The sequence below is a fragment of the Echiichthys vipera genome (assembly GCF_963691815.1).
Source record: "Echiichthys vipera genome assembly, chromosome: 1".
Lineage (NCBI taxonomy): Eukaryota > Metazoa > Chordata > Actinopteri > Perciformes > Trachinidae > Echiichthys > Echiichthys vipera.
In genome coordinates, this window is record NC_139826.1 from 12532623 (window position 1) to 12801690 (window position 269068).

The 269068-nt window shown below is 40.6% G+C and overlaps 9 protein-coding genes across 10 annotated transcripts; 6 read left to right on the forward strand and 3 right to left on the reverse strand.

Annotated features, from left to right (window-relative positions):
* Window positions 1–9499: 9499 nt before the first annotated feature.
* cplx3b (complexin 3b) lies at window positions 9500–13404 on the forward strand (the record flags this gene model as incomplete). The annotated part of the gene is made up of 3 exons (XM_083915912.1): window positions 9500–9657; window positions 12940–13027; window positions 13180–13404. 3 exons carry the CDS (start codon window positions 9500–9502, stop codon window positions 13402–13404), a joined length of 471 nt encoding a protein of 156 aa, XP_083772038.1.
* Window positions 13405–19281: 5877 nt separating this feature from the next.
* Window positions 19282–20257, forward strand: LOC310959340 (growth arrest-specific protein 1). Its single transcript, XM_083930645.1, has one exon. The coding sequence runs from the start codon at window positions 19330–19332 to the stop codon at window positions 20080–20082; it is 753 nt and encodes a 250-aa protein (XP_083786771.1). The 5' UTR covers window positions 19282–19329; the 3' UTR covers window positions 20083–20257.
* Window positions 20258–25757: 5500 nt separating this feature from the next.
* On the reverse strand, window positions 25758–41779 carry ulk3 (unc-51 like kinase 3). The gene is made up of 17 exons (XM_083916974.1): window positions 41657–41779; window positions 40631–40771; window positions 40018–40158; window positions 39549–39669; window positions 39231–39326; window positions 38809–38952; window positions 38228–38310; window positions 36658–36813; window positions 36320–36425; window positions 36138–36178; window positions 35841–35943; window positions 34853–34917; window positions 34425–34503; window positions 32958–32998; window positions 29451–29498; window positions 29123–29186; window positions 25758–26918 (listed from the first exon to the last, which is right to left on the reverse strand). Exons 2-17 carry the CDS (start codon window positions 40733–40735, stop codon window positions 26902–26904), a joined length of 1410 nt encoding a protein of 469 aa, XP_083773100.1. The 5' UTR covers window positions 40736–40771; window positions 41657–41779; the 3' UTR covers window positions 25758–26901.
* A 1035-nt stretch (window positions 41780–42814) lies between these two features.
* tars3 (threonyl-tRNA synthetase 3) lies at window positions 42815–55175 on the forward strand. 2 transcript variants are annotated; one of them, XM_083919423.1, is made up of 19 exons: window positions 42815–43143; window positions 43490–43576; window positions 43848–44035; window positions 44260–44383; window positions 45190–45314; window positions 45550–45667; window positions 45994–46058; window positions 46160–46238; window positions 46477–46623; window positions 47911–48009; window positions 50061–50227; window positions 50342–50504; window positions 50667–50804; window positions 52137–52214; window positions 52302–52402; window positions 52854–52958; window positions 53737–53809; window positions 53917–54031; window positions 54665–55175. In XM_083919423.1, the coding sequence occupies exons 1-19, from the start codon at window positions 42823–42825 to the stop codon at window positions 54811–54813; spliced, it is 2442 nt and encodes an 813-aa protein (XP_083775549.1). In that variant the 5' UTR covers window positions 42815–42822; the 3' UTR covers window positions 54814–55175. The 2 variants fall into 2 exon arrangements, with proteins under 2 accessions (XP_083775549.1, XP_083775550.1); XM_083919424.1 differs by having other exon boundaries at window positions 43851–44035.
* A 1295-nt stretch (window positions 55176–56470) lies between these two features.
* tm2d3 (TM2 domain containing 3) lies at window positions 56471–60911 on the forward strand (the record flags this gene model as incomplete). Its single annotated transcript, XM_083940407.1, has 6 exons — window positions 56471–56576; window positions 57272–57373; window positions 58073–58233; window positions 58502–58679; window positions 59383–59458; window positions 59597–60911. The coding sequence occupies 6 exons, from the start codon at window positions 56471–56473 to the stop codon at window positions 59760–59762; spliced, it is 789 nt and encodes a 262-aa protein (XP_083796533.1). The 3' UTR covers window positions 59763–60911.
* A 3641-nt stretch (window positions 60912–64552) lies between these two features.
* Window positions 64553–70148, reverse strand: larp6a (La ribonucleoprotein 6, translational regulator a; the record flags this gene model as incomplete). Its single annotated transcript, XM_083918530.1, has 3 exons — window positions 64553–66354; window positions 67148–67346; window positions 69370–70148. 3 exons carry the CDS (start codon window positions 70146–70148, stop codon window positions 65245–65247), a joined length of 2088 nt encoding a protein of 695 aa, XP_083774656.1. The 3' UTR covers window positions 64553–65244.
* Window positions 70149–77843: 7695 nt separating this feature from the next.
* Window positions 77844–121411, forward strand: lrrc49 (leucine rich repeat containing 49; the record flags this gene model as incomplete). Its single annotated transcript, XM_083915402.1, has 17 exons — window positions 77844–77930; window positions 78117–78182; window positions 78657–78740; window positions 79227–79348; window positions 79769–79972; window positions 80820–80886; window positions 85070–85213; window positions 95444–95505; window positions 97919–98066; window positions 102550–102633; window positions 104016–104191; window positions 105462–105557; window positions 113656–113890; window positions 114636–114821; window positions 115361–115470; window positions 119153–119306; window positions 120860–121411. The coding sequence occupies 17 exons, from the start codon at window positions 77844–77846 to the stop codon at window positions 121073–121075; spliced, it is 2241 nt and encodes a 746-aa protein (XP_083771528.1). The 3' UTR covers window positions 121076–121411.
* A 6089-nt stretch (window positions 121412–127500) lies between these two features.
* Window positions 127501–176963, forward strand: thsd4 (thrombospondin type 1 domain containing 4). Its single transcript, XM_083914048.1, has 18 exons — window positions 127501–127653; window positions 128831–128885; window positions 129112–129181; window positions 130426–130748; window positions 131845–132277; window positions 133726–133828; window positions 136812–136948; window positions 166692–166896; window positions 169148–169323; window positions 170193–170289; window positions 170476–170673; window positions 170810–170939; window positions 171363–171567; window positions 172380–172553; window positions 173203–173376; window positions 173544–173723; window positions 174927–175071; window positions 175482–176963. The coding sequence occupies exons 1-18, from the start codon at window positions 127650–127652 to the stop codon at window positions 175622–175624; spliced, it is 2952 nt and encodes a 983-aa protein (XP_083770174.1). The 5' UTR covers window positions 127501–127649; the 3' UTR covers window positions 175625–176963.
* An 8181-nt stretch (window positions 176964–185144) lies between these two features.
* On the reverse strand, window positions 185145–201435 carry pepd (peptidase D). Its single transcript, XM_083912316.1, has 15 exons — window positions 201411–201435; window positions 199631–199811; window positions 198456–198583; window positions 197075–197138; window positions 194993–195040; window positions 193953–194014; window positions 193341–193385; window positions 192320–192395; window positions 191062–191108; window positions 189800–189868; window positions 189110–189187; window positions 188698–188846; window positions 188164–188348; window positions 187151–187342; window positions 185145–185663 (listed from the first exon to the last, which is right to left on the reverse strand). The coding sequence occupies exons 1-15, from the start codon at window positions 201425–201427 to the stop codon at window positions 185523–185525; spliced, it is 1482 nt and encodes a 493-aa protein (XP_083768442.1). The 5' UTR covers window positions 201428–201435; the 3' UTR covers window positions 185145–185522.
* Window positions 201436–269068: the final 67633 nt, after the last annotated feature.

Genomic DNA, 269068 nt, shown 5'->3' on the forward strand with positions numbered 1-269068 from the left:
CCAGGAGCCAACCTATTATCCCCGGGTCCTATGTTCCCCGCCTTGTATGTGACCCGGGAACAAAGGACCCTTTTTTTAAAAAAAGGTCTGATGTTCCCCGCTTTGTTTGTCTGTTATTTTTTCCACAATCAGTGCCGAATTCCCTGGCAAATAGGCCTATGTAGACCCTACTAGTACCCCCTAACCCTGACCCTCGCCCTAACCGTAACCTCTAATCCTAACAAACTGCTGAATTAAATCCATGAAGGCGGAGGCTTATGCGACCCGGGGAACATAGGGATGACGCCCACCAAATGCTGGTAAAATGTATAAGTGACTGCTAGATTTGCTTCACAATAAAACAAAGGTAATCTATTGAGTGGCTTGTAGATTTTTAAATCTGCCACTAGTCTTCTTTAGGAAAAAATTGTGGGTTGGGTAACAATAAGTAGGTTTGGTACATCACTTAACTTACGTTACATAGAATGTGATGTAACCTACATACAAAACATAACTACAGCATAACTTAAAGGTTGAAGATGTAGAATCTTAATGAGAAGCTATACTCTTTTTAACAATGCACCCACGGGGCATTTTGAGGGGAACAGAATGAAAGTATTGCTTTTCGATAAAAAAATATATTTAGTCTGAATAAATATTTAAAAAAGAATTTGACAGGTTTGACAATGACTTTCTGTCACGTTCTGTTCACATTGTACCAGCCAATAGCGGCCGGCTTTGCGGGTTGCCAGGGTTGTCTGTTGTTAGGCTACAGAAACAAGGAATCATTTTGAGTTGAGAGCTAGATAATCGATTACACACCACTCAAAGAAAGACTTCCAGTTGAAGACTGGCTAATTAAATACTGTTGTAAAAATGAATTGATTGGTAGAAATTAGTCGTTACCCTGTTTAATTCATCACTTGACATGGCGCAGGCTGATCGCTTGACATCATGTGCTTCATGTCACATCATCACAAAGTTGCGCTCCTGTTATTGTGGTCACTGATCTCGTTGAACTTTTTGTCATGTTCTTTAATTGGCTGATCACTTGTTTCTTCTCCCAACAAAAACCACGTCTGCAAAGTGCCTCCACCTTTTCTTAAAGAAACCCATTAGTCCCCGTCCCCATGAGCTGAGAATTTACGACTTCCTCGGTTGGCATCCAACAGATTTCACAGGTTTTCATCGCCGATATGCAGTTGACAAGGTGATGACTTGCTGTCTCTTGTTCCTGCGATCATCTGTTTCCTGCTTTTAAAACTCCTGGCTATGGATCGCAAAACAGTTCATGACATCAACACCTCCGCCCAATGTACCAGCAAGCCGCAAAACTCTACTTACATGGCAATCGAGCCACCAATATGTGCCGGCACATTGGGGGTCTAAATCAAGCCGGTAATATAATGCTATCTCTCTGAATACATGGACCAGGCAAAAAGGCAGCCAAATTACAAGCTTGCTGTCCGGTGTAAAAACATCTTTTGTTTGACCTTCTTTCTTAGTCCCTTGCTCCTGTCATAATTATTACAGCCACTAGAGGTTGCCACCACTAAACGTAAATAAGCTGCTTGTAAAAATGACCTATGGAATCCTTCCTTGGGGGAGGACAGTCTCACTCATGACTGAAACGGCGTGTAGAAATTATGAACAGACTGTGTCTTCTGATCTTCGTAAACCCTAGAAAATCTTAATATAAAACTCATACTAAAAATTGAAATTGTGGACCTTTCTCCCAAAAATGCCACATACACAAGCATGGGACTATCTAAAATATATTATTAAGCCGCAAATGTCAAGAAACAATCTGTTGTAAAATGGCCTTAGGAATTAAAAACCTTCATCATTCTCTGTCACTCCATGCCGCCCCCTCTCCACTGACCTTCACCCCATCATCAGACCTTTTTTCTCTGTCCTGGTCTCACTCCTCTTACTTCCCAGCTTGCTTTGTCTCATCCTCCTCTTCTTCCTTCACTCTCACACTGCCGATTGTTTGCATCTATTCATGAAGGAGAATTTTCCGGTTTTCTCCTTCCATTCCATTTAAGCTCAGCCGGCACTAACCCATTGTGCTCTGATGTTCCTCTCAGGCAAGAGGTCTATATCAGGCGGGAGGACGGGGGAGGGATGGAAGGATGGAAGGATGGAAGGATGGAGGGAGGGAGGGAGGATGGTAGGGATTTAAAGAAGGGAAGGACGGAGGACTGGGGGTGAGGAAGGTGGGGGAAGGAGGATAAAAAGGAAGGGTTAGAAGAGGGGAAAGGCAGAGAGTAAAGCATGTGTGTGAGAACAGTGAGGGAGAGGTGTAAAAGAAGTATGAGGGGAAGGAAAAGATAAATAAGCAAAGACCTTACAGCGCCTGAGCGAGCTGAGCAGCCAGCCATATGCTCATATGGACTCAAATCTCACCCATGACCTTTCCTGCTTGCCATTTTCTCTCTCCTGCCACTCTTTTTTGTCTCCCGAAAATAAAAAAGTCTCTTGTAAAAGGACAATTTCCTTAGTATCTCTCATTATTGATATTCCATCTCATTTTCACTCCCTACTACTAGTTGCTGGTAATTCTTCTGCAGGGTAAAAGCTGCAGCTAAAGGTCATTTCAACCACTTAATTAAATGTGGATAAAAATCCTTTTTATCATTTGACATCCAATACAGATCACAGACTGTCTTGCTGTGCAGCGACTTAGCCCACTTTGTAGCCTAGCGGGTACAGCATGGCAATAAAGCTGCAATGCTTATAAGGTTTAAACCCACCAGAGCTACTTACAGTCCATGCATTTGAATCCAGAGAAGTGGAGCATGCTAATATTAATGCTAGTCTGCGCCTACATGGAGATAGGAGCTGTATTTGATGTGGGCTGGCTTCTTTAAAGTGGTTTTAACAGGTTGTCAGCAGTTTTACAGAAAATAAAGAACACTTAATGTGTGTTGAATTAAAACTCACTTGCGTGATCACTCAAAGCATGGGTTTAGAACAGAAATATTACAGAGACAGGTTTGAGCGTATGCGTGTGTAAATGAGACTATTATATCAGCACTGCATTTTGCAGGAAGTGTAAGTATAGTACCTGTTGGTGTCCCGTGTGAAATTGACAAACATACTTTTTTTTTTTTAACTCAAACCACAATCTTTTCCTAAACCTAACCAACTAGCTTTCGTTTGAATTGGACATCAAGGGGTCTTTATTGATAAAGCGTTGGTATGTGACGAGTAGGGAGTGAGAACGGGCTGCAGCAGTTAAGAAAACCGGAGAATCAACGTATTTGTGGTTCGCAGAAACGTACAATGCCATCTCAGAGGTGTTTGATGGGGTTGAGGTCAGGGCTCAGTGCCGGCCGTCCAAGTTCTTTCAACACCAAATTGTGAACTCTCTGGAGTCTGGTGAGAGGACGTCATGTTTATCCCGAGGTACTCTAACTCTCTGCTGTCTGGGTTACAATAATGTTTGATAGCCTGTTTTCTATCTTTTCTTGGTGAGCCTCTTCTTCAGCAGCTGGTGTTATCCTTTCTGAAAGGTTTTTCTATCAGTGTGGCAGCTATCAGAAACAACACTGTGTGGTCTTTGTACTCAGCAACATGGAAAAAGTGATCGTTCTGTTCTGGGTGTTTCAGCTTTTAATAAAACACTGGTTAGTCAGTGTGCAAAGGACATACTGCAGTCTGGAGTTCAAAGCAACAAGTCTCTTGGCAGTTCCATTTATTTCAGTGATCTTTCTGATTTCTACATTTCAGTGCCAGACCCATCTGCTGGCAATTTTGGAAGCAGCTGTACTGCAACATTTCTGACCATTTTAGGCCTTTTGTCTGTTCACACTCAATTTCCGAACCTATTTCAGCCAATGCTCTGAACATTTGTGTTTCATCTTACTCACTTTTCATCTGCACATTTTTCTGCTGTGAATCTTGTCACTGAGTGTGTCTCTTAGCAGTTTCTTTTCACACTTCCAGCCATGCCAATGTGTAATTTGAATCCTCCTCTTGTGTTTTCGGTTACCACTTTTTCCAGTAAATTTATTTTTCCTTCCTTGAAAGATTTGTTTTGAGGCCACTGCCCCCATGAGTACAGACCTTTATTTCTTTTCATACTGGTATTTTATCCATTGATGCCCGGTTGTTGAGGAATAGTGAAAATGTCTGTTACTGATCAACGTTTATTGAGACAAGCTGGAAAAGACATCAAGTTTCATGAGCTATGATGCGATTCAAGGGACGATATATTTTAATATGTTGATTCAGTGCGATTCAATACAATCTGAGCTAAGCTAATTCTCTACTTTCTATAAGGCAGATAAGTTTCATTATGGACCAGGGAATCCCAAGTACTTTTGTTACTTTACATTAATGCATAGGAAGAAAATAAAAGTCTAATGTATCATTTCAGAATAACAAGTCATGAGGTTTATTACTTTTCCAATAGACACAGGTAGATAAGAAAATACTTAGCCTAACGTATGAACAAACCAACTGTAACGTATTTACCATGTCACCAAAGCCATGACTTTCAACTACACTGTAAGGTCTTAGATTCTGAGCAATAAAACGAGCTGTAGATGCTGTGGTTGGAAAAGATTTTTAACATCTGTGTCTTGCGTGCTCTTGCTTGTGCTAGCTGTAACGTTACTAGCCTCCATATCAGCCGCATAGCTTTCCTCATGTCATGTCACGAGGTGAGTTTCATGATTCGTCGTGCTGCCATTGGACTTTACAAGTGTTTTCATTCCTTCTTATAGAATCCAAATTTCTTCCAAACTTTACATTTTAGATTTGATGGCGGGCTGTTAACCGTGTCCGCCATGTTGTTCTTCCTGACAAGCAAAGACGTCAACGCTTCACTAAGGTTTCACTCTCATCAAAACGAGTCTAGCGTTGACGTTTTACCTTTTACATGAGTGCAGTGGACTCCGGTCAGCGGACCGAAGCCAACTTGTTCAAAATTTCGTAATCGGGCCATTGTCCGGTTCCTGGTACATTTTGCGTATCTGTGTCTTTTTTATATTTGGTTGAACCAACTTGCCTTTAAGGACAACATACTACTCAAGTTTCACACCCCGTTTAAATTTCAAGCTCAAAAGTTAAATTGGTCTTTTGCTCTGTTGCAGGGCCATAATATTCAGCTCATGAGGAAGTAGTTGATGTTAGCTGCGGGGACAGTTGCCATGCTGACATGCAGTGTAATTCAACACCTCCTAGACAACCTGCGAGGCATCAAACCACCGCTCCTGGGGTGACTCGCTTGCCACCATATGGTGCTGTGCTGTCGCGACCCCACCTGTCTGTTCGATCTGCGGTCAGGAGCTAACAGAGGGAGAAATAAATCTGAGACAGTCTTCCATCCAAATGGGCTCAGATGCTTTATTTATACAAAACTGGTTTTGTCATCATGTACACAGAGCAATTTTCACTTGTAATGGGATCAGCATGATATTTTGTCATCTCATGAGGGGGGCGCCACACACACTGCTTTCCTTAAGACAGGCATCCCAGTGACTTTTTAATGCCGTCATCTCCGCCTGTGTGAATTGAAAAAAACTCCCTGAATACGCATATTGTTTGCTGCAGGGCACATTTGTTTGATGAGTATAATCCCTTGACTAAAGAAACAAAGGTGTAACATTCTGCTGCTGAGGATCAGCGAGTGTGTGTGTGTGTGTGTGTGTGTGTGTGTGTGTGTGTGTGTGTGTGTGTGTGTGTGTGTGTGTGTGTGTGTGTGTGTGTGTGTGTGTGTGTGTGTGTGTGTGTGTGTGTGATGGTGTACATAAGCCCATCTCTCCCAATCCCACACACACTCCTAATCCTAGAAGATCAAGTGTAACCAGGTTGGAAGTGTGACTGGGCGGGGGCCAGCATGATGCTTTCAGTTATGTTGACTCATACTGTGAACCCTCCTGGCTCACAACAACCACAGTATGTCATGCTTCTGTAACCTTTTGTTGGCATTGATTCAAACGTTCTTCTTATTTTTGTTCAAAGGCCAAATGTTCTCTATCTTTCATGCACAATCTGTATGTTTTTTTGTTTGTTTTATCAACGTTCTGCATTGTTTTCATGACATATTTTCCACCGATGAGATTATGACTGTTAGCAGTGGAAAAAAAACTAAACAGATGTTTATGCAGTAAGGGAAAGTAACATGTCAGGTTTGTGCGCAACCATGCATGGCTTTTACAGTAAACATCTGTGTGAAGGCTTTGCATGCACTCATGCTTCATATATGCTGACCTTAACGGTTAATTATCACATTACAGTAGGCGGTGAAATTAACTGAGCACAGGCAGGCAGGAGCCAGGCAGCCTTGACATGAGCCTATTTTTTAAATCAGGTACTGTGAGTAATGCCAGTTTTCGTATTTGGCTGTGTATATTTAATCAACAGATGATTGTGTGCTCCATTGCAAATGAAGGATCCTTAAAAATGGAACTACTTTACAGACCGTGACTTATTCTTTACAGATTGTGTTCTTATAAACAGCTCTTCCATGTAATGTGTATAAATTTAGTTTTGCAGTGCATGTAATGTAGTAGTGCATGTAGTTCCAGTCCATTTATAACTCACATCAAATAAACATAGATAAAATGTTAGATAAAAAGGTGACTCCAAAGAAGGCCATCAGACAACCAAATACACAGCTGACAAATGCATCTCTAGCGTTGTAGCGCAATCACAATAAAGTGATCAAATACTGCCATGAAAAAAGAAACACAAATCCTATTTAAAAAAACATATTCGTTTTATTACAGAGATTATGGAGAACCATTGAACAAATGAGGAGCTCTTTTCCAAAACGCTATAAATCAATTTTGATAGTTTTCAGGAAAATTAAGTTTTTTACCTAGACCCACACATTTGGTTAATATTCAATTTATCTTGTCAAAATGGTTTATGGCTCAGTCGGAACATGTTGAACGGACGGACAAAACAAAAAACTCTCCCGCTTCAGAGCGCCGCCATGTTGGATCGCACAGAACGCTCACTGAATTCTGATTGGTCGAGAGGACGTATCGCATTTAGGCTAAAAATAGGTTTGGCGCTTGTCGCGGTTTGGAAAGGAACTGCATCTTGAGGACCATTTTAAACAAGGAAATATAGAGATTTGGCATGAAACACTGATGAAGCAGTGAATAGGTTCTGTATACAGCAAAGTGGCATGACAAACTCATTTGTTTTAAATTTGGCTTTTATCTCGTTTTGGAAAAGAGCTCCTCAAATGTCAATGATGATGACGATTGAATGTAAATCAAATATTTACTATAACATGAGTGAATGACCATAAGAAAGTTAACTCAATTTTCTATCTGTATTGCTGCCCATATTCTTGATAGGCAGTTTCCTCTGAATGCTCAGTTGTCAAGCCAACATCAATGATTACCTTGTTCCAATAGTCTCACAAGTAGCCACTAATGAGCAACTGCCCTGGTATCAGACACTTTCTTCACACATGAGTAATGTCCCTGGACCTGCCTCACCAAAGCCAAACACTCAAAACAAAACTGTGAAGAAAGCTACAGCTGTTCAACATCAGTCTGTGAGCCACGTGCGACTAAACAGCATGTTGCTATCACACACCAAACAAGGCTCGCCATCACAAGCAACAAAACATACAGACTGCAGTGAAAGGATCCCTTACCCAAAGAGACCAAATGAATGAAACAAAGAACTTCAATAAGGGAGAGATCTGAGTGTGCACAGGTCTTGTGATGGCTGTTAACGGAGATGATGGTATATCACAAACCTCTGTTAGAATCTCTTACAGAAAATGGACTCTCACAAGACCGACACTTTTGATCCGTTAGGCGTGGCTGCCAGAACATGTCATCATGTGAAGACTGTATAGTCATCTTTACTGAAATGTGAGAATTTCAAAATTGAGCCTGTATGTGTGTGTGTGTGTATGTGTGTGTATAATTTACATCATGTTGGATTAAAAACCCCTGCTGTGTACCTGCTGGAGCACCTGTAGTCATAGCTCAGTGATAATCCATAAATGAAAGTGAGTGAGACCTGCTGGGAACAGAACCGAAAATCAAAAACCAAAAGATATAATTTGATGTTGAAACATGCTGGTTAGGCAAATTCTTTCTTATTATTAAATTTCACAGAGATTACAGTTTTGATCTTATTCACCGCGTTACGTTTCAATCCATTCACCGCAGTGGCAGCTTTGAAGTTGGAGAGAGATTTAAAAGCGAGGCAGGTATAGGCTAACAGGGCCTTCTCTAAGCCTGTGACAAAGAGACACTGAGACGCTCTATGTCTCTTCTGATCCACAGGGACTGGGGAAAGTAGGCCAGGCTCTGTGTCAGACTGCTGTGCGGATCAGGACGCTGAAGTTGTTGACTTGTAATCAAAGTTCCCTTTTCTCACTTTGGAAGTCAAGAATCCCACAGAAAGAGAGAGAGGTTTAAAATACTCCCCTCTGACACACACGTAGGTCATATTTTTAGAAGTGAGGCTTTCCAGATGAACACTGCGTCACACTGTCATCCAGAGCCACCCGGCCTTTTTATTAAATCATCTTTTTTTGGTGGTGTTGGAAGTTGAACTACTCACCCGCCCACCAAACAGCACACAAACATATAAACATGAGAGGAAGTAGCACATAAAATCCTACAGGAGACCATATAAGTATAAGACACTAATATAAACTCACTTGTTGGTACTACAGAAACATGAGTCACTACAGGATAATGGTGATGAAGCTGCAGACAGAAATGTCTAATTTTAGCTCCAGTTTCTGAATATTAAAGGCAAGGGTTATTTACAAGGGCATTAAATGCACGTGGAGGATGCTCACATTTAAAGATGTGTTCACTTGTATTTCAGTGGAATTGAGCTCGTCTGTATAACACCAAGCAAACCCTACCAGGGAAGACAGCGACTCATCATTTCTAAGTGATTAGGCCAATAAACCGAACTCATGCCGTGGGTTAATAGACATCCATTTGACTAATTTGCAATTAGGAAGCTCTTTGTGTGTTGACAGACTGTGCGTTGGGCTCCAGCGCGCAGATGACCCTGAGAGAGACATAGGCACCAAAACAGCCAGGAGACACTGAGGCTCGTCACGTGTTGTTTGTCCCCCAGGAGTCCTGCTGCCTGACTCCATCGCGAGTTATAATCAGACGGCGAATCACGGGAGCAGCCCACGATGCGCGCCATGCAAGCGCACACTCAGTCCGGCGGTGTCTGGGATTGGGTGGAGGGAGTGGTGGCTGCGGTCGGAGTCACAGGATTGGTAGAGTTCACCGCCAAACTTGTTGACTCATAACTGTGCAGCTCCTCTCCATCCTTCACGGCGCGGAGCTGTCCAGGGGCCAGTGGTGCTGAAACTGTCAGCTTCCGTTTGGAGTAATTTGTTTAGCGGTTTTGTTCGCTCCCACCGAGCCTTTGAAAGTCACATGCGTTTTAATTTCAGCGTCACTTGACGGCTATCTATCCAAAGTCGCCGCTCTATCCAAGAGCGTATCGAATCATTCAACTTCTTAGCCGATCAAATAGAGGGACTCTTCGAGGCGCAGCCATGGCTTTCATGGTAAAACACGTGGTGGGAGGACAGCTGAAGAACCTGACAGGCGGACTGACGGAGGAGAAACCCGAAGCAGAGAAATCAGATGCCGCCGCGCAGGGGATGACTCAAGAGGAATTTGAACAATACCAGCAACAGTTAGAGGAGGAAAAGTAAGGCAATGATTGAAGCTTGTGGCTGTGAAGTTGCGATGAAAAGCTATAGTATGTGTCGGGGAAAGCGTGGCATGTTTAATCAGTGCGTATTTGTGTGTAAATCCCAGAGCGCTCCCAGTGCGCCGCGCGCTTTTTTACGCATCAATGCAATAATTTGAGCGCTCCACACACAGCTGCTCCTCTCGCCCAGGGAGCTCTCCGTCTCTAAGCGTTGGCAAATTGTGTAGCGCCGTTTTTTTTAATTTGGGATTCCTGGGATCATTGTTCCACGGAAATGTCTATAGGGATCGGTGCCCTAGGCGAAACATGTTCTTATTACTGTGAGCGCTTGCGGCTGAGTAATTAGACTATGTGGTAGATAAAGTGAGTAAAGTAAAAGCTCTATTTTGATATTATCAGAGAGCACACAACCAACAGTAGGCTATAAACTGATATTATTATTTTTTTTCTGTATTTATCAGCCGACTTTCACCATTAATTGTAAGTTACTAAAATTGTGGAGATTCATTTACATTATGTACTGCAGCCTAAGAAATACATATAAAGCTGAACCATTTAGAATGATATGGCCTCTATTATATCTCTAATTTCAATTGGATTACTTTTACATTTTTTTCTTTATATTATATCCACAGCTGTGATTCCAGCTGTGCACCTTTCAATTCTCAATGCATGCATTTCCTCTTTGCTCTGTATCTCCCCTGCAAAAGTGAACTATTTACATGTTAATGGTTCCTAATTCACATATTAGTTATGGCGTTTTATCTCTTGAGCGCACTGGGGGACAATTTAAGGTAACAACAAGGTCATTTGGCAAACAGAATTCAGCCACAAGACAGCAACTCCCTTTTGATTAGTGTGATGTCTCCCTTAGAGCAGGACTCCAGATCACAGATCAGATGTTCACTGACCTGGTCATAGAATAAATCCACAGATTAATAATGTGGATTAAAGAATTCAGACATGAGTTTTACACAAAAAATGGTGGTATCGTTATATATTTCAGCTGTTACACCAATTGTAGGCATCTAAAGCAGCACTGGATTCTCTATGCTGGGAGGAGCATATATTATAAAACACAATGTATCCAATTGTTTCCCATCCCTGGCTCATTCCCATTAACACATTTGATAAACACTCTTATCCAAAGTGCTTCGCAGTGACATGTGCAGACATTTAATGCATGAGTGGGAAGGGAAGTCCTGTACCTCTAGCTGTATTAACACTGCTCAGCTCTACAGGAAGCACGGCGAGATGCTTAACGTTCTGCCGTCATAATGTGACCTTCGGTCGATGTGAGTTATAAGTCAGAGGTGCTAAACATGAGCATAGCTCACCGAGAAGCCCATAGTGCTCAGATTAAAGCAGAATAAGGTTAGGGTGGGGGGTGGGTTCGGTGTTGCTCACACTGGCATGTCACATGTAGACATTTTATCACCCTCAGCACCCCAGCCACAGTGACAACCCTGGTCATCTGATGCCCTTGAGAGGGGACGAAACAGAGCTCTGCTCATTGGCTGCAAGTGAGCGCTCCTTGGGCCCCTGTGCCATTCGGCGTTTGGCCCTCTCATGTTAATACAAAGTGAACTCAGACTCACACGGACAGCACCATGAATGCTGCATCTCCAGATAAAACGACCTTCTCCTGACACATTGGGTACAAACACTTTGCAAAGCATGCTCCTCCAGTGTCCCAACGCCTTTAGATTATCTGATTTGATTCTTCAAGGCGTACAGTGCAACCTCTGCCACTGCAGCATGGAAGAATATCCTCAGTGGTGTTTATTGTATTATAAGCACCTACTTCTATTCCCCTAATGTGGTCTTTTGTCACTGCATTCATGCTATGTTTGGCCTCAGGCCATAAAAGCAAGTTTGTTAAGCATTATGTCATGTTGTTAAATCATGATGTTAGAGGCACTTCAGCAGATTTTGCTTTTTACGAGGAACAATTCTGAACCAAACTGAAGCCATAAATATTCCAGTGGCATTAAATGGGGGGAGCATCGCCAGAGGCCTATTGTCCGCCCTCTGCTGGAGGCATCACATACTGTCGGCTGGATTGTTTACAAGAGTGAGTTTTCAAAGTCAACTGACGACAGGCTAACAGACAAATATCACACATCTTTCAACACATGGTTTCTCGGAGACAGATGTGCAGAATTTTATAAATGCCTCCCTTGTATGCATGCAGAGTCAGACTCAAGGCAGTTATGAAAATGGTTGGGGGTGTCATCGTTCATTTCTTTAGATGGTTTTCCTTAAATTGCAAAGACAGCTACGGAGCTTTTTTGAGGGTTTCCAATCACAAGGGAGGTAGGAAGCTACAGAGCAGTTTCGCGCGGCTAAAGTGAGGTAAAGGGTATAGAATAGGTTGACAGTTGAAAGTGGGGGACTGGTTTATGAGTATGAGGTTAGTAGGTTACCTCTAGTACTCCACATCCCAAAAGGACTAAATCCCTCAGAGGAGCGCTGAACCGACAGGATGCTGCATCTGGGGCTTTTAATCATAAGCAGAACATCTCCTCCCGTCTTTCCCCCCCACGGCATCACTGCTGCTGCTCCACCTTCTGCTGGCTCTACGCTCGGTACTTAGAGTTAAAGGGAACATATTCTCATTTTCAGGTTCAAATTTGTTATTTTTTGTTTCCGCTAGAACATGTTTACATGCTTTAATGTATAAAAAATATGAATATCTGTATCCACCCTCTGACTGAAACTCTCTGTGTAGTCTGATTTTTCTGTACCGTCATCACAGCCGGGGAATGACTGTAACAGCACTTTAGCTGCACTATGTATAATAGAGTTGTAGTTCTAGTCATACATCACAACAGGTCCTGACAGCTCGTTTCTGAATACGGGCTGTGTGTGTTTCTTTATGGATTGGGCGTTTTGATAATTTCTGGTATTGGTATTTATATAGCACCTTGACCTGCTTTATAATAAAAAAAGGACATGGAAATCTCACTTTTCACAATATGGAACTTTAATGAGGAGAGCTGCTGAACTCCAAGGCTCCAATGCATCCAAGCTCCAAATCCAGCATGAGCCTTAGGATTCTCTTAAAGCAGTATTACATGGCAATACTATGTATGGTTTGTTTATAACGTGGGTAATATTCCCCCTGAAATAAATGAAGCTTGGAGTTAGTGGCCATTACAGCTTCCTGCAGGTGATAGTTGATTAATAAGGACATTTCCTAGCAACTTTTTTTGGAAACTGAGTTGAATTAAATTTGTATGTTCAGTAACTAATTATGAATTTTGTCCTTTCTTACAGACAAGAACGAGAAGCCGATTTTGCCCAGAAGAAAGCCGAGAGAGCCACAGTTAGAAGTCACTTCCGGGACAAGTACAGACTACCAAAGGTAAACTGATCCAGCTCTGCTTTTGTGAAGACATTGAAGGGCAAATTGAAGGGCAAATGTCTCACGCCACACATTTTTGCAGCCACAGATTCTATTTCTATACACTACAGAGTGATGTAAAACCTTTTGTTCTAAATGTGTTTCCTCCTCAGAACGAGTTGGATGAGACTCAGATCCAGCAGGCGGGGGACGATGTGGTGTTGCCCACAGAACTGGCCAAGATGATCGCTGAGGACAACCAGGAGGAGGCTAGCAAACAGTCAGTGTTTGGCCAGCTGTCCAACATCCAGAACGTGGACATGGACCAGCTGAAAGACAAAGCCCAGGCCACACTTGAAGACCTCAAAAAGCAGACGGAGAATTGCAGCCTCATGTGATCTGGCCAACTCTAAGCCCCAGAAGATTAGAGTTTTACTTGTACAAATATTTTTCAAAGGCAGAGCTGCTCTGGAGGTAGACATATTCTTATTGCTTTAGTGGAATGTCAGTTGGCAGAGCCACATAATAACAGTTTTCTAGCTGTGTAAAGTTTTCTGCAATTCTCTACATAGCGTCATCGAGGTGAGCTAGTTTAGTCAGCTTTCCTGTTGACCTTCATGCATCCTAAAAGTCATAAATGTCAGCTGTATTTTTCTTGAAATTAGCTAACTTGCAAGCTGAAAGACTTATTTGGCTCATTGAGATTTAACCAATGAGATTATTTTAGCCTTGAGAGCAACTCCTTCTCTGAGAAATATCCATCTATTAAATCCTTTACTCCCTTCATTCCCTTACCTTCCTCACTCTGTACCCCGCGTGAGCAGTGATAACACAAAATGATTTTGCAGCAGGTTTCAAGTGTGCGTGTGTGTGTGTGGGGGGGGGGGGTCATTGCTCCCATACACACAGCAGATGATTTCAGTGATAAACACGGAGAGAGGATCACTGAGATGAGCTGCTTGGTGGAAATGAAAGCACACACACATACACAAGACTGACACTGGCTCTTGTGAGGAGGCCATATACTGTATGTGTCCCCAAAGCAGTTTCAGTCAAAAGCAACTGGACAGACGTTTCACCTCTCATCCAAGAGGCTTCATCAGTTCGTGTACGCAACTGACCAGGCTGGTACGGGTCCAACTAACTGGTGTGGAGATCCAGGTATTTAACCTCACACAAGGCCGATGATGTCACCAGAACCCTTTGTGCTCCAACTAACTGGATCTCCACACCACTTAGTTGGACCAGTCCCAGCCTGGTCAGTTGCGTACACGAGCTGATGAAGCCTCTTGGATGAGAGGTGAAACGTCTTCCTAGACAAATAACCAAGTCCAGTTGCTTTGACTGAAATTGCTTTGGGGATAACAATGACCAGGACAAATGAGAATATTCACAGGCATACTGTATGTGTTATGTTGAATCTGGGAAATGTTGTCAAAAAATGAAGGCGTCATTTGTGGGGGTGTTTATATTCCATGTACAAAAGCACAACATCTTAGAAATGGGCAATATTCATTTAGAGCAACCAATGAGGCAGGTTTTTGTCATAAGTAGCTTACTAATGTTGGCCCCCTGGTGCCCTGATTGAAGCTACCAGTGAGCTGCATTAATCTTAGTCTTAATCTTTACCTAGACATATCATTATAACTATAAAGGTTTTTTTATTTATTTTTATTTACTTATTTATTTTTAGCTTTTTTTGTATTTCAGCGTGCCTTGGACGTCCGTACAAGGTTGTCTTCTCTAAAGCTCCAACATCTGTAAGCTACTTCTTACGAAGATGGGCCTTCTTGTTTGTTTGTTTCTGCAGGAGATTTCTTACATTTAGTTTTATTAAAAGCAACAAAATATTTGTAAACAGACGCAAAACGTGTCTTAGATTTGCTGCGTCTCGTATGTGCACAATAACTGTCAACTACATAGGGAGCAAGTCTGTATTTGTGCTGCATCCAGAGGTTAAGGCCCTGTTAAGACCTGCCGTTGATGTGCATCTTGGGTGGTCTGTTCAAAAGTGGACAGCTTTAAATAAAGGTGGGAATGCAGCCAAGGAAACAATGTGATATGATCGCGATCAGGGAATGTGTCCTGGGCCACGCTGAAGGACTCAACTGATGTCCTCTGCAAAGAGTAGCATTCAAAAAATCCCACTTTGCCAAAAGCCCATATAGAAATATTACAGGTGCATCAAACATCTTGGGCTACTTTGTTTGCCTGGAACAAGCCAAGGAATGGACCTAGATTTCTTCTTCTTTCAACTTCTAGTAGAGTCAGAAAGTGTGTCGTTTCCTCCTACCGATTATAAAACGACAACACATTCGATCTTTGCACAGGGAAATGATGTACGCGTTTATTAGCCTATAGAGCCGGGAAGTGAGATCTGATCCTAAGTGGTCACTCAAGATGCATTCTAATGCCAGGTATGAACAAGGCCTACAAAACAAAAGCTGCTCATGAGAGAGAAATGTAAATGCTTTAGAAGTAGTATGCCAAAGCCTTTGTTGAAAACACTTTGACCAACATAAAGGAAATGGCACAAATGTGTCCCGCGGTGTAACTGTGGTTTGAATATAAATCCACATAGAAATATTTATGTCGTGTAAGATGTAAATGTATCTGCTGTTTGCCTATACTGTGAACAGCGGGTCGTTCTTCGCCCTGTTTTCATCAACTCGCTGGGTCTCGTAGTGTTGACCTTCGACCTGTCCTCCATCTCATTGCCCCCTGCATCTCGGTGGTGCCGTTTTGTGCTGGTGGATTTGTGTTGTGTAGCCAACGTGATATGTCAAGTGGTGTCTTTGTATCAAAAAAACATGTCCTGTGGCTGAGAGTGCTAGATGTAGTGTCGCTGTGAGCTTTGCTGGGTAACTCAGTATTCTTTCTGTGTTGTTTTCTAGCCAAACGTAAGTGAAGGCGTGGGCGAATCAAGAGAGGATGTTGTTGATGTTGTGTTACATCCATATAAGCTACATTTTGACAGTGTTTGATGCAGTGGTGCTGAGGGGGATGTCAGTTTTGATCTCATATGTGTCCCCACTATTCTTTGGGTGTTTTGTGATTACAAATGTTTGCATCTTAAAGAGTTCAGAATTTTTATTTAAAGGGAAGTATGTGCAAATACGTTACTGACAGCTTTCTCTGAGATGATGATTCATTTTGTTGCTGTAGGTGCCACGTTGCTGCTGAATAAAAGCTGAGGCAAAACGCACACATTTCAGTACAGTGGTCATGCAATAGATGAACAATATATTCATAGCATTTCAATAATATAGTATGGAGAAAAAGTTGCAATAAGTCCTTTTATAATAGAGCTATACTAGAATCAGTGGTGTTTGATCACCAGAAAAATATAAATAGATGGGACAGAAGCCATAAAGAAAACAGGTTGCTTTGTATGAGTGTGTGATAATAATTCAATAATAACAATAACAATACACAAATGGATTTATTTGCGCTGTCATCCTGTGAAACAGATTTTTTTCAGGAAATGGTTTGCCATGACACAGGCTCTTCTCGTTCTTTGTTGACAGTATCTCTATCATTTTGTCTCTGAACGTATTTCAGTGATTTCTGCGTTTTAACTGCAATAAACAGATTTTTAGGATAATAAACCATCTTTCTGTTTTGTGTGATTTTTACACAGGGCTGTGACTGTATGTGGTGAATAACTGGAACACCAGGTGGAGACACAAACACACTCACAGCTACAGAAGCACCCAAAAGGGAGGCTGCAGATACAGAAACGATATATTATGACTGAGTAATGGGATGTTGTGGTCTGTTAGTATTAAATGATAAATGATGCAATGCAGCATTTCATAATTCAAAACATCCTCATGGGAACAGTGCAGCGATAGAATTAGTCAAATAATCCACATATACATTTTTGTACATATAAGTGTGTACTAAAAGCCTATAATTAATATTATAGTATACACTCAGTCTGGGTCATTTTATTACCTGCAAAATGTGTTAATTATATAATATGTTTTAGCATTGAGGTCAGTCACAGTGGTGGAATTGAGTAGAATGATTCTGCCACATTTCAGAGGGAAATATTGAACTTTTACTCCACTATATTTATCTGACACCTAAAGTGACTTTGTCCATAGAGCAGATATACTGTGTATGCTTATATGATATGATTCAATACTGAATTATTAATTAAATAATTAATGAATGAATGAATTAATAATACTAATTAATCTACCCATTAGTATACAAAGCATTTCAAATGGCTCCAAATTGATGAAATACAACACTAAAATACTTGTACATGTATTAATTAGTGATAAAGACAATTATGTAATATTCTAGAATACTTTGACAGGAGCCATTCTGCATAATCAGCGAGTACTTTTCATTTTTATACTTTAAGTACATTTTTCTGCTAATACTTCATCTGAGTACTTCTTCCGGCACTGGTTAGTGGTGCTGTGTGCTGCAGTGCATTTCATTATATTAAAAAAAGGAACATTATAAACTATAGTTTAATTACAAAAGATTGTACATGTGTAACTTCTAAAGTGACCACTGAGTATAAGTAGGTGGATATAAAGCAGATGGACAGAATGACACAGGGCTGTTTTGTGACACTTTAAATGTTATGACTGCGTGTTTAGAAGCTGTCATTTGTGGTGTTGTATTGAACTTCATTATATATTCTGATAGTTCTGTTATTGTGTCCACCTGGTGGTACAGCAGAGGCCCTGTAGGTTTCTATTGCCAATTCTATACATGCTTTTGATACTGAAGAGCAGTTTTACCAGCAGCTATCTGTCATACTGTAGTCCTGAACAGATCTCAGGTCGGACATCCATCTGGTTTTGTGGAACTTGTGAAACACGGGCACAGCCTCTCATTGGAGGCAGACCTGCAGAAGAAGAAAAAAACGAGTTCTCGTTACCATTTGAATGGCAGGAAAGCCTGGGCTGTTGGTAGTTCTCAAGTGTGGTGTGAAAGGGGATAGCTGTAAAATATATTGATGCTGAAACCCCTCTCTATTGATAGGCCGCAGTGCGGGGACAATCTTCAGCCTGCAAGACACTGGGCCACTGCATGGCCAATCTGACACAATTGGGGTGAAACGGTCCAGAAAATACTATTCTCTCCCATTCTCTTCTATCAATCGAGACTTAAAAACGCTGCAGAATGAGAGGCAGGGCGGGGGGTGGGGGGAAGAGCGACAATTAACGAGGACCTTTGAGTGAAAACTCTCAACGGCCAGGCAGTTATTACAGAGCCCCCCCCCCCCACGGCTCTGTTTGTGGCTAAAAAGGAACATATTTGTTTTTTCGTGCTGAAAAGTGGAGCGGTGAAGTTGCAGATGTGAGCTTCTTGCAAAGGAATGCGTTTTGCAAGCCTCCCCCTCTTCACTTGTGTTTCTACAAGCGGACCACACAAGACCTGGGTTTCATGCGAGGAATAAACGTTTTTTTTTTTATCCAGCCTATCTCGTCATGTAGTGAGAGGATTTGTGCGCAGAGCTGTGCTGCTGTAAGCCTGGAAACGGGTCCCACGGCTGACTCCTCAATGACGACCAATCGGTGGCCAGGGTTGTAAATGAGAGAGAGAGAGAGAGAGAGAGAGCGAGAGAGAGACAGGGGAGGGGGGGGGGGGGTAAACTTTTCTTTCTTTTTTTCCACAGAGGGAGGGGTGTTGTGGGGAAATGCTCGGCGGACCGTGAAGCGTAACAGCAAGAAGAGAGACAAAGACGCACGTAGCGGGACAAAATGCGACCGGCAGAAAACTCTTCCAACTAAAAAAAAACAACAACATCGGAATGTGTGGATGGATGTTTAAAGTGTCGGAGCTGCGAGGAAGAATCAAAACCAACAATGGCAAGAAAGATGAGTTCAAGTGTACAAAGTGAGTTGTGGACAATAACTGCGGCAAGAGAGCGCGTTAACTTTGGATAGCCCTGCGGCGCGTTTCGGTGTCCACCTCAGATCTGCACCGGTGGCATGGAGCAGACTCGGGCTGCAGTTTGGAGTATGATTTCCCCACTTTTGAACGGACACGCTGCCCGGAATGACTTTTACTGCGCTCTTTCTCTTTTTTGCAGCCACGCGTGGTGATTTCCCGAGTCAGATCCCGACTTCCACTGCTGCAAAGCTTACCAGGGGGAGGCACAGTGAAGTTACGTGCAACTTCGGGGATAACTTATAAAAGACCGAGTGTATTTTCTTCAACTGTGTTGGTAACAAACTGCTTGGTTGCATGTATGGAATATGAACTCCAGTCTGTGAGATTCAGTGTGTAGGCTACATTGTCCTGATCCTAATGTGGAGAAAGTACACGCCACCGAACCAGAACTCCATCCAAGCATGAAATGTTGGTTCAGCGCCCTGGCACTTCTCCCATGGGTGCTGGTGGCCTTAGATGCCCAGCTAATCTGCTGGCAGGCGCTCCTTCGGTGCCACGAGGAGCCCGGATGCGATCTCGCATACAACCAATACTTAGCGGCTTGTGAAGGTAACATCAGGGGAACGAGGAGGCAGTGTCCGAGCCACTGCATCAACGCGCTGATCAGGCTGAATCACACCCGCAGCGGGCCAGACCTGGAGACCTGCGACTGCGCACAGGACCGTGAGTGTCTCAGCGCCAAGCGCGCCATAGAGCCGTGCCTCCCCCGCAGACACCCGAGCGATGCGGGGGGGATAGGGTGCATGGAGGCCCGGCAGCGCTGCGAGGAAGACAGCAACTGCCACACCTCCCTCGCGGCCTACTTGTCATACTGCGGACAGCTGTTCAATGGCAGGAAGTGCTCCTCCAAGTGTAAAGCCACCATTCAGCAGATGCTGTTCATCCCAAATGGCATGCTGCTGAACCGCTGTGTTTGCGATGGGGTGGAGAGGCCTTTCTGTGAAGTGGTGAAGGAGAACATGAGCAAACTTTGCTCCATAGGCGACCACATTGTTATTTCAGACCAGCCTGATGTGGATGACATATATGAGGATGAGGACTATGACACTAAAAATGACAAAGAGGAGGTGAATACTGATCGTTCCTCTGCTTCTCAGAGGTTGCCCAGCCGCCTGATGCTCCTGTTCCTTCCTCTAGCACGGATATTGTACTGAGACAATGGGTACTTGGAAACTTTGTTGGATATATAAATGACAGTGTCCAGCTAAGAATCCAGCTGGAGTTGGTTTGGAATCAGAGACTTGATCAAAAAGACACCTCAGCATGGCACTGGCTTGCTGGCACAGGTTTCAAACCGAGGTCTGCTGGATAAGGGAAGGTATTTTTTTCAACCCCACGCCTCCCTGCCATTCCATTTTAGTTGCAGGGCAACCATGAGCACAGTAGTGATTTGTGTATGCTTTCCACAACCGTACAATTTGCATAATTATTCTTCTCTGAGCACATCTCACTCAGGAGAGCTGCTTTTTTAAAATGTCAGATTCAAATCTTCACATGTAGATGGCCTTACAGCGCTTACAGTTGAAGCCTGTTGACAATAATGGCATCACTTGCAGGTAATGATGAGCGGATGTGAACCGCACCAGACTTTGTAGTACAGGGCATTGCCAAGTTAAGTGCCTTTAAACAGCTCCTGTTTGTTTGCTTCAATGGTACTTGGAGTGTGGCTTTATTAAGACCTTAGACAAACATTGGACCCATCCAGTCTCTGTTTGCTCTGCTCTTCATTTCAGGGGCCTCAGCATTGTTGCAGCAACCACACTTCAAATATTTGTGGGAATAGTCAAAGGACCGGCAAGGGTGTTGGATCAAGTACTGAAATTAACTGAAGCGGCTCTCTAGCCCTCTGTCTGGCTCCCCTCCCCCATGTGAGATTGTTTTATAGAACTTTTCCTGAGACACCCCACCCCCCAGCCCCTCTTCCTCCTCTCTACAGCCTGCCCCCTTTCACGCCTTTAAAACACCCCCTGTCTTTATTACTGCTTTCACACTTGAAGCAACAAGCCGGGAAAAGCTGTCTGTTGCTGGTGCGAATAGGTCAACATGTCATACCTGGAGTTTGTCCACCACACTGCTCATGATAAAAGGTTTACCACGTTTACACTGCTCGGCTTTGTTATAAATGGGTGATTAAGTGTCTTGACACACTGTGTGATTCAGGCGGAAGTTGTTGCAATACGTTCTCTTGAGCTCATCACACAAAGAAAGGACATTTACTTGATATTAAGGTTTGCCAGACCAAACGCCAAGTCATACTCTGCCTTATCTGCAGTGTATTAACGCTGAGGCAACCACACAACAAACAGTTGATAAAGCAAAGTTACGGCAGGAACGACAATGTATTCCCGTATGAGCAGTAGTCTGGTATGAATGATCGAACATGTGTTGAATGTATGTTAATCATTTTGTATCACACAGTGTTTGTTAACGGAGTGAGAGTGTTGCTAACTAAACAAGAGCTGTAGGCTACAAGTAGATTGCTTTTAACAGGCAGGATTGTCTAAAGAAATGCACAAATACTGATGAACATCAAACTAATTAAAGGTCCCATATTGTAGTGAGATTGCCAATTTCTTTTTGATAACAAAGCAGGTTGAGGTGCTATGTAAATACTGTGAAAGAATGGAAATGCTCAATCCACAGAGAAATGCACACCGCCTGTATTCAGAAACTGTGCCTTTAAACGAGCTGTCAGGACTTCTGTACGGTTGGGATGTCACAACTATACTGTATATAGGTAGAAAATGACACTACTGTAACGTTACAGTCATATCCGGCTCTGACGGTTTAGAGAGTGCAGATGCAAAAGATCCTGAAACGCTGACCAATCAGAGCAGACTGGTTATTTTTTGGAGGGGGTCTTAAGGAAACAGGTGCTAAAACAGAGAAAAATACTGTGTTTTTTGAACATTCAAGTATGTAAACATGTTCTAGTGGAAACCCAAAATACAATTATGAACCTGAAAATGAGCATAATATGGGACCTTTAAAGGAGTGAGTGTTGCTAACTAAACATATAGAGTGCTTTTTACATTCAGGATTGTCACAATGTGATCTCTAAAGAAATGCACAAATACAGATGCAACTCAAATGAAGAAAAACTCAGAGATAGAGTTCAGTTCAGTTTGAGTATTTCAGAACAATTCATCATATTCATTTTTGTTGTCTGTACGGCTACCGAGCAGCTAACAGGACTAATGTTACTTGTCCCAAGGTCTACACCAATCCAGGGATTTGAACCAGGAGTCTTTCACTCTCACTTCTTTCATCCATGAGTATACAATAAGCTGTTTAGCAAAAAGGGAAATGAAAAAGTGTTTTGTTAGTATTGGTCACTTGTAATGAAGCTGCCAGTTTCGTGTCTTTGCCACTTGAAATTGTGTTAAAACTAATCTTTGTTTTGTTATGAAGTCTTGAATAATGTTGCTAAATGTTAAATTATGAAACTAGAATATGAAGAATGTGTATATATTTTACAATTGTATGCAGTCAAATAAGTCATGTGTCTGCCCACAGACCCTTACGTGCATTAAATACAAGATACACACAAATGTAGCTCAGATCACACACACACACACACACACACACACACACACACACACACACACACACACACACACACACACACACACACACACACACACACACACACACACACACACACACACACACACACACACACACACTAGAGTGTTCAGTTTTTCATCTCAGTCTATTGGAACATAGCAGTAAATGATTCAGAGCGGTGTCTTCCATGCGGGAGGGTGAGTTTTATAATAAAATGTTCATGTGCTAAACTTTTGTAATGATGTGATTTGTCTACAGAGAGATCAAGACAGAAAGTAAAAAGAACAGTTACTGTTTGAAGATTTCAGGATTACTTCACCATATTGGATTTACGTATGAACTATTTATACGTTGGCTTTATAAGTTCTTTGTCAAGTCAGCCAAGTGACTTGAAAGTAAGCAGTGGATGTGGCCATGTTTCTCTGTCTAATTTTTAAAGGATTAGGTCAGTGTAAGTGAAACCTGGTGAGGAATTTTAAGTGTCTAGTTGTAATCCATTCTCATTTGAGCAAAAAGACATATTAGGATTCTACTTACAATTTACAAGTTGTAATTAAACCACCATGATTTCAGCGGAGGAAGGTAGAGAGACAGTTAATGAATAACTGAGCTGGAATCAGCAGAACTTGCAGTATATTCACAATCCTTGCTAGTGACCAAAACCCAAATTGTGTGTGAGTAGCTATTCAGGGGCTTGTAAAACACTTGTATAAAAAATGAATTAACAAATTGTAAGAGTCACGTATCATAGGTGTAAAGTGTTCACCTGCTCTGCAAATTTCGAGTTTTAGTCACATTCAAAAAGGTACCAAAAATGCAGTGACAGGAGTAGAAAATTAAACTAAATGTGAAATGTTTTCCAGGACCTGAAAGAACAGATTTTATTGAGCCTGTCTTCAACCTTTTCATCCAGCTCTTTCCTGTTCCTTGCAGCAACAAAGACCCCAGTTCTGTCACTATGCATAGTTAGTTAAAGAAACTGATCAGGTCAGAAGGGTTTCAGTTCGAACTGTTGCCACTATTGTCTGATAAAAATACATGACTATGACCTATGGGTGGCAAATTCCAACATTTTCTGCACAGCTTCTCCTGATGTTTTGTTAACCACAAGAATCCTCAAGCACTTCCAACTGTCTATTGTATCGTAAAAACAGCGAGATAGAGAAACAAAGTGGCCTACAGCTACAGTATAGCATGACTCCCTCTAATTTAGTTAGATTGTCTTACTTCCTTAACCATTGCCATGCATCTTAAAGTCCTCCAACATCACCCCTCACCCCCTCACACACACGCACCACCCCGATTCTGGGAGCAAAATCAAAACAAACATGAGCAGAGCAGCCTTGGGGAGTTCAGTGTGTGGAGGGAACGGGGGGGGGGGGGGGGGGGGATACAGAGGCAGCACTGTGCTAGAGCCCATTTTCTAAATTATCTTTATTCAACATTTCTCTGAAACAACCCCCCCGACCCCCACTCGCTTCACCGCTCCAAAGTGAAAGTGACCCGGGGATTTAGGAGGCTCTTGTCTCTCGTAGGTACAATGTTCCATTCATGATAGCCATGGAGCCACAGTGAATGGCTGACCCGCTCTGTTTTCAGTGCAGGGGGTGCTGGAGTCAAGGGCACCCAGTTCCTTCAGGCCTAGAGACCTCTCTTGATGGGTGACATTGAAGCCAACATACTCGACCGCTGTCCCATTAACAGTATCAACAGACCCAGAGAGACATAGAGAGCGAGAGCGAGCCTGGAAGAGGAAAAGGCAAATAAGTAGTGTTGTTGGAGCTGCATCAAAATGGAGGCCAATTAAAGCCACAATGCCGTAGGTTGTGGTTAGGAAGAGGAGACTGGGGGGTGTCTTGGAGGTTAAAGGGGTTGGATTAAGGTTTCCACTTCAGAATCTCACTGTCTGGGTTGTGTTACTGTAAGGTTATTCTACGCAATTTTTGGGGCTAATATAAATTGGCAGAACTCCCAGAAACAAGCAACAAAGCAAGCCCAAGGGTCACAAGCGCATCCAAAGTTTTCCTGGCAGCAACATGCTTGTGTCATGATTAAAGCAATGAAGCTGAGCCAACACCATGGGCACCTTTAGCCAATTAGATCCCCCTCCCTCCACAGCCTTGTGGTTCTCTGTCCTTTGGTTCCAGGACTCGGGGGCATGCTGCTTTTTGTTCCAACCATACAGTTTGGGAGTGATTTACACCTGGCACGCCAGGTGAATGTTATTAACCAGCTACTAGGGCCAAAAACAAACATCACTGTGAGTCCTGGGCAGATTTGAAAACCACTTGTTGAACTTAAGGCAACTACAGCCACACTCTGTATTTCACTGCTTGTAGGAGAACTAGACACGTTTCACAAATTCATTGTTATTTTCGTCTTTTGAGACACTTTTTCAAAGGGGTCCTCCAGACAGATTTAGTATGACACTGCCATAAACTTGAGGGAATCACAATGAACACATACAAAAACTAATCAAAGCAGCAGAGGTTGCGATATCCTGACTTTTATGGGTCATGCTCCATAAACACAGGCTCCTACATTTCCCACAATGCAACTTGATAGCATCTTTCAGTAGGCCCAATGCATGGTAGCCACATCAACATCTGTCACACTTCAGACCTTGGGTTCGTTAGAAATGTGTACTCTCCAAACCTGCATAACCCCGATGACATCACTGTGACATCATCAGGGTTATTTTCTCAGATTTGACAACACTCCCCCAGAGCCTGAGGAAACGGTAAAACCCTTTCCACAGGTTAGGATAAGAAGGACTAAACTGATCTTTGTGTCTGAAATTGATGGAGTCCCCTTAAAATACAATCTTTATTGATTTTCATTTTTTTTGGGAAACTTGATTTCGACTTGAGGTTAAGAGCTAGATCTCATTAATGGCAGAAAATGGGCAATAATGGTAAAAAAAAATAATGCACTTATTTTTTTTGTGTGTAAATCCCTTTGATAATTACAACATCTCAAAAACCAAATTCATTTTTCGTTTTCTAGACCTCCACATGAATCATATAATTATCAAATGTCCTTATTTTCCTGTGCCTGCCTTCTTCTCTCCTCCCTTTGTGGACATGAGCCAGCTGTTTTTGCAGAGCAGCCTTCCATATGAGGACGATGGCGAGGGACCAGGAGCAGCGCTGCTCCCATGGCAGCACATAAATCTTTCCAGGGGTTCTGAAAAGAAGAGTATTTGCCTTGTACTGTTGACAAAAACGTCTGAAGAAGTAACAGGCTACAGATGCTTCAGGGATCGCCAGTTTATTTTCCATTGTATTTCTCTTTTAATAAATACATTAAATATAAAGTCACAGCCGTACAGACATTCAAATAAAAAAACAACAACACAGCAGTGTGGAAATCTCACCAGTAGATACATTTATACTTCTCTCCTTTCACTCCTCTTTCAGGTATTTTCTCCAGTTGCCTTTAAAATTTGATCAACAAAGTAAAGCTCCCTTTTTGTATTTCAAGCGCTTTACCTGTCTGAAATCAAAACAGTGTGTGAAGACCTACAACAGCAACTGCCACCTACTGTTAAGCTTTTCACCGCTTCACAGAGGCCTAGTTATGAAGGCTTTGCTTGAGCACTACAACTCACTGTATCCCTCAAATACCCAGTCGGTGCCAAACCTAAGAAAATGCTAGTCTAGTGTAAATAAGGCAGAGGCCGCACCTCTCCAGTTTTCCCCTCATAGTGGTGGAGAGGGCTCCATCAGTGGAGAGAGTATGGTGAGCCTGTGGTTGACCCACAGTAAAGGCAGTGGGGAAGGGAGGGTGAGGGAGTATGTGCATGTTTGCAGAGGCCTCGATATAATATACCTAATACTGATGTGATACTTCTTAATGTCGGAGTTCCCGTTTGATTGTATTTTCGGGTTTTCAAAGTTTTTAGGTGAGCTGCAAATACCATTGAATGTTTTAGGCTACAAAAAATGCAACAGTCTCTGTTTAACTCGTTTACCATGACAGTGTGGTATTGTCATACAAGCTGTCCAGCATTAACATATCAATGGTGAGTCAGCCAGGAGGAGGGATTTGAGGCTAAGCGGTGCAACAACAACTGTTGCACTTTCACATTCACCAGTTTGCAAATCCAAAATTCAAGAGCTACTTGCAGTATTTTACCAGCCAAACTGTTTTTTTTACTCAAATAGTATAAACACAACCTGCCAAACCATCAACATTCCAGCAACAACAAAAACATCTACCACATTCAGCTGGCAACTGGAATATCCCACCCGGATAGTGTTCGGAGTTGGTTAGGGTGATGTGTGAGGCAGGTTTGATTTGGCCCAGACAGAAACCTGGTCAGGTGAAGGCTCTGTGTCCGACCTGACAGGCAGTCTGATGCTCTGTGGGGCGTCCCAGCCCAGTTCCCATGGTGACCGTCGAGCTTACTGCAAAGAGCAAGCTGAGGAGACAAATGATAAATGTGTGTTAGACTTCAGTTTTTCAAGATTACAACACATTTTCAATTATATAATAATATATCATAATGCTAAAACGCCTCTGGGGGACCAGTGACCACATCAGTCATCTACAAAGATGACATGTCATGAAATTATATTTTCCTTTTGGGGGGGGGGGGGCTTTTATGTCCAAAGGAAAACAAATATTGTTACCATGTGATAAAATGGTTTAAACTGACATTTTCTTTTCACCCTACTTTCTCTCAACCTATCCTGTCGACTTTATGTTGAGTATAAGCATCACGCTTCCCTATGTGGAAATGCCTATGCCTAGAATTCTGAGCCCTCTCAGGCCCTTACACTGATCATGCATGTTTTTGTAAATTTATTAAGCCACATTTCCATCAAGAAGGTCTTGGTCATTTTTGTCCTGGGACAACTTTTCCAAGGCGTCTAGAGTTTTTTCAGTTCGTTGCTGTCTGTTTCCAAAGCGGTCTAAGGACTTGCAAAGATTAGGCAAATTAGTCTGTGGACGTATGAAAAAGTAATCTCAATAAACTGATTCTGCGCATGAAAAATGGGACAAGATTTGGTTAGTTAAAGCAGTCTGGTTTGCGTTCGTAGTCCTTGGCTACACTGGGAAATATAAGCCGTTTCCCCATAAAGGCTAAATCGTTGCCGGACTGAAAGAAAAAAGAAAAATCATGGGACAAGCGCTGCTGGTGCTCACAGGTGCTCACAGGTAAACACACTATCAAGCCTGCAGTTTAGTGTGCCAAAAAAACATGTAGGAAAAAACCCCCAAAAACCTTAGGTTTTGTCTCACTGTGATGGTATTTATTGCTCCGTTATACAGTATTTACTGCTGAATTAGGCTAGTTGGATGTAATGAATGAATGAAAATGATCTGTCTCTCTCTCAGCTCGCCCCGCTTTATCTGTCTTGTCTTTTTTAAAATGAGTCTGGAAGCCGACAGCAAAGCCTAACTACACTTGTAATGTTATCTTTAAATGGTTGATACCAGAGTACGTCCTTGATTTCTGAAAGAAGAAGCAGCCCCCACCCCCGGAACTAAATTTAGATCCTGGTCCCCGTGGTCAAATCTCAAAAGGTTCCTAGTCCCTGGTGAAAGGTCTTGCGTTCAAAAAAGCCGCCACGCCTGTGAGGGTTTAGTTCTTCAGGCTCCAGGGGCACCACTTTAACTGGGTATCTGAAACTCTGCATGGAGCTTAACATCTAAAATGGTCTGAGGGTTTCAGTGGGATGGTTCTCAGCGAAAATACGCTGCTTGTTTTGGTGCAGTCTAAGGTCACCAGACTTGGGCGTTGCTGCGACCCTCTCTAGTACAGCTGCTGTTGGATCAGTGCCAGCTAGTACGGCCGACTGTGGTGTGGTTTTATTAAAATAACAGCAACAGAATAAGAAGCCACGTTCCTCATAAAACTCGAGCAGCTTCGAGAGTCATTGGTGCACTTCCCCCATCCCCATTTTTTTTTTTCAATTCATAATTCCCCAGGAATTTCTTGCTGAGAACAGGATATTGTCTGGGCTTTAGGTATCCACTATCCAGCCAGGAACTGAGCCCAGAAAATACTGGGAATGGCTGTGTAGGTTACGGTAAGGGAAGTTGAAGTATATTAAAATGTAACTTACAGTATATTAATAACAGTAGTGAACAGACAGGGAAGTTCCAGAACATTAAATGTTGCTGATCCGCTGCTTTTATTTTGGTAACATTTTTAAATGTTATATTGTTTGGATTTGATATGAACTGAATGCACATTGATTTCTAAAAATATATATGAAGCAAATATGTGAACCAGTGTGTGTAATGAATGAAGCGTACATGTGTCTGCTATTGTCTCTGGTGTTTGTGTGTTAGGAGTGTAACTCTTTGCTGGCACCAAGTTTCACTTTCACAAGGCAGGCTTTACAAGAGGGCAGAGGACAGAGCAGCCCAAGGCTGCACTGAAATGAAATCAAAGAGCCAGACAGTCCTGCCGGGTGGCCAGCACAGCAAGAGAATGGCTCATGTTTTACTAGTGGAAAAACCTTTAATGAAAGGACATTTCATTGCAACTTAAGACGACCATTCCTCACCATACCGAACCTCCATATAGACACTTATCAGCAAGGATGGAAGGTTCTCAGAAATACACTCTCATGAGCAGAGGGGCAGTTTATACAACACAGCAGGAAAACTTACAGCTTCTGACAGAGTCTGCAAGAGGTTCCCGATCCAGAGACACGTCCCTCTGATTCTCCTGCATCTGAAAAATAAAAACACTCCTGTAATCACCCAAAACTAATAACCAAACAACAACACCTGGACATTAAATACAGGTACAAGGACTAAAGGTTTTTTTTCATTTAACCTCATCGTCAGTGTTTTAGGTTACAATACTGTATTAGTATCCAAAAATACGTATTTTGAAATAAAACATGTGTGTTCTCAGTGGCATTTACACTCATACAGTATGACTATGTGTGTGTTAAATCCTTCAGTTGAATATTTGAAAGGAATGCATTCTTACCTTGATATTCTTTTTTAGGTATTCAGCTCTGGTCATGAGGCTTTTAATCTGGTGAGAGATATAAAAGTCCAATAAATGTAATTACAGTTTACACTTTCAACGCAAGAGTTGTTTTTTTATGCTTTCATGTGTACTGGTAATATGCGTTCTCCTGATGCGTTTTTTAACCACACATGGCTCTAGGAAGGCCAGTGTCAGCATACTGTACAGACAGTCTTGGCTCCCAGACGATGAATACTACTGACGTTTGTGATTCCCTGACTTTTTTTTCACCAGCAGGTGGGTTATTTTTTTAGTGCAGTGTTTTTATTGGAAGAATTGCACTTCTGGTGATCCTTTAGGTTTTCATCTAGCCATAATCAGGTCAAAATCTTTATTTGTCCAGTACTAATGATATATAACAGACTGGTTAATGTAAATGTTAGCATTCTAAACTAAGATGGCCAACATGGTAAAGACGGCTTTAAAATCTTACTCTTTTACTTTCAGGGCCTCTGGTATATATAATTAGAAGATGATTATCTGAAAAAAACAAACAATTACCGGATATATTTTTGGAGCTGTGCTTGTACTATAAACAGAAGTGACGTGCAGCAGTAAACACAGTAACGTTAGGATGCAAAGGGACATAGATGCCATGAGTAAATCGGATTTAAGTGATCTGCTCTGCAGATCTGCTTCCTTCTCTGTTATTTTTTTGAAAACATTTCATATGGTACACACGTGCTGGTATCATATGCTTGAGGGTTCTCTTTAGTGTGGTAATCGGTCCTGTAGCGATCACGCGGGTTCTGGGCTGCACCTCATACCTACTTATATCAGCTCTATGTCACAGTATAAAGCAAGCCCTCATGGGTATTACTGCAGCAACATCTGAGGGTCGTAATCACAGGAGACCAATCTGTTGCAGTAAATAATCATTTTGACCACAGGTTCTAAGTATTCAGCGCTGACCCCAACTGTATGTAGCCACAGCACTTTAATCACAACCCCTTTAATCACTAAGTACAATAAATGTGGAGGAAATCTAAGCGAGCGAGGATGGTCCGTGGGACGTATTGATAACTTGCAGAGCGTTCTGAAACACATGCCTCTGAATAACATGACGTCATGTATGTTAAGCCATAATGACACTTTATCAACATACACTTATGAGAATTTGGGATATTGAATTATAGCTTTAAAAGCTAAAGTGTGCTCTACACTAGATATGAACCCACATGGAGTCATGTTGGCTCTTTGGGGTTCTCACATGCACACATGCTTTCTATCGAATTCTTCACCCCTACCTCCCTAATGCTGTGTTAGATTATTACAGCCGCATCTGAATTTACTTAAGACAAGCACCCATAAAACTTCAAATAGGGAGGTCTATGAGGCCCAGTCACCCCTCCCCCCTTTCTGGGGATTGTTGGTGAAATACTGTTGTCTGTCGTTGGCTCAGCTACTGGCTAAACAATGCACAAACAACAGGGTTTTGGAGAATTATCGGCAGACATGTACAGGTCCATGCTACTACTACTCAGGGTTTTGATTCCCGAAAGTTGCAGCCAGTTAATTGACTGGACCGTCAACTGTAGGGTTTATTAAAGTATGATTGTGTTGGTGTCCACCAGCATGTATGTAGATTACGGGAAAGTTATCATTATTGTAACAAAACAAAGGTTAATAAATGAGAGGACTTTTTTTTTAAAGTTAATTATTGCTACTATCATTTATTGGAACACAAAAGCTGAATTGTCTAAACCAAAAATGTCCAACTTTACAGCAGAAAACATGGTTTTGGTCTCTATAGATATTTTTCCCTTTCATAACAACTGTACAGGGGAATGTTTTTGTTATGTACCGCCCCCATTTATAATATGTTATGGCTTGATGTTTTACATAATAAGGAGCATGGTCACTTTGAGTGACAGGTGGGTGCCGTCCTTCAGCAACCAGGCTTGATTTGGCCCAGCTCAGCTCCACCCACGCTCAACCTCTTTGACCATTTTTGGATTAGCAGGGAGCAGGCAGCATCAGGCACTGCTAAGATGGTGCCGGCCGGAGTCGCCCACATTGAGCTTCACAACGGCTCTTCAGAAACTTATGGGTGACGTCACAGAGACTACGTCCACATTTTGTACAGTCTATGGTTTAAACAGGCAGTAACTGTTTTTTGGAAAGAGAAACAAGCTGTAAACACAGCACTGACATCATATCACCTTTTAAATCAACATGGCGAAGTTGTTAGCAAACAGCTGCTTACTTATACAGAATAACTATCATTTATATGGAGTCTGGTCATCTGATGAAAGTAGTTTTCAGGTGGTCACTCTTTCATTTTATCTAATTTTGCCAGTTTTCACCAACTCATGAGGGAAATATCCAACTATTTAGCTGCTGATTGCTCCACTGTTCACCCCCTAGTTGCAAACTTTGTCTCTGTGATTTATGGTATTAATGCACTACACCACTTTATTCTGTCTATCAGGTCTTATATTGTATCCATCACAGCACTATGGTCACTTTATTCTTCAGTATTCATCTGTTACATAGAGCTAGCATATACTTAGACTGCTGTTTTCCTGCCATGCACCACTATCACTTTATTATCTAGCTTATAGTTATATATTATATTTATACTCTATTACTGCACTATAGTTCTGTTTACGTCTGCTCATTACACACATGTATCATGTCTGACCTCATCTGAATCTGATCACTGTCCACTTATATCTTTTCTGCACTACAGTTCTGTTTATACCTGTTTCAACAGTCTACTGCATGTTTACATTGTTTACATCATATACACCCGTTCACATGTCTGCTTACATCTGATACACACATGTCTTTCTACATCTCACGTCGACAATTGTTCTCTGTATCTAACCTGTACTAACACACTAACATCCTGACACGTATCCTACCTGTACTAACACACTAACATCCTGACACTTACTCTTCTTTTACACTTTATTCTTGTGTTAGGTTAAAATGTTTTTTTGTATAATTGCACTGTCGTGATTTGCTGCTCTGTGTGCCCTGAATTGCCCCCCGGGGACAAATAAAGTTTTTTTGAATTGAATTGTGATGTTTACTGCGGGGTAGGTAGCGTACGGTCGGTTTCTAGAGCTATTTTGCCAAAAGCGATGACAGCAGCCACCAAAACAGTAAAGTTGTGGGCCTTAAAACCAAACCAAAGAACTGAAAGACATTATAAGTAGAGTTGAGGAAAACTGCAGACTTCGGTGATAAGTGGTCAGATGATCCATCGGTGATATAAAGAAAATGATCCTAACTACTTCTCCAATTATAAAGTGGACAGTGATTTATGTGTATGTTACAGATGATGGATTACGTTATTTGGCTTTTACTACAAAAAACATGCACATGTGACTGCTGGGCTCATGCGTCCTATGATGAAGCGTTTTCTGTACTACCTAATCAGCTGAGGGCTCCATGGAGGTGACAGATAGTCGTTACTACCGTGAGCGCTCAACCAGGCGCTGTTCCTCGCCTACTCACCTCGCTGTGGAGCAGCTCTCTTCTGCGGCCCTGAGGCTCAGCTGTCCCAAAAAGAAAGATAGAGAGAATAATGAGGAGAGGAAGGGAGGAGAGGGACTGCTACCTAATCACCTTGTTTTTTCAAGAAGAGGTCAACTACTGGATTGGATTTCGCTAGCGTGTATATTGGGGGCTCAAGGGTGGATTCTAATGTAGGCCAGTGTTTTCACAGTCAGTCGTCCTAGAGGGGAGATTGACAGAGAGGGGAGGAGAACCCTCTCGTGGCAAAGCATGTTGGGAAGCTGTGCAACAAAGAGCTCTTAGCCAAACAAAGAACCAATGTTTTCTCCCCACAATCCCCCTTAGTGGTGTATGCTGTGCCGCACAACGAGGCTCACTGACACTGGAGAGGCAGTCTGGTTAGGCTGGCATGGTATTAGTTAGACAAGTATATCATATATTACTGATCCACTGACAAGATGGGTTTGTAGCATCTACATCTATCAGCCCAAGTCAAAAAGTGTCAGTCTTTTAACCCCTGCTCATTGAACCTTCAATAGCTCTCGTTCATTAGAGAGGTAATAGTTTTTATTTGTTTCCAGTGTGTAATAACACAAAGAAGTGAAGTGTGCTGTCTAAATGGGAAGCAGATGGCAAGGCTCTCATACCACACACAGGGTGCTGGCACAGGGTCCCATCCCGGCTCAAAGCCACATCTGGATCACTCTATCCCACCTCTTCCATTAGGCCGATCTTCCCGATGAGCTCATGAGCGCGGCCTAATGGACGCCAGGCCACAGAGAGAGTCCCTGGAGTCTCTTCTGTAGTGCCCCTGTTTGTCTGTGTGTCGCTTATTAAGTGTCCCCGTCTCTTTCCAAGTTTATTGCTTCACTCTGTCTTGTGTCTTTTTCTCTGCCAGTTTGTCTTTTACACTTTCTCCATGTTACTTTCCATTTCTTTGAGTCTTTTTTTATATCCATCTCTATTAAAGTCTCTCTGTCATGTTCAGAGTCCCTCTCTTCTTTATTCCAGTTGAGTATCGCTATATCTTTACTCTCTCTCCAAGTTGGTTACTCATTTCCAGCCTTTCCCTTGAGTATCATTTTCTTTGTTCAGCCTTTTTCTTAATCCATCGCAGTCTCTGGCTGTGCCCTCAACTCTCAATTGGGTTCTCTAGATCACTTTATGTGCATTTATGACTATCTGCTTTTTAAAATGACCTTTCCTCCAAGTCTCTTTTATTTGGTTTCTCTGTGCAAACACACACAGCCACCTGAGGTCTGAGAAGATGTTCACGGATGAAGAGGAAGTCTCACATGTGGGACTACAATATGGTTTGAGTTTCTTCCTTAGTCACCAACTGCTGCCAAAATGTCCTTGAGCAAGCCACTTAAGCCTTGGACTCCAGACTCCATACTCACTAGCCAAAAGCAGTAAAGGACAGGATAACTGCATAAATCTTGTTTGTAAAGAGAAGAGTTTACCTACCTGCTAGCGCCAACAGTAGTTCTCCTAAGCACTGTTGGTAGACATCCAAGGCTTCCTGATCATCACATCCACTCTCCTCCTATATAAAATGAGAAAAACATTGCTTTATATCGGACAGCTGAGAAACTTGGGCCACCCTGGTACTGGCATACCTTAGCTATTATTTATTCATTATTGTTCACTGTAAACAACAGAGACATGGGATAAAAACAATGGCAAGACTTATACAGTGTCAGACAAGCAAAACCGCAAAAAAAATGTTTTTGGTTCACCAGTGATCTTAAAAGATGTGGTTGCGAAAGCAAATTTATGAAGGGGGATTGGTTTGGACCCTGCTGCTTTGTTTTCTTCTTCTGTTGTATTACTTGTGCTTCACCCTGTGTGTATCTCTATAGCAGTGGCATCATCCAGCAGTGCCCCCTTCTTACCTTTGCAATGGCAGCAGAGGCCACCTCCAGAGCAGCCAGCAGCCGTGGTTGGTCTCGAGACATTTCTGGAATAGAAAGTCAAAAGAAAACACTACTTTAAGTCGTACTGTATATTATATATTCCATTACATAAACCATCAATGGATTCTACTACAAAATATGCATATAATCATCATTACGTATATAAAATCACCATACCCCTGCAGTGCATTAAAGGGATACTTTACCAATTTCAATCGAGGTCTGAGTCATAGCAATGAGGGCACTGTGTTGAGATAAATGGCGTTTGGCCTGTCTCCATGGCAAAGTCCCTGCAGAACGGAGAATTGTCAATCTGCTGAAATCTGCGATGCTCTTTTCTGCGGGGACTTCTGCCACCGAGACAGGACTGGATTAAAATGGGTAAAGTATCTGTTTTTGATCCCTGTATTGTGGACTTTACTTTGATTTTTAAAGATTTAATAATATTGATTTCAGGGCAACAAGGTGTTGCTCAGATATGAAAATACTCAGTCTGCTCTGATTGGCATTGGCATTTCTGGGTCTTCCACATCTGCGTTCTCTGCACTGCCCCCACAATCAGAGAAGGACTGTAACCGCACTGTAGCAGCACTTTCTACTTATATACAGTATAGTTGTGACATCACAACCGTAAAGAATAGCTGATGGCTGGTTTAAAGACAGTTTTTGAATATTTCTCTGCACTTTCTTTGGATTGAGCCTTTTTAAGATTGTTTTGGCAGTTTTCAAGCTTTTATTCAGTAGAACAGACCAGAAATGGGGTGAGAGAGGGGGGGGGGGACATGCAGCAGAGGGCCGCAGGTCAGAGTCGAACCCGCGCCCACAGGGGGAAATGACTAAACCCCTATTGTTTGATTAGATATACAATAAAACACAGTGTATTACTCAGTTTGTCCTCTCATACAGCTCATGACCAGACAATCAGACATACAGTGGCCATGCCTCTCAACTGAGACGTGTTCATTACCTCGGAGGACATCCCTGGAGGTTCGGGCCTCCTCAAAGCTCAGCCTGTTGTCTGAGGCCACCAGGGCTTTCAGCTCCTCGGCTCTGGATACATACTGGCTGACCTGCGGGAAGTCCTCTTACATTGACTCAATTTAATCATGTCAACCACGCCATATGCTCTTCATCCACACCATATGGTATTCATAGAGGACAATACATTCCAAGTGAAAGCCACTGGAGTGTGGAAAAAAGACCAATTGAAAAAAAAAGTAATACAAATGAACGTGGTGAACGTGGGGAGTGTTTTCAGTCCTACCTTCTGCCTGAGGGCATCTTTACGTTGACGGTCTGTCTCGTCTGGGGAGGGCGGAGAAAAGAGATGATTTGGTTTTACATGTAGTGCGTTTACTTTGCCGGTTTATAGTGGTGGAACAAAAGTGATGCATTGATGAAGGGCTTAAGCCACAGACAGTATATGAGAGTAGTGATTGCTCTTACAGTGAATAGAGGGGACAAAGTGTTCAAGGGCACTGCAGTAAAGAGACAGAGCAGCGGACCTCTCCCCCTCCTGGTCCTTCTGAACGGCCTGCAGGACCAGCGCTTTCTGAAAAGAGGAAATAGGAACTGGCATCACTGAATGCAAACTGCCACAACACTCCATTGCTTATGCATGCATGCAGAGTTATGCGTGAAGGCACATGTGGGGCAGGCATGAGCAACAAACCTACTAACACATGTGTACATGTGCTCAGTCAATTACACACACATTATTCACGGTCATCTAGAGTAGACACACACATGCCAGCATTTACTTTCCTTTCTTCTGATTCTCTTACCGCTTTCACCAGGCTCTCAGCACTTGGCATGTGCTCCATATCCACAAAAGGGTGTGTGAAGAACTCTGCAAAGGTGATCCGGGCATCTGGATTTCTCTCCAGCAGCCGCAACAGAAGGTCTCTGCAGTCCTTGGATACCCTGGCCCCAGGAGGGAGCTGGTGCACAAAACATGACCTTATTATGTTGCACTCAATCCACAGGACAATCCAAGGGAAAAGGACAGCAAATTGTTACCAGACACCTTCTAGTCTCATGTCGCTACTTTTTTATCAAAAGATGACCTTAAAGCTCTCTTTGAATCGCTGGGTAATGGACCATACATAAATGCAATCCATTCAGCTCAAGCCTCATGTTTGACACAAGAATTCAAGTGTTTTGGAAACTCTCCATCATTAAAAGTACACATATCCTTCACTGCCACAATGGGAATTAACATTTAGTTTGTGTATGCAGAGAGCAAATCAGGACAGACACGACTGTGACTTTTTATTGCCAGCATATCAAACATACCTAATTAGCATTTTTAACCACATTCATTACAGATGCTTTAACACATATATCATTAAAATGATTAAATTATAAATGAGACATTCGCATTTTGTGTTTCTTAACAAATGATAGTAAATATAGTGTATGGGTCTGTTTACAAACATTTAGTTTACGTCATTTGTATGCCAGAATATTGTCATACATTTTAGATAAATGGAGATAGAAATGATGCTTGTTTTAGCTGAGCACCATCTCTACCAGACGTCATGGACTGGGATAAGGGATAATGGTATAGTATGCCATCTAGTGGTGAAACTTACAAATAGAGTGAATCAGAAATGTGCTTTTAAAAACTGTTACAGGGCATATAAAAGAAACATTTAGCGACATACTGCTTTACTTTCTACAACAGCAGAGCAACACATACATTTAACAAGGAATGAAATTTAATGCCGTTTTGTTTCTTATTCAGTTTGGACATTCAAAACTTAAGCCTGGGGTAGGCATTTTATTTTTGGGTGATATGGGCAAAAAATCCATCCTAATTCTCCCTCCTCCTAGCTTTGTTTTCAGGCTTTAGAAAGTATAGCTCGTGATGGGAGGCCTTGGCCAATCACAGGTCATTTCAGAGAGTGCCCGCTTTTTACCTACTGTAGCTTTAATTAAACAATATTATGCAAACCAGAGGTTACTTCACTACTTAGAAGACTACTTCATAATTTCTAATTCCTTATTTCCAAATTATATGATAGTGTATGTACTGTATATTTGGATGATTTAATCTATTTGTTATTGTTAATGTTACACCCCTACACACTGTGGCAGTACAGTGTCACTGTACCATCATTAAATGATATACAGTACTTCAAGCACTGACTTCTGATGCAGTGGCAAACTGACATCTAAAAAGTAACTTATCTAAAAGAAGCACTTCTGCTTTTCATATTTTTGATATTGTAGACTTTAAACAGTATTTTACATTTGGAGTATCGTCAACATGTACATCCATCAAATGACAATTATGTAGAGCTAATTAAGAGCAGCAGTTCATATATTTAATCTCAAAAGCTCAAAACTTACCTCGATAGGTTGGCTACTACGGATCTTCTCCTCCAATTCAGCGTATGACCTTGATGCAAATGGTGCTCGCCCAAACAGTGCCTCTATAGACACACAAACAATGATAAGTAGACGCTCAGCCCTATCTGTATTGATTTTGTCAATGAAAAACCAAGTATAAAACTAACTAATCCACAGGTAAAGGATATGCATGCTTCAAATGCTCATACTATATTAAAAAATGATCTTAGTCTAGCTGCTTTTAATGTGTTTTGCATTCAACTTATTGACATAAATGATGTTGGTCTTTAGTGAGAAATACTTAGCCGGGTTATATATTATATAATTCTCTACTCAATAAAAAGGGGGCAAACCAGGCTGCCCTTTTATGGTAAATGGCACAATTTTGTTTGTTTGTGACCTACTGAGTGCTCTCTTTAAAGCCTGTGGGGCAGGTCAACTGATTGGCCTCTTATTGGTGAGTTTGATAAATATAGAACAAAGTAGCATAACAATTAACAGACTATATGAAGCAGCGTACAATTCATGTTAAAGGTATTCCAAATCCAAAAGAGATGAAAAGGTGAACACAAATGACTCACCATAGAGAATGACCCCTACTGACCAGAGATCCACCCTGGAGTCATACTGCCGTCGGCACACCATCTCAGGAGCCATGTAGAGAGGAGAACCTCTCAGGGCACTCTGCTCGTCCCATGGTGACATGTACTGGGCAAAACCAAAATCTGAGACCACATAAGGGTGTAAAAAAATATGTTCACTGTGTTAGGTTTCAGTAGATACAATAAAACTAAGGTGTTTATAATGCACAATGAACAAAGGAGTATTGTTTGGCGTTTAAATGGAGTTTAATGTGCAAAAAGGTTAACTGTCTTGCTCTACAAACAGCACAATAGGATGATTATGATTCAGTTCTCCTGTGTCTTTAAAGAAACCGAAATTATGTTAATCACCTGTGAATCATTAAGTGTTTAGTTGATTGTCTGCGTGAGCATGAGATCACCTGCTAGTTTTAGGACAGAGCCGCTGAGCAGAATGTTCTGAGGTTTCAAGTCCAGGTGTGAGATGTTTCGCTCATGAAGAAACTGGAGGGCACAGGCTGTTGGTCCAGACACATTCACAAATACACAGTAAACCCACATCGTAATGTCCTGAAGGTTGCACTGGGCACAAACGTAAGACACAACTTTATTTCTACCACGAGAGTGAGTGACAAATGTAATATCAATATATATATTTAAAAAAAAAAAAAGAATACACAAAGAAGCTGGTGACATAGAACCAATGCTGATGGTGATTTCCTAAATAATGTATGACTCACCCATCTGTTGCAGGAAGCGCCGGACCACCCTCTCAGGTAAAATCCTGCGACTGCGAATGAAACGGGACAGATCTCCACCAGAACACCACTCCAGGATCAGATAAATGTTCTCAGCATCCCACTGATGAAAGAGAACAATTCAGACAGTCAGGGAAATATTTAAGTGTACTATATAAAGCTTTTTTTCCTAAAAAAGTAATTCATTACAGAGCTTATACACACTTTTGGGACATAAAATATGTAACAATCTCTAATAGGAAAGTGATTTTTTTCCTTCTGTGCCTTCTAATTAATGTCAGAGCCCCCTAAATCAGCATATAGCTTGCATGGATCAGATGCACACCATTGTTTAAATATACAGGGCATAATTTCATTAGTGTTTATGGACTGGATTGTTTTTTGTTTTTTTTATTCCCAACGCATCCCTTGTACAAGCTACAGCACATCCAAAAGCTATAAACGAGCCTACCTGAAAGTCTTTTAGCTGGACAATATGAGGGTGACGCATGGTCTTGAGGATTTCAATCTCTGTGAGCAGGTTTTCTGTAGATGTCCTGTTTAGAGTCTTCTTCCCAACCACCTTCACTGCCACCACCTCTCGACTGTCCCCCTGCAACGTCACAGTCAAGAACTAATATTCAGCTTTCACTTTCAACAACAAAACCAGGCTGAACTTATCATACAAGTGTCATTCATTGGTGACTCTCGATGCCACATGGAGCTAGGGCCAGAATGCAAGCTAAATATGCTATTTATACCAAATAAACTGCCTGATTTTCAGCATTCTACAGTGACGTAAGGAGTCAAGGTCAGTTACAAAATAGTGGTGTTTTCAAGCGTTTAGATAAGTCAGTTATTTACAGAGTTTACTGTAGCATGCACAATTGGGAGTATAGAAAGCACATTTAATAATGGTTAGTTTTTCGTTAACGTGTTTTGCAACATTATAGTTTATTAAGTATGGTAAGCAAAGTAAAGTACAGGGGACCTCACCCACAGACCTTGAGTTCAAATAGAAATATGAATGTCGAAGCAATTTTGGAGAAATGTGTTCGATTCCCCTGACTCCGCCACAAACTCACCTTCCTGTAGGCTTTGTAGACTGTGGCATAGGTACCACTGCCCAGTCGCTCTGTGAGGATGAAGTCGAACAGTTTTGGAGGAGCAAAGCTGGAGGTTGAAGCCATGCTGACGACAGCTACATCAAATTCCCCAAGTCTGGGCTGGAATGTAAGATCAATATCCTATTTATACAAAATACACTTTGCCTGATTTTCACCCTTCTATGGGGAGGTCAGAGATGGTTCACATATAACCGGTGGGACACTAAAGGTTCTTCATACTGCATAAGGAGGGGATGCTTTTTTAAAGATTTATTTGCACATAATAAAAACAAAGAAACACATAGGCAACATAAATAACAAATACCCACAAAGAATAAGTAATAAAAGAAACAGATTGTGCAGGTGAGATTAAAAAAAATCCTAGAGGCTTATAAAGAAAATGGGCAACCTTGAACAGACACAAACTAATGATAGACAGAAATGTCAGCTTTATAAAAGGACACGAGTACACGGAGCTTCTAGGTAAGGGCCAATCTATCTACACAATTCCACTTTTGAAAAGTTCAGAAAATAAGTTTAATGTTCATCAAGTATCATGTTTTATATTTGTAAGGGACTTATTCTGACGTTTACGCAGTTCAAAGTTCAAAGTTTATTGACGATGTTTAACGTAAATTCACATAACGCTATCCCGAATACATGCCGAATTTCAGACAGGCTCGTTAAAAGTCTTTTTAAGCCATATTCTGTCATGTATTTGACTTCCTAAGAAGTAAAAAGCTAAACAGCTAGGTGTTTGAACTGAACTTGGTTTACATCAGTTTGAGAGAAAGTAGCACTTGCTGTGCTGGTAATGTACAGTTAGCAAGTAGCATCATGCTTTTGACTTACTGTCGACGTTAAACGTCGCCTGTAGCTGTTGTGTTAGTCTGTCGTTAGCATAGCCAGACGTGTCTCCACAGCGCCGTGTAAGCAGCAACAATAACACCGCAGTAACGTTGTGATAGTTGGGCCTTTCGCGTTTAATCAAAGGCTGACACTTACCTGGAGGCGAACACATCTACAGCACACGATGAGAAAGTCGGTGTTTACATTGCTGACAGGGTTGGTGTGAGGTTTTGGTCGCACGTTGTTCTGCAGTGGTCAGATGACATTAACATGTATTAGAAATTCTGTTACTGCCCCCTAGCGGCGGTACCCCATTACTGCACATCTATCACTTACAAAATAAAAGCCCTAAGCGCAGACGGCAAATGTACAGTAATAACTAATAATAACAGTAATGGTATAATACACTGGAGATCAAATTAAGAGAACAACAATTAATACTAGAGTTATTCTGAACTAGTGTTATTGTTTATTGTTAAGAATCTGAACCACTGCTTTACTAGCATGTTTTTTAAAGTAACCAAGGCACTTCAACAAAAGCCTTTGTTTTTTGAAAAAAGCAGTGAGCAAAATTAGAGAACAGTAACGATTGTGTCAGAAGAGAAGATTTAAACAATGTTTTCTTAGGACTATAGGATTAAAAAATGAACAGGAAGTGTAGAGGCCACGGCTTTGAATGACTTCAGCACGTATGCGCCCACAGCACATCACTACTTACTCAGACTACTCTGGTTTGATCTTGGTCCATTCTTCTTGCAGTCTCTTCCACGGTTCAGTAACTGTCTTCGAGTTTTGCTCGCTGCTTTTTTCACAAAACAAAAAAAAGGCTTTTGTTGAAGTGCCTTGGTTACTTAAAAACACGCTAGTACAGCAGTGATATAGCCACAGCTGATATTCTACCAAATTCTGAACAATAAAAAAATAACAATATTTCAGAATAAATCAAACGTTAATATTTTTTCTCTAATTCTGATCTCCAGTGTATAATAGGCTAATCACTTTTGATTTGAATATGTATCCACTCGTTAACAGAAACTGATAGACACAAACACAAACAGTTGCATATGGCTATCATAGACTGTATAATTCAATAGAGATCATACGGTCTATGATGGCTATCTACTGTATTTTAAATTTAAATTTGTGTTTAAAAGAACAAAAATACCGTGCTCGTGTTATTTTATGTGTTTTGCTATCGTAGTTGCTTGTAGATTAAGTCATTCATTTCACTTTTTTTCTTTACTTGTTTGTAGATAGCGCTTTTATTTTTTCAAAAGCCTCCCCGGAAGTTGGCTGTTACTGTCGATGGTGGTCGTTTAAAGATGGCGAAGTGCATGGCTGCACGTTTGGCCGCCCAGGAGGAGCAAATTCGGCTCCTCTCCACTGAAATTTACACTCTCCGGGATGGGTTGAGCAGAGGAGTCGATGCCGCCGGTGTCGCGGAGGTCTCCCCGGAACTGGAGAGCCTGCGGGCCGAGAATGAGAAGCTCAATTACCGGCTGCTGCACCTCCGGCGAGGTCTGCGGGCGGAGCTGGAGCTGGAGGCGGCGCAGGGCAAGAAACACCAAGGCGTGAAGAGTGGCAAAGCTCCGGAGAAACTCACCAGCAAAGAGCAGCGGACTAACAACGGAGCCGATAGAAAGGTAGTAGTAAAGACCGGGACGGAACACGTTACCCAGTGTGTGACGGGATGAGGGGGACGGAGCTGCACCGTTGTGAGTAGCGGGCCTCTGTCCCGTGAAACCAAATGACAAACTGCACCATCTCATTTCCAGAAATAGCTAAACCACTCAGTGTCACAGTGTGTGCACGCTGAAAATACTGGACGTGTCCACTGACATTAATAATTACAGGGCAATAATGTGACACAGGAAGAATGAATGCTTAGAGCTTATTGTAAGTTAAGAGACACCCCACACACACACACACACACACACACACACACACACACACACACACACACAAACAAACTTCTCTGTTTGTGGACAGGTGCCAACCCCGGATACCAAACCAGGTGACAGGAACAAGAAGGAGAAGAAACAGGATAAGGGACAAGGAGACAGAGGTGTGAAAGAGGTGATTATTAAGGAAGCGCAGGACTTTAAAGTTGTTCTGCTCCTCTGTTCACCTGTTGTATCAACAAGGACACACAGCATTATTCAGTTCATCCAACAACAAAGAGTGTTTTCACCACAGTCTCTGCCTCTCACAAAACATGAGCAGTAAAATATTAACACTCTGATGTGATAAAAACAACCTAGCTTTGTCTATGCTTTAATTTCTCCTAAATGCCTTCATCACAGTAAATCCAAAATTTCTTGGATGGTTTTTACATTTCCTGCTGTAGCAGAAGTCTTTGCCTGGATTCGTCGCAGAGCGCCTCAGCCTCTACGAGGAGCTGAAGAGGGAGAGTGACGCCCTGCTGGCAAAGAGAGCTGCAGACAGCAAGCCCATCACTGTGGAGCTGCCAGACGGATGTAAGGTGGCAGGCAAAGCTTGGGTCACCACACCGTACCAGTTGGCTTGTGGCATCAGGTTAGTACTTAAACACCTGGCTAATTAAAGTTGTATCATCAATATAATTAGGTTTTTTAAAGGTAACAAATGGCATTTTCTGATGCAGCAGACTAGAGGGAGACGTGACTCTCCTTTTCTCCAATATTGTTCTAAATTGTTCTTTTCATTACGATGATGGAAATCCCTGCATTACATTTGGACATGGCACTATTGGAGCAGCTGTCTTGCACTTGGTCTTTCAGCCAGGGCCTAGCGGACAACGCTGTGATTTCTCGGGTGAATGGGGAGCTTTGGGACCTGGACAGACCCCTGGAAAAGGACTGCTCTCTCGAGATCTTGCGCTTTGACAATGAGGATGCTCAGGCTGTGAGTATATACAACTTTGAAATGGATTAATAAGAAAACATTTTAACACACGGCTAGTGCCTCCTAAGGTCGTCAAGATACCAGAATTATACTAGTATAAAAATAAGCCACTCGATTTTCTTTTTAAATTCCAGGGTTAAAAGGAAAGAAACTCTGTGGCACAGAAATAGGGTTTTTTATTTTATTCATTTATTTGAATTGACAACCTGCACACAGTGCTGGATCAGAAAAACACTGAACACGCATCAACACACAATTCATTATCTTTCCCATTGTTTCATCTTTGCAGCCTTGTGTTGAAAATATGATTGTAGATCTGTTTTTATTATATAGCTTTGGTGCTTTTGATACTATTGAATATGGATGTCATCATTTTAAACACGTGGTATTGAAAAAGTATCTCACTAGCAATTTTCTTCGTTAACCTCAGTGGATACAGAGGGACACCTCACATGTATTCTGTTGTACAGCAATATCTGTGATTTGCAATTCTAGTTTTGCATTGGCAAATCATTTGACTTACTTCATACATATATTTGATATACATTTATAAACCTTGTTTTATATAATGTAAATGCTGTTTGTGTTGTTCATCTGTCTGGGGATGAAAATGAGCTTTCAGTTGTTTCTCTGTATAATGCACCAGACTTGATTTATTGAAATGTATCTTTCTATTTTTGAACTGTACGATAGTTTATTCTACTAATCTTCTAGTTTGTTGTACGCATTCCCTGTCAAATGAACTTTGAATAAATAACTGAAGATGATTCAGCAAGTAATGCATACGTCATGATCTAATGTTCCAGGTGTATTGGCACTCCAGTGCTCACATACTGGGGGAGGCAATGGAGCACTTTTACGGAGGCTGTTTGTGTTATGGACCCCCCATTGAAAATGGTTTCTACTACGACATGTTCTTGGATGGACAGAAGTGAGCAAGTGTTTTTACTTTCGGTGTTTCCTCTGCATTTTCTTTTCTGGATTATGGAAAAATATTCAGACATGTAATCAAAGTCTAAAATAAGTCAGTCTTTATCCTTCATTTCACTGCTTTTCAAATCGGTTGGTGATAGTTTGCTTCGTTTTGCCAAAAGAAAATGCTTATTACAGAAAAGAGACTGCACTTCACGAGCACTAAATGAGCTGAATGTGTGTGCTTTTTCCAGGGGAGTGTCCAGTGCTGAGTTTGGGGACCTGGAGGGTTTGTGCAAGACTGTGGTGAAGGAAAAACAGCCCTTTGAGAGGCTTGAGATCAGCAAGGAGACACTGTTGAAGATGTTTAAGGTGAGAGAGAGAGAGAGTGCTCTCTAACCCATCTGCTGAGATCTTCTGCTTGTGTGAATTATGATTTTAATTATAGCATATTTGTGGTCTAGTTTTTCAAATGTTCAAAACTGTAAGTATTTGAGGGGCTATTGCCATGTGCCACTACTACTTCATGAACTGATGAGAAAAAGTCTCAGGCCACAAACTGAAATAGCCTGGCTTACACAGTCCTGTCTTTTAATTATTATTTTCATGTATGGAATATGGCAAAAGACACAAGACACTTAAATACTGCTTTTGCCCAGGATAACTTCGAACTAACCTGAGTTATTTGTATCTCTCAGTACAACAAATTCAAGTGCCGCATTCTGAATGAGAAAGTCAGCACCCCCACTACTACAGTCTACAGGTACGCTGTTTATAAGTAAGAAGAAGGAATATTAACCGGATCTTTTTATTTTGAGAAGATGTGTGAAATGAACTGTTCTGTAATTTATGAATCCTGGTTAGATGCGGACCCTTGATTGACTTGTGCAGAGGTCCCCATGTCAGACATACAGGCAAAATCAAGGCCATGAAGATCTACAAAGTAAGTGGAAACTCAATATTCAAAATTCACAAGCCCCAAACCAATGTATGTTGTTCTCGCATAATGATTTCTTTTGAAATGTCATCATCTCTCACCTTAATTATTCAAATAATACAACAAGTAATGTTCACATTTCAACACATTTCCCAGTTCTTGGCTTCTCTATAATCCGTAATCTTGTGCTAACGTGTAAATAATACAGAAAAAAAAGTAATCTCTCTTCTACACCTGTTAACAGAACTCTTCAACCTACTGGGAGGGCCGCTCTGACATGGAGACTCTACAGAGGATTTATGGGATTTCCTTCCCTGACTCAAAGATGCTGAAGGAGTGGGAACGTTTTCAGGAGGAGGCCAAGAATAGAGACCATCGCAAGATTGGCAAAGTGAGTCTCTGTGGGCAGTCGTGTCCAAGCCCACCCAGCTAGCTGAGGCCTAAAACCGTAGGCTGAAACCCAATACAAAGTGGATGTTGATTCATAATTGTATAGTATGATGGATGGAGCATCTCCTTTGAGGTCTTTTGTAAGAGTTTTTCCTCGTGAGAGTCTTAGGTTTGTGGTTTTTATGGATGTGGTGAAACCCTGAAATGGACCTGGACACAGTTCAGTTTCCAGGCAACCATGAACTGTAAAGATACAGTCAACAAAATACAACATCAAGCAGGGGTTAAGAAATCAAATCATCCTTTACAATGTTACCCGGTGATCACATTTTGTTGCAGTTTTGGGTATGAAAGAAAATAAATAAATAAATAAATAAATGGTCTTTTGCTGGTTTATACCAGCTGAGGGCACTGTGTTTCTTCATATTGACACATTTGGGAGCACTGTTAGTCATCTGAGCGCCCCAGCTGGTTACCCAGCATGGGAGACACAGACGGCAGCACCTCAGTTAGCACTGATAACAACACAGATCCATATTAAACCCAAGAGTCAAGATATTGCTGTTGATGCCAGTTGGAGGGAGGTGACAAAAATGACATGTTGTTTTAAAGATGGTGCTCTGTGGCATGATCCCAACCTGACTCTTATCATTTGCATAGTGCATCATGGGAGCAAAACACATTGAAAGCCTCTGGATTCAGTCCAATTGTGTTACCCGTTTGCACTGATCCTATTCGGTGCACCAGCAGGGATCTGTCTACGTTTCTATTGATTTTTAATCAAATTTGATCAAGCATATTATACCTCACCCATTTTGAGGTGTTCACATGAAACAAAATCACTGGTGTGTGAACATAAATGGGCGTTTTATTAAAAAAAAAGATTACTAATAAAACAGAAGGAAAGATTAGTTGAGTCATCTCCCACCAGACTAGCCTTGTCTTGGTCAGGCTTTATCTCAGGCTTAACCAATCAGTCAGATGAAAGTTCCTCTTTACTGCTGCACTCTAGAGTGCATGTGCAGTCCAAGAAGCACAATTACGTTTTCAAGTAGTCTGCGATCAAGGGTGTTTCTCTGAATATAGTCTGGCTTACTTGGATGTTCAGCGCTATCCATTTGCATAGGCACTGTCGCGGCATCCGGGCCGGTGTTTAGCACCGCTCAAGACTATTGTGATTGGTTTGAGAAATGCAAACAAGCCAGAATGCAACAGTTCTTTCTGGCTGTACCTGCGGATAATAAGGATATGTGAAGTTATTAAAAACTCTTCTTTCTCTTCTTCATAGGATCAGGAGCTGTTCTTCTTCCATGATCTCAGCCCTGGTAGTTGTTTCTTCATGCCACGTGGAGCCTACATCTACAACACACTCACAGAGTTCATCAGGGTAGGAGTGGTGGTGGCTCTTTTATTTGCACTTTATTAAGTTTCATTCTAAGCTACAAACGCCTTTAGATAATGACCTTTGTCTTTTCAAAAAAAGGCCAATCTTAAAGTCAAACCCAACCTAAAATCATTTTATTAATTTGCATATATTGCTATAGCCAAAATGAACAGTATGTGAATTATGTATAATTATATGTTTCCCATCCTACAGGATGCTAGAGAGGCAATTTTTTCATTATGTTGTTTTCAAATGGTTACAAAATCTTTTGTGACCTCCACATGGCAACCTTTGTTTTTTTGTGTTTTTTTTTTTTAAAGTGATTCTGAAAAACATTTCTTTTTTATAATAGGCTTTGGTTAAGAAATACTTATTTGGGAATCTCCACTGAGGAAATTCCAAAATACAAAAACAGAATGAGTACTCCACAGTGGTGCTGAAACACAAAACCACTTGAAAACACACCTGGTTCCATGAGGCTATGCTTAACATTTCCAGTGTACTTTTAATGATCGCCAGCTCATTGACATGCAGCCTGCTAACCCAGAACCTTTGCAAAACCAAGGAGCTCAAAGATAAGCGAAGAGTGCAATAGCAACCCGAATATTTTAGTTCAGCTCAGTCAGTTCAAATTCTGGTCAGACCCCAGGACGAGTCCTGACTGCTGTATAAACTGATTTATTCAGTCAAGCACCAAATATGTAACAAACTGAACATCATAAAGTTACTTCTAGTGTTTCGGAAGCCGCTACATTTCACCATTTGGTAATTATAATCTCAGTTAAGAGCAGACTGTGGTCTTTTCCAAAGTTGAGCAAACTTTAGTGCGACTGAACAGGAACATATCTCTGTGATGTATCTGCAGGGATGTGTTGACATCTTGAGGACTTTCACACACCAACACACCGGAACAAGCCAAGGAGACCTCACAGATATTGCACAGCATGTTGCAAGATCATTATCACGTCACTTCAGTCTGCTATCACTGTGTTAAAAAAAAAAGAAAGTGTGCTATGCATTTCCCTCTACATATCGCTAATAGTGAGAACCTCTGTTAATACCTCTGGCTTCTTATGACTGCAATGAATAAGAGGCAGTCGGTCATCCATCAACGCATGACATCAAAGTTTTGTATTTCTTCTACTTCTAAATAGTATTTGGTCAGGTGATGCTGACTGAGCATCCATGATATTTTAAGGCAAGGCAAATTTATTTGTGTAGCACGTTTTTCAACAACAATGTGATTCAAAGGGCTTTATATAAACCAATAAAAGCATTAGAAAGAAACACATATAAAATGACGTTTAGCTATAATAATAATAATAATAATGATGATGATGATAATGATAAACAAGAAAATCAAATGCAAGAGAAGTAGTTTCTGAAAAGGAATTTTCAATTGTCAATTATTCATTTAGTACAATGTTCAAGACAGGTAATAAAAGGTACAGTGCAGTAAAAGCAACTGATAAATTGTTTTATTTACGGAAAGGCAGTTTCAAACAGAAACGTCTTCAGTCTTGAATCAAAAGAGTGTTTCATGTTCAGTTCCACATATTCACAGTTTAAATCTTTCCAGTCAACTGGCTAAACTGGGCATTAAAGGGGACTCAAAAAACACATCTGAATATACCTTGTGTTCACCCGCTGTCTCAAACACTCAGTTTTAGCGCCTGTCTCTTCGGTCAATGTTTTCTTGATCGCTTTCTTTGCACTCTGTGATGTCACAGCTGTACAGACGTCTTAGCAGCTTGTTTAAAGACCTAGTTTCTGAATACGGGCTGTGTGCATTTCTCTGTGGATTGAGCGTTTTGAAACAGTATTTATATAGCACCCTGATCTTCTTTATAATCAAAACAGACATCAAAATCTTACGTTTTACAAAATGCATCCATTTCAAATTGTCTTGCTTCAGGCAAACAAAACGATAAAAAAAACCTACAGGATCTCATTTTTCTTTGCTTGGGTTTCAGTCATGATTCAGTTCAGCTAAAGTACCTGTGCAGTCCTTCTGGCGAGTTTAGCTTGTTTATGCGGTTTTGTTGTTTTTCCAGGATGAGTACTGGAGAAGAGGCTTTCAGGAAGTAGCCTCCCCCAACATTTATAACAGCAAACTGTGGGAGACATCTGGCCACTGGCAACACTACAGCGAAAACATGTTCTCCTTCCCTGTGGAGGAGGACATCTTTGCACTCAAGCCCATGAACTGTCCCGGACACTGGTAAATTTGGATCACTCAGAGAGTAAACATTTGAAGTGTTTCCCCAAGTGGTGTAAATCAGTACAAACATTATTTTACAGTCATTTGATGTCCTGCTCTCTGGTTGTCCTACAGTCTGATGTTCAGCCACAGGCCTCGCTCGTGGAGGGAGCTTCCTCTGAGGCTGGCAGATTTCGGAGTCCTCCACAGGAACGAGCTGTCGGGAACGTTAACTGGGCTGACCAGAGTGCGCCGGTTCCAGCAAGATGACGCTCACATTTTCTGCACCATGGATCAGGTGACCACATCAGGCGTTTTCAGCACTTTCAAGGGTTGTTGTGCAGGCAGATTTTTGTTATTTTTATCTTTAAACATGTGAAAAACAGTTCAGAAAAACAAGTACCGACTTATTTTTGAGTTTCCTGCATTCTGAATCATCTTTTTCTTCTTTTTCCCACAGATCGAGTCAGAGATGAAGGGCTGTTTGGACTTCCTCCGCTGTGTTTACGATGTGTTTGGATTCTCCTTTCAGCTTCACCTCTCCACTCGTCCAGAGAAGTATCTGGGCGACATCGCTGTGTGGAACCAGGCTGAGAAGGTAAACTGCATCCTGCATCGTAATGATTTTTGAAGGTGGAAAATTAACTCCAGGTACCTGAAAAATCAGACTTTGTATTCCAGGTGTTAGGCACTGCTTTGGTGGCACACACTATACAATGCAGGGACCTCAGTTATTAGCATAAACATGCTCAAGTTGACTCTGACTTGGCACGGTTGATGAAAGCGTTGGTTAACTGCTGTTTGATCATACAGAGGCTCAGATGGACATTGTTGCAGCTAAACAACTCCATCGTTCTCTTGTTCTCTCTTAGTCCAGGTGAATAGGAAACTGTTCTTTCCTTGGACAAAACAAAGATAATATATAGCACTCACCAGAATGTCACTGACAAATATTTATATAGTATAACATTGCTCCCTGTAGTAATGCAAAATTTGTTCAGGAGTAGTTCAAGATACAGTACATTCTAGAAACTAATTCATGACAATCACCATTGGATCCCCAATATCTGTCCCGCCAAAGTGGATTTACTCAAACATAGGACACTTTCTACTAGGGCTGTCGCAAATTCCTCTTAAACAAAAAAAAAATAAATTTGACACACGACTGTTCTGCAGCTGCTCTCTGTTGATCACACAGCAACGGAGCGTGAGGAGAAGAAAAAGAGAGAAGCGCCCGTAAATGACAGCAAAACACAGTAAAGACTCTCACACTTAGCTGAAATGTAAACACCATGCTGCAATTTATTTATTTATTTTTGAGCATGCAGTACCCTTTGAGGTTATTTTGGAGAATATTCTGGACAGTATTATCATTGTTTATGATTGTTACAATAATAATAAACATACATTTGCGTAGAGCAAGCGAATTTGTCCACTCCCACTTAGAATAGATAAAAACTGTGTTAACTGTGTTAACAATGGACAATTATGCGAATACTGCCGATTTTAATATTCTAATCGATTTACAACCATACTTTCTGCACAGGTTGCTTCACTGTGCTTTACTGTCTCTCTCTCCAGCAGCCTAAATGTCAAGAGTCCTTAAAATGGACCAGTTGATGCATTAATGTTGATTTTTGCTTCCATTAATGTTGATTTTAGCATCCAGTTGTTAAGAAAAACTCCTTTTTAAAACAAATGTTCAACATACAATGATTCGTTTGAAATGTGTGGTTGTCCAGTATGGTGCTCATATTTTCATTCTTTTCACCATTACTTTTGTGGACATCTTGCATGAAAAATGATCATTTCTAATGTAAATGTAGAGGTGTATTAGGCAGTGGACCTCTGTTCTTCGGCCTCCTTCACAGTAATTGCTTTTCATTGTTTTGTATTAAAGAATATGTTAATGCTTGTCTCATGTTTGCAGCAACTGGAGAATAGCCTGAATGAGTTTGGAGAGCCATGGAAGCTCAACCCTGGAGACGGAGCTTTTTATGGCCCTAAGGTAGGAACATTTGATGCTTCCTGCCAAATACAAAAGCCTTTTAATCCTGAGGTCTATAACATCCTGTGACTTTCTGTGCTGTTGCAGATTGACATTAAGATCAAAGATGCAATTGGACGTTACCACCAGTGTGCAACCATTCAGCTGGACTTCCAGCTGCCTATCCGCTTCAACCTGACCTTTGTGGGGTGAGTCACCTATTCAAAACATGAGCCTGAGTGCTAAGCTGCACCAAGGGTCCAATTTGAATTCTCTCCTTAATAAGGTGTCTCAGCTTGCACGCTGTGTTCCAAAGAGTCGCGTGTTCCAGAGGCGAAGACTTGTGTATACACATTTGAACTAATTGAGCAGGTGACGGGTTGATTCACCAGGAACTTCAATTTGTAAATCAAGCATAGGGAAACATTTCACATCCTATATTGCAATAGACAGCAGGCAGTCAGCTCAGGATTACAAAGGGGGGCTTAAAGAGACAGGCGCTAAAACGGAGAGTTTCAGACAGAGGGTGAATACAGGTATACTCAGACAGACAGTATGAAATGATTATTGTGTTTTTTGAACATTAAAGCATGTAAACCTTATATACAAATATGAACCTGAAAATGAGCATAATATGTTCTCTTATGCAATGTCTTACAGGAAGGATGGGGATGACAAAGCTCGTCCAGTCATCATCCACCGCGCCATCTTGGGCTCAGTGGAGAGGATGATTGCCATTCTCACGGAGAACTATGCAGGGAAATGGTGAGGCACTTTCTGTTTGCTCTTGCATTTGAGAGCTTCAGTTTGAACAAAATGTTATCACATTAAACTAAATGAACCAAAATCCGCTTTGCTCACTGCCTTGATCTGTCCGATATCGCAAAGGAGAGATACCGCAGGTTCTTCCTCCTCCTTGCTGCTGTCAGACTTTATAATCAACACTGCTTCAAGTAGACTGTTACCAAAACTGACAATTAACTTGTACAATATCAATGTTCACCTAACTGTGCAATACCAATATCTCCTATTCAACCTTCCACTCTGTTTACTTATCATATTTAGCTTTTTACTGTTTTACTGTTGCTTGCCTTTTTTACTGTTTAAGTTACTTTTTAACTGTTAACTTGCATTTTTACTGCTAGCTTTTTACTGTTTACATATTCATTATATCTTGCTTTTGTTATTTGCACTATCCTCTTTGCTGCTGTAACACTGGACACTTCCCCACTGTGGGACTAATATACAAGGAGTGTCTCATATGTTCAGCGATGTTTCAACGGATGTCAATTGTAATTATTCTAGATATTTTGTGTTACAATACAATTTTCGGGGTGATTATGTGTGACTTGCCATCTTGTTTGAGTGCCAAACTATCGACTGTATTGTCCTCTCCTTTCTGGTATAATTTAAGCATCCCCACACCATAAAGATTTCTCCTAAGAGTTCCTTTTTGTCAGGCAGACATGTAGGTGGTAAAGTTGTTGCATCAGTATATCACTGTGAAGATCATTTCATGACCATCTGTCTTTCCTTCCACCAGGCCTCTGTGGCTCTCTCCACGTCAGGTGATGTTAGTGCCTGTCAACCCCTCCTTAGAGGATTACGCAAAGAGGGTATGTCTTCCACTTCCTCATCTTGACCACATTTAAGTAGAGTCATGTGAGTGCATTCAGATTTTATAATGCTGTACTATAAATGGATTATTTTCCCCACCTGTCAGGTGTGTAAGCAGTTTACAGACGCTGGTTTCATGGCAGATGCTGATCTAGACTCCAGCTGTCTTCTAAACAAGAAAATCCGCAATGCTCAGTTGGCCCAATATAACTTCATTCTCGGTAAGAAAATGTACCGCCCAATGTACTTTTGAGAGCACTGATTGAGAGCAGCAACAATGGGGTGATAATGTTCTTCAGTGTGGGCTGCAATCACTTCAAAAGTATATTTAATTGGTTACCTTCAACACAATTCAGTCTGTTTTTCAAGACATTGTATTGCATTTCTTGTGAAATTTGTTTTCTCCTTTTAAAGCTGATTGGTTAATCTAAGTGTTCTATTTTTAGTTAGTAGGAGACAGCACAATGTAGTGAAAAGAAGTATAATATTTTCGATTCAGTTTCAAATTTAAAGGGTCACACCAAACTAAAGATTTAGTTAAAGGGCATCAGTGAAGATTAGGCAACTAAAGCAAGTTTAATGAAAGGACTGTAGCAATTATTTAGCTTATGTGCAAAGTTAAGTGTCCCCTGATGACATGGAAAAGCCCAAATCAGCATTCTTAATTGGTTCACTATAAATGACTATGAACCTCCAAGTTGGCAACCAACTACCCACAGTTGTTGAATTCAGCTCCACACAGTGGGGAATATGTTAGGGTAGCCGTGCATGTGTTCCCAGGGTAAAATTATTTAATTTATTTGTGGTGTAAACAAGCCTGTGTCAAGCTGTTGTATTTTCTTGTGTCTTGGCAGTGGTTGGAGAAAAGGAGAAGATGACTAGCGGCGTAAATGTGCGCACGAGGGACAACAAAGTCCATGGAGAACTCACGGTGGCCGAGGTGCTGGCTCGCCTGACCCTGCTCAAACAATGCCGCTGTCCAAACGCAGAGGAGGAGTTCTGATCAAGAAAAAGAACAACAGACTTTTGCATTGGAATAGCTCAGCTGCGGTCAGATGAGCAGTAAAGGGAAAAGGGATGGTACATGTAAAGATGGTACAGTGAAAGTGTAGTACATAGAGCAGAAACCAGACTGAGCCTATAGTCTGTGAGTAAATGTGATGAATGGGGCTATACAATGTGTGAAGGGTGGAAAAGGACATGTTTGTGGTGCAGCGGGTATTAAATCATGTCATAGTCTATCTGAAGGGAAGCTACTTGATAAAACAATGTGATCATTGTCGTAATGAAGGAAATATGAATCTGGCACTGATTTTTTTCACAAAGGTCTGTCTCGGTGGGGAACCCCAGAAATAAAATGAATCTACTAAATGTGAGAGTTAAGTTTTTTTTTGTTTTTTTTAATCTTTCTCAAAAGAGGAGATTGTTTTTACAAGAATGATATGTTGTGATAAACAGCAGTAGGATTATTTTGTAGAACGGGCAGCCTTCCAGGGATTTGCTTGATTTGGTTTACTCTTTCCAAAGAAATAATGTGTTACTGAGCCGGTGTTTTAGTCAGTAGGTTTGTGCATAGGTTCACAGTTGTCACCAATGAAAATACTGTAACAACCCTTCATGGCTGCAGTGATTGTATTTACCTAGCATACTGGGCCACACCCTTCTATCTACAGCATGCAATGATCTGGAACAAATGACAGTGAAATTTATTTCTCCCATACTTCCTGTTTCCACATTAGTGCTCTTGTTCTTGTAAGAGGACAGTGTCAGTGTTTTTACATAATTAATACCCGACAAACACCAAATTAAATGCGACCTAACGGGGAAAACTGAAAAGGTTGACATTTATAGATCACAGGATTTTGTGGGTGGAAGGCAGTGGGGGCAGGAAGTTCTGCTGCCGGTTATGCTGCGTTTAAAATCATGGGAAAGATGGCACACAGACTCTTTCATATAATCTTTTAGGGGTTTTGGTGATACAGGCCTAGTGTTATATTTTAACAAGTTTTTGAATTTCGACAGCGCCAACCGTAATTATAGATGTGAACTTTATACATGTACTGAATGGAAGACATGACATTTAATGTCAGTGCAGTTCTAATGATCCAGATTGCTGTTTGTTTGTGCTGGTGGGCCCAAGGTTAACGTTTAACTTAAATATGTCACTTCTAATCAAGACATGCGAATGGTTGAGTGTGACAAACGCATCATGAACAATTATTGTCAGCTCTATATTTACTCCATGGGTGCTAATAAATACATATTTATAAGCAACAGATTTATAGACCATTAGAAGAATATATTTGATTAACTTTCTTGAGGTCATATGTTTATTCTTATTGTATAATGAATTTACCCCTTTTGTGGTGTGATTCACTGTGTATCCCATTATAATTTTTGAAATTTGTGCTGTATGCATGTCCTATGTACTTTGTGATTTATTCTACTCTCTGAAATTGTATTGTGTATTTCTGTCTGACTATGATTGTAATTTTTCATGAAAAAAAACTTACTCTATGCCGTCGTCACGATTTGAATCACCGTTAGATGATCAAACAAGAGCGCTTGCTTCTTCTTGCCTCAGACAAGCAGAGGGTCGCGGACAGTTGCTTCTTTTCTTACAGTACCTGAACGCAGCTTTGGTGTGCTGCGCTGCAACAATGGCCACTGTCTGTCAGACATGGAGACCGGACCGAGGACGGTGCTTCAAAACATACGGAATTGTTATCGTGTTGTTTATGGACCTGGTCTTACAATGTGTTAACGGTATGTTAACGATACGCTGGACTCGCGTAACGTTATGTGGAAAGATTACATAAGTCGTTATCGTACTATAACGTTAGCTTCCTCCAACAGAGTTAGCATTACTTGGTTAGCCAGCTAGCGTTAAAGCTAATGTGTGAACCTAGCTTGTTAGCAATGATGCGTTGTGTAGCGCTTGAACAGTTGCTTATCTAATACAAAAGGCATATTGGTTAGTACCAACGTGGTTGATTGACAGAATATGAGAGCTAACGGTTGACTGCCCTTGCTAATTTACAAGAAGTGGCACGAGCCAGTAACCTACCCAGTACATCTAATGTTAAACAGTAACGTTAGCTTTCTTAGCTTAGATGTTTTATTAAAATATAATCAAGACGTTACAGTCCTTATTTTTTAACATGTACTAGCCTTCTCATTTCTATCCAGCCATGCCTTATTGGCGTGTCTGCCTCTTATAACACGCTAATGCAGCCAACGTTAGTGGACATTACTTAATAATCCACAGTCTGCACAATATGCTTGCATATAGAGCATGTATTTCACAGTTGTAAACAAACATAAATGTGTCTCAGTTGATTTGCTGTTGCATCCACTGACCGGAAGTTAACAATGACCCACACTGTTGCCTAGCAATGGAGTTCCATTTAAAGGGTCTAATTATAGCAGTTGGACTGAGGTTTTGTCTGGTTGTCTGCCAGGGTACCTGAGCTCTCCTCATGTTGGCCAGGAGCCCCCCTACACCAGAGATGCCCAGCATGGACCTGTCATCACCAGCCCAGTGGTGCCTGCTGCAGCCTCAGGTAAACACATCAGTTATAAATCATCATTAATCATATTGACTGTAACCTTTATTTCACAATGAATACTTAAAGGGACCCTTTCTCAGATTGTTTTCTTAGCACATACCTACAAAGAAGTATGCCTCTATTGAGAATTAGTAGGTAACCTTAGTCTCTGATTAATAGCATGTTGATTATTTTAAGGCAAGGCAAGGCAACTTTATTTGTAAAGCACTTTTCATACACAAGGCAGACTCAAAGGCAAACTTTAAATCATACATTATTTAGGTAGGCTCAGCTAACTGTCAAATGCATTTAGATTTTCAACATAATAACTATTCCTTCTCACCCCTGTATCACATCTAAAAGAATGCTGCTCTTGTGTCACCGAGGCTTCAGTTACAGTTAATGACTTTTCAACAGGGCAACAACTGTTTTTTATTTTTTTATTTCTGCTTGCCAGCAGGCAGCGTTTAATGGGGAAATCAGGAGAATGGCTTTGCTCAAGTGCTCCTCGTTGGCTTTTGTTGATGGAAGAGTGTTAGTCATATAACTCCCACAGCCTCATCTCAATTTGGATATTCAAAGGAAAGCAGTTACAAGTGTATTGCCACACATTAATGATCCCAGACAGAAAATCATGCAGTTGCACCAAAGCTTTAGGTCGATTATTTTTGCTAAAAATGGAAAGACTGTAACTTAATGTTTTCTGTTTCGCAGTGTCTCCTACAGACGACGAGAGCTACACTTCCAAGTGCCCCAGTGGGGGTTTGTGCAGTCGCCTGCCAGCTGATTGCATGCACTGCAATTACCAACACAACTGCACCTACAGGAAACCAGCTTCCTTCACTTGTAAACCCAAAAAAGGAGTTCACTGTATAGTGAGTAGCAGTTATTCTTGGGGTATATCTATGTTGTGTAAGAGGATGTGTCTACTCAGAAGTCTATACCTTGTTAAGCTCATTGATAAAAAGGGAATTGAAACATGTCGTGCTTGTAGCATTTGTTTCAGCTCTGAAACTGAAAGTGATTTAAATGTTGCTTGACAAAAGTACCCAAGACAAATAGTGTATGTGTGGTGAAAATTTGTGATGCTTTAATATGGGAATATCTGTGTATTGATGACCGGATGTTTTTTTGTATTTGTAGGGAGAGTCGGGGGAGCAGCAGCCAACCAACTTCTCTCTCTCCATCACCTGTCAGTTCTGCTGGCAGCTAGACCCGTCCCAGTACCGCTGCTCAAACTCTACCAACTGTATGACAGTGTCCTGCCCACGCAAGCGCTACAATGCCACCTGTGATGTGTTAGACCATGTACATTGTCTAGGTATGATAAAGGCTCTCCTGTGAAGCCTGCTTGGTTTCATTCTTTACCTTGAGTGGGGTAACTGTGTTTCAGTAAGGCACTGTAGACCTGAGTAAGTGGGAGTTTCACAGATTTTCTTATCGAGTTAAATCAAATGTACAAGTAAAATGTACAAAATTGGTCTCAAACAAAAATGTTAGTCATTCATGTTTTCCCTTAAGTTTGCCAGGTGGGGTTATAATTTGATAACTTTATTGTATCTACAGAATCACATTTAACAATAACCCATTTTATACAGACTGCCCAGGGCGAGAATGCTGTTCTGAATAAAAGGTACATACACAAATTTTGGGTGGGCACATTTTTCCACCATTAAGCTGTCAGTGGAGGTAGTAACGCGCCAAAAAAAGGACAGCAGACATGATGGAACTACACACATACACTAGATGCAGACGCTGTTGTGTTAGATGCCAAGCCTATTTTTCTTCCAAAATGCTGGCTTGCTTTCTAAAATCATTATACGAAATGTGTCATTGAGTGAATTTTGGCAGATCGTGATGACAAAACTCGATGGACCGCCAGTGCTCAGCAATTCGTGCACCATCATGACACAGAGCTGGATTTGGATCACCAAAATATACCTTAATGCAAAAACTGTTGTGCTTTCTTGTTTTGAACATCAGGACCTCTGTCCGTATCTACTAAATGTCGTTTTCTTCTGTAGGTAAAAGACGTTTTCAGAAACGTTTATTTTGTAACTGGACTGGTGGATACAAATGGTCAACGGCCTTAGCGCTCAGGTAAACCTGCTGCTGGTATCACAAATTATGACCGGCTTTAATGCTGGAAACATTCTACAAATTTCTAATTGAATGAGGATGTGTGCTCTGATAGCATCTTTGACTCTGTTCTGTGTTCTCTCTCATGTCTTTCTGTAGCATTACACTTGGTGGTTTTGGGGCTGATCGGTTTTATCTGGGCCAGTGGAGAGAGGGTCTGGGCAAACTGTTCAGTTTCGGAGGCCTGGGAATTTGGACTTTGATAGATGTTCTCCTGATAGGAGTTGGTTATGTGGGACCCGCTGACGGTTCTCTCTACATCTGAAGCAAAGCTCTGGAGACATGGCTGGATGGTTTGTGCCCTCTTCCCCTTCACACCGCTTCACTCTCAAAGATCGAAGATCTGAGATACTGTGTTCTTGGCACGTTTGCCTGCCCAAGCTCGCTGCGCAACACGTCCTCATCCCATCTGCTAACAGGCAGGAAGTGTTTTCCTCATTACACCAACGATGAATCTACCCACACAACCATCAGATCAATCCCAATCATTCTGCGTCCGTCTCCTGTTGAGATTCTGCAGATGGATCTGTGCAGGGAGATGAGGAGCCAGTCATTATGTTCATCTGATAGGTTTTGTTTCGTGTGGAGAAGCGCTTTCACAGAAATCCTGCCACCTTTGGAGTTGCAGGTTGTGCCTTCCTTATTACAAGGTTAATGCATTAATGGGGGGACAAATGTAACTATGGCTGCAGAGTTTTTTATGGCGACACAATAGATAACCTGAACGGTAATATTTCTGTCCTGAATGAAAGCATGAATATGCAGAAGGGAATTGTTCAGGTATTTTTATTGACAACAGACAGTTGGTCATGTGGAGTTGAACAGTTACTTTACATGTACTTTATTTTCACCACATTGAGTTAGGCCACACATGTAAGTGCATTACCTTTTCATAAACTCAAAACAAATGTTGGAAATTTAAAGTTCATGGAAAAAGTTCATATGTTATGAAAAAAAAAATGCATAAGAGCTACTGTATCTTCATACTGGAACTGGTAGAGAACCAGAAAAAAAGGCAGAGGCAAGAACGCTTTCATCACTTACTGCAACATGTACTCTAAGTTTTGGGAAACAGAAAGTAATCTAACAGTGTATGTACATGATTATTATTGACACACTTTGAATGAGCTGCACTAGCAAACTGCAGGTTCTTGTGGTTTCCCGTGTTGGAGATATTGGAGATATCCTGTGCATTTAGCTGGTATTTTTCCTCACTTGTTAGTATTAGTATTAGTATTCTTCACATTGTAAAAAGTAATTCTCTGTATTAACACTGTAAGATCTTTGCTTGAGACGGTGGTACAAATGGGCTCACCTCCCACTTCTTGTAAATATATTTTTAGTGTCAGTTCATTCAAATCTGTTTCAAACACTGTAAATGACATTTTTTTAAGTTATGTAAATAAAATTGTGAAATATATGTGGTTATCTAATTGTATTTGCAGTACTAGCGTATGTATTTATATGAGAGCTATAATGTTTTCGTTAACTAGTTGGTTTATGGTAGAATTGGATGGGGCCCCACTGTTCCAGTACAGTTCAGGTTTTGCAAAAAGGGAAGTGGAAGGCACAAGCAATCAGATGACAAGACGAAGCACAGTTTTGTTGTTAGGAAAAACCACATATGGAAAGCTTTTAAAATTCAGAAGTTAAATGAGTATTGTGGTTGACTTAATTCCTTTGCAAAAGACAAGCAGCACTGTTTCCTTAGTTTCACAATCATCCTGGACAATACTCCTATTTCTTTCTTTCTGATGTTTAATACTTTAATCAGAGGTCAGCATCATCTCAATAGAGGGAGACTGATCAATGCTTTGTTCCACGGGGCCATGGCCTCGGGCCTTCTTCTTGAATGCTGTTCTCCCCACAGCCTCTGATTGGAATTCTCTATTATTAGCTGAGGTCATTTTCACAGATGTTTGCGGTTTCTCTCACATTAAACACAGGGGGTGATGTCAGAAGCCTCAGGTGTGTGACAGAAGCAGAGGGGCAAGTGAAGGAGCACCTCCTTCCCAAATTAGCACTGTTTAGGTACCAGACATGGTGGTTAAACATTAACACAGTGACAGAGTTTTACAGTTATGAACAGTGAATCAGTTATGTCAAGTTTACAGTGGCACTATTTCATTCAGCAATTCATGTAGATACCTCTGTGCTCATGTTACAGAATGTGACGGTTGAAAAAAAAAAATCACAAATGGGGAAAACTGTCCGTTCTACTAAGTTTCTATCGACTCTTCCAATTGGCTGCTTTGCAGAGACTTGGAAATTCACTCCACCCTAATTCTAGTTCCTCAAATTTGTCACCGCCCACTCACAGCCTCTACAGCTCCCTCCCACAGACTGATGCAAGTGTGTCATACAGTATACTCTTTACTCTGAGTTGAGGAGTTGTGAAATACTTACCCATATTCTACAAGACAAGACATTTTTTTTATTGACAAAAGGCTTCCATGATGGTTGTTGCTGCTGACTACAGCAGTTTCTCACTCAGTTTGTCTGAATCATACTTTGTGGTGAAGTGTATTCCAGTACCTGCCACTGTGTATAACATTGAAATCATACTGAATGGATGTGTTTGTACATGGATGTACATATGAGTCAATTATTATATGGTACATGCATTAAAAAATGTGATATATTAATATGATTGTAGAATAGTAAAGCTGAATGCACAATTACATGAAATAAACTGACTTCTACAATACTGAGCTCAAACTAAAGGCTTCTACTCCTTTACACATGTAATCTAATCCCATTTTACTAATTATGTAAGGGAAAATAGCTAAAATGACTGCACTTAATAACGTGTTATTCATACATCAATGGCTACTCCCCAATTATAAATAATGACCAGAGTGGTATTTGGTTTTGCTATTATGCCTCTTTATATAACCATTTGCTGCAAGTAAGAACCCCTCCGCAATAAGGGACTTCTCCTTATGAGAATAAAAGTTTAATTTTGTGGTACTTATCCCAAACAGTCATTATTCACACTATTAGAATGAACAGTCATTGGGTGTTGAGCCAAAAGTGATGTCTGTCAAAGGTGGACATAATCACGATGTCCTGATTTTGAATTGCTAATCAAGCAAAGAGGAGAACAAAAGTTTATTCATCAATCTTTTATGCAATCCCACTTAGTCGCACCACAGCTCTGATGCTGGAGCATCGGTTCTGACCCTCTGTATCAGATGGTGTCCTCATCTTCACTCCTACATGAGATAACATCTCCAACAAAAATGGATGAACAGAACTTGAATTAAAAAGACTATCGAGGAAGTCGGCAAGCAGCCAATGATAGAAACAACACTGCATATAAACTATTCACCACCCTTGGTCGTCTCTATTTAATTTTATTTTCGACAGTGAATCACAATGGAGCAATTATTATTGCTAGTAATTATCTGAAAGGACCATTTAATGAAAAAGTAAAAACAGAGCGCTGCAATATTATTTATATTAAGAACAAATAAAACACAGAACAGTGTGTAAATGCTCACGCCCTTTGCTACAACATGCAAATCATCACTAGGTGCAGCCAGTAATGTTTTTAAAGGACAGCTACGCCCATTTCATGTTATTCCAATTGTCTGAGGCAGTCCAAAGAAATTAGTAAACAAATGTGTGATGTCATCAAGTAAAAAAGTGTGGATCTGCTCCATAAACAACAAATTAGGAAAGATGTTATAGACACTGGGGGAATGGGAATGTTCCGAGTATATGAAAAGATTTTGTTTCACAACTGACAACACTACGTTAGAATAAAGCTAATTTGGGTATAAAAAAGAAAATAAAGCAGTGTCCCATTCATTGTCTATGGAGCAGCTCCACACTTTATTCTTGACGTTACAATTTTGAGATTTACTTCTCTGGTGAAAGGATACTAGGAAATTTGCTAAGACTAAATATCCCTCAAAGGCTCTCCTTAAAAAAATAGGTCTATGGACACTAAAAGGAGCCACAGGGTTCTGGTTCACATCTGTGTGTGTGTGTTAGCTAGAAGGCATGTGGGAGACTGACAACAATGCACATAAGCAGACACACACCATCCCCAGCATGGAGCCTGGTGGCAGCCTCATGCTGTGGGGATGCTCCTCTGCAGCAGGTCCTTGAAGGCTTATGAAAGGAAAGGTTAATGCAGCAATATACAGACAATTTGTGGAGGAAAATCTGCTGCAATCTGTGGGAGATTACTTCTTTTCCAAAAAGAGCCAAAGATAGACAAGTATGTACTGTGCTCAAAACAACAATGATACAGTCCAATTCAGAATCCAAACCTCAAGCCAATCATGAATCTGTGGCAGGGCGTTGAAAGTTGCGGTTCCTGTGCAACGTGACAGAGCTTGGACAATGGATGAAAAACCAGACATGTTCACCTATCCACTTTAGACTCAAAGCTGCAATTGCTGTCAAATGTCTCTGCTACATCTTGACTGGAGGAGATGAATAATTATGCCATCAGCAGTGTAGTGTTGTACATTTTTATGCAATCTGGTAATTTGTAGAAATGACGGTTTTCCTGTCCATCTGTGTCAACAAAGCCTTTTTATGTCCATTACTTTCAATATTGTAGAACTAAACATGAAGTCAAAGGGTAGTTAATACCATTTGTTAGCATCGGAAATGTATAATAAATTACGTGTGCAACTGGTTTGCTCCACTATTTTGTCATCTTTATGTTGGTAGGGTTGATATAGTTTATAATCCATCATCATCCTCCCATCTGTGCAATCCGTAAAAAACCCACTGTGCCAATTTTTCTTTCCAAGTGTGGAACCGCTTCTACAGTCTTGGCACAGCAACAATATCTCACTTAAATCTCACTAACAAATTGAAATAATAAAAAAACAAACCAGATTGGATGATGGTTGTTTCAGACCATCATGACCACTTCAAAATGTGCCACAAACAAACGAGAAAGTCAGGCCAATTGCAATTTTAGTGATTTATTTGTACAATAGGAATCGCACTGTACAAATACCCCAGTTCAGATGTAAAGGCAAGAACATGAGCATTTTTTTCAGCCTGACCTGAACATCCCTTATACCTCAATGAGCTTAGACTGCTAGAAAAAAAATGCTAAAAAAATAAATAAAGCAGCTACCTTCAAATTAACATTTACAGGGCAAGTAGAGACCATTTCCATCTAAGTGCCAAAACGTACTCAAAATACTGAAATTAAAAAGGCAAAGTAAAAAACTAAAAAAATATTTCTTGATTTAACTGTCCAACCTTAATGGCAGTGGAGTAATATGGCCTCAGTTTAAATAGCATGTAAAAAATGTAACTCACAGTAGACAATACAGAAAAAGGCATATGGTGATATCTCTATCGAATCCATGTGCCTATGCCACTTAAACCACACATTTACACACCATCCACAGACAATGTGAGCTTTTACACACAAGACAGAGGACACGCTTTAATAAAAAAAAAAGGAATTCCCTCCATTCCGCCCCATGTAGGACAAGTTAAGACAGTAATGGAGATGACGTGGTCCATTTCAAAGCAATATCAATTTACGTTCACTCAAATTTCCATTCGGAAATCACTAATGTTACCATGGTAACTCAATACATCGTATAAAAAAAACAAAAAAAATAGCTGATTCACTCAACAAAAAGTATATCTACACAGTCTCAAATGTGGGTTAGGGACTGAGCGACACAGCCCAGGACAGCTCCGATCTCCAATATAGAATTGCATTTCTGGGGGTTGAGGAACACGCAAGGATGTTCCACAAATCAAGTCTGCGTAGCAGCAGTCTTTGCCCTCTCAGCAACAGAGACACAGTGAAAGCCACGCGTTCCATCAGGACCCCTTGGCAGCCTCATTACGCCTGGCGGCAGGCCATCAGCGTTTTGAATCTTTCTACCCATCATGGGGCTTCCCACTGGACTGCTCTCCTTAGATGCCACCTGCTTGCGCCGCTGAACCCACGGGCTCCCTGAAGGGGTGAGGCTACTGTCTGAGGAGTAGTCTGCCCAGCGGCGTCCAGGTTCAGGGCTCAGTCGGCCCTCGCTGACTAAAGGAGACTTGTGGGAATGAGGAGATTTGCGCTGAGAACAGGGGCTGGCACGGGGGCTTGCACGGGGGCTAGACCAGGGACTGTTACGCGGAGACATACCAGGACTAAGGTGATTGTTCTGGAAGTTGATGCCTGCAGTGGTGGGGCTGAGCTTGTTGCAGGACTGGGACTTTCTGGCCAGCCGAGGGGACGTAGGGTTGCTCTCAGTCTCTGAGGAGCTGCAGGCCGAGTCGTCCCCATGGTACTGAAGCTCTCGTACTCTGCTGTTGAGCGAGCGACTTTTGCGCATCCCTCCTTCCTCTCGCGGCCGTTCTTTGGCTACCTTCTTCTTGGGCGGCTTGGTGCCAATCAGGACTACTTTCAACCCCAGGGAACCGGCCTCTCCATCCTCGCTCCCCACAGCTTCATTGGCTTTAACAGCAGCCTCCACCTCCTCAAACTCCACAATGGCACATTCCTCAGTGCCTAGCTGACTGTAGCGACCGCTCAGCCTCTTCAGATCAGCTGGCAGGTCCTTCCCAGCCTTCAGGACTCTGACAGAGGCGATGGCGCCGTATGTTCCAAACTCTTTCAGCAACAGCTTCATCAGCTGCTCCTGCTGAATGGATCCTCCCTCACTGCCTCCATTATCCTTAGTCAGGTCTGCCAGCTCTGGCCACCTCTGCAAATCACTCAACAGCAGCATGCGGCTAGGCAACGACTCACTGGCAAAGACAGGCACTGCAGATCTACGCCGCACCTTACGCCCTTCATCATTCAGCTCAAGTATCTTTGAGTGTCTCAGAGCATAAGCAGTTGTTCTCCAGTCACGAGTCAAGTGTTTCACCTGCAAAGAGAGAATGCTTGTGTTACATGTGTGAGATGCTAAGTAGTTTAAGAGGGCCATCTCATGACCATTAGATATTATTGATCACTGCTTCTCTTTGAGAGTTATGAAACGACAGTTAAAAAAACAAAAAAATAACTTAAGCCTGTCCACAGGATCAATCAGTGCGCCTCTCAATCATACTTCCTGAATCAATATCTGTCTCAAACATCCTGGCTTCACTGCACTACTTAATTCATCACTGTATAATTTGCTCCGGTTTAAAATGTGTCACCTCAGTGTCATCAAGCTCATATGTGAATCCTTGTCTATAATAATAATAAAAACGCATGTGTGCGTGGGGACTCTGATCATTTGTGGTATAAACTGATTAATAAAAACAACAACCCAACAAATCAGCATGCATGGGCCTAAAGTAGCACCAGCTGTTGTGACTCAATGTGAGAATATTATCGCATCCCAACAGCTAGTCATGTTCACACTAGAAACACTCATTGCTATTCAATTCCCATGCACCAATGTGAATTAAAAACGGCTAAAGCGTACCCAAGTTCCCATTTAACCTTCTTCTCTGACTTGCTTTAAATATTAAGTATGTGGCTAGACCTTCTAGTCAGCTGAAATCAGTTTAGGAATAATGTTGAAAGCATATCATAATGATGTGAACACTATAATTTAGTCTATAATAGCAAAGGTGTGTGTGTGTAATTTACAGCTTTATCAGGACAAAGAAATCCCATCACCTCCTGCTGTGTTTCCAGACTATACCCAAGTTATCTGTAACCATGGTTACCTTTTTGAACGAAGTGAGCAACTTAACGCTGACAAACCCCAGTTTGTTGCGTCTCACATGTTTGAGCAGGAAGGCATCGTGCTCCAGGTTCTCATCGGACAGGTAGTACTCAATCTGAGCAACCAACTTATGGATGAGCTCTGAATCTGGAGGCTGCCAGCTCTCCTCCTCCAACTCCCCTCCACTGGTCCCGGCACCGCTGTGTGTGGGAAGAAAACATGCAGTCATGGTCAGCAGAGACTCCAGACACTACTTCAAATCCTAAACTGTTCATATCTCTACAACTGTTACACATTTCACTTTCATTAACACAATTAGCCAGAGGCTTACAAGTTGTTGGCAGAAGTGCTTCCTCTCATCCTATCATTTCAAAACAGCCATTTTCTTTGCAGCAGTTGACAAGCTGCGTCTTCAGCCATAGTCACCATGCCTCAGTGCCAGACCTCGACACCAGTCCTGAAACTGCCAAGACCTCTCCATCTGAAGGGCGCAGAGTCACAGACTCTCCCCTCCCACACAGAATATGGTGGTTCACCAAATCAACTTCACCCAGTTTACAAAAACTACCACCAACACTGCATAGCTGAGGCTTTTTAGCACGGTTTGAACTCAGTCAAATCGCTGCCTGGATGAAACTGAAGCACCACAGTTAGGTAGCCTCACAGATTAAAAGTGAGGGTCTGAATGAAATTTTGGTGGATGACTCATCACCTCCTACAGCCTCCTCCCCTCCCTTTTCTCCTGCGCACACCCTCAGTCAACAGCTTTGCAGTCGGCTGGCCGCACAGCTGGCACTAGCCCGCTGCTTCCCCATGACTTCAGATAAAGACAGCCACTGAGCTTTTCAAAGAGAATGCTGTCACCGCCAACACCAATAACATCATTAAAATATAGGAGTTAAAGGAAATACAGCAGAAATGTTAAACATGCTGGATTTTTGTTGAGGCTATAACTAGAAGTAAGTCTCTGGCAGGAATCCTGCAGGAACCTTAGGTTTAAAGGTCATATATTATAAAAAGTGGGAATTCCATGTCTTCTTAAAAATGAAAGCAGGTCAGTGTGCCATATAAATCCTTAAGTATCAAACATTCAATCCACAGAGAATGAAGTGCAGAGAAAAGACATGGAAACACTGACCAATCAGAGCAGGGCTCTTTTGGGAGGGGGGTTTAAAAAAGACTGGTGCTAAAAGGGAGCATTTTGCAGAGGGTGAAGCTATATTCAGACGGATAGTATAAGAACAGGTTTTTATTTAATTAAAAAAAAAAGCACATAAACGTTCTAGTAGAAACCCAAAATACACGTGTGAACCCGAAAATGAGCATAATGCCCCTTTAACCACATGTACAGACAGCTCACATGTTCCTGTTTTTGTTCCACACACGCATCCTATCAGATGTCTAGAACTCTTTAAATGCATCCTTTGTGAAACACGTGCCAGCCTGTGCAGGTGTGACAGAAGCTCTTCACGCCATCCAGACACATTCAGGTATGACCTACAGGAAAAGTGAGAGGTTCGGTATGGACAAAGCCATTTATTTCCCCTATTGGCCTCTCTATCACTGACTCAGTCTTTGCGCACGCAGCCCAACCAGGGAATTTACGGGCCAGAGGCTAAAAATAGCAGGCCATGACGCAGGGGGGGATTAGATTAAAGTGAAGGTGCCATCCTTTATGTCTCAGGTGTCTGGTTTTAAAGCACTGGTGCTGCCTACAGGTGGTTAAGCACACACTCACTTGTGAGCACCGGCTTCCTCGCACATTGTGATGACTTTTGTTGCCACTGTCAGACACCTGTCGTGGGTTCTAACTATTTGTACAGCATCTTTCGACACAATTGGCATTCTTTCAGTGAAACTGAACAATGCCAAGCGGACCCACGCTGCTGCACATGTGCTGGCAGTTCACCCACTCACGTTAGGAGCAAACACAGTAGCTATAAAACCCGACGCAGAAATAAGACTGGTAGGGTTCCAAAAACCGGAGAGGAAACGTTTCATTCTGAAAACAATCTGCCTACCAAATCGAGGAATACACTTTACTCACATTTCTGAATAAAACAGTAGGCTATTAAAGTAAAAGTCTGTCAAGGCCAGGGCAAGTGTTTCTTTATAAAATTACATAATTGACTTAGGCTATATTTAGGGCTCGTTTACCAAGCTTGTTGTTGCCTCAGGCATCACTGACTAAGACAATTAACTTAAGTAGCAATTGACTCAAACCTTGATTTGTCATGTCTTCCGATTTCGTCCTCACTACAGCTGCCTCCGAGGAAGTCAATATTATTGGACGACACTTCCCCGGGCTCCTCGTCCTCCGCCGCTTGAATGGCCACTGTTATCGTCACCGTCCCCATCTCCAGCATGTTCTGATCCACGGTGATTACCTCATCGATGCCGTGCTCCGCTGACGCAACGAAGACGCACTCCGCTGGGTTCGGGATGGGGCTCCCCGCGGACCCGCTCATGATCCCCGAACAAGTCAAGGTGCCTCCACCCTCTCCCTTCCCCTCCACGGTTGTAGCAGCACTATCAGCAGCAGCGCCCCCCTGGAAGCTTTTAATGTGGCTCGACTCGAAAGCACGGACAGGATACGGGGTGCGTAAAGCTATTCGACACTTCTCCGGGCACCAGTGATGGCGGAGAAGGACCCAAGGGGCTCCGAAGACGCGCTCCACGGCTCGCCAAAGACCCCTGATCCAGATCCGACCCGACGGAGGGCCCTGAGGAGCAGAGGGACTTGTAGCAGCCGGCGAGACGCAGCCTGGACCTGACGAGACCGACGGGCTGGAGCCTCCTTGGGCTTCTACTGCTGCTGCTGCTAGTGCTGCTACTTCCTCATATGTAAGAGGCTTTCTGCTTTTGAAACGAGCTCTGGGATTGGGCCGCGGCAGCGTCTCCTCGCACTCATTCCCAACCCACAAGCAAAAGCTGACACAAAGCCAAGAGGGAGGCAAGAGGAAGGAGAGGCAGCGCATGAAGGCGTTCACTAAAGCGTGCATGTTCCTCGTTTTCTCTTTTCATACACAGAGCTTTACACACACAGTTGTTTCTTTTGTTGTCAAGACACGAATGTCCCGTTTACATGGCTCTAAGTAGGGGAGTAAATTCACGTGTTCCTGTCTAATTGGCAAACCGCCGTGTCAAGGACTACCCCTTTTCTAACGCAGTTAATTGGATAATAGGCTCAGAGCCTGGGTGCAGGCGTGGTGTATAGGTACCTAAAGGAAGGAGTAAACGCATACGTGAACAGTATATTTAAGTAGACTAACTAAAATCAGGGATTGCAAACCATTAGGGAAACTAAACTCCCGTCAGAGTTAATTTGGTACACATGTCTTGGCTACAGCCAGACATTTAAAAATAGGTCTATTTAAAGGAGAACTATACAAATTTTCAAAATTCATACATGTTATTCCTATGGTCTGAGACAGTCCAAAAATATTAGTAAAAAAAAACCAACTCTCTCCCAAATCCAAAAAGTAGTATAAAATGTGGAGCTGCTCCATTGACAATGAACTGTGAAAGATATTATAGATGACACCAAGAACACCCAGGGGAACGTCAGTATATGGGTAAATTTTTTTCACCTGGAACCTCGATTTCCAAGGGGTGTTATTGGTGCACACCAAAATGGCTTTGGATGCAGTTGGATTGACCTACAACTAATCAGCAATGAAATGAAGTAGCACTGGGCAACACATGCAAGTTGGGGCGGTGCTTGACCTGTCTTGAGGCAGTGGTTTTGGCGACCCATTCAAGTATGACGCTCTTCTGTCAGACATGGTCTTAAACACGCCACACATGACGGTTGTGATTGAGCTGGCAGATCTCAAGTCGCCGTAAACAGGTCTGGCGGTAGACATGGAGGTAAACACCTTTCACACATTTCCCTGCAAACCTGAAATGATCTAGACATTAATCAGAGGAGGTGCATGTGTGAACGTAAATATACGATACCGGCGGACCAGATTTTAAACAAAGTTTACGAAGTTAAGTTTACCATTCCAGTTTCCTAGTACAGGAACAGGAAAGAGTTCAAAGTTGAATGGGGTGTACCAGCTAACGGCGGAGCAAAACAAACCTGCGATGGGAGAAAAAAAGGGTAATTTACAGCAACACAAATGTCTAACTGGAGAGACAACAAGATTCTGGAACTGACATCAAAATCATCAGACAGATTTAGTGCCGATCTTAGACGCTTCAGTGAAACAAATCAATCATCATCATGTTCTATGATCTTGCACCTGCTGTTTAGCCAATTGCAGACCAAAATTTAATGCACATGTGTTGTAGCCTAATGATATGACGTAATAGATGGTGCTGTAACTTCTCCTCTTTTTATCCCCCTAGACATGTGCCAGAGCAAAGGAAATATGAGCTCTGCAGATATTTCTGGTTCTCAGGCAAACTTTTTTTGTTTCACAGCTGTTTTTTTTATTCAATAGAATAAAACTCATCTGACTAGAAAAGACAACAACAAGAGGAGCTCATTTTCACAAATATTGATTGTGAATTGTATTTATTCCACTTTTTGACTGATCGATCATATTTTCTGCCAAGTGTGAAACATACATTTTCATTCCATTATCATTATATTATGAAATGTAAGAATATAGACTCCACAACATATCATATTGTAAACTCACCCTCAAGTCAGCAAAATTCCTAAAATTCAGTCCAGTATCCCTTTCGTGCCCACAGTGGTAGCTAATGGACCAGTGAAACCTCACTATATTAAAAAGAAATACAGTACACTCATTCAACCTCGCTGCCTTAAGGAACGGCACAGGAAATCATTCCTACCTGCTGCCGTCAGACTTTTCAACGCTGCACAACAACGCTGAGCGACGTTCAGGGAATAAACTCACACTACTCAAAGTGATCACTGACATGCACCTTATCTCACTTGCACATTAAAATCCACATTGCACATTTTAATATAGTGTTTTATCTGCGATACTGTACTTCTATTTTATTGTTGTTCATATTTTGTATTTTATATTTTATCTTTTTTTTGGTATTTCTGATTGCTTTGTACCGCTGCTACGATGACCTAATTTCCCCTCGGGGATAAATAAAGTTATCTATCTATCTATCTATCTATCTACATAAGTAAACTATGATTCTTTTTTTTTGTCTAAGAGACCCACTGGAATCTCCAAAAGTAAGTAAAGTAAGATATTTTCAATATTTACTGATGTGACTGATGTTGATTTTTAGCACAAGAACCATGGAAGTGTTCAGCAAGAGCATTATTATTATAATCACATGAATACGTCTGGGTATGCTATTACCTCAGGTCCATTTCTGTTGGCTGCCCTGCATGAAATATCTTTACTCCTCCCCACTAGCAAAGCCAGGCTCACAGCTGGTGGGCAGTCTGACTCATTCTCTGCACCACATGCCATACAATGCGACATGGGGGGGGGGGGGGGGGGGGGGGGGGAGAGAGAGAGAGAGAGAGAGAGAGAGAGAGAGAGAGAGAGAGAGAGAGAGAATTTTGTTTTTCCCTAACAGGTTGCCATCATGGTTCTTTTTTTCAAATGCAAATTATTATTATTATTTGATTTTTCAAGAATGTGTGGCTTCAGGCTTTATTCTGCCTTGTTTAATAACATTTACATAGATTTCTTGAACATTCCTCAAAATTGTTGTGAAACCGTCCACACCTGCTGGTGGTGTTGCTGATCACTTCCTCTTTTCAGGCATTGTTGTCCCACTTTGATGGCCTCCTTTAGGCCTCTCTCAACCATCAATGTGTGTAAAACAATCCATAAAAATGTGCAAAAGAATGCGCACTGAAAGATTTGTCCATTATTTTGTCCAGCCTTATTTATGTGGGTTAATAGGGTTAATAATAAACAGAGATCTTCTTAGCATAATACAATACAAAATAACACAATTCAGCACCACCACAAACGACATCCTCCAAAATAACTTCAAGCAACACCTCTCCAACACACTCATGTCCAAATATAAGACAAACTTCATGAAGAAGGATCTATTACAGGACTGTTGAATTGGAACTGATTAAAGTCATCTAGGTGTGTTCGTAATGCTCAGTAGCTAAAGTCCCTCTCTGAGCATTTTCTTCAAATTCACCACTTAACATAGCTTGCTTTTGGAATGACCATTTTCTCACTTCTGGCTCCTATTACATCACCAACTCTCTGAGGAGAAACTCTCTTTCAATTGTCTTCTTCTTCATTTCTGTTCTCTTGTTTCTTTAACGCTATTCATAAGCTGTCTTTTCTCATGGTGCCAAAATACACTTGGCTTCTCCTAAATGTCCCTGTGATTGTGTAAAAAGTGAGATTTTGATGTCTTTTTTTATTCTAAAGCCGGTGGAGGTGCAAAATAAATACTGTGAAAGTATCAAAACATTCAATCCACAGAGAAATGTACACAGACTGTATTCAGAAACTGTGCCTTTAAACAAACCGTCAGGACTTCTGTAAGGTTGTGATGTCATAACTATATTTTATATAGGTAGAGAGTGCTGCTACAGTGCCGTTACAGTCATTCCCCGGCTGCAATGAATCGATGAAGAGACGGCGAGAGTGCAGACGCAGAAGACTCGAAAGACCTGGAAACTATGACCAATCAGAGCAGCCGCTAAAACCACAAATATCTCATTTTGGCACTAAATGAAAAGTGCCACAATGAGTGCTACTGCCGACACTGCAGGTACAGTTACACCATGTTTATTTGTGGTTTTGACCTAAATGTCTTGACAACTATTGAATGGTTTGCCATTCAATTTGGCTACGTTTTAATTTGGTAAACTCTTAGGTTCAGCTGTACTTTTATTTATGATAGCAAATGTGAGCCTGCCAACCCGCCAAACTAAATTGGTGGACATGGTAGACATTATAATTGCTAAACATCAGTATGTTCATGTCATTTTGAACATGTTATCATGCTGATGTTAGCCTTTAGCTCAAAGCACTGCAGTGCCTTTAGCCTCACAGAGCTGCTAGCATAGCTGTAGACTTGTTTCTCACTGCAAGAATTCTCTTTTTAAGCTCGGTTCTTTGGTACGCTGTGGGATGGCAAATGGAAGGAGCCTTGGCAACCAATCTGTTTCCCCCCTTCCTGTCGGATTCTTACTTAACATGTTTGAGAAATACAGCAAGAAAATGGGGGATGGTTGTAAAGCTGTGAGGAGATGTTTGCAACCCCCATCAGCTGCAGCCGTAACAGCAACCAAAGATGTCATCAATTTCACCTAAAGAAAGATCTCTTGTTTTCCTGTGGCAGTTTTTTTGACAATTATAACTGATCTTCCATTTATTGAATAAATAATAATAATAATAATATCATTAATAATAATAATAAAAATAATAATAATAATAAAAATAATAATTAATATTATTTATTATTTGTTATTATTTTTTCTTACTTTATATGTTGGTGTAAACATATTTTACGTTTCTATTTTTCAGTTTAGTTGCTTTTGTCTTCATGTGTCATCCAGGGCGGGTGAAGGGAATTGTCAATGACTTAAGGGGCAGATAAGAGCCCTTTGTCCGGCAGTTAATCAATGTTAATATACGTGGATAAACAAGAACATCATGTTTGTGTGTTTATGGTAAAATGATCCATGCCCAGTATTACAGAAGCACAGTGTATAGAGGCTGGTGCTTTTGCTGGTGTCAATCTAACCCCCAGTGTCAAAAAATATATTTTTTTAATTGCATTAAATTAATCCAAATAAATATAGAGGATCAAAGTCTCTTCATTTTTGCTGCTGATATGATGTATTTTGTAAGCTTATCACACATCCTTTGCTTAATAAACAAAGCTGTATTCTTAATCCAACGTTACAACCATTCTACTTTTGGCAGAATTATTTTTGGTTTCTCTGGATAATAAAATAAATTTAATAGAAATAATAAAAATGAAATAAATAGATGACTGATGGTAAAAAACAAAATGATCTCTCTCTCTCTCTCTCTCTCTCTCTCTCTCTCTCACACACACACGCACACGCACACGCACACGCACACGCACACGCACACACACACACGCGGTAGATCTACCAGATAATATCACCTATGACTATAATTTGTTTATAAACGGTCCTGTTTCTTCATCTACAAGTCCTCTCCTGCCTTCCTTAGTGAAGACAGGGTTCATACTGTGCTACTGCCGACACTGCAGGTACAGTTACACCATGTTTATTTTTGCATTTCCTATGATAAAGAAAGCCAACAGTAAACATCACTTTTGTTGTGCTGTATATCAGAATCAGACTGAATTTGTATAGTTTTCTTGAGTCCTGAGTGTCCAGTGTTTTTTTTTAAAGGTTATTTTTTGGCAGTTTTTAATCCTTTTATTATATAGGACAGACAGGAAATGGGGTGAGAGAGAGAGAGGGGGAGACTGCTCTAACCACAGTGCCACCGGCCGCCCCGAGTCTCCAGTTTTAAGAAAAAAATTGACATTGATCTGTTTTGCTCTCTGCATGTATCCATCTACCGGATGACATGATGTATGTAGCAAAGCTATATATCTACTGATGATCTATCTATACATAACTGAAATTTGTCTGTCATACAAAGTGTTGATGATCACCTCCCATTATATGTGTCAGCCTGTGCTTCATGAATAGACTGTGACAGGCAGTGTGTAGGATGTCTCTTTGATGAATCTGGACTTGTGTTCACTGAGCAACCGCTCATTACTGCCAGAGTAACAAGGCTGAAAATACAAAACACAATTTATTTTATCACAGTGTAGTGTTCTGTGGTGTTACTGACTGGGATTAAAAAACAGCATCAAAGAATGCATGACAAATTATTGAAGAAGTTTAAATTTACAGAAACATAACAAAGCCTGGCATATATCAACGTCTTGGCCACTTTGAATGTATCCATCTTTCCATCCATCATCTGCAACCGCTTGTCCCTGGTGAAGTTGTGAGGGGCTGGAGCCGATCCCAGCTCACATTGGGCGTAAGGCGAGGTACAACCTGGGCAAGAGGCCAGTCTATTGCAGCCCTTTGTATATATATTAGTAAATACTACTTTCTCACAGTTTGACTTGTCAAACACAGGTGCGATCTTAAATGATTACATTGTCATTAACCTAATTAGTTACACCTGTGTCTTTTCTGCTGACAAGTCAAAATGTCCAGCAGGAGAAAGGTCTATTTCCTTTTTGATTCAATACACAAATTTATATAACGCACAACGCAAGTGTAGAGTAGATTTTGACATATAGTGAACACAAGGCTAATGGCAAGAATTGATCAGCATCAAATAATTTAAATATTGAGAAATGCAAATGACTCACTGCCATGACTTATTGACACATATTTGTTGCACATGTGCCTTAACCCACAATGACTGTTAGAAAAGTCTGTTGTCAGTGTTCTTGTGGTCATTGTCATAACAATCTCTTTCCTCAGAATTACAGCAATTTAACCGGAGAGTCAAAATGAAATGTTAACAGGTTCAGGAACAAGTAATTGCTTGCTTTTTGAGGGGTTTTAATTATGTTTGGAATAAGGATGGCAAAATGTGTATGCAATAATAATACGTGTGATTTGCATGTCTAAGAATATAGTACTTTATTTTGTTGTACAGCTTACATAAGTGTTATGTGGCGTTTGGGTTAAACAGTAGTGGCCTTGGCGTATTTCAAAAGTTTTATATTTGCTATACTGACGTTATTTGCTATATAAGCTCATCTGTGTTGCTGGAAACATTTGACTGTAACCCCATCTCAAAGGTTTGTGTGAGCAGAAGCCACATGTTTACTTAGGCTGCTGTGTGTACATTAGGCCATTTGTCAGGTGTGTTCTGCGAGGGCATGTGCGATTGGCTGACATTTACCCTTGACCTGTTTGAATTATCTTCAGTGTGATGAAAAAGACTTAAGGGGGCCCCGGTGTTGCGAGCTGTGGGCCCCTAACTGACTTTTGTTTTTTGATTACTATAGATAGACTATAAAAGGGTGAGGACATACAGAAGTCCAAACAGGTCACTGGACTTGTAAGTTTAGCGCTTAACGTGTAGCGCTGCTATAAAACAGTGGGGGTTTATTGCATTGAAGTGTTTCATCATAGTACAGAGGGCTACAACTTAAAAACATGTTTTATTGTGCAGTACCCTTTTGAAGACACAGGTGTCTGGAATATAGAGCTTTTCAAAGATGCAAACAGAGACATTCTAAATGTGTCCCAGTTTATTTCCTGTGGAAGTGTATAGGAAGTCAACTAGGACCAAGGCTGTTGCCTAGACATGGAATTCCATTGAAAAGGTCTATACACAATGCAAACCCAACAGACATTGAAATACGGACATTTAAAAGTACTGTAGATTGTGACACAGGTGGGTCTCTTCTACAAGGAAAAGTCACAATATTAAGTGATAATAAGTAAAACTAATTAAGCCCAACTAAGCTTAAGAAACTATTTCACGACTAGTTTCCTTACGGAGTGCTTTTTATTGACACAGGAAATGACTGTAACCAAGCAACGCCGTCGTTGCCATGGCAACGGTGCTTGTCTCCGAGGAAGTTTGGGTTGCCTGAGGTAAAGATGACAACAAACCCGAGCTATAGAAATGTTTTACTGTAGCAAATGAGTTCGCGTATTTATTAGAAATATTCATGAAGTTGATAACGTGAACGTCACCGCTACTGAGTTGGTCTGAACTGTTCACTTCAGCAAACATTAGCTGGCATAAATGGAGTCGGAGCGAACTGTGGGAAAAACGATGCGCTCTCAGAAACACAACAGTGTCAACGATAGATGGGTGTCCCTCACCCCCATGGTAAATACCACTCTTAATAGACTTTTACCATTGCTCACAGTGTAATGTTATATAGGCTAACTACTAAATGTTGAAGCCTCAGGCTCACTTGAAGTTAATAACGTTAGCCTCACTAGCTAATTGCACTTGAATGTGATATGCTAATGTTTGCAACACGGTTGATTTATTAGTACAATATTTTTGCAGGTCAACAGCTGCAAATTGCACCTTACGACTGTCAAATCATTATTACCGGAGAGAGCCCAGAGAATGGTGAGTCATGACAAAGAACACGATGTGGTTACTAGTATAGACGAGGGTTTCTAAAGCTCCCCCATGTCGATGGATCGTGATTATATCATTTGATACCCGAGCCACTAAACAATTGAGCCAAGATACACTAATAATGTTTTTCAAATACCTTCACACTACACCAAATACATAAAGTAGATGTGTATTAACATGCGCTGTCTCTATCAAATAATACTGGCTCTGACTCTGGGAAAAACATTCCCCAACACTACCGTATCTTTGAACTATGTCTTTAACAAAATCACACACATTTAGGCTATGTGATCTTCTTTTGATAACTTCTATAATAATAACAAATGTAAGTTTCTTTTTTAGTTCTATTCACTCAACACTTTGGTGTCCCCCTTTAAGCCCCCAGTCTCACACTGCACACAGACCTCTGACCTAGACTTTCCAATGCATACTTCACAATTTATCATATTTACTGTTTTTCAGACTGACTTTCAAGATCTTGTAAAAGAAAAAAACATATATACCACCCAAACAATGAATCATTTCAACCCAGGTAAGCTTGACCCAGTCCATTTTATTATACATTCATGAATGGCTACATTATGTAAATAATCTTATGGACTGTTTGCACACTTTGTTCCCCGATACCATACCCGCTGTAGAAAACAGGTTGCATGCCTCCAGAAGACTTGCCCAGACATCTCCGGTGCCAACATTTTCTGGTGACACTACAGATGCCCCTGCACATAATCTAGTACCACCAGTGTGTGGTGCTCCGAGTGTTTTGGATGCAGTTTCACATGCTACACAAGACCCAAGAGACACCTCTAGGAGACCAACCCACAGTGCAGGGACCATTTACTACAGTAATGCCTTAAATCTTTCCAAGCCAGCAGGTGAATATGCCATTATCACTTGGAAAATATTATGTAATTAGAAATCTGGTTTTATTGCTGAGTTTTTTAAATTAGAGTTTGTACCCTACAAGTATACAGTATATCATTATTGATTTCTATGCAATGCACTATGATATTTTGTGTATAATGGAATCAGTGTGTAATGTCCATGTCAGGTGGTTCTGGAGGATATAAATACAACGCAGTGCCTGGTTTTCCCTTCACTCGGTTGCCCAGTAACAGCTTTGCATCCAATTTTCAACGAATTGACTTGGACAGGTAGCTCTATCTCTCTCTATTATTTTCTAACATATTAGAATTATATCTGTGTAGTACAGAATGTGTTGGTTTAGCTGTCACTGTCAATGTCATGTGCCACAGCAGTTCTATGTATCTTTACTGGCAGTGTTGTTTATATTCTTGTGTCATCCCTATGCCACTACGTTTTGTTGACTTTATGAACTCAGTCTGGTCACAGTATTTGCAGTAGAAATAATAAGACTTCATGCTCCATGTTGCCACCAGGGAGCAGCAAAGTCCCTTAAAATATCCACCCCTTGTCTTGAAGATAAGTGTTTGCTGACAAAGAACTACACTGGTGACAGAACAGACATAAGTCAATCAATATGTATGGTGAAATATTGAAGTCCTGAACTGTACTCAGCCTCAGTCATGCAAAATGTTCTTTTCATTTTCTAGGCGCTGTCTGGATGAATGCCCCCAGTTGGGCATTATGGATGAACTACAGCTTCTCAACCTCCAGCACAATCTAATCACAGTGATTCAGCATCTGTCACATCTGCAACAGCTTGTTTTCCTAAATCTGTATGACAACCACATCTCTGAAATGACTGGCATTGAATCTCTGAGCTCTCTTAGGATCCTTATGCTGGGGAAGAACAGGTTGGTTGCCGTCAGTGGATTCACAAGCAAACAAACACAAGAATTTGAACAGATTTTTCTGACATGCGTCTGTCACACAGATAGTATTGGGCAGTTCATATTTGTGGTAGTAAAGCAAAAGTTGCACAGTAAGTGATAGTGGAAAGACGTCAAATGGCATATTGTTCTTTAAGATCTTGATTTCTGGTTTGTATATTGTAAGATGTGTGATTGTTGCTTGACATTTTGGTGTTTGCATGTGAGGTTTTACTACACTACTATACTATACAATACTAACTACTGCTACATGACAAGCTACAGAGATGACTGTTTTCCAGCGGGTGCCCAGTTTAATTCGATTCCATTAATTTTGGTGTTAGAAATCTGTATTTCAAAAGGTCGGCAGGAGGAAGATTAAAGTCGTAAATCAGAGTGATCTTACAGTCCAACTCTGGCACTTTGTGTAAAACATGACATTTATCTTTTTAGACCTCCTTCAGACCAGAGAATACCACTGATTTAGGTTTCCACTGGCATTTGTAAAGAGATTACGGCCTTTCATCCTCATGTGCAATTCGATCTAAATCCATAGAGACAGTCCTGAACATTAAGTCTCTGTACACTACTGTAGGTTTGGTTTCCTCTGGGAATGTAACCTTTTAATACGCTTGTTGGCTGTCTATGCTTGGTACCTGTTCAACAGACCCCCTCCACATGCACACACACTTCCCATTTTCCCCAATGCATTCTTGAAGTTAGCAGGTACATTCTACCTGATAAGAATGGACAAGAATGTGCTATTGATTGTTGACAAATAGTGTTTCATGTACATTTTACTTCATATATTTAATTTTTTGTCATTTCTCAGAATCCATAAAATATGCTGCCTGGAAAGCCTGTCCAAACTGAATATCCTGGATTTGCATGATAATCAGGTACTGCTCCTTCACTGTCCTCCCACCTACAGCAGGAGTGTCTTCAGTCTTGGTCATTTAGCTGCTGATACTGTAATTGAAGATCATGATTTTCAGTTTTAATGTTGTGGTCTGAAGTGGATTGTCTCTTTCACCTCCTCCACGCTGTTGCTAACTTGTGATTTGTGAGATGCAGCCCCCTAAATGCTAGAGTCAAACAGATGTTTGCAGCAGAAGACCAAGCACAAGACTTAATGCTCATCCTAAATCCTTCATCTTAGTCCACTAGTCTATAAAATGATGTCTATTTAGGGTGGACAGTGAAATTGTCCACTTGTTTCCATCTAACATCTTTTAAAATAGTTTATGATTGAGTGCTCTAAACTGTATAATTACCATTTGATATTTTCAAGTCAGAAATCTGATGCTTGTTATGATTATCCATTTTCCTACCTCAGTTTTTAGGGACTTAACTTCAGCATTTGTTTTAGTTCCCAGGACTGTTAGAGAGAGAGAGAGAGAGAGATAGACAGAGAGAGAGCAGCGGATTGAAAACCATCAGAGCCCACAAGCTCTTGTCAAGGGTCTACTCCCACATCTATTTCCTCAGTGACCCTAGCATAATTTATTCAACAGGCACAACTGTTTCTGTGTTTTCAGCATCGGCAATGGTTATGAGCTGAAGAAGATTATGCTGTTAAATTCATTTGAGTCTAAAACAGTTATTGGCTGCTGTTTGTTGAGTCTCCACAATAGAGTCTGACTCACTGATATTAAAAGCCTGGGAAATGAAATGATGTCAGTACGTATCACTGATGTCAGATGAGGATTTTAGCAGCTTTTGGAAAAGGAAGATACAATAGAAAGGCTTCCCTTGGTCAAATTAGTGTTTTGCCAGCAAGCCGCCTACACCCCTCCTCAGAGAGCTACTCCAGAGACCTGGTAAGACTCCCTCCCTCTCTGATGTTGGCTTCTCTTTGCATAAGCAGGCTTTCCAATTACTATTCAAAGACTGCTTTAGTGTTATGTTATTTCTCCTGACAGAGGACGCTTTGTTGCCTTGAGCTCTGACCACTTGTTGTGTTTCCTGACTGCATCTCTACAGTTAATTTAAACTATTCCGATAATGTGACAGTTAAATGAGTGAATTAATAAATAAAACGTTTGGACGGTCTGTGTTAGCGATGAGAGCACATTGCATTCAGAGGTAGCTATTTGTTGGCAGGCACCTATTGGAGAGCAGATGAAAAATCTATCGTTCCAACTAGGACAGGTCGCTTTTCACTCACTGAATTCAAAACCTCCTGTATTGTGCATTTAAACAACTGTTCAATCACCTGTATTAAACATTTTCTCAACCCGTCAGAGACCTGACCACCCAAACGTAATGTGAATTGCTGCACAGTGATAAAATAAAATGTTGAAGTAAGTGAAGTCAGCGAGGGAATTAATGGCTACTAAAATAATGTTGCGTTTTTTTCTAATAAGTCAGGTTGTTGTTTAGCTACTGTTAGCCATAGAACAATTTTCCCTTTTATTTCTGTAACAGGATGTCGTTTCATTTCCAGTTTGCTGGAAGTATTCAAGAGAGATATTCCCTTTGGGAATGTGCTTCCAACCCACACTTGGCCTCAGCGACCAAGTGTTGGGCTTACAATGTGACCTGACAAAGTTGGACAACTAATCTTTAGTTAGACGGTGATGTTTTCCACTCGAGCAGTTTAACTTGGATACTCACAGGAGACAGTGGAGAATGCCCTACAGGGTCTGTAAAATGAAGAAAAAGTATCACAGAGTCATGGATGTTTATTACGCTCATTGTAGATATAATATCGCTTCTACAACTCAAGATGATGATTTTGATTGAACCTGTCTTGTGCGGTAAACATAGAACTTTGGGTTAGGGAGAAGCTGGAACAGAGACTCTCCGCAAGGATGCTCTAGTCTGGGCATTGTTGTCATCAAACCTGTAGCACAAGGTTGTCTGTGTTTGTGTCCTCTTCTTTAACAATACTGGCCATTATATGAAATGTTTTTTTTATTTTATTTGATTACTGTATTGTTTACAAGGAACATGCCAGGAACGGATGTTACTACCCCCTCTTTTTGGCATGAACCTTTTAACGATTGCTCTCAACTCTCCAGACAAGAACAGGCCTCTGTTCTACCTGTGAAGAAATATTATTTTATTCACATTTGTTCGACTAATATTTATCAAATATCAAGCTACAGCATTTTTTGGTCAAATAAAGTATTACTAGTGTAGCAAAGGTCAAACAAAACCAATGGAAAGCACCTTATAGATGGTGTGTAACACAAGAACCTTAAATATTTACAGATGAGGCTATCCAAAATCTGCTTTGGTGTGTGTTGCGATACTATGTCTGTTTGTTGACAGAGGTCTGATACGTGAGAGGGTTTTTTGCTCACCCTAATCTATTCAGGGAGGGTTCACTAAGCACGCTGCTGTTTGCTGTCCACTGACGGCTTTATATTCATGCTATTTTCCTTCATTTTTTATATTTGAACCACAAGCCTGTCACAAGCCTTCCTCTTGAACCTTTAAGGTACCATTGTCCTGTTAGTGTGTGTGTTGACTGAAAATATTCACTTCAGCTGTGCCACCACAATACAGCTGTTTTCGAGGCCTTTTAATGCAGCGTGATGATCTCACTCTGTTGTATCCATCACCACACTCGACCAGGTTGACTTGATGTGCTCAGTTTATTGTTATGTTCTTGCTGCCATCCGTACATGCAGTATATGTGTTCATCTAAAACCAGCAAAACTAGCACGTTACCCTTCCTGTTTTGTTATTCTGATCAAAACTTTTTTCATTTAATGACTATTGCCAGAATGTGTTCATTTGTGTGAGCAGTATTCAAAAACACATTTTGTTTTTATCTCTGTAAGAACAAGAAATAAATCAACTGCAAATCACTTCAACTAACTCTGCTGACTAAGACCAGGGGGGAAACACATATTACTCCCCATGTATCAGTGGTTCCCTTAAGGTTTGTGTATTGATTTTTAAAATCATCTTTTTAGTTTATGAACATGCACAATCTCATACCATGGGAGTGCCATACTAACTATAGTTCAAAGCCCAGCATCTTTTTAAAATCCTGCTCTCCAAAATAGTTCTCTTTTCTGAACAGATGAGCTGAGAAAAATAACAGTGGCTATTTCAAACATAAGCTCAAAGCTCATCTTGGTTGTTATCTTTATTATCTACATTTTAAAGGGGACGTTCTTTGCGCATTTTCAGGTTCATACTTGTATTTTGGGTTTCTACTTTGACAGATTTACATGCTTTAATGTTCAAAAAGCGTCATACTGTCTTAGTATACCTGTATTCACCAAGTTCCCTCCTGAAAAAGGCCAGTCTTTTCTGATTGGGTAGTGTTTCTGGGTCTGTGTTTCTGCACCGTCATTGCGTTCGTGATGCTGACTGTAATAGCACTGCTACGGGCTGTGTGCATTTCTCTGAGTGTTTTGATCCTCTAACAGTATGTATATAACACCCTGGCCTGCTACATTATAGGACCTTTATTACAACTTTTCATTATTCAATTCTTAGCTAAATTGCTATTCCAATATACCAATATGTACTTAACATTTAAATTGATCATTGGGTATTGCATTGGGTTGGGTCTCTGCATGACAGAATCCTTGAACTCCTGATGCCCCTTTAACCTTATCCTCGTACAGTGCACACTAAATGGAGCAAACACATCATTCTCAGGGTAACAGCTGCCAGGAATTCTTCTAAAGTATTTCAAGTACCAATATGACAGGGGCCCCTAAGTATTCTCTCTCAGAGAGGAGGGGAGAAGAGTGGGTATCATTTCACTGTTGACTGACCCTCAACTACTTGTTTGTTGGTATGATTTGGGAGGTCAAACAGGAGTCACAGCTTGATGTGACTGACTCCATATCAGTCATTCAAGATGTTCACAGCTGATACAGATTGTTGCTGTGAAATGGTTCACTCTGAGGTAAATGTAAATACCATTTCTGTTTTAGTGTCATTTAGCAGAAGGTGTAGCCTCAGGCATTGCAAAGAAAATGGAGAACACTGTTTTTTTGGATTTTCTGCACCCCAAAAACATTTAGCTGGAGTATCATTATATAAATTGCCATTTCCCATTGTTTTATGTTATGCACTTCTCATACATCAATGTATCACTGTGCTTTCACACAGATCAGCAAGATAGAAAACATGTCTCACCTGAGCGAGCTGCGAGTGTTGAACCTGGCAGGGAACAACATATCCACAGTGGAAAACCTGCAGGGCCTGAACTGCTTGACTGAACTCAACCTACGACACAACTGCATCACTGTTATGGTGAGGGGCCTCTTTCCCAATTAGCGACAGCTTAAAGCGCTTTATTCACTGCATCCTCACTATTCTACTCCTTCATAAAAAGAAAAAGGCCCCAACTGTTAACACAATCAGATTTTCATCCAAGACTGTAGTCTTTGCTGCCGTTTCCCTTTGTGGGGTCTTATTTTCTTCCATATGGAGGTCCAAATAGGAATTAGAAATATAAAATTGTGTAACAAGATATCCTAGTAAGTAGGCAACTGTGCTATGGCTGATACCAATGCATCATATACATGTATTGGCTCAGTGTTGTAATGATTCAAACCCCAGATTGTAAACACTTTATCCGTCTCATGGTTTGTAAGAGCTATGGACGGTGCTCAGCTCAGGTGGATAATTCACAGGTGAAGGTTCTGCAGCTGCCACTGCCAATGATACATTTACTGTTTGTTATTTCTGCATTTTGATGAAACACATGTACATGCACCCTGACAACTGTTCCTTAGGATCCTCATCAGATAAAACTGTTAGTAGCATGCTTCATCTTTCACCTCCATGCCCTCTGGATAGTTCCTGTTTCCTCTGTTATGGGATCACATGTAGCAGTTTTTACTGTCACAAAATAACAAACACAGAAATTACATCAATAGAAGCTTTGTAAGAAAGTCTGTGGTGAAATGTATCTTGATGGTGTTACCTAGGGAGACGAAACTCATTACCCACAACCTCCCTCCGACATTCTGGCGCAGTGAAAGAGAAACTGGATATTCTTAACACGGAAATTCACTCCCCTTGGTTTCTATAGTTTTAATCTGATAAACAGAACAGTGCATGCCAAAACAGGCCCCTTCATTTGTATGCAAATCCCCTAAGCCCTTTCCTGCTTTTTGGGGTAGAAAATAGGAATGGAATCCAACATTGTGATGTATGAAACCCCTTCCCATCAGTCACCCTGCCCTCTGCCTACAGATTCGGATCAAAAAGCACTTCCACTCCTAATTATTTGGATGTAATGTTTAATTTTGTGCACAGAAGAGGAAGAATGCTTCCGCTCAGCGGATTCTCCGGTCTCTGTCATTAGTGGCGTTTGCTGCCAAGTGCTTGTATAAGGCACAAAGTAAATAACCCTTCTACAGGTGTTCAAGTCTTCACTTTCATTCAAGGTAGATAAAAAATTGAATTCTGGGCTAGGGAAAAAAATGCTGTATGTGACTTACAATAAGTAAGTTGAAGACTTAGGCTTATATGATATAGACATACAGTACATATGTACATTTCTACTTAAATCCATCACATATTCATATAAATGACAGTTTGTTACGCTCTAGTGCTAACAGCACAATAACTAAGAACACAGTGGTGATTTAATGTATCGTTATTTTACAAAACTGTTTCTGTTTACACTTGCTCTCAGGTGGGGCTTTCTGTCGAGAAACCCTGTGGCAGTCAGTAAGTGGTTCATTTTACATTTTTGGCAGCAGGAAGCATGAGCATTGATAAAATAGACAAAGCAAGAAGGCATCACCCAGAAACTGGATTATGGATTAGCAGGAGTTTTATTTTTCTTCCTATGAGCTTGCTTGTTTTCTTGTGGGGTCAGTAGTGATGTTTGGTAGCTCTACTGTGGATAAATTGTGTGTTTGTGTTTGTGTGTGTGTGTGTGTGTGTGTGTGTGTGTGTGTGTGTGTGTGTGTGTGTGTGTGTGTGTGTGTGTGTGTGTGTGTGTGTGTGTGTGTGTGTGTGTGTGTGTGTGTGTGTGTGTGTGTGTGTGTGTGCGCGAGTAACATTCTGAACCTTAGTCTAAGCTCAGCATCGCCATGTTGTAGCAGTGGGCAGACTCACAGGGCTGGAATCTGGTCATTAATTTGTCACTCCTCATCGTCACACACATCCTGAATGCATAATTTACCCTCTGCTAACATTACTGTGAGCCTCCCTGCTCACCGGACAGAAGGACAATGAGAGACACAGCGTTTGGCGGAGGTTAACTATTTATTTTCAGCTTCTTCTCCCCCTGAAACGTGACTCAACGTCTTTCACGTGTACGGACGAGCGGCCGTCCCTCTGACGGCCGTGGTCCGGTGTCTGCTGCCTCCTTATTTGGTCCCGCTCTGGTCCTCCCATAGGACCCAGTCTACTGCAAGAGACAGAACCAGGTTACAACCGTGCTTATATAGCTGACTGATTACCTGATTCTGTCCAGCTGTCTGATCACCGGCCGAGCCACTCCTCCCTCTCCTCCAGCAGTCGACACCTTAACCACACCCCACTGCCACATACCCCCACCGCCCGACTTAGGCCGGGATCCCACCGGCCGCAAGCCCACTCCCCCCCCCCTCCGCGGAGCGGGAGAGAAAGTCAGCCACGACCATGCGGTTACCCGGCCTATGGATCACCTTGAACCGGAACGGCTGTAATGCCAGATACCAGCGGGTGATCCGCGCGTTGGCATCTTTCATGCGGTGGAGCCATTGGAGCGGGGCATGGTCCGACCAGAGGGTGAATGAGCGCCCCAGGAGGTAGTAGCGGAGGGCCCCGACCACCCACCGTATGGCGAGGCACTCCTTTTCCACCGTACTGTAGTTCACCTCCCGCTGAGCCAGCTTTCGGCTAATGTACAGTACGGGGCGGTCGATCCCCTCCACCTCCTGGGACAAAACGGCCTATGCTGCTCCCAGGACTCACTATGAATGATTACATCATCCAAGTAGGCCGCAGCATATGCAGAGTGAGGCCGCAGTACCCGGTCCATGAGGCGCTGGAAAGTAGCTGGGGCCCCGAACAGCCCGAACGGAAGTGTGACAAACTGGTACAAACCGTACGGAGTGGAGAAGGCCGTCTTTTCCCTGGACTCCGGCGACAGGGGAATCTGCCAGTAGCCCTTGGTCAGATCCAGTGTCGTGAAAAAGCGAGCCGTGCCCAGCCGATCCAGGAGTTCGTCGACCCGGGGCATTGGGTAGGCATCGAATTTGGACACCTCATTGACCCTGCGATAGTCCACACAGAACCGTATTGACCCATCAGACTTGCGAACCAGCACAATGGGGCAACACCAGTCACTGTTGGACTCTTCTATTACCCCCATCTCCAACATGGCCTGAAGCTCTGCCAGGACCATTTTCCTCTTGTGTTCTGGCAGCCGATAGGGTCGTGAACGCACGGTCACCCCTGGGGGTGTTTCTATGTGGTGGTGTATGAGGCTTGTGCGTCCTGGCAGGGGCGAGAACACATCCGCAAAACGCTGCTGCAACGAGGCCACATCTGCTATCTGGCTCGGTGAGAGATGGTCATCAAAGGGGACCGGTGCTGAATAGTTCGATTTTTCCACCTCCGGCCCCAACTCATCTCTCTCGATCACCGTAGTAGCCAGAGAAACAGCAGTCACCTCCCTCCAGGCTTTAAGGAGGTTGAGGTGGTAAACCTGTGTGGCTCCGCCCCTGTCTGAACGCACAACCTCATAGTCAACATCCCCCACTCGCCGTGTGACCACAAAGGGCCCTTGCCACTTGGCGAGCAATTTGGAGCTAGATGATGGTAGCAATACAAGCACTTTATCTCCCGGTGAAAACTGTCTAAGTTTTGCCCCTCTGTTGTACAGACGCTGTTGACGTTCCTGGGCCTGGAGCAAATTCTCCCGTGATAACTGACCCAGTGAGTGGAGTTTTGCTCGCAGGTCCAGGACGTGCTGCACCTCGCTCTTGCTGGTGCTTGGACCCGCCTCCCAGTTTTCCTTAACCAGGTCCAAGACACCCCGCGGTTTTCGGCCGAACAGGAGTTCGAAGGGAGAAAATCCCGTGGAGGCCTGGGGAACCTCCCGCACTGCAAACAACAGAGGGTCCAACCATTTATCCCAATTACGGCTATCCTCGTGCACGAACTTACGAATCATGTTCTTTAGTGTTTTGTTAAACCGCTCCACCAGGCCGTCGGTCTGGGGATGGTACACACTAGTCCGGATTGAACGGATGCCCAGTAATTCGTATAGTTCGCGTAGTGTACGTGACATAAAGGATGTGCCCTGATCCGTCAGGATCTCTTTCGGGATCCCAACTCGGGAGATAACTTGAAACAGTGCCTGTGCAACACTCTTTGCAGAGATATTGCGCAGAGGCACCGCCTCGGGATATCGGGTTGCATAGTCCACTAGGACTAACACAAAGCGATATCCCCGTGCACTCCGGTCTAATGGTCCGATGAGGTCCATGGCAATTCTATCAAATGGGACCTCCATTAGTGGTAGTGGGCGCAACGGCGCTTTTGGGGTGGCCGGCGGATTGACTAACTGACATTCGCGGCAGGATGCACACCACCGACTTACATCTGCGCGAATGCCCGGCCAATAAAATCGGGCCATGATCCGGTTCAGTGTTTTGTCATAGCCTAGGTGGCCCGCCATGGGGTTATGATGAGCCGCCTGGAAAATTGTTTCCCGGCGGCTTTTGGGCACCAACAACTGGGTGAGTTCTTCGCCTGTTCGAGCGTCACGACTCGCTCTGTATAACCTGTCCCTAATGACAACAAAATATGGGTGAGTGAGTGCTGTGTTAGGGTGGACCTGGCACCCATCAATTTTCATCACTTGGTTAAAGGCATGACGGAGGGTCTCATCCCGAGACTGCTCAAGTGGAAAATCTTCCATGGGGGCTATCTGCAGGGCCCCCGGAGCCAGCCGTGCTGGCCCCGCCGGCCCCACGCCCCCCCCGACGGCGTCGGGATGCGGCACCCCCGTCTCACCACTAAGCACGGCACACCACTCGCATTCCCCTGACGTACGTGACCGCACCCTCATAGTTTCCCCCGCTAAGCTAGCAAACCCCGGCCAATTCGTGCCCAAGATTAGAGGGTGCGTGAGGCGAGTACTAACTCCAGCCCTAACTCTATGCTTTTTCCCTTTAAAAAGAATTTCTAGAGCCACCACCGGATAATCGTGAATATCCCCATGCACACACCTCACCTTCACCCACGATGCCTCTAGCAAAGCCCCCGGTCGAACCAAGCGCTGGTGGATCATGGTCTGTTCACAACCAGAGTCCAGCAGAGCTTGGTGTGTACCCCCCTGTATACATACCGGTATACGGTACGTCCCTTCCGGACCGGGGGAGGGAGCTGGCGGTCCCGCAACCCGCACCACTTGTCCCACCTCCATGAGGGGGCACTCCGCCCGGAGATGGCCGGGCTGCCCACACCGCCAGCACCCCTGCCCTGGCGTCTGAGGAGCCCCCCGGGGTGCCGGTCGATCAGACACGTAGGCTGGGCCCTGCGGAACAGAAGGCAGTGCGTTACTAGTGGACCAGAGCGGGGCGGGTTCCGGGTGTGTGGGCGTGTGCGGGGCAGGGTGCGGTGCAGCGGCCGCCGGGAATCTCCTCCTCGGGGCCGGGGTGGGACGGCCCGCAGGGATCGCCGCTGGCCTGGCCTCCTCCCTCATGCTCCGCCGGGGAAGGGAGAGATGGTCCTCCGCGAGGGCGATCGCTGCCTCGATGGTGGGGGGACGGTGGCACTGGACCCAGTTGGCGGTGGACGAGGGTAAGCCGGCGATAAACTGCTCCAGCGCCACCTGTCCAACGACGTCCTCGGCGGAGTGGGTCCCCGGCTGGAGCCAGCGCCTCGCTGCGTCGAGGAGCCGCTGCGCGAAGGCGAAGGGGCGGCCGGCTTCCTCAAAAGAGAGCCCCCTGAACCGCCGCCGGTGTCCCTCTGGCGTACTGCCCAGCCGGTCCAGGATGGCTCTCTTCAGGTGGGCAAAGTCATGGCGAGCGGCCGCCGGCAGGCTGTGTGCGGCCAGCTGCGCCACGCCGGTAAGCAGGGGGAGAAGCCGGACCGCCCTCTCCTCCTCCGACCACCCGCACGCCTCCGCCGTGCCCTCGAAGATGTCCAGAAATGCCTCCGGATCATCCTCTGCTGTCATCCGTTGAAGGGCAACAGGCGGAGGCCGGCCGCGACTGGGCTCCGGGTCGGGCTGGGTGGCCGGGCGCTGCAGCAGCCCCTGCAGGAGAGCACGATCTTCCCTCTGGGCCGCCGCGATGTCGGCCAGGGCACGGGACTGCTGCTGCTGGAGAGCGGTGGTGCTCTCCTGCATCGCGGCGAGGTGCTGGAGGGCCAGCGCCAGCGGGCTTTGGGCTTCCGACATTGTCCCTGTTCAGGCGCCAGATGTGAGCCTCCCTGCTCACCGGACAGAAGGACAATGAGAGACACAGCGTTTGGCGGAGGTTAACTATTTATTTTCAGCTTCTTCTCCCCCTGAAACGTGACTCAACGTCTTTCACGTGTACGGACGAGCGGCCGTCCCTCTGACGGCCGTGGTCCGGTGTCTGCTGCCTCCTTATTTGGTCCCGCTCTGGTCCTCCCATAGGACCCAGTCTACTGCAAGAGACAGAACCAGGTTACAACCGTGCTTATATAGCTGACTGATTACCTGATTCTGTCCAGCTGTCTGATCACCGGCCGAGCCACTCCTCCCTCTCCTCCAGCAGTCGACACCTTAACCACACCCCACTGCCACAATTACGTAGGTAACTTTTTAAATACATTTTATAGATTTAGATCAACATGTTGCTTCAGAGTGCTGTGGGATATATTCATATTAAAACTTGAATTATCAAATACAGGGTCAATATAACTGCAATGATGAGGATTTTTTTTTGTATATGGAGTTTAAGAGTATAGAAAAACCTTTGCAACTAAAAATCCGATCCAAAAAAACCCAAAGATTAATAAAACAAAACCAGTGCAAAAACAACACAACAATGAACACTAAACACTAGATTGTAGGCTCAACATGTGTATACGCATATTGCACCGCATCTGCAATTATAGCACACAATACTTGAGGCCAGATGTGTCCCGGCTAAGATCAAACCTCAAGTCTATGGTATTCAAAGGGCGGCCACAAAACTCAACAGCACAATCTTTGAAACCAACTTGGCATCCACATGCACCTGTATGTTTATTTGAGCAGCTTTCGTGCTCTTTTCTGGTGTGTTTTGCATGCAACAGAGAGAACAGTGATGAGTGGTCGTTCTAGGTTTTTGGAGTAATGCCTCTGCCAGAGCTCAGTATGAGTGTGAAAAATGAAGACACGCAAGCTGTCAGTAAGAAGAGGGTGGAGTCAGAATAAAGGGGTGAAGGTGCGGCCACATAAATACACAACCCCAGGCACACACACGCACACAGCCAACCTCACAGCCGATCCTATCAGCCGATTGGTTCTGATCAATTGGGTTTTTTGAAAGAGAAACCACATTGGTGGGCGATTGTTATGCAGCACATCAGCTCAGTGATGACATCATTCTGTCTGAGACAGGGCTGCTATATTTAGTCTCAGACAGTCAGTGGCTGCGGCTTCACCAGCATCCATACAGCCAAGGATTGTCACAGAGATTTTGGGAGTGTGGTGGAGGGTCAATTTAAGCTAGTGCTGGATAGCATGACTTGCAGTTTTTTAAAAGAAGGAAAGAGAACACACCCCTGTACTGCTGAGCTGCCCAATAAAGCATTACACAATATAATATAACAAAATCCCTACACTTTCTTAGGCTCAAAAATGTATTCAATATGTTCAATATGCTGTATTCAGAATCATAATTTGTCTCTTCATACATCAAAAATGTCTGCCAAAGTGATTTTGTTTTTACCACTCAGCAGCAATAAGTCCAGTGCTCATGGTTAGCAAGTTTCCAAGCAAATTACATATTATCAACCTTAAAGTTTAGTGTTGGGAAAGATATCTGGGTTGCTTTGGCTAATGTTCGTTCCATAGACTATAAAAAATGGATGTAGCCTCTCCGTCGGGGCCCGTTCTTTCAACTTGATCCAATCGTACTTGCCTCTGGGAGCTGCCATCTTGTCAGAATTGAACTCCTCATTTCCTCATACCAAAAAAAGGTATTAATGTGACCTCAGGGGGAGGGAGAGACGGCCATCTGGCTGACGTTTACGTTAGCCACATTTGCACCACCGCCAAGGAGCTAGGTTAACAGAACACGCTGCTAGATAAACAGGAGTGGGAGTCACTGTTGAGATTTTTTTCCGGGACCGGGAAAGAAAGGGAGTCGTTTTTTTTAAATTTTGTAACGAGAACGGGATTTTTTAGAGGGTAGAGATCTACACGGCACTCCATGTCTCGAGCGGAGATTACACCCGCTCCATGAGTCAAGTAGAGGCACTCCCGTGTCAGTCTAGTGGAAAACACATCGGCTCTGGGAGTCAAGTGTAAGCAGCCAGCATTTATGATATCACTGATATTCAACACAGTACCATTCCCATAGACTGTAAAACACTGACCCGCACAGACCGAATCCTTCCGGTGCTCCAGATTAGCATCTAGTGTATGTGCCATCGTTAGTAGGCTGTATTGAAAGTCATTGTGCACCTGCGGCTATTTAATTGGCATAACAGAGCTAACATGTTGTGTTCCTAAACCATCTGTTGGTTCAGTTGATCGAAGAGCAAACCATCTTGTCACTTATGGTAACAGCACCACACGAATGAACGCAGTCGAGGTCGAGATATCGGAGTTAACGTGCTAATCCTGACAACTAGCCTCCAAGGTGAAGTGAGGGCCATAGGCTAGCTGTCACTCAAGAGACCCCACCCCTAATTATTCCTAAACTTAAACCTCCAATAAAATAAAAACTAAGGTGGTACAAAACAATCCACCTCCCTAAGTGTTGTCATGGAGATATAACCTTAACATACAGGCTAGAATGTGTTTTTTTACCAGGTCTTTAATCGGTTTAATTATGCTGTGAAAAATTGCTTGTTTAACATGGGGATCAATGAGAAATTGCTCTATTGTGCAAACTACAGTTGAAGTTTTTGGCACTTCTGTATTGGCTCAACCAGGAAGTTGTTGTGGTTGGGGCTTGGGTCAGTCACTCACATACCTTGTCTTGCCACCATTTTGTGCTGGGCAGGTAAAGTATACAGTGCAGTAGCTTAATGTAGCTTTAATGCTGGGGAAAAAAACAATTCCTATATAAAAACAGACTTAGAATTACAAATCCATCTGTTTCTTCAGTACTACGATCAGCACCATGGATTTATCAATAGACAGCACAGTTAGGCTGCTGATATTTCAGAGTCATAGATTCTTGCATCGCCCCAATCACCCTTCACATCGCCTACTGGGCCTCACGCTTTATTCTATATGCCCTTTCTTGTTGTATGCATTTTTGCTGTAAAAATGCAATTATTTCATCATATTAATTCCCTAGGTTGAACACAAACATTGTAACATCAGCCACACACTTACAAACATGCTCTCTCTATAGCATTCCTCCTGATTTTGCTTACTGTACTGTAGTGAGCATTTCGGCTGTTGGAATGGATGAAACAAGGATGAGTAACTGTGAACTATATTTATATGGTTGTGTGGACGGGGATGGTAGGATTTTTCTAAATGATGAGACTGTGCTGCAGTGCTGTAGTGTTCTCTGCAGAGGAGCTAGCATAGCCTAAATTCTAGGCTGATCCCTCATTTGAATGGAGGCTGGCAACAGCTCTGGAGGAGGCTGCGAGGCGGTGGCTGCAATATGGGCGGCTGCTGACGCAGCTCATTCAGACTGCTCCTGGGAGTGTCCTCTTTGCTTCCAGCATGTGCAACACCCACACACACACACACGCACGCACGATTAGCTAAAGTCGTTGTGGTTGTGACATTGCCTATGTCCTCGTGTGTCCTCTTTAGGTTGCCAGCTGGCCAGCCGCTGCTCCTAACCCCACCCCCTCACTAAATTCTGCATTGATTTAGATGCCTGATGAAGAAACAACCCCATCCCAGTCAGTTTCCATTGAACACAAGCTATTGTTCTTGCGTGACACGGTACAGAAGCTAACTGCTCATAGCATATGCGACTGGATGTATATATGTTCTAGTGGCATTTCGAGTTTGCCTCCTGCAGCAGGGGATCTCTGCATTAGTGCAGCACACACTCTCTCTTTCCCCTCCCCCTTTCCTCCTCATGCTCTCTCTCTCTCTCTGTCTCTCCTGCCCCTCCTCTCCATGTGCAGACAAGGCAGCGTGCTATGCGTGTGTTTGTGTCTATGTGTGTGTCTACGTGCGTGTGTATGCGCAGGGTGGATGGGGATGCTGTACGCTGGAGCTGAGAGCTGCAAGGTGACTGAGGGAATGGAAAGGGATACAGAGCTCTGACCGGCTCTGATGACAGTGATGATGCAGTGCCCTCTTCCCGAGTTCCTTCTCCTCTTCACATCCCTCCATCTCTCTCTCTCCCCTCTCCCTCTTTCTCTTTCTAGAACGAGGTGGACCGCCTGCCCTGCTTGCAGCGCCTCTTTCTTAGCTGCAACAACATCACCAGGTAAGAGCTTGAACTGCTTAACTCCCTCCTCCCCACAGGGCAGGGACAGAGATGGTGGCCGGACAGTTCCACGTCCACCCCCATGGCTCGTAGCAAGGCCTGGCCAACAAGCTGCAGGCAAAATACACATAACCACGCACACACAGGTTTGCTGTGGTAGGCAGTTACTGTAACCTAGAAACAATAACCTGAATGTGTTCTTAATTAGCATTCTGTTATCTAAGAAATGGGTGTGCCAATACTTTAAAGTTATTCAGCCAGCAGAGAAGCAGACAAAGAAGGTATCTAACTCATGGAAAATTAATGAGAGATTTGCAGGTTGAGTGAATTCAAGAGCAGCATTGCTAGGTGACAGTGTGAAGAATGAATGAGAGGTGTCTTTTGTTGCTTAGTGCAAATGTCAGCCTGCTTTACACACTTTTTCCAATATCTGGTTTGTTTTTTTGCTTGTTTCTTCCTTTTGGAGCTCAGCAGTAAAGATGCCACAGAGTTAACTTGTTAAAGCAGCATCACTCTCCAACTGAATAAGGCTGCTTTAAGGAGGGGCCTGTACTGTATGTGGGATTCAGGGTCGGACAGTGTCCTTTAGCCTCCTTTATAGTCACCTTGTACTTGTACTGTGATAGATCTGACCTGACGTCTCAAGCCAGCCCTGCTGTTCTGTCTCTATGATTCTGTATCTGACACAATGTTAGAGAGGATCAGCACAAAGAAACAGGCAACAAACGTATGCATAATAGTTTGTCTGACAATGATCATTTTTCTTCTTTATTTCCTTCTTATGACATTTTGGTAAAGGCATTTTAAATCAAACCACTCTTTAGAATAGATGCTCGCCATGACATTGTAGAAACCTGGTGTGTGTACTTTTTGAAACTGTCCAATGCTGATTGGAAAACAGTTGTGCTCTGTTGCTAGGTAGAGGGACAGAACACGCTTGTCTGCACTTAGTGCAGCCCGTTTGACCAATAGAGGATGTCGGAGAAAAAAATTAATCCAGGATGAGTGTTTGCAATTATTATTTCACTAAATAATCTTGCATTTTTGACATTTTTGGAGTCAGTAGAGAAAGGGGTGCTAGATAGATTAACAAACTACACAGGTTTCGACCACACCCAGCTCTGTACATGGCAAACACATGTTTTCGACACTCTCTTCTGATTGGACCTTAAATGAAGTGACAGGTGCATGTAGACTTTTCATTATAGAAACTATTATTGAGCTGCTTCATCAAAGTAACAATACCCAAGAGGGCATTGGTCATGAAGGCAACAATTATGCATGAGATGCAGTCAAGCATCATTGGGATCTCTCAAGTAGTCTTCTATAATCACTGTGAGAAACCTTCATGATTATTGCTAGAATATAATTGTCTTTATTATAGGTTAGCATTTATAATGACACAGAGTGTTATACATGGTTACTGTGTGTATTAGACTGATAATAGTCTCAGACCCACAGTAAGTTCCAGTGCAGAAGAGAGGTCTGGCTGTTCGCACTGTGAGACAGGAGATCCCCTTTATCCTGTGATAAAACATTTCTATCCTGATGGGAGTGGTCTCTTCCAGAATTTCAATGGCATGAGGTGTCACTGAATGGATGGATGAGTATGCAAATTATGTTAATAATTGCTCCCAGATTGCAACCCATTTGAACCCCCATATAGAAAGTTTGGATCATGTCTAAGACAGGGCCCTGCAACACCAACATCAAAACACCAAATGAGGGAACATCGTTTGGAGGAGTTGTGTTGCGTTCCACAGAGTTGTGGAATCTATGCCAGGGTGCATTGAAGCTGTTGTGGCGTCTTGTCGTGACCCAACATCATTTTGTGTTGTTTTCCCCCTTTTATTTGTCTCCCATCAGTGTGCATCTTTAAAAGTTCAGCAGAGGTTTATTATCTGACACTCTTGCATCTAAATAAACCTGGCTAGGATCAGGCATAGGGACATTACAGGTTCGGAAGTAGTTCCAGGCAGATGATTCATCAAGACTATTTTCACTAATTAGCATTGATATAATTTTCCACTGCCTTACTCAGCATGACTCTGGTTTTTCATGTCTCCCTTTGCCAAATGGTGATATCAGTAGTGAAGCAGATATTTCTCTTTTGATTGCCTCCTGAGTAATGTCAGGCTGCTAAATTACCAGTTTTTCATGTCTTGTTTAAGCATGGCTCCATTCTGTCAATACAAGCCTAGATTAACAGTTCATAATTCAAAGCATAGATGCGGGAAGTTGTTTTATTTGACATAAACGTGAATGACTCAGGCTTCCAGAAATGTAGTTAGGGCACCATGCCTCTCTATCATTGTAAAGCATTCAGTGTACCTTGCTTTTAAATTGAACAAAAAAGTGTGTTTGTGGATTTAACGCTCAATCCCTTTCAAAATGTTCTTTCTGTTTTGTCTAGTTTTGATCAGCTAGCCTGCCTCGGAGAGACACGCTTCCTTTCTGAGCTCACCCTGGATGGGAATCCTGTAGCCCTGGAGACATGGTACAAGCAGGCCGTCCTGCGCTGTGTGCTTCATCTGAAACAGCTGGACATGAAGCGCATCACGGTAAGGCTCAGCTCTTTAACTGTGTGTGTTAAGAAAGGAAAAACTGGCCACTGGCCAAACGCTGCTAATCATAGCAGTGTGTTTTTTTTTTTTAAATTAATTTTGTTGTCCCTTTTGAAAGGTCCCATATTGTAAAAAGTAAGATTTCCATGTTTTTTGTTATAAAGCAGGTCGAGGTTCTACCTACACTGGAGATCAAAATTTGAGAACAAGTTATTAATACTTGATTTATTGTGAGATTATTTTCATTATTTCTGCTGATGAGAGGTTTGGTCGCTGCAAAGTGGACTTTCAGTCCAAATTGTCTTAAACAACGAGACACTGTGCAGAGACAGATCCTTTCCCTGTTCAGCACTGAACTGTCGAGCAACTCCAGCTTCAGTGTTGAACCGATTTCCCAATGAGGGTCTTTGCATAATCCTGTCCTCTCATGCACTTGTTTTACGTGGACTTTTTGACTGACTTAAATTAATCTGTGTCCTTGTAAAGATTCAATATTCTTAAAATCACAGACTTAGAACGCCCAACCTCTCTCTGATGGCTAAGAGGGTCGTCCCTTTGGCCTTCATCTGGATTAACTACTGTCGCAGGGTTTCAGTCACCTTAGAGCGGCTTTCCATCTTACCAGAAGTTTATAAATGGTCACCAGGTGCCAGATTAACACCAATAACTGGGACGTATCTGAAAATATAACTTTGCTTACTGTTTTTTTCACAAAATAAAGATTTTTGTGGAAGTGCCTTGGTTATTTAAAAAAAACATTTTAGTATAGCAATGGTATAGCCACAGCGGATATTCTTTCAAATTCGGAACAATTAAAAATAACAGTATTTCAGAATAAATCAAGTATTAATATATGTTCTCTAATTTTGATCTACATTGTAAATACTGTCAAAGAATTATGTTATAGTTGAGATTTCACCACTGTATTCTATATAGGTAGAAAGTGCTGCTACAGTGCTGACATTCCCCGGCTGCAACAATGGTGCAGAGATTCATAGAGCCCAGAGAAACACTGACCAATCAAAGCACACTGGGGTTTTTTGGGAGGAGGTCTTAAAGAGACAGGTGAAGCGTTTCAGAAAGGTATATTTAGACAGATGATATACAATATATTACCATAATAAAACATGTTACACAGCATAAAGAAGTGGTGACAAACTTAAAGCTCAAGAACCTTCACCACTCATACTAAAGCGTGTTGCGTGTCATATTTGATCAGGCAGTCATGTTCAGCTAATGGCCAAAACCTTTATGTCAGTCTGAGCAAATGTTCCTGATTGTACTATACATGTTGATTCTTGCTCATGACTCGGTGTTGACGTAAATGTTAACATGATTTTAAAGTTCTATACAAACTTACCCTCATAGGCAGCCTCCTATTCACTGTCAGTTGGGCATCTCCAAGCTCCTGTACATCCTGATGATGCTATCCTTATTAGTCTTTGTGCAGCATTCATCATGTTCTCTGTTGTGTAGTAGAGGCAAAAAGGCATCCGTGACTAAACTATGGCTACAAGCCAAGCATTTACAATACACATAATATACGGCATATTTTAGTTTAACAAAACAATGATTATTCTTAAGCATAAATATGAAGTCATGTATTTATATAACATTCCAGCAAAATGCCACAGTGAAATATCAGCGTGCTTTTAGAAGCTGTCAAGCAGGGTGTACCCAGGTCTGAGCTTGCACTGTGAAAGGGATCTGTAACTACCACACACCTTGCCCTCAGAACATACGGCTGAAAAACTCGTAATTCCTATTTCAACAATTTTCATGTTTTTACTTGAATATTTTAGCTACATGTGGTCCTTAACGGGTTGGACAGGTTTCATGATCTCCAAGGCCCATTAAACACCTCCGACAAACTACTGTCAGTAGCTGTCAGTCCTGAAAACAGGGATGATGTTCTATTTCCATAAAGTTTACTTTACTTTTGAACGATCCAAAGTTTTGATTTGACATCAACAGCAGCGTCAGCCTTGAACTGGAGGTTGCATCTTTTCAAACTGTGTCATATTGCTGGGGGGCAAATTCCGTTGTCGCTCTAGATTTTTCCCTTCTAACCGCTTTAAGAAAACTTGCCCCCAGTACACAATGCTATCAATCATCAGTAGAAGTCAGATCAGATTCTCAGAGATAAAGTCTATGCCTGACTGCCGGCAGATCGGCTGTTTTTCATGAGTGAAATGAGTTAATACTGTAAATGAGGTGATGCAGTAGTACTTTTTCAGCTTTGGGCTCAATGAATGCGCTTAAAGTAATGTTCCTCTTATTCCTGTGGGTATATTCAGTACAGATGGTTGACAAATTAAAGGGAAAAAAACGAATCAATCAGTGGAGTACATAACGAATGGAGATGATTCCATACAGGTTTACTGCGTTATAAAATGAGGAAATGACATCCTATCATGCTCTGGCATGTACACCAGGCATGAAAATCACTACGAACGTGAGAATGAACAATGGGATATTTCCTGGCCCTTTGAGTAGAAGCCTGTGTGAAACAGTAATTCATGGCCGTGGCGGTGGATGTTGACCACTGTCCCCTCTGATGAGAGACTTTCTCCTATGGGGAGGCGACATCTCTCCGCACGCTCCCGCTACACTCTTCTTCGTGGGTTTCTGAATCCTCTTGACAACAGCTCGCCAAGCTCCTCTCTGTTGTTGTTCCTGCAGAAGTTTCAGTCTGGTTAAATCTGTGGTTTAATCACTACCTTAGTGTCTCTTTCTACTCTGAAAAAGAAAGGTTGACACAGAAAACGGTCAGTTCACCAGAGAAAAATCATGCTAACTTCAACACCACTTTCCCACTGAACTGTAAAAAATACTAATACATTTATGTTATGTTCATTTTTGTCAGTCCAGTTTTTGATGAATAAACTAATGTTTCATATGTACTTGTAAGCCTGGTAAAGTAACTAGTAACTGAAGTAATCAGATGAATGCAGTGGAGTAAAAGAAGAATATTTACACTGATTTGCAGTGGAGCAGAAGTATAAAGTAGCATGAAAAGAAAATACTCAAGTAAAGGACAAGAGCCTTAAACTGGTCCTTTAGTGCAGTAACTGAGTAAAAAAACTCTGGTTAACGGGTTTGTTCATTTAACAAGGATTGCTTTTGACAAGCTTGTTGCACTTTGAGTTGACCTATCACTACTTGTTTTGATCAGTTGTCTTGCTGTTGCACTTTGAGGCCTATTGCTGCTATCTTATATTGATAAACTAAAGACAATATATGCACTCCTATGTCCATTAATGTGACGCTTACAGTTTTCCGGCCCCTCATTTTGGATTATTTTCTTCGACCGGCCTCAGTTCCAAATGAATTGAATAGCCCTGCTCTAATATATATTCATACTTGTTCATTTTTCTCTCAAAATGCATCAGATTGACGCTTTTAGGGGGAGCAGACAAATCTAGCAATCCCAAGCATTCTGAGCGCAATTTACCAGTCTCACAAAACTCAGATAAAACTGTCTAACTAAGCAGCACTGATCAAATATAAATCAAGATTCTGTACTGTATTGCCTATTTCTCACCTAAAATGTTTTTTAGAAACATATTTTAATGTGCTGCTGAGCTATAACTGGACAAAGTTTGTGACCTGAATGCCATTTTTGTCCTGCTTCAAAACGGACCAAGTGTGCTAGCTACATTGTTACTCTAATTGGTTGTAGGCTTATATTCTGTCCAGAGACTTTTTGCTCTCCATTTGCAATATAGTCTGGTCATGCAACATTAGTATTATTTATTCAGTGACACCTATTATGTTTGTGGGAATATCTAAAAAAAATCTGGAAATAATTTGACTATGATTCAAATGTTTGATCTAGTATTAATCTGGAAATAGTGTAGTTGACTGAAGCCTTAACAGGCAAATAATCAACCAAATAGATTATGTGGAGGTTGCCCAAAAAAGTTATCATTATTGCTTAAAAATAGCACCCTTTGCAATCAATAAGATATTGATCAATTTCACAAAATAGCATATTCAGTACTTTGGTCATTTACCTGTTAGAAGCTGTTCTTCTCACAAAATGAGTTTAAAGTAGCGGCATACATGCCTTGTATCTTAATCTGTCTCCACTAGCTGACATAAGTGCCATGTCTCTAGTGAGGCTAGCATTTTACACTATTGATCAGACTGAAGCGTCATCTCTACTAGCTCGTCACAGACAGCTGAATACCCCTCAGCTCTCAGCTGGCACACTCAGATTGTGTTGGCAGCATTGCATTCTGGGAGTTTTGGCTTTTCCCAACAGCTGGACTCAGTTGATCCGAAGCTGAAAATCAGACAGATAATCCTGTGATGCAGCTGGCTGGTGTGAGAATCTCTCCCATCCTCCACAGTGGTCCAGTTCTGATGTAGAGAGAACAGCTTTCTTGGCGGCGTATTTTGTGGCTCCCCTCTCTCCTGAATAATTCAGAACTCATGAATGGAGCGACACTCTGAATGCACAACCTATCTTTTTCAGGACGAGGATCGGCGCATGGCTGGTGTACAGGCTCGAAAAGAGGAGGAGAAGAAGAGGGAGGGTCACAAGCAGACCATTCATAAGGTACCACTTTGATCTGATTTTCTTATGTTGTGTTTGTCTGCCTAGATTAAGAGTTGAAATATGTAGCTAATTCACACGACGACCTACATCTCAGAGAGTAGATTAACAAGTGTCCTCTGAACCAATGGTGCCCTTCCTCATACACTGACTGTTGCATTATTCTTGGTAGGAGGAAGAGGGTTCAGAGTATTGGATGGAGCTACACAGTGTAGCATTCAACTCCTACATACTGTATTGCTGATGAGAAGTGATTAACAGTGTTTTGTAGTTTGAATCCAATGTATTTTACATTATTAGCCATTTTCAGGGCAATATAACTTTGGGATACAGGTTAAAGTAAGGGTTAAGTGTGTATTTGAACAATAACAACTTCTTCATGGTACTTTTTACCCACCAAAACATACAATATTTAACAGTCTCTCCCCTCTTCTTATGTGTCTTTTAACATATGTTTGATTGATGAGGCTGCATCGGCCTTAAAATAGACTTTTTGGATGCTGACATTGACTTTCAACTTTTCAAATATATCCACATCAGTACAACACAACAAAAGTACCCTTTGGGAACAATGTCTTTGTATCGGGGGGGAGGGGTAGCCGTCCACAGTGGTGCTTTATCTCTAAATGGGTCTGTAAATTACACTTTATTTCTTAACATGGGCTAACATACAGTAGTCTTGTCTTGTACATGCATCAGTTGTACAGTAAATGTGTATATTTCTGTGTGCTAAAGAACATATTGATGGGGCTCCTGCTGTGTCAGCGCTGCAATGGTATCTTTTGCTGAGAGATTGTCTCCATGTGGAACACATCTCCCAGTAACCTAACTCCTGTTAATCCCCAGTGTTGAGAAAATGTTACATTGAATGCTGCAGCCAAGAGTTTATAGTAATAAAGGATTTACTATGATTGATACTGACTCACCCCTGCATCGGGGAGTGGCACATTCCATCACTGAGTGTATTGAAACTACAGCTTGGCCAGGAAATAACAAGTGAAAGACAGTAAATGTGTAGAAATCTTCTATCTTGCAGGGTGGAGAGGTCATGTTTACTGTTGTAACTACAGTTAAATCAAAATGCAGCGGTAACAAGCAAATAAATTGGACCAACACATGCACATACAATTTCAGATCTAACTTTAGTGAGGCGTGGTCAAACCATCTTTAACAGCATACCTCAGAGACGAGCAAGGCAGGAGGTACAAGATTGCTTGCGATTATGTCAAGATAGACAGAGTGGTTCAATTAACTTAGTATATGCTCTCTGTGTTCTGCTCAAGAGAACTGCCACTTGAAACCTTCTCTTTCCTCTGTTGCGTGTGTGTGTGTGTGTGTGTGTGTTTGTGCGTGTGTGCGTGTGTGCGTGTGTTGCCTTCATGAAGGAAAAGCGGCGTCTGGCGATCCGTAATGCTGCGCAGCAGTGGGAGGGCGTCAGGGCCTTCCTGGAGCTGCCACCAACAAATGGTGCTAAAGAAGAAGTTAGTCCAGAGAACAGCCCTGCCCACAGCCCCGCCCAGACCAATGGCCTCGCACAGGAACCTTCTCCAGATGAACCCAGGTACACACCACATCACCAGACGATCACTTCAGTCAAATTGCTAGAACAGTTAGAACTAAAAGAGAGCTGGTGTTTGTTTCAAAGAGAAGTGGGGGAATCAAGTATTTAGACTTAGTTAGACTGTACATGCAGTAATGTAGCTCAATGAATGATAGTTTTTTTTTTTTTTTATCAGGTTTGATTTGATATAAAGTATTCATGTGTCTCCTCGCATGTCAGTTGGAGGGGAAATATGATCTAGGGCCTTGGTACTGACAGGCATGGAGTATCTGTTGAAGAGCATCTTTCAGATACAATTGTAACACCTCAGAGCTGTTGGCAGACAGTTTCATGATTGCAATAATCTGTACAATGATGTCAATGCTGTCTGAATAGACACACAATAGCAAATGAGAGACAAAGCTATAAGGTAGAAGAAGAGAGATAACTTTTAAAATGACAACCATAAAGAAACATCAATGGTGCGGATGGTTTAGCCTTTTAGTTTGTTTGACAGCTGAGATGGGGTAAAGGAAATGTGTTTTTCAACTTAAGATTCTGGGAGAGAGATGCATGAGGGCGAGCCTAGCATGTGTGATTTTACTGGCATGTTGATCTTGATCATTTTGCGTCATGTATGATGCTGTTATTTCTAATCATTCCTGTAATGTATATATTAGAAAGTGGAGAGTTTGTGAAATCTTCGCTCCTACCCTCACCTTTGGTCATGAAAGCTGGGTCATGACCGAAAGAACGAGGTCGCGGGTACTAGCGGCCGAAATGGGTTTTCTCAGGAGGGTGGCTGGAGTCTCCCTTAGAGATAGGGTGAGAAGTTCATCCATTCGTGAGGAACTCGAAGTAGAGCCGCTGCTCCTTTGCGTTAAAAGGAGCCAGTTGAGGTGGTTCAAGCATCTAGTAAGGATGAACCCTGGGCGCCTCCCTAGGAAGGTGTTCCAGGCACATCCAGCGGGGAGGAGGCCTCGGGGAACCCAGGACTAGGTGGAGAGATTATATCTCCACACTGGCCTGGGAACGCCTCGGGATCCCCCAGTTAGAGGTGGTTAATGCAGCCCGCAAAAAGGGAAGTTTGGGGTCCCCTGCTAAAGCTGCTGCCCCTGCGACCCGACCCCGGATAAGCGGTTGAAGATGAGATGAGAGTCAATAAAATGACGTATCTTAAGTGTGATTAAGCTGATTAAAACGTGCTTTAAAGGCTCGCTTCTCCTTAATCTGAGAGAGTTCTCCTATGTTGAGTTTGTTTCTTCTTTTGTTTCTTTCTTTTTTTTTTCAGGCGAGTAAGCCCAGGTTCAGGACCAGAGCGACCATCAGGGGGAACAGAGAGCAGACTCCGCACCAACAGTCGTCCAAACAGCCCACGAGATCCTAAGTAAGACAAAAATGCATGTGCGTGTACACCCTCCCTGCCATATAAGTGAACAGGAAGTTCAAAATAACCCAATCGGGATCCTTAAATTCTAAAAAAATAGTGTTTTGATGTGTCTCACATTGCGGGTGGAAGTGCGTTCACTCAGTCAGTAAAACGTTGAGGTTGGATCGATGCACACTAAACACCCTCAATTGCCGCCATTTTGTCAGGACTTAATTCACACTGCAAAATGGCAGTCAGAGCAACAGCAACCACCACATCGCTGTTCACTCTAAACAGGGATTCTCTTTATAAATGTAATTACAGTTACATAGTTTTCACTACCACTCCACTGTTAACATATATAAAGCTTTTAGGAAAATAAACAAGACGGCACTTACTGGCGGAAATGAGTGTACTGATCATGTCAGTAAACAGCAGTGCACGATTTGAGACACACCATTTGTCAATAGTTAAAGTTAGTAGTAAATTATCTGTATTGACCAGTAACTGTATGAGATACACTCACCGGCCACTTTATTAGGTGCACCTGGTGCTTAATAAAGTGTCAGTGTGGTCTTCTGCTGCTGTTCCCTATCTGCTAGAAAGTATGTGGTGTTGTGTGTTCACAGATGCTCTCCTGCATTCCTCTGTTGGAACCAGTGGATATTTGAGTTACTGTTTTTTCCTTTCCTTTGCCTTTCTATCAGCTCGAGCCAGTCTGGTCATTCTCCTTTGACCTCCGGCTAAAACAAGGCATTTGTGCCAACAGAACTGCCGCTCACTGGATATTTTCTCTTTTCCGGACCATTCTCTGTAAACCCTAGAGATGGTTGTGCGTGAAAATCCCAGTAGATCAGCAGTTTCTGAAATCCTCAGAGAGTCTGGCACCAACAACCATGCCACGTTCAAAGTCACTTAAACCACCTTTCTTCCCCATTCTGATGCTGCTTTGAACTGCAGCAGATCCTCTTCACCATGTCTACATGCCTAAATGCATTGAGTTGCTGCCAACTGCCAATTGGCTGATTAGAAATTTGCGTTAACGAGCAGTTGGACAGTTGCACCTAATAAAGTGGCCGGTGAGTGTAGAAACTGATATTTTCTATTGGAATCTGTGATGATTTCTCTGATGTATTGTAAAATTGAGAAAAGGATCAGTTCACTCAAGTTGCAAAAAGCATGTTCCCTCATGTTATCTTCCCCTACAGAAGTTCTGGTTTAATTTGCCATTGTGACTTATTTATTGCATTACTAGAACAGAATTTCACTCCCACAGATACAAACAAATATGAACAGAATCAAAATGTTTGTTTACAATAACTTCCAGTACAAATCAAAGGCATTTAGCAAACGGGCGAGGAACAAGTGGATATACTCTCATCTCATTCATCTAAAATGTATGTTTGATGCTTTCATATCTAATTAATAACAACAACTCAATTTCACTAATGTAAGGTTGGAGACCTAATTTAAAAGTAGCAATCAGTCCAGCTTGCAGTGAGATGTCGCTCTTTGTAATTCTAGATTTGGTTTATCAAAGATACTAGTAAAGGCGGCACATGGTCTGACTCAATGGATGTAGACTGTTATGTTTTGTTATATGTATTGCTGTTGACAAAGCCTGTGATTGGCCACCTAGTTGGCATTCTTCTCCCCTTTCATTATCTCTAGTATCTATTTTGCAATAAAAAAGTTGCTGATCATTTAAAAGAAATAAAAACAAGCCAGAAAATGTATTTCCCCTAATGCTAATTATTGCAGCCGTACCCATCTTGAAATATTCTTGAGCAACTATGTGACCCCTTGACTTACTCCAGGCTGACCCTGAACTCTGTGAGGTCTCTGGTAAAATCCGGGCGTGTATGTCTAAGATGTCTGAAGACAGTTTTCTTTTTCTACTGTTTATAACATAATGCTGGAAGTGCTCTAAATCAACAGTCTGTGCTATGTTTAATGTGAGCGTAGGTCTCTGATACTCTCTTGCACAAAACTTGGTCCAGGTCTGGATGAGTTATGAGAGGTAGGGCCGAGATAGAAGTTGCTGGGCTGTGCAAAGCACTATTATTATATGTTTCAAAGACGGCTTTTCCTTCCTGCATCAGGATATTAAAATGGCACTGAAGCGCATCCCTGGCAATGGCTTTTCCTTTACAGGTTCTATTACAACTTCAGTCATGTGGATTAACAGGTTATGGTGACGAACAGGACTCACGCTATCCAATCTATCACACTCTTTCGAGATGGGAGTTGTATCGTTTTGGCATGTATTGAATGACAATATAACAAGGGCCTTTACAAACCCTGGCACCACCAGGAACTTGAAAGAGAAACAGGATCTACGACTCAAAGGTCAGATCTTTAAAATACCTGGGAATGAGTACAGTAGGTGGAAAAGTTCATTTGTTCACCAGTGTGTGGGTTTATTGAAGAGTCATAATGCCTACACAGTGTATCCCAGATTACCACGCTGCTGAAGTACTACTAGATGCTGATTAAAATTACATCATCCTCCCCAATGCAGAGCATGAAAGGGCAGATGATGGATGAACTTCTCTGTTTTTATAGGCCTGTGAATGTTGATTCACTCTTGCTATGACATCGCAGATCAGGTCCATGTGGGTGTGAATTCTGTGAAGTTGCAACAGCAGGAGGAGGTTTATTCTTTTGTACCCTGAAGAGACAGTGTACAGTTTGTTGCAGGTCATCCATAATCCTGCTACTTCAGAAACCCAACAAATTAAAGGTGTTCCATTTAGGTCAGGGGCTGGACCTAGCACATCCACACATATGGATCTGCTCAGTGACAGCCTGCATAGGGAGCAGGGTAACATATTTGTGTGGGTGTGTATTTGTGTTTCTATCAGAGTAACAGACTGGGTACCTCTATTTCTTTAACTCCCAGCCTGCTGCTGAGAACTATCGTCTCAGTTACAGACAACTTAATCATTTAAAGTTGTTGTACACTTTTCTTTTTAACACAAGTTTAGAAACATCAGAACCATGTATATGATTATTCTCAAGTTTTTAAATCTGGAAATCGGGGGGGACGGGTGTTCATTTCAATTTGTAAGAACTTATTATTACCTATCCATTACATTTGACACATTGATTTTTAACTATGTTTGTATTTTAGCTTATTGTTCATTGAGGATATCTAAATAATTTTAGTCTCCACAATTGCTATATGTGCAATACTTGTATTGCTGGAATTGAGAAAATGATGCTTTCCAATATCCATATCTTTTCTCAGTTAGATATGGAAAGAAAGCTACACTGCCTAAGAATATAGTTAAAGTAGGGCTGTACTGAGGAGTTTGAGGCTTCATTCATGACATTGACATTGGAATTCTCAAATGCTGCATTTACAACTTTTTGTATGTCTATTTATTCAGTTTATACTATGTATTTCTGCACAATTAAAGATAAAAGATTAGGTTACACTAATATTATTAGTATTATACTATTTGTAGAATTAGATTCCAGTGGTGGCTGCTTAAGATTGTTTCTGATGCATTGGATCTGAACATTTCCAATAACTAACAGGGTCCACAAGTCAAAATGGATTGAATAAAACACAAAGTAGATGCAATCATTTACAAAATTCACAACATGTTTTAATCTATCCTAATATTCTGCTTCATTCCATATTTGTTGGCGTTTAACCTTTGAAAAACAACATTTTCACTGCGGTCAAAACACTGGTTTGAAGGAAGGCACGCACTTGTACTAAGAGGGAGGTGTAGCAGAAATCTAACACCATCATAATTATAAAAACTGAGGATTTTGTTTTGGGGATTTTCAATTTTTTTTCTAGGTGAGCACATGTTGAAAAACATCAATAAGATGCTTTGAATATAAAAAATATAAAATATATGAAATATAATATGAATTAAAAAATGACAGAAAAGGGTGAATGCAAATGTTTATGTGAACCTCCTTCGGCAAATGCAATACCTTCACTGCAACTGTCTCCCTATTAGCTAGAAATTTTCATGCAAAATACAATGTCCCCTGTCACACTGCAGGAATACAGGATAAGCAGTTCCTTTAAGGTAAGAATATTGAAACAATGAAATGACCAGCCCAGAGTCCGGATCTAAACCCCATAGAGAATCTCTGGAAAATCCTTGGCAACAAAGTAATGGCTAAGAAACCCACTACAGTTACTGAATTGTGGAAGAGACTGAAGAAGAATGGACCAAGATCAAACCAGAGCAGTGTGGGAAACTAGTGATGTTTTGTGGGCGCAGATGTGCTGTTGTCATTCAAGCAGTCGATTTTGTTGTAGTTTTTTTGTGCACAGGCGTCGACCCGAAATGCAAAGTTGCATTTTACCAGTGAAATAATACAGACTCTCTCAGGATACATGCAACAGATGTTTTAAACGAAAGAAACAAAGTTGATGTACAATCACAACGGTCTTTGAAATATATTCTGAAGTTTGAAAAACTAAATGGTGTTGCTTAAAATTTGTTCTCTAATTTCGATCTCCAGTGTATGATGTCATCTCTGGTTTCCATTACTTTGCTGACAAATTAGAATGACGTTAAAGTGAATGTTGACAGCACATTTAAAACAATAAGTCATGGCACAATAGCTTGTGTCACTGCCAGCCTGTGACTGTGATGCAGGCCCACGTTTATTCCTATGCGAACACTTTAAGATTTATTTCACCTCATTTCCCCTGAGAGATGGGATTAGGGGAGCATGGCAGTGGAAGAGTTATTACTCAGAAATCCAATAGTGGTGTTGGTGACTGTGGGAGAGATAGAAGGGCCTTTGTACTATTCTTACATTCATTTAAGAAAAGACTTGCTGAGAACCCAAACAGGTGGTTTTGCAGGCACATAATATGAATGAATATGAATATCTTGAGAAAGAAGTTCAGCAGGCTCCTCCAATAAAACCGTAAATCCAAAAGCACCACACGCTGTAGAAACGCACTTCAAAGTAACAGTTTGCAGGACTCAGCGCCCAGGAAGTGCACTGCACCACTAACTGCCACTTAAACCATTTGTTTTCAATTCTTAACTGATGAACGATGACATGCTCTTTTGAAACAACTTCTCATAGAGTAATGTTTCATACGCGTCACTACCATACAATATGAAGGCAATAGAAGACATGTGTATGCTACAAGCCATGTATTTGGGGGGATTAAGTTGTTGAGAGATGACAGATGTCCTTTTATAAACTTCTTAGTGGATTAAGTGAGATACCTCTAATTGAATTATATTCCGATTCAAATAGGCCAGAAAACCCATGAAATTGTGACATACTCTTTGCTTCTCTCAGCTTCAGTTGCTGGATTCATATCACAAGGGGATTCGTCGCCACCTGGCAGCCTTTCATTTGTGATTATGGAGGAACAATACATGACAGCGCAGAGTTTGTGTATGGCACACTTCCAGGCGCACAGAAGTTACTCTCATTCTTTACGTGACTTAGTTACATGCTACGCTTCATCTCCTACACTGCTCTCCAGTTCCTCCTGATTTACTGCCTTTGACAATCTTACATTGTGGAGGCGTGGCGTGTCCTGATGATTAAACTGCCTTTCAGTGTCTGGCGCCTCCTGGTCTATTGCTGGCCAATTCCCATGGTCCTGTCTTGGACTTTGCGACTTAAAGCATTAAAACCCGGTAGTGAAGAAATGTTGAAGTATTACACCTGCTTTCAGTCGATGCTCTTTCCGTTTGAATGCACATTACATTATCTGGAAGAGTGCGCTCATCTTTTAACATTTATGTACTGATGCCGGCTTTTGTAGTGGCACTATTTTGAGGCCTTTCCGTATGTCAATGCCCATGTCATTTCTAGATGTTAGTAGTTTAACCAGAGTAATAATTGACCTTGTGTGTTGTTCAAGGTGTTCTGTCAATAGTTTGATGGATTTTGTTAATCATGGTCTTCGGGGAGAAATACTTCATATGTATTCAGGGATCTTTTGTTGGAGTTTGGCGGTTGGCCACTGGGAAAATTTTACAGCGAGGATGGCTTTGCAGCACCATATTCACTTCTTGTAAAATATCCGTGGCATTCCCCCCATATTCTTCCATGACCATCCCTTGACATTTGAATAACAATGGCTTTGATACAGGGTGCATGTAGGGTGTAAGATGTAATGTGTCTGGCTGCAAATATGATGATTGACAAGGATATTCCCTGACAGTCGCTTGTTTACTGGTTCAGGCTGCATTACATGATTAATCCAGTTGTTGTGTTTACTGGCAAGTGTAATTTGTGTCTCTTTTTGTTAGGTTGTAGCACTCCCAAAGGGTCTTCAAAATCTAACTGAACTAATTAAAACTGACTGAACTCAAACACACACTCAGGCCTCAAAGAGACTTTGAGTTACGTGACACTGTAACAAGCGGACCATACTTCCTAAAAAAACATCCTCACAGCCTTGCTCTAAGCTGGTCCTGCACTCTGCCGTCTCCTGATGCACCTGACGATTCACCTGTCTTTTACACAAGAATCAGTTAAAGTAATTTGAGGCCAAAGTATCACACATCAATAAGCCGATGTCGGTTTATACATGTGATGTTGTATGTTGTGATTATATATCAGCTAAGGGGCGTTGTTCGGCTCAACGCAAATATGCACTGCTTAGTCCACTCATCCATAGTTAGGCCACTCAGGAGGTCTAGCTAACTTTGTTAGGCTATCAGTTTGTTCAATTATTTTTCAGACGCAGAGTGATACTGAATTGTGCAAAGGAATAAGATGTCATAACTGTTGCATGTGGTTATTATTTAACAGCTATGAACTAATCAGATTGCATGATTTTAGCTCCCGGTTTGTTAATGTTGTGAATTCAAACAAATACTTCTTGGTTACGTTTAAGAAAAGATCGTATTGGGTTCAAATAGATATGTTTGCTACATAACTTCAGCTTCACTTTCACATGGGACATGAACGTAAAATGAACAAATGTATTTGGATCTTGGACAGTTCAGTTATGAGAGGAAATAATTTCTTATGTCCAGTACAGAGAGGAGTCTCTCTGGGCTTTCAATCTTAGTGTGCCTTCAACAAAGGTGGCCTTTTATTTTACCTTTACCTATCTACTCATGTTATATGTTGTTTGGTTGCTTGGTTGGTTGTTGTGACCTTGGCTGACATGGTTTGTTGGGAGGGATAGAAGCAGACACACTGTACGGCTGTTGTGCTTTTTCTTGTGTGCCCGTCTGCTAGATTCAATGAAAAAAAAGTTGGGGGGAAAAAAAGGGCCCTTTTCAAAGCAGCTTCAGTGACAGTACATCTTTATTTTGTTTCCTCAAGTATGTACTCTCTATGACTACTGTCCTTTTATTTTTCTTTCTAAGACTCTCACTCTTTTTTTCCTCATTAACTTCTCCAGCACACATTTTCAAAAAATCCGTCTCAACAAGATTCTTGGATTAGAGTTCTGTAATCAAAGGATTAGTCTTCTCGCCACTATGGCTTTCTGTTACGGCGAGATTGGGAGGGTGTGAAATATGAATAGGGGTGATTAGTTCGTTGTCAGGCTGAACTCCAAATGATCAGTGTTGAGTAGCGTGCAGCCAGTAGCCATCTGATGTCCTGCTAGGCTGTAAAGTCCCCTGAGTGTCAGCAGACCCAGAGGGCTGACCCCAAGGGCTCTGGCAGGGAGATTATGTCTCCTTGAGACTAGCCCAGATTCTCCACTCTCACAACTCCATTATCAGGGATGGCCCTTCAGCTGTTATATAGGAGAATAGAAAGCAATTAGGCAGGACAAACAGGACATTGACTAGACCGCTGTTCTGCAGTGATGTTGCTTTTTCAAACAAACGTGAGCAAGAGTTCAGTGTTTAAGGTGTATTGTCGTTGTGCAAGTGCTAGTCGTGCAATATGTTTTTCTTATGTTTTAACTGTTTTAAGAATATTACCAGCTGCACTAGAATTTAGATTTTATGTACATTAGTGTAATACATTTCCCTAAGGGGGCAATAAAGCGTAACGTATCGTAACTATTGTATTGTATCTTACCAGATTATTTTGGCCCAAAGATATTTTTCAAGTTTCACATGGAAACACATTCTGTGCATTCAGCATATCAAGACTGGTTTATAAAGTGTGTGTTTGTATTCATGTGTGTATTTTGCAGGCTTGTGGAGGCAGGGAGCAGCAGTGTTCAGAGCTTGTCCCTCTCTGACAGTCACCTGGCGGAGCTGGATGGAGACACGCTGCGTTTATTTGGACCTGGAGCCCTGGAGGCCCTTGAAAGGGGCTGGGGAGTTCAGACCGCTGGTGCTGTCACTGTAATAACCTTCCGCTACATCAACTTTGACGCCATTGTACCAACACTGCCGCGAATAAGGGTCAAGTTCCCTAATCTATCAGTGAGCAAACTAACCACACACCATAATAAGCTATGTTATAATGATGACATAAATAAGAAAAGTATGTACATTTTTCATTTGATCTTCAAATGTATTTCTAGTAAATGCTGAATGTCATCCAACACCAAACTGCTATGACATGACATAAAAAGTAAGGATTTTGGAGGTAGAACCTTAATCTACTGAATTATACCTGATATTAAACACTGGATCTTGTAGGTCTACAGCATGCCATTAACCTAATGTAAAAAAAATCCCCCAAATTCCCCCTGAACTTGGCAGATAACTAAAGATGCTGGATATCCTGTTGTGGTCATTCTAAACCTCCTGCACAAATAACTCTGCTAGGTAGACGTTTTTCTGGCAGAACTAGTCCCAACCTATTTTTTATTTATTTACAAAATTGTTAGGAAGTTGTGGTAAAGAGGACACTCATTTCAAAGGGAAAGATAAAGAATTAATTTAGCATCACTGCTCATGGTGAGGGCTAAAGCAAGGGCCTGCAATATCTGATATACACATTTATTTTAGTAAGCTGCCTCGTAGCTGTTCCTGCGTGTTTGCAGGTGTTCAGGCATGCCATTTCTTGAAAGCATATAGGTTTTGATTTCTCCAAGGGGAATAAAACTTCTGAGCCCGTCAATCGTTGCTATGATTAACAAAGTGAGTTACAGGTATGAACAAATACACAGTAGCTATACTGTGAAGTTCTATATCTCTGAAACCAACCACCTTTTTTCTGCAGCACCTGATCTTCTTGGAAACCAACATCAGCCGTCTGCTCCAGCTGGCGGCCCTGACTCAGGTGAGACGTCTGGACCAGCTGACCATCCACCCTGAGGGCAACCCGGTTGTCAGTCTGGCTCTGTGGCGCTCCTTCGCCATCTATCGCCTCCACCACTTCAACCTGCAGAGGATCAATGGCCAGGAGGTGAGGTTTTTCTTGCATTCCTCTTGCCACCTTTGTAACACACATAGTAACCAACTCTGAAGTATTAGGTATTACATGCATTATGTATCATGTACAATGAAATGGAATGTGTTCAGTGTACCATTTTAGGAGTGAAACATTTAAAAAAAGAGCAAATTTGGAGGTTGAAGGAACAGTTCAACTTTTTGGGAACTACGCTTAGATTTTTGGTGGAGAGTTAGATGAGAAGATTGATACCACTCTCATGACTGTCTGTTAAATGTAAGGCTACGTCCAACAGTGGTTAGCTTAGCTTAGCTTAGCACAAAGACTGAAAACAGGGAGAAACAGCACTGTATATTGTTTGTTATCCAAACAAAATTTTACTTTACTGTTACCAGCCTTACATATTGGTCAAAGGAAACTTCTGACACAATGGTACAACCAATGACAAAGCTGTAACTCTGTTAAACTGTTTTGAGCTTAGAGATACCCAAATTAACTAATCAATCAAGAATGTTCTGCCGTGTGTGTAAATTCTTGTTGTGTATCTACCTTAGGTGACCATGAATGATGTGATCGCTGCAGAGCGTGTGTTTGGGACACTGGGTCATATAGCCGCCACCGAAACTCCACGTTGCCGGCTTCTCCTGCTGCTAGAGGAGTCCAGGTGAGAACCTGATCTTAGACAATTAACATCAACATAACATTAACTACACTTTAATGACAGGTGTGCACTGTGTCCTGGACTGTGTATGTTTAAATATGTCAAGACTGTGTAAATTCTTACATGTGTGAGTTATAGCTTGTGAGTGTATAGGCTACTGTACATGTACGTGCATGCCTGTGTGTAGCATTTTGTGTGTATACATTTGTGTGCGTGTGTGTGTGTGTGTGTGTTTTTTGTGTTAGACAGCGAGACAGAGCCTGGCACCGAGGAGCCAGGGGAATTAGACTATGTGTCTCAGGGTAAGGGTGGGTACTTGGCACTTCAACACAAACATTCTTCTTTCTTGTCAGCCAAAAGCTCTCGAGGTCTGTCACTCTTTATGAAAAACATCCGCTCAGCATAAAATTCTGCTGAATTTGTCACGCACAAGAAAGGTTCTTAATGACTGTTATTATCTGGTTGGTTATGGGCAGCCTGAATTGTAAAAGGTCAAAAGCAAATATACATACAGTATCACTGTTGCTTCAAAGATTGCATGGTAGAGATTAAACTTCTCTTTTAGATGTAGAGACGAACCGTGTTAACTGACAATGGTTTTCCGAAGTGTTCCCGAGCCCACGTGCTAATATCCTTCACAGAATAATTTTTAATGCAGTGCCGCCTGAGTGATCCAAGGTCCCCGGCATTCAGTCGGTTTTCGAGCCTTGCTGCTTACGTGCAGAGATTTCTCCAGACTCTCTGAATCTTTTGATGATATTATGGTATACGTTATTTTTAAACTGTTGGACTATTTGCTCACGCAGTATTCACAAAGTGGTAAACCTCACCTCATCCTTGCTTGTGATCGACTGAGCCTTTCGGGGATGCTCCTTTTTATACCCAATCATGACACTCACCTGTTTTAAACCTGTGGAATGTTCCAAACAGTTGTTTTTTGCCCCTGTCCCAGGTTTTTTGGAAGGTGTTGCAGGCATCAAATTCAAAATAAGTGATAATTTGCAAAAAAAAAACAATAAAGTTTATCAGTTTGAACATTAAATATCGATTCTTTGTAGTGTATTCAGTTGAATATAGGTTGAGCAGGTTTTACAAATCATTGTATTATGTTTTTAAGTTTTACACAACGTCCCAAATCATGTGATTGCATTACATAACATCACATCTCTCTAAATAACCTCCATTCTGTTGACATAATTATTTGCACAGCAAAATTCATAAAAACCTACTCATCACTAACTGTTGAGCAGTATAGCAGTATGTGAACCCAGTAATGAATTTAAGCTGCCCCCATTGTCCTCAATTGCCCTTTCAGAAAGATGATGCAAATGAACTAGTAAACTTTAGGACAGTTGACTCTCAGATGCATCACTTCCTAATTCATACACTGTTAATGATGATAACTAAGAATAATAGTAATGTATGTGGATAGATAATACCCAACCGCTCAAGGCTGGAGATTATTTTCGAATCAGCACTGAAATCTTAATCACTTCATGCAGAACGATTACCGCTTTAGTCGACATACCCTTTTATTTCACTAAATGCTGTTACATTAGTCCTCTTATCTACCAAAACCTTCCCGCTGGCATGTTAAGTGTATTTTCTGGATAAAATATATTGAAAAAGGGAGAAAACACCTGCAGAAAACACAATGAATAGAGTTTATGTTTCATGTCCCCACCATAGATGATAAAAAAATATGGATGTAGTCACCCATAGGTTTCTGAAAGAGCCAAAATGAAGCTCAATAGCCGCCTTTCCACTAGTGTGCCAGACGAGGGTGAACTCATGCGTGCCAAGGCCAGTTGTATATCTTTTGTCACCTACGATCTCTGGTTGCTCCTGGTTGGGGCTATTTTCCCGTTGATAATGGCCAATCAATTACCCAATGTGGGCAACTCTGGCCTTTGCCATCTCGACTGTCACCATCCTGGCAGTGCCTCATGCTGCATTTCCCCGCTAATCCAAAAATGGGCAAAGAGGTAGAGCGTGGATGGAGCTGAGGGGGGCCGAATGAAGCCGACAGTCTATGCTCGCCTACTGTGTAGGCGCCCACCTGCCACTCAAAGTGCCCAGCCCATAATTATGTAGAACTTTAAGCCTTAATATAATTTAAATAGGTGAGTTAAAAACATTAAACCACCTTCAGTACACTTGTCATTAACAGGGAAATGTAAAGTTGGGCTGTTAACATGCGGCTCTATGGGGATTGACTCACTTTTGGAGCCAGTCTCAAGTGGCCATTCAAGGAACTGTAGTTTTTGGCAGTTCCGTGTTTTTCTTTATTTTTCAGCCCTGGAGGTTGATTCCCACAAAGCCCTTGCGTGTTGCTCAGTGGGTTGTGGGTTCAACATGATAGAATAATTGAGGTGTCATGGTTCCTGCATAGTAGAGTGTGAAGAGCTAGGCCCACACGTCGTGTAAGATGCCTTGGATGTTATTTTACGTGTAACTGCAAAAATTGCTTATGTAAAAGTGGATAATTTGGTTAGGTTTTGAAGAACAAACAGTTATGGTACCACTTGTGTTCTCTTCTGAACAAGACTATCTGCACTCATCACTAGCAAATAGCATCTGCATAAAATGTATCCTACAATTCACTGCCACACGAGGTCCCACTGCTGTAGTTGGTTATTCTTCTGCTTTCAGTGTACAGTGGAAGGTCTAAAGCATTTGTTTCTATAATATAAAAAAAGGAGAATGTTTTCCATGTATTGGTTGTTAGAGTTACAATGTGAATCGGAATGCACCTGCTGTATGTTGTTTAATAACAACATTGCATCTCACAAGAACACCTTAAAATAGTTTTTTATTGGCTATGTTTATAAAAGTTATTCAACAAATTAACCATTATTTAACTTTTGGGTCAAACCCCAAATGAAAAAAATGAACTCCACAAGTGGTGTTAGAAGGTTTCAGACATTTGATATTCATTGCAAGAGCCAATTGACCGAGTTGATCTTTGTTTATCTTATCATAACTGCTGTTTTATCAAGAGATGTTCACACTCAATTACAGTACATGGATTGAATGTGTGCACAACACTTATTTTACTGATGCCCACATGACAGTAATATGCACACACCAACACACACAAACACACACACACACACACACAGAGTTATATCTTCCTTAAGCTTGTTTTACCTTGTTAGTCAGCATGATGTGTGACTGACACATTAATACGTTTTGGTGCACACACACACACACACACACACACACACACACACACACACACACACACACACACACACACACACACACACACACACACACACACACACACACACACACACATACACACACACACACACAAACGTAGCTTATCGTATTTGGAATTTTTGCCTCCAGCCTTCACTGAAAAGACTATTTCAGCATCCTGGCACCGGCCTGTGGAACATGTTGGTGCAGTAGGGTAACACATGACATTTCATACTGATCATACTGACAGCAATATTTGATGTAGCTTACATCACTTTAAAAGTCCTTTACTGCTTTTATAAATGTACAAGAGAGAATTAAAACACTGACATTTGTGGACATATATTCATATTCAAAATGGACACAAGAACACACCTTTGTTACCTTGGTGTCACTCACTATCTGTCACTGCTTCTCTCCAGATTTCCAGATGTCTCCCTTTAATCTGTCTGAATCACTTTTTACCATCTTTACCCTGAAGGAAGCGGCAACTACAATTCCTGTTGGAGGGGCGTGGCCGGCGGGCAGGACTGAGTCCGGAGGAGCTGCGGGACAATGGGAAGCTCGTGGGAGAAGGCCTCAGCAGAGCGCTATTCAACTACCCAAACAGAGACTGCAGTGCAGAGAGCCCTGAGGTCGGCTCTCAACATATTTCTTAACAATGGCTGTTTGGTTTGAGAGACTGCAACAACTAGTAAATGATAGTTTGATTCCCACACCAATCCATGTCTACCAAAAACCAACAGGGTCTTGTTGAGTTGTAGAGTGACATACCTATCTCCTGCTCTTTGTCAGCCCATACATCTTTTTAAAATCCTGAACCAATGAATAGGATTTGATGTTGCATTCATTTTCGCAGTAAATTTAGTTAGCTTTCACAAAGAAGCTTTAAGCTTCCACATCGGTAAACAAATGAATGCTTTACCAAGAGAAATAATTCAACGTAGAAGGCATCAATATCGTATGCCATCATAAATCCAGCGCAACCTCACACAGGAATCCACACTCACCATCCACCCTGTATAATTAGTGTGAGAGTGTGTGCATGTTACAGAAGTTATCCTGTGGGCACCTGCAGTCACAGATATGTTTGACAACATGCTATTGTGTTGTGGTTTAAAAACCATTATGTGCTCCACCATGGCCCACTCTTCATTTCCACTACAATTCATGAATAGCATTTGAGATAACAGTCCACTCAGTAGCTGAGCACGTTGATTATAACAACAAACGGTACAAGAATTTAAAGTAGTGTATCACACCTTGTACATCAACATTTTGGCTACTGTGGCCAGCAGCACAACTGCAGTTGTAATACAATTTCAACCTCCCTTTCACCAAAAGGGTGTGGAGCGGTGCATCTGAGGTTGTTTGTGTAGATCAGGCACTGCAGTATATGGGTCCTCGTTTTGGCATGACATTGCTCTTGCTTTTCTGCCTCTTTGTCAGATCATCAATTTTATTTTGATAACCTGCGTCCACAAAGGAATGGATGCACGTTTTTTTTTATCTGGCATTGATTTGCAACATCAAAGTAGAACTTTAAATTCAACCAGTGGATTAGGATGGCATTATTTTATTTTAGCTTTTAATCCAATCCCATAATGAAACCAATACTAACAATGAATTCATCCTACTTACACTTAAGAGTGAGTGTGTGTAGCCAAAGCCTGATATTGCTTATGCGTCTGTGTCATATAGAACTCCGTTGTTGCTCCTAAAATGTTGACATATAAGGGCCATACTGTTGCATCAGGATGGCATTTTTTTGAACATGTAATCAATTTATCTTAATTCTTCGTAAGTCATCACAAGTAAAGCAGTTTAATGTTGTAAAGTTGTTCAGCATTTCTCTAAAGACATAACTCCAGGAATTTCAAAAATGCCATCTGATACTGAAAGCATATTTTGGCTGCTGTAATTAAGCATTTTGGATGTGACATATTTGTGCCTCCTGTATCAATAATTTTAGTTACATAATAGTATGTACTACATACCTGTTTGTTGACATTCTAAACAATTTATATCTTGCGCCAGTACCGTGATATACCTGAATCTTCATTTCTTCAAATGATGACATCAATGTCAATCATAGCACCTAGTGTGTAAGCTGTACCTTTTCCTGCTGTGATTTTCCTGCCAATTTTCTTGAATCAACATGAGCGATTTTCTGTTGTTCTCCTCACAGGAGGGCACTGCGGAGTCATCGGAGCGTGCTGCCATGATAGAGCAGTACCTCCAGGAGTTGGTCCAAAGGGCATCAGACACCAATCTGAAGGGCGAGGCGCTACACAAGGTCTGGCCCTCCATGTTTGCAGAGATGGTCAAGGACTGTGTGTTGGAGATGAGGGACCGAGCGGCCTTCCGCCAAGCCAGCCTTGCGAAGCTTTCTGAGACCAAGTGAAGAGGACCAAAGGTTCATTCACACACACGTGGACAAAGCTCTCCTGGATCCGTTCATCTAAAACTCATTTTATAACACATCACTTATCACTGACTATCAGTTATTCAAATTGTTGGAAATGGAAAAGGTGTATTTCCCTAAAGATCGATACAACCTGATTCAAAGAAATGATTAGGACAAAAGGCATCTTGATTGAATGTAGATTTTCACTGAAAAGTAAACACACTGTTTGATTCTTCAGTACTTGGAGCTGTAACATACTTGAAGAAAGTCAAAGGGACTTATTGACTCACCGTGCATCGTGGTCCCTACGGAGCATCCTGTGCACTTTAAAAGCTTTCTGAATGAACCCTCTCCACCATTACTGTCATCAGCTGAAAATGACCGCAGTCTCTTTGTCGAGACTAGAATGATTTTTCTGTCTTAAATAATGTTTCATGCATCGCTCTGTCACTTTCTCCTGCCTGACATAACAAGAAGGGCACAAACAAGGAATTTTTTTGTTTACCACTGATTTTCTGTATTGCACTTAGTATTAAAAGATTCTGTATTAACACTCAGTTTGTGTACATGGTTTTTATGATTGTTTTTTTTTTAAAGTCTGTCTACAGGAGTGAAGAAGTCCCGTCTTTCTTTAATCGGGCATCAAATTGGTTCAGATCAGTTGTTATGTAAGGTGGGAGTTTTCCACCCGAGTCCCCCGTTTAAGGTCCCATATTGTAGAAAGTGTGATTGCCATGTCTTTTTTAGATTATAGAGCAGGTTGGGGTGCTATATAAATAATGTGAAAGTATCAAAATGCTCAATCCACAGAGAAGAGCACTCGGCCCATATTCATTTAAATGAGCCGTCAGGACTTCTGTATGGTTGTGATGTCACAACAATACTATATATAGGTAGAAAGCAGTGTTGTGACGTTCAGGAAGGAACCAAATCTATTGAACGACTCTTTAACACGAACGATAGGAACCTTTTTTACTATGCACATATCACATGACGTTATCTGTGTTGTCCACACTGCCTTGAATGTTTGTGTTAAATTATTTTGGTTAGATATGGAATAAGACATTGACTGGTTCAAACATATTTTTAGGAAAAGAGATAGCATATTTTTATGTCCAGAATTACTTTGATTGTTAAAAACTATATTTTGAATGGAAAATTCTTCATTCTCAAATAATACTGGACTATACAGAAACCACAAATACAAACATTTTAAAGAAAATCTGGAAATCATATACAAACTTTACATGAACTTAAAAATAGTAAAGCAATAAAACTAGTGAAATTTGTAAAGCCTTGTACACATATTCAAACTCAGATATCCCACCAATAGAATATATATTGGTAGTATGTTTGAAGAATTCTGATCCAAAACTTAGCCTACCATTCCTCCCATTGATAATGTCCCAGATAAAATGAGCTACCCCCAGTCTGGCTTTTTAAAAAGTCTTCTGAACTGCTCTTGGAAAGGAACAGAACCACAAAATCCGGCCAAAAATCATATCTCTAGTAGAAAGTGCAGCAACAGTATTATTATCGTAAATGCAATACAATAAGGGTGCAGACGCAGAGACCACGGATGTGAAAAACCTGGAAAGGCTGACCAATCAGAGCAGACTGGGCTTATTTTTTGGGGGGGTCTTAAAGAGACAGACACTAAAACTGAGCGTTTCAGAAAGAGAGTGAATACAGATATATTCAGACAGACAGCAGGAGAAATCTGTTTTTAACATTAAAGCATGTAAACATGTAACATGTACATGTGAGAACCTGAAAAGGAGCATAGTATGGGACCTTTAATGCTCAAGGTCCTCTCTCAGACCTGACAGTCACTCTGAAGGACAGCATAATCAACACCTCATAGACACTGTGTGTGCTAGCAGGACCAGAAACCATCAAAAGACCCTCTGGGTTGCGTAAAATCAGACTGGAATGTCCCTGAAGGCGTCAAGGCTTTACCAGTTTAACACCACCTGTTCCCTCTCCCCTCACTCAAACTAGCCCATACATTTTTTAACCCTTATTTAATCAGGCATGTGAGTGGAAAATACAGCACTGTCCTGGAGGAGCAACTGCAGGGGGATGGAGTGTCAAACAACATCACACACACCCCAGGGAGAAGACTGGCACTGCTGTCCAATGTCATTCACTCCAATGGACACCAAGGCCTTGCTAACAGGTATTTGACCTGAAGAAGAGAAAAACATTAGGTTGTATATTACAAGTTTGTCTCTTGACTGTACTGGGTTGTTGTTTTCTGGTTTTCAATGGTGACCATTGGGTCCATGTAAATCATAAATAAATCATAGAGTGTGGTCTATACCTACTCTGTAAAGTTTCCTGAGATAAATTTGGTCAAGATTTGGCACTATAAATAAAATTGAATTGAATTGAATTGAATTGACCGATAGCGCTCAAATATTTTTTGTTTTTCTATCTATTTGGGAATGTTCAATCATCCAGGTGGTACACTTGATGGAGAAAGTTGCTGATTTAAGGTTCGCTTGTCCCATAAAGATCTCATACGAACATTAAAAAATAAATGCCATTTTGTATTTTCTTGGACAAGAAACCATTCGGTGCAAATGTCTGCTGTCAAAAAGTTACAGCAAGTTGATTTTGTGGAACTCTGCTTAACAACATCACATTGTGCTGACACATTTTGTCAACCCTGTGGGTTGACGTCTTCACTGACTGACAGAACTCCATGACTGGTGACAGCATGCAGATGCAGAGACAGAGAGTGAGAACAAGATCTCATCTCTAGAAAGTCACACCTCAACACATTAACATGAAGTCCATGTTTCTTGGTAAATACCCACAATCAATCTGTTGCTCAAATTATAACCAGTATTTGTTCTTGGCAGAGTCTTATATTGGCATTTTTTCCTGACAGGGCTCCATACCTCAATGACTGTCAGGGCATGACAAACACTGTATACTGTATTTAGCAAATGCGGTCCTGGTACAGGTGGGGCTTTGTGATAGTGATGTCAGGAGTCTCCATCCGTGTATCCATATAATCAAATATGGAGATTGCCATGATGACTTGATGCTCATGCTTCTGATTTGAATGAACCTGTGGTCTTACTTTCTAAAAACAGCACAATTGAGAGTAAATTGTTGCTTCTGTACAAAACTTTTCTTCTTTTTTTTAAATTTTAGCTTCTAGTAGTTGATATACAGTGATGTACCAAAACTATGTCCTATTACTGATACTACAGTGTATACACCATGTTGGAATGACAGTTTATAAAAGATAATGCACTACAGTGTGCACCCATGAATGACAGCTTTAGTTTTGGAAAAAAAAGATGTATTTTCTTCAGCTGTTAGTAGCTCCTTCATTTTTGTCATCTCTTGCATTTAAAAAATCAAGCCATTATAGAATGCTTGCAGAAAACAGTGTGGACTTAATGCAAGAGTTAACAAAAATCGAAGAGCTACCTATAAGTATATGTATATACATACTGTATATTTGTACATCTTGTTACATATTAACCATTAATAGTAACTGAGTTAGTTAGTATAGAGAAGGATTAGTGTGACCTCTTGGTTACAAGACTCCACTTACCACATGGTTTGGCAGGAATTCAGGGATTTAAACAGTAAACAAATGGATCTATCGTATGTATTTTGGAGGGAAAGATACCTCATTCATCAATTAATCGATGAGTTAAGTAATTACATTCTAAGAAGAAGAAGAGGAAGAAGAAGAAGAAGAAGAAGAATTCCTTTATTAGTCCCGCGAATGGGGAAATTCAATTTTCACTCTATTATTTTTCATGTTACACACACACAGGCCCGAAATACACACACATGCACAGTCAGGACCTATATACATGCAACTAATGGAGAGATGTTAGAGCGAGGGGGCTGCCAGTGACCGGCGCCCTGAGCAGTTGGGGGTTCGGTACCTTGCTCAACAGCACCTCGGCAGTGCCCAGGAGATGAACTGGCACCTCTCCAGCCACCAGTCCACCCTCCATTCATGGTGCAAACAGGGACTCGAAACAGGAACCGTCCGGTTCCCAGCCCAGTCACCTATGGACTCGACCACTACGGCCCCCAGTCACAAGTCACAAGCTGTTTTATAAATTGTTACAAAATGTATCGATTTTAAAATGCAATTACACAAGTACAAAATTCTACTGAATCTTAATCACTGACACTGACTGTGCATGTTTTTTTCAGTTAATCTGAGTTATCATGTTTATTAAAATGGCCTTCATCAAACTTGGGCCACAGATGAAAAAGTCATGTGATAAATCAATGCAGTACAACATCATTGTAGGCCTCGGCTCTGTCAATGCACAGTGGAGATCGGCCAAGAAGGGCTCAGGTATTGAAAAATTGATAAAAAAGTATTTCCATGTTTGTTGGACCCATGCCAGTTGTCATAATAATTTTGTACACAGGAGGAGGTCGGAGCAAGAAGAGTAAGAAGGGCGACAGCAGCTTTATTGCATGGACTGGAAAGACTAGGATCATGCAATATTATCTTCACAATTTGTGTTCGGGTGAATGACGAGATATAAACCTAAGTGCTGGTTTAGAGGCTGCATTGTCTAGGTTGCAGACATTGCTGCCAATTCGTTCCCCCTCACAGGACCGACTATTAGTTTCTCCTGGAATGAACCAAGTGCATTGTTTATTGTTAGCCGTGCACTGTAAAAAATCAGCCATCTGAAACTGTCATTTCAATTTGTTTGGAGATTTAAAATCACGTTTTTACTCAAGGAAACATGAAATCTGAAAACATAAATAAACAACACCTTTGACTTATTTCTAAATGAACCATTTTTTCTTTCTTTTCTTTTTTTATTACACCACATTATTTTAGTTAGCAGGCCAATAATCTGGTTTGGTCAAATATTACCAGCCATAGTCATATTACACATTCATTTATTTTTGCATATACTGACATAACATAGATAGACATACAATAGATTATTCTGTTGAAGTGGGGTTTTTTCAGTGTAGCGTGTGTCCAGTGGGACATCAGTGCATATTTTTGTCCAGTGTCAGACCACGCTCCCCTCTCCAAACCTTGTCTGTAGAGGCCTTCAATGGGTCATCCGGAACGGTAGTTCATTAACGATGCTTTAATTGGAGGCTTGTTTGCCTCTGAAGGGTTTGGAAACATTGGGGTTAAAGGCAAATTCCTGAGCAGCATCAACATCTACGCACCAGTGCCGACGGTTAGTGGGGGCAACAGCAGGACCAGCTCTCCTGCAGATACCTGGAGTGACATATACTGCACATGGATGGGCAGATGACTTTTGTCTGTACAGACTTGCATTCGTACACACATTGACACAGTGATAGATTTCACAGTATTTACAGATTACATTTGGCTACATAATGAAGCAATTGTCAAGCCAGCGTGTTTACAGACAATGGCTGTAATGAGCTGCATACTGTATGTTACGCAGTGTGGTGTGAACCACTGAACCGTGCACAGCTCTGTTTTGTTTTGTCAAAACAAACTAAAGAGAACAGTAAACCAAACCTTTTCAGTTTATGGATTTGAGAAAGTGAATGTCAGTGCCCTGGAGAAAAATGTCATCACACTCCCCTTCTGTAAGCTGTAATACGTGTGCACCATAGAGACTACTTGACCATCCATGTCGTTGGTATTTCTTTGTTAAACATCTCAGCTGTTCTTTGCTGAATGCAAAGAAAAAGTTTGATGTAACTCCAGCAGAATGCTTTAAAATAATTGTTTTTCTTTGGTGCCCTTTTTGGGTCACAGAGCGGTCTTATTCTGGACCATTAAAGTGAGCAGTAACTCATCCCACAACAGGAGTGGGGATTTTTTGATTTGGAAAAACTGACCCTTTATTCCTGCTGTATTTCAGTTTTGTATGCCACAGTTAATCCAAACATGAGAGAAGCACGTTTACTGGCCTCTCCTGTCTTGTGTTATCCCTTACGGAGTATAAGTAAGTGATTTCAGGATTTCTAGGCTTTTGAAACCCTAAAAAGTCCCTTAAATGTCTCAACCAGCAGAGTTGCCAGATGCAGTTTTGGCTGCCCTTTAGGTGGTAAGTGAGATCATTCACCTACCTGTGGCTCAAATATGGACATTTTAGTGTGAGCGAGATGAATGTGCTCTCTCTTTCTTCCACGGTCTCTCTTTCCTTAACATGCAAGCACGGCCAAACGCGCCACTCATGGAGTGGGAAAAGGAGGAGACACACACCTACATATTTACATGGCACACATACGCACGAAGAGAGAGCGGTGGTTGCGACAGAGGGCGCAGCAGAGGTTGTTTTCTCCCTGCCGTGTCGTTTTCCAGCTTTCTGTCACTCCGCGTCTTTGTGCGTAAAGGCGGTATCACCATGATGACCAAGGTCCGGAGATTCTGCTGCGCCAGGATTTGATTCACAACTCTGGATAAGGATTTACTGGTTTCAATGGCTCAGCACAGTCTCTGGAGGGAAACCCTGAATTTCCACCTGGATTAATGTCTCGACCATGAGGATACCTGCGCTTGGACATGAATCTGTGAACGGTTAGAAAGTACAGTAAAGTAACATTTAAACTTTACCCGCATCAATAACCCATGGGTACGTTGACATGATAATACGTGTGTTGTCATGTTGATGATTAATTATTTAATTATAATAATTCGGACTTTATTCTATTCTTTCCCTACTATATTCGCATACTGTGTGTTCTGTGTGTTTATCTTCTGGCTTGGATGCATTGAAGTGTGCAGGACTTTTTGACCACCCTGTCTGGTTCACTGAACTTAATTTAGACAACCGGACTGAGTTATATAGTCTGGGGGTGAGGGGTGAAAGTCCGTCCCTAACTGGACCTCAGACCTGCTGTCTAATGGGGCAGCGGTTTTTCAGCAGGGGGGCTCCCTCATTAGGAGTCAGAGGTCAGAGAGCTCAACTCACATGGTCAAGTGGGTACAAGTCGTTTACTCTTTCCCCCTGAGTCAGTGTCTTAAGGGACTGTCGGGCACAGGGGTGTAGGGGCAGGATGTTGAAATTCATGGGATATGTATGACACACAGGATCAGTAAAGATATGTTTTATTTATTCAGCACAATGACAAAAGTTATAGTTGAGAAAACATCCAGAAACATCCAGCTAGATACACACATCACAAAATTGCATGATTTAGATACAGTTGTGTATAATTTGTTATTTTTTTGTTTTTGTGTTTACCCATTTTTCAGCAACTTGAAATATTTTAAACATTTGCATCTTGTCCATAAAATATATCATTCTAAGTAAATGATGGTATGTTATCCATTTTTGATGAAAACCATTCATGAACATCAGACCAAAACACGTAAGTGTATGAACATTTAAAAAATGAATGGTTTCAGTTTCAGAAGAACAAAAGATGCACATATCCACTTCAATTTGAAAACTTTTGTGTGAAAAAAAATCACTAACAGGGTATATTGCTGATGCTATTAAAATGGGTTCCTTTGACTTAATAAGCTGTAGAACAAGATACATCAAAAGAAAAGGACTGCCTCCTTAGACGGACCATACACATGATGCCATACAGAGCATGAGTTCTCTCCCCATAACTTTCACTTTCAAGTCATACAATTTCCGTTTTACTACTATTCACAATTTGTATTTTTGGTAATTAACAGATGACATTGTCCAGGTGGATAGTGGTCTAACAGTTCCTTTGTGTTAACAGAGAGCATTTGTGTTGAACATGTCTGTACCACTCAGGTGTATGCTAATGTGAACTTCTCTGTTTTCACTCAAGTGTCCAACTGTAAGGATTCAGGAACTATGCAGGCAGCCTGCGTCTGGATTGTCAGGTAATATTGAGAGATTGTTTCAATTATGGACTAATTATTTCTCAGACTTTTTGTATTTTAATGCAGACAAATCCTATTTTCATGTAATTCAACTGTGTCACTCTCTGATTACCCATTAATATTTAAATTTACAAATATTTTATTAGCATCACAATGCTATGTTTATTCATGATTCTAACCCAATAAGTAAGTATCACCAGTAACCACTTGTGTCTGTTTCCTGTAGAGCTTCTGTCCTCCTGCTGCTGCTTTGTTCAGACCTCCTTGACTGCCAACACACAACCGACCACAGGAAGGTGAGCAGCAGTTGCATAGTGCTGCTACTGAAAAAAAAATACTCAAAATAATGTGTGCTCTAGCATGAACTGTTTGACATGATGGTAGACCTCCCTCAAATATTTCCAGGGGTTTTTCTTTTTCTTTTCTTTTTAAATATCTATCAGTCTAAACGCATGGTTGGCAAAGGCTAGTGGAACACTCTTCCAGTGGGAGATGGCATGCATGATCGTGTCTTGTTGGCATAGCCGCCCTAAATTACAGCTTTTCATTCTTGCTTCTGTCCCAGTATGTATTAACAGTGAGATTTTTTCCAGGGGCAACCTGAAACGGGTGCTAATCTGTTTACTTGTAATGAGAGCATGAGTGGAAAGTTCTGTTGATTGCAGTGAAACAGAGAGGGCTTATGTCAGCTGTCAGTTACCCACCTCTTGACCTCTGGGGCCACAGGAACCACAGGGAAGAAAGTAGTGGATGCTCTCCTGGATGAAGCGGACTGACCAATCAACTATCCAGTCAGGTTAGAGGGGGCCTGTTTCCACAGGGAGTCCAGCTGTGTGACCTGTGGTTGACCTGAGAGATGACAGTGGCATTGAGTTACAAAGACTGAAGCAGGGTAGAAGAGATGGTGGGGTGTCTGAGGTCTCTCTGAATAGCTGCACAGGCTGATTGACAGGAGAAGAACTTCCTGCCAACTCTCCCTAGCGCTTCTGTTTTCTCTTTACATTTGCTAAAAAGTCAAAAGCAGCTGAGCTTTTACTACGACCATGTGTTTGCCCAGAGAGGTTGCTGTGAATGGAGACAAAGTGCTCCTTAAAGAGTAGGATTTCAACACGGCTCCGCGGATAAAGCCGACTTGGCTCAGAGCTTCCCCTGGCAGCTTCCTCAAACAGAGAGTGCAGTGATCACTGCTAATTCATCCCTGGCAAAGTTGCACAGAGGGATAGAGTCAACAGTGAGAAATGCAGGTAGCCAATAGGGGATACGCCACTAACAGACACCCACTAATCAGCCAAATCAGGGCTTTATAACAGTGAACAGAGGTTGGTTTCATGGACAGTGGTAGGAGGAGGAGGGGCAGGATGGTAATGTTGAGGAGATGAGGTCACTGACTTGAGCTGATGTACAAGGCCATGATCTGGAGGGATTAAAGTGTTGTTGATGGAGGCTTTCCATCAATTCCTGGTATTCACTTTATGTGGCACTATCCAACTCTATTGCACTCTATGGTGTCGCTAATCTTGGTTGTTTCATCACCATACAGGTTGCTCAGAGGGCAGAGCCCCAACAGGAGTTCAGGACAGAGCATGGAGAAATTCAGGGCTCTTGGGGCACCTGGGGGTCCTGGTCCACCTGCTCCAGGAGCTGTGGAAGAGGCGTACAAGAGCAGAGCAGGCCCTGCTTGCCTGTTTACACTCCATCTCAATACCCCTCCAGAAGAGATGGTGTTCACCCCCAGCAACCAGGCCACGTCATTTCAGCCCTGCGGCCAACAGTTTCTCTGCACCGCAATGCAGGCAGGTCCTCCAACAGCAGCAGCCGTGGAGATCTGAGGGAGGAGAAGGAGACCTGGCCTGGTGGAAGGAGGTACTGTATCATCCTGCATAGGGTGATGGGATTGATTGAGCTACAGGATCACTTTGCTTACAACTGAATTTACCAAAGCAGTGTTTTTTATTTTTATATTTGGAGGAAACAATATAAACGGAATAAAGAAACATATGCTGACAAATTTAACTTCCGTCCAAGGCACTAGCAATCAATACATGGTTTGAAGAGAATCAAAATGAGGTTTATGATATTCTACATCCTTCACCATTAGATCTTTTCAAGTTGTGTTTTACATTGTGCTCTCCACCACCACCATCAACATTTCATTTGAACCTGACACCTATCAGTAGCTTCAGACATAAGGTGCTCTGCAAATAGGTGCAAAAGAGTTAGTAATTTTCTATTAAATATTTTATTGTAATTGATGATCATTTATTTAACCTGAGTGTTACATTTAGCACTGTGAAAGAAAAACTGTCACCATCTATTGGAAGTAATTTGACGTCAATGAAGAGCGTTTTTCAGTAGTGTGGCTCTTGTCTTTGTCAAGATCAGCAAGTATTTAGAGAGCCTGTACGGCCGTGCTGCATGCTGAGCAGCCTGGTCTAAAAGTGACTCTGTGGGCCATCTGACTGCCCTTCAGTGCAAAGCTAGTCTTTTATGGATGTAGTCAAAGGCTCGGCTTGTGCTTGGCAGCTTTGTGACCTCCTTCCTGTTGTGCTTGCTTTTAAACAAATAGCATATTGACAGCTGAGTAAGGGGGGGGGGGGGGGGGGGTGTTTAAGTCGGAATCTAAGGAGCCAAATAACGACAAAAGCTCACAGAATTTTGCTACTGGGATCTGGACGCTTCTCAAAAGTTGTGGTTCGGTTGAAGAACCCTGACTGTTTGGCAAAAGAAGACATTTAGCTAACAGATGAAACAAAACAAGGTGTGGATCCAAATATACTGAATGGCATCTGTTGTATAACCTCTGGTTGGTTTAAGGAGGGTCAGTAAATTATCTTTCCTTTAGTTTGACAGACGATAGGTAACTGAATTAATCTCTGGGCTAGTTAACAGAGAAATGTTGGTGACAAATAGTACACAGTCATTGGTTTAGTTGTTGATTCCCTCATGTTTGTTTCTTCAGGAGGGTCACTCACATCAGCCCGGGGAGGTATGGCTATGGGAGAGCTCCTTATGTTGCTCAGTTGCAGATGGACAGAGGCCAGGGATCTGGGGCGGCTCGCCTCCACAGACAGAGACGCTCTCCTGCAGCTGATGGTCACCACCCCACCACTAGAGGTCATGGGGGCCACAGGTCAAACAACCTGGACCCTTCCAACAACCTCCATCGCTACAGCAGACCCTACATGCAGCCCAGGGCACAGCAGCCCCAAAATAACCAAGTCTGGGCCCCCCTCTACCAGCCTGGTTCAGCCAACCAGCCTCAGGTCCAGCAGGAGCCACAATCAAGCAGCCAGATGTCTGGACCGCAGCAGCACCAAGAGAGACCGTACGACCCCCTGCCTAGTTCCTTCTGCACAGGGGAGCATACTCACTACAGGATCTGCAACAGTAATGTATGCATATCTGCACCTTCTTTTTCTTATTCTTAGCATACTGGCATTGGCATTTAATTGATAAATAACATCACAGATTTTCCTAATTGATCTGATTTTTTATTGATTCTTTTATTTTGTTGATTAATCAGTGGGTGGAATAAAAAGTATGTATCACTTTTGTAGTATTTATTTAGTTATATTCTACAAATTTTGATGTAAGAGTAAAAGATAGAAACATAAGATTTGAGTTTTTTACACAGTGCAACAGTGATGAGTTTAAGTGTACAGGTATTGTATGTGTGGCGACAGGGATATAAAGTTTACAGTAAAAGCCTACTGTAGGTATGCAGCGCCTGTGGGGTTCTGGGCATTGACCAGTGATGCAAAAAAAAGGATGGGTCTAAATTTCAATTTTTAAACTTTATCCAAATGAAGGCAACATTTGCCTGGTGGCTATGCAGTAATTAGGCACTGTCTCACAAGATTTGCCTCCTGTCACCTTCTATTCTCTGCAAGTGAAGAGGCGAATAAAAAATTTGCTTCTGGTGGCAAATTAAATTTTACTTTATGACCAGCGAAGTAGCAGCCTCAATCAATAGCTCCATCAGCATGTGATTTGATATGAATTGCTTAAAAACGGTCAATGTGACAGAGATGGGTCAGGATATTTAGTGTTTACATGCCGTGGAGACATGTACGTGGAGGAGGAGATCATTATTGTACTTTCTCGGATCCCTCTTTTCTTTGTCCCCAGCCTACAGATACAAAACAACAATGAGGGGCTGCTTGGCACAGCATCATATCAGTTGAAAGCTACTTGCTACCTAGCGAGCATTCACACACTCAACGCAATGAGGAGGAACGTGGCACAGGACATTTGTTAGCCTCCTATAGAACTACATTTTTGTTCCAAAACTGTACAAACCAAACATTTCTTAGAATTTAAAGCTATTTGATACTTACACAAAATATTTTCCCCCTGTCTACTAATATTGGTAAAGCTGTTGGCTCATAGCATTTAAACCCCAGCTGTAAAGTGTGTGGATGGGCTTTGCTTATCTGATCCAAGGTTATGGAATCCCTCCTGTGCATTCAACTTAATTGTGAACAGTGTCAGTTCTGTATATTGTCTCTGATGACACAGATATTCAAGCAAAATAAAGCAGACCAGGGGCTTGTTTAGACAAAGAAGATATGGGGGGATGTTAGGGAGGTTGACTTACACTGGCAAGCCCTCATAAATACTGGAATACTACTTTTAGCAAGAAAGACTGAGCTGCAAGCACAGGGTTAAAACTGTTAAAACAGAGGTCATCTGCAGCACTCCATCAATGGCTCCAGAGCATGACAATGAGAAATGTGAACTTGCCACAGTTACAAAAGGATGTATCTGCTGGACTCTGTCTTTGTGGAAAATAAATGTATGTGTGTGTGTGTGTGTGTGTGTGTGTTTGGTCCATTTACAGGCCTGTCCTCCATCCAGCAGACACATCAGGGCTGTTCAGTGTTCTTCATACAACAACCAGCCTTTCATGGGAAGATTGTATGAGTGGGAACCTTTCAATGAGGGTAGGGTATATGTATATGTACAGTGTATGCATGTATCATTTTTTTCCTCTGTGGACCCCGGGAGTAACAGTTAGCTTTTGTGCTTGTGATAGCTAACGTCAGAAAATTAACAAATAAGCAAAGAATTACATAGTTTTAATAAATACGTCAAATAGTGAAACTGTAATAATCTTGTGGCTTCATGAAAAATAAGGATAACGTTAATCTACAGCCATGCTAGCTGCTCTGAAGCTGTAACATTACTTAGGCACAGTAGTGCTTTGCGCTAACGTTAATATCAGCATGCTAGCTGTAAAAACAAATCTCTGTCTGTCTGTCTGTCTGCCGTATTGTCATTCACACAATTAAAATTGCTACAATGCCAACGTTTAGCTTCACCATCTTAGTTTAGCATGTTAGCATGGTAACATTTTCTAATTGTCACTAAACAACAATTCGTCCCAATAGACACTTCACTCAAATCCACAAATATGTAGTAAAAATATGGCGATCACCAAAGACAGTAGGCTTTATCCTGTGAGCACCATGAATGTACCAAATCTCATGGCATGGACTAAAGTTGTGGACTCACCAACCGATCAACAGGCCAACATTGCTAGTCCTATAGCTACGCCAATTACATGGCGTAAGACATAACAAATAACAGCAGTAAAGTCATGAAGTTTGTGTGTGAAAGTTTGTAGAAATGACAGAAAACGTGTAACCACAAAGGTCCTGCTTAACGTTCTGAGGTAGTCAGATCCTGACCTTAAGATTACTCTAGGCCACACATGTTTCCCAATAAATCACATTTTCCATGTCAGTTGCCTGACCTGTGATCTATATGAACTATGGTGTGGTGTGATGTAAGCGCTGCAGTATGTCACCTGTCTGCACGCTCACTGAGAAATGTTCACCCATACAAACTCTCTGACGTTACTCACCTGAAGTATCCAGGCAACAGTCAAAACACCTCGTGAAATGTAATTTCTCTGAAAACACTAATGGAAATAACAGGCTCCAGATTAATATCCTGTCACACCCATGTGTGTTTTGAGATCTCGTCCTGTGCTGTAGACCTTGACTGACGGGTAACGCAGATGTAAAGATTAAATAACCTCAGGTAAACGTAGGTTGAGTCTGGATTGTTTGACACACATCTTGAACAATGATTAAAAATGATCATGTACATCTGTTTAAGAAATACCATTCTTTTGGGCTTATAGTATATCTAATTTATAAAGCACCTGAACAAAATGTAAAAAACAGGGATATGGGGGCATATTCAGAAAACATCTAAAGGCTAAGAGTAGGTCCTAACTTGCTGATTTAGTAATAACTCCTAAAATTAAGTTGTGTTTCACTCCTAATTTTAGGACTTCTTACTTTTTAACCCTAGAACACTATCGCTCAAATTCATAACACCATAACTAATGATAATGGTGATTTTTTACCAGAGATAATACACCCAATAAAAAGTACTTGGTTAAAGCTGTTTCAACTCTCCACTATTAGACCACGGGAAAAACGAGGTTGACCGGCATCTCTCAGCTGTCTGTCAGGAGGATTTTGCACCAGATGCCCTATCCAGACCCCACATAGTGCGGCAGTTCATTCACTTCCCCATTGAAGTGTTTCTGTCATAAATTCACTCTTAGGGTCTCATTCCCCCTCATCCAATCACTGTGGGCGTAGAAGGTATGAACATGATGTCATTCATAGCAACAAGGTCAACCGCACCCTCTAGTCTTAGCTTAGGAGTCCCTCCTACTCCCTAGTAAAAGTTGGTCTCAGAGACTTTGGGAATTGGTTTTAATCAATTACTCTTAAGTAAGAAGTTTTAGTGCTCCCTAGGAGAACTCTTTGGGCTAAGATAAAATGTTCTGTGAATACGGCCCCAGGATCGTTTGTGGTCGCTCACTGTTGTTTTTGTGTCATTAAGTGAATCGCAAATATATTTTATTGTTTGTTTCTTCTAACTTTTGTGCTATCATTTGATGCTCTGCCCGTGCACAGTATATTACGAATGTACTTCCAAGGAACTGACTTTGACTGTGAACCTTTCTGAATCATTCTGAATTTGTAAAGCCCACTTATCTGCTCCTTTGGGGCACTTAAAGATCCCATATTACCCTCATTTTCATGTTCATACTTGTATTTAGACTTCTATTTGCTTTAATCTTCAAACATTATTTTTTTCTCATATTGTCTGTCTGAATATACCTGTATTTACTCTCTGACTGAAACACCCGAAAAAACCCAGTTTGCTATGATTGGTCAGTGTATCCGGGTCTTTTGCATCTGCGCTCTCTACTTTCTGTCATTTCACTTTCTACCTATACTGTACATAGTATAGTTGTGACATCACAATTGTACAGAAGTCCTGATGGCTCGCTTAAAGGCACAGTTTCTGAATACGGGCTGTGGATTGAGCATTTGATACTTTCACAGTATATACTGTAGCACATCAACCTGCTTTATGGTTAAAAAAAAGACATGGAAATCTCACTTTTTTTTTTATTACAAAAAACACCTTCTTACACATTCTCTGTGTTCTTTTGCTATGAAGTTTTTTCAACACTGCTGCTATACTGCTATATTGCCATGAACTGCAGTTTTAAAGCAGTGGTTAAGCAACAAAGCAACCAAAAAACAAACCAGCTAGATAGCAGTCCTGTGTATTGCTTGTATTATTAACATGGTAACAGAATGTTACCCTGTGCCCTGCATGATATGATTTGTTACCGACCTCTAAACTTTTGTGACATTAAGTATGTGAGGTCCTGTGCTTGAATATTCTCATGCTACAAAAAAGGTCCAGTTATTTATAATTCTCAATGTGTATTCACTGTGCTCTACAAATGTTCCTATTCCTTATATGTCACTGTCACATCGTTACAAAGAATTCATTGTTAATATGTGAAGTATGTAAAGATTTGTAAAAATGTACATTGACTTGTATTATATGCTGTCCATCATATGTATTTTTATTGTCTTTTTTCAGTTCCTGGGGATCAGCATTGTGAACTCAACTGCCGGGCCATAGGGTTCAGGTTCTACGTGCGACAGTCAGAGAGGGTGATCGATGGGACGCCATGTGGGCAGAATGATACATCTCTCTGCGTGGCGGGAAAGTGTTCGGTAGGCCTCCTCATGAATAATTTTTTTATTTCAACCTTTTAGTCACAAGCCAGTGTCTTTGCTTCCTTTATCTTATAACTGTCCCCATTTATACCAGATCCATGGTGTTTATGTATACTAAAAATAATGCTTTTACATGCTTTGCAGAAAATGAGCACAGAACATGAGCTTCATCAAGCTTTGTATTTATAAGTTGGCATTGTTGTTGGATCCTAACATCACGTTTTAATTCAATTCAATTCAATTCAATTTTATTTATAGTGTCAAATCATAACAAAAGTTATCTCAGGACACTTTACAGAGTAGGTAAAGACCACACTCAATGACTTATTTATGATTTACATAGACCCAACAATTCCCCCGTAGAGTACAGTGGCAACGAAAACCTTCCCTATAACAGGCAGGAACGTGGAACAGACCCAGCTCTGTGGAGGACGGCCATCTGTCTTGACCGGTTGGGGAGGAAGAAAAGGAGAGAGAAAGAGAGAAAAGACACACAGATGGACAGGGAGAGACAGACAGACACACTTCCAGAGATGCAAGCAAAGCCTAACAGTAACTATAATATTTATAGTAATGTGAATATGACGTATATGTTAAGGCAGTTAATACAACAGAATAGTAGAAACAAGCACAGCTAAGGTGACAGAATATGAAAATGATAATAATTATGGTGGCAAACATGATCAATGATGAGTAGTGGCAATAGCAGCTATGATACAGCTACAAATTTTATAGTTTATTAAACTAGTGATAGTACATATGAGTAACAGTGACAATAGCAGCAGGAAGCGTCATGTAGGACCATGGCAGCAGGCACTACCACGATCAGCAGAGACCTGCGAGACGACAAAGCACAAACAGCTCCGGGGAAGAAGCTGAATCAGTAACATGCATTGATGGGACATGAATGATTCAGACAGAGAGGAGAGAAGCTCAGAGTATCAGGAAAAGTATTATCCCCCGGCAGACTAGGCCTATAGCAGCATCATTAAGCAGAATAAAGTCTTATCGTAAGCCCTAGCTGTAAGCTTTATCAAAAAGGAAAGTTTTAAGTTTACTCTTAAATAAGGGGACAGCGTCTGCCTCCCGAATAACACTTGGGAGTTTGTTCCACAGGAGAGGAGCTTGGTAGCTGAAGGCTCTGCCTCCCATTCTACTTTTGGAGACTCTAGGAACGACGAGTAGCCCTGCATTCTCAGAGCGCAGAGATCTAGTTGGGTGATACGGTACTATGAGCTCTTTAAGATACGACGGAGCCTGACCAATAAGAGCTTTGTACGTAAGGAGAAGGATTTTAAATTGTATTCTAGATTTTACAGGTAGCCAGTGCAGAGAAGCTAATACAGGAGAAATATCTTCTCTTCTATTTGTTTTAGTTAGTACACGAGCTGCAGCATTTTGGACCAACTGGAGACTCTTAACAGACTTATTGGAGCAGCCTGATAATGCTGTTTTACTGTATTACACCATAGTCTGTGTGAATACTCAATTCTAATTCTAATTCGCTGATTCTGTTTACCATTCTAAATGAATTTGCTGCCATACATACTTTGCGAGTGACCATGGTATAAGTGGGATAATGCCCTTTAAGGTGTCTATTATCAGGAAATAATGGATTCCGTAGAGGCAAGTCATATCAAGAGTCAAGAGATCTTTATTGTCCCAGGAGGGCAATTTGCAGTACAGTCAGCAGCAAAAACAACAGTAAAATGCACAATAATAACACATATGATGACAAAGAGCTAATAATTAAAAGAGATGGAATACACAACGACATGAGTGACATGGGACAACAATTAACAATCATCAATCATCAAGCAACAAACAACAAAGTGCAACAGTGCCACACTGGATGAAAACACAGAGTTAAAGTGACCACAGTGCTATCAATTGTTAAGAAGGCCAACGCACCTCCCTGAAGTCCATTAACTCCTGATAATGGGCACCTCATTGAGCATTATCCCTTACATATCTGTAACAACAAAGTACAGTTAAAAGGACATGAAGGATGGAAGTTTTCTTTTTGCAAGTCGATTTTGGTCAACACTATTTGGATATTCTATGCTACAATTTTGAAATATGGTTCATGTTTGACAATGAGTGATTTATCTTTTAAATATATGTCTATTGACTCAATAAACCATGGATACATCCTAACAATAACCCAACCTAATTTAAAGTTTAATCCTAACTAATAAAACTAAAAGTGTTTAAGAACTGGACACCTAATTTGTGTCCAAATTGTATGTCGAGCAGTCGTTCTGGTGTAGTAATAGCTGTGACCAGCAGGGGGCAGCATGGTATCAGAAGTAATGTGATGTGCAGGAGTGAAGTAGAGGTCAGGAGGAGTTTTTTTTATTACCCCCTGGGATTAGACCTGGGATCTCAATGTAGGACATATTTGTACTCTTGACCCCATATTTAAGACACACCATGAAAACATACCTGTGAGCACAGGGTTTGGGAGACATAAGTCGCTGTGTGGGCTTGCTTATGGCTGGTTATGTATTCAGTGTGCAGGATTCACTTTAACGCTTTTTTGATCAGGGTTTAACTGAAATATGTTGGAGAAAGAACTCATTTCCAGTTGGTTATGATGACCTCGCTGTGTTAACCCCGTGTGTTTCCCATGTGCTGTAATCCAGCGAAAATCTCAAGATGGAGATTTAATCAAGAAAGAAAGCCCTCTAATCTCTCGTTTTGGCCTTGATCATATTTCCACTGTTAACACAAATGACATGGTGATCCTTTCGCGTGGGAAGGGTTGAATTATTATTAATGACGGAAACTAAATTGTTATTTATGATTCTAAATCAACCAATTACACAAAAACTATTTTTCTGCAAGGGTTAACGGTTTATTTCCCTGCCTCAAGATGATTATTTGAGGGTTGAAACTCATCAGCACGTTTTCATGGTGAGTTTTCAAAGAGATTTTTTTCTCATCACCCTCCCTCTACTGGGATTTTCTCAGCTGTTCCAGCCATTGGAACAGGAGATCCCGCCAAGCTTTAAGGCAAGACATAATGTAAAAGCATCTCAAAATTTAATTCAAAGGGATACTTGAACGGGCTGCACACCCATGTGGACTAAAGACTTAAATATGGACGTAGTCTCTGTGACGTCAGCCATAGGTTTCTGAAGAACCAAAATGAAGCTCAAAGATGCCAGTTGCCGGTGGCTCCGGATGTAACCATCTCGGCAGCGTCTGCTCCCGACTAATACAAAATTGGGCAAAGAGGTGGAGCTGCTGTGGGCCACATGAAGCCCTGTTGCCGAAACACACCTACGTAGCGAAGGCTAACAAGCTGGGCTCACTCCCTGCCACTAGGAGACTACCTAGCTGAGAGGAGAGCAGCTGGCGGAAACTACAGGTGCATATGGTCATTTGAGCACTTGTAGCAACTCAAATACAGCCGGAACAAACCCCAGCGCCAGGGGTCACAGCAGGTTGATGGCAAGCGGCGCTGCTCTAACTTGGGGTTTGTGTTGGCTGAATTCCAGTTGCTACGGAGGTCTTTCTCCCCCCGGTCAGTTACCACCGCAAATATAATCTAGAAACTACAGGCAGAGGGCAGGGTCTCTGTAGATACAGACACCACCACACACTTCTAGGGTGTCCTAAGTGTTGATTGAGAGGGATTACTTTTGTATGAGCTCATGCATAGTTCTTTAGGAAAATCCTTCTTAGTAAACCTTTAAACCATAACTGCTCTCAATGAACTTAACACTGGTAAACCTTTGTAGTTGGCACTTTGAGTTCTGCTCTCCCCTCCAGGGGTAAGAGCACCCAGCAGATAGATACCATGGCATGAGGATTATACACTGAACATAACACTCAGAGTGAGAGATGTCATTGCAAGTATACTGATTAAAAAAAGACTTTAACTGCTGCACAGCTATTTATCAGCAGCATCGTCATCAGCATGGAGCAGCAAAGACCCACAGAGAAGAGCAGATTATTTGAATTGTCATTATTGGTGCCTGTTTGAATCAGCTGATGCTCCTCTAGTTTGGTGAACTCTGCTTGACCTAACTTGATACTTAATAACATGTCAAAATACTGTGAAATGGGATGGATCCAAATTAAACATTTTAAATGAATAAATTCTATTTTTTCAACCGTGCTAACAGAGAATTTCAGAGAGAAATATCTTGACACCCATTGGATGGAATGCTCTCTGTAACATTTGAGACATCGTATCACACCGTCTTACATTGTTCAGCTGTTAGCTGAAGTTTGCTTTTTCAGGCTATCCTTAAGTAGCACACTGTTGTTAATGTGGCTGCCGCAGCAGACAGGGTCCATGCAGAATAAGTACACTCTTTTGATGTGGCCCTGGTGGCTTCCTGCCCAGTAGTCAACCATCTGCTGTGCTCAGTGGATGGAGATGGAGAATATCATATCAGTATTTCGAAAAGTGCATTTGATGCATCATAAGTGAGCACATTTGCTGAATTCTCATGGTGAAAGTCAAGCTGCGTAAGACGATTTTACTAGTGGGTCACTCTACATATACCAGATTGTATTTTACAACATGTTTCACACATTCATTACATCAACTGCTGTTGTTTCTCTGAGATAAGAGACACAGCTCTGTTTTTAATATCTCACTGGTCTCTCTCTCCAAAAGCAGTATCTGTTCTTTTTTTGGCTATTTTCGACACCAGTAACAGCAACGCTGTTAAAACTAAAGTGATTATAACTAAAATGCAATAAACTAAACCCATTTAAGTCCCTACTAACTGAACTAAAACACTTCTATACTCCATAGATCAGTAGGTATGTCAGACCCAGTTACTTTACAAGCTGGTGCCAGTCCCCAAGGAACTGACAAGTGATATTCTCCGACCTGCCGGGTACTCTAATGCCTCTGATTCAGATCAGAGCCAAACCACACTGTACTGTTATGTCTTTCTAATTATTCAGAAGGAGGGGATCCAGGGGGTCAGAGCGTGTCCTTGCATAGCTCAGAGATACTGAAGTAGCCTACATATTTTTTGAAGCCTGGAACACATTGATGATATTGTCAAGAAACAGCTAGTTGTCCAACTGTGAACTGCATTTTTCTTAAACCTGTATAGATATGTGTAGATGTCAATCAAATCAAACATTCAAAGCATTCACATGTGCACACTCATATGTGACTTTTAGAAAATAACAGGTAAATAAATTAGAGTTGAAAGGAACAATGCTATGAGCTGAGGTTGAAGCTACATTATACTCACACAATATAGCAGCTCACTGTTTCCTTTGTGAGTTTTTTTTTTACTTTGCAGGAGTGTCTGGAGGTAATTTTAGTTTTGGCTTTCAAGTCCCATTGCGGTTCTCTGCTGCAGGTTGTGGCAAAGAACTTTTTTTTTTTTTAGATACTTAATCATGATAATGAAAAATGAATTCAAAACATTTGGACTGAGAGACAAATGTGGCTCAATTTAACTTTCCCTACAAACTGAACTGCAGAGCCCGTGTACATGACTCACTGCTGCTGATTACAGAGTCTCCTACCACACAGCCGACAGTTTGTGTGGTCCCTGATACTTCTCCCTGACACCTTTCATGCTGCATGAATAACAACCCAGCTCTGTCCATTTGACCTTTGGCTTCTGGTGTCACTGCAGGTGTCCATATTAGATTTCTCAATCTAATGCAGTTACACCCTTAAATTGGCTGTTAGAAAGACTCACATCTATCTAACTAATTATGAAATTGAGCTCTTTTGAGGTTCATAGCCTTTAGTTTTGAACTGATGGAGGGTCAATCATCATCCTCTCATTACCTGGATGGTTGCTGTCAGACTAAATTGTCTGTTGTATTGTTTAGGTTTCAGTGCTAAAAAGGTCAAAAGGTCTTGGAAATATAATAAAAGACAGATTTCATTTTTCCCCCATGTTGGCATACAGAGTGCCCACACAGATTTCAATGGACTGCCGATATATTTTATTCCATTTAAGTGTCTGTGCTTAGTCACAGAGAGTCTACATCCTGACGGTAGGCAAGCCAAACAGTTGCTCACTGTTCAGGACACTCAGCACTCTTTGTGTGTGCTGCTGAGGCTTTGCTTTCCTTCATAATTTGTCCTGCCTCAGATGGCTCCAAGGTGCTACTTCAAAACTGCAGAGTAGCACTGCACTCCCGATTGGGTGGCTCAGCACACAACCTTGTCTCCTGAAAAATGACATCCCCATACGACAAACCTGCATTATCAATTATGTTTCAAGGGAATTCAGGGCAAACTTATTTCCCAGGCTGTTGGGAGAAGTTACCAGTTTCGAGAAATTGCTTTCTGACCGGCGCATGTTGTTAAACGGTCGCTGTTTTAACATTATGTTAAATTGGTGAATTAAGGGTTGTTAGGTAAGTAAGTCAGGTAAGTAAGTTAATTACCTGATTAGAACAGTGGACTCCTGCGTAAAAGTCCTGTGACTCATGTCCCAGGCACATTAGAGCAAGCCTAACTCAGAATTCAGACTTGAACCATCCCTTTCATGCACACAGCATTACTGGTAGTGACAGGGTCCACAGGAGACCAACCTCTGTCAGCAGCGTCACTAATATGGTGGTAACAAAAGTAACTTAAAAGACAATTAACTAAATGAAAATCTTACGGATTATATCTTTTAAGCTAAATTCATACTTGCTGATGACAAGCACATATAATGTTTGCCATGTTCACCATTTTAGTTTAGCGTGTTAGTATGCAGACATTTGGTAATTAGCAAAGTACAGCTGATGCAGATGGGAATGTCATTCGTTTCGCAGGTTTCTGTAAAAGCTATTTCCATTCCTTTTCAAGAAACCACATTGCCAATGCTCAACTACAATGTGATGTGATTTTGAACTGTGAACTGTAAATATTATATAATGTAGTTATTTTTTAACAATATTACATCACATGCTGCATATAAACTAGGAGGAAGGAACTACATAACTTTTCTACTAAAAAAATATGACACTTTTATGAATAAGTGTCGAAGTGGTAAAAAAGGAGGCGGAGTTGCTGACATTTTTAAAATCTGTATTTCAGTGCAAGGAAACTAGAGTTTATTTGGTGATTTTAACTCTTTCGAATATCTCTGTGTTTTAGTAAAGGGGGAGTCAAAAATTATCTTCGTAGTTATTTATAGACCACCAAGATACCCAGGAAAATCCTTTGAACTGCTCTCAGTTATCTGCATCGACTACAAATTTTTGATCATATCTGGGGATTTTAACATTCACATAGAAAATAACATGGACACAAATGCCAAAGAACTTTGTCTCTTCTTGACACTTTTAGCCTCTTCCAACATGTGGAAGGGCCCACACACACTCAAGGCCACACTCTGGATCTTGTTATCTCATTGTTGAGGTGTTGACATTACTTCTGTTAATATCAAAGTCTTGGTTCTTTCTGATCATTTCTGTGTGTTCTTTGACTTACAGATAACTCCAATCATTCAGTTACACTCTGTTAAGAAAAGGTACATAAATGAGAATACCAGTGTTAAGTTTATGGAAGCTTTAGCAATGTCACCAAGTGTGAGTGCAGAGACAGTTGATGAACTCTTGGATAGAAAAAATGGACTCAGGCAAGGTAACAGTTCTGGTCCTGTTGGATCTCAATGCTGCGTTCAACACTGTGGATCACAGTATACTACTAAACAGGTTGGAAACCTGGGCAGGACTCAGCGGGACAGTCCTAAAATGGTTCAGGTCCCACTTGGGGAATTATTTTGTGACCATTGGTAGTTATTAATTCGATCGAGTGACTATGACATGTGGAGTTCCTCAGGGGTTAGTCCTTGGACCCCTTCTGTTCAACTTATATATGCTGCCTTTGGGTCAAATTCTGCAGATTTCTAATGCCAACTATCATAGTTATGCAGATGACACACAGATATATCTTGCACTGTCTCCAGATGACTGCAGTCCAATAGAGTCATTATGTCACTGTTTGGAGCAAGTCAAAAATGGGATGAACCAAAAGCTAAATCAAGAAAAAACTGAGATCATTGTTTTTGGCAATAAAGAGACGAGGGATGCTGTCAGTTAACACCTCGAGTCGCTGTCTTTAGAAACTAAAGACCAAGTCTGAAACCTTGGCGTGCTGATAGACTGAGATCTGACCTTCAACAGTCATATCAAATCAGTCACAGAATCAGCCTTTTATCAACTTAAGAAAATATCCAGAATGAATTAATTTATGTCCCAAACTGATCAGTAAAAGCCGATTCATGTTTTCATCTCCAATAGACTTGACCAGTGTAACTGTCTTCTAACAGGACTCCACCCAAAAAGGATCAAACAGCTGCAGCTCGAGATTGAACCAGACCAGATCACATCACCACAGTTCTTAAGACCTCAAATGGGCTCCCAGTCAGCTACAGAATAGATTTTAAAGTTCTGCTACTGGTTTACAAATGGTTTTGCTCCAGAATACATTAATTGTATGTTAGTAGAATATAAACCCAGTAGAGCTCTGAGCTCTACTGACTCAGGTCAGATAGTGGAGCACAGAGTTCAAACTAGACATGGTGAAGCAGCATTTAGCTGTGACACAACTGTAACAATCTACCAGCAGATCCGAAATCAGACCCAACTGTGAGCACTTTGAAATCCAGGTTAAAACATTTCTCTTTTTCATGTGAAAGCTGAGCTCTTTTTAATAACTTTAAACATTATTTTCTTTTTTGTTACTTTTTATTCTTCTTTGCTCCTGCTTTAAACGGTGTTTTTTATGCTGTTTTAAAAACATGTTTTGTCTTTATGTCTTTATGTAAAGCACATTTAGTTGCCTTGGTATGAAATGCGCCATATAAATAAAGATGCCTTTTCCTGCCTTGACAGTTATGTTAAGTATATTTGATATCCAGATATCCTTTGATCAGTTTCTTTAGTATCACTGAGCATTTCTCATGAATCACGTGTACTTACGAGCATGTTGAAACAGGCAGCACTTAGGGACTAAAACCCCCCTGGATGTGGTCACTCTTTTCAAATGAACAGTGAAAGAAAGATCCCTTTATGGTGGAGATTCCATTCAGCTGCGACTTTTCTCTCTTTATAATGAGGAAAGGCATTTGAGAAGGGTGTGTGTATTTTTAAAAGCCAATCACTGACCACACACTTCCCTGCTGGCTGTAGTGGGCCCTGCTGAGGGTAAAACTCTATGTAGCTTGCAGTACTCTAGGCCCAGTAGCTGGTTTTGCACTACTTCCTGTGGCTCTTCCCAGTTAGATGGAAGACACTGGTGACAGAATGAGAAAAGCAGTTATGAAAGCTGAAATCCGGTTGATACTTGTGGATGATAAATGTGCCAAATATAACATGAGCCTAAATGTGAGGTTCTATTATTATAAATGCCTACTGATAAGAAGTGCAAAATTGAACTGACAGATTTGGGCAAGGATTTTGACGTATTATTTTAATAAAGATGACGTTACATCCGATCCAGTGCAGTGGTGAGGTCTCAGCCACTGGCATGTTTCCCAGCACCCGGAGCGCAGCTCAGGTCCAAACTCATCAAACAACATCCCAGGCCACTCCTCACTTCTCTCCAACTGACAGCTGCATCTGTTTAATGCATTCCCCGCTGTGGTGGACAGACGGACTTGTTAAAAGGGGGATGAGTGCCCTGATATACAGCCTGCGTGCTGAAGACTGGTGGAGATACCTCAATCCCATCTCTGTCACGACAAGCCCCAGCTGCACACTCACAGTGTTCCCCACCATTACCCACTGCAGATGGTTATGGATTCATGTCAGCAGAGCCTGCTGTCAGTTGTATATGCAGTAACAGTTATGATGGGTATTTGCTGAGGAAAGATGCTGTCTTTACCATTAGTACTTGTGATATCAGTCTAGGGATTTGAACTCATAGTGCATGTATTTCTAAATGTATGACTTGGCTCCTGGGATGACAAGTGTAGGTTGGTCAGTTTTAAGTGAACTGTCTGGACATCTATTGGATGGATTACCATGCAATTTGGTATACTTTTGTCACAATATCAGAATTTTAAACTTTCATACAGTGTTGTGATTTCTATGCTGTTGTTTCTTCTGTGCAGCCTTGGGTTGAAATCTAATTGTAGATCTGTGTCTTTATAGCTTTAATACTTTCAATACTGTCAAATGAGGGTATTGAAGCTTTCTGAAACACATGGTACTAAAAAATATCTATACTTTTGACAACCTTAGTTTACACGTCGCATTCATGTTCCTCTCATGAATTTAAATGATGTTGGTCACTTTTCATGGAACAACATCGTCAGTTCAAAATTAATGACTTATACCTGCAAAGTGAATGGCATTCCCGTTAAGCTAGTTTGGAAGATAGTGAACAGTTTTCCAAGTGAAGCTGTTTATTGTCACATGGGTAAAGTTGTAAAACTGAAAATACAGAAACGTAGGTGTAACAATCCTTAAATGTTATAGAATAGAATAGAATAGAATAGAATCACAACATCTCTATTGTGTTGCAAGCACTGAAAACAAAACTGAAACTATGGAAAGCTCAAGAGACTAAACTTCAACCGAAATATGATCTCATTCAAAACCACCACTAGGTGGCTACAATGTCCAGTTGGCAGCAAAACCACATTATTTTTCTCATTCCGTCTGTCTGAATATACCTTTATTCCCCCATTTTAGCGGCTGTCTTTTTAAGCCTCCTTCAGTCTGCGCTGATTGGTCCGTGTTTCCGGGTCTTTCACATCTGCGCTGTCGGAGTCTACACCACCAAAGCAATAGCAACCGGTGAATGAATGTTATGGCACTGTAGCAGCACTTTCTACCTATAGTATAACTGTGACCTCACAACTGTATGGAAGTCCTGACGGACCGTTTAAAGTCACAGTTTCAGCTATAAAGCAGCAGCTAATAACCATACAGTATCCTGCTTAAGGACACTTGTTAGAGCACTTGTCACTGTCAAGAGGGCTTGAATATGAGATTTCCAGTTGGAAGACAGTTAAGACAAATGGTGTTTGAGGAGTAAAGATGTGAAGGAGATGACAGATTGATGTCTTAGTTTGGCCCACACTTCCTGAATCTTGATGGGCACTGTTGTCCCCCCTACTAGCTCTCACTGGCCCATGTCGGTCCTCACTGGCTCTTAGTGACCTGTGCAACTCTGGTGGGCTTAAGCGCTCAGAGTTCGGGGGTCAGAAACTTGTTCTGCACCGTCACACCTCCGCTGGGCTCTGCTACAGCTCATAAAGTCTTTCTTCAGGAGACAGGGGAGCATTTAACCTTGTGAGTAGGGCCTCTTTCAAGCTGTGAAAAAGCAAAGTGTCTGCATTTGATGGGATCACCATTTGATGTTTCCAACAAACTGGTGGTACCTCTATTTGATGCTTTAAGCATTTCCAACCTATGTTATCCAAATCGTGATCGTTATTATTATTCTCCCGTACGTTTTTTAGTCCCCTCTAGATGCTGCATACTTTCAGCTACAAAAACCATTCAACTATCATAATGTTCAGCTCCTTCGGCTGATTTATGCTCTTGCCTTTCATACTTTTTCATATATTCAGCCCTTTTTACATTTTTTTAATAATGCAAACCAATGGAGATCAGCTAAAAAATACTCTTAAACATGCCCCTCTTTGAACCTCATCTAGACCCACACACTTCCATTTTATGTTTTTTTAGACCCGATCAGAGTTTATAATGAGTGTGTATTGCGCTGGTAGAGTGAAGAGAATCTCTTTGATCTCTCTCCCACTCTAGCATTCAGGTGTGAGTTTCTACTTTTCAATATAATTTTTATCTCAAAATGTAGGCATTTTTGTCTTCTTTCAGAAAATGTGCTCATTGTAGCACTAGGACTTTTATTTTTCTAATTCTGTTAATTCTTAAAGCACCAGGAGGTGCCTTCCTGCTCTCATTGACTCCAATGTTAAAATTTGTTCAACCGAATGATCGGAGAGAGATAACGTCATGGTTTTTGAACTTTTTCTACGCAAAAACATTTCTCCATGTTAACCAAACCCTCATAATGCTCAAAGTAAGACATTTCAGCAATACAAGTCATAGTTTTTCCGTGAGAAGGAGTTGTTCCGAAGCATGTTTCTATGCATTTCAGTGACCAATGCTTTAGTTTGACCCACATATGATGAACTGATCTCCATGGCAAACGTTGATTTGTCTCAGCTGCGTAATGAGGTCAAAAGGTCAGTCCTAACAGAACATGGCTGGGAATTGAGGGTTGATGGTACGAGTCCCTGTATGGGGGAGCTGGCCTCTGATTGGCTCTCACAGAGCTGGCCTCTCATTGGCTCACACAGATGTGGCCTCTGATTGGCGCTCACAGAGCTGGCCTCTGATTGGCTCTCAAAGAGGTAGCCTCTGATTGGCTCTCCAGAGCTGCTCTCTCACTGGCACTCACAGAGCTGGCCTGTTGCACAATTTCCGCTTTTTTAATATTCTTTTCAAATATTCAGCCTTTTCATGTTTTTGCACATACTCAGCTTTTGAATATTCCTTTCAAATATTCAGCTTTTTCAAAAGTGTGCACATATTCAGCTTTTTTAATATTCTTTCAAATATTCACCTTTTTTATATTTTTGCAAACTAGCTGTTTTTCACTGTATCGTCATCATTAAAGCATTTACACGTATTTCCACATTAAATGCATTTTCTAGTTCTATCTTTTTTTCATTTGGTCTGTTAATTTTCTCCTCAGGTCTCAGGCCTTACTTTTATCTTAGTCCTGTATACTAATATACAATACTAGTACTTTAAATTAATGTTTGTGCAACTTTCTTTCAGGCTTTTTTAGTTAATTGGTTGGGTTATATTTCAAGGCACCACATGGGACTTGGGGACTGCAGGAAGAGTCAAAGACAGCCAGAGTTGAACTTCCATTTCCTGTTCGACAGTTCAGCACAACAGCATCTGGGCCAGTGCCTTCAAATATTGGTGTCAGCAGAAATAAAGAAAGTATTTGCACAATCAGATCCAGCTTTTCCTATCCTTGCTCTTGGTATAAATTAACATCAAAAATACCTTTGCTGGATTATGTCCAGATTAAGGAAGTTTATTACCAAATGGAGCCAAAAATGTTTTGCAAAAAATTTGTTTTTATACGTATTTTGTTCTGTGATGCTTTTCCATTGTCACAGTGTGGCACTCTTTATCCCTCCATGATCATTATGCATCTCCCCATCAGGCCTGTGTGGAGACTAAGCAGGTGGACAGATGATAGCTGATATGATGGATAAATGGATGGTGGTGATAATTGGGACAGTTTATGTAAAGGGAGCAATGTGGCCGACACACAACAGCTTGATCTCTGCAGGGGAGTATGTTTCAATGGCAGAGAGCGGTGATTCCCAGTATCCGGTATCAGAGGCAGATTTATGAGGCTATACTATACGGACACAAGGTTGTATTTTTAGCACTCAGCAGGCACACAGGTCTCCCTCAGACAGACGGCTGTTGACAGTGATTGGCTGCTATCTGGGTGGCTGTCAATTGAAGAGACAGTTTAGCACATTGTATGCCTCATCGGATTCTTTGGAATGTCACAGACACTCTATGTGTGGTCAGCGCTCAGTGGCTTCCTGGGATTTAGCGTCATTTGAGAATAAGATAAGAAACATAGGTGTGAATATGTGTCAGTTGATGCTGTGTGAGAATATTATCTGAGACTATATTCTTGGAATTTTTGTGCACAGTTTTAATGAATTATAAATGCCTATTTATAAATGTGCGTTTCTATATCAGAATGTGTTTGTGTGTTTGCTTGCAAATGTTTAAATATTTTACAAAGAGAGTATGTCTGTTCACTGATGCTCAGGGTCAAACCCTATTGTAAATGAGACTCTTATCTGATGGCGTCTAACAGCTTTATTAACAAAAGGCTTCCAGGAGGTGTATAAAGACATTAAACACAGAAACAACTGAGTTAACACAGAATGTATCTGTTCTATTTGTTTAGTCTTGTCAGTCACACTTTTGTGCTTCACAAAGGCTTCTTGTTAGGTCAAGATTACTGTGTAAGGAACAGGTCTTGGAGCCTACAGGCCATGTCTGTGATCCATTTAAATCAAAGTAGAAAAAAAATAGTTGTCACTGAATTTCAAAACCTTTATCCCATCATGTTGAAAACATGTTTAAAGAGGAAAGACACTGTCTTCAGAATCTGCCCTCCCATCATCTCTGCACTGGCATTCCAGTGTCATACAGTTTCTGACAGGATTGAGTGTTTTGATACTTTCACAGTGTTTATGTAGTACCTCAAACTGCCTTATAATTAAAAAAAAAAGACACTGAAATCTCAATTTTTACAATATGGGTTCTTTAAGGGGTACAGGTGTCACAAGTTTCATATCTCTTCTGCAGACTATGTCATCTAGGCAGAGGCTTCCCTCAGCCACACCTTGCCCCTCCCAGCCCAAATCCTCCCTGGATCTGCTTTATTCATTACCCGCCTCCCTCCACTGTGCTCCTGCCTTTTTCAGTTAAATATATTGCTCAAAGGAAACAATCATGGGACCTACATGCCTGGCTTTGCTGACTAATATCAATCCCAGATGCACAAAAAATCGTGTGATTTCTCTTCATACTTTCTGCCTTTTCTTAACTTTTGCTGTTCTATTTAAAAGTTAAGAAGTGGATACAATTAATGGAATATGATTAAAAAGTAAGATTTGCGAGAGACTTTGAATATGGCTGTTTGCACCACTGCATCCTCTGCTCTCATCCTTGAGTATGAGCGTGTATGGAGCATGACGTAAGATGGATTAATGACAGAGGCGTTGCAGCTGCCAGGCCACACCTGCTAATTATGTTTGCAGTCATGTTTCTGCTAATGAGCTTTGGATTTATACCTCCTCCAAACAGCAAACCCCAAGAAAGGCTGGAAACATGACAATAGTAAGTAAGTAGTAACAGTAGCTGAATACAGCTATTGTATGAGCGTGTGTCTGCCGGACCCCAACAGTGTATAGTAATGTTGAGCCCACCTACTGTAGAGCATGACTCTGATGTGTGTGGGTTGGAGACTGGAGGAATCAGGCGCCTGGAGCCAAGGTTGCTTCAGGGCTGACCCACTTGTTGAAGGAAACAAAGACCCCAGGGTGTACTGGAGAGTCAGTGTGGCCCTGCCCGACCCCTGGGCGATATGCTTTCATAATGAGATCTGTCCAGACCAGGGGAGCAGGAGATGATGGATGTTGGTTCATCCCGACGCACGGGATGCTGAAAAGAACCGTTCCATTCCTACATGTCTGCAGCTGTGCTGTGATTACTGTGCATACTTTCTAGGGTGGAGGATCAAGGCTTCAACTATGAAAACAAAACAATTCATACTTCCAGTGTACTACTGTTTTCTTTTGAGAAAGACACATGCTACTGGCACGATGAACTGTGCCAGGATATGTGTGCGTGTGTGTGTGTGTGTGTGTCTCAGTTGCAGGTGTGGATATTTTGTTTCTTTCTACGCTTCCTCCCACTCAATGCCTCTACTTGCTCTGTGAAACAGCTTTGCAGAATGTGAGGAAAGGTGGTAGGGTGTGATTTATTTAGTATAGCGCCAACATGCATATCATTACCAAGAAAATATTTGGCTATTTGCACGCATGAGTGCACACATAAATCCACAGTCCCACGCTTAGAAGCTGTTGATTTTAATGGGGGTATATTACGATCAGCTGGAGTGTCATTTTGACATCATCCCAGTCAATTTACAAATTTTGTCTCCACAGATAATTGTGTTGTATGCTTATTACTTTAAATGTAATTATCTGAACACCTAATGCAATTTGAAAGGATGCAGTATCCGTAAACACAGAAAGTGTCATTTGAATTGCTTGAAAGAGCTCAAATCAAGCAATCTGATTTGTTGATAGTCGGGATGACTATAATGACTACATACATACGACAACTATGACATCTATACAAGTATACTACTCATGTGATATTACTAAATTTGAGATGCATTTATGTTATTTGTGAATGGAAAAGCAACTGCATTATTGTGCAGTATGTAATGTTGAAACAAAATGCATTTGTTATGTTTGGTACAAGCACATCTTTATTTATAGACCTATAGGCCTAGAGTTTAATTTGTAGAAAATAATCACAATTTAAATTGCAGTAGCTATATTGGTTCGAAACCCTATATATTTTTGTGATAGTGGGCATACGTCAGTTACTAAATAAATCGTATTTATAAACCACTGTTAAAATGTAATAATACTGTACCTTAGTTGCATCAGTTTGGCCAGATGTGAAAAATGATACGATGCGCTATGCAGGAGGGGGTAAAGGTAAGACAGAGAACGGATTAGGCCAATACCTTCCATACCTGAAGAGATTTGGTGTCTTTGTGTTCTCGTCTTAAAAAGAGATTTAAAGTCTCACCGGTAAAGTATTTTCTTCTTTCTATTTTCTCCCTCCTTTTCATCTCCTTGTATTCTCGCCGTGTGTGCCCGTGTTCGGCCATCTGAGTCACAGCTATTCAGTGCATCCAGCAGACTCTGCAGGAGCCTGTTGTGGTCGGTCGTGTGCCACTTCAAAACAGGAACGTTTTCAATCATCTCGTGCTTATTCCAGAAGTCTCTTTGTGTAGAACAGGTCCAGCCACATTGTCACCGATGTCTGCCTGTATCACTCAACAACTATTAGATAGAAAGAAGAAGCGTGTACTCAGTATGTCCTGGTCAATTAGGGTTTAATGCTGTGGAAACAGTGGTGAAGCAATAGGAAAACCATATGATGAGTCGGGTCTTTTTGTCTGCAGCAATTGTGCTCAAAGCGTTGGAACGTGGCATGTAAGTGTGTGCGTGGATTTTGTTTTTTCTGTATATGAGTTTAGCAGAAACAACAAAAATATTTTAGTAAAGGATTTCAATTACCTCGGGATCATGTTCACGAGTTAGGGGACAATGGAGCGTGAGTTTGGCCGGAGAATCGGAGCAGCGGGGGCGGTGTTGCAGTCGCTCTATCGCACCGTTGTGACGAAAAGAGAGCTGAGCCGGAAGGCAAAGCTCTCGATCTACCGGTCAATCTTCGTTCCTACCCTCACCTATGGTCATGAAAGCTGGGTCATAACCCATAGAACGAGGTCGCGGGTACCAGCGGCCAAAATGGGTTTCTCAGGAGGGTGGCTTGAGTCTCCCTTAGAGATAGGGTGAGAAGTTCAGCCATCTGTGAGGAACTCGGAGTAGAGCCGCTGCTCCTATGCGTTGAAAGGAGCCAGTTGAGGTGGTTCGGGCATCTAGTAAGGATGCCCCCTGGGCGCCTCCCTAGGGAGGTGTTCCAGGCACGTCCAGCTGGGAGGAGGCCTCGGGGAAGACCCAGGACTAGGTGGAGAGATCATATCTCCACACTGGCCTGGGAACGACTCGGGATCCCATAGTTAGAGCTGTTTAATGTGGCCCGGGAAAGGGAAGTTTGGGGTCCCCTGCTAAAGCTGCTGCCCCCGCGACCCCGGATAAGTGGTTGAAGATGAGATGAGATGAGATGAGGATTATTTCTACTTGACGATTAGTTTTCCCCTTTGTCTGGTTATAGTTGTTGTAGTATTAAGAAATAACCTGAAGGTGAAGATAATGATATTTACTTAATTGTTTCATCTATAAATCTTTGTCTCCTATTTGTTGGCATCTGTTGAAGATGACATGCCCACCTGCCAATTGTTTCGACACAATTTTTAACCATAGTGGTTTTGCTTACACATTAGATTCAGCCCTGAAAGGATTTCCTTCCTCTCTTATTTTTTCTGTCACATTGAAAATATTCCCCAAAGCTTCTTCCAATTTACTGTCAGCAGTAGCTGCTACACTCTCCTCTCTTCCTCCCCGCCTCTTTCTCCCTCCTATTCATTTTCTACCTCTCACTCTCCTTCCTCTAAAAAAGCCCCAGTCCCCCACTACCTCCCCCAGCTGCACCTCCCCCAGCTCAGTTTACAAGGAAAGCTCATAGAGATCAGCTCAGTAGTGAGAGTTTTTTTTTTTTTTTTGGCATTCTCAGAGCTACAGAGGCAAGGAGGAGGCTGACGGGAGCAGCCACTGGATTCACGTAGAACCCTGAGTGACTGGTCGAACATTTCTGTGGCCACATGAGAGAATGCTGTCAGGACTGACTCTTCTGCTGCTCGTCTGCCTCCACATGCGTGTGCAGGGGAAGCCGCGGTCACAGGTAGGACCCGCTTCACCTCTGTTGGGTCCTGGAGAATCCTGGGAGAGAGAGTGGGGATTCCCATTGATGCTAACAATCCGGCTGCAAGAGTGGCATTGCATGATGCGTAGCTAAGTTTCTTTAGGACTCTTTGCAGAGAGTTTTTGGAGGCGGTTGATGTGCCCAGCACGCATGTCACTAAGAGAAATTCTGTGCAGTTATTGGACTTGATGATTTGATTATGACTTCTAAATTCAAAGATTTACATGTAAGTAACCCTGGTATCCAATTTTCCGACCAGCACCGGACAGTGTCACCCCATAACTTGAACTGTCAGTGCTGCCCCATGATTCTGTGGTCCATCTACTGAGTGGAAGTATTAACAGTATGGCTGTTTTCACCATGGCTCTGCTCGCTCTGTGAGCAGTTTATTTTTCCACAGCACATTCATAGGCTACTGGGGGGATTAGATTTCCCTCCGAATGGAAGACTCGGTGAGTCAGGCCTGTCCTGGGACTGTAAAGATGTACTTGGAACTCTATTAGGGATAGACTGCAAGCCTGAATTAGCCTGTCGCTGCCTGTGGCTCATCTCAGCTACTTTTAGCTCACCTGTGTTTGCTGATGATTAATGAGGCTGGTGTGAGGTGCCTGAGGCTTTTAATGCAAACTTGGGAAGTGCCAAGGTCTTGATGAGGATGTCTCTGTCAGCTTTATATGACCCTAAACTATATAGCTATCAATTCCATGGGAATGTTGGAATCTTTCAGTGCACAAGATGCAGGTTGAGTTACTCTTGTAATATTTTGTGTTAGCAAAAAACAAATTGAATAAGAGTGGTTTCATGTCTGGAGCAATCAAATTGACAGAAGTCATCACTAATGTTTGATATAATTAGATCAGAGTTAATGCTAACATTAGAAGTTAACACAGTAGTGGACATTGATCCTAATAATGTAGTTTGATCTGACCGTGTGCTGTGCAATCTTCCCATCAGTCTCAACAACTACAGACCAAAGACTGCTGACATTACCTTGTGTACGAATGACTGTGCTCCATCTTATTTTATTTGTAATGTCTATGAAGATGTTGGGTTATCTTTATTTAGAGATCTGTATTTATCTGTAGGTATTTATGTTTTGACACTGGCTTTGCTTCCTTGTTGTGAGGTCTCACAGAACCCACTGCTGTATGTGTAAAAAGTATAATGGTATCAATTTTCCTTTTAATATATTTGGACTTTTCTTATCTTATAAAATCCCAATATGTAGAAAACTACTGAAGTGGAAACCCTTGGCTTTGCAGAGGATGACAAAATACAGAAACGAGCAGGGAAACATCTCATGTGTTTTATGCAATAGGAGCTATGAATGAAGAAATATTATATTCATTTTATTCACCACAAAGTCATTCACAGACTGCGACATAAGGGATTCACAGTACTTATGTTTGGGGTCAATTAGGTCTCAATGAGCAAAATGTTTGGACATGGACATGCAATGGGATCACACCAGCCTTGACGCCAATTTGGTCTAGCGTTGCTGGTACTGTTTTTACCTTGTGAGTGTGTGAGTCTGTGTTATCATGGCAAAATGTTGAGACACCTACTTCGCAGGAACTACCACAGTGGCGGCCTTGAGCATTTTGTCAGGTGTTTATATGTCTATCTGTCCGTCTTTGGACAGATTTTGTCGCTGCAATAGCATCGCAATTGTGCAATATACAGTCACCAAACTTTACAGGTGATATCAAAATGAAGGCTGATTTTAAAGATGGGTGTGGTCTGAGAAAGTCACCCAAAAGTAGAGAAAGGGCAGTTGACCGACCACTCTATGCCCTTTACACCCTCGCTCAGATCACACCCATTTTTCAACTCTTTTCATTTTGATCTAAACTACAAACCTGTAAGACAGACAGAGCTGTTTAACGAGGGTCTGTGGTGACACCTCACAGAACACTGGGGTATCATTGGGGTATGATATATATATATGATGTATCATATATCTGATGGCGCGGCTCATGTCAAAATAACATTGACATAATTTGACACTTGCGTTAACTACATGAAATGTTGAATGTCCTCTTTTTATCATGTCATCAGTCCTTCTTTTTCTGGAAGTTCCCAGTGGGAATCAATTCCATTACCCTGCAGTGTTAATGCCCAGCAGAGACCATTCTGCCATTCTGTTACCAAAACAGTTCATCCAAATCAGAGGAATGATGTCAGGAGAAACCCTATATGTTTTTATGGCTGTAGATTCACCATGCTCAATGCTATTTCTGAGTATTTTACAAGCATGGGAGCCTTTAACGAAGACACTCTGCCCCCTGCCCTGGGCTGTGAGGGCAGATTGTGGTGTGGATGAGGCCTCTTTTTTACTGTTAGGGTCAAAGGTCTCTCCACTCATACCAACATCTCTCTTAACCACTTGGCGGCAAATGCTCATGCTCGCAGCTTGTAGGATATCCTGCAGATATGATAACATGGTGTGAATTTTGACACTTTTAGTCCTGCAAAATGATTAAAATACACTCAAATACAAAAAACAATGCAATTTGTACATTTGTTAGAACAAACAACCGCCACTTGTTTTGTCCTCAGCTCATCTCTTCCTACATTACAATAAATGATCCCAGCTTGTCCATGTTCCCATTTTGGTTTGACACATGCTGCAATCGGTTTCATGAACTTCTGTGTGTGTGGAAAGCTCAGTGATGACTATCCAAAACACCAGAACTTGATTTTCAGTTTGTGGTTACAAACCACAATTAGTCTGCATCTGTAAGTTTGGAGCTATTGATGAAGTCACATCTTCCATGTAGTACATACTGGGCTAGAGTCAGAGCTGGATTCCTCTTGTTTCCACTTAATTTGATTTAAAAGGAAAGTCTTGTAAAATGGGTCTTAAATATGCACTTAATGGAACAAACATTATATTGTGGTAAAAGACTCCCACTAGAAGCTGTCCCAGCTCGTCACCAGTTCATAAAGAAACACAATTGTTCTTGTATAACAGTGTAGAGCTAGGTAGTCCTAGTATTTTTTATTTATATAAGATTAGACTGTTATATGATTCTAACTCTGTTTATCTAAGGTAACATTGGCTGTGGTTAAATCCAATAAAGACTGAGCAGGACAGAGCTAGCATCCAGGAGCAGCTTCCACACAGAGGGGAAATAGAATAGAATAGAAATACTTTATTGATCCCAAGCTGGGAAATTGCAGATACTAAAGAGTGTGTGTGGTAGTCATGGTAGTGGGCTTTTTTAATATAACCTGTAGCCCTTAATCAAATGTGGTGAATGAGGTGCTCTTGTCTTCGCACTGTTACTTCTGTAGGTAGGGGGGCTGTTGGAGCGAATATTGGAAGTCAAATATAAATCAAATAGTAAAAATATTTATAGTAATCAAATGCTGTAATTAATATTCAAATATGTATTTATATTCATGTGTTAGCTGTCATTAGCAAACTCGCCCTTCTCACTACATTACCCACATGCCAAAACAAAATGCTTTTGTCAGGTCTCATCTGATGAATATTAGCGTTTTTTTAAATTACAATATGAAGAAATCATCAGTAGATGCTAGGTGGTATTTACTGAATGTGACTGGCATACTGTGGTGTGAAGCATCTACTACTTAGATCGCTTCACCTGACATATAGCAATGTGTGAATAGTTTTTGGACATTCTTACACAATGGAAAAAAACCAAATAAAGATATATTAATCTCAACAATATGCAAGGATACGAATGAAATATAATTCGACAACGAGTAACCTGAGAGATCAACTGAAAACAATACATCCTGGCAAGCTTACGTCAGGTGATGTAGAGTACGAGGAACGGCAGCTTAATCAGGCAAGAGTTAATGTTACCTTTATTTTTTAATCCCTCCTCCTCAGGTTTTACCAGCTGAGATTGAAACTGATATTCCATCGTGCCTAAGCTTAATTATTACTTGTTACCTGTTGGTCATTTTAAATGTAACGCTGAAATTCCCTCTAGTGGACAGACCATATAACAATTATTTGTTTATAGTGGATAGGTAGATAGTAAAATATTAATAATAGGCTAAAACCTTCAATAACATTATATATATATATATATATATATATATATATATATATATATATATATATATATATATATGGCTGTTCTATTTTTTGTCTTTACCAACTTAATCATTATATCCACATTGCTGAGGATTATTATTCAGAAATACTGATATCAAGTTAATTTTCTTTGGTCAAAAATAAACACTAATATTGGCTGAAACCTGAATCACATCATCATAAAGAGGAAATGTATCTAATATTTTGTACTTTTAGTCCCCCTCAACTCAAAAATATGTTTTTCTTCTTGTTCCTATAGCTCAGACAGACACATTATTGTTTTCATATTTGTTAATGCATGTCTGGAGCGGAACTTTAACAATTTATGTTTCACACAGGATGTGACAGCAAAGCAGAGATAGTCATCGGTTCAGTCAGTTTTATTAGTGAAAATGTCACGTGTGAACCTAATGACAGTGTGGCTTCCACAGATACAGAGTGTTTGAAGTGCTGACAGAAGTAAAAGCAGTGTTGCCTTTACCCACTCATTAAAACCAGTTAAGATCCACAGCATCCCAGCATGTGGGAGGCAGATGTTGTGACAACCACAATGTGCACTTCATATGAAAAACAGGGGGGGTTTATCATACCATAATCTTTTTTCATCCTAATCTAAGCCACTTAAAAAAACCAAACGTATTTAGTCATAATTTTATGTGATTTTTATGTCTATGAGATGTCTGTAAGATCTCAGTAATGCTATTTCCAGACTCAGCGTTGTGTCTTGAGGTCACTTCCACTATAAATTCTTTGTCGTTGGGATGATGTTGCCTCTGTATTCTCAAAGTGAAAGCCAAGTTAGGGCTGTATTGCATTTCCAGATGAGCTGATGTGTCACATCTCACCAAGTCATGATAACTTCATTGGCCATTTGCCAAATAATATTACAATCCTTTTACATGTGAAGAGCTGTAGAAATCCCCAACGTGTTCACGTGTTCCAAACAGTCCCCTTTAACCCCACACTCATAAATATGTTTTAAAATACTGCACTACCTCCATCCTGGGATGTATTTTTACAGTAGGACTACAGATCGTAGCATGCCTTTATTCTCAGAGGTTTACTATGAGAAGTAATGCTAATATCCCACTAGCGTTGCCTGGCAGGAAGTACCCTGACTGTTGACATGAATGAGATAAAAGCATTGTAATGAAACTTATTTTTTAATTTTCCTTACGGAAGTGTAATTGGTATGGTACATTTGAAGGTAGTAAAGACATGTTTTGAGGGAGACAGCAGTCCATGTCTCATGGTGTTTTTTGGTTTGGCTTTTTGCTTTTAGTAGGAAGGCTGAGTGGGGAACCGCAAAGACAGATAAGAAGTTTCTAATGGGATCTGAGTCTCAGCCAACATGGATTCATGTGGATGTAGACTTGGGGGGGCTTAAAAATACATCAAATAAGCCATCAAGATAGTTTTTTCATTGATCAATCATGTTCAGAGAATGCCTGGAGAGACGCTAACAGTCCCAAAGGCCTAACACTGATTATATCTGGGCGGTTCAGTGAATGCACCCAAAATGACATTTTTCTAACCACTAATATTGCTCAAGATAGAACCAAACCTCTACAGTAGAATTTTTAGGGTCCCTACACAAAAAAAACGAAGCACCAACAACAGAGTAAGCAAACCTGGCCGGCTCGCTTAGAATACAAACACATTACTTATAGCCTGACAAGATAGATTTCGTGTGACACCTGAACCTTTGTGATGACATGTTATCGCAAGAATTCATTACATTTAGGTGATGTTTAAGGTCTAGTGTGGCCCCTGGCACTGAGAGTAGTATTGTGGGAACCGCTGGAGAGGACAGAAGCCTGGCATGCTGCTCTGGTCATGGGAAAGAGGCAGCATGTCATGAACTCTGTATTTGTGTTGGGCTATGTCCGTCAAATCCCCTATAAACAACATGACATTGTATTTTGACAAAGTGCCTCACTACAGCCAATTTACCATGTGATTTGGATAAGCCACTTTATTATGACCTCCGCCAAGAAAGTTTATGTGTCTGAGTGGGTTTGTTGGTTTGTTTGTGTGTTTTTTTTCAGCAGGGTTATGTAAAAACAACTGGCCTACCCCTAACTTGGTGGAGGGGTATAATGAGAGAAGGAAGAACCCATAACATGTTGGATCTGAATCACAGTGCAAATACAGAAATCATTTTTCACATTGATTAACATTCTGAAAAGGAGCCTTGGGGAGGTCTGCGCGCTCTGTGTGCCCTTGTAGTTTTTAAAAAATTAAATTTTGAGGATATTGGAAGCTAATGTCTGAAATGTTTGTTTTTCATATTTACTGTATAGTCTGACCAGTGTGGGTTATGTTGGATCCTAAACTTAATAAAAGGCATCACACAGACAGTTAGATATGTTTCAGAGATAGAGGACAAAGGTGACTGAGAGATACATGTTGAGCCTTATGCAATATTTAATGTTCACTACTTCTGTTCTAGTGGGTGAAGTATAGAACCCATGAACATCTGCCGGTTTCAGTCTGTGAGCCTTGGGCTTGATGTGTCTGTCAGTTGCAGATTATTCTGTCTGAGCACCCTAAACATCGGTTGACAGCCTTCACCTGTCACAAGAACTGGTGCCTTCACTTCCTTGCTTTGTAATTTAAAAATACATTCTGTATTTCAGCCCTTAACTCAGGTCTTAGTTACAGTGTGACAAAGTGCTGTGATGCCTGATGATATCCCACTTTACCTGCTTATAACCTTGTCTGACAAAACTTCACAAAAGATTTCAACCACTGCAAAACTAAGGGTCCATCTAAGACAACCAAACACACTCTGTTTGACATTCCAGCACCAAGAAGAGCCTGTTTTCCACCACATCTCAAACTTAATTTAGCTTAGAGGAAAGAAGTTAAAATCCTGCATGTTGCATCTGCCACTGCTGTTGAATTAAGCTTGATATCACTCTGAGCATCAGCGTTGTATCCATATTTGCATTCCTGGTTTGGAGCCACAAACCAGGCCTACTACATGGATAAAAGCACTATTATTGCAACTGTTACATTATGCCAGAGCTGTCAGGTAGATATTTTATTGCCTGTGCAACTGTAAGGAATGATACAAAAGTCTATAAATGTGCCCCAACTTTCTAATAATGGTTTATTTGCTTCATATAAATCTTACTTGCACATATGCACACATTTTTGTGGCATTTTGTCTTTAAATATCACCAATAAATGTATTTTGCTTGTCAGTTTACTCCCTTTAAAACTGCATGAATCAATAAATTAAAATAAACAACTGGTCAGATGACTACTTGTAATGTGAAAGCTGTTGCTCATAGTGATGGACATCTGTTTACACCCCTTAGCTCTGAAGAGCATTTCAGTGTCGTTCTACGAACTACGCCTATTTTCAGTAAAGTAAAATATTAAAGTTATTCCTGTGGTCTAAGGCAGCAAATTAACAACGAATCAACCAAATCCAAAAAGATCTAAAACTGAATTTGTGTGATGTCATCATGTATAAAGTGTGTTGCTGCTCCATTGTGAATAATGTTATAGACACAGAGCACCAGAGGAATGTTCTGAGTATATTAGAACATTTTCTGTTTCACAACTGACAACACTACAGCAGAATAAAAACAAAGAAAATCAGTGTCATTCATAGTTTATGAAACAGCGCTAGACTTTATACTTGATGACATTACAAGTTTGGAGACTTCTCTGGTTTCTGGCTTCGAGAGAGAAGCTCATGCTCACTAATATTGAGTGAACATGAAACCCCCCCCCCCCCCGTAATGTTTTCGTTCCCCTTCCTTCTATTTTTAAGGTCTCCAAATTCACATGACCCAAGAAATAAGTTAAAATAACTTGTTTTTTTAAATTCATTTTAGGACCTGAACCACTCATTGTATGTATTAGCATTTATCCATAGTTCACCTTGCAGCTAATAACCATAACACTAACACTGTGAGTGGAAGCACTGCCATCATTGATCTATTGGCCTGTGGGGGTTAACCCAGTAGTTCAATAAGAAAGGCTAGTCCACACATACACTGGTATTTCTGGAAATAATTTTTTTTCTGAGTTTAGGCCTTTCGTCCACATGCAAACAATGTTTAAGATCACTGAGAACGTATCTTTTGGAAAACTTGCCATGGTGAAGATTTTCATAAAGTTTGTTTTCAGTGCTGTTGCGAAGACAGGCAGCGTTCCCACAGTCATGGAAAAGTCATAGAGTTGGTAGAATCCTTTAAAGATTTGTGAAAGACATACAATTTTGTTGTGTGTTTTGAAATGAAATGTTACAGTAGTCTTCCGTGGATAACCTTCCATGTAATATAACAAAACACCGAATTTATTTTCTGTAGCTGCGGACGTAGCTCTGATACGCATCGATGCGTCACATTGTTTTCTTTACTGTCATATAAGCTTCTTTATTGTCACCCCACGTTCCGACTCTTCGTCCACAGATTAGAGGGTTGCGGCTTACTATTCATACAATAAACACGTGAAGTAAAGTGTACTATACAGTTTTGTTTGTGTTACACTTGTTAAATGGTCATGAACGTTATGTCATGGGTCCTTGAAATGTCATGTAAAAAAGTTTTACATTTTGTCCATGAAAATTTGTGGCTTGTGACAATGTGTGTGTAGTGTGCAGCGTTATGTTCCTTGTGGACGTCATAAACGAGGCGACACTTTGTGCAATGGCGGTCGAGCCAAAACAGTGCTGGTTCTAACTGCTAAATGGATTATTTTTATACAACACATATTTACACATCAATGTTCAGTTACTTTTCCACTATATTGGGGAACAGAGGCATCCAAATGTGCTAGGGAGCAATTGATGCACCATTGCAGCCAGTTATCCCCCCAATAATAACATTTTTTCAGACCTCTGATTGGCCGACATTGTCTTCTTCTTTGCCTGATTGGCCAACATGGCTTTAGGGTTAAAGTCATATTGCTGTCTGTATGTTTGGTGTGCTCTTAAAAGCGCTTCAATAGGTTTTTGCATTTTCATTCGAAAAAGATTAATTTGCAGAGATACCAACAGGACAGGATTTTTTTGAGAACAAGGGAGGGCAAAAGTCCTACTTTGGAGTCTGTGTCTAATTTTAAGTGTCTTCTGTTTTCTTTGAGAAGAAGAAATCTCCAGTGACATGTGCCTTTGGCCATGTGTGAGTTCAGTTTTTACAAAAACACTGCAATATGATGAATTTAACCCAGCTGTATGTTCTGGGACAATACAACCAGGATCTACTTGAAGATATTGTTGTTTTCAGTGTTCATGCGTTGACTTGGAGTCAACTCTACTGTCCTGACACATGAAACCATTACCAGATGAAGGTGGTCTTCATGGACATTTTTATAAAAAAGTCCTGTTATAATTCCACTAAAAAGACCAGATGGCACAAGCCACCCACCCAGCATTAACATGTTCAGAGTAAATAAATTATTTCTGTTGGAATTATTCTGAGAAGAGTTAGCAAGGCTTCTGCTGAGCCGTGGCTGCTTTCATTTGCCCTGACATCAACAGCACCTCATTTATGGGTTCAGAGTTAAGGTCACATAACAGAGACAGCCAGGAGGGCAGATGTGACCATTTGGTGGATTATTTAGGGACAAATCAAAATGTTATGTGCAGAGTTTGTCTTGACAGTTTAGTGATTTCAGTGGTTCAACTGTCCAAATTACTAGAAGTCAAGTTGTCCATTTACCCTCTAATGCTTCCTGCGTTTAAGGCGTAAAGCCTCTTGGCTCTTTCCATATAAGAATAATAAAAACACGTGTGTTAAGTGTCATCCAGAGTCACATGATATTACATTGACAATTCAGATTTGGGTTGAATTAATTTCACTGCTCATTCTCCACTTTTAATTCAGAAATTTTCCCACACATATGGCCAGAGATAACCTCTCACCGTGTCAGGGACTGTTTTATGAGAGGAACATTTTTTTCCTTTTTCAGGCAAAGGCTCCCTAGCTGTTATAATTCTGTTGTTTTAGTTTGGTCAGATTTATGGTGAAAATGGAGATGTTGAGGAGATATTCCCTGGCAGCCATGTCACTAACAGTCCTCCTTAACTGCATTTTTATTTGTTTTCCATGGTAGACTTATTGTAGCTTCTTAAAATGTCCCATAATAAATGTTAGCATGCACAATGTAGTCCTTTATTTTGCTGGCCTGTATTCTGAGTGGTTTTATATTCACTGATTTTACCATGGCTTTATTCAGCCCCATGCTGTACTGAAACTTAATTCCACTCTGGCCAAAGAAGGTTTAGGTTTTATTTTTATTTCTTTTCTTAGTTTGCTGTTTTTTCTCTCATCACTTATTTCCTGTGTGGAAGGAGGCACTTGTTTGTTTTGGCCCAGGTTGGGTTTTGGCCCAGAACGCAGTGAGCTGCTACGGGTGAGGGAGTGCCAGACTCTCCTCTTCACTTCACCCCAACTGCTGCAGTCCACCACTGGCCACCATTTCCCCCCCTTTCTCTGACGCTTTCCATCACTTTACTTTACCATACTCCACCTCCTTGTCCTCTCCTTGCTCTCTGTCCTTCCCTCCAGAGACTAATGGCCGCTCTAGCAAAGCTAAACCAATGGAGATGACAACAATTTGAATGACTTATTATAAAAAAAGGGCATTTTCATTCGTCTTCAAGGTTAGGTTGACTATGACTACATGCAATGCTCAGCAGCCCCCTATTGGCCTATGTTGTTGAAGTAGTTGTCATATTTAAAATGTTTTAGTTACTAATATTGTGACCAAACATTCATAGCTCTGAGGGAAATCGCTTGCATAACAAGACAGAGCAAGAGGAATATGTCAGCTTCAATCAGGGAATACACAAGCCATGCGAGAGCTGCAAGCTGAAAAGAAGTCCTAGATAATGGCTGCTGTCCAATTCCAGAAAGCCTTTGTATGATTTACCCCACGGTGCCCACTTTGTTGGTTTCCCTATTGGCGACTGCGGCCTGCTTGGGACTTCCCCTGGCACTGCAGTAACCACAGTCCAGTGTGTTTGAGCGTACAATAGCTCACTGGGACCAGTTTTGGCTGCACCACCACCTGTGCACAGCGAGTTGCTATTACTGCTGGTTTGAGGGAATTTATGGACTGCTGATGTTAACTGTTCTATTTTTAACTGTGCCCAGGTTTCCTGTAATTTATTACCACCTATGTGACACAGAAAATTCACACCCTGAAATTAAGGAGGGAAATTATGGGATCAGTTCAAAGACAGAACGCCAAAATGACGCCTTCTGGAAAGTAACAAGATCCCTGCAAATTAGTTTTTCTATTATTGTAGTTAATGGTGTGAGTTCACTTTGCAGGTGCAACTTGGCCAAGTGTTGTAAATATAATTTTTCATGCCCAATTAACTCTTTTTGTTTGACCAAGAATAGCTGACGTATGTGCACACATCACATTAATCTTAAACAGCTGTTTTATTGAACACAGCACAATTTGAACACCTCAGCTGTTTCACTCTGCAATGGCCGTCACTCCACACTTCTTCATTTAAATGTTCTTTTTTTCTCTTTTGTCTCAAAGAGTCTTGGCTGTGATGAATATCTCGGATCAGGAAAGGTGATGGACGTTTGTGGCGTTTGTGGAGGTGACAACACAACCTGTAGGCTGGTCTCCGGAGTGTTTAAACACAGTTTAACCAAGATTGGCTACCACAAGATAGTGGAGATCCCAGAGGGAGCCACCAACATCAACATCACGGAAATGGTGAAGAGCAGAAACTACCTAGGTGCGGAAAAGAAAAAAGAAAAACGCTCATCACATTGATACAAAACCTCACAGCACCAGTTCACTGTTCCCAATCATGTTTGTAGTTTGTGTAATTCAAGCTACTGTTTTACATACATGTTACTGAAGTAAACTACCAGTAGAACAAAAACAGCTTTACCCTGTTGGATTGAAAACAAGCTAGTTCAGGCAGCCAACTTACTTACATACTCTTCATACTGTAACATACCGTATATCCAACACACCTTTTTCATTATATAAGTAAGAAGTCAGTAATCTGCTTTCACAGCACCCACTTGAAAGCTGTCATCACTTGCTGGTCATTTAAAAAAAACGACAATACCGGTACCAACACCAAAACCCTCAGTGATACGGATACCCAGTTGTGTCAGTAGTAGAGTGCTTCATTTGATACCTTATTTTTCTACTTCATTCGACCCCCATTCTATGAATTAAAGCATTCAGTTGCCTAAAATGCCACCACAACTCCAAACCATTTTTAACACAAATACATTTTCAAAGTGTTCAAATTACTTTTAATGTTTTGGTGGCATCTTGGCATGCTGAGTTTGTCTAAGAGCAGGGTTTTTCACTCTGTGTTGCTAAATAGTCTGAGAGGTTAGAAATGCTTCAAAATCGAAGAATTTTGTGAAGTTTTCATTTAATTGCAGGGTAGAGTCCAGTTCAAGCTGAATGGCAGAAACACCTGCATATATAGAAGTCCTGATGCATCGTTATGGACTTATATCCCACTTTTATGTTCGGCTCTGAGCTGGTAAATCTCAGTTACTTTTATATTTTGATCTAAATTATTTTTTCAATATGATTAATCCCCTTGGGAAAATAGAGAGTTTCAGTTTCCTTATCCAGATTTACAGTTTCATCAGTTGCAGTCTGCTGTAGAGCTCTGCCTTATTATGTTACCGCATTATGTTACAGGTAAAAAGTAAGACAGCATTAGGGAAAATATGGTTCATGGAAAGTCATGGTATAAATAATTAGATTATAGATGTATGTGATAAGTTTACATTTGACAGTTGTACTAGTTCCAGCTGTGCAAGCAGCAGCTTGTAAAATTAATGACATCAGTCTGATTAAAGGTAGATCCGTGTAATTTTTCAGGATTTCTCCACCACGGCGCTTATATTACCACCCACCATTGGTGCAGCCTTTCATCGGAGCCTGTGAATGAAACACACTACACAGATAATTGGCATCTTTATAGAGGCGCAACAGTGGGACACTAGTGGGTTATTTTCAGAAGTGACTGTTGGAATGTCAGACATTGTTTAATGAGAGCTATGCCCCGACTCAGCAGGAGGTTCGGAGGGAGAGGGGGAACAGCCCCGTCTCTCGAGGAAAGTGCATAAACACGCTTTCATTAGAGGATCTTACTCCTCAAGCCTTGCTTTCCTTTTTAATTATAGTGAGGAATTTCACCACTCTGTACAAAAAAAAGGAAGAGAAACACTCGGAGCACTGAATCCATAGCCACTGAGAATGGATTCAGTGGCTACTTTTCAAATCCCAACTACTTGGATGCCGAGTACACTCTGCTTTCTTTAATCTGAGCTGGCCATTTAGACACACACAAGTACACAGTTATGCTCTTTTCACTTTAACAATTTAAGAAACTGTGAAAAATGTCCTCAATAAACAAGAGTCATCTTAAAATACTTTTTAAAATTGATGATGAGGGTACAAAACTCCAGTCAGCAGCATTTCCCCTAAAATGGATATGTTGGTTTTAAATTGCAAACAAGAATATGAGACGTCCCTGATTTTCCGTCAATAGGCCTCTGTTCTAAACTGTGCATCTCTAATGTGCTTTTAGTTGTCCAAACACTCTTTTACAAGCCTGTCTAACGTTACACCTCTAATGCTTTTCTAATGGCCTCTTGCACTTAATCCATGAAATCAGTGGAAAACATTTTTGGAAGATTTTGTTACAGGATTTGCATGAAAGATTTGCCAGCACAAACAGATTGTCACGTTCATAAAGGACGTTTCTTTGGAAGTGCACGTAAGAGCATTCCTTACAGTAGCTACAATTACTTTTTTGTGTGGAGAAAATCAGTGTCCGAGCTTTTTTTTCTTTTCTCTCTTTTTTTTTTACTACAGTTCTCATTATGTTTAAATGGTTTTACATTAAACAATAATTATGTGGAAGTGGTTGTGGCAGTATTTTCCTTTTCGTTTGAGCTCAGGGCTGTCAGTGGTGATTGTGTGGTTGTTCTCTCTGTACCTTCCAGCTCTCCGAAGCCGATCAGGGCGATCCATCATTAATGGAAACTGGGCTATTGACCGGCCAGGGAAGTATGAAGGAGGGGGGACCATGTTCACCTACCGCCGACCAAACGAAATCAGAAGCACAGCTGGGGAGTCCTTTCTCGCTGAAGGGCCCACCAATGAGATCCTGGAGGTTTATGTAAGTAACAAATCAACTCGGACTTCCAGATACTTTAAGTTGTGATTCTCCTTCTCTTTTATTCATATTGGCTTAAAGATACAAAACTAAATAATTTTTTTCTCATACCGTCTCTGATTATGCGGCTGTCTCTTTAAGACCCCCCTGAAAAAGCCCAGTCTGCTCTGATTGGTCAGCGTTTCTGGGTCTTTCCATATCTTACACTGTCATTTCAACTTAAATGTATTTTCTGCTTTATACATATAGTATAGTTGTGACATCATAGCCGTAAAGAATGTCCTGACGGCTCGTTTAAAGGCACAGTTTCTAAATACATGTTGATGGAACGTTTCGTAACGTACACAGTTTTTATGTAGCACCTTGTCCTGCTTTATAATACAAAAAACATGGACATCTCACTTATACACATTATTCACAATATGTGATCTTTAAGTTTGAAACTAAAGTTTGTTATTGTATGCTCACCTTTTATTTTACAAGAACACCTAAAATAAATATAAGGGCGGCAGTGGCTCAGTAGTAGAGTGGGTCTTCCTTCATTCGAGAGAGTGGCGGTTCGATCCCCAGCTCGCCCGGTCCGCATGTTGGAGTGTCCTTGGGCAAGACATTGAACCCCAAATTGCTCCCCGTGCTGTGCATGGGAGTGTAAATGTGGTGTGAATGGTTAGATTAGATGGTATGTAGATGTCCACTGCCATCAGTGTGAATGTCTGTGTGAATGGGTGAATGTGACAAACACTGTGAAAGGGCCTTGAGTAGTCAGAGGACTAGTCAGAGGACTGAAACAAAGTCCATTTACCTCTTTAAATATTTGAAGGTGAATATTATTATTTTATGGTTATTACTAAGTCTCATCTACTTTGCCTCAGATGATCTTCCAGCAGCCGAACCCTGGTGTTCACTATGAGTACATTCTCCCCTCTGAGAAACCAGTCAGCCCTCAGCAGCCAAACCGTGGACCAGAGGGTAAATTGTACACTTTGCAACTGTTTGTTACCAAAGCTTCGTCTGATTGCTCAATACACTTTATAGGCAAAACAATTGATAAATTAAGAGTTAATGATGTATTTAATTTCACAGTACCAATCAGTTCTCCACAGTGACTCCAATCTACGTTTCTTAGTTCTCTTAAGTCATGTGTCTATGTCTTAGGGAACGCTGTGACTAGACAAGGTGGATATGACAATCCCAGCAACACTCGCCAAGAAAACTTTAATCCAGCAGGTGGGGGGTGGGACACTCCTCGTCTCCCCGACAACCAGCTTCCCGCCATACAGCCACCCAGACGCGCAAAAGAGTACAACTGGAAACTGGCTGGTGCTACAGAGTGTAGCGCCTCCTGTGGCAAAGGTCAGTCAAACTATTTATATTTTAACTTAATACTTTCTTTAAACACAGAGGATGATGACTCCAGTTACCTTTCATTTGTATACAGATAATTTTTTTCAGATCTTAAAATTGAATATCTGCTTTGTGTTAATGTTAGGGTTCAGATACTCCATCTTCCACTGTGTCTCCCGGCTGAACCATGGCCAGGTATCAGACGCTTTGTGTGACAGCAGCAGCAGACCGACTCCACAGGAAGAGGCCTGCAACTTGCAGCCCTGCCCAGCCTTGTGAGAGACCACACACTGCTGAATACTTCTAAATTGTTCAGTCAAAGAGAAAGTTCACTTAATAGCATACTCACTTGTTATGTTATGATGACTATACATTTCAAGTTGTTGAAAAAGCACTGTGATTGACTGAGAGGACTGAGTTTGACCCAAGAAGATACTGTCTTAATGTACCTTGGCTTCTCGTCTGAAATGTATCAACATCTGATTTGGGTTCATGTCCTTGGAAGTTTCGACTTATTGAACACAAAGCTTGCTCAACTATTATTACTCCAAATAGTGTAGAAAAACAAGATTCAAACATTTTCCTCATTCTCTTAGGTGGCCACAACACGTCGTCATATGAACAAATCTCAGTATAAACATGCTAAACACTGCAAGAATACCCTCTTAACACCAATCTTGTGATTTTCCCCTGAGCAGCTGGGATATCGGAGAGTGGTCAGAATGCAGTAAGACCTGCGGCCTGGGCATGCAACACCGACAGGTCCTGTGTCGCCAGATTTACGCCAACCGCACCCTGAACGTCCACACAAGCCGCTGTCGACACTTGGAGCGTCCCGAAATCACCAGCACCTGCCAGCTGAAGATCTGCAGTGAGTGGCAGATACGCTCGGAGTGGACCGCTGTGAGTGGTAGCTGTCAGTCACAATGTGACTGCATCGCATTATTACATCCACTTACTGTTTTACACCTGTTTACATCTTTGTACACATACTGTATCATGACAGATTTATTTCTTTGATGCATCAACTTTTTTTTTAAGGACAGTTGGAGTCAGGAGATGGTTAGCTCAGAGTGTACATGTCAAAATGACAAGAAGTGGTTTTACTGTACGAGGGTTATATGCAGAACTATTTCTTGGCCTGGCTTTTTGACTTCTGGAGTCTCAGCTGGTTTCTTGGAAACCCTCACTGTGACAACAAGACTCCAGGAAACCACTGTGCTTGGCCAAGTAATATTCTAACACATAACTCCCTTATAATCACAACCTGTCATTGTTACACTTTGGTATTTATATTACAATGACAATGTGAAAACAATGTGACTATGTTGCTCGTAGTGAGGTAACTACGGATAATTGTGACCTCAAATCTGCTGCTCGCCTCGGCTTTAAGGAGCTTTATATTGAGTTTCAGCTGTCCAACGTAACTGCTGTTGTTCATTCTCACCGCTCATAAGTGTATCTCACAAAATATAATATCCTCCTTAACTCCTTTAAATTTAGTGATGACTGTTAACAGAGTGAGCATTCAGGCACTGAGTACTTGGGTAGGCAGGAGTGCCCGATATATTTCCTCTATAAGCTCTGCAGGGCATAAAGAAGATATACAGTCACTCTCCAAAACACATTGGAAGGAAGCAGCCCACCTAGGAAGTCTCTCCAGCAGCGCTTACCTCCACTATACAGTGTTAACCATGTGGCCTGTGTCTCCATAGTGTTCGGTGCCTTGTGGGCTGGGTCAGAGGTCACGAGAGGTCCGCTGTGTCAGCAATGTGGGCGACTTTGTTCCTGATGAGGAGTGCAACATGAATCTGCGGCCCATCGATGTAGAGAACTGTGACATGGGATCCTGTGCCAAGAGCTGGTTCTACACCGATTGGGGCAAGAGGGTAACTTTCATTCATTTATAACAGTGGTAGTCATTGTATACGTCTATTTTCATGCATCCAGCAGCTGTTTAAAATCCAGATAATATATTGATCTTATAATATAGAATTTGATGGATACAAAGAAAGCATCAGTAGATTAACCTTCCCTGAGGGGTCAGGGTGCACAAGAGGCAGAGGCATAGGGGATCGTCCGTTGTTCTTGCTGTAGAATGATCATGAAGGGAAAGTGTGAAGAAAGGAAATGAGTAAATTACAAGAGATTTATGACTTAATATAGAAGATAATGTGATGCTGAGGGTTTTTTCTTTTTGTTTTCAACTAAGATTAGATGGCCACAGGAGAAAAGATCAGACTGGGAGATAAATTACCAGTAGGTCACTGCAACACATCTTTTTGTTTCACAGTGCTGCAGATACGACGAGCCACTGATGAACCGCAAAGTTATGGGAGATATAGATTGTTCAAAAGCAGGCAATATTCTTAGTAATATATCTTGCCAAAACAGGATGTGTACTGACAGACTTCATAGAATAAAAGCGCACACACTGATGTGTTTTAAATGGGTTTAAGTTTGTAAATGGAAAAAAAAGTTGCCAGTAAGCTGCTGATTGGTGAACAACATGATTTGTAAAGTGCATTTACTCCACAGTGCTCAGCTGAATGTGGGATGGGTGTACGAACCCGGGGAGTCCTCTGTCTAACCAACCACATTGGCAGCCTTCCTCTGGAGGGGTGTGGCAACGAGCGGCCGGCGGACTCTCAGGTCTGCAACAATGGCCCCTGTGAGAGTCGCATCGAGTGGTTCGCAGGCCCCTGGAGCCAGGTATGAGGATGACAGAAGGTCACGCTAGGCTCAAGAGGAAGTTGTCTGGTGCAGCTAAATTTTGGGGATTTTACAGTGATTTTAGTGTTAACATGTTTCCTGTCTCAATTTTTGCACTGTGTAATTGACTCCATATGATCTCTGTGCTACTGTTGCATGTGCCCCAGTGCTCTGCAGAGTGCGGCGCAGGCAGCCAGCAGAGGTCAGTGGTGTGTCTGATAAAGTCAGACGAAGGGTTCACGGTCATGCCCCCCTATGAGTGCTCCTCCCTGGATCGGCCCCTCAGCCAGCAGAGCTGCAACCTCAAGGCCTGTGGAGCAAAGTGGTACCACACTGACTGGAGTGCTGTGAGTAAAATTTGAAACTCTCTCCCCTTTTAATGTTCAGATGCCCCAAGGCAAGGCATCTACTCCCTACTACTCTTACTGACTGATTCAGGCTGATAACCTGGGTAGCTCCTGTTAAGAAATCTCTCAAGGTCTCGCCTATTTTTACTGCGTCACACGTGCGGTTTACAGCAAAGAAACAGTGAAATGTTTTTTTTGACAGTCACATTATTCTAACAGTGCTTTCACTACAGTTTCAATGTGTACATATGTAGAATATGTCACAGACATGACCATGAACTTAACACTTTATGTTTCTGTTTTGTTTCTGTGAACAGGATATTAACCTTTTCTCTCTAAAAAAAATAAAAAGGACATCTATAATGAAACTAAACATTCTATAATTAAAAGCCATTATCATAGGTAAACTCAGTGTAGAAAGGCAGGCAGCGAGGTAGCTGCCACACTGCTCATGTTAGATGTTCGGCTTGGTAACTGTGCCCCACTGTTATGCTTTACATTTATAAAACATATAAGTCAAAATTTTAATTTTACAATATGCATGGAATTGTTCAGTTTTACAGCTTTGTGTAAAATAACAAGGCTGTTGTGGTTGTTCTCACAGAGCAGGCTACAGTTCATTTTCCACATTAAGACATACACGTTACATTATCTCGACCTTTCATCCACTTTAACAGTCCATTAAATCTGGCCTTTGCGGGCTCTGCACTAAACACGTTATTATCAGATTCTGGCAACTATGGAAAATAACAGAGGGCTCTGTGTCTTCTCTGGAACCCCCTGGCCATCTGTCTTTAGCTTTGCATCATCTGGTCTTGTTTGCGTAGCACTACTTCTTTAATCCGGTTACCTCCTGAGAGCAGATCCTGTGGAGAACCAATCGAAACATTAAAAGAAAAAAAAAAAGACCTCAACTGAGTCGCAAATAAAGACCAAACCATATTTATAAAGACCTGAGACATTTTATGACCTTAAATACTGAAAATCTAATATAAGACTTTATAAGGATCCGTGGGAAATGCATCTCTTGTGAAATAACTACATAACTTTGGCAAATACTGAGTCTATGGAAGATCCCATCACTCATAATGAGAATCTAATGGAGAAAATAAGTTTCCAGGCTTTAAAAGGTTCAGAAAAGTAGCAGCATCCAACTTTAGGATGGCGTTTCATTACGTGCTGTCACTGACCCTGTCCTTCCAGTGTTCAAAAACATGTGAGGGAGGTTACCGCGTGCGGGAGGTGCGCTGCCTGTCTGACGACATGCTGTCCAGCGATGGCTGCAAGGAGCAGCCGAGACCGGCAGAGAAGGACGACTGCAACCCAGAGCCCTGCATACCTAGCATAGGTCAGTCATCTCCTGACATGTTATCTGGAATGTAACTGACTCTCTGATGATTTTAGCATTGTTAAGAAAACAAGGGTCATTATTGTGACTGTAATGCCCAGCTTTGGAACTAGTGCCATAAGAAGTAGATGAGTATTGCTCTGTGTCATCGCTGAATGCTTGAAGTGGAAATTAGACCTTGAGCTAGGTGTTGAACCCCAAACTTGAGTCTGTTCAATTCAATTCAATTCAATTGATTCAATTCATTTTTATGTATTGTGCCAAATAATATTCGACAGTAGAAGTTCCCCCATCCCCTTTCACAACTTTACTAAGGGTCTATTGTCATGTGTTTTTAGTCAGCTCTCTCTTGGTTGGATGTGTGTCATATATTATTTGCTGCAACCTATTAAACCTTATTTTTGTTTCAGATGAGAACTGCAGAGACAAATACTTTAACTGCAACGTGGTGGTCCAGGCTCGCCTTTGTGTGTATGATTACTACAAAACGGCGTGCTGTGCTTCGTGTTCGCGGGTGGCCCACAGACAGTCGATTCATCGGGGCGGCAGCTAGCACCCTCTACCAGGGTCCCCCAGCTCCATGTTGGGCCAGACTCAATCCCTGCTGCAGGCGCTCTGCTCCTCCAGCCAGGGGAGTGGACCAGCTGGACCTTGGCTTAAACGGACACTTGTTTTGACTGCCAAGGATGGAAACTGAAGGAGCATTTCTGTTGGGAGAAAGGAATTTCTAAGAATAGTGGAGGACAGGAATCCACTCACTGGATAAACAGAGCCCTGGAGGGGTGACAGAGAACAGGAGCAAATGGAGGAAACAACACTTTATGGATTTTAACCACCAAGTCTGACATAGAGAATCGGTCTGTTTTTGTTTCAAGGCAAGCGGCTGTCTTTTACCAATAATGGCTGTTGTGGATTACATGCTATGAAGAGGAGAGCACCTTTAAACTGTTTAAGGTGGACTATATATAGAAAGTATATCTTCTAATATAGTTATTTTCACTTTAGGTCTCGGTTTATGTCATGATGTCATATGAAGTCGATGCAGTCTCACCTATAATCAACTATTTAACACCCACTTTGTTGACCAAAGATATGTAACCTCATCAAACTGATGACAGTGACAAATTAACACTTTCTCCTGGTGCTGATGGTGCATCCTTTATACAGCTTGGATTCACAAGAAATTTTGGAATTCTTTGTGGCACAGATGAGGTTTGTCTGATTGGCAAACCACCTTTATTTCCTGCCATGAGGGGTAAATGCAGCCTATGTAATATGTATGTATATATGTATGTATTTTTGACAGAGTGAATGATAACGGTCTAAAGGGTTCTCAGACAGTCTTCCCAGCAACTGAAGAGAAAAAGGCCCTCTTTATTTATTTGAGTGGCTCCCAAGGGAGGTTAGTGGTTTATCGGCCCGCGTTGGCCCCTTTTCGGCTGTGGGGATAAAACCTTTGCTTCCTCTCCACCAATCACAGCCTATGAACTAAATGTAGGCATTCCACAGTCAGCTGGATGGTAGAAGCAGATGGTTAAAATCCCAACGTATTTTCATGAGAGATGAAGCAAACTGCATATATCAGGGTTCCCGTGGTCAAAGTCACGGAATTTCAAAATCTAATTTTACAGGCCTGGAAAAGTCATGGAAATAGTAAAATCCTTTAACGTCGTGGAATATTGTCATGTTCATTGAAATTAATTGTTACAGTTATCTTCCATTGAAAACCTTCCACGTAATGTGACATAACGCCAAATGTATTTTCTGTACAAAACAGCTCTAATATGTGTTGACGCGTGGCATGGTTTTGTTTAGGGTCACGTGTGTGTTTCCATTTCCTCCCTGCGTCCCGTCTCTCCCTCTATGTATCGTTAGAATTCACTGATCGTACTGATCCCTTCGTGCTTGATAGCTAGTGCCAGATATGAGTGCTAATAAATATTTGAAGTGAATATGAACATAACAAAGTATTAGAAATTAAAAGGTTGCTATATATTTTCCTACAATCATTCACATTTGGATTAAAGTGTACAGTTCTGTTTGTGTTAAAAGTTGCGGATGGTCATGGAAATTTTACAATAAGTCCTTGAAACAGTTTTGAAATTGTGTCCATGAAAATGTATGGGAATCCTGATATATGTATTTTTTATGTGGGAGATTTTCATTCCACAATTGTACAATTCCTGTTAAAGCTGAAGCCGGTAACTTTCTGTTAAAAATACGTTTCCTTTTTCATATTTGCTGAAACAGTCACTATATCCGGACAGCACAATGAGACAGATGATCTGTGAAAACTTCATGTTGCTCTCCATTCTGTTACTGTATTGTATATTTCTAAGTAATAAAGTAAGACAGCAGTTTGTCCAGCTGGTGGGTGGGGCTTGGTTTCGGCTCAACTTTTTCACAAACTTTTTCATTTTATAGCTAAACAGTATACTAAAATATGTTTCTTAAAACACTTTGAAGTAGACAACACAGTAACAGAACATCGAGTCCTATTTGATCAGCGCTGCCTAATCTCACAGTTTGATAAGAGTTTCTAAGACACTGTGTCAGAGACTCCTCTGCTCTGATTGGTTGTTGACAGTATAGGTGGAGACTAGGAGATACCATTAGGGTCACACAGAGTGAGCTCTCGGAGCAGGGTTAGGGTTAGGGGGTTATTATTGAGCATATTTTTTCACAAAAAGTTACCAACTTAGGCTTTAAAACACCAATCATAAATACATTTAATCATCCATGGATCATCATTGATATTTGACTGTAAAGATTATGGTATTTTCATTTACATTGACAGTAAATCCTTGTTTATGAATCAGCCTTTCTATGGAAGCGAGGAGAGGCTAGGTGAAAAAAAAAGAAGTTATCTCCTACGTACAAGAGATTGTATTAAGTTAACTAGGAAGGAAAAATCTTTTGCTTATGCTGCATTTTCTGGAACTTTCAATGTCCCTTATATCGTGCACAATATTCTGCCAGCTTTCTTGCTTTCAAGCAGCCAAATAAAGCCTAACAGTTTATATCTCACACATAGGAGATAAACGTATGGATTGCCCACAAAATAAAAAATAAAAATTCACCATGCCTCTCAAGGCATCTCTACTTTCCTGCCAAATCACTAGTGAAGTCCAAATGAAGCTTTATTTTTTGAGTCCACTAGTTGGAGCTCTCTGTTCAACCAAGGGTTGGAAACACACTGAATTACCATTCATTGAGCCTTTTTCTTTAAACCAAGAGTTCCATCTAGTGGACTCAATAAATACAACTAATGATTCATGAAGCTTCATTTGGACATCACTACAAATCACCCTTTTTTCATTTTTTTTCAGCCTGCACTTAACCTCCCAAGTGTTCAGCTGTTTTTGTATTATATGATATAATATCCCACCACACACTATAAACTTACCTCTGATCCATAACTACTATGTACTGTATGTTTATCAATGTTTAAGTTCAGGAGGATTCAAGTATGGAAATGATTTGATGTCTAAGGGTTAAAAACATGTCCTGCATGTGCCAGAATGATTCTTGATTTTTTAACAAGAAGAGTGAAACTACAATACCAGATTTCTTCAGTATTCAACCAACAGTATGACTGCAACAAATAAAACACCTGCCATTGCATTATTTTACAGTTCTGGTGTTCAACAGTTGATTTTCATGAGGAGTGTTCTTGAGATTTTCTGAAATAAACAAAATCACTAATTATTTGTATACTTTACAGCCTACTTTCCTCACATGATTCCCAAGTTGATAAAGTTTGTCATCACAAATAGGACAATGATAATATGCAAGGCTTCATCTTCAAGACGAACTGTCAAGAAATTGTCTTCGGTACAAGAGGTCAACTAGTGACTGTCTGCCTCATAGAAACTTTGTGGTCCAGTTTACTGATTTGTATAAAAGCCATTTTTAATGACAAAATTGTGCTTCTTACTAAAGCAATGCACAAACAAAACAGCATTTTACAGAATCAATACTTCCATAAAAAAATCTGAAAAAAACTAGATTCCATTTATATATCAATCATGAAGTATCTTACAGAACTCTGATCAAAATGAACCTGGTTCCAGACCTTTAAATCCCCATCTATATTTCCCATTTGTTAAGCGATGTGAAGTGAAAAGAAACATATTAAATAATGATCCTATGTAATTAAAAAACAAAATAGTTTTAATCATAGCGTTGCTGCGACATCAAAAGGGATCCAGTATTTTCAGTGTCTCATCAGTTTTCCTTTTCCTTATAAACGCAGACATAGTGGCTCTGTGATGACCGGTTGCTAATTTTTCAAGCTCTTAATATGAATACGAAAATAGCCTGCATTCACTGACCACTAATCCCCAAGGCAGTATTAATTACACATGCCCTTTAATACAAAAAGGCCAAAGCATGATTTGCATCAACGTCTCACAATTCTTCATCTGATAATGATGCTAGGCGACAGCTGAAATCCTTACGTTCCACAGACAGGGGTATGAGGCGTGCCGCCCGCGGTAGTGCTGGAACAGGCCACACCAGAGACCGCACAAAACACTAATTAGCTGAGGAGCCTGCCCTTCCTGACTCCATCCTTTTCAGTTCAACTCATTCAGGTATGGAAGAAGAGGTTCCTTTGACAAAATGCTCCACTCACCTCACCATTTCATTTTCTTTCTGCCCAGGCTTCAAATGCTTCATGACCTACAGAGAAAAAGGATTATTAGGAGCTTCTACTTTATCAAGCTAAACCACTCCTAAATCATCTGCTACGTTGTAAAGAATATTTAAGTGATTATAACATCATTAAAATTAGAGTTTGTAGAATGCTTTGTCATTTCCTGTACTACCACATGATGGTGCCAGAGTGATAACATTTCAAATCCTATCCATAATTATGTTTAAAATGCTCAACCCAATTAACCGCAATCATTTTTGTGTCTCAAATCTCATGTTTAAATGAATCTAAATTACAGTATAAAAACTATTGAACTACATACCTGCTATTTATCTTCTTGGCTTCCCATATCATCCTGCATGCTTTTATAAAGGCTTGAACATGTCAGTAACAGAGTCTTCAAACTTTATTATTTAACTGTCGAATTCCTTTATTTCGTGACTGCACACCTCTATGTGACAGTGAAATATTGCTTCACTGTTACAGCTTATTGGTCAAAGGCTATCTCTGTTATCTGCCGAGCTGCTGGACAAGGATGAAATCGATAGCATTTAAACAGTTTAATGCCTCGGAGGACCCTGACATCTTGAATCCTTTGGGGCGAGTTTTAAACTCAACAAGCTGCTTGATACTTCCATACTTTGGACGTAAAATGTTACTCTACGGACGTTTATTCTCTTTCTGTTTCTTTTTTTTTTTTATCGTTTGCACATTTAAAACACCTTCAGCAATGCTCTGTATCGCATTCTGCCAACACAGACTTCTAAGCCCTTATACACACTAAACTTTAAATTTGAACACTGACTTTCAGATGATGAATACTTCTCTGTGGAAAGTACATTTACCCTTTCACAATGGCTGGGTTCACTTGGAAGTTGATAAAAACAAACAGACAAAATAAACCAGCATTTTCTTAAAATAAACACACGACTATACGACTATCAAAATAGTTTAGGGCACGGTATAATTGATAAAAGGCTGTAATAGATGTGGTGAAGAGACCAGAGCTAAGAACAGCAGTACCAATGCATTTAATTGATAAATAACAAGCAAAAGCATGTTTGCTTAATTTGATTAAATTCAGAATCAGGTTAATCAGTATGCATGAGAGTCTAATTATGTTGATGTAAATTGACTGCAATTAAACATACCCACTAATTCCTTCAAAGGAGTCTTCATGGCTATCTGTAGCCTGGCCTTGCAGCATGGAGAAAAACAAACACAAAAACAAGTGAAATCACCACCAAGTGCATTCAAATGTCAATACAGCACATACTACCTTTTCTATACTCTTATCGGAGGATTATACTAATGAATGAAGCTAATAGTTAATCCAGGGAAGGAAGCAGAATGCCGGGACAACAGCTTGATTCAGGTTGGACAGGATATCAACTGTCTGCAAGGAAGTAGGCAGGGACTCCTTTAGAGACCTGACAGTAGAGCAGCAGAAAGAACAAGCACCAGTTTCCCTTCTGCTCTCAGTCTGCAGAATAAAGGTCAGCCGGGACACCGTGGTCTTTCTGGAATATCTGCAATGATTAAAATGATTAGATATTGAAGTGATCACTGCTGTAGTTGACTAAATGCAGTTGGGATGATTAAAGACAGTCGAATAGTGATTCAAGAGGTTAATTACCTCAACCAACGCTTGGTAAACCAACGGTAACTAATTGTTCGCTAATGGGACTTTTTACAATGAAAGCTTACTTGTTGCTGAACAAGATGAAAGCATACTACTACTCTCACTACTACTCTAATACACTAAAGTAACAGTCAGGATAAACACCAGCTGGGTTTTTAATAAAATGAAAACACATTTTGCATGTAATTGCAACTCTTGCATGTAGTTCAGGAGGTTCAAAAAAAAGAACGATAACTTTGACCTTTCAAATGGTCAGGAGGATTGGCAATGGAGCCACTAATGTTAATGCTGTAACTTCATGGCTTGGTGCCTGAATGCACGCACGCACGCACACACACTCACACACACACACACACACACACACACACACACACACACACACACACACACACACACACACACACACACACACACACACACACACACACAGACACACACACACACACACACACACACACACACACACACGCAGACACACACACACACACACACACACACACACACACTAACACACGCACGCACGCACACACACACACACACACACACACACACACACACACACACAGACTTACATCACAGGTGGATTGCGCCTCAACAATAGCATACTTCTGCTCTTTAGGAAAGATTCTGTCAACAGATGCAAAAGACACAACAATTAAAGTGAATCACAGCCTCATACTCTTGTTTTTAATAATCAATCTCTAAAAACTTAAAAGATAAATTATGTTTCAGTTTGGGAAAAAACATCCGAGCCAAAAGTTAAAAAAGAGGTTGTCATAGATGTCTCTGGGGTGTTTCGGGGGATGACATACACTTCAAGTCCTTTGTTGCCTTTTAAAGATAAACTATTATTTATTATACTTGTCATAATATTTGTCAACCCTTTCTTTAAGTTACAGCTCCCAGCTACGGACCAGCTGGTGACGATTGCTGGCCATGTACACCACTCTTTGAAGATTAGTGTGACTCACTCTTTGATCCAAGTAGCTTTCAGGCAGTTTGGGAACAAAAAGGATGGATTCCACATCAATGGCTCCATAACAGTCAGCCTCGGTAACTCCAAAAGCCCAGTGGAAGAAAGACTCCTGTAGAATTGAAAGAATCAGCCAGAGCATTAGTGAGGGAGATTATAATAGTCAGCTGGAAGAGAAAGTTACTTCCAGTCAGATTATTACATTATAACAAAAATATGATGCTGTTTTTGCTTAGACCAATTCACAGAAGTGAATACAGAGCTCAACAACAAAACAAAACTTTTAATGAGTCCTCTGATTTTTCTAAACCAATTGCAGTGATAAGCTTAGATGGGAGTGTTGGAAAAAATGAGATCATGAACACAAGTGATTTATCTGCAGAGTGGCTGGCCTACATATTTTTGACAGAGCGAGGAGATTAAGGCACTCAGAGCTGCTCCTCCACTTTAAGAGAAGCAGGGTGAGGTTTTTGGGGCATCTCGATAGCATCCACCTGGGCACTTTTATTTAGGGATCAGACATAAACAACTTAGAGCAGGTGAACCCAAGACACACTGAGAGGACACTCATCGCTGGCCTCAAACCACACCGGGATTACTGCCGGGTAGATGGATGAAGAGAAGCATGTCCTTGCTAAATGAAATGAACCTCCCTAAATGAATTAGTACCTGTCTGTGTCCATGCAGTACCTCTGCCCCCGCTCTCCTCCCTGCAGCACCACCACTGACCTCAGCATCTCTCCGCCCTGGCCTTGCACAGGCGTCTTGGCAAAAAGTGCAGCAGGCTAAGGTTTTCATTTCACAGCCAATAGGCAGGTTTGAAAGGACAGGGAGACAGAAGACAGGGTTTGAAAGAGTACTAGTAGGAGACGTTGGGTCAAGATTAGGAGTGTATTAATGGGAGTTATCAACAGTACCATATAATGCTCATGGCAACTGTACACAGTATATATTTTTGACCCTACAATCAGTCAACTATTTTCCAAAATCCTTGTGCTTTCAGGGAGCCTAAATTATGGGCAACACCAATTACTATTAATGGCAGTGAAATTAAAAGCGATATCTATATATAAGATATATACAGCAGCCACAGGGTAGGGAGTCAAGCTGAATGTTTACTGACTTGTTGAGCTGGAGATGTTGTGATTTCAGCTTACGATGGAGAATTTGGTTGCCAAAAGAAACCCAACTGTGCCAGTGTGGCAGTACAGAGGGGATTCACACAACACCAAACACTCTAAAGACTTGAAATCTACAACTGTTTGCATTGGGGATATTCTGATTATAGAGAGAGGATACATTATTGTGGCAGACTGAAAATGCACTGAAATTAAGAATGTGTAGCCCCCTATGGCTTTTGCTAGAAAGTAAGAAACATATCCACGCTCACCAGGGTTTTTAAGCATCATCTAAAATATATACAACATAAAATTTGTCTTGAACACTTGATGGTAGGGCATCATTTGTGCATTATGAGGGGGATACAATTTGTGGTAGATTGAAAATGCAGCCTGGGAGGATGTGTATCCCTCTATAGTTATTGCGAAGAAAGAAAAAACTTCTTCACATTCACCAAGGTTATTAGTTATGATCTGAAGTATATAAAATACTCACAGAGGGAATACATTTGGTAGCAGACTGAAAAGGCACTCTGATATAACTGGTATCCCACTAAAACTTTTGTTAGGAAATAATAAAGTTCTCTATATTCACTAAGGTTATTAGGTATGACACTATTTGCAAAATGAAACACCTGATAGTAGGACATTATTACAGAGAGGGGATACAGTGTTGGCAGACTGCCTGTCCAGACTGATTTGAGTACTTTGATTGCTTTGATATGAAAAAAGCGCTATAAATGCAATACATTATTATCATGATGATGATTATTTATCACAATGGAAATGTTGATAACAGGAATACAATATTGTGTACAATGCTGCATTCAGCTGAGTGTAGGCTATGTTTCGAGTTGAGTAGATGTAGCCTAATTGAGACGAGCTATGTGTAAACTGATTAGTGATCTTGATCTTACAGTGTCACACATGTATTTGAATCAAAAAATGATTTCTAAAAGGTTTAATTATTATTATTTTTTTCATTATTAGCTGTGAAGTTGATCAGATGAGAGATGCATTCAGAGTGAAATATTTAAGTTATTCATCAAAGTCCTTTTGGACAGAAGTCAATTTACAGGAAGCCTTTGTTCTCCTCATCGACCCTGTCAAGGTTTAGTCATCAGCAGGAATCTCAACAGTTAAATCTCAATCTGAACTGAAGGATTTGATTTTTCTGTGGCAGTTATCTGGAGTTGGCTCATCCTCTGTGTATTCAGATTTGACATGGCTCTAGAGCAGCTGTTCAACAGTGTCAAATAGTTGTGATATGTTGTCTATGTTTCCCCAGTGAGGCAAGACAGTGGCCCCTGGTGGCCAATATTTGCAAGTGTGTCTTTCACATTACTTCATCTTCCTCACTTTAACATTTTTCTCATGTTTTGAAACAACTCAATACATCTGAAACTTTTCATTTTAACAAAGTAGAGATATTTGTACAAGCACAAAGAACACAACCAGGCGCAGCTGCTGCATAGAGGTAAAGGGATATTATACATTTTGCCAGCTCAGTTTTTGACAATATTATCATACCATAAAAATTGGTTAAAACCTCTTTGTATGGAAAATTTAAGTTTTTACCTCCTCCATTACCTTTGACCACTTTCCTTGCACAACATACCAACTATACACACAAAATTCTGCACACAATTGCAAATTAAAATGTTTATTTAAATTCATTCGACAGCATTTTTTTGTCAATCAGTGTTTACAAAAGGAACACATAACAATAAGAATCATTTAAAATATTAAACTTCGTTTTCCAGGAGGCACAGAAATCAACACTTGTGATGTATTAAGTCAGAGTTCGTCCCGTCAAATGACTGCTAATATTCCTCACAATTTTCAAAACATTGTGAAAACTTTATAAAAAGATACTGAGAGGAATTTTTCATGTATTTTCATATATCATGGTTATTTTAGTGCTTAATAAAAATCTTGATTTTGCATCTGTTGCATAAGTGAGTAATGAGAGTTAGAGTAACGCCTTTAGTTTCATCAGAATATGCTTTGTTGTTTACCTAAAGACATTGCATCGGACAGCTCTTTAATGTGAGACGTTATTCAGAATTTCTCACTGACGACGGGGCTGAAGGGTTTTGCAGAGTCGGCCATGAAAGCCTCAATCTCCTCCACAGTGCGAGGGACGCAGGTCATCAACTCTATACCATCAGCTGTCACGGCGATGTCATCCTCAATGCGCACCTGCACACAGTGTTGACAAAGTGGACGGTCAAAATGGTTGAATCAAATGAGGAGAGAAAATGTGAACGCACATCAGAATTCATGTACTGAATATGAGCTGGATCAGTCACTGAAAAATATGTATTCACATGGAAGTTTTCAACACAACATTTTCCTCGAATAGCGTTTAGTTTTCCTGTGCAATTTCATAATATTATCACTCTTCTCACATTTATGATAATTCGCAATCATGGGTAAGATCAGATACAGTGACCCTGGGGCAAGTTACATAAGTGGTTAGACTAAGACAGGTTGCAGATATGTCTCCAATTTTGCCATTTGAACTAAACTGCTCATTAAAAAGTGAAAAAGTAAACATTAAAGTTAGGACTTAAACTGTTAAATATCTGCAACACCACTGTGCCAGGCTAATTGGAGCTACCACATTAACATATCTCAGGAATTTCATACACGTATATGTTATTCCCTTGGGTTTAAGATAATCCTAAAATATTAGTAAACATGAACATCTCACTGTTAAAACCCAAAACTTGAGTGCTAAAACTGAATTTGTGATGTCATTGAGTACAAGGAGTGGAGCTGCTCCATAGACAATGAATTGGGAAATATGTCCTGGACACAGAGCACCAGAGGAATGTTCGTGAGTATATAAGTACATTTTCTTCCATAATGACAACACTACAATAGAATAAAGCTAATTTGGGTATAAAAAAGAAAACAAACAAAATCAGTCTACCATTCATTGTCTATGGAGCAGCTCAACACTTGAGAATTAATTGGAGTTTCTGGCTTTGAAAGAGAGCAGTTCATGTTTACAGATATTGCTTGAACTTTACTAGGTCACAGAAATAATATATTGGAATTCCTAATTTAGGTTAAGACGAGTTGGATAGTAAAGATGATGTGATTTTTTAAATTTAATAAGATTCGTCATCATGACTTGCTGACTGACATAAAATTCAGTTCATATCTGTGACCTTTACAATACTTTTCAGGTCACAAAGTGTTTTCTGGAGAACTGATCTGGATCATTAACGACTTTAATGATCACATTTCCTTTACCAAGTTTGAATTACATTTACATGATTGTCCAAAACTTTCCCTAGATCCGACAGTGTGTCTAAAGACAGCTCTAGAAGTGAGACAAGGAAAAATACACTATAAAGATATACTGTAATTTGAGAGATGGCTAAATCTTCATTTTCATGCTGCAATACATTGTGGTCTTTATTTTTCATTACTTGACATTTCCAGGCCTAAAGTGAAATGACTCCATCTTTACAGCTTTTAGTGTCACAGTCGTACACAAACCTTGAAAGAATAACAATATTGTCATTATGTGGAAGTATCAAGTGTTGCCCTGCATGCTCTCTGGTGAATAAAGAATTTTTTTGCCTTGTAGCATTAATCCTGGAGAAAAGTTGATTTCATATTTCCCCTCTTGTGAATTCAATCCAACAAACAAAAATAAATAAAAGCAGACTGACCCCCCCAAAGCCTCGAAAGCGAGCGAGCACTTGGTTGTTGATGAAGCAGCTCTGTGCAGGGTCGGCCAGGGCCTGGTCCAGCAGGTGGTTGATGAAGTATATGCCGGGCTCCACGGTGAGGACCATCCTCTCCTGCACCAGGCGGCCCATCCGAAGACTCTTCAGTCCTGGCTCGTTAATGCGCTCCACCCCCTATAAAAACAGTACAGTTTGTTGAAGCTGCAGCTAGAAAGTTAAAAAGACTCTGTATTACATGTTTTGATACTAGTATTGAGCAAGCCCTTCATTTATTTTGGATGAAATAAACTGCCGGATAGTAAATGAAGGGTTCTCCCTGAGCACAGACACTGCTACAGGAAACCTTTTTTAAGTGTTAATATCTTTTATATCTTTGTCAGTATTTCAAACTGTAAAATATGTCACAGTTTTCCTTTGTAATTCAGCTGAATCACAGCTGATAGCTGAATTTCATTGTGTGTCAGCTCAAAACTTTCCTTCCCATATTTCAAGAAAGAAAATTCTGATTTAGACTTTGATTCGAGATGAATGATGTCTGACTTTTTCACTGAAACTAGGCAACAGTCTGAGCAATATATTCATATTCAGCGAGCCTTGCTTCACAGAGTACTTAACACACTGACAATTTCTGCTGCTTAACACTCCACTGGAGCTTATGCGGGTTAACTGTCTTCTCCATTTAGTTGTCAGAGATGCAGAGCTGTACAAAATTCACCACACCAAACCACAACCTGAAACTGAAAATTGTGTTCAGAGTTCAGGCAGCATGTTTCCTTCCTCTCTCTCCGGCCCCCATCTTGAACCTGATCCTGCAGCTTGGCCTCTTTTTGTTCCGCTCTCATTTGTACAGAGGGTCTCTATTATTGATGACACATAAATATTGAAGCAACAGGCGCGTGTTTTCTTCTTTTGCCTTGAGACTTTCACAGTTACAACACTAACGGATGGTAAGTTGTGATTTAGGGAATCTCAGAATTGAAGTCTTTTATTCTCACCTCAGGGTACCCTCCGACGTCGTGCACGTCGATGCCCAGCAGGTGTCCCAGGCCGTGGGGCATGAAGACGGCACCCAGGTGTACCTTCAACATGTCCTCCACATTGCCATTCAGGATACCAATCTTCACAAGCTCCTCCAGCTGAATCCGGTCAGCCATACGGTGCATGTCGGTCCACTTCACGCCTTCAACAAAAACAGCTTTGTGAATGAAGAGTCTTTGACCTAAACTTTATTATTAAGTATGCATATTAATATCTTTACACCTCTCAAAATATAAGTATGAATGAAGGTTTACTTTTTTTAAGAAATATTATTTGCAAGACCCATGCAGCTGTAATTAAAGTGTTAAGCAGTACTGAAAACCAACAGCAAAAAAGAGATGCCGATAAAATGCAACAAAACAATCTGCAGTTATGTCTGTGCTGGTCGTATTTCTTTGGAGGGCAAAACATTACACTTCTAGTACTTTTCCTCACTTTTTTGTCGGTCAGCGAAGTGTACGGAATAGCTAAACTGATTAATAGATGATAACCTGGTTTGATGGCAGCCATGACAGCTCGGGAGGATTTGAGGACAGCCTCGTAGATGGCCCTCTGGTCTGGAGTGAACTTGCCGTTGGCTGGGAAGGAGCAGGTGATGTCTGAGGAGTAGCAGTAGTACTCTCCGCCCATGTCGAACAGACTGCAGGGGAAAAAACATCAGAAATTATTCTGTCAAATGTATTTCCAAAGGGTTTGTGTCCTTAATGTTCCTGGGTTGTTTGCAGTGCAACAAACATCTACACAGAAAGCAAAAACACTTAAGATCACTGAAAGAGAACAGTAATAATGGTACGGAGGAGCATGAAAGCTCCCCATTAAAGAGATTTTGTAGAGTTTGTGAGTGAGTTCTCAGCCACCATCCAAAAAACTGCTGAGAGTTAAAAACAACTGGAAGCTACTCACCACATGTCTCCACTTTCAATTGTCTTTTCATTTGGAGCTCCAGCATGGCCGTAGTGGAGAACGGAGGAGTTATTGCCCCTATTGAACAAGAACACAATACGTGAATTGAAAATACATTCAAATAGTTTGAATAAATAACACACTGCAAACTGGCAATTACATTACATGTGGCTTGTATATAAAGCTGCCATGAAAACAAATTTGAATTAAATAATGTAGCACAGCATCAAATGAATTCCAATCATTCACTGTTTCATCAATTTCATATTACCTTTCAAACAGAAAACCCAGACATACTGTTTATTTAAACAATCACTGTGATGACTAGGTTCTTATTTTTCAGGCTCGGAATTTGAAAAGGAAATAGCTTGTATCCACTAACTACTAATCCCCAGACTGTAATCATTACACATGACCTTCATTACAAAAGGCAAAGGCATCATTAGTGAGAGTGTTTCAAAATTCCTCCTCCATAGTGATGCTGCAAGCTGACAGTAACCCCGCAACACAGAGGAAGTTGATGTTGTACTGTTTCAGCATGCATGGTTTGGCCAACAAGACTGCTGGGATACTGCAGTGTTACAGAGTCCACCTTCCTCTGCATCCTAAACTCAGCTTTGTTTAGAGAGGCATCGTTTCAGCTTCAGTTAGAAATGAAACAGGGGAAAAAAGTCATTGATGTCGCCTTACGTCCCACAGATACAGGTGTACGAGGTGTGTCGCATCCCTCCCTTAGTGTAGCAGTAGTGCTGGAACAGGCTGCACAGAAAAGAAAAGCAGAAAAACCCCAGTGAGAAAAAGGAAACTGAATCAATTCAGCACAGCAGAGATCACAGAAGTCATATGCTGGAGGACTTTCACTGCCCTCTTCCTGACCCTGTGCTTTTATTAGAATTCATTCAGCACTCATTCTTTAATCATCACACGCTCGAGCACATCAAACATTTTTACAGATCTGGACAGGATAAGATGAAGAGTCCACGTTTATTGGTGCTTCTTGCACAGCAGAGGCAAATGAGCGTGACTGACAGCTGCTCTGAGTAGCCTACAGAACCTTTAAGCAGCCAATTATCAGTTAGTTGTGTGTCTCTGTTGAAATGTGCGTTTTTGGTGAATTAGATATTGTTACTCTTGTTTCTCATGGACACAATGATAAAAGCTGAATCTAGGTTGATCTTGGATAATAGTATAACCATGCTCATATAATAATCTATTTGCCTAGTATTTCATACACTTTTTTTTATATCCTAAGCAGACAGGAAATGGCAATGTAAATCTGACAGTGCCAGGTCTATAAGTGTCATTACATGAATGTGAAGTATTTAACCTAATGTAGCAAACCCACAACAAGCAATAATCCCATAATACTTACTCTGCACCTATGATAACAATCATACAGTTCAAGCAAGAGGTTACTAATGTGTATCCAAACAGACACAGAGTCTCCATATGCCATAAAGTTTATTATCATGGGACTATTTGAACATAAAATAAACCAAGGCCTGCTTCAATCCCCACATATAATGTAGATGTAACCATATATACAGGGTGTCCCAAAAAGATTTAGACACACTTGAGCAGCTGATAACTCAATTTATATATATTTATGGGGATACCTAAATGACAAAGTCTGCGATATGAGACCTGTAACAGTCGCTGAATTGAGAGCATCCATTGAACGTGAATGCACGCAAATGCCAAGGGAATTGTTTTGTGATGTGTGCGATTCCATTGCTTTGTGTTGTTAGCAGTGTCTGTACCACAACAGACATCAGTTTGACAACAGGCAGTGACAAAAAAAGGCAGTTTGTAAATTTTATTACATTTTGAAAATTAAGTGAATTAACAATTATTTAAAGTGTGTATACATGTTTTTGGCACACCCTGTATATAAAGGAGTAGACAGACATGGGCCTATACATCTGTGGCATGAAAAATAAAAGACCACTTACCTCTCCATTTCATATTCTTTCTGTCCAGGTTTCACATGCTTCATGATCTACAGAGAAAAAAGAATATTAGGAGCTTCTACAATAACTGAGCTTAACCACTCCTAAATCGTCTGTTACACTGTAAAGAATATTTACGGGATTATAACAGCTTTCAAATTAAAGTTTGTAGAATGCTTTGTCATGTATTGTATATGTGTGATTTAGACAAAACAGTTACTGGCTCTTTTCAGGTTGATCTCAATGTTCACCCTACGCACAAAGCAAAGATCGATTTTGGCATACACCAAACTGGTGGAGCGCGAAATGCTTGACTGTCATGTGTGCATGCCACCCCCGAAGTTTCTCTCTGACCTGACATGTAACGCTTTATTATGTAGATTCGTTAATTAGGACCTTTCCTCATCATTATTAGTATTTCATGGCACAAGGCACTAGTTGGCTCTTGTGCTTATTGGCTTAAGTGTGGTCTAGGAGACATTTTGATCTTACCTAAGAACAAGTGGGAAGTACACATGTAATGATGAATGCCACAAAAGCGGTTCAAATGTTTTTGCACACAATATAAGATCAAATCTGTGTGTACAAATGTTTCGTGCACAAGGCCCATTGATTATTTTATTTTCACTCACAGTTTACATGCACAATAGCAGTCATAAGTACAGTAGGCGAAAACAGTCTGCAGAATTTACGCAAAGTAGACATTAAGAAAATCAGTGTGAGTGCCCTCTAGCACTTATGTTTTCCATTTATTGCACACCTACAGAGAAGGTTACCCCTGAAAATGTGACAGAAAGTGAGGCTTTGGGGATAGACAGGTAAAAATATGACTAATGATCACACTTGTAGGAGGAACAACAGAAGGAAACCTCTTACAGATAACATGGGAGAGGTTAACGGCTCCTTAACCCCTGAGGTGGTTATTCATAGTGTTAAAGTGAAATCTTGTGCAGAAGTTAAATATTGCATTAATGTTACAACTTATTGGTCAAAAGCTATCTCTCTTGCTGTTGGCCTCCAAGCTACTGGGTGGAGTTAAAATCGATAGCATTTAAAGAGTTTAAAGCCTTAGAGGATCCTGACATCATGAATTCTTTCAGGTGAGTTTTAAACTCAATAAGCTGCTTGGCACTTCAATACTTTGGGCGTTTAATGTAACACTTTTAATGTTCCTTTTCTTTCTGTTCCTTTGTTTTATTGTTTAAAATGTACCAAGTTGAGCCCCCTTGCAGATGCTCCGTCTATCCGAGAAGGAACTCACCATTTTATGGGCTTCACTGGAAATCTTGTTGGTGTAGCGCAGGACCTCCAGCTCCATATCAGTCTTAGTGAGACGGCTTAAGACACAAAAACAAGACGTGAGAGAGCAGCTCTCTCATTCTGATCGATACACTGCCATACTGAATGTACGGCCGAAGATTATACAGAATTCAACTCTCACACTGAGCTAAAGGAAATGGAGGAATCCATCTTTCGAACATACTCTGCTAACACTGAGTAGAGATTTAGAGAAGAAATGTCTAGCAGATGGTCCTCCATCCTTCCCAGGAACACTGTATATAAATGAGACCTGTCGTTCCTTGAAATACAGTGAGAAAACTCATAATCTACTGTTGCAGGGCTGCTGAAAATGTTTCAAATGTAATGAGTTTTTGATTTAAATCTAAGACTATATTAGATCTGAACCTTCTTACCATTGCGCATTCATTTTTCTTAGGAGAGCTATAGCTGCACCTACAGTGGCTTGACACATGAGAGAATAAAGTGTTTCTACAATAATAGAACCAAATAAATATCACAAGGCAATGGTAACCAATAGTAACACTAATGAAAGTAAAAAAAAAAAAAAAAAAGCCCATTATAAAAGAGAGCCATGTGAGCTCCACAGAGAAGAGGGGGCAGAGGGGTTCAATCAAGTCCTTCTCCCCAGGAGGTGTGCCTGAAAAACATTCCTCCTTATTTCAGAAAATGTCAATTCATCTGGAGGGTGCAAACTCTAATGCCAAGGACAACCTGGTAAGCACGAAGTCCATTACATCCGTGCGGACCGGCTTCTCACTCTGCGAGGGAAAAAACAAACCAAAGAAAAGCTCCTGTTTCCGATTGCAGGCACACAATTATCTGACTGGGCAGCTGTAATTGCAGAGGTTTGTGACTTAAAAGTGGCAAAATCTGCCTGAAGAAATGTTTAGCTAATTAAGGGAGAGACGACAGCGTGGTCTTTACTCTCATCTTGAGTGGGCTTTCTGAATAATATTATAAAACATATTTTAATTACTTACCATTCCACAATGACGGGGTGTAAGAGAGTGTTGTTCACTTGGAAGCTGATAAAAGAAAGGAACAAGAAGCTAACATTATAAACAATTTAAGTTTTGGCCAAAGTTCGATAAGGAACCGCCCACTTCTGGTTTGTATTCCCCTTTTAAGCGAGTGTCAGCCATTTCCTGCTGTTCTGTTTTTCTCTGTCATTTCCTTTTTCCCACTTTCAAAATTATTACAGCCCATGTTCCTCAAGCCAATCAGTTCCCAGTTGCTTCTCTTTGAATATTATTGTCTTCCCGACTTACTACCCACCTCCTTCCCATCATCACCATCACCTCCAAGATGTCCAAGGAGACTCAACTGAAAGTTTCCTTTAACCACAGTCAGAGTGTAGAATAGATAAACGGTATGATGTACGGAGTTAAAAAAAGAAAACAGATTAGCACTAAGAACAGTAACATTGTCATTATTTGTGTGCTTAATTAAATTCTATTTAGAATTGGGTTAATCAGCAGTAATCAGTATGCATAAAAGGCTGTTTTATCTTTGGTTATAAAAAACAAAACAAAAAGCCCCTCCCCGATCAAAGTATAATTATGTAAATGCAAAGTGGCGCCAATTAAACATACCGACTAATTCCTTCAAAGGAGGCTTCACGGCAGATGCTCCCACTATCTGTATTCTGACCTCGCTGCAGGGCAAAAATAAACACAAAAAACAAGTGAAATCACCACCAAGTGCATCCAAATGTCCATACAGTACGTTAAACCTGTTTATATCAAGGCAGAGCATCTATTCCATAGTGACAGACTGACAATGTATTAACAGCTGTAGAATTGGTTACATTTATTCTTACACTGTACTTGTTAGCAGTTGATTAATTTCAGGTTTTTGGCAATGCTGCAGATTCAGATTTTCATAAGCAGATGTTTTGTGTCAGTATTTTATAACTTATATACAAACAAAATGAACAGGGCTCGAGTGTTTTTATTTTTGGCAGCTAACATCAGGCAAGGCAAGGAAGGGAGCGGGAAATCTGATCTGAACTTTTGCTGAATACCATCCGTTCATAAAGGTGGTTCAGTAAAATACACTTCAAGACTTGAAAATCATTCAACTGATATTAAAAGGTCCCATATTTTGCTAATGTTCAAGTTCATACCTGTAATTTGGATTTCTACAAGAACATGTTTACATGCTTGGATGTTCAAAAAACACATTATTTTTTTCATACTGTCTGATTATACCTGTATTCACCCTCTGTCTGAAACACTCTGTTTTAGCACTTGTCTCTTTAAGACCCCCCTCCAGAAAAGCCCAGTCTGCTCTGATTGGTCAGTGTTTCCGGGTCTTCCACATCTACACTCTCTGCGTCTTTGCACCGCCATTGCAGCCAGAGAATGACTGTAATGGCATGTAGCTGCACTTTCTACTAATATATAGTATAGGTGTGACATCACAACAATACAGAAGTTTTTCATACAATAATAATAATAATAATAATAATAATAAAAATAAAAATGATAATAATAATAAAACGATTATTATTATCAAAAGTCTCACTTTATTACAATATGGAACCTTTGAATAAAACTTTATATAGCTGCTTCTATAACATTAGCTGTACAAATGAGCGATGCACTGGTAACACACAAAATCAACAGCATACCAGTGTCAGGAGCACCGTTGGACTCAAGTTGGACAGGACATCAACAACCTGCAAGGAAGCAGGCGGGGATTAATTACAACACTGACGGAGGAGAGCAGAGACAACATGCGCCAGTTTCCTTCTGCTCTCAGTCTGCAGAATAAAGGTCACTGTGGCTGACGCAGTTGTGGCTGGTTTCTCTGGTACTCAGCAGCATACTGAATGACAAACCTCAAGCGACTTTATTACCCTTACAGCCTAAATGTCAGATAACAGATCCCTGAGTCAGTGCTCAGAGACACTGGTGATATTTGAGCAGTTATTATATATACACAACAATCAAATTGACTTCCTAAAACATTCAATGCAGAAACCCCTCACTTACATGTAAAATCTTAATTGCAGCTTCATTTTGAGTAATGAGAAGAATTGCTCTTGTGCTTAAACATTTTAACTGCCACTGTGAGGGTATCATTATCAGTTAAATAGTGATTCAATGAGTCAATGATTATCTGAAACAATAACGTCAACCTGTTAAAAAAAGATGTTGCATTAACCATTTAATCTAAGTTCTAAATGTTTATGTTGTATTTTGATTGAAAATATCCCATTTGGAGAGATTTGAGTTTTAAATGCGAGTTAAGCTAGATATAAGAACTAACAAAGCAATGAGGACTTTTTTGAATAACAATGTGGGGCCCCTGGGTTATTTAAATTTATGAGCTTACTTGCAGCTGGACAAGATTTGTCTGAGAAGGCAAATGTGACACATTACACATTCTTAGAATCTTATTAAAATATCGTCACGGATCCAAAAATATCGATATCAAGAAATCTCTGCCAACAATAAATGAAGACGGTAAACACCAGCCAGATACTTAGAATGGATGAAAAACACAATATTCACATTTTTCACCACAAACTGCTGCATTCAACAATCTAAAGGAGAACTGTTTGCATGTTAAGCAGGGTAGCGCTGGAAAAAGTGTGTGCAACAACAACAACACTTCCCATGCGTGTGTTTGAAAAATAGAAAACTGCTCAAATATTCATGACCTAGTTTGGATAAAAAAAAGAAAGAAGTATTGTTCTCTTTAAGGTCCTTCAGTAGGCAGCCTCACCAACTGAATGCAGAACACCAGCAACTGATTTATTTGTCTGACTGGATGACAGTATTAGTTAAACATATGCAGAGGCTTTGGCTTTTCTAATATTAGACTGCAGTGTTGAGATTTGCATCATGGCTGTTGAAGTGATAATTAGAATCTTAACCTGTGACTAATTGGAAAATCTAACACCTCAGGCAGGTGCGGAGATGCAAAAATACCTGACAAATCATCAGCAGGATTAGTCATCAAAATGTCTCAATGTAAATATAGACATGAGCGTTCAATTGTATGCGATCATTAGTTAAAAATGGGAGTGATTTGTTGGCCAGTGCAAGCTGTTTTATTATAGTCTGATTATCTTATTATGATTTGTCACCATGAAAACCTCCATTGCTGTCGGCGCTCCAGTACAGCTCACCTTGAAATCTGCTGACAAGTGCCAACACCGATATACTGTACATAGCCGCTCTCCCAAACTCTCACAATAGGCAATTACTGACAGTCTGAACAGGAATGTATGAATTAGACGAGAAAAAAAAGAGAGAACGAATACACGCTTAAAATAAAAGTCCCCAGAGCATTTTGGTGGTTCATCTCTGTTAGGAGTATGCACACAAATGAATTATCGGTATGATGCTCCACATGCTCTATGAGAGCCTACTACTGTCCGCATTTTCCTCAGTCAATGACCACTGACGTCATGAACTGTATGGTCTGTACTAAAAATGTAGGCAATGACACAGTCTACTTTAAAGGCCCTAGTACAAAACCGACATTGGTGCTACTATCTGGTGTCACCGTTATCTTTTCGAGGAAGAGAATGACTTTCACCTTTAAGAACTGTCTATGGAGGCACTAATGTCTTTTGCTGCAAGGTGACTGAACATCAAGGTTCAGTTACTACACAGAAAAAGGTCACAAACCTGCACACACAAACACACACACACACACACACACACACACAGTGAAGACCAGCACACACATGCAGACTTACATCACAGGTGTATTGCACTTCATGGACAGCATACTTCTCCTTGAAGTGCTCTTTAGAAAAGATCCTGTCAACAGATGCAAAAGACACAACCAGTAAAGAAAAGTACAGTTACCGAAAACAAAGAATTCAACTGAGACATTTTAAAAACAAAAGGGTTATGTTACACTTTGGGTAGACACTAGCAGAACTGTAGTATTCAGAACAAGGATCAAAAGGGAGAAAGCAAAACTAGTTCAAGTTCACGTGTGCAACACATCTTAGGCACACTCCTACAATGCTCATTAAATAGCTCTCTAAAAAAAAAAAAAAAATCATGCAATTAAAAGAAAAATCTGGATAAAAGAAAGTGGACGTTAAAATACGGGGGTGAAACAAACATAAATTAAATAGAACTAAATTAATATAATAATTTATAATTTGTAAAGAAAAATAAATGAAGAACCCAGTAATTTGAAGTACTCAAGTGACTCTTGAGTTAAAATTATTTTATTACATGTCAGGTGACAAAAGATACTTTGAGGTGTATAGATCCGGGAAGAGCAAACATGTGACAAGTCAAAAGTCTGCAGGTTATTTCCACATCAGTTTGTCCAGGTTTTACTGCCTCATTATCTTACACACAAACACTAGGGAGTCTGCAACACTGCACGCACCATTTCTTTAATCCATCCGTCCTCATGAAATTAGCTGAGCACAGCAAGAAGCGTGTTGTTTTAGAGAAAGAAAAATAATTGTGAAAAATAGTCTTGTTCCTCTGTTCATGTCTTTTTTTTAAGTTGCAGTTGACCATTTGCAAAATTATCACACATTTCAAAAACAAGAAAGACAACCCCCCCCCATTTCCTCAAATTCGAAGGCCAGAGCCCAGCTGTCCAGCGCAGCATATGTATGATGTCTGTCGGCTGGTACAGCATGTGTAGACTGTGTATACTGTGGTAATGACATGGACAAAAATGAAACTAAACAGATGAAAGCAACCATGACAACTTTTACGACAGTAGTTGAAGAAAATACTGTTTCCCAACTATAGGGGGAGCCCGAGATCAAATCCTACATGTTGTTGCTTTAAAAAAACAACTATTTACTCAAGTTACTCTTCTAACACATGTGTAGTGCACAGACTGTACAAACTGCAGCAGGCTCTGGTTTGAGAAAAGTTACATCTGTGGTGGTTTAGGGGATGACAGGTCTTAAATGGTTCTTGGTGGCATTTACAAAATAAAACTAAATACAAATGCTTGTATAAAAACACGTTTATTCTGGGTGCTGAAGATGTAACTGTGTAGCAAATGACTTTGTCAACCCTTTCTTAACATTACAGCTCACAGCTTTGAAGGTTGTTGGCCATGTACACCAGTCTTTGAGGATTAGTGTGACTCACTCTCCCATCCAAGTAGCGTAGCTTTCAGGCAGTTTGGGAACAAAAAGGATGGATTTCCCAGAGTCCACATCAATGGCTCCATAACAGTCAGCCTCGGTAACTCCAAAAGCCCAGTGGAAGAAAGACTCCTGCAGAATTGAAAGAATCAGCCAGAGCATTAGTGAGGGAGATTATAATAGTCAGCTGGAAGAGAAAGTTATTTGCAGTAAGATTATTTCATTAGAAACTAGAGACCATGTTGTGATGGGATTACACCAGGCAAATCGGGCCAGGGGCGGTAAGTGGTGGGGCAATTGGCCCCTTCTCTAGTTCCTACCCCCCTTGCTCAGACCTGACCCATCTTTGAACTCAGCCTTCATTTTGATCTCAAATACAAACCTATAAACTTTCATGAATGTATCTTGCACAGTTATCAGGCCAGGACGACAATCTTCTCATTGACTATACCAATTTTGTTTTGGCGTTATTTACAAAGAGTGTGGGATAGAACCGTCCATGTTATTTTGGGGCAATTTGGTTAAGAGAAAACCAAATTATTGACATAGTAGTATTGGAGACGGGTCAAAAGTGACCCAAAGACAACAGGGGGTGAAGTGTTGGGAAAAGGGGCCGCTTTCCTTCTTTCTACCCCCCTAATTCTGGCGCCCTTGTTCACACCACATCTATCTTTGAACTCAGCCTTCATTTTGATCTCAAATACAAACCTGTAAACTTTTAAGACTGCATCCTGCACGGTTATCGGGCCAATACCTAAAAGTGAGTAGGTTGTTGTTGTTGCTAAGATCAGTTCACAGAAGTGATCAGAGCTCAACAACAAAACAAACACATTCAAAATGTGTTTGTTTTGGGTTAGGGTTAGGGTTAGGAACCAATTATAGTCTCATGATTAGATGGAAGCGTTGGACAAAAATGAGGTCATGATCACAAGTGATTTCAACACTGCTAAGAAAACTCAGAGCTTTCTTTAGGAGCAGTCAGGTGAGGTTTTTGTGGCACCTTGATGGAAAAGCTCTAGGGATTGGACACAACCTAAGGAGACTTAACAGGACACGCTGGAGGGACTTTAACTCACTGCTGGCTTGAGGATCATGGATAGATGACTAAATAAATAAAAGACCTTGCCCCCACCTCAGCCTAAATCTTTAGTTGACTGGGATTAGTGCAAAACTACCTACCTGTCTGAAAAGGAGGTCTGTGTCCGTGCAGTACCTCTGCTTCTGCTCTCCTCCCTGCAGCACCACCACTGACTGCGGCTTCACTCCATCTTTTTTCAGCCCACTGCACAGTCGTCGACGGTTCTCCGCAAACAGAGCAGCAGAAACCCTCAGGGTTTCTTTACCCAGCCAGTAGACAGGTCTGAATGGACAGGGAGACAGAAAATAGAATGGCGTACTCGTTGGAGAGACAGACTCCCAACTGAAGGACTCTGGGTCAAGATTAGGATTGCCCTGTCATAGATTGGACAAGCCTAAAAAAGTTTTCCACCCTGGCCCTACCATCATTTGACTATTCTCTGATATCACAGTGCTGCTGATATCGATTTAATTTCAATAACTTGAACATTTTGTCTTTCGCTCGCTCTGAAAATTGATAACCAAAGCTTTGATCGCAAATTCAGTGAGGAAGGAGAGGGAGTTCTTGTGTTTTTAGTTCTCTCTGGAGGCAATCCTCAGGACTTGGAGAGTACATTTCAGCCGGAAGAGGTGGGTGAACCACAGCCCACCCTGCCCTCAGAAAAGTTAAAATATAGATATGGACACATTGATATCCTTGAAACCGATATGTCTTGGTTATAAATCTTGGTCTCTGGCCATGGCTTTGCTGATAAGATAACAAACAGGCCATATCTGATGCAGCCTGTACGGTACCAAAGGTTAATCCATAACCTCATAGCATTTTATGGCTCAAGGATTTTGGCATTATTCACTGCTAGCTGAGTATAGAGGCAGGTATCTGTGAGAACACATCAGCCACAGTAAGGTGGTAAATAATGTTTTTATTGAGTAAGATAGACACAGTAATGTACTACACTGCATCCAAATACCCTACAGGGCAATAGATACAAGGGACACCTCCTGAAGAGTATACTGTACACATTTTTTACGTATGATGTCAGTGAGGTAGGCTACTTATTAAACTTTGATCATTTTTAAAGGTGTTGTAAAGCATGACATGATGCCATGTAAGTTTTGCCCAATGTTCGTTCCAACCTCTTGCAGAGGTCACTTTATGACTGCTGATTGCTGCCAACTTTATGATTACCACAGCACTGCCTGGGTTGTGTCATGACTAATTACAGACGCAAGACAATCGGACTTGTTCCATTGAGATCCCTAGAAAAGTATTTCATGAGTGCAACATAATTCAACAGTTATGAACGACAAAACAAAAACACATAATCTTGCCACTCATAGCCTTAATCATTACCAAAGGTTTGGCAGGTACTGCATGCATGCAAACTGACATTATCCTGCAATTCTGTTGACTTACAAAATGGTAATATGCAGATCTGACAAAGGACACAGGACATGCTGTAGAGAATAACGGTGTTTTCAAAGTAGCTCTGCTAATTTTAGTTGTAAACATTAATGATTTGGAAGTAAACTACTGAACACAACTGAAACTTCAAGTGTGCTACAGTTGCCCCAGTGTTTAGTTTAAGAAAGTGGTAGGAAGACTGTTGGAGATGTAACATGTCGCCTTAAATAGTAGACAGCTCACTACATCCTCAAGAAACTGAAGTTAAACACATTTCGGTGTGAGTTACACAGGTCGACAAAGTAGTGATGGGACAACAGCTTCATGAACAGACGAGCTCGCGAGCTGAGCGATGTTGGACTGACGGTGAGAGCTCACACACACACATACACACACACATAAACGTATATGACATCAAAACAAACACATTTGTCTGGTCAGTCAAAGCGCTGTCATAAATCAGAAAACTCAACTCACTGTGGAGCTGCAGCCATGTTGACGTGCTGGTCCAGAGTGTCACGTGCTGACAGGAATCACGTGAGTTTTGTGCGGCTCCGTGCTGCGTTCAGGTCTGCGGGGAAAAACAGCTAAGGTTACATTGAGACTCTTATGCTGTTATTTTACAACTTCGACTGTCGTCTACATCTATCAATGAGAGAGAACATCATTCAATACAGTACATTCTGTGATATGAAAATATCAAGGGGTCCAAGCAATGCAGCCACACGTGCTAGCAATGGAAAATCCCTCACCCTCTAAATGTCACAGCATTGCAAGACTCCTAGGTAGGGTAAAAAACTGATAGTCTAGTGGAGTCACACAGGAGATGTGCTTTGGTTTTGGTTCTTTTCTATCTTTCTCCTTTGTCATGTGCTGAGGAAGTGAAAGTATTTGTTTTTATACATATAAATGTACGCCCACACTAAGAAAATCAGAACATGTTCTACAATCTACAAAAACACACAGTGTGTTATACTTCCACATGCAAAGGCGCCAGGCACTCTTTTTTAATTCATGAATTATTCATAAATTGTTTCTGGTGCTTAGTCAGTGAGTTTTTTAAACAAGGCTTGCTTTCCTTTGATATATTTCATTGTTTACAAGTTAGAACTGGAAGAAGAAACAAGTCATTTTTATTCTATCAAGTGCCCAAGGGTTAGGAAACTCACTAAACGCATAAGGCGGACTTCAGTTCAGCTATGAAATTATTAGACAACATGACTCGATTTGTTGTTTCAGTCAGCATTGATGTTTTTTTTTACAGTTTATATTTTGGCTGTTAGGCTTCATGCCCTTAAAACTGGTAGTGAATATTCTGTTAGGCTATACATTTCCTTTCCAAACTCAGTTGCACGGCAGATTTTGTCCATATCAATAGTTGATATTCCATATTCTGAAAACAAAGTGACATGTACGACCTTCAGAGGCACACATAAAAATCTTACAGTGTGTAGTATAGGCTACTGTCTCTTTTGATATGATTTGGCAATGGTGCTTTTACAGTAAAAACAGTAGGGGGAGATACAACTCTCTTCGGTCACAATGCAAGGAGAGATTGAGAAATAATGAATTATTATGATTGACTGCTGATGCAGGTAAAAGACAGTATCCAGGCAACAGACTGTCAAGACAGTTGGCACACTTACAATGAAACATGAGCAACTTTCACTGTGATGACAGGTGTAAAATGGTAACAAGACATTTTGACACCTGCCTGTTCTTCTGCAGAAATAAAGTTTTTAGTAGTTTTATAAACTTTAATTTACTAATCCAGGGTGTATGGATGTTATCTATAATGTTTATTTTAACCTCGATGTGGTGGGGGGTGGTTAGTTTAACGTATTTGCGAATGTTATTTGTCCCTGTCTAAATTCTTGTAAGTGCACTTTTTATTTGGACTTAATATTTTTGCTGAAAAATGAACACTGGAGACTTATTTAGATTTCCAGATATTACTAATAGGATTCCTAACCTTTCCATCACCCTCACTGCCTGCCTGTTTTAGTTAAATGAGGACATTGCTCTCAGCACGTTTTGCCTAATTTGAAATGGAGGCAGTTTTCCCGTAGTGCTCATCATATTTGTGTCCACTTTTGTAAAGGCCAAAGTACAATCCAATTATAGTTATCCCTGTTTTTCTTGCAAAATACAATAAACTTGCAGAAAAGTCAAATTAGTTCATGGACAAATCAATGCTTTGATTTATGCTCCTTCCTGACACACCACAAGAATACAGTATATCCTAACGTTACCCCCTCATAACTTTGTTATTCCCTCTCAGTGGCCCCCTGGCAGAGAGGAAGTGATTCTGCTGGAAGTACAAAGGAAGACTCTGGGACACCAGGCGTCAAGCCACCGCTGTCACTGTAAACTGAGTGCCAATTCCCCTGCATCCTAAATTTTTATCTCTAGTGCCAGCTGTAAGTTGTGCTGATACAGTTGTGCTGCGCAGCTTTGAACTCTTTCTCCTTGCGGGTGTTGGACATTTGCTATGGAAGGAAGAGCATCCTCAAAGACACTAGGACTAAGCAGGCCAAAATGAAAACATGTGGGCCAGCAGGAAAGTATAGCTGTAGCTGGGTACGCTTGCATTTAGCCTAACATTTAGCAATCAAATTCTGGTGTTAGACAGTAAAAAGAGTGGTTTTACAGAAAAAAAGGTGACTTAGCAGCACACAGTTAACATTCAGTAACACACACAGATCCATATACGCAGAACATACACCCCAAGAGTAATGCACGATGCCATATACCAAGACATCAGAATCAGAATCAGAAATACTTTAATAATCCCAGGGGGAAATTATTTTCATTACAAAACTCCAGATATACAAACAACAAATATTACATAGACAACATATTTTAGAAAAACAGAATAACTATATATAAGTGTATATATCTATATATATATAGTTATACATATAGTTATATAGTTTTAGAGTTATATATATTTATTCTGATATTTATTCTACAGAAAGAAATAATTACAGTAGTGAAATATATACAAAGTCAAAAATACCAGACTTATGTGTAAAAGAACAGACTGTCTGTGGTTGAGTCTGAATCACGGAGAGGAGGTGACAGCCTCTCCTAGGGATGCGTTGCATGGTTTAATGACCAGAGGCAAGAAACATTTCCTGTGGCGCTCTGTGGTGCATCTGGGTGTGAGGAGTCTTCTGCTGAAGGTGCTCCTCTGCTGGGCCAGTGTGTCGTAGAGAGGGTGTGAGACATGATCCAGGATGGACCGGAGCCTGGACAGCATCCTCCTCTCTGCCTCGGTCTTCAGGGTGTCCAGCTCCTCCCCCACGGCATCAGCGGACCTCCTGATCAGTTTGTTCAGTCGGTTGGTGTCTGTGACCTTCAGCCCACTGCCCCAGCATGTGACAGCGAAGAAGATCGCACTGGTCACAACAGACTCATAAAACATCCTCAGCATCGTCCAGCAGATGTTAAAGGACCTCAGCCTCCTCAGAAAGAAGAGTCGACTTTTTGTAGACAGCCTCTAGACCAGTTCAACTTATTATTGAAGTACAACCCCAGGTACGTCTACTCCTCTACAGTGTCCACATTGAGAATTGAGATTGAGATTGAGAAAGGGGTCACAGGTGTTTTCACCCTCCTCCGTTCGACTACGAGCTCCTAATTTCACACAGCCATGCAGTATCTTAACCCTTTACAAGCAAGACAGATGAAGGTTGACCAATGAAATTGTTAAGGGCAGCGCCCAGATGTAAACATGTGTATATTCCTTCTTGCCTATAACTACTTATAAAAAATAAATTGTAAAATAAACTCAAAATGTATTTGCAGTTTACATTAATTCCGTAGATTTATGAGGCAAATTATTGTATATTCCAATAAATACAGAGGAAAATATTGGTTATGCTTCTCTGTTGCCCACTAGAAAGTAGGTTTCACCACTTATTTTATATTTTTGACAAAATATGAGCATTAGCATATGGATGGAAAACAAAGGTGAGTGGATTATCATGCAGGAGGTATTTTACAAGGTTATTTAATTGATACTTTTGATCGTTTCCGATACCTTCTCACTATAAATATCCATCATACCCATCCTGAATGACCTAGGAGACCGTTTACATGTGAGTCAACGGGGGATGAGACTGGCATGCTTTAAAGATAGATCAGATGACTTAAGATCCCTCCAGGAACTAACTCAATCCATCCCCTACAAAAAGGCTTCAGTCAAATAGGCAGATAGTGGAGCGTGGTGAGAAGCACTATTGATTTAGATTATTTACTCTCTTCAGATGACCATGAGAGGGTTTAATTAAAACACACAAAGATGCCTGCAGGCAGATGGATTTACTGAGTGGGTTCTAACTTTCTGGTGAGCTGGTGAGTCTGTGACAGAAGTATTCCATCAAGCCACCATATGAACAAGAAATACTTATAATTATTGAAATATATTTGAATTAGAATTTAAGATCGTTTTCATGTTATGGACATCAATATTGCCAATAGTAAAGCAATTTGTAGATTAGAGCATGGATGGGAATAGCTCATAACAAAGCTGCGTCAACCAGTGTGCCTCGAGCGAGTGTCATTTATTCATTCACATATGTTATCATAGTCCTAATTTCTCAGTTTTAGATAACATGTAACTATCAGCCAATCTGAAATATAAACACTCTTCCCCACGCCGCTGGATGACAGTGTGAAGCTGTACTTGTACCTGAGAGCTCAGGTGTGAAGTCAAGAATACGAATGTGAATAAGGGGAGTGCTGAAAAAGAAACAGACTTGAAATTTAAAAAAGATACCCTGTGGGCACAACTGCAGCACTCTGCTCTTAAATAAATATAAAAACACTGCTTTTGTTTAATTAAACTATAACTTTATTGGATTCAAAATTATGAGATTTCTTTCAGCCTATGGGGAGTAAACTCTGTGAACTGAAAACAAAGGACTACTGGAGATTATGTGAAATTTGGTCTAAGGTGAGAAACAGGAGACACATTTAACACTGTGTTTAGGATGACAGAAGTTAAAGATCAGAGAAAATGCTAAGGACCATCATCTGAAGCCCTTTCTTTCTCCCTTACCCATCCTTTCCTGGACTTCAGCGTTACAGTTTTACTGTTCTCTAATCATCACACAAGCAGCCACATCAAACACTTCGGCCGTTCTGACCACTCAAGATTAGTATCAGTATGTCTATGAGAATACTGAGTGATTTGCTCTGTATGTTCAAAAAAGGAAGTGTTGTATATCTCCACGATAATTAGTCTGACAAACATCAATATCAGATTGGTAGTTCTCCATGAAAACTTCAAGCTCTTTGCAAAATTTGAGGTCAATCGGACATTAGTTGGCGCTGCTACACAAAATTGAAAAATACACAAACCATGTGAAAAATATTCAAAATTGATTAACACACAACTTGGAAAAGTAATATCCCATGCTCCACTGAGGGTCTATGCAAAATCTGACGGCGACAAGCTGGGGCTGTTATGCAAAATTGAGTAATGCATGCATCATGTGAACAAATGCAATATCTACTAATTCAAATACATACACTTTCTTTTTCTTAGGTCAAGGCTAATTATTACAATTCATTATTCTGATAAGACTGTTCATACAGCACAAATAGTTGCATTGTTCACTGATTTCGGAACAAGAATCGGCCCCACACACGGGCAATATAGGAGCAAGAGCACTGTTGATTAGATATTGTGCTCTAGAACTCCTTTATGGAAACACTGATCATTATCTGAACAAACACACAAAGGGCAGAGTTAACAGAAGAATAAAAATTGTAGCTTAAGCTCCCTCAGTCCCTCAGACCCCCTGTCTGTTTGAGGTAGAGCTACGCTAATGAGTAGCTCCTGACGTAGATTCTGAATAGGCTAATTACTACAACACAATCTACTCTGGTGAGAAAGGAAAACAAAGTTGTTTTGACAAACTTGTACATACTAGAATAGAGTAAATCTCACTTTTGTGCTTTCTGATCTTTCTTGCCGTTATTTTGTTCTGTATTTCACTCTGTGGAGCAAACCGGTCCTTTTAAATGATCTGGGTCTCTTTTAGTCTGAATGTTTTCCATGTAAATGCAGCCTTTTCTTCCAAAAATGACATTCCTGTACAACAAATATTTTCAGACTGCTGAAGGCCTAATCACTTGGGTCGATAACAATCTTAATTCATAGACCTCTGTCAGAGCCTCAATCACCCACCTGGACTAAATCAGATCTGTAAATTCTTGCACATGGCGTTCTTGCCAAGTCACACACATATTCATAGTATAGTATTTTTTAGTATCAGTATGTATATATTATACCCATACTACATATCCCATACCTATCATATATTGCATGTACATATACAAATACATTAGTATTTTATTTAACCATCATTCTGCCTGCTTTGTTTTCATTTTCGTTGTATGGGAATGTAATTTGTCCCACAAGCGAAAGTACTTGGACCATTTTGGTTTTGTGTGAACCTACAGAACTGTCTCTTGGTCAGGAAATATGGCATAATTCTGCTCTGTTATACTTATAACAGTAAATATATATCATCTTCCACAGACTTTTTTGGCATATTTAATTTAATTTTGCATTGTGTGCATTGTGTCTGTAGTGTGGAAAATGTTTGTCGCCACATGTGTAACAGTCCAAATGAATCAATCTATGGCAGATGGAATAGATCTATTGTGACCACATGTACACTGCTCCAAGGTCAGTGTACTTTCATATTAATGCACCTGAACAGACCATTATTCATCTGATTGATGTAATTGCGTTTCAAGATAAAGTGGCTGTAGATGTTTTTTTAAGCCTATGGGACATAATTGTTCCCACCACACAGAAGACTATTTATTTAGACATATTTATAACTATTTATTAAGTGACCTTGGTTGGCAGCTGGAATACATGTACCCAGAAAATAACATCAACAAACCAACACACACACACACACACACACACACACACACACACACACACACACACACACACACACACACACACACACACACACACACACACACACACACACACACACACACATAGTTTTAACTAAAATATAAATATTAATGCTTAAAAAGTCTTGTATTTGGCAAGAACAGTGCACTGTCAACTTTACTTTACTGTAAGACTTCTATCCTTCAAAGTTTGACAGTCACTACGTTTGCATCCCCATGGGTGCAATGCTGGTGGCACAAGTATGATGTGCCAATTCCTTTCCATCTGCCGAGATGCCAGACCGAGAGATAAATTGTCTAGTAGCGTCGGCTTTGCTTGTTTCCATCTTGTTAATATGCCTCTGAGAAGCCTGCTGTTGTCAGGAGACTCACTAGAGGCTGATTTCCATAGAGCTGAACAAGATAAACACTGCTATTGGAGGCAGTGGAGACCTTCAGAGCTGCGTAAATAACCCTGTACAGGGTAGAGGACAACTTTTTCTGCTCTTCTCTGATCTTTTTGCACAGATGGAACTAGTTGGAGCTCATATGAATTAGAGAAGTCACATCAACAATCAAGTTCTTGGCTGACCAATTAGTAAACATCTGCCAGTTTAGGGACTCATCAGAAAAAGAGCAATAGAGCAGCAATATGACCAAAAGTGGAATTTAAATTGCTGTTTGAGCCCTGGTTTGGTTACCATGGCCACTTTATGCTGGTTAGGTAGCAAACAATTGGCTTGTGTGAAGTTGTGGGTGAGAGCAGCTGCCTGCAATTTCCTGTGAACCAGCATTTGTGGTTTATCTGCCAAGGTAATGAGTTGAAAGTGGCTGAAAGCTGCACCAAGGTCCAAACGGGATTTGGAACAGCAGTCAGCAGCCTCACATTCATTTTATTCAATTAATACAAATATTGCTCAGCACAGCTTTAATCTATACTAATTTAGCTATGTAAGCTGCAGAATGTACAGTATGGTATCGTGTTGGGAAATCAATTGCATTAGTAGGCAGGTTTCACACCTAGATGGCCAGTACCAAAGGCTTATGTAGCAAAATTGGACTGATCATTTTCCACTCAGGTCCCAGTGCTGTGGTAGTCTGCTCATGTAGTTTAATATATTTAAAAAACACTAGTCCTATATATCCTCATACATTCATTTTTACAATTTTCAGTACTAGGTCAAACTTAACTCAAGCAGTGTTGACTAATGTCCTCATTAAGTTTTAGCACATATGTATAAAACCATCTTTTTTTACTCATTAACAGAGCATTTCATCAAACTGTACAATTTAATGTATAGCTATAATATTAAATAAATAAAAAAATGTCAGGTTGTACTTCATCTTCATCTTGTTTCATCTAAATCCCATACTGATAATAAATTACCATTGTGTTGTTTTGTTTGTACATGTGCAAATAATAGGACTCATGCAAAATGCCTGTTAGTAGAATAACTAGATCTGTAGTTGACAGAGCCGGTGACATTCTTGTTGTCTTTGTTTTCAACTTTCACCTGATCAACACTTTTCATCAGTAGCTGCATTCATATATTTAATTTGATTATTGAGCATGACCACTTTCTGTAGAAGTAACCGTGCTTGGGTCCTAAGAAGTGTTATTCTCTCTACACACATAACATAGTCATATTCTGAGATCAATGTCACTGAACACCTTACACATTCTTGTCTCTGTCACAAATGTCTATAAAAGCAAAGGGATATTTGCATCATTTACTTTCTACATACACTCTGGTTATGACCCAATAGAAAGATATGCTCCAATCTAGGCTATTTCCCACAAACTTGGAGTTCAATTCTATGATTGTCTACTTGCATGCGATGCCTTCACAGGCTGTGACACCACAAGTAGCATGTATAGGAAAGGGGAGACAGGTTCTATGAAGAAGATCCACCTCACAGATTTACCAGAATTATCAAACTCTAAATCATCTGATTATTACTTTTGCATTCAAAACATTTATTTACCCCTTAAATGAAAGTTGATACCAAACATTTGGTCTGTTACAATTTCTTACTGATTTAAGTGTATTTTTAAGTCTCTAGATTGACTGCGGGCAAGCAGTTCACATCAATTTAATTTTCGACCATACCTGCTAACATAATCTCTCTGGCTTGATCTTCCTAAACATGTTAACAAGCACACCTACTTGGTAGGTTCAGGATCCCACCTGGCTAAACTGGCATTCTAAGCAGGGTTCCCAAACCTAGTTAAATCCGATTCAAGGACTGCTTTCCAGGCCCAATTCCTTCAAAATCAAAGACCCAATATAGTATAGTTTGAGACGCGGAACAGGGTTAATTACAGCATTTTTATATGAGAAATAGCAGGCTGGCACATGAAACAATGGTGTAACTGCAGGAGACACATGGAGACGGTGGTAGCCTTTTTTACTAATGTTCTAAAAAAATGTATACTTCAAGGATGTCAAAGGGGAACTGTGTCAAATGTGTCACCGGGCCATTGTTAAAACATCTGAAATAAAACCTTGTGTATGTCGATTATATGATGAAAAAATCTTGCTTTAGTCATACAAAACACCTGCCACACACAGGCTTATCTGTTCCACTATATTGATGAATTCAACACAGACACATTTGGGAATATTCTTGGTTAAATAAAGGGTAATGAAAAAAATGAAATGAACAGACATACCCTTCCAGCAAACCCTGATTAGTGTTTCTGGGACAATCCCAGTCAAAGCTGCTTAAAAGTAATACATTCATCATATAATTCATATTTGAGCTTCCTGCTTATTGTACATATGTGTTTGTAGTTCTATGTTTCCTCAATGCATCAAGATATTCATATTATGTTGTTGCAAACAAGATCAATCAGTTATTGCTGTTAAATATTATTATACAAGAATCCAGTCTATAAGTACATCTGATGATTATGTTAATTTGCTCTAATACAGTGTGTTCAAACAGACCTTATCATGGCAATTATTAGAGTTGATTAAACATGATAAACATCATCAAGCCACCTTTTTATCAGTCCAAAATATCTCTTTTGGATATTCTTATACAATGTAAAGTGATGGAATAGTCTCACTACCTTAGCTAAGACTATGCAGTTCAGGTTTAGATTACTACAGTATACAAGTTAGAGCAGTTGTTTTTTTTCACCCATTTTTTTCACTTCCATTTCCCCATGGTAACCTCAGAGCTACAGCCCATCCTTTTAGGCAAACAATGTCAAAACAGTTAACCCATCTTATAAGAATTGGTTTATGCAACCACTTTATTTACAGCTGTCAACAGCCCTCTGCAGTATTCCACTGATGGCCACAATGAGGCTCATCACAAGTTACAATTAAGCACTTGAGAGTTTAGTTATCAATCAAGTTGGACCAAGGGAGGAATTGTAGTTTTTTACAATGTAGTCCATGAAATTCCTGCAGATTTTAACAGTAACTTAGGACTGAATACATTTGTAATTAAAGCAGGTCAGTGGTCGTGGATTCAACCATCTGGCTCCAGCCACATTTTTTTTGAAATGTTAAAATATAATACTATGGTGTTACGAACTCTCTAAACAATTATCAGTTTTAACCATAGTATGGAGAAGGGTATAAGAAATTATTTGACTGATGGGAATTTTTGAATGATGAAGTTAGATATTGAAAGTGGAAATCAAAATTAGAGAAAAACTCATAAATACTTGATTAATTCTTAAATACTGTTATTTTTTATAGTCCAGAATTTGATAGAATATCCGCTGTAGCTACACCACTGCTGTAATAGATTGTTTTTTAACCACTGTGTCAGAAGAGAAGATTTAAACAATGTATATATAGGATTCAAAAATGAACAGGAAGTGTAGAGGTACTTGCTTTGAATGACTTCAGCACATCTGCGCCCGCAGGACATCACTAGTTTCTCACACTGCTCTGGTTTGATCTTGGTCCATTCTTCTTCAGTCTCTTCCACAGTTCAGTAACTGTAGTGGGTTTCTTAGACATCACTCTGTCGCAGAGGACTTTCCAGAGATTCTCTATGGGGTTTAGGTCTGGACTCTGGGCTGGACATTTCATTGTTTCAATATTCTTAGCTTTAAGGAATTGTTTAACCTGTTTTGCAGTGTGACAGGGGACATTGTCTTGCATGAAATTCCGGGCTGATTCAGAGACAATTGCAGTGAAGGTGTTACATGTTGCTGAAGGAGGTTCACATAAACATTTGCATTCACCCTGCCATGTAGCTGTACAAGAGGCCCAAATCCTGCTGCAGAAAGCATCTACCAAATCATGACACTGAACTGACTTCTTCACACTTTGGGTTCAGTCTTTCCCCAGTCCTACGCTGAACATAATGTTTCCCATTAGACAAAGATAAATTGAACGTACTGTCATCACTGAAGTCACTGTGGACCAGTTCTCCTCTGTCCACACAACGTGCTCCTCAACAAAGGCAAGTCCAGCCTTTGTATTCTTTCTGCTGATGAGAGGTTTAGTCACTGCAGAGTGGGCTTTCAGTCCAAATTGTCTTAAATGACGAAACACAGTTCATTTCGCTGTTCAACACTGAACCGGTGAGCAACTCCAGCTGCAGTGTTGAACCAATCCTGTCCTCTTGTTTACTTGTTTACGTGAACGACCAGCCTTTTTGAGGGACTTTATCTTTGTCCTTGTAAAGGATATTGATAAAGTATCAATATTATTGAAAATCACAGACTTGGAATGCCCAACCTCTCTCTGGTGGCTGAGAGGGTCGTCCATCATCTAGAGAAGGGTTTCAGTCACCTTATCAGCTCGCCATCTTGCAAAAACCGGGAGACTGCCAGATACAGTTGCTATCCACTGGTCACTGTTGATAGATCTGGAAGTGGAAACCTGCCATACCTGAATACAGTATCTTATATTAATGAGCACTGTCAAAATGGCTCAAGAGAAAATATGGGGACACAAAACGTCCTTTGGGAGAATTACACAGTTCCAGTGAGAAGCTTTTAGTTTAATAGCAGAAGTATGTGAGCCGGATGTAAAATAGTAGAAACTTAAAACAGAATGTGTTATGAGACATATGTGGCTGCCTGAGAAGGAAATAAATATAGCAGGATGATGCTCATACTCTCTTTACCCTCTGAATGCAAATTCACAACATGAGGGTCTTAAGGGTAAATGCCAGCTTTGACTTTCACACATGTAAACACAGTTTCATGCAAATTAGCTCAAACAGCAAAACTATTTAACCAGCAGGCTGCAAGAATTGGCATACATAACTGAATTACGGAAGGTGATGACTATTTTTGCACTCAGCAGCACCCAGATGCCAATAGGGGTAAGTAGAAACACCCAGGACACGTGTGTGTGCATACTCAGTGAAGTGTGCTTAAAGCAAAGCTTTAAAAACAAATTAAGGCTCATAAATGGAATATAACAGCTTTTTGATGCTGTTAAGCTTTCCAAATGTACTTTAAAAACAAGAGTAATAAAAGTATGGCAGATGGTGGGGGAAAAGGATCAGGTTAGTGTGGGCAGAGCCAAATCCAGATCAAAGGCTCTCTCAGCAGGTTAAGCAACAGTCCCATCCATAACCCAGGACAGCTGTTTATGATTGAAGAGGATTAGGGACAGCACACATTTTTCATCAGGATTTACCCTGGTCATATAAAACTGGATTGCTATAAATCCTCTCACTTTAGTTGCTAAATAATTTTCAATAATTATTTTGCAACTTCTTTCCAGTGGAGGTCAGCTGTGCCAGTATTCAGGCATTTGGCAGATCAGTCATCATTACCCTCAAATGTCCTTCAGGTTGAACAGCGCAGGAGTAGAAAAAAATGGAAACCATCAGTTTTCATTTTCAAATGACACAAATGATTCTTTTAGCCACTCAGTCAATCAACATACAAGGACTTAGAGGGGAGCTACAGAAAAACTGTGACCCTGAATCTGTTGTGGACTTACTACAGTGTAAAGACCTTTTTTGTGAGAGACATTTCATTAGTATGAGAGAGACAACCAGGGGAAAGAGGTCCAGGTTTGTTCAATGCAGCTTTTATCATCCAATAACATCACAGCACACTGAATAACAGCAGCTCATTGAATGTAAAATGACATAATAAAGATTAAACTTTTCTGCAAGTGTTAGTCAAGTTGAATTAAATATTAAATGTCTGACCATGACTGTACTGACTTTAGTAAAGTTTATCATCTTAGCCAAGTTTACCACCACCAAGGTGCTTTCACTATCCTCTCCTGAAGGCGAGATGTGTACTTTCCTAAAATCTGAGATTCAAACGTCAGTTTTATAACACGTCACTAACTGTAAACCAATCACTCTCTAATATCCAAAAGCCAGCAAAGCGACCTTAATCCTGAAACCTCCAGCAGTCAGTCCAGAGATAAAACACACTGTCATCATGGCTGTCAGCAACTGCCAGTTGCAAGCTAACAAACAACATAAACAAATTAAAGATGCCAATTTAGCACAGCAGTTTCCTCATCTGAGTCTGGGTCTTTCTGATGCCAGGTTCAGGACTCTGAAACTATAGGCCCAATTGTAGATCATGAGCTTGCGGAGCTCCGTGAGCAGGTAACCCGGGCTCCTTGTCCAGCCATCCACCCACAGGGCTACGTGAGAAGGCTGTTGTGCTAAACAGTGCAAGCAGCAGTAGTAAGCATGAGGCCAGATCCAGAATTTTCAATAAAGTAGAAAGAGTAGATGTGCTTCCCTTTTTTGGTTTTCTATATGGGAAAAACAATGTAAACAAAATATGACCATGACAGAGTATTTTTACCTACTTTACAATTTGTCTGGAGTGGGACTTTAAACTGAAAATTGCATTTAATTTAGATTTCACTAGATTATTTCTGGTGGGTGTGATGCAGAGACACCTTAAAGCAGTGATTCCCAAAGTGGGGTTTGGGGCACTCTAACAGGGGGTCTGTGAAAGTTTTTTCAGATTAATTTATATATATATGTATATATATATACATTGCTGGAGCCACCCACTTTGGGCTTAATTTTGTCTCTACAGAAACCACAACAACAACTAATGATGTCACAAAGACCATGTCCATATTTTATACAGTCTATGCATCAGACTCAAGCTGATGGGTTCCAAGAATGGGGGCTCCCAATCTCTATCTTATAAGAGGTCCTATCCAAAGAAAATTGAGAAGCTCTGCCTTACAAGAAGCAGTATGCCTTGGCACAGTATACTGATATTTTTCCCACTTACTCTCAGCTCATCCCCTAACACAATGCACATGTAACACAATGTAAAAATCTTAATTAAAATCAACTGTAATAGAATAACCTGTTGGCTCTCAGTAGCTAATTAAACTCTTGAGTGTATATCACATACTGCAGCTGTTACATACACCAAAAGCACTAACACCTACCTGCCTCATGCCATCTGTGTCCCATTGTTCTTGTAATACCCACAACACTGTCATTTATGTTGCTTGTTCCCTGTAGATGATTTATATTTTCACTCCAGACAAACCCCACACCAACGTTAATTTGGCAGGTGGTTTTACAAGACTATTATCACAAGACAAACAGCTTTGGTCATTTCTTCAAATGCCTAAAATGCCCTAGTTACAACTAAGGCCTCTAGTGACCCTTCGCATCATGTTTCCTACATACAGTCATCACTGGCATCTGTTAAGGCACTAGTAATGCTCATTTGTATCAATATTTTGTTGTTAAGTGTGTAATCTGGCTACTCTCATAACCTGGATCCATTCACAACATGCATTATGTGGGAATGTATAGCTTTATATGGAAAGTCAAACATAATTATGTTCTTGTATTATTTGACCTTGTTGAAATGAACATGTTGAAAAGAAAAGATCATATGCAGCTCTTGTGTTGGTTTCATCAGACTGGAAAGGCCAGGTGCTCCGTCTGAACGAACTACATGGGCGAACAGCTACATGAGTCCTTGAGCAACACATGACCAAACACATGCACACACACACACACACACACACACACACACACACACACACACACACCCTCACACACACACACACACACACACACACACACACACACACACACACACACACACACACACACACACACACACACACACACACACACACACACAAACACACACACACACACACACACACACACACACACACACACACACACACACACACACACACACACAGTGTCTCTGTGTCTCTCTCCTCCTTCCTCTTTCTCTCCCTGGACATTTTAAAATGCATAAACTGGAGGCCATCCAGGACTTTAATCGGCATTTCTTTATGCTTTACAGGCTATACATGCAAATGTGCAAGCAGTCGGAGGTTAGTTATGTTTTCACGGCCCAAAAAAACAGAGACAACGTGCCATTAAAAGAGGCAGGGTTGTTAATCTATGCTAATGAAACATCCTAGTTTGATTGGCTGAGAAGTTGAACAACTGAGAGCGTATAAGATCAGTTTTTGATGTGTTACACTGAAAAAAATGATACCAATATACAGCAATTAAGTCTACATATTAATATCAAAACTGAAATGGAAACTGAAAAACCTAAGAGAGAAACTCTCCTTGCTGCCTTGTTCATTAGGTGGGATGTGATTTGCAGACTAACACAGGAGGAAACAGGAGAGAAGACAAAGTGGGGAAAAGCTACAAATGAGTTGTGAAAGGCTGATGCATCATAATTTTGGACACCAGTTGTGTAGCAAGTTGCAATGTAATGAGAAATACCCATTGAGGTTTTGCAGGTTCTTTGTGCATTTGGAATACTGTTAAAGCATTATAGTCACTGTAGTCTGTAATGTGATGTTTTCCCACTCAAAAGCTTTTATTTCTGTACTATGTTAAACATCAGCATCAGGGAGTGCCCAAAATATAAAATGCAATATATGTGTAATTTCTTGTATCACAACGCATAGTCCTAGGTCATAAATTCTCATTAGGTGAAGATAGTGGGGGTTGAGGGAGACTGGCAGATTAATGAGAATAAAGGAGCCTGTGTGTGTGCCAGTGTAATGAGTTGATAATACGCCTAACCCTGCAGAACAAGCTCAACTGATAGAAACTGTGGAACACAAATGTTATTTAAACTTTGGAGGGGAATGGAGGGTAGAAGTTAATTGCGGATATATTGGGCTTTATATTAACACAGCGATGCCCCTTGTCCTCAGTGGTGTGCTGTGACAACTGGTTATTCATTTAGCTGTGACACTCCATCACCACAAAATAATTGCTTCTCCTGCCAGAGATAATATGAGATTGAAATATTAATATAATTTAGCAAGATAATACATGCAAAAGTTTTTTTTAATGTTTTTTATCATGATGAAGTGTCCAAGGGAAGATATTTTCAGCTGTGCAACATGCGGCCAAGTTTTTTCTCCCATCGCCGCGTATATGTAAAATAGATTAAAGAAGCTAACCTGGTTTTGGTTTAAAATTCATTGGTTAGACACCACATAAGGATCTTCTGCCAATTGATTTATAAAAACAGGAACATTCAGTGGAAGAGTGTCAAAATGAGCAGTTGGAATGGTAAAGTAGTAGAAGCTGAATGTTGAACGTTTATTCAAATGTTGTATATTAAAGGGGCCCAGTCCACATCGGTTTACAAAACACAATTTTATTGATACAGAGAAGATGTTCTGACATTTTACTGATCAAACATTTAACGACCTGCTGCAGCAGCAACGCAACGATGGATGGCGCAAACAAACAAACAAAGGGCTTTCATCCAGGAGACTGCTGTTTGTGTCTCGTGTGAAACCAAAAGTCCACGTTGACTTATTTTGTTCACTTATAGTTAAGTTTTGTCACACACCTATTTACAAACAAACAAACAAATCACAATCTTCTAAACCATACAAAACTGCAATCAATGTTAACCACATGTTTAAAACTGCAATCATTACATTACGTTACATTTTTATTAAGGTATGAGGACACTAATACAGGAAACACTCCTGAGGGTCATACGTCATTTAGTATGGGTTGGTAAATCATCTTAATGCATTTGTTAATGTGATGTTCCTATCCAATGATTACAGCAGTGAAACAACTAAAACCAACACTTTAGTCAGTTTGTTTAAGTACAGCACTATACAGAAAAACATGAATCAAGTGCTGCTCATGAATGCCTCTTGCATCATGCATTTACTTTCTGTGGGATAAAGTATAGGTTGTTTAATGTAACCACAGCCGAGAACTAAGGGCAGTGTGCAAAATCCTCAAAGGGGTCTTGAATATATATATAAAAAAGATTCCTTAAGACCTGGTTTGAGCTAACAGAAGAAAAAGAAAGTAGACTAAGAATGTCTATACCTCAACTTTTTATTCTTTGAACTAAATCATGTTGGATATAGAGTGTAAGTCCATCTTTGAAGATGATGTATCTTTTTTTAGAGGACTCTTTGCCTTCAAAGTTTTTGAAAACCCCAAGTGGTCTTTCTCTGGTGACAGTATGGGGGACCAGTGGGAAAGATAATGACCATGTTACTTATACTGTCATGAACTCCATGAAATAGAGAAGAAAACTCCTGTCATCTGCTTTTTCTGTTCTTATTTGGGATTTAGGATGCACATTTATAATCAGATCTAGAGATTTATAATGTGGGGGAAAAAGACGGCTGATATCTTAAATCCTTTTCCCAAATGCTTGAAAGTCTATGTGTACAAGCATACAGTATATACCCTATGGAAATATCTTACGTAACAGTTTTCAAAAGGGAATTATGAAACAACTAAATGCAAATTGAGGGCATTTCAAAGTGAAAAAGAAAGTTCCTTATCAGCGGGATGAAGTCGGGAGGAATATACTGTAGTTAATATAAAATGAATGTGTGGGTGTAAACCCTTCAGCAATGCAGCTAAGGACATTATCTACTCCATTAATCCTCACAGACCAGCACACAATGCCATATATTGTGTGATTAACATTGCACTTAACCAATACTTACCTTTCGAGCAAACAGTAATAGGGCATAGTCTGACAACTGTCATTAATATTCATTCATTCATTGCAAATGTCATTTAACTTTTCCTGAGGAACAACAGTGTTTTTCTGCAGCAGTCAAAGAGAGTTGAAAATGACTTTGAAACACATCCTCCTCATCTAAGAACCTTTTGGGCTCATCACAAAGCTCCTCCAGCATGTTTCTGGAAGGCAGCCCTCTCTAAAGTAGATGATAGGGAGCGATCCTGGTAGTTAGTGACTAGGAATCAGCAGGGGGAGGAAATTCATGCAGCCTATCTTATCTTTGCCTCCCACTCGCATCATTACTGGACTGATGATACCCATTGCCTAGTAGCGTAATGCCAAACTGATCAACCATTTGCATGCCCTTGCTAGCTGCAAACCTATAAAGTAAGTGACTTGGAATGCCATATATCAAAAGAAAGCCATGACTTGTTATCTTGTTGCAGCTTTTTCCTGGCCTTTGCTGAGGAGCCGTATCTCCAGCTTTGAAGTCAGAGCCACTGGCAATGTCTCAAGCGCTGCTGCCATCAAGTGAGCGCCTCTTCATTAAATCCTTGAGCTGCTTCTAATTACGGACTCTATCAGGAGGCCCTTAGTGCTGGGCACTGGGGCAGAGAACAATGAGCATGATACAAATGCCAAAAATCACAGGGGAGGCTGGGGATACAAGCCTCAGAAGACAAGGGAAACCATCCATATCTCAATGCTACTCTATTTCAGGACAGAACTTTAAAACTGCAGTGTCAGTAGTCATTAACGCAGTTCTTGCCATAGATATCAGTCAGCAAAGCAGCAACAGGGAATAAAAACAGACAATGAGATTTTCAGGTGAGCTCATATTCATACTTCAATTGATGCAGCAATAGTTTCTTTTTGTTGGCTGATGTTGCCAAGTCTACCTGCATTGATGTTTCTCTGTAACTAAGCAGATCTGCAGCAAGGGATTGTGGGGTGGATTTCATCTGCGTCTTTCATCCTGAAACTGTCAGTTCCCTTGTCACCTACACTCCTAGCTGCTCTATTTATAACTAGTAACCATAACAACTGGTCTTTTCCTGTCACTGGGTGTCTTTGTGCTTCAGATAAAAAAGAATATCATAGTACCCCAAAACTTTTAGCTGTTTTGTCAAAGCCAGCGTGACTCTCAGAACATGTTAATGTTGATAACTGCAGCTATTAGCAGGGATTTACATTATTATCTTATAGAGACAGCATCCCAGGGAAATTGTTGCCTTTTGAATCCCAGGAACAAATCTGGAGCACTTTGTTCCTGTGTGATGAATAAATTGGCAGTGCTGAAGGAGGACTGACAGAGATGAATAAGACTTTGAAGACAAGTATAGGCATTGTTTTCCGAAAAGTTTCATCTACTTTGTATCAGTTTTTAAGAACTGACAGATAGTTTTTAAGCTCAGATCTGAAGTGTCTCCTTTTTTAAAGTTTTGATGGAAAGAAAAAAGAAAAGAAAAAAGAAGAAGTTTGTTGCATGTTTGAGTTTGGTTAACAAACAGGCACCAACAAGTCCTCCAACCCATCCCACCACATGGGTTGTTTGTTCCTATTCTCTAAGTCAACCCATAGGAGCTTTTAATAAATTAAGGCTTCCACTGGTGACAGCAGATCAACTCAACTTCAGATTTACGTTGATTGGAGTTTGGTGAGGTTTAGCCAACAAAACTACTTGGTTAGGTTTGGCAAAAGAGCTTAGTTTAGGTTAAAATAAGTATGTTTGTTACGTAACTTGACATGACATAACCACGGTTTGTATATAGCTTAGCTTACAAGTTAAGATAAGTTAGAATAAATCAATGTTGACTTTTGGTTTCATGCGGGACACAAACAGCAGTGTCCTGGATGTTTGTTTGATCCATCCCCCTGAACCTCCCTATGCAGACTTGTCACTTGACTTCCTCCTCCTGTCATAATTACTACAGCCACTAGAGGTCATCGCCACAATAAATGTTAATATGTGTCGTAACAAACTGCTGGTACAAACGACCTATGGTTGTTTTTTTTCGGGAGGACAATCTCATTTTAACACAATGGTTTTACCACTTTTACTTAAGCAACTCAGTCACACATGTACATTGATACACACACACTCACACACACACACACACACACACACACACACACACACACACACACACACACACACACACACACACACACACACACACACACACACACTCACACACACACACACACACACACACACACACACACACACACAAACTACTATGATGGCATTTAATTTATGAAGAAGGTTATGTTGAGCAGAGTCTGAAATCAATCTGAACCACAGCATATGCAGCTGGGGAGTAGTCACGCAGAAACATAACACGCTGGCAGTTCACCCTCTCAGGAGCCGAGGGTAACAGGCGTTTAGCAGACAAGGGGTGAAGCCATTGTTTGACATCTCGCTGCTCCCACCATCACAGATTCTTTAGTGACAACTAATTGCTCCCAGAGGGACCAATCCCATGGTCACACGTAAATGAACCTGACCCAAGTGCATTGTGGGGTAGGGTTGAGATAGTCTCCAATGTCTTGGAGGCATACAGATCCGAGATCAACTCAACAACACAGGCTTCGGGTAACGGGGGGGGGGGGGGGGGGGGGGTGGAGCTTTAATCCCTGTACTGAGACTGAAAATCAAAACGGTTTATTTGCAACAGCGCTGGTGGAAAATAAATAAACAACACTATTTGTCTTGGGGTGTAGCAGCGGGGGAGGATTAAAAATGATTATCAAAATCTTATTATTTCTGAATGTGCTCTGACCTTGTTTGTAATGTAATTTGGAGCGCCTTAAAAGATTATGATGAGATGAGTCACATTCTCGTTCTCAAATGAAGGAGAGTGGTCTGCAGAGGGGCCAGAGTGAATGTTATGCTAAAAATAATGATTCAGTCCATTTCAATGCCAGTACAAGGTTGAACATTTAAAAGCCCAATCTGTCGTTCCAAACTATATAAGAGATGAGAAATATTAAGATACTGAGCTTAATTCAGTTAGTTTCTTTATTCAAAATGATTCATTGTTGCAACTCTCAAAAATAAAATAAAACTGGTCTTATCTACAGTTTTCGAGATTCGGTGGTGGAGGAAATCAAATATTTTACTTAAGGAAAATAGCAATACAACACAAACTCTCTGTTGCAAGTCCTGCATTCAAAATGTACATAAAATACTCATATGCAGAATGGCTCATTTAATGTTTATTGTATTATTGGATTATTAATATTGTTGTATCATGTGCAAGCATCACTCAGTTGGTAAAGGTGAGTTGATTTTACCTGATTACTGGGTATCTTTCAGTGACCTATAATAATAACGTATATATATATATATATATATATATATATATATATATATATATATATATATATATACACACAGTACATATATGCTTGTTTTGTCACTGACAGACCCAGATTGTTATCATTGGTGTCTGACTGCATTATGGAAAGACAGTGAAATTCTGTAACCTTGACAGATGACTTGTTGCCGGATGACAGCGATGTGCAACGACACACGGAGAGAAACGCCGTCACTTTGTGTTATCCAGAAGATTTTTAATAAAACCATGGTTTGTGTTTGTGCATTTCCAAATTGTAACAACAAAAAATGTAGCTACAAGATTGGAAAGCTGTAGACTGAGTATCCCGACCCCATTCTGCCAGCGATTTGAATTCACTTTGCACAGGGGTCTGGAAAAGAGCAGGCCTATTCCTTCTGTTTACTATCCCTTTTTTTCTGGAACCAATCGCCAAGCTGGCTTTTTTCACCTGGTTAAACCCGATGACGACAGAGAAGCGTTGCAAGTAGTTTTGTGTTCAATTTACATTAAACATGGCAGCCACCGAAGCGCAGCAACCGCTACCCATTGATTTGCTTTATTGACGACTGTTTTTTTGTAAAAGCAAAACCAATGGAGTACGTCATCCGGATTGTTGGTCTGATTGGTTGAAGAACTGTACATTTGCGTGCAGCAATTTGAACTACGCCCACCTCTTGTACAGAAGAAAATGATAGCAGCCTTCCCGGACCAACGTGCAGTCGTAGATTGAGCTTTTTCTGGCAATAGCCAGGCTAGGAGAGCTGCAGACAGAGCAGAGATGGGCTAATGCTATTAGCTAAAGTTACTAAGTTGACCTGCATCAGTAGGTACACATGAAAGCATGGCAGGATAACAACAACTTCTCCATCTTACATAATGTAGTCAGACACTTATAATAACAATCTCAGCCAATACTTTTAGTGAACATACCCTGATGGTTGTTTTCACTCACTATTGGACCAATTTCAAAAAAAGATAATGGTCACTTACACAGAAATACTTTGAAAAAGTATTGGAAATAGGGTTTGAAAAATATCGAATTTCCACTTTAAAATGACATGTTTGCGTTCAACTAACAAAGCCCCCTAGTGGGAATTATGCCTCTAGGCCAAATGAGAAGTCAATATCAAGTGACGGTGGAGCATCAAAGTCTGCAGAGAGGACAGGTTAGGGAAGGTAGTTAAAAACAAAACGTTGGGCTATCTCTGGAGACTGCCGTTCATTTCCTGTACCAACCAAGGCTGTCTTGATACCAGCATTTGAAACTTTGATACAATAGTAGTTTATACTACTTATACTTCTTTTGATGCCAGGGCAAAATGTCCTTGGCATACAAAATAGGGTAATTTTTGTCTTCATTCTTTTTAATGAACAACGCTGAGAGAGAAACAGTCACTGAACACCAACACAAATTTGATTGTCTTCCCCGTCGTTTCATCTGGGAAACCTTGGGTTGAAAATCTGATTGTTGATCTGCTTTTTTAATAGCTTTGATACTTTCAATACTATCTAATGGGAATATTGTGTTTTGAAACACTAACATTGAAAAGTTTTGAAGTATTGATACTTTTGACAACCTTAGTACTGACAATAAAGGCTGGATTATTTTAACCATGACTGTAGGAGCCAAAAATGGTATGGCCTTGATTATTATTTGTTTATCCTGCACACGCTCTTTGTGTTATTGGCATTTCCGGTAATTAACACCTGGATGTGGTTTCACAGTTTCACGGTGCACTTGGTTAGACATGGGGGGAGAGTGGGGTTGTATATTTTTTGTTGACCGTTTCGTTGCTTTTCATTCATTTCCCTGACATATAATTTTTTTCATATATAATGTTTTGGTTCAATAAACACTTAAAACTAACGTTGGGGAAGAATGATTTTATACAAGCGTGTTGGACAAGACCTCACTGAGCCTCCAAGCGGCTTGTTAAATGGACAATTAGTCGCTACAATGACCATGATTGGTGATTGTTCCCATATGCAATGTAAAAGGAAAAACAATAAACAATCAAATGTGTCAGGGGAATAGTGCGAACACCTGATGACAGCCTGTTATCAATATGAAACCATAGCTCTAGTTGGTTGACAGTATTTCACCCTACCATAGGTGCACACTCAAACAATAAGCTACCTCAATCACATCATCACCCTGTGGAGGTGATGATTATTCTCCTCCTCCATTGATGGATAACTCCATTGCTTACATTAAAAAGATGACGGTGATATTGAACTAGACATGGGCCAGTGAGATTTAAGAATGAACTAATGTATTATTTAATTTATCTTTTTGAGGACACATGGTATGTTTTTTCTGGAGAAAATGAACTGGGGTAGAGTAGCTGAGGCATCTGCTATCTATTGCTAGACAGTTAGAGCTCCTTGTTTGTGTGTTGCATGTAAATAATCTCTCTTTAAATTGTATCAGCTTTTAATGGAACAGCTTCCTTTTCCCTTTTCCTTCATTCATCTCAGTGCTCTAAAGAATCACTCCAGCAATAAGCAGGAGGATACACAGAGAGGATTACTTAGTGTGAGCATGCTGAAAATCAATTCAACGCTGTTTCAGTTGCAGAAGCCAGTAAACGTGATTTATTCTGTCTGAGAGCCTGCATGCTGTATGTAAGCGTCCAAAAAACGTTTAGCCAATTGTAAAGCTGAAACATCCTGCATCAACTTAAGGTAATCACATGTAAGCCACAATGAGTGTGTCTACTTTCATAAAGCATGTGGGTACATACAGGTGATCAATGTGTTTTTTTTGTGTTTTTTTTAAATAAATACAAAAACACACAAAACAACCTTATAACAGGGGTTTTGCAAACAGGAGAAGTGCAGTTTCCATAGTAATGCCCTGATCGAACATTCATTCATCGTGTAGTGTTGTTAACCATGAAGTCATTGTGAATAACCCGCTGTTGTGTTCACAGTAACACAGCACAATCTGTTACGCTTTTTATCCAAAGTGAATAAATGTATTTAACCATGTGCCAGAAATGGCAAAGTATCATGCAACTGCATCACCTGCATCAAGTATGCTGATCTACTTCAAGTGATGTACATCAGCTTCTAGGACAGGTATACACACTTTAACCTGTCTCGTGATAATAAACACAACTGAACTCTAAAGGCTTATTTGATTTAGACGAATGAATGTATCTACAAGTACCAAGCTGTTCCTCTCAATATGATTGAATTTCTACTGCATTTATTGACTGAGTTTAAATCTAAGGAAGCAAAATGAGCCTCTAGATACTATTGTCCTTAAGCTTTTTTTTATTTCCATAGCCCCTTCTTATTTATTTGATGATTTTCCATGAGACTGTGGGCCTCCATCTAAGCTCCATTTGCTTAGTTTTGCTCAATTTCTGATGCCTAGGTTCAGTTATTCGATCACATAGACTCTCAACAATTTAGCCAACTCTAAAAAGTAATTAAGGGGGCCTGTTACTACCACTTAATTAAATGCATGGCTGCAAATTACAAAATCTCATGTATTGATTTAGATACACCTTTTAAGTTACAAACATTATTCCGATTAATTCTGCTGACAATAATGTTGATAATTATATCAGCTTTATATTCTATGTCATTTATACACAATTCAAGTTTCAGTAACTTAATTGGATTGGCTTGATAACTTAATTTTTCTCAACCTTAAGTTCAAGATTTCAAGTCCTCTCCTCTGGCAACTCATCACCCCATGACAAGTTCAGACAGTTAAGACGTGTGCATTAGAGAACCTGTGGGCTGAACAAAGACTGTAAAAAGAACATTTTCAAGGTGAGAATAATTTCATTTTCAAAACATTTGTACTAAAGCAATGCTCTGGGTATATTCTGAATTGTGAATATGATCAATAAATATCTAATGAACAGAGGTTAGGCTACACATGTAAACACAGTAGATGCAATGTTGTACTACTACACGTAACTAACCCTACACATATTAAGAAGTGACATTAGGCCACCCTACCCTTTAGTTTCGCATACCAGTGGGTACAAATGATAACATTTAATTAAACAAATGTGCTCAACTAAAGAAGGCTTTTCATTTGTGATTTGGGGAGGAAAAGCATGATTTCATTTTTGCTTATTCCAGTTACCGTCAGCTACATTGTGTGATTTAAATGAATTCATGGGCGCATTTTTAAAAATCTTTTTTTTTTTTTTTTTACAGGGATTGCGTTGTAGATTCACTGTAGGCAAATTGCTGTTTGACCAAAATTAATGGTTGCTGAGAAAACGACCAAAACATCGTCTCTTCATAGGCAAGAAATCATTTATGAGGCCCCTGAAATCAGTGGCATTGTGGCGCGCTGGTCTGCATTACTTGATGCAACGCAGGTATGTTTTTTTCTTTTACCTTTAAAATTTGGTTGGTCTTGGTTCCAAGTGACTTCTATGGAGGATGACTTGGCTTGGAATGAAATGCCAGTCAGTCATTTTAGTGCCCCGCTGTATGTAAAAGTTCACACAAATTTAGGAGTTCCGCATTAACTTATGTTGTAGCATGAGTTAATGCAGGATAGCTAATTGTCTGCAATTCATCCATTTGTGTGAAACTTGACCATTGCAAACTAATGGACTTTGTCAAGAGGAGGAGCTAGAGTGAGAATCAGGCAGCTCAAGGACATGATACTTATTTTTGACTTATCTTTGAATTGCAAGTTTGGCAGTCATCCTTTAGAATATACACATTTAAGATGCTTTCTCTTGATCCTTTTTCCTTTTTCTTTAAAAGCATGATACCATTGAAGTACGCAGGACCTTTTTTAAAAGTTTCGGTGTAATTATCCACGCTGTACCCGCAGCTGACGGCATGTACACCGAGACTTATAGAGACATTTTCTTGTAGGTGAAATTTTTATATAGATGGGTATATGGGAGCCTTTACCTCGAATGTGCTGCCTAATGATGGCGCAGTGCTTTATTTTTTACACTATGTTTGCTGGACAGGGCTCATGGCCCAGGAGAGCCACAGAGTAAATCTAAAACATTGCAATATATGATATATACAGTAGTGTAATGTATTTAAACATTGATCAGCTGTGATATCTTCCCAAACGGAATAAATGACTTATAAGTTAAATGTTTCCTCTTTATTATTTTGTATTGACAGAGTTATCCTCAGAGTTATTACTTGAAACACTTTATTTCTTATCCACATACATTTGACATGTATGGTTGTCAAATGGACATATGGTTGTTCCAAGTGTCGGTCATTAGAGGGCACTCCCAACACTGCGTAACTGGTCTCACACACTTTTTCCCTCTATATACAGTAGATTGCATAGCATCCAGCCACAGTAGCACTTCTCAGTGGTGGTTTCAATGCTTTAATATATCAATTTAATTTTTTATGTGAGGTTTCCATTGCACTCTTACCTCTTTCAATAACTCAATGATTTCCACAATTAAATACTTACTTAATACACTTTGACTTAAGTAATACAGTAAAAGAGTGAAGTATATACTAGTGGTAACAGCACTACGCCACAGTATTATAGCTGTTCTCTCTGCTGTGTGCATGTTTATGTTTTTAAGTGTCTGAGTTATTTTGTGAAACAATGGGGAGCGAGATTCAGCCAGCCAGAATTTATCCATCCATCCATCCCAAAAGCATCCAGCCATCTTTGCCATCACCTGAAGTGGCAGCAGCCCTGCTTCTGGTACAAATAAGATTTTAACAAACCTACACAATAGCTGCGTAGGACAGCACAACACAACACATGTGATGGCTGATACGGGAGCAACAGGCAGGTGAGCAGTTAGGTGTCAGGTCAGGTGACTGGACATGGAGGGAGTGCAGCTCACCTGAAATGTCCTTAGAATTGTTCACTTTTCCAGTTCATTGTTATTGTACAATCATTAGCTGTCCTGTATCAAGTACATGTACATACAGTCCTAATATACTAAAGGTGATATAACCATGCAGGCGCTCATGAAAACAGGAGACATAGTATAAGAGCGCCAATTAGAAAGTCATATAAAATATTCAAGATTCAAGATTCAAGATTCAAGAAGCTTTATTTATCCCGAGGGAAATTATTGTGCAACAGTTTCAATACAAAGGTGGGAAAGGATCAGAGTGACAATAAGCTAACATAATCAATTCAAAATCAAGCTAACATAAAACAATTCAAACAATCACTAAATGTGACAAAGTGCAACGGACATTGCGGTTAAACGTAGGTATATACAATATACAACAATACGCACCGTGCAGTTTAGCAGCATATTGAAATAAGATAAGTACAAACTAAATAAGTGGTAAGGAGCGATAAGTGAAAACAGTGTTAAAAATGTAGCAGCATTTCCTACAGAACTAAGTTACAGTAAAGCACAGTAAAGTGTAGCAGCAGTAAGTTACAGTACCACTAAATAAAGTGATGTAGTGGTGATATAAAGTGACAGTGGAGTGTAGCAGCCTTTCTTACTGAAGTTAGTTACAGTAAAGCACAGTAAAGTGTAGCAGCCTTTCTTACTGAAGTTAGTTACAGTAAAGCACAGTAAAGTGTAGCAGCCTTTCTTACTGAAGTTAGTTACAGTAAAGCACAGTAAAGTGTAGCAGCATTTCTTACTGAAAGAAGTTACAGTACAACTAAATAAAGTCATGTAGTGATGATATAAAGTGGTATAAAGTGACATTTGCTCAGGATACAGTGTCATCACTGTTCCTTACCTGACCGGGGGGAGATGAATTATAAAGTTTGATGGCCACTGGAAGAAAAGACTTCCTCCGGCGTTCGGTGTTACACCGGGGGAGAATGAGTCTCTGGCTGAAGGTGCTTCTGCTGGAGGTCAGCAGCTGGTGGAGTGGGTGAGTGTTGTTGTCCAGGATGCTGTGCAGTTTAGACAGCATCCTCCTCTCAGACACCACCATCAAATAGTCCAGCTGGACCCCCAGGACGGAGCCAGCCTTCCTGATGATCTTACTGATCCTCTTGGCGTTTGCTGCCCCAGCACACAACAGCAAAGAAGATGGCACTGGCTACCACCGACTTGTAGAACATCCTTAGCATGGTGTTACATACATTGAATGACCGGAGCCTCCTCAGGAAATAGAGACGACCCTGTACTCCTCCTCCTTCCCCTCACTGACACAGCCAACAATTGCAGAATCGTCAGCAAACTTCTGCAGGTGGCAGGACTCAGAGAGGAGCTGAAAGTCTGAGGTGTACAGGGTGAACAGAAAGGGGGATAGAACAGTTCCCTGTGGAGCTCCAGCACTGCTGACCACAGTGTCAGACACTCCGTCCTGCAGTCTGACATACTGTGGTCGACCCGTCAAGTTATCCGTAATCCAGGAAACCAGGGGAGGGTCCACCTGCATCGCCGTCAGCTTGCGTCCCAGCAGAGCAGGCTGGATGGTATTGATCGAACTGGAGAAGTCCATGAACAAGATTCTCACAGTGGTTCCCGGTCTGTCCAGGTGGGCGCAGGCACGGTTGAGCAGGAAGATGATAGCGTCCTCCACACCTAGTTTCGGCTGGTAGGCAAACTACAGAGGGTCCAGTGATGAGCTGACCAGGGGCCGAAGAAGTGACAGGACCAGCCTCTCCATGGACTTCATCAGGTGGGAATTGTTATGTGAATTGTTATATGAACATGTTGAATATGTTCAACCATACTGCATTTTAAAGCGGAACTCAGCTAGGACAAGAAACAGGTATATCTTCACGACAACATTTATTTCATTCAGACTGCAAAGTTTCAGCTAAGTCCAGACAGTAAAAGAAATAAAAATGTAATTAGCGCATCAAACAACATCATATAAAACAAGAACCTACTACAAAATCCCTCCAGGATATAGTAAGAGTGTATCATCAGTGCAGGCAGAATGCTAGGATCAGACTGAAATCAGTAATATTAATGCATTTCAACAATGTAAATTATTAACACAATAGCAAATTACATGTACACTTAACCAGTATCAACACATGAAAGCAAACAATAATACAACATGTGAATGTGGAATCATGACGACATGATACAGCAGAAATAAAAACCTACTACAACACAACCGTTGTTGACTCATATTCCAAGTGTAGTTCATGAGATGGAACAAATTCATGCCGTGATGCCAAAAATATTCCTTGGAGCACGGTCTCAGGCTTCAGTCCATGTACTCCACATGCCCAGCTGGTAATCCTCACATGAACACAGCAAGAAAGACACAGGGAAGAAGGAGGGCAGAATTTTGGCAAGGATTTTTGGTGCTTGATGCAGGGTGTTTATCAGACAGCAATCCATCACAACAAGTAGTATGATGCAGGAGAACAAACAAAAAGACAAACTTGGATCTTTAGCAGAGCTGACATGCAGAGACTTGGTGTTCTCTAACCATCCTGGAATGAAACAACCCGCTAAGTACGCTGTGTGATGCTTTATAGAACCCTTTCTTGCTTCTTGCTTCAGTACACTGACAGCGATACTGTTTCTGTTTGAATGAAACACCCATTCATCTTGTTCAAAGCAGCTACGAGCAGTTTTTAACTAGCCATGAAACTGTTTCAGGATGCCTTTATATGACCTACATAAGCAAACAAGACCATCAGCAACAAGATTGGCTATCTCATATAGTTTTCCCCCAGAAATCAGACTAAATAATATACGTAGACTGGAAGAGCCTATGTTTACATTTTCCCAGGCGAAGTTTTGACAGTGAGTCGTGTGTAAGCCAAAAAGGAAGCAGGAGGACATTTGCTGTAGAGAATTTTATCTTTGCCGTTATTTTGTGGTCATGGGCCAGGATCAGCAAACAAAAAGAGGATGGGTGAAAACACAAAGCAGCTTTAGATGGTCATTCAACAGATGGAGAGAACTGCAGGATTTGAAAGGATTCTAAACAAATCCTGAATCAGACATCCTCCTCATGTAAAAAGCCTATTTTATTAATTCAATACGTGGTTTTACACAATGTATTTATAAACAAAGTGAACTTTGTTTCACCCTTTTCATTACACATTATTAATATTACATCGCCACAAATAGATATACTACCTCATTGCTATGCATCCTGTATCCAATATTTCCTTGTATACATTCAATTTTGATTATACTTTTTTACAAATAGCGTAAGAAGTCCCTTTCAAACTTGAAGAATTTCTATAAATTCATTCAAAATGGAAGTGCTTGCTGTTTTCTTAAAGAGCACATCTACTCCGGCCCCAAGAGGAGCTTCTGTTAAAATCAGCTTTTGCTTCTCTCTCAGTCAGGAAGCAATACAATCTGGTCTGGAAGCTGGCTGATCAAAAATGTATGCCAGTTACAAAACTTTACTTAGAAAACCTAGAAACCCAAAGCTGTACTTGCTGTACTAATGCAGAATAACACGGACTTGTAAGTGGGTGATTTCTTCTAGTATCAGCTGACACTACTGTCGAAACCTGAGGCAAGGGCAACCATCACCACCAGGCAACCACCATGTTTTCCGAGTCAGAATAATTACATACAGAGTAATTTTCCACCATTGTTGACTGTGGAGACCCTCTGACTGTGATCATTCAATGCAACAAAACTCATTAACGAAATCACCAAACACGTTCTAATCTTGACAGATTGGGTCCCCTTGGTTCATAAATATCCTAACCCTGTCGTTTCCCTATCCTCACAACAGAATCAAACAACATCTTGTACAGCTCACTATGTGCACTTCCAGATTTATTGGTTTAATTACCACTGAGTCCATCAGGGCTTACATGTAATCACAGAACTGTAACTGTTTTTTTAAAATGGAATGTGATTTTTGCTCTATACAGTAATTCGTTTTCATTTGTTTATCTTTGAAGCTATATACGCATGTGTTTTTTCCAATAAATATTACAGATTCATCAGCCTGAATAAAAAGAACATTACAGCTGCAGTCCAGAAGTGCCTCCCGTCTCCACTAACTGAGAGCCTGTGGTGTCACTCTATTTGCTTCATCTGTACTGCATGAGGCAGCTGCGTGAAGCCTACTTTGATCACATTATGCTGGGTAATGAAGTTTAAAAATTTCAAAAAGTTGCTCACTGCAATCAAGAGAATTGGTCATGCTGGGAGGGGGGTAAAAAAAAATCCATCTGCAGCTCGAACAAATTTTTTGAAATGAAGCAGTCATTCTCTTTTGCCATTTGCTGAGATGAAAGCAGGTCAGAAACCAGGTGTGTCGTTTGAAAGGTATGCCGAGCAGAGCGTGATGTGTCAGGACGCTCCGAGAGCATCGGGTCACTGCTCTGTCCTTGTGTCATATACTATCCTTCACGGTGGGCACACAGCTGCCTTGCATGACCTTTTAACAAAGCCCTCTGGTCTCTCTCTGTCCACAGTACTTCTCCTTCACATGTACCTGTTCATTTAATCATCTGACCTCACATACCCAGTACAAAATCTCAGTGCCTGAATGGAACTACAGTAATAAGAGATGAAGAACCCCTCGCTGGCAATATGCCTTCTTTTTTTCTTGTAATCATCAGCTTTCGGGTCAAATGCTGCATCCAAATGGGAACATGAGCACATTAACCTCTTCTTCCCTGAGCCCCCGCCGGCGGGGGCTATCACGCAGTATAACAACATCCCCCTCTGCAGCAACATGTAGCTTGCATACAGACAAACATGCTGCATACCCACAGAAAGCTAAGAATCTCTTCTACACGCTCATATAAACCATTTGTATGACCAACAAACACAGTTACAACAGCGAGCAATCAAACAATATGAGGCGAAAAAACAGAAATAAGAGCAACACAGACAAATAAAGCTGGCGTAGTGGCTGCTCTGATATCAGCAAGATTTCACTGCATCCACTCCATAGCAGAGTCTCCACACGTTCCAAAAATACTATTTTTATCCCTCTACGACCAAGTTTCACTGATCCAGCAGCCAAATATGACAGAAAACAACAAGCGCATTTGAAAACCAAAACCAGAAATGCTGTCTTACCTTTGCAGTATCACAGTGAAAAGTTTAATCCACAGAAATAAAAACCGCTGAAATGGAAGGACAACATCTCCCAGCATGCTTTGGAGGTTTTTCCGGCTTCTTTGACCTGCTAAGCCCGCCTTTCAAAGGCTCTGATTGGGTCATAGCGCCTGTCCGTCATGTAGTGTAGCTCGTCCTTATCCCTTTGTGATTCGCTAGTCGTGTGGTTTAAGTGGAAAAAAACGCTCACAACTTGATTCTATTGGTTCTTACGATTCCAACGAGGTGTCATGCTTCAAGATTGACCAATGTGGACGGAAGATATAGCCCCGCGTAAGGGCAAAGGGACTCTGTCGCGCTAACGGCGCTAGCGCGCTAGCGCCGTTAGCGCTGTGACGCACGGTGACAGACTGACTCTGGCGTGAATACACGGACTGACACTCGCTGTTCTGCTGCTTTTATGCACTTTATCTTCCTGTGGCTGTGCAAGCCAAGGATCTGTGTCTTGTAAATAGTTGTTTGCAGAATATTTTGGCCAGCACTTTGCTATTGCACTTTGTAGTGGCACATTGTTGTTGTTGCTGTTGCTGATTTCCATCATTATTGTTACTATTTTAATTACTATGTCCCTACTATTATTATATTATTACAGTTATTGTTGTATTATAGTGAATACAGTAATCTGACCCTTTTGGAGACAAATGTAGTTCTTTTGTAGGGTTTATGTGTGTGTGTGTGTGTGTGTGTGTGGGGGGGGGGGGGTCCTATTTATTATTATTATTTTTTTTTTCCAAAAACTGTTTTCTCTTAGATCCAAAATGACATTTAAATTAAATTAAATTAATTTTACAACGTGGTACCTAAGAAATCTCAAATGGCACTAATGGTGCCAAGTTGTGCCAAATCGTGCCAAATATGCCAAACTTGAGGACGCCTATATATTTCTTCAATAAGACCTCTATAATTGTTCCTCTGCTTTATTTCAGCAGCATCAAACTTCTCACAGGTGATGTCCAGATGTTGTTCCATGGCTTTATTGAGTTTTTTGGCTACTGTGGCATTATTTTCAAAGGAATATTTATATAAAATGACAATTTTTTTTTGGGCGAGGGAAGAAATTCTTCCATTTTTGCTTTGTTCCATCTGCATTTACTCTGACACACTTGCATTAATAGTGCTGCTTACACTTCTGATGCCATCTCACATGTGTAACCTTTATTGTAATACCAAGATAATGCACATAAAGCTTGTAATTACAGAGATATACCCTATTTATTCTGAGCATGTCATTTTCGAGCAGGAACCTCAAAAACGGACTCAGGGAAGAAGAGGTTAAGAGAAACAGATAGGATCACAGGTACAATCCCATTTCATCATGCTCCAGTACACAAACAGCACAAGCTGAGCACATAGTGGAGTGTCTGACAATGATAACAGAGAAAATCAGTTTGATGATGAGATGAGGCACGCAGCACTGTGTCATATCTGTGGTCAGTACTTGTAGTTTCAACCATGAAGATGGTTCTAGATGTGACACTGCTACAGATTGGCTAAAACAATTACACAAGCATCCCTGTAGCATTTTGTTTGGGATCATCCATTCAGTGTAGACAAAATCCAGCACATGATCTTATCTTGGCTTGGTTTGAAGAGCCAAATAAATGCTGGGTAGCTGTGAGAGAGGCACAGTCACTGTCTTATCTGTGTCAGGATAAATATACTGCAGAACAAAAGCTGACATCAATAAGAACCATTATGTTACTATATTGTAAGGGCACAGTACCATAGCAACTTTCAGTCACCCAACACTTCCTTACCTTTGTCTTTTTTATGCTTTTCATTATTGTTTCTGGTTAAATTCACCTTTAGAATCAATTACATGCCTTTCGGTCAAAAATGAAAAAGCAAACAACATTTTGAAAATGAGCATCAATCCTGTTGAGTCATTAGTGCCAATTTAACATGTACTGTTTCATAAGAACAATATTATGGATAAATACACGTTGTGGCTTACTCATAAACACTCATAAGGTAAAGGCCTCATCGCTAGCAACAGCGTAAAAATCCAAAAAGGCATATTGTGACTACGGAGAAAGGAGACAACCCTGAAGTCCTGACAATCGAGTGCTTGTATTTATGCTAAAGCCAGTATAATATGACATGAAGAACAAAGGCAAGCATAAAAAGGTAGACAGTCCTTTTATTGTTTCTGGGGGGAAAATATTCAGCCTATTTCTAGTATGAAGCTGAGAACAAACTATTTTGACGTTTTGATGAAAACTGTTGCTTTTTAAAGAAAAGCACCAAATGCACTAAATTTATCCCTCAACTGTCATCCAGTGGCAATGGGTCAGCAGACAGGGTTGAATCAGTGTGCAGATGCCCGACAGCTGGAAGTGAAGCTTTCCAGCTCTTCAGTTAGATGCTTAAGTTAGAAAATGGACGTTGCTATACTGCAGAGGTTGTAAATGATTTTTTCCCAACAAATAAAACAAAATCCCTATATTGTCCAACCACCTCCACTAGTACAAATACCATAGTGCACTTAAATTCACTGTCAGCTTGTGAAGGTCAGTAGGTCTGAGTTACATTTGACGGTTGAAAATAAGAGACAGGAAGTTGCCACAAATTACAGGGTTCTGTCACTGAGTCCATCAAAAGCCTGTCTTCTCTTTATGTGTCCTTTAGAAGGTTGCTCTGAAAAACTACATTAGCTAAATGTTAAAAAGAGAAACTTTTTTTCTTGTCCAGTGAAGGTCAACACGTCTGTTGCTGTTGTTGTGGAGCAAGAGACAACACAAAGGAAGCACTGAGTCATCACATCTAATCAATTTACCCAATGAACTGACTGATGTGTGTACACTGTTGTCCAGGGATCTGTCAACAACTGTGAGGTTTGCAGACAGGTTCAAAGAATGATGATAATGCATTTCCAATGGAAAACTTTTACTGTACAATGAACACATTAAACCGCCACTTTTTAGAGAAATACTTCAGCAAAGAGTTAGATGAGGAGAAGGATACCATTCACATATCTGCATAATAAGCCTAAAGAATGGCAACAGTTCAAGAAACAGCACAGACTCCAGGAAGTTTCTTGGCTGCTCACAGCAAAGGAATCAACTGGTTGCCTAGCAATAGTGAATATAATTGCTGTTTTTACACTTTGGTTTTTGTACAGATTAAACAAAGAAAATGTGCTAATTACTGAGCTTTAGAGATGCACCACAGTACATTCAGCAATTGTGTATGGTGTAACTTGGAGCAACGTGGCACATTGGTGATTTTACTTTTAAAATCTCCACAGTCACTAACTGCACCACCCTGTTAAAAGTACATTTGTGTAAAAGATGAATTCCAGACAATAGTTTGGACCTTGATCATTAAAACACAGCAAGTTTTAGTTATGAGCCTGTTTGGATTTGTAGAGCAAACGTCTTTGTCGTGATGTATTTTATTCAGCTGTGGCTTAAGTGGCATAATCTAGGCCAAGGACAGCAACAATTTGAAAAGGTCTGCTCAGCGGTCCATCCCACACATCTCCATAGATGTCTGAATAAAAAGGGACCGGTCTTGGGAGAAACGTAATATTTTAAGAATTGAGCCAGGGCATGGAAAGAGGACATCACATTATAGCTCAGGGAGACAGAGAGGAACGTGATCGGATGCCTAAAAGAGATCAGGTGCTGGAAACAGAAATTTAATGATGTCCCAAGAGAAGACAAAGCCAAAGCAGGCTGACCCTGTCAAGTCAAAGCCAAGGTTAGTTGGGTGCAGGACATGTAAATGGGCTTGTCCCTCTTCACGCTTTGACATTTCAATGAGCCAAAATAATCTACCTCATTAAAGTGTTAGTGCAACTAGAAAAGTTTAGGGGTGTGTGTGATGGTTGTGCACTGTTGTTTGAGGTCAAATGCATAAAAGATTTAGGGTCAAAAAGTGATGAGGTCCTTCAGCATCCCACTGTAATGGAATGGACAAAAAGCAAAGCAGGCGTGCTGCTGACATGCAACACTGTTTCTGTCATTTAGCTGTACAAGCTTTTTTCTACTGTGACAGATGGTGCGGTCAGCTTGAAAACAATGGTGAAGGACACAACACCGAAGATGTCATGGAATGTCCCTGCTTCCATCTATATTGACTTAGTGGGAGCGCAAGTGAGGCAACCTTACATTGGACTTGTCTTATAACACACTACATCAACTTTATACAGTGTGCGTCTCTATTCGCCAGCCTCAGCCCTGCACAGTATCCTCTCATCAAGCAGGTCCAGGGGTCAAACTGCTGTGCAGTCCACCTCTTTTCAGATTTACAACATATGCAAGGCCTTGAGACACATTCTTACATTTTCTCAACAACAGTGCATGCCATGAGTATGGCCTCTCCTGGGAGATGCAATCTCCGCCATCCCCGCTGGCCTTGAGGATGTTCCTTGCTTCACTGTGTCAATTAAGCTCAGCAAAAATCATGTCATTGTCAAATTATGTACAGCCCATGCCACTGCAGTCACCTTTAACAACGACAGTTCAGGCTAATCTGCAATGCAGCATTTTAAACTGCCCCACCCTTTTACATAGGTGTGGAGCACACTTTGACTGATTGATCAAATCATTGATTTATCTGTTTTGATGTCAGCTGACCAGAGGGTTAAGGTTCAAGGCTGACTTAAATTTCTCCTCAGGGAAATTTTGTTTGTCACAAACAAGAAATACAGTCTAACAGATCACACAATAAAAAGTCAGCACGTTTTTCAGTATCATGAAGCTGCCTCACTTTTAATATAGATAGATCACCATGGTAACCTGGAGCTTTGAAAGCTCCAGTAACCTTCATAGGAGCAGCTCTGGAGGTTACAGAGCCAATGGCAGGTGTATACCTCAGTCTTCATCCAGTGAGTCAGACGAGAGCGAAGAGTTGTGTTGATATTTAATAAAATTCATTTTTATAGCCTGAAGGTGTTCTTTAATACAACAGTAGCATCATAACATGTTTAATTGACTTTTTTAATTGATCTAAGTGCATTTTCACTTTACTACTTTTACTTGTTGTCTGTATGATATATAACTGACACTAAAATATCTAAAAACAATGACCTATGTTAAATATTTTGTTGAGTTGTGTACTTACAATACCACAAATGTTTCCAACAATGTTAAAACCCATATAAATATGTAATTTTATTCAAACAGCCAGTTACCCTTACATTTAGTCGTATGCCAATGAGGTGACTTTTTATCCAGTTTTAAGCTAGACTTCACTTTTAACATCTTGGCCGTTTTAATCATATATTTTAACTGAATATACAATTTTAGTAATTCGTGCATTTTCCACATATTTATGTTTGTGTAGGCTATTTCACGTTTTGAAGAAAGCAGTGCACTGTAATGAGTGTGTTTTCCATGTATTTATTTGATGTGTATTCCACATATTGAAAGCAGGGGTGATAGTATTAGACTAAACCACTAACCTTAACCAAACCGAGCTCTCTTTTCTAATCTGCACCAAGTGTTTTTCCCACAGAACCCTAACCTTCACCTTTTGTAGACTAATACCGGTCAAGTAATGGTAGTTTAGGTGCCTAAACCTACAGTAACCGACACCAAATGCAACTGGTCCACTTCTGGTCCATTGCGGTCTCGCAATTTTTTATGTTCTTTTCATACAACATCGTACAAACCTGTTGATGAGAATACGTTCCAATGGGGGAAACCAAGAACTCCCATGATCCACCACTGCTTAACAATGTCACCACACTGCCTCTTTTGTTATTGTTTTGATTCAGAGACTGTTTAAAGAAACAATATATTTACCTGAGAATAATATTCTAGTCATTTTTAAATCCCTGGGTAGAAACACCACTATAAAAAGCCTTCCAGGAAAGAGATTGAGCCTTTATCCCCATATTTGTATGAGTATTGTGTCTTGGATGATCTATGATGGCTGGCTTGTAGCTGGTTGAAACAGCTACAGTATATACACTTTTTCCAAGTTGTGCAAACTACTTTGTATGAAACAAAAGACAGCCTTGTCGCCCACTTCAGGACTTGGAACAACTAGTACTGCATACAATGTTGGAACATTTCCATTTATGCTACATGTTATCAGGTTGACTCAGTCTTTGTATGTGTTTGTCATTATTCTGGCAATAGATAACAATAGAAAAAGCTTTGTGACAGATGTACTGTAGGTCCGATGCGTCATGCGGCTGGTGGACACTGAAACAACACACACTCACAGGGATTTAAACCGTTTTTCAGTGAACAATATATGCACTTGATTTTGATGCTATGCTCAGCAATATAGCAAGACATAAAAGCAATTTCACCACTTAACTTGTCGATCACAAAACAAGTCAAGAATGTACCATTTGACATCTGTTTAATTTATAAGCTAAGTTGAGTTGTAAGGAGGACAGTGAACCACATCAGGAACAATTACTTACGCAACATACAGTAGAGATACAGTTTATTCAGAAACAATATAATATAAAAGAAACATTGGAAACTGTATGAAAAAAATGACATGTCAAGTGTCCATACTGCAGAAGTCTGTGGTGTAGAACTGTATTAACAGAGAGTGGAAAATGCACCTCAGTGGAGACATATGCAGCACAACACTAAAAATATTGTTTTGATTTCCCCAGCACCACATTAACTAATGGGGTTTGCTGTGTAACTACTTCAGTGTCTAGCTTCTGTATAACACAGATGAATCAATTTGGAAATACTTTTACAGTTAAGTCATATCATGAAGCTCTACCATTCACAGAATTCTGAGTTAATTCTCAGCCAAAAATTGCATGTTCAATTTAGCAGACATGGCAGTTAAGGCATCCAAGTTTTAATGTAGAAATGTATAATAACACATTTTAAATTACATATGTGAGAAAGACAAAAATAGGTAGTGTAAGATTTTAATGATCTTAATCACAGTTTAACTCCATCTCATTGACATGCTGCATTTAACAAAGTATCTGCTTCTTAAGTCCACTCAGACATCTGCTGGATGTTATTTTAATTCCCTGAGGGACCATCCAAACAGATCATATTCCGCTCAGATAAATATGCACAGCCTTTACCATATGCACTTTTCTTGACCCCAGACACTTTCGTAGACAGCAGAGTCATTTTTTTCCCCACATATGGAATCTATTGGTTTTCACTCCAGAGCCCTGTATGTCTTAGAGTATCCCTGCAGCGATAAAAGAGAAAGCCACAGCTGGTGAAAGGAGTGCACATATTAGTCTTCATCATACCACTGAGACAATGACACTTATGAAGACCTATGTCATTTAATATACATCACCAGCTTTATCGCTGAAAATGGGAGCTGAAAGCACAAGGCGGCACCTCAAGCAGCTCAAGGCTGGGCTAACCAGGAGGCCGGAGGAGAACTCAGCCTTGTCTTTCAAGGCCACCTGTGCAAGTGCTGGGAAGTAGAACCACGTTATTCTGTTTGAAAAGGCAACAATTTATGAAAGGTTCTCCACCCTATCCAGTTTATCACTCTTTAATGGTCCCATATTGAAAAAGTAAGATTTCAATTCATTTTTTTGTTTATTATAAAGCAGGTTAAGGTACAATATAATACTGTGAAAATATCAAAATGCTGCCCATATTCAGAAACTATGACTTTTGTACAGTTGTGATGTAATTTTATACACTTTATAAAAGTAGAAACTGGTGCTAGAGTGCTGACCCAGTCATTCCCCGGTTGCAGTGACGGTGCAGAAATGCTGAGAGCGCAGATGCAAGAGGACTCTTTTGAGGGCTTGAAAAGATCATTTCAGACAGAGAGTGAATATGTGTATATTCAGACAGACAGTATCAGAAAAATAATGTTTGTTTGAACATTAAAACATGTAAAAATCTGCAATAGAATGTCTCATGAAAGGAGATAACTTCTATTTGAAGAATCATGTCTATATTGATTGTTCATCAATCATTAGTGTTTGAGTAAGCCATATTATTCACTTGTGGTAAATTAGTTCAGAGATTTCATTTATCTGTTCTCTTGACAAAATTAAATAACACATTCACTTTATAACCAGTAAAAATAGGATGACAAAAACATTCATATTTTCTTTGAAGCTTTCTTTTCATTAATCAATTTAGAAAAGACAGGCAATTATTTCTCATAGTTAAAGTGCATGTCATCAGTCTGGACTGACCAATTATCCCATTTGCTCAGTTTTTAAATGCACATTTCACTTGAACTCTTCTGCATGACTGTTGTGAAGTGTCTTCCAGAAACTTTCCAACAAAAAACTTTGAAACAGACCCAATTTAGGAGCTAGAGGTTTCTTAAGTTCACCTGACATCTCATTATACAACAGCACTGTTAACCGCATTGGAGTTGGCTGAGAGGAGAGTAATAAAGCCCTCTGTGGTCATCATTGTATCTCATTTTTGCACAATATGGTTCTATAACAGTGACACTCTGTTTGGTTGGGATATGTTCTAACACTGGGAAAAATAAAGAAAGCACAATTTCGCCTTAAGCTGTAGATAACTATGGAGTAGGTTTTTATTTATAATTGAGCATTTGATTCCACCCACTGATATCACCACGGCAACACTAGACAAGTGCATTATATGTGACAAGACCGTATTGTCAGTTAATTATATTCCCCATGGTAATTGTGTTTACATTCCTTCATTTACTTTGCGATGGGCTTTGCACGTATAGAGTTCTATCCAGCTAACTTCTGACCCAGCTTATCAGATGATCCGTTACACAGATCTGTGTATCGTCATTGGAAACAGTTTGGAAAAGGAAAAGCCTTGCAGGTTGGATTAATCATCTGTCCATCACAGGCTGCCAAAGTCAGTTGGGAGAAGAGTGGAAACATCTTTTCTATCAATTAAATCCTTCAGTCCTGTTCTTTGCTCTGCAGCATCTACGCTAACCTCTTTAGGAGCCCAGTTTACTGAGCAGTTTCAAACAAAACTAGATGGTACTGTGACAAATCTATGACTAACTGCACCTTTCTTAACTTCCAAAATCATCATTTCATTTAACAAAGATCATGTGTGTAATTCGTGGAACAAAAATCTATCACAAAAATATTTGTTACTCACTTAATTAGGCCCTCTATTGTCTAGTGTCAACTTGGTTTCTCCATGAAGGTTACAATATATACCCTTCAATAAACAACACACATTCACCCACTGAAATTTACATAACATGTAGCTGGCCAATCAGGAAATACCTACCTGAATACTTGAGGACCCCACATGAGGCAGTACACAACACTGTCTGCCCTCCTACACACTCTTCAGCGAGTGACATAGGACCCTTGGGTAAAGGACTCCGTCTGTGCTAATAGAACTAGGGTTACAAAATAGTAACCTGCATTCTTTCTCACACAGGTTCTAGGGATCAGCAAAAGCCTGTCATGTGAGCAGGTGGTCCACCTCTCCAGATGCTGGTCTCTTGTGAATGCCAAACAACTTTTTGATAGAAAATGAAGTGATGAGTACCATCATTTTTTTTCTTGCTGCATGCCTGTTAATCACATCCTTTGAAGTCTTCAAAACTGCATTAAAAAGGACATTGCAGGTTTGCAAGGACAAGACTACACGATTCATATAAAAAACAGGACTAATTCTACGACTGAACTTTGTGGGACACCTTATGTTATTGGTAGAAACTGTGATCTAACATTACCCCCTGTTATGCACTGTTTGGCTGTCAGAAAGGTAAACCAACTAATATCATTTGGTTTGAATTTGATTCATGATAATCTTCTGCAGAATGAAGAGATAATCCTCTGTGTCAAAGGCTTTTGATAAATCGACAAATAGAACAGTATAGTGCTTCATATTTCCTACAGCTGACACAATATTATTGAAAATTAAGGAGGTAGCAGTGATGCTGCTATGATCTGTTCTGAAACCGGATATGTGGGGGTTAATACAGAATATTTAGTTGGGCTTCAGTTGATCATTTGTTTCAGGGGTTTTAGACAGGCAAGACAGCTTTGAAACTGGGCCTTAGTTATTCATACCACTTTTTTCTCCGCTTTTGTACAAACGTAAAACAAGAGCCAAATCGAATAGTGAAATTAAAAATATGTCTTATATATTCTGAGAGTTTGAGAAGAAAAAGGTGCCAAATTGTCCTAGCGATGACTCAAAGAAAGCCACTGGTACGGATCAGTGGCTTTCTTTGAGTCATAGCTAGGAGAGCTGCAGTAACTACAGTAGGAGAAATGGGTTGGAGGCTCAGTGGAATGATAAAACATTTGAAGAGGGTTTGTTGTATACGCTCACCTAACAATCCATGGATACCTAGAGGTTAATGAACATCGCCTCAGACTAGAGTGATCGACCTCCCTTCTAAAAAAACGCTCAGATCATGAGTTTTTGGAAAATGTGATGAGTTTTAATAAGGAGCTGTTATCCCCTGTGGCAAGTCTTTCCAGTCTCGCAAGGTTTTAACTATTTAGCGGGTTTTACTGGAAATCCTGTTAGCGTAGCGCAGGACCACTAACTACTATCCTGTCTTAATCAAAGGCTGCAAGAACAGACAGCAACAAGCAAGTGTGAGATCCACTCTCTCTGATCATTACATCAGCTACATAACCTGCCAGCTGAATATTTTTTCACATTTATATTTGACAATGCATGAGTACAGTCAAGGAACACTGCAACTGGATTTTGATTTTCAGTTACATTAAACTGACTTTATAAGGGGGCATAGCCTATTATGCTCATTTTCAGATACATATTTTGAGTTCCTCCAAGAAAATGTTTACATATAATGTGAAAATAAAATAAAAACACAATTTTTCTCACACAGTCTCTTTGTCTGAATATAGGCCTCCTGTATTCACCCTCTGTCTGAAATGCTCAGTTTTAGCGCTTGTCTTTCTAAATTACCCTCTCGAAAAAGCCCAATCAGATTGGTCAGTTTCCAGTCCAGCCACTCACTTCATCTGAGAGCTAATTTCTGCACTCAGATACCTGGTTAGTACTAGCATAACTTCCCATTCAGCCCATTTAACAGCAGAGTAGGCTGCCGCCGCAGCTGCTACTGCGGAATTCAGACTTCAACATTCCCATTTGTCGCACTTTTACTTGTCACAAGTTGGAAGTTCCCAATATCCGAGTACAAGTGAACACGGCATGCATAACCGCAGTGACGAGCTCGACAAGCAGACCAATGGTTGCTCAATAACGCAGCACATTTGCATTTAGAGAGGGAATGTCTCCACCGATATTTAAATTGGAATACTCAGCAAGAGGCAAGTACAAGTGCTTTCATTAGTGGGTCATATGATCAATCACCATTGTTTTAACTCACTCTTTGATAGATAATAACCAAAGAGAGAACGGATTACATCTTTAAGAATTTACTTTACTGATGCTTATAGTATAAATAACCCTTTATTCCCTGTCAACAGGGATCTAATGAAAATATGTCAGCCAGAGTAAAAGCTGTACAATAAGTGCCAAAACTATTTACAATTCACTCGTGTGTTTATTTCCTTTACTCACTACAGACTGACATTAATCTTTATGAGATAAATTTATTTATGAGATAAATAGATTTCTATATTCAGAGTGAGAATAATTTTACAAAGTTATATATATATATACTATATATATAACATAGATATAAGTACATCTTTAAATATATATATATATATTTAAAGATGTACTTATATCTGTGTGTGGTGTTATTGCAGTATAAACTTCTCTTCTGCTTTATGCTGCAGTCTTATTTTTCTCAGCAAGGCGGCCTTTGATTCCTTCAAAATGTCAGGGAAATCAGTTGTTACCTTGTTAGTGAGATGTTCCTAATGGTCTATCTTTAGTCACTCTCTTATGATTCCTCCTCAGTGATTCTTTTACAGCGACACCACCTCTGATGACTCACTGAGCAACAGACACCAGGGATTATTAATGTTTTTACAAAAATAGTTACACAGAAATAACAGCAGCAGCAGCAGTAACCCATAGTAACGGAGATGACGACGCCTGGTATCATTGATCTCTTCAGCACTTCTTTCTCAAGTTCCAATTAATCCAAGGCGACAACCCGTTGTGTTAGGATGTATTGTCACTGAAGACATTTTCATTTTATATAACAACCAAAAACACATTTTCAATTCATTTGCAGCCACCCAACCTTGGCAATATAAGTCAATATTTTTTCTCTGGTGGGAGATGTGCCTGCTGACTGGCATCGCGACTCATTTTACAAATGTTACATCATCAGAATGGTTCAGCCCTTGAACTCTCTTTGGTAATCTTTGGTAATAAGCGAGGGGAGAAAAGAAAAGTTTGCAGAGAAGAGAAGCGTGACCATAATGAACCAGCTTCCTGCAGGGTAATAAAAGTCTGCATCTAATGCCAAGGGCAGCCAGGCAAGCACGAAGACCATTACAGCTGAGCGGGCTGGCTTACAGCTTTGTCTGGGAGGCCAAAAACAGCTTGGAGAAATCCCCCCACCCCCACCTGCTTTTGACTGCAAACACAATTATCTTGCAAGGTTGCAGTCAATATTTCCTTGAGATGCCAAAGGTGAAGACATGTTAGGTTTTTTTTGTCCAAAAGAACAGACACTGAGTGCATTCCCTGGAGCATTTCTTGAGGACAGCAAGAGAGAGGAGAGAGGTAGAGTAGGGCAGACAGACCACAAACAAAGAGACAATGTAAATGCTCGAAGCAATGGCTCTTGCTTTCTCAGGCTGCTCTCTGCAATGTTAAATAAAAGTACTGAAAAATGTCACAATTAGATTATGTTAAAAGTAACGGCTCCCTGGATACTCTGAAACTGCTATTCAAATGCATAGAGGCCAGGTATTTTCTAAGCCGATGAATCACAAAACATGAAAAGTATCCAAACTTCTAATTTCTTTAACTTTTTTTGGTAGCTGTTGAAGGGGAAGACATACACAATGAAGAGTCATACTGAGATCTTTCAGCACAGATCAAAATAATTTGCACAAAATGAGATGCAGGAAGTCGTTCGAAATGGCACTGAGGCTTGAAGAGGAAAATTGCAAACGATTTGTTAAGATGTTCCATTAACTCCACTCTCATTTAATTTGCTTGGAATTCGACCGCACACACATACTGTACTGTATCGTACACTGTTTGACTGAGTGAGTCAAAACGGGTTGCCTTCTAACTTAAAACACCCTAGTATGAACAAAAAGCGTAAAGCGTAAAGTAAATGAACGTCTACCTAAGTCACAAAGTCAAGGTTACACATGTGCATGTGCTACATAATGCTGATAAACCCTGTACGTAAAGGAAGGTCACAGACAGAGATGCTGATCCATTTCCTAACCTTGCTTGCAGCTGTACAGTAAGCACAACTACAGTAACAGGAGAAAAATTAAAGTAGAAGCTGAATAAAATAGCAGAGGTGGAATTTTGCGTTATCACAACACAGTATTGCACTATTTTTACCAAACAACTGTACTGACTTTAAACCTGATACTATCCAACCAGCCAGGAGTTTTTTTTTTTTTTTTTTTGTCATTGTACGTTTCAGCAAACCACAAAAATGTTAATATGAAACCATTGTTAGTAGGATAAGAAAAGTTATGCACAACACTCCATATGATATCTCGCATGATTCTATTAGTCTATTTAATGCTGTGGAACGGGTTCACATGTTATCTTATGAAATATGTAGGGAATGAGTTCATTTGATATCCTTCAAAAGATGAAATAATATGATGGCTGGTAATGGATGACGGTTAGGTAAGTTTAGGCATCAAAACAACTTGGTAATGATTATACAAAAAATTGTGTCCCAGTATTTCTGGGTATACTTTACCGTGAGTACTGTAGGCTACACCGCGGCTAACATGAGCACTATGAAAGATACCTGCAGCACCAACACAGCTCTCTGCCAAAATCAACTGAGCCTGTAAAGAAAATACTGAAAATGAAAGAATATGTGTTTAAATCTCGTCTCGTCTCGTCTCGTCTCGTCTCGTTCTCATGTGTAGTGTATTGTCTCGTCTATGATCCAGTCACACTCCTACTAGTTACTACTACTAGTTGCTGAATATGTACAAACAGTGCATGATAACACAGCCACATCAATATTACACATTTATAGAAAGCGCTCTGGAAGTCAAGTGACGTAGTATTACCATTCCCAAACACCACGTAGGGAGGAGGTCGGTGTGTATAGTGTGTATACTTTCATCACAGTTGATGTTCCGTCCAATGTTAAAGTGAAACTTAATGTCATAACAGACATACTTTACTTAATTTTTTTTAATTTTTGCCTCAACCTAAGTAATAATTTTTGTTTAGAATCACAACAACTGAGACTGAGTGTCTGTGAACTCAAACTGTGGAGAGTCAAAAAATGGTGATTAAGGGATAAGAACACCTTGCAGTGGTTCCTGCTGTTTACAGAAACGTACAATGCCAACATTGTATTCTGGCTACTGGTTACAGTCTACTTTCACACATATATCATCGTTATCTTGCTATTTATTATGGTACTTACACAAGCTTTAAATCACTTTACAATATCAGAGTCTGCGCCATTTTACAGCCTCTGGGATATTGTTTTGTGTCTTTTCATTCCTGTCACTATAAGTATCCCTCAGTACACTCAACCAATGCAATGTACTGCACTGCGTGCTATTATATGGAATGGTTATAGATACTTTATGCAAGGAAAGCTTATAGTTTCTCATACACATAGCGGACTTCTATACACAGTGACTGATCGCTGAATTTGCACATGTATTATACATGTTTTATATTTTATTTAATGTCCTTTGTGCTCTTAAGTCCTATAATCATACAATCTTCTGTCATTATTTATTGCTTTATTGTCTTTACTAGCCAACTGCTTCTGCACAAATGCTTGATGAGACTGATCCAGTATACATATATATATACATACAGTATTTATATATATGTATATATCATATATATACAGTATACATATAATATATATATATTGTATATATGTAGTATTTGTTTATATATGTACTAATAAAAAGATGCTTGTTCGCAGTGTAAAAGTGGTATAGAATCTCCCACTCTGTACAGAAATAAGAAAGGTTAGATTCAGTTATTTTCTGATGCCTCTGCTGGGTATTTAATCTTTTAACAAACACCTTCCCTTCTTCTTAAGTGCACTTCTTTTTTCGCCTGCTGATACTTAAGACCACATATTGGAATAAATATAGTAAAGTCACAATCTTTAGACTGGAAAGAATAAACTCCTCTAAAAGTCAATAGCATGCTCAGTGAGTGTGCTTTCTGATTCAGAGAAATTCAATTAGTGCCTTAAGAACATGGAATTATTTCCAACAGTTATAACATCAAAGCTGGCATACATTTAGGCTTCCCTCCAATTATTACTTATTTATCTATTTCTGTGCCAATACCACTAGCTGATGTTTCATGGTTCAAATTCAATTTTAAGTGCTAATGAAAAGATGTCAGGGGAAGATTTTTGACGGAGATGTTTACATTTTGCCATGGTTCAAGGAAGGAGGGCTACAAGGATGGGTGCATCACAAGAGGCAAACACAAGTGATGTTTCCATGAAATCACCATTTCAAGAGCACACTTCTTGTCTTCAGTTCGACTGTACTGCATTTTGAATTGAATTACTCTGCCGCACTGGTAGCTATTTAGAGGATGAAACTACTTTTTGTGATTTTTAACAAAAACGAACAAAACAGTACATACAGAGCAGTTGGAGTAAAGAAGACAAAGAACAACCAAACAAAACAAATACATTCATAGTCTTCATATAGTGTAACATTCAGCATATGGTGTGACAGAACACAACAATCTTACCTACCTCAGCTATGATCAAACACAAAATTAGGCTATGAGGCCCTTGATCTGCTCTTTGACATTGCTTTACATTTTAACATTATCCTGTATCGTGCCATGTATCACCACGGAGCTCTCCAACCCCAAAATGTCCATAAAAGACAAATACCATTGTGGTATGCAGGATAAAACTACTTATGATGTATTGATTCAAATTTTACAACTAAAACAAATTTATAGTTATTTACCTTCAGTACCAGGAAAATTCCTCTTTAATGTGGTATTAAATAGGGTCGGTATCAAACACACCAGGATTTCAACTTTAAACTCCTCTTCGAGAGGATGTCGGGGTGCGGAGATTGGGCTGGATGGATGGGTCATATACAGACTGAAAATGCGTCCCGTTTATGTCCCATGTGTCCTGTGCCCACACATGTAGTTTTGCTCGAATCTACAACATTACTACATGTTCTCCATGTTTAAAACAAACCAGTCAACCACAGTGGAGGTTCATTGTTTCATGTGCAGGGCTACCCACAAAGTAATGCCAAGGGGGCCGGACAAAACAGCCATATGTGACGAGTTCAGAAGAGAATGGGTAGACTCTGCAGGTTTAAAAAAATGATGCCAAAGAGCATTAAAAAGTGACTTCAAGAATTTGACAAGCAGGGAGTGGGAATGTGTTGTAAATGACAAACTACACAGTTCTCACTTTGCACAATAAGGCATTTGAAACTTGAACACAAAATGAACCTCTTCAATTCCTTGAGGAGGTCGATAATGTTATTTTCTGTGGCTGGCTGTAAAAGGCTCAGTTTAGTGGCGTGAGTGAAGCTATTGGCATTACATGAAACTAAACTATCTAAGGAGCCTATGGGAAAGACCATATCATGTCAGGAAGGTGGCTACATAATTCCCCAAAGTTAGACATCAAATTCAAAATGAGTGAATATTTGCAAAAAACCCCAATAAAGTTTATCATTTTAAACATTAAATATTTAATTTCCACATACACAACAATGAGAAATTGTCATAGTCCAATCTGAAAACCACCCACACCGATTTGCCATAATAATTAAAAGCGACTTCTTTGGGCTGACTGGACATTTTCATATCAAGCACGGTTTTCACGCAATCAGCGTTTAAGATTTTATAATGGTTGTGTATGTGGTGGAATGTTCAGACCTTCAGTGCGTGACATCACAGCTAGAGTGTGGAGGAGCTGTAAAATATTCTGAAAACAATCTCAACAACCTGCTCTATCTCCCACAATTGTTGTTTGTTATTAGTTGTTTGAGAGGTGTAATCTCCATTAAATGAACTTTCTGACCTGTCTACATAAATTGCTGTCTACCATGTCACCATGGAAACCAGGGCTGCAACAGGTGACTTTGATTGATGGAGACAGTGACACGGTGACTCAACAGTTGCTGGGAAAACAGAAGACAGGACTAATCTAATCTGACATTTCCAATAGATCTCTGATTGGCCCTTTGTATTTTTGCTTGCACTTCATATTGTATCAGGCTGATGTAAACATTAAAGTCAACATACTCAATAAAGCCTCCTGTCGTTCACAGTAAAAAAGGTTTTCCGATACAACTTTTGGATTTTGCGCCAAGAGAGTATTGTTGATGATGCCACAAATTCAATTCAATTCAATTTTATTTATAGTGCCAAATCATAACAAAAGTTATCTCAGGACACTTTACAAACTAGGTAAAGACCACACTCTATGACTTATTTATGATGAACATAGACCCAACAATTCCCCCGTAGAGTATGGTGGCAACGAAAACCTTCCCTATTACAGGCAGGAACGTCAGACAGACCCAGCTCTGTGGAGGACGGCCATCTGTCTGCACCGGTTGGGGAGGAAGAAAAGGAGAGAGAAAGAGAGAAAAGACGGACAGAGAGAGACAAAGACAGACACAAAGACAGAGACAGACACACTTCCAGTAACTATAATAATATCTATAGTAATGTGAATATGACTTATATGTTATGGCAGTTAATACAGCAGAATAGTAGAAACAAGCACAGCTAAGGTTATAAATTATAATAGTAGCAGGAAGCGTCATGCACGGCAGCAGGCACCACCACGATCAGCAGAGACCTGCGAGATGACAAAGCACAAACAACTCCGGGGAAGAAGTTGAATTAGTAACATGCATTGATGAGACATGAATGGTACAGACAGAGAGGAGAGAAGCTCAGAGTAGGCAGACTAGGCCTATAGCAGCATCATTAAGCAGAACAAAATCATCTTAAAAATAACAACATTGCTAAGGGCTCGTATGTCCTAGCTGTAAGCTTTATCAAAAAGGAAAGTTTTAAGTTTACTCTAAAATATGGGGACAGTGTCTGCCTCCAGAATAACATTTGGGAGTCGGTTTCACAGGAGAGGAGCTTGGTAGCTGAAGGCTCTGCCTCCCATCCTACTTTAGGAGACTCTAGGAACGACGAGTAGCCCTGCATTCTCAGAGCACAGCGATCTAGTCGGGCGATAGGGTACTATGAGCTCTTTAAGATACAACGGAGCCTGACCAATAAGAGCTTTGTAGGAGGAGAAGGATTTCAAATTCTATTCTAGATTTTACAGTCAGCCAGTGCAAAGAAGCTAAAACAGGAGAAATATGTTCTCTTCAGTTTGATTTAGTTAGTACACAAGCTGCAGCAAATGCTGCCACATTCTGCGTTTGGACAGATTTCTTAACTGTAGACTTAACTGTCTATTTCAGGGGGCGGGGTCCAATCCTGCTCTCATGTTTTAGATTTCTCTCTGCTGTAACACACCTGAGTCTAATGCTCTGCTCGTTATCAAGCTTCAGTGCATTAGACTCAGGTGTGTTAGAGCAGAGATAAACCTAAAACATGCAGGACAGTAGCTTTCCATGAGCAGGAGTGGACACCTCTGCTCTATACAGAACTAATGCAGCCCTTTTTACTACTACTAAGTTTACTACCAAGAATGCTAATACTACTTCTACTACTACTAGCCAACTGCTATTACTACTGTTGACCTACTTTTGTCCACAGTTTAACTTTCTTGCAGAATTTTTATAGTGAAACTTTACAACCACAAATTATAGACCTAGTAGATTTGTCTGGATGGTTTTGCTATGTATATTGTCAATAAGGGGGTTTCTGAACAATTTACTCAACAGAAGTGCTCACAATCCAATTGCCGAACAAATCCAAATCAAAGCATAAGAAAGTTTGTTAGAAATTAATTATCTACCTTTTACAGTTAATCACTCAAAGTACATACTGTATGGACACCTTTCTAAGGTTATCACACTAAACAAGTGACCTCCAGGTCTGCATGCCTAGCTCTGTTCTCTTCTCTTCTCTTCTCTGTTCCTTTTGTTAAGCCTTTAGACTTTATTGGGATGAGTCAATATTGTATGTGAACTCATGACCAGTGTCAGACACAATCAATAAACCTCCCAGTGCATCATAACATGGTTTTTGCCTGCCTCACAGTGTGGCTGATAAGGCAGGCTGATCAACGCCAGTATCTCCTGATCAGTATGTCTTACTGTTACCCATGTCACCTTATTTATAATACCTGTAACCTGCTTACCAGCATCAGTTTTCTCACAGGGCAAACATAAAGTACAGTGATTTTGTTAAATGTGTTGAATCTGGGTATTTGAATGAGCCTGATGACTCATAAAGAGTGTTTAACTCAAGACACTGAATTTACATAATTTGCTTAATGCAGTGCGAGTCTGAGTCAGCAGCTATCTTGTCCTGCATAAGGAGAAAGCTGGGACATCACTTGTGGATACCAACTGCATATTACAGTCAGCTGCTATGCCACAGGCAGATCATTAATGTAAGTGGACAGTGATCATAAACCTTTCTCTTGGCTGTGACTGTACTACATGACTATATAAAAAGGAAGGATTGGAGCATTTTGTATTAATAAGTGAATAATTTTGCAAAATTTCCGAAACTACTTTTGTTGTGGAATTCAAAATATACTTATAATCTCTTCCACTCCCTCCTATTATCCATAGAGCATTTTCTGTCTTTTTAACAGGGGAGACAAGGTATGACAACAGTATATGCCACACATCATATAAAAAGCTTGGCACCTAAAGATTGTTTTGAAATGCAGCTCAGCACTGTGTGTACGATGGCGTATTAGGTATTTAAGCAGGTCGCGTTATAACCAAGGTGTCTGGTGTGTGCTGCCGCTCACTTCACTATCAGCATCAGCATTAATCGCGCATCAAAAATAATAGTGCCATTAAGGTTTTATTGCACTTATAACATTAAAAGCGCTACAATGCATCTCTCATCTGCTGCTGCTTTTTAACCCAAACACAGCCCGCTTCTCTGAAAATAGCAAATTATTCAAACAAGTTAAAACGAAAGCTGTCTGTATCTATTCAAACTGTTTTTCTTAGGTTGCCACAAATCTTTGGCCCGGTCTTGTAAAGGAGCTGTTGGTGGAAACAAACCAGCCGTCTTTACCAAATGTGGCTAGATGATGTCATCGGGTTCTTCATTCTTTCTATACTTCATCTTCAGTTTCTGTGCTGATCGTGAAGTGATGTAGTTCATCAGGGAGTGTAAAACAAAAAACGAAACACTATTATTCTGACTTTTTTTCTAATAAATGTTCTACTTTTTTCTCATAAATTTGCCATTTTTTCAAAAAATGTTACCCTTCCCCTGGGTCCGTCATTTTTTTTATTCATACTTGGCCCAAAGAGAAGAGAGCAACTCTACGTCACATAAAAGGCTGCGCCCCCTTGCTGGTGAAAACAAAGGAGAAGACCTCAGTGTTCTACAGGCAATAATACAAAAAACAGGAGTGACTATTCAGTGTATTAAAATACATTTGATTACATTTGAGGAAATACAAGTGATATTTATATATTTATTGATAGATGGCAGATAGATGACAGAATTATATCAAAAAGAGGGCAGTGAGTGTGTGTGTAAGAGAGAGAAAGACCTTTTAACCTTGTTTAGGTGGACAAAGTCTTGGCTGTTTGTTTGGTTTCACAGAGCTAAACTAAAACAACAGTATATTAACGACAGAGAAAGTGATGTCATAGCTCTGCATTACCTGGTGATTCAATGAGGTAGGAATAAATGTGTAGGTATGTCACCTCTGGCCACTGAGTGGGCTCGTTTACTCACTTCTCCGGTAAACTGTATGGAATAACATTCTCTAACTCTTTGATTTTTTTTTTTTACATATAACGATTATCGCTCGGCAATGACGTAATATAGCTGTCTTCCTGACTAACGTTAGCCATTGCAACAGGTTTCCAGGACGGTTAACGTAAAATTGGGCGAAATCAGGACAGATTACAGACAGATTTGTATTAACCGCCAGTCAAAATTGTCAGATTGTTTTCACCGGAATGGGGGTGTGAACTCATGTGCTTCTCTCTTCTATCTGCTGTCATAGTGTGTGTCATGAATCTGATCCATTTAAATAATTGGAACATTCATTCATTATTGAATATACCTATTTTACAACAGTCACAAAGCACTGGGTACCTTCGACAGGGTGAGCCAGTGGACTAAACACTAAAAAGAGTCCTTTGAAAAGATCGACCATCACTACTCTCCTCTGCAAAAATCCATGGGGCTCATGTGCAAAAATGTATTAATATGAGGCTTCAGCAGTCTGATTTAGACACATCTAGTTGGTTCAAGGTAACAAAGCATTTTTATTTTTTCCGAAATTCCACAAGTTCAATTGGGTTTTAATTTAATACAGACTGCTGAAGCCTCAAATTAACTTCTATTTAACTTTGAAAAGTATTCATGCATAGATGAGGACTGCGGATTTTGTCCCCCATCACTTCCATTGAATCTTAGGAATTGATCTCCTAATGGCTAGTATGAGGAGGAGGAACGACTACAACTACCTCCACCACCAACTACCAAAAATCTTTCATTTTACACAGGGGATATCATTTCAAGACAGACCTGAAAAATAAACATTTGTTTTTTTTATAATAACAATTCATCAAATGACAATGTGAACCCATTCATCCATCCATCCGCCCATCCATCTGTCGCACATGCTCTAAATGTATCTTACAGGTGTACAGGGACAAACTAAAGTGATGCAAAGAATAAGCAGTGATTTCTGGCTCCACACAGGAATGTGTCTCACATGAGCAGTGATGCGGTTTTATAGCTCCCCTGGCAAAGAGCGGAACATTTAAAAGGCACGGCTCAAATGAGCTTAGCACACTTTATTACCCATCTGAAAGAGCTTAAGTGTCAAGTACATCCTTGAGTTCTTAATGATCACAGGCATACTGATAGTGGAGGGCAATTAAACTGGAGAAGCGCACATAGGTGATACATAACCAAACAATGCAAAGCTCTTATTCAAACTAAAGGCTAAACCACTACTGCAGTGTCATATACTAAAACCTGCACATAATACAAGGCTTAATACCTGTTCATACAGCACCTAAACTGCAATTATGGGAATTAGATGATCTGCTTGGTGGTGAATTGACCAAAGAACAGAATTATCCACTAGGCTGCTAATTATTATAATAACTGACTGCCGCGTGATAACTGTAGCATAATTATTGTTCCAATACATCCCCTCAATGTATGTAATTAGACTGTAATATTATTAAAAGGGTTACAGTTGTAGGGAATGCAGGCTCAATAAAACTCTAGTTTATCCAAGAAAGGAGGAAGCCTTATGACTGATGCGTGTTCTGGTAAGGTTGTCCAATAAATAAAAGAAAAACAAAAAAAAAGTCTTCAAAGTTGCTTCGTTTTGAACATTTATTTTGAACTATTTATACCACAAATCCACTTAGATGCATACGCTTCTTGAGGCAAAAAATAAAAATAATAACAATAATCCAAAGGTCCACAAACTAGCATCCAAAGTACGTGTTAACACGGTCAGAAAACTGTGTGCCTCCAACTTTCCAAAGAGTATACTACTATCTCTCCTTCTATGCTGCACTTGCACACCGGTGCTTTAGGCACATCAAAAAATGCAGTTCTTAAAGTGACAGGCCCATATTAAGCATGCACCCAACTGTTATATATAACAATACCAATAAGCACCAAAAACTATTATCTTAGGAAGCATTTGGCTCCTACAACAGTGAAGAAGATGGCTGGTCGATTACAGGTACATTTATGGACATTTTCCAAAAGAAGTTAAGCTTGGAAATGTTTTTCACAATTCCAATGTAAAAATCATACTTTTTAATAGTAAACTTATTTGAGGGAGGCATATAAACAATACTAAGTCTTATGACATTTTGTTCAAAAGTATGTCCATCCATCCATTATCTTCTGCTTATCCAGGCCGGGTTTCAGGGGCAACAGGCTAAGCAAGATATTCTAGATGCCCCTCTACCCAGACATTTTCTAATTCTTCCTGGGGAACCCTAAAGAGTTCCCAGACCACGGTGGATATATAATCACTCCGGTGTAAACGTACTCCCATTGTATTGAATTGTAACCATGTACTGCATTCAGCAGTGCAATCTTCCATCCCAGGTACTGATCATTTGTCAGCATCCACCTCAGTAAATGACAGCCCTCTGCACTCCCATCACATGTGCAGCCCCCACTACATGCACTGTATGAGCCAAAGGACTATATGCTTTCATGCACTTTTTTATCATCATTCTTAACTGTAGGCAGACATATTTCAGTTAACCAGCCAAGAATAAAGTAAGTACACCTTCTGCTGGTTTCATTGTGGTATGTGTAGCTTCATTTTGTAATTCTTTAAGGACTATTTTGGGGCTTTTTGCCTTTATGATAGATACAGCAGGTAGAGAGGAAATGGGGAAAGATTAGCATTTGCTCTAAATGTCAAATTATGCTACGAATGGGTTCACAGTTGAAAACCTTGTGCATTTTAAACAATTGCTCAAGGCTGCTTTGTGCATGCGTGTCTGCCATTTTCCCTTATTATTCCAGTCATTTCCTATATATTCCCAGAAAAATTACCAGAACTCTTCAACCGACAGTCAGGATTGTTATCTCATGACTAGATTTTCATTATAGAAATAATGTAAACAATCTGTAGTCAAAACAAGTTCCACAGTATTTGGGTAGACACAGTCAGTCAAGTTGGAACTGATTTAGTCGAAGAATGATAAATGCTCCAAAAATGATTGTCTGTTTGACAAATGCTGTGGGAAATAAAAATAGACAGTTGTGACAGGTGTGTTACAGTACATGTACCATGGGTGGCCTGCTGTCAATCATCTCTTACAGTACTGCTGTTTGAGTGATAAGGGAATGTCCAAGTTGCCCCGAGGCAATAAATATACCAAAGCAGTCACAGCTCTGGGAGTGTTTGTGAAGATAGTTTTTGTCTCTAACAAGCCGAAGAGGTCCTGTTTTCCTTTGTCAGAACAGTTCACTTAGAATAGCTTCCTGAAGGTGTCAATGTGCAGGTGATATGAAATGTTTTCAACAGTCCAGCTTCACTTCAAACTTTGAAGGTCATGAAGATGTGTTTGAGTTTCATGTGATCATTTTTTTTATATCCACGGTGGTATTTTCATGTAGGGCATGTTCCCCTGCACCAACAAGGACAGCGCCTTGCAGACTCAAAGGTGATTTGTCAAAGGAAACTGACTTTCATATGAGAACATGCCACTTCTTCAGTCCTGATAACATACAAGAAGCCACATGTTCTTCAACTAATTTAATCACTTGGGGTCAGTCTGCTTATTTGAACCTATTTACTCAGTGAAAGGGTTTTATCACACACAAAGTCCAGTCCCAGTGCACCCCTTAGCCCTAAGCACTGAACCCTTACACATTTTAATTAACATTATGTGTGAGCTCAGCAAAAATGTGAGAATGCAATAGGGGTGCAAGGGCTCCAAATGCTTTTATAGAGTTTGGGCACCACTTCCCGACATTACATTACTTGGGAAGAGATGCCAGTAAAATGAGCCTGTGAGAGAGCCCTGAAGCAATAACGGCCCCAATATGCCCCTGTAGACTAATTGGGAATGCATATCAGCACCAAAGCGTCCTTATATTTTTGCATGTTACATCCTATTCACTATAAATAAGATATATAGCAAAACTTCAGAATTCAATGGTGTTTCATTCATCTATTCATTCTGTTTGCTACGATAATCTGTTTGGTCTGACAGTTGACACGAGCTTGACATGCGTAGATAATCCATCGCAGTGAACATCCTGTCTGTTTTCATTCTGTTAGAGTGAGACCATCCTTCCATGAAGGAAGACAGCACCAGCTGTTTCAGCAAGTGCCCCTATATGACATGTTTACATTGACTTGACAAAGCCCTTTAGATGCCGTAGTAATTATTAGTAATTATTAGTAACTACATTATTAGGCAGTAATGGCTGGAGGCAATATGTTTTTAGTTTGTTGTCTGTTTGTTGTGAATGCGATACCTCAGGAATGACTTAAGGGGATTTCTTTACATTTGGCACAGAAGTCCACTTGGACTCAAGGTTGAGGATTAGAATTTGATGGTCAAAGGTAAAGGTCATGGTGATGTAACATAATACATTTTTGGCCATGATTCATGAATTCCTACACTAATTCACTGATAGGTGATAGGTGAATGATGAAGTGATGACAAAATGTCATGTCTCTGTCTATTATTCAACGCCATAACTCAGGAACAAAAGGGGAAAATTTGATGTGGTCTGTGATTATTGTTTAGATCTTCTGTGATGTTGGGTTGAATATGTGTGCGAAGCATCCATGTTTTGCCAAAATATAGACTTGATATCTTGTATCAAATTCCTCCAAAGTCTTCACTACATAAAGTCAAAAGTTTGGACACGCTATCTTATTCACTTGAATGGGCAACCATGTCCAAACTTTTGACTGGTATTGTTTGTTATGTAAATCTGGACAGACATGGATTTAAATGTAGTTTGGTTGGCCGAGGCGTACAACTCCAATGCGCTGATTCTATGGAACCTATCTATGAGTTTATTAACCATGACAACAAAAGCCCCTAACCTTAAGTACTTATTTATACCTAAACCACAATATTTCCCATTTGTGCCTATATCTAGACATAGCTAAGCATTATCACATCATAAAACAGATTTGTTTTTCAATAGTGATTCTTCCTAGAAGGCACAGCTCAACCTGCCAATATAGTAAGGCATCAGATTGGTGCGAGAATCCTTGGTGTTGTGCATTTGTGCAGAGGTGGGCACCACATCTAATATGGACCAATCGATGCTTTCTTCAATTTGGATTACTCCAACACAATATGACAACAACAAAGAAAGGAAGCTATTCAACAAAACACCCTAAGTCTTGCAGCAATGATGTGGAGAAAAGTACAAGACCTTCAGAAGGCTTACTCTTACCTCTGTCGGAGGTGTTGTACTACACTCCTATTTATCAACATACTTAAAACTCAAGGGGGGTTAAGTGCAAGAGAAAATCCCTGCTATTAAGCTGATGTATGAGGGCAGTGATGGTCATTTAATTCTGCTTAAATGATCCAGAGGGATCCAAGCATAAGCCGTCATCTTGTTATGACTACTCTCGCCCACAAAAGTGCATTACTCTGAGTGGGCCTGAAATATCGTTCTTTGTTTCACTCTTTTGGACGGAAACATGATTATAAATACATTCAATATAGTAATGCAGTGAAATTGTTTGCATCATTTAATTTGTTTGATATTATTTGATTAACCAAAAAACGAGTTTAGTTTTTACTCTCTTTTTTAATTCTTAATCAGATCTGACTTGTGATTTTCATCACAGCATATTCTCAAGAAACAGTTTTAGTCTTTATGGGGTGCAGATGAAAAATCCTGGCCTAATATATATATACATATATATATATATATATATATATATATATATATATTTTTTTTTTTTACCAGATGAAAAACATCTGAAAAGCCGATTACTAGTTAAGTGGAAAATGATGATCATTACAAGGAATCAAGAAGGGCTTGTTTGCATGTTGCAGATCAGTTAAGCAGCTGTAATTACAGCACCGGGCACAGGGGCTTTCCGTGAGAGATTACATAGAAGAGGATGAGTCAAACAAGGTTTAATGCACAAACTGTCAAGGGCCCAGTTCTATTTTAGCTTAGAACTTCTAAAAACACCAACGACAGTTTTGATGTCTGCTGTTAAATACAATGTTTCATTACTTTTACCTAATATATATTTAATATGTATGCTATATCAGAGTCAACAGAGTCCACACATTCTGTTCTTCTATTCTGTTTTGTTAAATTCTGTAGCTGCGGCCCGGAGATCGACTTAAGGTAGCCAGCTGTATGGTATCTAGTTTGCTTCTCCAGTGAGAAACCTGACTTAGGGTTATCCGGGATCAGACCCCTGGTGCTGGGGTTTAGGCTGGGGGAGGGTCTGTGATGTGGTGGTACAATAAAACTCTTTTCATGCTAATAAAAATCCCAGAGGAAACATTGACATGTGTAATATATTGTGATTTTAGGTGGCTACTGTCAGCTAATGATAGCTTGCATGCCCATATCGACAAATTGCTACCTAGCTGAACAAGATTTTACATTAATCATGGCCCACTGGCTGTGGCCACCATAATCCACTTATGAGTGATGATCCGCACACTGAAGTGGAAAATACTGTGTAGCAGTGATAGTAGACAAAGTGTTAGCTTAAGCCTAGCTCTTAGCCCTCCACAGTCAGTTTGGTAGTAGGCCTATTTGTTTCAGAATCGGAAGTATTTTTCATTCAGTCTCTTCTTAGTTTCAAAGCGGACACAGGATTTTATTTTTCAAGAACACAACAGCGGGGATATCACTAAACTGTCTGTGCATTGTCGGATTTATTTTGTTTATATCAGCTCAGCTGTCAGCTCAGACAGAAACCATACATACGCACAGCGACTCACTTCACCCCACTGTTCACCTGATTTGGTAACATACATAAGCCACAATTAAATCACTAGTTCATACTCATACAAGCAGAAAAAAAAAATTTAAAAATATGTACTGCCCCTTCATTGTGTGAGCTATCTTTCCAAAGAGCAAGAGTGTTTTCAGTTGGACAGAGCTGGTCAACTTCCTTACTTGCTGTGAATTCTTCCATAGACATCGTTCCAAAAGCTCTCTCATTCATTCATGATGCATGAAACAAATTGAAAGTAGAGAAGAAATTATTAAATGTTTTATATAGAGATTGTTAATGGAAGTGTTCAAATTTGGTCAACAATAACATCCTTTCAAAGTGGCCATGATTACCACTATGAAATGATAAATATATAATGATGTGCAATGCTGTATGGAAAGCACATGAAAATTGCATTAGAACAATACGTGATCTGTTAAATAACTGCCAAATAAGTTCTGCAGTATACAAAGCATACAGCTATATGCAATGTTCTGCATACAAAGCAGTGAATAATCATGGGGTAATTATCAAACTGGAAATTCTTCACATTCTGCAGTTGTTTAATAAACACCGGCACTCGGTGTTTTCATATTCACAGCAGGGCTTTCTCTCCTCATATTGCACTGCTTACATAGCACGATCAAAAGCTATGGAGGGGAGATATCAAACCATGCCTGGATCTATGTGGTGAGAGGAGTGTTCACCCTGGGGGCAGAGCAGACAGCACCTTTACTTTCATCACCAGCACAAGGCTCTCTTGGATCGCAGGATGTCGAACAATGCTTGTAAGAAAACCAACCAGCCCTCTTTCCTTAGTGTTGTCACATGAGTAGTGTGTCATTCTGCAGCTGAAAACAGTAATTGTTGTGTTCTCTTCTGAAAGAACCAAACAAATCCCTTACCAACATGCAGCCTGTAAGGTTCAGCAGACTGCTTTAAATTGTTTTCAGCCACCTCCTGCAGTGAGTCACAATACCCTGTTGCAATGTTGCTGAATTATTGACAAGCCAATACAGATTATTCAGACTAGGGTGGGCGAAGCTGAAAAACTTAAAGCTATAGGGAAGCTGATACAAATCATATTATTTGTATATATTATATATTATGGTCTTTCCAGTATTAAACTAAACCATTTGAATTCAACACTTTTCCACACGCAAATAATGTAAACAATGCAAATAATGTCAATAAATCACACAAAAATAACCACACACGGATGTTGTTGCTAAGCGACAGTGAGCTGAACTAAGCAGTCAAGCAACAAAACAGTTACAAGCTGTGCTGAGCAACAATATTAAAGCAACAATCCAATTGTAAATGGCAAAGGATTCCTCTTAGGCCTAGTTTCCATTTGGTTGGCCCATCCGATCTGGGGGATCCGATCACAAGTGGGCCGCTCTCAGTGTGTTTGTTCATACCCAGCGGTAGCATGCGTGTCCACATGCATCTTCAGTGACCACTTGTGATCTGATTCCACTTCCCCGCTCTATGTAAATCACCATGTTCATCATTTCTGTTTAGGATATAGATTACCTATGGAGATCAAAACTAGAGAACAAAGTATTAATACTTGGTTTACTCTGAAATATTGTTATTTTTTATTGTTCAGAATTTGATGGAATATCCGCAGTGGCTACACCAGCGCTGTACTGGCATATTTTTTAAAATAACCAAGTCACAAAAACCTTTATGTTTTTCATGCAGCTGTCATTACTCTGTCACTTTGTCCAGTTACCCTCATTTACTGATTTTCCCCAAACAAGCATCTGTGTTGCATCTTAAAAGACATTGGGTAAATGTCAAAGCAAAGCATGCATATTTAGACTTAATGCGCCATATGCTGGAGAAAGACAGCTAACATCAGGCTTATTACCATGCAGATCTGCAGAGATACAGACTGTGTCCATAGACATGTCATCCTGAGGCCTTGTTCTCTCATCACAGAAAAAGAATAAAGGCAACATAGATAGATACATGTATAATTGTCTACGGGTCATGTGTTATCATAGAAAGAAAAAGAACAGCGTGTATTTAATTACATTCATTTCTATTAAATTTCTTCAGTATATATTAAAAAATATATATTTCTTTTTTGGAAAATGAACTCAAAATGTTTAATTGAAGACAATTCTGTTTGCCTGCTGATAATTAGGTCAGGTCCTTTGTGATCAGAGGCAGCAAAGAAAACAATAGCTGTGGCAATGCACAGACAAAAAACAGAAAAAAAAGCCTCCACTCATTTGTACAACACCTGACAGTGTTTTTTTCTTTGTTAAACTATGCTCTGCTCACAAGCTGCATAACCTGTCAACACAGGCCAATACAACCTCTTCTAATGAGCAGGCCGGAGGGAGGCGGTGTGAGGCTTCTTACACAGTGAATTGGTGAATGTGGTGGTTGGCTGTCTCCTGAGGGTGCTTATATCCACACTGTCAGAGTCACAGTGACTTTGTTGTCAAGGTCAAGCAAATGAGTCAGGTGGGATGGCTCACTGCATGGAGAGAAAAATGCAACCGCCCTCTATCCGTCACAGCATGATACAGCTTGACTGTGGCAACATAAGGCCACTGAGCCATTGTGGTTAGCGCTGTCATGTCACAGCAAGAAGGACACAGGTTTCATTGAGCCTTTTTGTGGATTATGCATGATCTCACATTGTTGGCACAATCTTTACCCAGGTGCTCCAGTTTCCTTCCACGCTCCAAAGGCATGCAGGTCAAATAGACTTGGATACTCAGATAAAAAAAAAAATAAGTGACAGAATACTCAAGGCATTCAATGGATAGTGTCAAAGGGAACACAGCTAAAGCACGGTGTTGAAAGCAAGGGTTTTGATTCCATTTTGTGCCCTAAATTTACAAAGTGAAAATATAAATTAAAATATTTCATGTATGGAAGTTGCTATGGCCATTGCATACTCTCTGCCTCTCTCACAGCATGCCATTGGGCAAGATGCCTCACAAGCTGTTTGCAGGCAATTAAGAATATAACAGCTAATACTTTACTGTTGCTCCCATTGCAGCTATATCAGCAGTGATATCTAGGGGAAATAAGATGCTTACTGTGTGAGAAATATTGCGTCCCAGTAGGCAAGCTTCCATATCCACCACAATAGTCAGAATGATAAGCCAGCACAGCTCTAATTAGTCCAACAGAGGAACATTTGAGGGCTGCATCAGAGACAGGAGCTGAATAAATACTTATAAATCCACAATAGAGAAAAGTAAATGCCTTTCATTGTGATCTACCGTAAGCTGAAGCTCTCCTCTCCAGGAGCTCTACAGTGTGAGCGCCTTTTTCCGATAAGCTGGATACACCTATTCAATTTGCTGATTAAAGTCATATCAGGTAATGCTTCTGACAGCTGAGCTCCTGTGAAAAGATAAAAGTCTGAAGTCTATGGAATCAAGTTTCAAAACACCGTTATTTCTCCACGCACCAAAGAGGATGAATGCTACACAAATGCATTAAAAAAACATTCCATTTCCGTACTGAATATGTTTTCATTTTAAAAATGAGGCCGCTCCTTTCTGGTGTGATGAAGCCAAGGCACCTTGAATGATTTACTCTCTGTCGCTGGATGCTGTTAGGCTGCCTGGAGAAGAAGAAGCTGCTCCATCACTGCCTTCATTACTCTAAAAGCCCAGCGGTAGACCATCATCACAGCACAGGAATCAGGAACCGCGTTCACAGAGAATGCAGATGTGTTTTCATGTTTAATGCCAACTAAACACCAAAAGTCATCTTCCAGTGCCAATACATTTTGTGAATATACTGAAAATCCAAATGAACACTATTACTTCTTACTTTCTATTAAATATTCACCCTTAAGTACTGATGTAAACCCACTTTAAACAGCATGTGAAAAATTGTAACATGTTTGCAAAAGTCGGTTAAAAAATTGGAGCCTAGTGTTCAGGCAGACCACAAATTCAAGCTCAGCTCACATCCTAGCTACATCAGCTGATGGATCAGCTTATTCCCTTCTATGTATTCAATTTACAAAAATTGTAAAGGGCGCCCTATTTAAGCTGCTTTAGCCTGACAACCATTGTTGCTTACTCTGCAAGCCGATTTGCAAGCCACCTCCACCCCAACTCCTTTAATGCTGTCCTTGCACTTGGAAGGGCAGTGTTTTCACAGAACAGAGCCATACCACCAAATAATATACAGCAAATGAGCTTTAGAAAAGTGTTGAATGTTTCAAAGTGCTGCAGTCTGCACATATTTTTCTATTTAAAAATGAAGGCAACAAAGCATTTCACTGCACAATGTAGAAATATGTATGTATGTGCCAAATAACACTTGAAACTATCATACATACAATTGGTTGTAGGTGGTTGAACTCAGCTTTATTAAGCATGTCCTTAGCTATGCTTGTTTCTACTATTCTGTTGCATTAACTGCCTTAACATATACGTTATATTCACATTACTATAAATATTATAGTTACTGTTAGGCTTTGCTTGCATCTCTGGAAGTGTGTCTGTCTGTCTCTCTCCGTCCATCTGTGTGTCTTTTCTCTCTTTATCTCTCCTTTTCTTCCTCCCCAACCGGTGCAGACAGATGTCCGTCCTCCACAGAGCTGGGTCTGTCTGACGTTCCTGTCTGTTATAGGGAAGGTTTTCGTTGCCACTGTACTCTACGGAGGAATTGTTGGGTCTATGTAAATCATAAATAAGTCATTGAGTGTGGTCTTTACCTACTCTGTAAAGTGTCCTGAGATAACTTTTGTTATGATTCGACACTATAAATAAAATTGAATTGAATTGAATTGAATTGAACAAATAAATGAAATATAATGTATACGCTTACATAGTTTATATGTATTCATACAGTTTTTCAGTACAGGACGTGGTAGACATATTTTATATAAATGGAAGCGCTAGAGGCCTCAAATCTGATTATTTCACAAGCACTGTTTCAGAAGCTGGGGAAACACATTCTTGAATGAAGTTATTTTAATAACCTCAGAAATGGAAACCTTCAGTGAAAATGTTAAATTCAAATCAAAATTTGCAGAATATAAATAATATGATATTAGGACCTAACTTACTGTAGAGAGTTGTGATCTAATGGTATAAACTCACAACACCGGGGTTGAACATTAGTCCATATAAATGAAAGATTTAGAAGCGGTGCATACCATTTGAAGAAGTGAAGAATGAAAAGAAAATAAGTGCATTTAAATTGAATGCGAGGCCATAATAAGTCTGTTTTAGTGAAACCTGTTGTTCATAGAGTAAATTCATTACCAACTTGATCTCTGCCTCACTGCCTCTGGAGGCTGATAGATAGGATTGCTGCTCATTGCTCTTTTCCAGCGCCCACACCCAGAGGACACAGTGATGGATGATTGGATGAGGACAGCTGCTGCTTTGCCTCTCAGGAGGGTAACTAATAGAACCGGGGCAAGTGAGCTGGTACAGAACGCCCTCAAGTACAAAAAAGATTTGATCTCTTATCAACGGGCAAAGAATCCCTCAGACCTGAGAGTTGTGTTTAGCTTCCTCTTTATCTGTTAATATTTCAGACAGATTAGGCGATGAGGGAGATGCTGATGATATTTTGGAGGGCATTCAGTGTATTTACCCTCCTTCTATGGTCAAACATGAAAATGTCTAGCTGTATCACACACTGTAATGAGCACAAATCTGAAGTCACACTTGTTAGTAGCTACTTCTCTTCGGTAGGCTTAGGATTTCCAAGATAATAGTCAAAGCATGCATATTTGATGAGCATCACCTGCTCGGAATTAAATATGCTGTGAAACACTTTGAGCATAAACAGCAAACGTCCTCTTTTGCTTGTTTTGCTTCAACAACTCAACATGATGCTTGATTTCATGCTGAAGTCATGTCAGTAGTTTAAACAAGGAGCTTTCTAGTCCCATCTCATCGTTCAAACGGCAACACATCCTCACTCCCAACTCGTCAAAATGTTAAACATTAAACGTGAAGGGTAATCCCTGTGTTAATTCAACAAATCAACTTGGTTAATTATAGGAAAAGATTGTGATTAAGGTTCAAATCATATACATTTGTTCCATCACTTTTGTTATGAACATTACACAAGAAAGTTAACTTACGTAGCCTACTGAACTGAAGTTATGTATCAGTGTGATGTTGACTTTTGGTTTCATACAGGACACAATGACGAACAATCCACCAACCCCACCTCCATCCCTTTGTGGACTTTGTAATTTTTCGTACTACATTATGAATACAGTGCCACGTCATCATTACAGTGCCATGATCACGCAGTTGCTGTCACAGCCCGGTGCATCCCTTAGAGGCTGCAACGGTGCAAGGTACTATAAATGGTATGAACGGTATGAGCGGTATATACGGTATATGCGATAGACTGGTAGGACTTTTATGCTACGGTATGGTTTTTAACTCTACTGTGTAACTGGCAGAGCAGCTCTGATGTAACAATGCGTGCAGACAAAACAAAAACTGATCTGGCCGGCGAGGGAATAGGCCCGTTTTGTGGAAGTAGAGGCTGATGTTGATTGCTGTCCTCTCTCTCATCTCTGCATAACACAGTCTCAGTGTGTAAAATACCTGCGTTGGGATACTTGCTCCACGCTTACTATAGGCCCTTTGGCTACGTTCTTCTTCATATGCTTCTGCATTGCTCCTCTCCATGCCTTTTGTTATTCTTGCAATCATTTAAGTCTGGGTAGATCCATGGTTAAATCACCATCATGATGTTTCTTTCTACTTTGAAAAAGCAAAAGGTTGACAGTGGCTACTGGTCTTTCAAGGAGGGGAAGCTAATTTGTCTGGCCTACATCACAAATGTGTTTGTGTAGTTATATGTAATTTCTATCCTTCATTCCTTTTCAAGAAAATGATCTGTGACCTTGTTGTACCAACTAGGCATCTTTTCCAGGGACTTGACCAGTGTCCTCTCAATGGCCAGCAGAGCTAGGCTGCTTAAACGGCCTTTGCCCAGCTGGAGCTGCTGCGCCAGGCTACTGTGAAGTGTGACCGCCTGTGAGTGATCATGATGGGGGAGAAGCTCCGCAGCTGCCGCTGCTTGTTGGGGAAAGAAACCGCAGAGTGACAGAACTGAGTCTCCAAACACAACGCTAGTCGTTTTTAACAAAGAGAAAGTCGCAGGGGATCGGTTAAGTCTCCTGATCAGTTCAGAACAACGGAATGAAAAAATTAGAAAATGCTCAAGTGGCTGTTTTTTCTTCATGTTCGCTGATTCGCTAATTTTGCTGTAAATCAAAAAACGATTCTGCCTCAGACAGCTCAGCCAATCATCATGCAGAAGCCGAGCGTCTGGGCCAGCTCACTGTCCCATAGATCCCCAGAGATGCTGAGTGTCCGATGGGCGGGACAAAGCCCAGCATTTATCCAATGGCCGTCTAGTTTTGCTGCAGTGGAACAACCCGCTCTACTCTTCCCCATTGAAGTCAGTAGAAGCTGAGCGTCCGACTGTGTAAAGCGCTTTGGCGTTGTGGGGATGAATAAGAAGGAAGTTGCTCCGGTTACCTGTGATAAGTAGCTGATTGTGAAAAAAAGATGAAGACTTTCTTGCGCGTATATAGTCAATGAAATATACACACAGCAATACTTATTTCACCATTTATTTATTTTTTTGGTGACTTTGGTGATTTTAAGATAAATGAATATACTGTGACATAATACGATTACAGTCTATGCCTCAATTAATATCCGTTATCAAAAGCAGTCTAGGTCAATAATACATTAGCATACTTCCTGTGAATATTCTCATTTGTCCTGGTCATCGTTCTCCCCAAAGCAATTTCAGTCAAAAGCAACTGGACTTGGTTATTTGTCTAGGAAGAAGTTTTCACCTCTCATTCAAGAGGCTTCATCAGTTCATGTACGTAACTGACCAGGCTGGGATTGGACCGAACTGGGACCATACTTCTTGTAAAACTTTTTCTCATTTACTAGTTTACATCACTCTTACAAACATACAAAGACAAGCACATTTAAAAATGAAACAGCAAAGCAAGCAAATCTCAGAAAAATAACAGTAATCATAAAACAAGTGAGACCAATCATGTCAACACATTTTATTTCAACAGATCCATGTGTACCTTGAGACAGTGTAGAATGTAAGGAACCAAGCCCAAATGGGCAGATGATGAATGAGAGGAGGCCTGTGGTGTAGGACTGGGCAGGAGCCTGGCATCAAATGATGCTCATTTGACTTGTCCATGGCCTTGAGAGGAAAAGGCAGAAGACAACGGGAGTTAAAAGCATTGTCAAAACGATGAAGAGCAGATATCAGGGGTCACTGAAACTTGGTCTTAGTGCACTAATGGCTGCTTCTTATAGTGACAGGATGAGTCCGGGAACCACTTTTTCAGATGTTTTGAGGGTT

Excerpts from the sequence above, each read along its gene's own strand:
- LOC310959340 (XM_083930645.1), top strand. The coding sequence starts at position 19,330 with ATGAAATGTTGGTTCAGCGCCCTGGCACTTCTCCCATGGGTGCTGGTG.
- ulk3 (XM_083916974.1), bottom strand. The coding sequence starts at position 40,735 with ATGGCTTCAACCTCCAGCTTTGCTCCTCCAAAACTGTTCGACTTCATC. Across the intron at positions 40,159-40,630 it reads TCTACAAAGCCTACAGGAAG|GGGGACAGTCGAGAGGTGGT; the intron begins GTGAGTTTGTGG and ends GTGACGTTGCAG. Across the intron at positions 34,504-34,852 it reads CCTCTGCTGCCATTGCAAAG|GAGGAGAGTGGATGTGATGA; the intron begins GTAAGAAGGGGG and ends CATTTTATATAG.
- tars3 (XM_083919423.1), top strand. The coding sequence starts at position 42,823 with ATGGCGAAGTGCATGGCTGCACGTTTGGCCGCCCAGGAGGAGCAAATT. Across the intron at positions 46,239-46,476 it reads AGGCCATGAAGATCTACAAA|AACTCTTCAACCTACTGGGA; the intron begins GTAAGTGGAAAC and ends ACCTGTTAACAG. Across the intron at positions 48,010-50,060 it reads CACTCACAGAGTTCATCAGG|GATGAGTACTGGAGAAGAGG; the intron begins GTAGGAGTGGTG and ends TTGTTTTTCCAG.
- thsd4 (XM_083914048.1), top strand. Across the intron at positions 132,278-133,725 it reads ACAGGATCTGCAACAGTAAT|GCCTGTCCTCCATCCAGCAG; the intron begins GTATGCATATCT and ends GTCCATTTACAG. Across the intron at positions 166,897-169,147 it reads GAAGAGCAGAAACTACCTAG|CTCTCCGAAGCCGATCAGGG; the intron begins GTGCGGAAAAGA and ends TGTACCTTCCAG.
- pepd (XM_083912316.1), bottom strand. Across the intron at positions 189,188-189,799 it reads TACACCTGTATCTGTGGGAC|GGGCAATAACTCCTCCGTTC; the intron begins GTAAGGCGACAT and ends CTTGTTCAATAG. Across the intron at positions 185,664-187,150 it reads GCTTTCGAGGCTTTGGGGGG|GTGCGCATTGAGGATGACAT; the intron begins GTCAGTCTGCTT and ends CACTGTGTGCAG.